Below are 288,358 nucleotides of genomic sequence, written 5' to 3' on the forward strand. Positions count from 1 at the left end.
AACAAATCAGCGAATAAATGTTTTACAATGTGTTCATATTACTCGAAGTAAAGAACCACATCGAATTATTTGATGCTTCGGAAAGATGACTTAATTGAACATTATTTTTTAATCATTTGTATGCAAATTTTTCCTGAGGTTGGATAAATTTATTAATTGTGAAACATGAGCTAGTTAGCTAGAAAACAGGAACAAATCAATTCCTTATTCATTGAGTTATAATTAAGGAATTAAGCTGAATTAATTTCAACAATATTCAGACAGTTTTTTTAACGGTACCTGTCTTCCCGAATTTTTATAGTTATCATAAGAAATAAAATTTTTCTCAGTGTCAAAATATACAAAAAAAGTGTATAGTAAACGAAACGAAAATATAGAATTTTCACAATTCTAGGACTGTGCTTGCCACATTGTTATTCAATCTTACGATTCTGTACTTTGGCCTTCCATACTTTGATCCTTCTACATTTCCGCAAATTCCATAAAACAGATCTTCACATCTTTGAAGTTTCGATGCTTCGACCCTCCTGTCGTAATCAAAATCCTCCTACATTTTCACCCCTAATTGTCTTTCGTCTCAACTCACCCGTTTGGAGCACCGCCGTAAGCTGTAGCAATGGAACTAGCAACGCCGCTTTTCCCGGTTGAGTAGCTGTTGGCGATAGCAGTGACGACGCCAGGAAGCGAACCCGAGGATCCAGCGCGCCTGGATATTCCAGGGAAGCTGAACATCATGGGGAAGAAGTTGTTCAGGTTGGGAACGTAGCCGCCCTGTCGTCGGTTTCCGGTGACCGGCCAGGATGGCGCGACGGATTCGTCGTCCTCGAAGTCGTCCTCGTCATCCTCGTCAGCTTCCGGAACGATCGGTCGCTTTTTCCCCTTCTTTACCGACGGACGCTGCGCCAACACCGTCGGACCCTCGGGAGCTGGTGGCTGACCCGCTTCTTCCGGTGCTGCAGAATCCTCCGGAGCTTCGACGCCCGCTTCTCCTTCCTCCACGTCGTTTGGCAGAGGCTCTGGATTCGCAATTGGCGTCTCGGGCTGGTCCTGGAAGGAGAATTTTGTGGCTCAATTTTGACGGTAACAATTGAATTTGGGTAAAACTTTTCCGGTATTTACTTTTTTGCACGGATTAATGAGTTGTGTTCAAAATTTGGAAAACCGTTGTATCGGCAAACTGCGTTAAAATCTGAAAAACCGCACGTTTCTACGTTAGACGTTGATCGTATTTCCAATTACCGCAATAGTCGCAAGGAAACTTAAAGACATAATTGCGCATGCGCCAAGTTTTTCATCTGCTTAGACAAGCTGGTCACCTCTGTCCGGTTCGGCCAACTTGGCGCGAAATTTTAACTAGCGCAAGCATTTCGAGGTTATGTTGAATTGAAGCTGATCCGTCGGTTTTAACTATTTCAAATTCTCGATGCAACGTAACCTGAAGATGTCAAATTGTGTCGAAGATTTTCGAACAAGTCGTGATATCATTCCGTCTGACACTCCAGTGGTATAAAAAAGAAAAAGTAGAAAAGGAGAAGGAGAAACAATTTTTTTTTTTTTTTCCAAAACTCATCATTCCCCCAAGAACGTACAACTATTTTTATGGTTTCTTTTGTGTTTTTAATTTTCATGGCAAGGAGATTTCTGCTTTACCTTGCAACTAGTACTGAAAGTAGTAGTTCCGAGGTGACCGCCAGACGCCGCATCATTCTCGCCAGTGAATACTGACGGTTTCTATAAAACAGTTAATCAATCAGTTTGCCGTGGTGATGGAGTGATTTTTTTAAACGATCGTTGTGTGTACGCCATTTGGTGAAAACAGAAAGCCCACTTCTATGCTTTTGCATCAAGAGCCATTATCGACGTTAAAATAATAATTGCATACTTTGGGTGCGTACCGAAATTAATTGCCAGCGCTGTAAGCCATCTTTTATCTCTATTGCACTGCCGATCTTGCGAACAGCTCGGCCACTATCCTAGGGAATTTTTATCGCTGGCAGAGTTAGTTTCCGAACGTACCCAACGAACCATATCTAATCATCCTTTGACCAGCTTTGTGTAGAATATTTAATTCACCCACCAGTTATCCTTGGCCGTGAATGACAGGGATATAAAATCTCGCTTACGAATAGCAAAACATCGTTAAAATCTCTCCGAGAATCCCGTTAACGTTCTGTTTTTGTTTTTATTCTTCATTTGCATGAAAACGATAAAAATTCATATTCCAAATAAGACTACAAGAAAGAAGCCGCATTTAATAAAATCGATACGATTTATGAGTCTCCCGGAGTTTCAATAAACTGTTTTTCTCTTTTTCACAATAACCTTCGATCGGGAATTTACAAAACGATAGAAATTTAGCCAGTCTTCGGCAAAAATGTAACAAAAATAGCCACGCGTACCTGGGGAGAAAATCCGGCATCGGGTTGTTCCTGAACTTGTTGATCATCGTCAGGGAATCCAAGATTCGGATTTCCAGCTTCCGGTGCGGCTTCAGCCTGGGCGCTGGATAACTCGGGTTCGTCGATCGGTTCCGGTCCGTTTTTCAAGCCAGTCGGTGGAATTCCGCCGAGATAAGCTCCTCCACTGACTGAATTCCCTTGGGCAAATACCCCCGTGGCTTGATCGCCGTCTTCGGATCTTCTCGCCGGTCTGTAATATCCTGTGAACATCATGGCACGTTGCGGAACCACGGGTCTTAACGGGGCCCGTTTTTCCCTCAGGAACAGAACCGGGTTTCCGTAGGCGTCGAGCATCACGGACACTGAAAAGCGTATCGTTTCAATGGCGGTTTAAATATCGCTGGAATTACAATAAAACGTAGTTCTCGATAAAACTTTTCCTAGGTATTGGAGCATTTTTTCACTCATATAATACCCTGACATCAATTTATTGCAACAGTTGAAGAAAAATATAGTAAGAGTGATCGTAATCAAAAAGAATAGCAACTTACACTGGATTTTTTGACTAGTAATAATTTTTTGGTAGAGTGAAAAAAATTTTAAAACTGTATTGTAACAATAATTAGAAATTTCTATCGGTGTTAATATTGCTGAATCTAGGCTTTCACGGGGAGGGGGGAGTGAAAATCGGTATTGCGGTGTAGCGACTAATTTAGACAGAGACGGTGAAAAGAGGAGGACTAAAACTGCGAATGGCTATTCACTCGGCCAGTTTGAGAACGTTGAACCCGAGGCCGTTAAGTAATAGTTACATTTGATCAATGAAGTGATCACGCTGAATATTCAACCTTTACAATTTCACGGTCAATACCGATACTTTATTTTACTATATAGTCTTATAATTATCTGCCTTTCTACTGTACTAAAATATTACTAAACGAGCTGCCGTTGAGAGGAAATAATTTATTGAAAGTAGACCAGAAAATGACGGAAGACGAATTTGCCGATCTCTGTTCACGTAGGATGGAGGATAATTAGATCTGATTTCTGAAACCAACGATGCGTGTCGATCATTAAGCTGAAACCCGTAATAAACCTCATAGTCAAACAAATATCGTACAGAATACCTGATTTTTTTAAATTCTTTTCACTGAATAATTTATCCAATTAAATATCCTACAGGTCAACAGCATTCGTTTGCTATAGATTTAATTTTTGAAAATGGGTGGTAACATAACATTACGATTATACTGGAAAATATCAGCAAATCGATTAATATTATCGGCGCGATGAATTTATTTGGGAATATCAAAAAAACAGCGGATAAGGAAGAAAACTGGCGATACGTAATCAGTGAGAAAATGATTTCGGAAATTGACAAGTAAATAGGTGCAAAATCAGAAAAAAAATATCTAAGCAATAAAAAAAAAAAAAAAAAAAAAACCCATAACCATCCGGCGAACGACAATTGCAAATAAACTCGTGAAAAATCTGTAAGAAAAAAACACCGAGGAACAAATTAGCGCAAAACGGTATATAAAAACTGTTTAAAAAAACTCCAAAAAAATAATTCTATTCCAGCCTGTCGGACAGTTATGTACGGTGGATTCTATACTCACGAGGTTCTGCCGGAATGACTCGAGCTGTGGATATCGTTGCGGAAATCGCAACCGCAGCTAGTGCCAGTGTCAAGTACGAAGTCATGGCTAAAGATCCTGTTGAGACTGCGATCGAATGCGACGTATCCGGTATTAAATTTTCTTGTCAAAAATCGATTGTTTTGAAACACCGTGGATGATCGTCGTGGGTTCGATACCCGAATTAACGAAACGTTTGTCCGTAATCTGTTTGAAAATTCTTCAGACTCGATGTACAAGGTACACTACTCGAGGTATACTTGCGTGGCTGGTGCAAATGGTTTGTCGTTCGTGTCTTCGTCTCTCTGCAATTCCTTTTATACCATGGCTGTACAGTATTTGCGGGATGTTCAACCCCCTCCAAAGAACATCTCGGTTCTGTCACACCGCGTTGCGTTACTCTGGCACGCATGGACACGCGTCCCTACGTGATCATCATCGCAAGTCTCTCGCAGGAGTTGAATCTAATGAATTAATTGTGGATTCATCAAAATTTAGGCCTCCTCCCTCTCCTCGGATTCCTCGATACCGCGATCCTCGATTCTAACATCGATGCGGGGATTTCACCCCCTCATTTTCAATTTCGGAAGACGCGACGCGGCGCTTCTTATTCGCGAAGCAAAAAAGCCACCCCTTGGTTCTCCGCTTGCTCGATTCCCAGTCAGGTTACGTCCGTTCCATTTGCCGGGAATACCAAAACGCACTTCGCTCCTCTCTTTCCTTTCCTCCGTCCTTTTTTCGCCGGGCGCAAAAATTACCTCCGGAATGAATTTGCTAACGGCGATGAAAGATAGTTATGCAGAATAACCCCGTGTGCCGTGCACCTATCCATCTTCTTATTTTCTTTACCTACCCGCGGCATGAGTCACATATATTACACCGAACGCACGATGAATCGCGTAATGCCATCGACCGCTGTTGAATTCGTTTACCCGTCTCGACTGAAACGATTTTACTCTAAAAGTCGGCTCTGTCATCCCAATATTAATCCTCAAAATTATCGCCTCAAAGTTTAAGCGATGCGAAACCATCGCAACGAGGAAATGGAAAGCAACGTGAGCATTTTCATCAAACTTCATTCCGTCATCCCGGCGGTTCGTTCATTCATCGTTCTGACTGTCAGACTCTGAATCTGTCAGTCGATCGAGGATGGATCATGAGTGATCCAAGGTACAGAGGCACACGGGGCGAAGGCGGATCTTCGACGTAAGTCTGTCGACTTAAAATTCCTGACATGATGTTACCGGCCACCGCCACTGGACTCCTTCTGACTTTTGATTATGGGACTTGAGGATCACACAAAGTTGTCACTGTGTGTTGCAGTCGCTCAGGAGAAACCGATCCAGACACACGATCGCATCGATCATTACAGCTCGCGAAGACGGCACGGGATGTATTATATGGGGTACACGGTGTATAACGTAATAGATCGCTACGGACGATTCTTCTCAAATCTCGAGGTTCCCGATTTGACAATTTTTACTTTGGGCCTTACACCGTTATGGGACTTGCACCAAAAATCCACATCGATGCGCGTCCCGCGTTATTTTTTCAAATTTTCATAATCGCTCCACGTTTTCCTGCCGCACTTCCACATGCAGAAGGAAAAATGTTTCTTGAATTTACCAAATGTGGCCAAAGAAATGTTTTGTTTATACAAATGAACGTGGTTTTACTTGATAACATAAATTGTTTTTATCGTCGGGTTTTTTTTTTTTTTCGAATCAAATGATATTTATTTTTATCGAAAAAACATTTCCCTTGCAATATTTTATCGCCATACTTGAAATTATTTTTTTTTTTACATTCTTTACGAATAAAAGATTGAAAGAATGTAGATTGAAAATTTATGAAATTTTGAAAGATTCGCTATTTTTCAGTAAAAATATCAACGGTTTGTTCAACGTTCCAACGGGTGCCGATAAATCTAGGATATCATATATCCAAAGAATTTGTTTTTTACGTTTATTGAAACATTCGTACACACATTCGAAAAATTATTGTTTCCTGATCAGATTTTGTAATAAAATGTGCAAAAAATTTCAACGTATTACGAATCAACCGTAACTCGAAGCCATTAAAGATATTTGAAGCATAATTATGCAGCCAGTAACTGCATTGATAGTGTAAATAATCGTAAATATGATGTTTTCTACGTAAAACAAAAAAAAAAAAAAAAAATTAGGATTAATACACTAAAACTTAGCAATATTTGCTAACCATAAATCTGGACTAATTAGAATTTTCTCTGATGATGATCAAATGACCGTTTCCAGATGACTTTGATAACGTTTAACCGGTCAGACGGGTCAGTTTAAAAATCTGCAAGAACAACGGAAAGTAGACAAAATTTGATGTATATTCGTATATTGTTGAGTTGAAAGGAAGTCGTTGGGAATGAAACTGAAATGGTTGCGAAGTTTGAAAAGGATCGCCCGTACACAGCATGAAAACTTAGTTTCTTATAGGCCGGAAGTTGTGGCGTCACTCAATAAACGAATGTCAATGAATACGAGGATCGCATCCTTTGATCATCGTTATACGGGCGTATGACGATATGTGATAATCGATTATGCATTCCGAACAATGTGCAATATTGTTATTTTTTTTTATTTGTTTCTTTTTGTCCCTGGAAGCCTTAAATTTGATGCCAACGTCCTGCCTGGTGCACGCAGAGTTTAAACGAATTGAAAGCGTTGCATAAGATACGCTGCAAAGTTTTTTTTCTTTATATTTTCTAGAAAATAAAAATTTGAAACAAGAAAAAAAATGTGTTACAAGTAACTATTTAGTATGATTATAGTTTATTGTCAATACTACGTTTTTTTACCATTGCTTCATCATTGAATTATCGCAACAATTGCAAGGTGAAGAAAAATTCAGTAAAACAGGTATTGTTAAAAAAAACTGTTCGAATGACGTTGGAATTACGAAAAACGAGGTACGCGTAACAATTTCGCGCTATCGTCGATCCTTTTTTGCTCATTGCAAAGCAAAATCAGTTTGTGAGGTTTACTCTACTTTTTTAGTCAAATAAGCTCCACTAATTGTAAATTGTGAATTCGACTACATCTTAGTCCACTTACTTATAAAAAAAGGTAAATAACACTCAAAGCCATTCTTTTTTCAATTAATCAAAATGTTCTTACTAACCAATAATATATAATAGCCCTAAGAGTATTACATCTACAATATTTAATGTCTGATTACTTCTAGTATTATTATTTATAAAAAATTTTTTTGGTGTTCTTGACAGTTAAATAAATAATTCGTTCTGAGGAGGGCCCATATCTGGGTCGAAACGTTAACTAAAAATACGTTTATTTAATTGACCGATCACCAAGATTCTATAATAGATTAGTCAAATAAGGCTTTAACGTCAATTTATTCTTGCACAAGCATTAAATTTTCGCAACAGTTGCAAGAAAATATAGCAACAGTGATCGTAATGAGAAAGAACAGTAACGGATACTAGAAAACTAATTTTCATTTTCTACCTAGAACTATATTTTTCGATTGTGGTTAAAAATGAAAATAGTCAAGAACTGAGCGTTAACCGGAAATAAAAATTTCTCTCAGTGTACTGAAAACGCGGCGTCTCACGGTTATCGAAATAAATGACAATAGTCAAGGGCCTTTGCGTAGTATTGACGACTATCAGAAATATCTCTCGGTCTACGTGAATCATGAAAGATAGAAACATTACCAAAATATATCGCATGATTCATAGAATTTGCATTTCACCCCATTATCGGCAATTTGTATTTCGTACTGCCGCGCCATTTTGTCTGAGGATGAGATAAGACTAGAATTACATTATGTAGCAAGTTGCCAATCTACACGCGAACTCTTTGTTTCAGCTAGCCCATCTTATTATATCATAGCTCCGTCTAGCTTCTTTGGCCTCGATATTTCGCTCCCACCAATTTAGTATTCGAGATCTAACTCTCGCCCAGGCTGATTGCGGGCTCGCAAAAAAGTTTTCTTGCCTCTCTCATACATTTGTCTACGTGATGCACCGAAACGTGCCGCCAAAATATAACGGGTGATTATTTTTGCCTACTGAATTTCAACGGGGGAAAAAATCTGTGCTGTAAGAATAAATTAATGTAAGATTTATTCTTGGTTTTTTTTTTTTAATTTTTTATCTGCTTCCCATGTTTCTACTGGAAAATATGATAGTTTGTGCATTAAGAATGACCAAAACTAATCGATTTTTGTTCGTTCAATCCAATAATTGAGTATCAGTTATTTATATCATTTTCTTACTTATTAAGTAACTATTCGATGTAATAAGGGAAAGATACATGAATATTTTCACCTGAAATTGAAAAATAATTTGAATGAAACTGAAAATTATCAAAAAACTTTTCCGTTGTCAAGACTACGTAGTGAAATTTACGAAATTTTGGTTTCAAATTTCACCGTTTCAAAAAAAAAAAAAAAATACGAAATAATCTACCGATCGATTGATTTTTACCGATTCAATCGCGTCGTGTTCGATTATTTTTTAGGACTCATTGAATCGATGCATCGATTATTTTTTTTTTAGCTTAGTGAGCATCACTAACGTGCGCGTTAACTTTTCGTCGTTTTCCATTCTTTCCGTACAATAAAAACCGCCGTGAGATTTTCCATTATTCTTGTAAAACCATTGTCTCCGAATCGCCGTAACACGTTTTGCATATGACGTATAAGGAATTCCATGTGACGTTGAAAAAAACCTCGAACAACTTCCTTCGCGGCAAAAGCGTGCGATGAATTCTCAGCCTAAGGTAACGAAAAAAACAACACGAATAAGAAACGGCAGAGGAAATGATCGCAAAGAAAATTCTCAACCGAAACGTTGAAGGATTATTATCTCACAGTAATGCGCAACATGCGTCAAAAGAAAATTGCCAACTACGTCAATAAAACTCTTGGTGCGGGATTGAAACTAATCGCGCAGTTTACAAAGAATAAATTTAAACGTAGAGGAGAGGAGAGAACAAAAAACAGAACGGGATTCGCAATAATCGCTGTACGACGAACGAATCTATAATTTCTACGAGTGGTGAGATAAAATCAAAAATTGGCATCTCGATCGCCGATTTAATAGCCTCCGGGTTTCCCGCCCCCGGAAGTGTTGATTCTCTCTCTCTCTCTCTCTCTCTCACTCGCTCCTTCTCTCGCCATATCGCACGATGATATTAAAGTCGAAAAACGATGCCCCTGCAATGATACGTAGTATAACGAATGGCCCGGTCAGAGAAGAATACCAATGGACCCAAAGCGTCGGGGAAGAGGCAAAGAAAAAAAAAAAAAGAGTGCGATTCAAATTCAGCGCGGTTTTTGCAACCACGTGCGATGGGGCACGGCAGCTAGCGCAGGGTCAGCCGATGGCATGGAACATAAATTGAATAGCAATTCGAATTTATATACTCAACTCCGCAGCGATTTCTTTGTGTGAGTATGTAATACTGCAGCGTCTTATTTATCCCAACATTAATACGCCCGTCCAATTATACCTCTTTGGCTCATGCGAATTGACGATAATTCACAAATGAAATGTTTTTTTAACGTTGAATTTTTTCGCCCTCGCCTTTACGGTGGTAAACTGTTGATGAAAGATTAGATTCATTCAAATTGTCCATTAATCATCTATCCGATTGAAACGATTCGTTGCAAGACCTACGATTAATCAATTGAACTGTTGTACAGTGAAATAAAAAATTCTAGTTTGCGATCACTGAACAGTCTTGAACTGTTACTAATTGTATCACATGTTTTTTTCTAATTGGAAGAATACTTACGTTAATTTTGCGATTATTAAAAACAGACCGAAGTCTTTTTTATTGCATGAAAAACGATCGATGAGTAGATTGAATCAAAAAGGTGATCGGTCTTAGTCGAATAAATTGCTTCAAAATGTTAGATTTATTCGATTTCACTCTACGATGGTTCATTTTATTGAAAAGATAATTTTCTATAAATTCATTTAAACAGTTTTGCTCACCATCGTCTGATATTTAATTTTACAAAATGCACCGGTATTGATTATCATCAACACAAAATGGAAACGTTGAATTGACAGCTGAAAGAACATCGATCTCAATGAATTTGTAGAAAATAATGATCTTTAAAAACGATTTGAATCGATGCATCGATATTATACATAATCTAAGCTTTTGTTTATAATTCGAGCATTTTCTACCTTTTTATTTTTAAAGAGATCTTGAATATCAGATAGTTTGCGAATGTGATAATCTGACAAACACTCAATCTACGTCCATTTCGTAATAAAATTAGTAAAAATTATCGATTTTTTGCAAACCATTCTTCCATATCACTTGATCAAAAAATCGTATCAAACGCTTAATCTGTAAATAATGACTTCAACTAATGGTTCGCTAAAAACTACTTGACCCCATTACCTAATGGCGAAGCGAACAGCAAGTATAGAAACTTAATAGCCATTAACTCGAGCACGTAAACGAGGTTAACTAAGGCCATTATCGAACTTCTTCATGATCGGTGGTAATCCTTATTAGTCACAACTTGCCAGAATTAATCTACGCACTTTGCACTTCGCGGTCTTACACTGTTCGATTTTTCGTCATCATTTCTTCATTCGTAATTCACAGGAATGAAATCGGCGCGAGTCAAATCTACTTTTCAAATTCAAATTAAAACTGCGATCAAGTCACCGATTTTTTTTCACCGTACAAGGTCCAAAATCTTTCAGAATTTTCTCAAAATATAATACAAGGTTATGGGGTTTGAAGCTTTGAACAAAAAAATTTTTAAAACAGATTAAGAATACAAAATTTAAAAAACAACACTTATTTTACTTTAAATCATATTGCCATCATCATCGATACGCAATCGGATCTTCGAATAAGTTTTCCGTAGGTATTATATCATGAATCAACTCGCAGAATTTCGTCAACCGTTTAAATTATTTCTTTTTGGCTTCTGAATGGTGGAGTTTTTTTTTCTTTTATTTTACATCTTTATTTTCAAAATATTCATGGCTCTGCGATACAACGCAGCAGTCTGAATGCAGCTTTGTGGATGCAGAAACCGTAGCCAGATACACAATCGTTTATGTCCGAGACGATCACCTGTCTTATTTTATGTCTTTTCTGGAAAAAGTGGCACTAAATCTCTCTCGAATCTACAGTGACTACTGATCGATCGGTAGTCAGTGGTTTTAACGTAGAATATACGTGGTAGGGAAAATTGAGCTTTCGAGAGATTGAGAAAAGATTGTTCAGGGTGGTCACACACCTGAAAAACCTGGAAGACCTGGAAGTGTCAGAGTATTTTTAATTTAGTCGTACAAAAAATCGTGAATGTCAGTTTTCTATCTTGGAAACTAGAAATCATTTTTTGAGGTAACGATTTTACTTTTCTTTCACTGAGAAAACAAATGAGCATAAGCTGACTTTTTTGTACATTGTATTTATCTTCAATTCGAATTGAATTTGAACCGAATATAGAGTTAATAAGCTGACCGATTTAGGTTTCAGTAACTTACTTGAACTGATAAAATTTCAGGGAAAACTAGGTTCTGGAAAGCCTAAAAATTGTATGGAAATATGTTCCAAAAAATTTTTGGCCACCCGTTTCTCGGTGTAGAAGTCTTAGAAGCGTAGAAGACAATCTTTAATTCTGGCCAATTTAAAGGCCATAAACTTTGATCGAAATTCTCATAGCTGATTACTTCCGCATCGATACAAAATTTATCACTCTCGATTATTTTATTTTCAAACCAAAAATCAAACATCATAGGTGCATACATAATTGCTCGTATATATGCGAGATTGCGTATCGCGCAATCTAATCACGAATCCGCCATTAAATGTATGGCTCTAGGCAAAAGCGTCGCGCTACGAATACGAATAACTGATATATTTCCGATGTATATATACATATTGCATACCCTTTGGTGCACGTGGATTTATTCTGTGAAATATACACTCGCCAATCATTTAATTTTAAACGGTTTTTCTATATTCGTCCGGAAATTTCCTCGTGCTACGAAATTTTGCAAATTTATTGTATGCAATTACTGCGAGACTATGAGGTTAAAATCAACCGAAAGGACGAAACGGTCTGAGCTTTTTATGAATCGTAATATTTGTAGATACTCTCAGAGAAATTTCAGAGAGTTTCGGAAAATTTTTCACTGCGGTAGAAAAATATCTAATTCTCTTCAAATCATGACTAGTTTTATTGTAAGGTTTCGAAAAAAATTCGTAACGTCTTTAGGGTTTTTATGGAAATTAAACAGTTACAGATATATCATTGGAAAAAATAATCAGGACGGTGGCAAATAATTTTCGGAATTGCTTGAATTCGCTAATTCTTGATTATGTTCTGCAGAAATATTTTTAATTACATTGTCCAAGACAATTGTTCGAGAGAGTTGTCCGAAATCAGGTGCAATTTCAAAATACCGAGGAGTTTCATCTAATACCGAAACGAAGCATATAATGCGAAACGATAACCACAATAAGCGTAATTAAATAATTAAAATAGAAATATTTGCGTAAGGTTTGTTGCCTTTACAATAAAGATGAAAAATGAAAAAAAATTTCATTTGCCAATCTCGAACAAATATCTAAAACGTAGATAACACTTGTCGACAGTGGTTTTGTTGCTCTTGATATTTGAGTGGTCTTGGTAAGATTTAATGTCAACGACCCAAGGAGTAAGCGTAGTTTTTCGAAATTGGCTCCAGTTATTTATTTTATCGAAATGTTTATACCTGACTCAAAAAAGTAATATTGAGATGAAAACTTCGGTTTTTTTTTTTTTTTTTTTTTAATATCTAAAGTTTATTAGAAACCATCCCCCTCCTTACAATACTCCAATACTACTATAACATAAATAGTAGATCCAATCTAACACTGAGAGAAATTTTTAGTTGCGGTTACCGCTCAGTCCTTAAATATTTTCATTTTTTACCACAATCGAAAAATATAGTTATAGGTAGAAAATGAAAATTAGTTTTCTAGCCGTTACCGGAAAGTCTGGTATCCGTTACTGTTCTTTCTCATTACGATCGCTGTTGCTATATTTTCTTGCAACTGTTGCGAAAATTTAATGCTCGTGCAAGAATAAATTGACGTTAAACCCTTGTTTAACTAAAAAAGTAGATTAAACCTAGAGTAAAAAAAATTCCAACAATATTCAAACAGTTTTTTTTAACGATACCTGTTTTACCGAGTCTTTATAATTACTATAACAAATGAAATTTTTCTCAATGAATATAGTAATGATTTTATTCTATTCCATGTTCTCAAACACTAAAATTCACGGAAAAAATCAAGGCAACTAAAAAAAAAATGCTCTTTTTTCTTTTTGTCGAGCCATGCATAATGCATGAAAGAAAATTATAATACCCGCTGCAGTTGCGGCGTGCAAGTCATCGGTTTATACTTTTTTTCAACAGGGGGTGAATGATCGAGGGAATCGCGATTGGCTGTTTTTAGAACAGCTTCGTGCTGTACTGTTATTCCCGCATGCGATTATTCACACGCAGGTCTATAATTCCAGCAACGAACGCAATCCGCGATAGCATCTTTTTCCAAAAATCCCGAAACGTAGGCAGCAGCTCATCGCCCGCCCTTTTTGCACGTGATTCAAACTTCGGTCACGTGCGCTTTCGAGGATGCATCGCGTCACGGGCCTTTTTAATGCGGCAACCTTTTGAATCGCCCTGCCATATTTCACTCACCTACTGCAGGCTGCTGAACTTTTTTTTTTACCGAATATCACTTACTCATGCTGTCTGCGACAAATAACAGCAACGTTGAATCTCTCTGCAAAGATCTGACGTTATAAAATATCTCGGAATTGTTGCGAATTTTTCTGGGCGAAGTGAGATAGGAAATTAATTAGAGAATTTTGTTTCCTTTTCTTCGTTTTGCAAGATACTTTGACAAAATTCATGTTTTTTATGGTTATTTTTGTTCCATACTTTTCTGTAGAACATACTTGGTTTAAATATTGGTTAATATAGTTAAAAAATATATCAAATTGTAATGAAAATTTCACACGAAAGGACGAAAAATTCTAAGCTACGATGAATTCAGCGTATGTTTGGGAATATTGACGAACTCTAAAATGCTTGAAGAAACTGTCAGCAGATAAGTATACATATACAAATATTTATCAATGATTTTAAAAGTCGGAGATTTTCAGAAAAACCATATTGTATAGAAATTATGCGTTACGTGGTTAGATTTTCCAGAAAAATTGAAAGTTTCGCTTGCAACGAATCTTTATAAGTACTTTGCATTTTTACTGTCAAATAAATTGTCAGTATTACTCGTAATCCAAAGCAGAAAATTTTTCTAACTCTATTTTCTATAACTATCTCTACTCTTCGGACACACTTGCAATTACAAACTACTTATCTATGTGTCCAGCCCTACGTCGTTAACTAGTTGAACTAAATAGTTTCTCGATGAATAAACTAAATGAATCTATTTCCCTTTGTCGTCTCAAGTTGTAGGCGAAATAAAGCGAACACGACTAATCGTACAATCAGGGAACTTTGACGCGGTTAAAAATTCTTAATGTACTTATACGGATATAAAAATTGAGACACGTAAAAGTCAGGGGCCAGTCGCTCTTGTGAATGATTCATGGGTTACGGTGAAATACCGCGCGTACGAGTTACTACAGGAGGTACGTTTTAATTGTGCGTCACAGACGTATACGATGCTAAAATACAAATTAAATCGGATCTGGTTACAGTGGACGCATCCTGGTTACGCAACTGACTGATTTTTGCAATCCAATTTTCGTGACATTGTTGAAAACCACACGCACGTAATATTAAACGCATCATTTAGAATGGAATAATTTTGCGAGCGGCATAATTTGCAATTACTAGCACTGATTGTACTTAATTTGGCGATAGCTAAAATTACAGAGTATTCGAAAAGGAAACTAATTCAATTTTACCGTGATTAAGATTGATAAACAAGGGAAAAAAAGTAGCGTTTAGTACCTACTGAATTTTCACATCGAATTCGAAAACTTTTTTAAAACTAAAGAAATTTTGGCAAAATCGAATTGAACCTAGCGACTGGGTGAGGTGGAGTTTCTTTCATAACAATTTTATAGGACTCTATGGATATGAGAATACAACACAAGACAATGGTGACAAGTTTATGGCGCAGATGAATTTATTTCAATTTCGTATTGGTATTTTTTTTTTTTTTTTTTTGCATGGTGTTCCAATTTTTTCATGTACATGATTTTCCAGGAGTTCCGAATATTTTGATAACAAATGAGTTGGATGAGAATCGTGCGGTTGTCTATTTCTAAATTTGGATTTTTTCGTTTACTTTGATTCTATTTTCTTCTTTCCCTCGTCATTTCGAAGAGTGCAGCAGGTATTCCGCTGCGCCCAAGTTGAGCCTGAAAATAAAAACGTTTAAAGAGATCAACGATGTTCCATACGATAAAGAAATTGTCATAAACTTTATAAAATATTTTTTTTAACAATTTTCCAATATCTAAAATATGCAACACGTCGTAAAAGACCTTTGTGATATTTCTTAGATTCGTAAATCCGATGAGAAATTCGCAAACGGTTTCACGTGAGAAAAAGTCTTGTCACAATAGTTAATTTTTTAAATCTAATTCTTGCTGCAATTTTTCTCAAACACGATACTAGATGTTTTCGTTAGCGAGGAACAATCGATAATTTTCTTATTTCATCAAATTCAAGTCCTTTGATTCTCCTTGTCAATTTTTCGAAATTATTTGATGCACATGCAAACACCATTGCCAATATCGAAGAGTGATATTTTCAATAGATTTGAAGAAACGGAAAACAGATAAGCATCGCAATGGCAATGAGATTATCAAATAACTATCGAGTCGAAAATAAATTGATAGCAAAATTTCATATTCAATTTTATCTACATCAAAATATTTTTTGCAAACAATTTTTTCAAACTCTTCGTCAACCTTCAATCTTCAAACTATTGAAGATCATACAAGAGAGTGACAAAGAGATTGCGGCTCTGAAAAATTTACCTGTTTTTGGTAAAATCGCTACGGCGATTTCTTTTTTGGAGCTCAACGCGGCTTCCGTCGTTCGAAATGAGCCGAGAAACAGTTGGACTTCCGGTCTTTCCTACGGTAGCCAGTGGAATATTGGTCAAAAGTTGTTTGCCCTGACGATTTTCCTTCGATTTTCGGCGGACATTCAAATCCGAGGAAACTATGACCTCCTCGAAGGTCTGGCCTTCGTTTTCTGCAACGTCAGAAAGAACGAATAAATTTCTGCGTTTAAATAACGTCAAGAAAAAAACGGAAAATCGGTATTTTCTTTTTATTCGAACGGCAAATTGAAATGAGGTTTTGAGTTTTCACAAGCAATAAAATGATGTTCTTAAGTGTCGAGTGCAAAAGTAATTGTAAAACTACCAATCCTCAAAAATATAACCATTCAACTGAGAGTGGGCCTCTCTTAAAATGACAAAGTACAGAAATAAGATTTCCATTTTTTGCTATTAGAAACTGTTTCAAATTGTAAATTATATTTTGGGAAAATTTAATATCATTCAAGTATCGATTTATTAGTTATAATTTGGAAGCTGTTAATTCAATTATACGACTACCGAAAATCGGTTCCTTGTCCGTTTTGTTAACATCGAAACGAGTAGCGCCATACACGAATGCTACTAAAGTTGCCGTCAATCAGGCGCGCAGTCAAAGTAGAAATAGCCATCGGTGGTCTGGCCGTGCTCGAAGGAATAATGACATCCAAATAAAAATAGCGAGCAATCGACTGCGTCGGGGTGAATGAATTATTTTACAGTTGTCTCGGATTTATACGGCTGAGACAATTAGAAGTAGAGCCAAGTGCAGTTTCGTTCGATTTTATTCGAAACGAATAGAGGAAAATAAAAAATACCTGTATCTAAGTCAACCTACGTTTTTGGCCGAAGGTCGAGTCTTGGGCGTTGACGAAAACGCAGGCACAGATTACGATCAGGAGAAAGAGGGTAAGATTTGCCATTGCTGGTTGAAACGTTTGTAAATACAGTTGATTCCAAATGTTGCCGAAATATTTGATTCTGTAATTAAAAAAAAAAAAAAAAAAAAAAAAAATAATAAACAAATCATACAGCTGAAATAATTAAATCTTTGTTACGAGTTAAATTCAATTATTATTCTTTACAATGTATACCAAGTTGGAAAAGCTTTACCACATTTGATTAGACTAAATTTGAACGTAAATACATCCTAAATATTTCTTGAAGATTTTAAATTTGTTGGCAAAAGTCGTTAAACATCTGATGTTATTATTATTTTTCCTCGTGTAATTAGGATCTTCTACGTCACACGAATGCATACAAAGGAAATATGCACTTCCATATTCATTGTACGTTGAATTTGGATGACGTCAACAACTTTGACAAAGACTATGCGTATAAAAAGCTGGTAAATAAGATGCCGACGAATCGGATAATTCTTAGTAATTTTCGGCCGGTTCGCTTGACGAGAATACTTGATTCGCGTTGAAGAATCACACGAGTAAAAAAAAAATAAAAACATAAATCCCTTTCTTCTCCATGAGTAGAAAGTTTTCAAATGCAACGACAAAGAAAATTAACGAGCGTTTTAAATTTACTCTAAGAAAAAAAAATGAAAAGATATAAAAAATAAAACGTGATTTTTCACTATTTGCACGAAAACTCGAACTGGGTTTGCAGACACAAGGACCCATGATGGGTGTAAACAAAGTTTAAAATCTGTCTATTTACTCACGTCGATAATCCAGATGGAGCGAAGGAACTTTCCGAGTCGACAACCGCACGAGAAATGTGGCTGAAGACCAAGGAACGGCCTCGGTACCTACCTGCAGACCTCTTGGCTAGTGCAGCATATGCGGTTTGTGTATATCGGACAGATATATACCTGCGTACAAGAAATGAGAAACACGCACACGCGAGAATCGGTTTATACGTGAAGACAGACTCGCATACGGACGTAAAACATGATAAATGTGTGGGACAAGTCGCACCGGACAAACCACTTTCTATTTCATTTTTTACGCGACTGGTTTTGCCAACTGATACCAGTGCCGTATAGCAGCGGAATTTTACCCTGATGCAAAAATTAGATTCAACCAGTTCTACAAAATTATCTGTACTTCGTACGTTGACTTTATCAAGGAATATTTCATTGGAATTTTAATTTTAGAATACATATTTTGAATATAACAAGCTTGATTAGAAAATCGACTGTTGTCGTGTGAATATTCATTCCTCAACTCAGAATCAGTCTTGTAATTAAACGAAAGCTTAGACTTTTCTAAAGCTCATTTGATTTCGTTCGTCAAATTACTATGCATGTAACTTTGCAGAAAAATGACTCGGTTTTATCGTTGAGAATAAAACTTACTTTCTAATCTGAAGAATAATTTGTCTGATTTCATTTGTTCGCGTTTTCTTTTATTACACACAAATGAAGCTTTTATCGCAGGAATAGAGGAAATTTCGATCGACAGAATTAGATATATATATATATATATATACGTACGAAAAACCGATCTTAAGTTCAAACTTTAAACGAAATCTTTTGTCGTCTAATATTATATATTTATTAATACTTCACGGTCTTTGCCTTTTTTCATTGGTTCCGACGAACCCGAGCTTTTTCTGAAGTAATTACAAGGTGATCTAGTCTCTACTCTTGTCCTTTTTTTTTTGAGATCGACTCATGTACGAGAGAAAAACACTTTTGTTATAAACAATTGTACAGAGTGAAAACATTTTTGAAAAATGATAAAACGACACTTTCAACCGTCAAAACAGAGTCTGCTTCGCCGTATAAGGGAACCACACCGAATTTTATACGTCACTGCGATGGGAATAGATTTTGGCTTGAGATAACCGGGTCGTTGTGCTCGGAACTTTCGGATCGAGATGCACGTATATGGAGTCGAGGAGATTTGTTTAAAGGGGTTCTTTGTGTTGTTTTGATTTAACCTTATTTTATTTTTCCCCTTTCGTTCCTCCCACCGCCTCGTTATTCCTGCTCCTCTTTTGTGCTGCTATTCGTTCGAAGGAAGTGAATAAAAAAAAAAAAAAAAAATGAAAGTATAATGCACTAGGGAAAAAGTACGGTGTAAGGAGTGCGAGCAGAAACTGCCGCAGACTCCAGCATCTGGCAAATGCAGAGGGAATTAACCTTTAGGGGTATATTTAAAACCCATGCCGCAGCTGTAAGAGGATTTAAAAATCTCAAAATTCGGGTATTTAATTAGATTATTTAACGAATTTTATTACAGATTCATTATAATAGATCATGAACAATGTGATGATGTAATATTTATATTAAATAATCAAAATAATGAAAAATTACGAGAAACTTGATGACTGTGATCAGTGCGTAGATGTTCGATGGATGATCAGTCTAGGCATTCAGTAATCGAATCTGAAACAAAGCAAAGAGATAAAAAACAATATCACACGGAGTAACATGCATTGATATTTATTATATCGTAAACTGCGTATTCATTATTTCTATAATCTAGAAGTTTAAAAACTATTTTCGTATTTGTAGTCTGATTTAGAAAAATTTACCTCGTCCCGAATCAAGTTCACACAGATTCGCGTACATCAGTGATCTAGAGTTTAAATACTCGGCTTGTAAATCTCTGACTGTGAGCGGTGAGGATTCATAATAAATCGAAACATGTAATCCTAATAATGCGGGCATAAAATGTATGCTTGAATCGATTAAATTCATATCTTTGGGAAAAAGTCAAGATCAGACTAGTGACTTTTTTTTTTTTTTGTAATCTTACCTTGCGGTAAATCGTGAATTTAAAGTGTCAAGCAATTGCTCAAAAAAATCCGCTTACGAATTTTTCAATACCAAATCAAATCATAATAACACTTAAATTCACTCGATAGACAGAAATTTGTATGAATCAGATCGCATAATTACGCAGTTTTCTTATAGACTGTCGAAATTTGTATGAAACAAGTATTTAGGAAATTCGTTAGAGCTGTTACAACAGATGCGGTATTCAACGTTTCTCTTGCGATGAAAAAAATTTCATTCGATACAGTGTATAAAATATTTAAGTAAATTTCTAAAAGGGGTAGAATCGGTGTGATGAAAAAACGTCAAATATATATATATGTATATGTACATCATATCCTTCGACGAGACGTGAATTTAGAATTTTAACCACCACGCAAAGGCCTCGGAAAGCAGGAGAAGCGACTGCAGCTGCAGTGCAGCGAGTGCAGGTCTGCTTCTCGTGGGAAGTACAATAAATACGGGTTACGAAGGTGAAGACGCACACACCGATACGTCGAAGGATAAACCAGACGGTAGGTGAGCTTGCATTATGTTCGCCTGATTTTAAAACGAGTTTGCAGCCCGGCATCGTCGGGATCACCGTCTGGTCTGCTGCACCGGCGATTAAGTAGACATGCTCACACGTTCTTAGAGCTTCAGACAGGGTCTTGTACCTGTGTAGCCAGACTAGACGCTGTGAGAACTACAAACTGCAGCGCTGACCGCGCGACGTGCAGATAGAAAGATAGAAAGAGAGAAAGGAGAGCTGGAAACTGAAAGGGCGAAGCTCCGTCCAGCTTTGTACGATTTCATTTCTTTTTTTTTTTTTTTTATTTTTTGTTTTCTTCTTGCTATGCTTTTTCTTATTTCTCTTCGAGACCATTCATCTCGCCAACTCGCATTAAACTCCGGACATTGCACCGATAACAAAGAAACTCGCACCACCTGCCGGGTGTGGCTCCAAACTTCGAATGATCCAAATCGAGATCAATCATATAAGATTATGAGATCGACTTTTACGTGAATCCCATCGATTCGATTGATCCGAACTCCGAAAGGTTCTGATTCGAGAATGGCCAAACTTTGGAAGGGCAAACTGTCGAATCTACGAACTATAATATTCTACCGAGAAAGAATTCGGTGGACTTTACCAGACCTCGAGATCAAACATAGTCATAGAAGTGTTTCGTTAATCCAAAGGAATTTCATTTGACTCGACAGAAAAGCTGTAAATGGTGCCACATTCATACGTGAGTTAACAGAACATTTTTTTCGGCTTACTTGGGGAATTCAATACATTTTTTTGTTTTGTGTATAATTAGCGTACTTGATAACGCCTTATGAGGATTGGCCCCAGGGTCCTTCGAACATCAGAACCATTTGCAGATTTTGATCTTCGATATTTCGACTTTTCGAACTCGTGAGATTCTCTGTAAAGACTAATCGGAACTTCGATCATTCGCCACTTTTATCTAAGTACTCAAAAAAAATGTTTCGATGGCGAAAGAAATGTTTTGTTTATTCAAATAAATGTAGTTTCGCTCGATAACTTAGGTTGTTGTTCTGACAACTTTCATTTTACAGTCGGATATGACATTTCTTTGAATTATAAGAAGATTTTTTTCTACCGTCTTTGGAAGGTTGCAATTTTGGTAAAGTCGAGAAACGCTTTCTTTGTACGAACCCGTTCGTATCAACCTTTGGCAAATCTCTTCTTCCATTTTTTCACCTTGTTCTTACGAAGTCAAGTAGCAAAAAAGTGGTGAAAAATCTAGTGATAATTACCCTCCGTAACCACCGTAATTTCCATAGTCTCCGTAACCCTGGTTGCCGTATTTTCTGCCGGAAGAAGCGGTGGCGTAACTCAAACTGATGGGACCGAAATTGATGGCGGCGGCCTCGGCGTTGCTGTGAGTGTTGCTTCCGCCATTTGATGATCCCGCAAAAGCCCCGGCGAATGTCGAACCCCCAGAATTTGGCTTGTTGTAGGACCTAAGCATCAATTATATTTTTTCATTTCAGAAGAAGGATAACTCTTTGAACTCGTCGCAAAAATGATGAAGGGCGAGAGTGAACGTTCCGAGAATCCACTGACCCTGATTATTCTAATTGGTCAGTCCAAATATTCAAAAGACGCCATTTGGAGGTGAGAGATATGACTCTCATCAAACCGTGGGTCATATTAAATTATTGACGTCAAGTTCTGTCATATGTTTTACTCTTTGGGTATTGAATCGGCGTGACAGAGTAACTATCTTAACTCTTATGGCTTACACAATGCTCGCCGTATCTTGATATAGCGTATAATTTGCCGAAAGCGATCAGCTGTTCGCCGAGATCGACGCCATATTGTCCTGATCGCTCGCACACTTCGAATCTCAATTGCAATAAATGAAAAAATGTGAAGTTTTAAGCGAAATCCTAAGCTCTTGGTTACTTCGATTTGAATAATTGTCTCAGTTTTCACATCTTTCAAAAAAGCACCTGTCTCATAAACCATTTTTGGCCAGATTATTTTGTTGAATTTTCGTGGAGCAAAAAATCGAGCTTTTGGGATAACTTTATGAAAACGTGAGTGTACTTTTCGAGGTTGACGTAACGAACTCTTACCCGCAACCGTGACTCCTGCAGCCACCTTGTTGATGTCCACCTTGTATAACGATTGGAGTATACGTCGGCTTGGGCTTATGCTTGTGCTTCAAATGACGCGGGCGTATGTCCGAATAATCATTGTAATCGTTGTTGAAGAATCCAAACTGCGGAGAGCGCGCTTCTCTCACGAGGGAAGCTGGGGATTGAAAAAACACCTGTTGATGCAATCATTACCGTTGCGTTCGAAAAATGCGATTCGTCAACCTTGTGCTCGGTTTGATATTCAGTAAAAGGGAATTGAAAGAAATTTATTTGCATTGTTGAACTCGAACGTTGAGAATTCCAGTGCTGATTAGTGATTTGAAAACACAAAAAGTCTGATAGGTTTTTCACAGTAAAAAAATCAAAGTCACAAATGATTTCGAGAAAAGAATTATGACCAAGGTTGATGTTGTTTCAAATATGAAATTGGCGTCTTGTAAAAGCTGCGCGAATTAGACACGCGACAAAAGCAAACGCAAAAAACCTGTTGATCAACTTTCACTTTTATCCGTCGAATTCATCCATCACTTCGAGTTATTCCGTTTGCTCCAACCATATGTTACTAATTATATTCAATACGCTCTTGAAATCGTGGCATGTTTGAGAACAAAAAAAAAATAAATAAATCACTGTCACTAACGCGTTGCATAACGTAATAAGTACCATTTTCGTCGGAGGGTTCGGAAATCGCGACTGTTTCCAGGGGCTTGGCAAATCCCTCAAGAGCTAGACCACAGAGAACGATAATGAGGATCGAGGGCGTCAAATGTCTGGCCATCGTGGCGGTTATAACGTTAATAATTTGGGGGTACTGAATTTTCACGTTATTCCAATGATCACTGATCTTCTGATCGTTTCCGAATAACCGAATTACATTTTCGCATGGCTTTATACTCCGAGTGCTCCCTTCTCCGTTGTTTATTACATACTCGAGAGGAATTTTTGAAACGTATTATCGACTCCCAGATGACAAGGACACCGTCGGATATTCCGCAGGACATTTGCTCGGTGGCCTTCCGGTCCAGGGACAACCGGAATTCGCAAATAACTAATATTTGCCTGTCCGGCTATTAACCAGTAACAGATGTTCTGTCCGATTTTACGATAACACTGTTCATTTTTCGGAGAAATTTTACTATTGCGAGAATTTATTAATTAAAAAAAAAAGATTGGCCAATGTCGAATTACTGTTTCGGTTACCTCCGACGTTAGAGACTGCACGAGATTACTTTCTCACATCCTCTTATGATTCTTCCTTTTCACTACGATGACCACTCGACCATGTCTGATATAATTATTGTTTTGCGTGGGCAACAGGGAAGCGATTTAGTTTCCAGTCTCAGACAAGGATAACTTCTTCGAATTTGTAGTACTGAATTATGGAGCTTCCTTCATCGGACAGTTGCAGATTAGTATTCATACCGCAAATACTCTCTCTTTTTAAATACCATCGTTCGGTTGAATGAGTGTAATTTGAATAACATAAAAATTGCAAAACATTTCTTGACCACTGCAAATTGTACAGAACATTATTCCTGTAGAAATGATTCATGCAGAATTATTTCTAATGTGAATCTCGAACTCATTTCTGTGGGAAAATATTTCTGTGGATACAATTAGTCTGTAGATAATATTGCCCTGTAGACCTGATTTTTGTACAATCGATCCTCCTCCTTTTCAATAGTTATTACTTTCTATGTTGCTGCATAGTTGTAAGGTTATTCAATATCGTGCTGTGATGTACACTGAGAAACATTTCATTTGTTATAGTAACTAGAAGAATTCAGTCAAACAAGTATCGTTGAAAAAACGCAACCATTTTGCGCTATCGTCGATCCTTTTTTGGTAATTGCAACGCAGAATCAATTTGTTCGGTTTACTCTACTTTTTTAGTTAAACAAGGCTTTAACGTCAATTTATTGTTGCGCAAGCATTAAATTTTCGCAACAGTTACAAAAAAATATAGCAACAGTGATCGTAATGAGAAAGAATAGTAACGGATACTAGACTTTCCGGTAACAGCTACAAAACTAATTTTCATCTCGTACCTAGAACTATATTTTTCGCCTTTGTTAAAAACTGAATATAGTTAAGTACTGAGCGGTAATCGGAACTAAAACATTCTCTCAGTGTCGTTTGTTATAGCAGAATTCGTACGTAGGTACAGGAAAAACTTGGAAGTTCGAAGAAACTCCAAGAATTTCTTAGAATTTTGAGTGAGGAAGAAAGGAAATTCGTTCTTACACAAAGTACTGTCGATCATGGGAGAAAAGAAGGTTGCTGTTTTCGTACGTAACTATTATAATTACGAGTCAATTATGTCGTACAAGGATTGAACGCAATGTGCAACGGGCTGTTACGAAAGATAGATCGCAAAGATGCTCGTGCGACTCAAGTACTTCCATTCAAAGCTCGAAGTTGCCTCGATTGATATGTCGGAACAATAAACCTACATTAATAGGTACATACATTGTCGAAATGTGGTAAACGCGCGAAAAATTTGTCTCGCTTGCAGAGGCCGCCACCGGAAATCGAAGCGATCGAACTGAAAATCGGAGCGCTCAGCGCGAAAGATCATTCCGCAATTATCACTCGGCGCGACAAGTCGCTGCGCGGTACTCGGAGCAGATACACCCATGTTAAAAATTGTACTCAAAATTTTATTTCGTTGCATCACTTTATATATTCCACGTATATTGCTTGATACCGAACTTTCTTTGTTTTTTTTTTTTTTTTTTTTTTTTTTTAATTTTACAGTATAACGCGAAACAAAATAGTTTTTTTCGTACGGTAACAGAATTGAAAAAAAAGAAAATGTAGCTTTGTACTTCATTCATGTGTTCCACCAGAAAGCTCGTCACAGAAAATTCATTAATCAGGATATGAATATCTTTATTCTTTAATCACACAGACGATTATTATACAAACAGTCTTGATACTCTCCATTGTAAAACTGAATTTCTTAAAAGTATCTAACGCAGCAATATTAGTTTTGATTTTGATTCGCAGTCCGTCAGATTTCACCAATGTAAATTTTCCTTACATCTTTGACGATGTATAAAAAGAAGAACAACGAAACATCATAAGGATATGTAACAAGAGATAAGAAGTTATAAAACGAAATTGAATATCGTTATCAATCCATTGGGATCGAAAGTATCACGGAAGGTCATCTGACGACAGGAAATGTAAACTTCGAGCGGATCGTATTTAATAAAAGTGAATTCGGTTGCCTAAGACGATCAGCTGATAACGCGGTGCGACGCCATGTTGCCCAGGTAGCCGTACCGATACTCGGGATTTCTACCGATTTTTCCCAATTAGCCAGAGAATAATTGGAACGGATTGCTCCGAACTCCATTGGAAGTTCCAAACACGGGGATTCCTACGGCCGTAAACGGAGCTGCAGCAGCACTTGCAAGTGTAGCCGCAGCGCCAGCAGCCGCAATTGGAACCGCAGCAGCAGCCGCAAATGGAGCCGCAGCAGCAGCCGCAAGTGGAGCTGCAGCAGCAGCACCAATTGAAAGTGGAACCGAAGCAGCAGCCGTGAATGAATTACCGACACCTCCGACGCCTGTGTTTTGTACGACCGACGTCTGTTCGTTTATCGATGTGGCTGAAGCAGAGATGCCAGGATTGCCGATCGATGTTCCACTGCTAAGGGGAAAAAAATTGGATTATTTTTTAATATTTCAGGGTGATCGCGTATCCAATTATAATCGCGATTACTGGTTATTGTCGATTAATCACTGACCTAATAGTAAACCAGTTATTCGGGTGGAATGAATAAATAACTGATCAAGGTTCGTCTTATCGAAAATTTCGCCAACGACATTACGCGAATGAATTTTAAAGTATCTGACGGATTTGGAATTGGGTGGTGATTTGATTTTGACCGGTTTTATGTAGCAGCTGTACTGCGGAAACGGATTCATGTTCTATCTCTTTTTACCATTACGAAGATTTCGCATTTAGTTTGGATTTTGCTAGATGCGGCCCGGTTACTGACTCGTTAAATCTATATTACCGCAGCCTTTATTCCTCAAGGTTTCGACTTGATTATTGAAATTTTTTAATTTCAGACTGTACAAATTACAGTGGCATGAAAACTAATGAATATAAAATTACGGTTTTTACAGATTCACCTCAGATAATTCAAATAGTATACAATGAAAAACGATAATCCAATGGGACAACGAATTTATAATCCAAAGGCAGTGAAGTAAAAGGTGTGGAATTTTTTTTAATTTGAAAATTCGCTGTCATAGTAACAAATTAACAAATGCCAATAACTGAACAACGCATCCAATGAAACCAGCTCGTTTTATTCGCAAATGAATTCTCTGCGAGTCCTCCGAAATCGGTATTAGATAACTTATAAACATTTGAACTATTAGGTATTTTTCCTGATTGAAGCGGAAAAAGTTATACAGAAAAAAATCTTGCTCATTGGATAAGTATAAGAGAATTCATTATTATAAATAAAATGAACTGTAACTATCAAATTTAAATTGAATAAATTTCAACAGGCATTTGGTTATTAACAATCTTACAATAACGCGATCTCTCTTCAAAGTTGCTATCGATTGAACATTTGTAGATGAGATTCACGATTCTCCAATTCAACGCGCTCGGCTTCCTTTTGAAACAGCGATCGAAGTTTTTTATCGTTAGTAGCTGCACGTTTTTGAAAAGATCCCACACACCAAATAGATTCCCGACATTTCTTCCGATTAATCTGTTTTTTACCTGTGAGTTTCAGTGATGGTAGAGTGAGATGAAGTCCCAGTCCCCACACCTGGTTATAAAACACAGAATTTTTTGTTCAATGAAACTGTCATTTCTCACGACAATGGATTTAAGTCCAATTTTCAGACGGTCCCAAAATCGGTCCCGTGATTTAATATTCTATCCAATCGATACACAAGGTATATACTTATTTAACAAATTTTTTCAAAATTACCAAAGTTTTTTTTTTTTTTTTTTTTTGCAGATTTTTCAATTTATATCAATCTATTTACCCAGTTGTGGAGCTGCAGTTGCAGTCGCGGCGAAAAAGATGAATAAAAATTTGGCTGCGTTCATCTTGACGAAATTCAACAGTCAAACTGCATGTGTACTCGCGGGCAACTCCAAAATATAAAGAAATCTCGCCAGAAGAGTGGGAGCTCTGAATTTTCATCGATAATTGATTTACAAAAACGCATTTCATATCGCCTCGAGTGAATTGAAATCGAATCTATCTGTAACGCAAATGCATTCGAGGGACTTTGTATGGGGCGTTCTCCGTCAGTTCAGCTGCCCTTTTTCGGACCTTCTCAGATACCGCTGAAAATCGGTCATCATATGGTACAAATTGAAAGAAGTCTACGTGATTTATTTTTTAAATTTTTAATCACTCCTGTTAGGGGATAATTATCATTATTGTTTTTATTTTTTTTTTTTTTTTCATCATTTACACAACTTGGATCGTTGAAGCGTGCAAAATATATGTTAACATGGCAAAGAATTGCAGTTTAATGAATTTTGTAATGCAATAAGTCTTGTATTTTAATTCTTGCCGCAAATGTCGTTTTGTTCTACGGAGGAAAATTGAACTGTATACTTTCCGCTCAATCGGACATCTTTTATACCAGTCTTACTTTCAAGTAATCTACAAACTGTGCAAAAAATGAACCTACAGAAAAATTCGCACAGCAAAGTTAAAAAAATGTCGTAAGACCAGATTTTTTTTGAATCAACGAATATTTCGCCAGACTTGGCCGATCCGAGTTACATGACATGCACAAAAATTCGTCTCCTCGAAGGATTGGTTTGAAAACTTGAAAAAAAATTGACCGAGACTACTTTAAAGTAGTGCTAAAATATGATATCTGAGAATTTCCGCATGTAAGTGAACAAACAAATGGAATACACCCTATATACCATTCCCGAGAAAAAATTTCGAGACTTAATTTGTTTCTGATAATATTTTCATCTTAATCCGCCTGAATTTTATGAGCTAATCAGAGCGAGCTTCGGGCGCTCTGGCCGAAGGCACTTTTGCCTAATCTTACGAACGAACGATGAACTCGTGTTCTTGTTTTTCTCGATTCTGACCTTCGATGGCTCTCTCAAGAAGTTGGATGCACAAAGAGCGTGATGCTAAATTGCGACGCAAACAATTTAGTTTTTTCTCGAATTATTCCAAGCCGTTTCCCTCAGGTGATTCCCGTTTGTCATTTCGGGAGTTTTTGGTGAAACTCGCCGTTCAACGCCTGCAGATAGGCAATGAAAGCTGCATTTTATATAGGGATCTTCACTGGGATCATGACGTATTTCAGGGCAACACTGTTGCTGGTTCCACGTAGGCGGGAAAATTTAATTCTTAAATTTATGTTATTGAATTATTTATCAAATTATAAATTTCTCGTCTTAATAGACGATTTACTCATGGCTAAATTGCGTAAAACGTAAATATGTTTTTATTGTTGCACAAATATTGACTTGGATATATTTACAATCGATACGTAAAGCCATAAACCATACGTAAAGCCGACCTACATAACCTCACTTTTTTCGCAACCTGTCAAAGGCCTTCCTCCGTGCATGTATCGAATGAATATTATTTGAAACAATTTTTCCAATTCTTATTCTGATCGACAAACCGTTCAACTGCTGTATTTACTGTCGCGAAAATCATTTGACATTTTTGGCACAAACAGATAATTTGATTTTACGCTCGCAAAAGATCTTACACTGAGAAAAATTTCATTTGTTATAGTAACTAGAAAAATTCAGTAAAACAGGTATCGTTAAAAAAACTTTTCGAATATTGTTGGAATTACTAAAAACGAGGTACGCGTAACCATTTTGCGCTATTGTCGATCCTGTTTTTGTAATTTCAACGCAAAATCAGTTTGTTCGATTTACTCAACTTTTTTCAGTTAAATAAGGCTTTAACGTCAATTTATCGTTGCACAAGCATTAAATTTTCGCAACAGTTACAAGAAAATCTAGTAACAGCGATCATAATGAGAAATAATAGTAACTTATACTAGACATTCCGGTAACAACTACGAAACTAATTTTCATTTTCTATCTATAACTATATTTTTCGATTTTGGTAAAAAATGATAATATTTAAGGACTGAGCGGTAACCGGAACTAAAAATTTCTCTGATTGTAGAACATTGGGGCCATTTACGCCGAGTTTTACGTGTATGGACCGTCATTCCTACGTATGTAAAATGTATCCTCGGTTGCCTATCTGCCGGCGTTTAACGGGCAGTTTCACAAAAAACTCCGAATACGTTTATACAGCAAGACAGAAACGATGCGATCTAGCGATCGTGGAGAAAAATGCTGCGTCGGGAGAATAATACGATTCATCGATGCGTCGACGCTTGCAGCCAGTCGCATTCAAATGCCGTATAATCTAGTGACTAAATTCTAATATCTAACGTGGATTGTTGTTGAGCCTTGAGAAGACGCAAGTCAAAGACCGTCGTATGCTTTCACTTGGAAATCCCAGACTAAGTTGACCATGTGAATAGTTGCCCGTGCCCACATCTGGCATTGAATCCGTTAATTTCTGTATAATATGCTCGCATGCTGTGTTCAATTCATGCAGTTCCAAAGTTCAGATTACAGCCTGGCCCCGGAGCCAAATAAAGCCTGACGCGTCAGTCCATAAAAGAATACGTTGCGAACGAACGATAAGATTTGTCGGTTCGTTCGTTAGCTTCGTTTACAAAAGCTGAACTGGATCAATGTAAGCTCGTGAGCTTAGTTATAAAAGTAATCGATTTGGTTTTAAAAGATCCAATGTAGAGAATCGACAAAAGAAACAAAAATAATTTTTGCTTCTAATCTTCCGTGATGTTTATACGGGCATGATTTGGTATTCAGAGCGAAAAAATGGACAAAAATTAAATCATTCCGAACGCTTTGAACGCGGTGAGGACCTGGATGAGGAATTAACATTTCTGAGGAAGTGATTTGCTTTTGTATGACGGTGAAATTCGAATATGAAGGATGGTGCAAAGTGATGAAACAAGCTAATAGCCAAGGACGATGTATCTTCCCGGTTTCTTGAATTATTTATTACCCTTCGTTAACAGCGCGATCCTTTTTTGCTTGTTTATTTATAATTATGACTAGCATTCCAGTTTTAAATATTCATACGTACAGGCATATTCTGCAGCCGCGGGGAATAAAAATTAACAACAAAATAACAACAGGTCGTGTAGACGCAATTAATATCGCAACGTTTCAACCAAAGATATGACATTCAGGCATTGTTATGATAATGCAAAACGTCGGTAGTAATTCAACAACAATCGGTGAGAAATTGTATAAATCTAATGATCATATAGATAGGCGATGAGATATACCTGACCTTGCAAAGATGATTTAATACCGCGTATTAATTACGACCATCCCGCGGCTGTAAATGAAGATCGTTAATTTAAATTTTCAGCAATTATAAAACAGAATCATCATTTCTAAATAAATCATGTAGACAATTAGCGAACAGGCCAAGAAAACCGTTAATAAAAAGGTACATCAGGTTTTAATTTAAATGGACTATAAGTAAATCCCTAATTAATATCCTGTGAACGTAAACAAAAAACAACGTCACGCATATACTTAACGATCTCACATATTATATATTACGTCGTGTTATGCAATAATTTCGCCATCCGTGTCTGTGTCTAAGTCGAAACGACCGCAGGAATATTCTTTTATACAGCGAGAAAAATAACAACGGATACATACCGCGATAATAATCTCTATGATTAGTTTTATAATGAGCCGTGAATTAGAAAAATTACTCGACGATCGATTCGCGTCTAGCGAGTATTCATCTTGGTAATACGCGTGTACATAACGCGAACAATCTGAAAGTCAACACACGGCATCATCCGAATACTCGTACAGCTATATTTTCAATTTATATTCAATTTACTCATCTTTATTCGCGACAAATGTTTGCCGGCTTATTAGCAACGGAATTTTAAGGTTGTTAGGGGGAAAACCAATGATGCCTATGAAAACGATTGAATAGCCCGTCATCTTCCATTTGCTGTTATTCAGCCTCCTCGTTCTAACATTAGAGAGTTTTATTAGACAGAGTTTCTTTTAAACTTATGGTAATAGCTATCTTGGCATTGAATTTAAATTTCAATTTTTCTCTATTTATTAGCGCACAAATTTTTATTAACGTATAGACTTGCAATCTTTCGATCTTTCAGTCAAGTTATCTTTTCAGTTCAATCGATTCTGAATGATCTTTTATAAACCCTGATACAAGCAGCGTGCAAAAATGATCTTATCGCTTATATACGTATTCCGTAATTTTCATATTTATTTATTCACTTGGAATTGTTTAATAACTTGAATCAGCTGAGTCGGGATGCGCGAAGAAAAAAATGTCACGAACCAGTATAATAATGAAAAGTAATAGCTTGTATAAAAACGTGTCACTAGTTCGTTAACAAAAATATTTTCAATTCAATAAGAAAAAATGGATCAATGAAATGCATTTTTATTTTTTATATAAATTAAAAAATAGAATGGCAATCATAGAGCGTCGAATAAATAAGCAGTCGGTCATGCAGCGTAAATTAGCAAATACGTGGCCGAGAACTGGTTGTATGCAATCGGTTACTTATTACACTATCGATAATAGCACGTAATAAGCTTCAGGTTTGATGAATCGTTTCATTCACTGTTTTTTCACGCTCTCAATAGCGCAATATTTCATGAAATCGGGCAACACGAATTCCGGGTCACATTTTGCAAATCGACGCAATTTTTTATAGCCTTGTACAATTTCTGTACCCGTGTAAAGTTGTTGATATCCACGTCGGCAATACAAGCAACGATTAGGGAACCGGCTAATTAGCTGGCTTATAATCAATTACACACGATTCAACCACATAACAAATATATCACATATAATTAGTCGCTGAAAATGAGCATGTCGCGGGTATTGGCCGAGGCTGAGGCCAAAGCTGAGCTTTTCGACTCGATTCCCGGAGCCCCGCTGGAAGCTTGAGCATCGGCACTGGCCTTGGCGCTCGCTCCAGCTCCACCTGTCGATGCGTTTGCCGAAGCTGTTGCCGACGCCGTGGCGCTGGCGTTTCCGCCGAAGACATCTGACTGCGAGGACGCCTTGCTTGAACTGGAGGCCTGCGACGTGGAGCCAAACACCGATGAAATAGCGTTCGAAATCGCTTCGGAACTCCCCGAAGACCCGGCTCCACCGTTTACCAAAGATGACGCCTTGCTTGAACTCGTAGCCGAAGCGCTGGAGCCGGACGAGGATGACTTCGCCTCTGAAATTGCGTTCGCAGTACCTCCACCGTTCGCCGAAGACACTGCTGAAGAGGTTGCTGACGATCCAGATCCCCCGGTTCCGAAGCCACCGGAACTGCTGGCTGCATTTGCGTTCGCCTCTGCGTTCGCTAACGAATTGGCTTGACCACCACTCACACTGCTGCCCCCGTGGTTTCCTCCGATTTGTTGACCATGGGATTCCTCGGATCCTCCAAGGACCGTGGAGCCAATGCCAGGAATTTGTTGAGCACCTCCACCAACTGCGCCACCGTAACTTCCGCCACTCTGTTGTTCGAAAGATCCTCCTGATCCTCCAAGGACTGTGGAACCAATGCCAGGAACTTGATGAGCACCTCCACCAACAGCACCACCGTAACTTCCGCCACTCTGTTGTTCGTAAGATCCTCCGGATCCTCCAAGAACTGTGGAGCCAATGCCAGAGACTTGATGAGCACCACCACCAACTGCACCACCGTAACTTCCGCCACTCTGTTGTTCGTAAGATCCTCCGGAACCTCCAAGGACTGTGGAAGATATTCCAGGAACTTGTTGAGCTTCGGCGTGAGCATCAGCATTGGCATTGGCATTGGCATTCGCAGTTGAGGTACCCTGGTTAAAGAAGGGGTTTCCACTTCCAGCGGAGCCTTGAGCTGGTCCATGTCCTTGTCCTTGGCTTTGATCGTAGTTTACTCCTGGTTGCAAGAAGGGTTTCGGACCTCCAGTAGAGCCTCCGTTGTAACCGCCACCATTCGATGGTCCCAGGAATGGGTTCCCACTTCCTTCAATATTCCCAGCCTGATGCACGTTCGCTTCGCTACTAGCGGACGATCCTCCACCGGGTAAGAAGTTTTGGCTGGGTTGTTGTGGCACAGCGATATTGCCGTGACCTTCGACAGAACCTTGGCCTGTCTTATCGCCGAATGAACCTCCGTTAAATACTTGCTGACCTTGTACTCCTGCGTTCAAGTTCGCGTTCGCGTTCGCGTTCGCGTTTGCAATGGCTGCGGCAGCGCCGTTCAAAAATGGATTAACCTTGTACTGGTCACCTCTTTGTCCCTGGGACTCGAAACCTGCTTCATTATTGTATGAACCACCATGAACGCCACCTGAAAGAATGGAAATATGTATTGATACGCCATTTGGGTCGACCTATTCTTTCATATCTTAATGCCGAAGTGGTACAGACAGTACAGTGACCAAAAAGTCTAGGATTGGTTTCGGGTGCACGAGTCACGAAGTTTTTTCGGCATAAATATTCAAAATAATCGACTCACCGTGCGGTTGGCTCGGGCCGACTTCTTGGACGATAATAACGTCGGGGTTCGGATGTTTGCCGTGATAATGAGGGTGAGGATGGGGGTGAGGGTGAGGATGCTTGCTTTGAACCAGAACAACTGGGACCACTACCACTTGGGCTTTTCCACCCTGGCCATGACTGTGACCCTGACCGTATTGACTTTGTTCGTAGGTTCCCTGGCCCTGACCATACGACACTTGATCCTGACCATGACCATGGCCATGACCGTGACCTTGATCAAATTGACTTTGTCCGTAGGTTCCCTGACCCTGACCATGACCATGAGCTTGATCGAATTGACTTTGTTCGTAGGTTCCCTGGCCCTGACCATACGACACTTGACCCTGATCATAAAGGCCGCCTACGACTGGTCCCGTACCTGGAGCGAGCGGATGCTGAACCCCTCCGTTCGCTGATCCAAAAGCGTTAGCGCCTGCGTTCGAATTCGAATTTCCACCGTATCCTGCGGGCTGTTGAGGCTGGTAGTTGCCACCGTTCGCCAAGCCTTGACCATTGCCGTACGCGCCACTTCCGGCATTCGCGTTCGCCTCCGCCTTGGCGTTCGCATTTGCCTGGGAGTTTCCATAGCCACCAATTGGCTGTTGCGGTTGTTGCGACTGCTGTTGCGGAGGATAATCGTAGTTTCCGTATCCACCGAATTGCTGGTTGCCACCGAAGTGACCACCATTTGCTTCTGCGTTTGCATTAGCGTTTGCATTAGCGTTTGCATTAGCGTCTGCATTCGCGTTTGCGTTGCTGTCGGAGCCGCCATATCCATTTCCTGATCCGTACCCCGACGAGGAAGCCTGTGACTTGGCGTTAGCACTGGCGCTAGCAGATCCTGTAATCCAAACGAGAAGATGACTAGTAGTTAGAGTTGGGATGACGGACTGTTTCCGAGGAAGTAATCACTGACAATAAGACCTAGTGGGTGTACACTTGAGTTCAGGACTTGTAGACTTCAAAAGCCTAAGTAACTCCAAGTGAGTCTATGATTTCAAGTGACTTCGAGTAACTTTACGTGACCTCAAATAATTGCAAGTGAATTCACAGGACTTTTTTGTTGGCAATGTAACTCCTGACTCCAGACGCGATTACTTCCTCGACTGTCTTTGATCAAATGAACGAAAATTATATCCCAGATCGTAAAACCGGTTATACTGACAAGCCCAGAATTAATTGCACACAGTGTAATTACGATGATTGAAAACTTGTTCGTCATACCCTCCGCAAGGTTCATCGACTGACAATTACCGGACTTTTAAGAAATCGCTAAAATATTTCGGTACTAAACTAGCTGACATGTTATTGGCACACCTCATATCGATGCAAGGACCTGACCGTCATCAGCATCGTCGACACGCATGGTTCTGATCATTACGTGCGTCATACCGTGTATTATTTATTTCTCAGAGACACGCCGATCTGGCGATAATTTTGTTTTTACACCGTCGACATCGAGTCGCAATAACAATTTACGAATAATCCGCGCAAAGATGTTCCTAGATTTTTGTATACAATGGCAAGTTTCTTTCTTCGATTCCTTTTTTTATCTCCTCTTGCCCAATACGGCCACGATGACGAACTGTAGTCGATGAGAAAATGATGAAGACAACAAGTTTAACGTGTTGCACCTCATGTCATCTCGGCACGATTTCTTACGTCAGGTGATTTCTGTTACTACGTGAGTTAAATATCTAGCTACCACTTGACACGAACGATCAGTCCTCACCGCTATTTCTCAGATACGTGGATTTAACAGCTTTAATTTTCTGTTTGTTTGTTTTTTTGTTTTTCTTTTATTGTTTTTTTTCATTCGACATACCTTCGCCTCCGACTCCGGCATTCGCGGATGCTGACGCTTTAGCGTTCGCATTTGCTCCGCCGTATCCTCCGAAACTGTTTGCTTTTGCTTCCGCGTTCGCAGACGCGGATCCCGCGCCGCCGTTGGAACTCGCAGAGGCTTCAGCGTGCGATAGACTCGTCGAAAACCCGATGGGTCCAAGGTTGAAATTTGTGTTCAGGGCATCGCTGCGGGAATTCGCACTGTTCCCTTCTTCTGGCTTATGGAACAGACCCAGAGGATTCAAAAGACGCCCCGTGTTGATACCAGTCAAGTCACCGAGAAGACCTGCCAATTTTTAGGTCTGAATATCAGTTTCATCAAGAAAGCCAACCGGAATGGAGTAATGATTTCAGGGAATAGATGTCGATCTACTGGTTATGGTGAGGGAGAAAAAAAAAGAATTTACACTTCGTCACGGTGCAATCAGTCAACTGATTTGACAATTTTTTACAACAACGTATGTATTGATTCCATTGAATCGAAATCCTTTGGCGGAAAACTCGATTTTTTATACATCTATGAATCGAATCAATCGGACGAGTCAGACTTGGGACACTATGCAATTGATTTTATAAGTCGAAACGAAACCGAGTATGCAGTTCACTGAAAAATTGCCAAAATTGTTTTCATTCTTACGCTAAGTAGACTGATTTCTTCCTCTTAAAAATAATCGCTACGTTACTAAACGAGGCTCTGTGTTTACCGTTAATCACAGTCAACTGTGAATCGCAAAAGATATAATAATTGGAATTCGACAGTTTTCGACGAGCGAAGATAGTATGCTTTCTGTGACTCTCCCACAGTAATAGTTGAATATCAATCGTGAATCGTATTGGGGAAAATAATACTCAAAGAGTCCAATGACTAATTTGTGTCTAAATTTCAAGTTGATAATATGCAAAACATCAGAAACATTCGTTTTTCCTAAGATATTAAATATTGGACATGACTGAGCCATCCCAATTCCACTATTCACTTTCTGCTAACTTTTCCAAACCACGTGATAAGAAAATTTCCTGATGTTCCGAGTCGACCCAGGATTCGGGCTTTTTAACTTCTCGCTCCAACTGTCGCAATTGGAGAATAGAAATGCAAAATCGGGACATACCTGGTCTGGCGAAGACGTCACTCGTCAAAAGTAGGAGGAGAATTGTCACAGAGCACTTGGGCAGTTCCATGATTGTCGGTTATCCGTTATCTCCTGATCCTACTTTTTACATTTACCATTCACTGTGCAATTTCACCGCAGATTATCTCATACGCGCACCTCGTTTCGAGTCGAAAGATGAACTGAGTCTCTCGGATAAGAAGCAACATCTTTTATACGCGCGGACAAACTCGGATACCCCAAGGGCGGTGAAATAACTGTCCGAAGAACCGCAAACGCTTCGGCGCTTTTCGAAAAGAGATCCGGGATCTACCGATTCACCCACTCGGTTGTCGAAATCGCGGCACGACCGTCGAACTGGAAGTCAAACCGACCCTCTAGACCCCCGAGGGTTTCGAAACCCTTTTAATAGCCTCACACGAACGCGTTGTTGGGCAATTAATCACCGTCAAACGTGACGCCAACTTGCCCCACGGTCACGGCCTCCGCAAACTTCGAAGAAACACTTTTCATCCGATTGTCAAAGCGAGCCCTGACATTTATTACCGATTTTTAGAACTCTCATTCACTTTTCGCCATTTTATATATCCCAGGTGAATGGCGACATGTTCTGGACGAGCCTGCAAGGATGGCACAAATTATCATCTGCTATTCGCCGATTCATTAATCGTATAACCATGTTTTATCTACACTGAGAGAAATTTCATTTGTTACAGTAACTAGAAAAATTCAGTAAAACAGGTATCGTTAAAAAAAACTGTTTGAATATTGTTGGAATTACAAAAACCAGGTACGCGTAACCATTTTACGCTATTGTCGATCTTTTTTTGTTAATTCGTTTTCGTAAATTTTTGTAAAGTCTTTAACGTCAATTTATTCTTGCACAAGCATTAAATTTTCGCAACGGTTACAAGAAAATATAGTAACAGCGATCGTAATGAGAAAGAATAGTAACTGATACTAGACCTTCTGATAACAGCTCGAAGACTAATTTTCATTTTCTACCTAAAACTATATTTTTCGATTGTGGTAAAAAATGAAAACAGTTTAGGACTGAACGGTAACCGGAACTGAAAACTTATCTCAGTGTATTCCTAATCGGAACAGAAATCGGGGCGACGTTGCGAAGTTTTGAACGTAACCTAGATTATTAGATGTTTTAATTTATGTGTATCCTGTTGGCAATATTTAGTTTCTTATTCCGAGATGTCGACCTTCGCTTTTATTATTTATCATCACGTTATACGGTTAATATATACTATAAACACACGCATGCAGTTACCGTGTAAATTATTAAATATCGTTTCCTCGTGAACAATGATCATAATAATAATAATAATTATTATTATTATGGAGGTTCAGATCCTATTGTGTTCGTGGCTTGAGATCATCGAGATAAATTCGAATCACGCCCAGGTATCGTTTGCAAAAGGTATTCAGTAATGAGAGTCGGTACAGACTTTACGGGAAAAACCTATGATCACACTATTACAAATGTGTCGTTGTTTCGTTAGAAACAATTAAAACTTTTCAACCGAATTACGGCTTGATCGATAATTTCATATTCTCGATACGATTGCTATCCACTTTATTCTTGTCGCTATCATTCGCGATCAATTAAATATGCCTGGTGTGTAAAAAAATACAATGATGAAATTTCTCTCTTGAAATTTATTTCAGGAATTTGCTAATCGAGATCGTAACAAATTTCCATATTATATAGATACTGTTTGCGAAGAACTGATTTGTACTCCGTTTCGCACGTTGTTTATACCGCATTTTTCGTTGTGAAAGTTTCATCGAAATTCGGCGAACCTCTTAATGACTACAAATGTTTTCCTCTCTCCTTATAATCCATATATGCCGATAAAGCAAAGTAAAAAAACTTCTGTTTATTTAAATTTTTAATCGGATCTAAGATTTTTTACCGTGACGGAATTGACAGATGCGTTTATACACCGCGTCAGAAAAATGTAATTCGCCAAAGAATACGAGTTTTTTTTAAAAACTTTGAACAGTCTGTAAAAAATGTGAACGAAAAATATTACTCGGAAAAATCTGTGCGAAAATTCATCACCAGTTGTCCTCAAATTCAAGAAGCAAAAATTAAGGTACTTTCGATTTTGCCGGTCGTTAACCTTGAGCGATCGTTAGCGGTATAGCGAAGATGTCAACACACCTCTAAATACGGCATGTAATATACGAGCTAACCAAATGCTAAATCCGTACAAAAATCCTGGAAGAAGACAACCGCAAACCGCATGTAAGAAGCGAACTTGAAGTCGTTTGGTTTCCCCAGAAACCTTCAAAAATCGTTACGAAATTTTATGACGATTCGTACATCGTGAACAATAATTGAGCGATTCTGAAAATACATTTTGTTTGTCGCATACCCTCGCAAAGATCCGAGTCTCCGTGATACGAACATTTGTTTTTGCGATTTTTATCGACGGAAACGTTCGTCGCGTTTACAAGACTGCAGGCGATATTCGCAATTCGTGTCAAGTCCATCAAGGCGTTGCCTGTTCGACAATCTGACGCCACGCAGGTCTGTACGTTTAATCCGCGTATTTGCCCAGATGAATATACGAGGAGCGTGACTCACCTCTTTGACTTAAAGTGTAAACTACACCTTAGCAATTGTCGGACCCCGAAGATCCCCGCTCAAATCACAGCTTCCGGCATTCACCGTGCATTTGCAAAAGCATCCTGACACGCTTCGGGAGTTCGATGCTGGGAAATTTTCATTGATGCTGGATTCCGGGGCTTCCCGCCGGCTGATTATGAAGTTAGGAAACGAAAACAGAAACGTCCAATCGCACTGTTATTTGCACCGTGATGGTGAACGCGAATGAAACAACATCGGAAATTCAAGGACACGGTTGAGATGTCGAAACGTCGTGAACAATTCGAAAGGGGGTTTTATACATTAATTAAACGTCTGAAATTACGGGACATTGGTGTTTTTGAAACGATTATAATGTTTTAGGCTCGTTTTGGTGAAAATAGAGATCTCCAGAACCGACTGAGAAGAATTTTACCAACACTTATTCGTCAGAGTGAATGAAAATAGATTTGTTAAGTACGATACAACGGATGTTTCGTGTTTGTCAACATTTACGTTTTCGCGTTATAACTACACTGTGATGTAAGTCGTTTTAAATGTTTTCAAACGGTTACGATCAACTATCAAACTTAGCCCAAAAACATTACAATAAAAATTCATTGGAACGTTCCAACCATGAGACTTTTCTTAAATTGTTGCTATTTTAGCTTCCGTTGTTCGAATTTGCTAAGTAATTTCTATTGGATAAAAGGGATCTTGTTTGATTCGTCTTGACTACCGTGAGCGCAAATAACATTGCCGGTAATTTTTTAAACATCTCTTAACATTTGTTTCAAGTCGTACTTACGGAAATCAGTTGGTCAAAAATCAATACATCCCATTAACTTGATTACGAAATACTCGTACATTGAGTGTTTGTCAAATTATCGATTATTTTTAGCCTAATATTTTTAAACTCTTTAATTCGTAATCGTACTTCCAGTTTGGAAATTGCCTCGCGAAGTTCTGAGAAATTTTGGAAAGTTATTAAAACATACAATCATCGTCACAACGCGATTGTTTCTCGTGCGAAAAGCATTTTTTAACATTAATAATGACACAGCTCCTCCTCAAATCTCTCTTCCATCTTAGCACATCGAACATTCAAAGTCCAGCTAATCAATCTATTTCACAATTCGTCTATTAGAGGTCGAGAAAAAGAAGATGACGCGACTTTGCTAGTATCGCAATGATTCTGTGTGTCTATTTCAACGCGTTAATTATTTGTGTACATGCGTATAATATTTGCTCGACAAAATTGCCTCACTACGCTTCTGCGTGTCGATGATAAACCGGTTGAAGGAAAATAGCGAATGTCAATTACACGCCTGATTAGCCAACCTGTTTCCTTAAATGCTGACATTGACAGTTGGTCGAAGAGGATCTTCATGGATTCGTTTTACACTATTCGTCTATTTCGCTCGACCGTTGAACTCGGTTTCGAATGAATTTTTCTCCTCATCGTCGATCAATTATTATTTCAATTTTACAAAAGAAACGATTATACGCTAGCCTGTATCGGATAAAGAAAAAAAGTTTTCTCTTTCTTTCGGAACAAGATCCAATCGTTAGTTTTTGCGAACCAAAAATCCTTCCGGATTGTTAAAACATTTCTAACTCGAGTCTATCAAGTACTCAAAATTCTTTTCTGGTCATCCTGTACAACTGCCCATATTAGATTTTTTTTTTTTTGTATTCTGTGAATCTCGTTTGAAAATTTGACGTTTATATTATAGTAGGGAGAAGCGTTCTAAGTGCGTGTGTAAACAACAAGATAACCGCGAGAATTGATTTAAACGTGCCTCTTCTCTTTTATTATACGTATAAGGGGAATACCAATTTTACACAGCAACGAACCGTCAACATTATTCCATTTTTTCGGAACTTCAGTTTATGACAGTACTTTCAAATAGAACCAGCCGAGTTATTTTTCTTTTTTTTTTTTTATATCGAGGTTTGATTACTGGAGGAAGTATAGAAAAAAATGGTTTTCATAGACCGAGGTTAAATTTTGCCTAGGCTAAAGATTTTGAGATTTTTGTTGTAAATTATGCCGTATTCATATAATTACACGCATGTCTGCTGGACATTATTGTGCACAATATAATAGGCAACGTTTCGAATACTTAAAGTAAAGATAAATATAGTTGTTCGCATGATGTTGTGTAATTAAGAATACGAGTGTAATAAACATTCGAGGGGAAATAAAAACTGGTAGGTGTATGAAAATTGAATACAAGAAATGTTACGTTCGAATAACTACAAAAGAATAAACGATATTCCGCAATTTCGAACGCAACTCAACGAATTGTGCAAAACCGACGAACAGACCGCAAACAAAAATATCAAACATATTTGTTAAGAATGTAAAAAATTGACTGTATTATACAGTGTCAGCTTAAAAAGTTCAAGGCTTCATCTGGTTTAATTGACTAACAATAATAATAGTAAAGTGAAGTTGGAAAAAAAAAAAACGCCAATGGGAATGAAAACGGATAACCAAAGTCCGAAAAATTTTCTATCCACTCAATGACGCATCTCTGGTTAATAATTAGTGCGTAATTTTTCTCGATAGGTGTGAAATACCGTAACTAGAAAATTCTCGGTGAATGCATTTGCCGGAAGGTGGGGAAAAACCATATACATGGAAACGTCATCGATTGTGTTTCACTCGCAGCGTCTCCGCGAGTGCCAAGGTGGAAATGACTGATAATTTTTCTCTGTAGAATTATGACAATGATTGAAACAATGATAATACGGACAAACGCGATACGGCGATAATCAACGTCGTCAAAACAGTCTCATCCTTGCACTTTTTGCATACGGTGCATCATGCACGCAAGTGTAAATACATGTTGGTATTGAAAGGAACGCCGAGTAAATCCGGTTGTACCAAGGACAAGTTATAAGACTCGACGTTTCATTGATTCTTGTGAGAAAACGCCGACTTTATAAGTTGAGTAAAGAAATTTTTTTTTCATCGAAAATTCCATTAATGTGCATTATATTCCGTAAATTGCACGAACGTGTTCACTTCAAGTAAAAAATTTACTTATTGTAAGAAGATGTTTTCTCCAAATCCCTTGATTCGTTCAATATGAAAGCAATATGTGTAGTTGAAGTAATCAGATTTTTGTTTGATTTCAAAAAAATGCCAAAGTAAAATTTTGCTTGGTTTAAAGAAATTTAGGTGATTAAAAAAATATTTTTCAGGTCGAACCAGGTTGATTTTACCTCTGAAAATTGTATAGGAATTTGTTCAACTGTATAGCATTGCGAAAAATTGGTAAATTTTAGAATGCATCGATATTAATTTTAATCAGTGAGACAAATCTACAGTGAGACTGATCTTAATCAGTGAGACAATGATGTCAATATTTGAACACAGAATTCTGAACATTATTCTGGAATCAAAAGCAAAAATCGTAGACAAGGGAAAAAAAATTTTGGAATTTCAAGCAAATTCCTTTTAAAATTTTTGTGATTTTCATAGAATTTTCGGGGATTGACAGTTTATTCGTTTGTTTATTTCCAATCTATCTCTTGTTTAATAAAGCCTGCAAGACGTTGCGTGATTTATAGTATATTTCTGCCGGTTTGTACGTCGCGGAGAGTATATAATTACAAATTTTCAGCATAAATTACAGCATTAAAAACCGCTTGAGACTTGTAACAATTAATATCGAATTAACGAAGCTCATTTTAAATTCCATAAATTACTGTTTTATTGAATATAGGAACAAAAATACATCGTACTTAATATTATGAATACTAATTGATCAAGCACTGGCATATTTATCTCTAATTAAGGAGACTTAAAACCTACGGTGTGCCTACCTTTACATAATATATGTATAATACAATTCGAAGTAAACTTGATCGGTCAGGGAAAAAATCCGTAAACCTGTAATCTAAATTAATTATTGATGAAAATATATTTTCCACCGTTTCAGTTATTATTTTATTGGACTAATAACTCTTTAAACCATATTATTATTGTACAGGCTTTAATACTGACACTCAACTAATTCTCGCCGCTCAATAATCACGGTAAATCGAAATTATGCCAATATTTTACTTTCACCGATTTTCTTTCCACTTTCACTGTTAACGCCTGTATGTGAAGCAATGTGTATCAATTAATAAAATCGAACAGGCGTTTGTACAATTATCATGGTAAATTATTGTCAGTCGTAGAAAAGCTCGTTGCGATTTAAAGAAATACTATAATGTTGCAGCAAAGAATTACACGCGATATTGGAGCTGTCTAGACATTAAGTGAGATATTAAAATCCTTTCAAAGTTAATAATACGTTGCAGATTCTTCTTGCCAAGCGTTAATTATTGTTAATCCTGTAAAAAAAAAAAAAAAAAAATCGACGTTCGGTAATTTTTTATTATTCGAATGAATAATATTTATTAATAGTAAGAAGATGAAATAAAAAACGAAAAAATCCGAGTGTTTAGTTTTCATAACGCATGAAATTTTTCTGAAATAATAATTTTTTGATACAACATTTTACCTCATATTATCAGAAAAATTTAGGCCTTTTTGCGCTTTTCGATTGAAAGAAGTAAAATTTGAAAACCGTACGAAATTTCTTTCACCTTTCAATTTACAACTGAACACCTGTTGCACCTTTGCAAATAAGTAAGAGAAAAACACGATTCAATAATACGAAAAACTATGAATTCCTTATTAGATGTATAGAGATTATACATGTTACGTAATTAATATATGCAATAACGTCAATATTATTGTCTTTTTAACATTAAACGTGCGTTTGGAGATAATTATCAAGTTCGACATCAAACTTTCGTATCCAAAACTGTAGATTGTAGATATTACACGTTCTTATACAGCCGTGATTATTTTTTCTATAAATAAATTTTCATTCACTGAAAAGACCGGGGCAAAGCTTAATAGCTGGATATCGTCCGAAGAGATTCACTATTGATCGTAAATTTGTGACCTTCGTTACCAGTGATAAATATTCTATTGCATTATAACAGAATTCATGCCGGAATCGGAACGACAGTTGCTAATTATCGAGACACGATGATAAAGTTGCAGATTCCGAACTGTGCATGATTCGAAAAAAAAAAATAACAAAACAAACCTTCTTCCGGTCTTCTCCATCCACTGAATTCACCAACAACATAGTACAAAAAAGGTGGCTGGCTTATGAGTTTATGGTAAACGTGTGTAATTTATTGTTTTGACCCCGGAATTTCCAGCTCCTAATATTATAATTTTCTTATGAAGTTGAAATTTTTTATATTCTCCTATTAGGCTTACAATTTGTTCCTATAATATAGTCATTCAATTCGTTATTTATTTTGCTAATATATTATACTGTATAATTAATTCATTGCTGCGTTAGCTTTCTTCTTCTTTTTTTTTTTTTTTTCTTTTCGTTTCCCTTTACTCTTCGAGATCTTCACATATTATACGTATGTGTATAATATATTTACACATCATATTTAGAATATAATATGGGAGTCATGATTTTATACGCTACGACTAATGTTTCTATTTAACAATATACGTGTAGATGTAAAGTTTAATGTTTTATCACCCACAGGCATTGAAAGGCTGTTGAATTACAAGGAGCGCATTTCAAGGAATTGACCGTATAAGTTTTCACGTCACAACTATAACAATATACGAGTATTCTTGAACTCATAATTATTGTACCTGAAGGCAGAAATATTGTGTACAATTAACATTGCTACGGCAATATAACATTTATCGTAATTATACAGAAAAAGACAAAAATCCAAAATTATTTTTACGTAAAAGAAATTTTTTTTTCACTTCCAGTCTATTATGTATTATACCTATATCTGAAGTTTTTCCTCGTAATCAATTCATTGTTTAAGATACACATCAACATTACTTCAAACATACGTTGTCAATATAATTATAATCCCGTCGCATTCATTCAGTGACGAATTCTCGCATCTTATACAATTTTCAGTAATCGCACATATTTCGTCAATTTTACTTTGAAAATTGTTGAAATATGTGCAAATTTAATTTGTTTTCTTTTTTCAAACTCTCGACCGAATAATTCTAAGGATTGCAAACATCTTCAAACACATCGCGCGGAAACTTTTTCTCGTTCTTCAAATTAAAATCTTTTGGAACAAGTAGAAAAATTTCGGTGTGTTTCGGAAGTATTTGAATCAGGAAAACGAATCATTCGGCTAGGAGCCACAACTTTCTTTGATCGCAAATTTTGCCAAAAATTGATTACAAAAAACTATCTAACGATAATCTTCCATCAGTTACCGTTTCCTTTGTCTTTTTTTTTTTTTTATTCATATTTTCATGCCGTATTCTCACAATTGTTATCTAAGCTTCATTCTCTTTATATTCGCTGAAAGCCGAAGACAAAAATATTTTTGCGGCATGATTAAAGAATAAATTAAGAATCACAGTTTTTTCGCATGTACACTGCATTGATACGTATAAATTTTTAAATATAATAGGTACGATGTTGCTGCCTACGTTTATATCACACCTGATTCACATTAAACGAAACGAGTACACTGAAAAAAAATTCTATTGACGTAATTAACGGTTATGTCATTCGTTACAAAATCATATATTTTTTTTTTTTCCTCTTCTATTTTGGATACAGTCTTGACAAAATATTCCAACGATCATTTTTTCAAGATATCAGTTCGATCAGCTGAGCATTATCCAAAGTTATTCTTTTACTTAAAAAAGTTGCGTCAGGACTGTGCAATCAGAATAATACATTCAATAATGTCGATAAAAATTTTTCGCCGGCGGATAAATGTTGAATATATTTAATCTAATTTCCTAAAACTACATTCACGGCAATGGACTTGTATCCGGTTCCTTCGTGGAAGTCGCGTCGCTTTCCGTGTCACTCGAAGCTCCTGTCGCATCGTTCGGCGTGTCTTTCATATGCGCTGCCGCGTAGTTTCTAAGATATTCGACTACCTGCTGATGGCCAAACGTCTGTGCCTCGTTTATAGGCAAATTTCCCCATCTGAAAGGAATGTTCGATCAGAAGGAGAATAAAAAGGAGAACAAGAAATTACACCATTTGTACAGATTTTACAAGATGAGATTGTTTAGTTTTTTTTTTTTACGGTTTTTAGAGAAATTGCAAGTAAGCAATTATAAAAGAATAGGAAATTATAACTTCTGTTAAACGAAACGGCAAATGTGCAATGAAAAAATATGGTTTGAGATTATATCGCCTGGTAATTTTTTTAATATTGTTTCATATCTTTGGAATATTTTTTGTAACTGAATTTCTCCAATAATTTTCCTACGTATACACACAAAAATGAACACCCGCGTCGTGCTAACCAATAAGAGAATCTTACGAGTCCCAAAAAATTCACATTGTCAAAGAAATGCTTTTCAAAAGCTTCCTAAGGTCAAAAACTTCGTATAATACCAAAAACTCAGCGACTACGGTATCTAATATTTAATTTTCCCATGGATTTATGGAACGATCATTGTAATTGTTGCAGACTTGCCTGTCTTTGGGATCATGAGGAACGCCGCATTGTTCGATGAGAAATTCTACGCAGTCCAAATGCCCTTCGCTGGCTGCTAGATGCAAAGCAGTCCGGCCATCGTAATCCGACAGTGTCATATCCATGCCGCTCAAACGATGCCTGAGAACAGGAGAAAAGCAACGGGTTTCGAAAAAAATTACATTCTAAACTAGTCAGGACATCAGGTAAGGTATTATTTATCTTATTTTATGGATATGAGCCGATATATTTCGAAAATCATTGGGATCGAAAGTACTCGAAGACGCCATCTTGCAGAGGCAGAAAATATGACGGTCTAACTGCGTCGTATTTAATTTTAAAACTAGTTTTTCCCCACATATTTTACTTTATATTTACTCGTGACAACAGAACGAAAGCTTGAAAGCTTGCACGGAATTTTCTGTGCCTTGGTATTCGCACAATTCATGCCAAACGATCAGCTGATCGGCCAGTTGGCCGCCATATTGCACAAGTCAAGCGGGTCCCAATTACAGAAACAAAAGACTATTTGAGACGGTGTTTGTTCGACTTGCTTCTCTTTTCCAACCACTATTTTTGTGTATTCAATATTTTATTTATTTATCACCTTCGCATAGCCGTTACGTCGCCGCTGGCAGCGCTGAATAGTAAATTGACGATGGACAATCCCTTCGTCTCGTACTTGTGTCTTCTCGGGTCCTTTTTGTTCGTTGCATGTTTTAGATTGTCGTACCTATGATCATAGTAGGTGCTACAGGTGCTAATCGGGTTTCGGTTGGGAGGATATTTTTATACACATATGTTACGCACGCGCGTATAATCATTTGTGTAAAGTATTTCACAATGTCCGAGCGATGAATGGATAAATAATATGTGAGTAATTGCGTGTACGTGTTGAAATTTGCCAGTTCACAAATAGTGATTGTCATGCACGTGGGGTGAAGTTGTGATTTTTTTTTGTTCAAACCGGCGTTATTTTTCGCATGCGGTTATTATTCAAAGTTTCAATTATGTGTGTCATTGTAATCATCAAGCATCAGGGACGGAGTTTTAGCATTTGTTCGTGTATTTTTCAACCGATTGTAAATTGATAATAACCGTTAGTATAGGAGCGGGTAAAATTATTTGACAAGACAGAAGAAGAGAGTTAAAAAAATAAAAATAAAGAGGAAGTAATAAGAGTTCGATTAGAAAGTGAAATGTAAACTCCAACCAACTTATACGTGTAACAATATTGTAATTATCAATCTGATCACGAGATTTAAATTACAAATTCACCCCGGCTAAAAAACGCAGCTTTCCTTTTTCTACTCAGCAGTTATATTTTACAGTGCTTGCGAAATTATGGCAGCTATTCGACAAAAATTCTGATGCCGTTACATTTTTCTCAATACAGCGTATAGCAAGTTTTCATTCGTGATGCAAACTCGAAAATTTTTGGTCTACAGCTAAAATAGAAGCTTAGCTTTCTCAATAATTTTCCTCACGTGATTATGGCCTCGAATCTTCAGGTTTTTATTTTGAAAGTGAAGAAAAAAAAAACGTTTTGGAATAATTTGAAATTTACAGTTCAAATGTAAACAATAAAATGTACCAAAAACAGATCAAAAAACGTTTTTCATAGATTTGTAACAAACATTTTTTCTCCTAGCAAAAGTTCTTCAAACTGAAAATTTTCAATTCTCTCTAATACAGTGTTCAGATTTAAAATCAGGCCAATTTACAATAAAATCTAGCAAATATGTTGACTCGATTTTAAAATTCTTTAATCTTCTAGCCGAGTTTGTAAATCCTCCGAGTTTAAGACAAAAAGAATTTTCTACTGTAACCTGTAGCAATTGTTTACAGTGTGATCTTGGGTCTATATAAATGATCAAAACAACTCGTTTTGCACTCAGTGTTGGAATAATCATCGATAATAATACAAATCTCGGTGTAATTATACAATAAGAATATTTTTTTTTAAATTAGGAAAAATCTATAAACAAAGAACGAACCTGTGGAAATTGAACTCGGTAACAAGTTCCTCACAGAACTGAACACCTCGGCAAGAATTTCCCAAAGGATCCAAAGGTGGGGACCACGTGCAGATACCCATCACGTTTGGTATGACAACCAGAAGACTTCCAGAGACTCCGGATTTCGCCGGTATTCCAACCTGCAAATAATTGCAATAAGTAAGTGAAAACGGCTGAATAAGTGGGTGGATTTTGTAAATTTACATATATCGACAACCAATTAGTCAAATTGACTGGAGTTTGTTTCTATCGAAACTCTGGAGATCGAGCTTCGTTCGCATATTGTATTTTATTACAATCAATGAATCGAAAGCATTTTTACCGATAATAATGTCGACCGTTTCATTAAGAGACATGTTTTACAGTGCTCGCGATATCTCAGAAACGGCTGTACCGAATTACTTGAAATTTGGAAGCAGTATTCTTAAACAGTAATTATGTTAAATTTTCAGAAGTTTTATACTGAAAATCGAAGTCAACTCCAAACGGTCGCTATTTTCCTGACAAATAATAATAGCAATGGGAAAAACGTTTGAACAAAGTTCGATCTACACGCTTTAAAACAAATCAAATCCCAATCTAATTAAATAATTATTTATCGAGATATGAATTCTTAAAATTCACCCACTTTTTCAGTCTGTTATATCAGCTATTACCTAAAAGCTCTGTTACTTCTTTTCACGCAAATTTGCATTTTGCAATGCATTTATGATAAGGATCCCGTTTGCGAGTTTAATCTCATAATTCTCGAAGAAAGCGTATAGAAAAAGCTCACCTTGAAGGCAAACTGTCCGCTGTAATCGTACATCCCGCAACTATGCATCAGGCTGAGGACGTCCCGGACACTGTCGGGCTTCAAAACCTTCTCCTCGGTGATCGGACAGATGCCACCGTTTGCAAGAGTCGCCGCCATAACCGACATGGACTCGCAGTTCGCCTCCATAGCGCAGCACTGTGTTGCAAATAATTTTAAATTCATGATGCAAATTTTCAACCAGATTCTCGGGCAGCAAAATCCAAGAATCGGACCGTTTGAAGTCAGAGTTTTGGCCAAAGCCAAGTTCCTTGGCCTTCAAAGGACTAGAAATGATCTTGATAATTGTTTTCTCGTACGTGAAATTTTTATTTCACAGATTGGATTCCCGTGACAATTATCAACAGACGATTTCGATCAATCGAAAAGTTTTCTTTCTATCATTCAAAATATTATCATATACATTGTTTCGGACTTTGACGAACAACGACTGCTTGAAAAATACTTTTTAATGTTGAAGTTTACTTTTTTAATGTTGAAGATAAACTTCGAACTCATCGAACGTCTTGAGACTAATTTCTTTTTTTTTTTACATCACAACTTTACGTCATTCTATTTTTCCCCTTGTTATCCTCACCTGGAAATAGAAGTCCATGATTTCACGTAGATTCGTTTTGTCCGGGTAGCATTTATGCTCTCTCATGTAAAATCCGAGGGCGTAATTTCTGTCCGCGGCTTCGCGTTCCGACAAAAATACAGCATTGTTAAAACTCAGGCTCTCACCACCGGCTAATCTCTTGAAATAATTCATCGTGAAGTCAAATTTCTCCGCCAGTGTCATTTCCGGTTTGATCAACGTCTTCAGCAGCGAACAAACAAGAATCGCCCCCGCGTTTATCATTGGATTGTGCGGTTTTTCTGAAATTTAAAGACAGTTTTCTTTACCTTCGTCTGTGCAATTTTATTTTTCTCTCAATACACTTTGATAAAATTTTCAGACAAAATGTGCAAAGTTCTTCTCGCAAATACCTGTACATTTTTTTTTATTTTCCTTCTTCTGAGTCTCTACCGAAATTTAGCAATCTTTCCAGTTTTACAATCTCTCCATTTTTTTGAACTAACAAATATTCCAAACTTCATGAAAAACTCGCTTTATGAAATTGTTTGGTTGTGCAAAGTTTTACGTGCAATTATTCTTTGTACAATCTCATTCAGAGCATCCTACAATCAATATTGGACATCACCTGATTACATTTGTGTTTTTTGATTGAAAAAAAAAACACTCCAAATTACATATATATTTAGTAATCGTAAGAAACTGAACGAAAAACAACATTTCTATTTTGTGATGAGAAGAAAAGTGAATTATAAAGGATATTTGTATTTTACAATTAAAACGACATAAAATACAAATCATATTCGTAATTTGTAATTAGGAAAAAAAGAATTGTAAATCATATTTGTATTCATATAGTACATAGATTCGTAATCTATATGTATACACACAGATGTGATTTGTATTTTATTTCCTTCTAATTGCCAAAGTCAAACACAATTTATGTTTAGAATTTTTCGATCGCGGTAATAAATGAAAATAGTTAAGAACTAAAAATATCGCTCAGCGCAAGGACGCAACGAACTCACTGTTGTAATCAAGAACCAGTTCGTTGAAGTTCCTTCCCGAGGGTTCCTGGCCCACATATTGATGGACGGTTTCTTGTCCGAGTCTTTCGAGAGCGATCGCGTAGGTCAGAGGTTTGCTGCAACTTTGCAGGGTGAAAGGAAGGGAGGTGTCACCGATGCTGAATCGCTGTCCATCTATCGTGCAGACCGAGACGCCCCAATACTCGGGATTCATCCTCGCCAGCTGAGGGATGTACGAAGCCACTTTGCCCTCGGTGTTGGTTTTGCATTTCCAGTAAAAGTCCTCGATGTGCTTCGTGAAGCCGGACCAATCCGGTATTATGAACTGATGCCGGAAAGCACGCGATATCAGGACGATATTCGGATTTATTATCCTGCAAGGAGTATCAAATTTTTATTTTTTTTTATTTTTTTATGCCATCTTATTTTAAAAAGCAGTAAAATGGACTTGGAACATAATTTCGGCACACCCACCTTCTAAATTGTTCTCTGTCGAGTTTCTGAGTTTCGTGAGAAAGTCCTTCGTGTCCTCCAGACTTGAGCTGTTCCTTTCTGAGATTATCTGAGAGTTCCTGAAGTCTCGGATCATTTTTTCTCAATCCCGTGCTTCTGAGTGCCTGAATCAAAGACAAGGGTAAAAATAAATTCAACTCTGCCTGATTGCAAAAGATCTTCAAAGAAGCTCTATTTCGTGTGAAATTATCGCGGGTCAATAATTCGGATTCAAGACATGAAACAAAGTGAGATTAAATTGAGTACCTATTGACTGAAAATTTTACGAACAAGTGGTTGAAACTACATTTAAAAGAGAAAGATCTTAAAATTCGTCGGAATCGCATCTCCGTTACAGTGAACGCGTAATGTTTCTTAAGTTTACAACTTAGTGTTAATGGGTGCTTAGTTGGTGCATTATTTTTTTTTTTTTCATCATCTTTCAGACTGTTTTAGAAACATTAGAAAGTGTTTTTTCCAGACAGAAAGTTAATTTTGAATAGCTAATAAAATTAGAAATCAGAACGAAAATTGCACGCATCTTTTTTCGACTACTTTAACTGCAATTTTTCGACCAAGAAACATATGTACTTAAATGAAAGGAGAGGCTTCGATATAGATTTTATTTTCAGATACGTATTGGAAGTGTTGACATAACTCAACCCTTAAAAAAAATCTAACGAGTGAAACTTTTTTTTATAAATTTTTTAAATCCATGTCAAGTGGAACGGATGTGACGATCCATCCAGATCAAACTGTGTTAATAAATAACACTAAACTACCCACCGCGAAACCAGCGCCACAATAGCCGATGTAATACCGCTGAAACACTTTCTTCAAACTCGTGTTAATCAGTCATAAATGTCTCCGTGCGAAAACTAGTTTAAAAAAAAAAAATTGTGAACAATGGATCTGAGAAATGTGTATATTTTTCAATTTTTTCTCCGTAACTTTGAGCAAAATGCACAGAAAAGAGTGAAATCTGAAATCGGGTGAGAATTGGTGCGAAAGATAAAGCGAATCTAGCGGTCTGTAACGATGTTTCCTATTCAAAACAAATAGTGAGAGAACAAGGTCTCAGCGGATCAGTGAAGCAGTAGACCCACAACATTTGAAGGAGACGGTCTGATTTAAATCTGTGCGAGACTAGAAATTCGGAAAGTGTAACAACAACAATTTAAATATCACGTAACAATGTTAATTATCGATCTCCCTTCTGTAACACGACGTCATTAAAACGCTTTACTCTCTAATATGTATTGTAAATGTCGTTGTTTTATTTTTTATATCATTCTCTGTTCACAATATTTTTCGGACTTTAATTCTTTTTATTTTTACACTCTGCGCAGCCTGTTTATATCTGATATTTAGAAGTATGAAGCCAAGTTTGTAATTTATGGCGATTTACGTTATATGACAAACTTTATAGCATGACTCGTTAGAAACCACCTAAATAAATGAACAATTTAATCTGTTTTTCCTGACACGATCTTAATCTATCTTGTGCATTTTTCTTATTGGTCTCTTTTGTTTAATTTTCGATCGCTGATAAAACGTTATCAGTTTAGTCGATCGATTCTCCTCTAGGTAGTGCGATCGTTCATTGGGTTTCTCGCTAGTGTTAAACAGACGTTTGATCCATTCATTACATCGCTGACCATCGAATCCGATAAGCACCCACAGCTTTCTCCAGACGTTGTGTATTACAATACATGACGTATCCTGGAGAACGCTGTGAGTGTTTATGCTTCGAGATCAAACGTTATTTATATTTACATTTACATTTACATTTACATTTATATTAATATTTTCATTTATACATATACGTATACTCACAGCCAGGAATTTTCCAACCGGTAAAAGCCCCGTCTCTTCATTTTTGAACATGTCGAACAAAACGTCCTCGGCATTTCGAACTTGGTCCTGATCTCGGGCGCTGAAAGTTTATAATTCAAATTCATTTCAACCATCGTTCAAGTAGAGATTTTTATGATAATTACACTTAACCGCAACGAGTGGAAGGTACAAGGATAACTTCCAAGATTCAGATTTTGAAACTTTGCACGCTGATTGGAAAATTCAACCTGTTTTTAATTGGTGAACTAAGTTTCGTTGGATGTAAATTGAACATTTTTGAGAAGTATTGTATAAACGATAATTTAGCATAGACTTTGGATTGAAATTTTTAGGATTATCTACGTTCGTCACCATCCAAAAAGTGTAAGCCATAAAAACGAGGATTTGATTGTGAATTTTCACGGTGAACGACAAATTTTTACGAAAAATTTAACTGTTCGAACAAATTTCAATTTACTTTATCCTGCAATTATTTCGTTCGATAACTGTAAAAATTTTAGCTGGTTAAAAAAGATTCTCCAATAGTTACTATGCTGAACCTGTTTTTTTTAACTAATCAAGAATCCTGATAATTTTTGCGTAATATGATAGAAGTTCTGTTTGAATTGAAGAAAAATCGACAGAGTTACTGATCCCCTTTTTGTTGTTTCTTCCTCACAAGCAGCAATGTTTCGATAAACATCTACTAAAGAATTGGGCGGGTTGCCGAAAATTTATAATAAATATTAACAGGAAGTGAAATAAACATACACTTGCGGGAAAGATAAACCAAAATTCTCTATAAGGAAATAAGCTACTATATAACGAGATACATTGGAAAAAAAGGATTTGTTTCTAGACTGAAAAAAATTTCATTTGTTACAGTAACTAGAAAAATTCAGTAAAACAGGTATCGTTAAAAAAAAGTCAAGAAAATATAGTAACAGTGATCGTAATGAGAAAGAATAATAACGGATACTAGAAAACTAATTTTCATTTTCTACCTAGAACTATATTTTTCGATTTTGGTAAAAAATGAGAATAGTTAAAGACTGAGCGGTAACCGGAACTAAAAATTTCTCACCGTGTGGGAAAATGAATTTTTCTTATTACGAACAGAGAATTGTTTGGTAAAAATCGGAAAAAAGTATATTTCAATGAAGTCATTTCATATGACTTGAAACTTGTTACGTTATTAACATCTATTTTACTTATCTCGAAAAAATTTTACTTTCAACACTCGGATGAATTGTTGCTGCAGTGTGTGGAGTGCAAAATCAAGACAAAGTAGTGAGAAAGATTGAATTATCGTCCGTGCAGATAGTGAATATGTTTTTTCGCTGCTCTGAGGTTCCGTGACAGTGAAAACAACTAAATCACTATCACGCTTGACAACACCGGTGAAATTTATCTGAACGTAACATCGCAAAATATATTTGCACAAGCAGGTGTAACAATATGTGATTAGAGATCCCCCGCGAAGAGACACTGCAGAGATATTAAAAAAAAAAATGTCATCTCTCAAAATTTACCGAATTTCATTGAAGAATTATTAACTTTTCTGAAAAAGAAACACGCGGCTTTCCTTCCGTGATCTTCAACGGCATTTTGGTTTTTTTCACATCTTTCCGTACAATTTTAAAATTTGTCATAAAACGTGTAGGTCGAGTTTTTTAATAAAGAAAACAATTTCGAAAAAGAATAGCAAAATTTCGACGAAAGATCGCGACATCGCGCAATATTTGATTCGAAGGATTTTAGAGAAGATAAAAAAAAATTAAAACACGCAGATAATCGTTGAACAAATTTTCGTAAAAGTAATTTACAATAAACCAATGCCAAAATTTAATCGTAAACAACTCTGCTTTTCTAAAATTATAAGAAAACGCAAAGTTCATGCGCGAATATATGTGTGAAACTTTCAAGTAAACATAACGATGAATTAAAAATAATCGATAACTTGTAACGATTCACAGATGCCTGATAACTATAGTACAGTTACTGCGAATAACGAAGAACAGTGATTTGGTCGGAAAGAAAACAGTCATAAGAAACGATAAACCAACTACTAATTATTTACCGTGTAGCTTAAAACATAAATTGCTGATATACAGAAGTAAGGTAACAAAAAGTAAAAAAAAAAAAACAAAAATGCGACAATTAAACATTTTCTCAACCAATTGCTGCAAGCACATTGATACTCCATGCAATATGAATTTGGCACGGAGAATAGTACTCACTACATGTAATGGCTGTCATGAATAAAGCTGTACTCGCTGTAAAAAAAGTGAAAAACAAACACACAATTAGTTACATTAATACTGGGATAGAATTTTTATTTACCTAAGAAACCTCGCCAGAAGCTTCACGAATCTGTCCGATCGAGCACCGTTAGAAACTTTCACGTCTTTCATACCGTCGGACATTTATCAATCTAAAATACTATTGAATAACAACCCCCTCAATATTTTAAAATAATTAAATGCTTAGTTTTTTTCAACACTGTTGTAATTGCGTATTACTGAAAGTATTATTTCACTTTAATCTAGCGAAATCTAACTTCCGTACGAAAATCTCGAGCTGCACGTTCAACGCGCGACGATACAATTCACTGTGCACTCATTTTTCTAACGACGATATAAAATTGCCCGAAGAGTGAAATGAACGTTTTCGCATCATCTTCCGCGTCTTATATAACTTATCCAAGAGCCCCCCTTCGTCGTTCATAAATTGGCTCGAATCACTTGAGTATATACACTAGCAATTGCAAATCACGACTAAAACCACCTGACGGTACCGACTCGCGGTGGCCAAAAATTAGCGTGTCGTTGTTTGTGATTTACCGCCAGTGACGACGGAGAAAATAAACAGGAGCTAAAAGTAGGTTTCAATTTTTTGTTCTTTTCTTTTTCATGAAAATATTTTCAAAAAGTAAACCGTACGTATGGATCGGAACATTATTAATTTCACCAAATTTGTATATAAATTTGCCCTGTTTTTCTAACGTAAAATATTCTTACCCATTTAGGCGATTGGAAGTTGTCGAAATGTCTTCCACGAAGTAATGATACACCTCAAAATCGTCCATACCAATAAAAACTGTTTAATTACAATGCGGTGCGCGTTGTGTGATTAAAATCGAAAGAAATAAGAACAAATTTTTAACCCTTTATTTTTTCTTATTATTATTTCATTTGTTTTCATTACTTTCTTTGGATAAGTCGGAGAAAATTTTCGTCTGCAGCGAGACTCGAATAATAAGCAGCGACTGCTACCGGCTAACTACATCGTCTAACTATATTTTACGTAACGCGTAATATATATATATATATATAAGTCCTTAGGAATCGTAATACGTCAAATAGTTGTATCAATTGTTCAACATATCGATTTTAAATCACGTGCAATAAACGTGCCGTCCTATTCCATTCGTACAAACAATCAGAGATTTATTGGTTTGTTAAATTGATCGTTATGTATCCTTACAGTTTCTTCCACTTTATATATGCAGGAGGCAATGCAGCAGCATATTTAAACGAATGGAAATCCACAACGAAATCGAAGGATAAATAAGTTTCGATGCGACTTTACATACATAATACTTCGTAATTCTGTAGCGTCATCATTATTTGTAACGTGTTTCGTATTGTAATATATTTTCTGCTCCGAGAAATTAAATACTTCAATTTGCATTTCGATTTATCTGCTAGATTGAAAACTTGAGAAAATTGGTATTTTCGAATTGTTCGCTTAAACTTATACAATATCGACTATTTTTATTTTTTTATTATACTTGACAATGTTTCGCGATAACAATATAGGAAATATCTGTAATAACATCGTCGCTGTGAGAAAATTAAATCTGTTCCGTAATTCAATTTTTGCTTGGCGGAAGTTCAGATTAAAATTCAAACCAAGGTAAAGCTAATGTGAAGAATTTAATTCAAGACATAGAAATTTTCTTCTCTCGTGTTATAAAAGCGTCGATAAATGGCTAGAATAATTAGGATAATTATTTTATAATAATTAGGGATTTTGGAAAGGCGAAATTTTTCGCTTTTTTTTTATAGAATGCATTGTTATACTTTGAAAAATTGAACAAACATTTTCAGCGATCAGTTCAATAGGTGAAAAAATCTAAAAATAACGCACAATTTAATGCGTCTTTCATGAGCGTGCACTGTATATTTTATAATAAGCTGTGAGTTTACGTGTTGCGAAACACTCTGTACAATTTTGCCATATTGGTTAGCGTTTCAAGCTAACAACAGCTGGTACGGATGATCGACGTGTTAATCATTTTACTATTCACAGGATAGAAGTGTCTGTAAGGATTGGCTGTACAGTACATTACATACATTATACAGTGATTTTCACCAATATAATCTATCGTGAATACACAAAAGATTTCACAAAGTTAAAAATCCCCAACTATAAGCACATGATTGATTAATTATACGATAAGATAAAACGTAACACGCTAACAGAAAAGTAAATTTCGGTATCAATTAATTAATAATTTTTATACTCTGATACGGCGATGTGCAAATGAAAAACCGCCAAAGTTGCACCTACTTTATTACCATTACGTTCGCGACGATCAACGATAAGAAAATTATGGTTCAGAGTGACAACGCCGAACGTGTTAATTATTCTTTAAACTATCAAACGCTGCCAAGCATGGCTCCAAAAATTATTTTATCCTAACTGAAGCATCTCTATTTTCCACTTTGGTTAGATAACTCATACGTGAATAGCGAGACCAACGTTAGTATTCGGCACAGCAACATTTACTGCACAAAAATCGGCTGAGTATATATTATAATTTTACATAATGTTTTTGCGAATGTAAAGAAATGGATTCAAAAGTATAAGCAAAAAATTTCACAACATTGTTCAATGTTTTCTCTTCAAACAACAAATTTTGGTAGTTTCTACAATTTTGAGCAAAAAAAAAAAAAAAGAAAAAACGAAAAACAAACAAGAAACAAATTATAATATACTGTTACCAAAAATGCGATAACCAAAGTATTCTGTCGTCGGATATTTTTCCAAACAAATTGAACCAGTCTTTAAAACTATTTATAACCATGTTAATTAATAGTGTGTGCTCAAGTTCTTCGGATATATTTTCCACGAAACTTTGTACAAATTAGGACTGCCGTGTATCACGGATCCCTAGTTTAACAATTTGTTTGAAACGTAGGTCTGAAAAAATTATTATACCGTATATTTGACCGCTGCATATCGCTGGTACTTCCAAAAGCTGCGTCTATGTAACTTGTCTTTCTCATTTTCATTTTGCTTCCCGCTACCGCAGCCAGATGCTGAAAAAGTAGACAAAAATTAACGAGAAATTTTCAGCTCTTGAGTTATTTTCACGCGTTGAAGACATAAGAAAATCGATTAATCGGTAATTGTATAAATAATATGATAAATTCAAAGAAGCTGACTGTTTGATCGACCGACGAAAAAACAAATATGCAAATATTGAAGCACAGCTTTAAGCTTGCAATGCCTGCCAAAATTATTAATTCACTTTCATTCAATGTAGAATCAATGAATACTTGGTTCAATGATTATTTATAATAAATCTTGATGTATAATCGCTAACAAAACATTGCGCTTCGTACTTTGAACAGCCGGTACGTTAAAACTCGAAGGGTTTCAGAGGTTCCTTGGCTATAAAGTCGCCGGTAGTATTGATCGGCGAAATAACGCCTAACGTAAGCTCTTCGCTTTAGAAGATGAATTTCGCCCATTGCAAAGCTATATGACAAGCCGATTAAGCTTTCGATGTGAATTCCAGTGAGAATGGTACGAGAACTTGGTGATAAATCGATTTAGCATTGGAAGAAACATTTCTCTACGTCGAAAGTCCTGAATAAATTGAAAACCATGTTCCGAATGTCAGAAAAGTTTTGACATCGTTATTTTTGCGAATTTTCTAAAATTATTGCAACGAAGCTTAATTCCAGTTTAACAAATGAAAATTTGCAACAAGATTCAACAAAATTTTCTCTACTCGCTTCGATCTGAAACATTGACTTTTAATCCACTATAAATTCTAATTTAATTGAACGAATAATTTTTTTCTTTCCGATATTCGGGAAAACGAATAGAAATCGCAAATATTATGCCGATACACGTATACAGCATAAAATACACTCGCACCAGTTCCGATAAACAGAATGGATCCTAACTCATCGCGTACTCTGCGTCAGGTCTTCACTGTCAAAGATAAAGATCTTGTCATCCGCAAATATCTGTGACACCTAATTGTAACGACGCCCTGCAATCTCTAGACAGATAAATCGCGTAACTAAGCAGCCAAAGGCGTAAAGTTTGTTGATAAAATTATATTTGACGTTGCAAAAATCGTATCAATCTAGTTTTCCTTTTTGGTGCCAGAGAAATATTGGAATATAGAAAACTGTTCTAACGAGATGGAAATGGAAATTTGAAATCTGTCGATCAGAGGAAACTTGCCGATTCGTGTCATAATTTTTTTTTAACGCGTGCAGAAATATAAGGAAGTAAGGAATTTGCGAAAGGTGAACGATTCGAAAGGTGATTCTGAGACCTTGGTGAATCATCGCGACACAGGCAGCGAGTCGCAGCTTTAGACGCGGCTGATCGTTAGTGGAACAACTAGAGATTATTTTAGTAACTAAAATTCGGTCATTGCCATTGCCCACGTGCTCCTCGGCAAGCCTCACTAAACAGGCATAAGCACCCTGACAGTCGAACGAGTGACAGGAGCCTCGGCGATTTTAATAATACACATTGTAAGCCAACCGGCTGTTACTCAAGAGGAGAAAATTATTACGTAAATTGGAACGGCGAGCTTTTGCGATGATCGGAATCTGTCGGTCCATGCGATTCGCGGTTGGTTCGAAAAATTCTCATTTTCTAAGTGAAGGAAGCAGACGATTTTCCGCGCAAATTTAAACCGCGTTTCGATGATCACAGCTGCTCCGAAAAATACGAAACTAAATTGAATTGAATGATTTAAGCGTGTTAAAAAAAAGAAAAGGAAAACGAAAATGATGAGGCAGTCGTTTCGTGCAACGCTAGAGATTGGATATCAAATATGAAAATTGCATACTGTTTAGAAAAAACTAACAGAATGGATTATAAAATATTATAGAGAATGATGTGAGTTATTTAGACAAAATTCTTTCAATCGGTTGAAATGACATGTTTTTTGTTTTTACTTTTCAAAGCATAACAGATTAAACAATTTTACATTGGTTTAATTTCTTTTATTTAAGCAAATTTTACTAGTAAGCCAGTTTTTCAAGTCCACTCATGTATACGGGGGCCTTTTATGGTCTCGTATTCATCTATACATATAGTACGTAGTACATAAAAAAACTAATTTATTACTAAAGTTTACCTAACTAAAAAAACTTAATTACCTAATTCACAGTAAAATTATTTATCTCGGTGGTACGCAGTAAATATATTCTGTAACCTCTACAAGCAAAGAAAATAAAGATAAGGAACTAAAATATGAGACCGTGAGAAAATAATTAAACGACGTATATTGTTAATAAGAAAATAATGGTCACCTTATGCGTGTGCAAATTTCTCGAGGAAATATTTTCGGTCAACTTGACCGTAACCCGATAAACTTTCACCATATCCCTGTACATTTTTCTGTTTTTTTTTTTTTTTTCTTTCTTTACACACGTGTAATGAGCCTATATTAAAATATTTCCTTTTATGAATTAGATCGATACGGATATGCGTTCGGTGGAAATTAACATTCACGCACACCGCGGTTGTTACAGACGTATCCAGCAAACGACGCTCGGCGTCCCGACGACTAAAACATTACATAGGAGCGCCGGGACGACGACACCGGCTAAAACTGAGCATGACTACCGAAAAACTAGGCATGCGCGATTCGGATTCCGATACATACATTCGATTACATATTGGGGTAGTGCTTTTATGCATTATGACATTGTTACAGTCATCGCGATTCGTTTAGGTATTATAATTGCTCCGGAAATGTTTTCAATTTTGTAAGGGTTTGTAATTATAGTTTATTCGAGCGTTTCGAGTTACGTTATTACTTGGAATATTGATTGACACAACAACATTTTTCTCATTACAGAAGTAACACCGCTCAATTGTAATTCCATACCGAGGTTTGAACAAAGTTAACGTCTTTTTCTTTTGACTATTTACTGTAACAAACGGAATTGTAAATTACACGCACAAAATAATATACGATACGATGTACGTCGCTTCAGAACGAGTTTCGAGAAAAATATAGTGAAAAATACTATGAGATCAACAGAGGATAATTTGGATTTTCTGAAAAATCAACTACTTACTTCACTCATCGATTCATCATATTTAGGCGCATCGGAGCTCGAACTTTAACTGAAATTAACGCGTCAAAATAAAAAATATCGTCATTTTTCTGATTGTTCAGAATAGTCAAATCTGGGAGAGTTTGAATTATTTTATATCTAACAAGCTGTCAATAGATCGCGTAAGTTAAAGTTGCGAGGTGGACGTCGGATCGAACAATTGCCCCAATGGCGGCACCTCGATTAGTAGTTTGCTGAGAATAGTGTTCAAAAGCCAGTCTTATACTTAGTGCGATCTGTAATACTCCGTTTATCGGTAATGGATAGTATTTACGCAAGTAGAACTAATAACACCAATAACGTGTAATAAAAGATCGATCGTGAAAGGTATACCGATGGAATAAAGCAACAATTAAACGCATTGATACATCATTGCTGGTGCATTTGGATTTTTTTATTTGCTTTAAATATTTTCGACTGTCACAGGGTTGTCATTATTATGTGTATATATTTATACATAATTTCAACGCTTAGTCTTGTAAAATTGCTAATTATTGCTCGTTCACAAATTTCATCATACATTGTATACTTATCACTCAACAGTTTATACATACACGAAATACAGTATGTATATGTGTTTAAAATAATAATACTCGTTAATCTGTGACCCACGAATCAGATGCAGAATTATAATGCAGTCTAATAATATTTACGTTAAATCATAAATATACAAAGTGGAGAAAATTTGAGAAATTTTAATCCTAACTTGTACATGTATACTAAGAGGCTTAATCATATATAGCTTGCCGTTATTTATTTATAATACTTTGGTTTGCATTTTACCCATCTCTGCAGTGATCCTGGTTACTCATATACCTATACAATTTTAATACGACATGAATATTTTCTTGCTACAGTTACTTTTCCGCATTAAATTTAATATAATGTAAAAGTGTATAAAAAGGTTATCGACACATCGGTGTTTCGTTTTTTTTTAATATTTTTAAAATCAAGATTATTACTATCGTTTTAGATTTATTGCACGCAAAATAGACGTGTCTGTATAAAATTTTATTGGAAAAAAGTGTATCTCAAAAATTGGAAGACGGCGTAAATTTTGTTTATTCAAGCGTTAATTATCTTATATGTATGTATATTCATTATAAATTGTTTATATTGCGATTATAATTAATGTACAATAAATAGCAAATTTTTTTTACTCTAAAAATTTTTTCTTCTTTTTTCTTTCGTACTCTATTTTAATTTTTCAATTGCAAATATAGTGTATATTTATAATAATATCACGATGAAAACTTGTATAAAAACATATAAACCTATATGCCAGTTTCATCCTTCGTTTCGTCTAATTGTAGTTACATTTAAAAACGTCGCTACTACTATCATATCGAACGAGTTTCCTTATTTTTGATTTGAGATTCATTGCATTTAATTCAATATGAATGATCATTGTTACAATAATAATGATTATTAACGATAATTATGGACGTACGACAGTAAATCGGAAAAAAAGTGTGATGATCACGTGAAATATGTGTAATTCATTGTAAAAGGTGCGTGTTGTGAACTTATAATAATATCAACGTGCGACGTGCATGTAAAAGTGGTAATTCAAATTTCATTAAATTTGGTTGGACAATTATAATATCAAAAGTATATCGCTATAATTAGTAAGAAAAATATATGAACTTCATATGTCTTATTCGAGATTTACTCGATACTTATTGTTCAGGTAGAATGGTGAAAAGATGATGAAAATGATTTGAATGTCGGATAAATAATTGTCTAAATTTAATAGGAAGATCGGTACAGCAGTTACGATACCAATAGATGCTGAATCATTTGAGCAAGTGATACAATGTCAACAAAAAGGAAAAAATTATTGGACAAATTTCTTCAAGTCTTATATTTCTCTTGTCTCGGTGAGAATAATTTTTATTTCAAAAGTTATGCATTAAAAGTTGCCAAATAATAAGTCTCAGAAAATTCTCAAATCGGAAAGTTTCAACAGTTATGAGAGGAGAATAAAACTCGAAAAGGGCCGTGCATCCGTAAAAATCTCTAGTTCCTTCGAATTTGTTTAATTAACGTTCTCTCTAAAATGCTCCAAATCATTCTACATTTTTCTAAAATCCTTAATCGACTCGTAACAATTTCTTTCTTCTATCAGGTTCTGGATTTCGCTGGAATTAATTTTCCTGTAACTACTTTTTGCTGAAAAAGTGTAATTTTTTGCGAATTCTAGAAAATGTTGTTGCAATTTGCTAATGTTAATCCATTTTTTTTTGCAGAATATCCGAATGTCTAATATTTCTTTGCGTAATTCATACTTCGTATAAATTTTTTCCAACGATCATAAAACATTGCGTTTATCTGAACTTTTGGATTTGTAATAGACCGAACGGAACGATAATTTTTGTTGCAAACAACAGCTGGTGGGTCACGCTCTTCGAATAACTTACACACAAATTCCCCGACTTTTCCTGACCGAATTATAATTTTTCCCTCACTAAAATCCGAATTAATAATGGCAATTCGACATCTAACAAATTATAAAGTTTCCAGTCAATCGGTACTAAAAAATACGTTTATGATCTGTTTAATAGTCATGGAACCAAGCACACGGACAAAAACTGTTATTTGATTTTTCGTTTTTGGTGAGGACAGCTTTATCTTTTTTTATTGATACCGCCACAAGATTCCCTGACTTTTCCCTGACTTGCCTGACCATTTTTCGAATTCCCAGTGAGCGCGATGAATTAAAAATCTACAAAACAATACAGAAAAAGAATTTCACAATCATTTTAAGCAAAAGCTGAATGACATGAAGAAACACAGAGAAATGACAAAGTTAAAAAATACGGAGCTAACAAGAGAAATTTTCTTTGCAAAGTCCCAATGTATAAGGCGTTTCTATCAAGATATTTTCCATAGTTGGGCAGAGAAATTCGTAAAAAAAAACATTCCACTAAAAGTGAATTCTATATCATTCGGAACCCACGCTTCCATGTCTCAAATTTTTCAAAATCAGTCGTTTGTGCAGCTGGCTAAACGTACCGCTCTAATTTCTCCCATCAATGAAGCGAAGAAGAATCCATATTGAGGCACGGTGCAATTGTCGGGACACAAAACTAAAACAGCGCAACACTATTTCGTTAAATCTCAAATGACGGTATCCTGATAAGCAGGCGGACCGCTGAGAACAAACTGACGTTGGCTTTGCCTGACAATGTCGGTTCGACTGGGAACTTGAGGCGTAGCTCTGACCCCGTGATAATTGCTGTAGCTAGACCTGGCACTGGCGGGCCTGTTGCTGTAAACATCGTCCAAATCCTCCCCGTTCAAACTCTGCGTACTCGTTTGTTGAAAAGTTGGATTACTCTGGCCCTGCCACTGCATGCTGGCCTCGGTCGAACGCCAATTGTCAGTCAGGTTCCTCGTCGAAGTTGCATTAACGTCCCAATTCTGGTTGGCGGTTTCATTGGTCGGATTAGCATTCGAACAGTTTGAGTCCTGGTTCCATAAAGTGGGCACCGATATGGCCATGTTGACAGCCTCTGGTTGCCATTTTGGATTCCTGGTCCTGTCCCTGTCCCAAGTATTGGAGATCCTGTCATAGTTCAGTGTTTCGTGAGACAGTGAGTTCACGTTTTGGTTTGTCAAATTACTCGGCTGCGTATTGGCGTAGAGATTTTCTTGCTGATCTATTATTCTGTTGACCGGATTCTTGCGCCGCGATTGACGCACAGAACTCCTTCGACTCGACCTCCGCGTTCCGTCCCTCGATATCACAGAGCGACGTTTTACTCTCCTGGGTGTCATCGGCTTTGGAGATATGTTCTCGTCGTTTGTCGATGGCTCCGGTTGAGAATACTCGATGCTGTACAACGGCCTTGGCTGCTTTTTCTTTTTACTCTTCTTATCTTTAGTTTGTACTGCTGCAATGGAAATAAAAATTATACCACACATCTCAAAGGATTTTCAACGTCCATAGAATACTCTCTGACGTTTCCAACATTCAGGTTCATCACATTTTATGCAATAAAAAATGTGACGGGAATTGTTTTTTCACATATTGATGACAATTAGGTTTTTTAAAGGTTGCTAAGAATTCTTATTCTTCTCAATAGAGGAATTATTTGGGAATTTTTGTTACAGCAAAAATTAAAGAGGTATGTTGTGTTTCTATTACAAATGGCCATTGAATTCAATTTCTGCGGTTTGACATTGATAATTTCATCAAATGAAATTACTTCATTAAGTATTTTATTTGAAATAAAACATTTGTTTTAGAAGCCCTGGAACTCTAGAACTTTTTCAACACAAAAATCTATACTCCGAGCAAAATGTTACATTATTTCAACACTGAGATGATAAAATTAATTAAAAGCTAATAATAGTTGAAAATTTATACCAATCCCCATTCTTGAACTAGAAGTAAAAATATTCGGTTTAACAGTTATGTCAGTTTTTTTAACAGTGCATTTATTCCAAGTTTATGAACTCCCTTATGGTCAAGTTGCCGAACACATTTCTTCACAGAGAATTAAAAACGGTGAGCGTATGAGAAGAAAATATTAAACAAATAGAGGATAAAAATAAAATAAAACGCAGAAAGAGACAGAGGAATGTGTTTTAAATATGTGTCCACCAAAAAACCGAAGCAGAAAAACCGTGTTAGATAGGGAGTGGGGGTAATATCCAGTATAATATACGTAATGAGGGAACGAGTTAATAAATAAAAAAGCAAGCGGTATAGTATGTTGTTTGCATAGCACATTTATTCTTGTCATTATTTTTCAAAATAATTACTCTACTATAATAAAATATACATACACACATATGTATATATGCGCGTGTGCGTATATGTGTATAGTACACAGGACGATGTTTATTACTGTTACATCGATATATAAAAATTTCAAACATACTATTAAAAACACATGCCTACTGCATGCCTTATAAATTACACCCAGCCAAACTAATTTTTAATTACCATTAAAGAAGAAAAAAAATTGAACCAAGTAATACTAGGATGAAAACTAATTTAGGTATGAATTACATGTGTCTAAGTGTGAATATGATGATTGGCGATAATGATAAAATAAAAAGACATAACTTAAGGAAACGTTCAGCTCAAATATTAAATAATCAGCTAAAAACTCGGGACGACTGCACTTTACGTTTGAAATGTCAACGTACTTCGGTGATATTTGTGAATGAATGGAAAGTTTGTACCGATTCATCAATCTCAGGTTTCTTTTTTCAACTATTTATTTATTTATTTATTTATTCGTCTTTACGTTTATTTTTAAGCGCAAATTGACTAGCCACGTTGTGTGAATTGTGTATTATATTGCAAAAACGTTAACGCACGGTGTATGTATAGGTTTTAAAAATGGAAGGTAAAATTCCCAACAGTTAAAGCTTTCACGGTGAGAAAAAAGGTACAGTGAAATAGAATGGAATAAAAATTATACGTTGTGATCGAAATAAATCTATAACAAAGAAAATAATTATTATTAACGTCAATTATGTCTTACTATTTATATCACATATATTTGCTACGTGAAGTTGCAACTACATACTGTTTAAAATCTGTTCTCACAGTATTGGAATGTTAAAGCTAAAAGTGATCAAGTAAAAATTTATTTTTAATAAATATATCATAATCTCCGTATATGTATGTTACATACCTACGCGTATAGATACTTCGTTCGAGTCTTTGAAACTATCCTCTATTTCATACTTCTTTCCAAAGTCTTTTAATGTAGCACGATATCTATCTTATTTCCCACATTAACTCCCAATGAATTATACAACAAAATTTCTGAATGCGATTTTTTTTACACTACAATAAAACAAAGAATGAAACAAATCACTTTAATGCCGAGTTAAATAAAGTGCGCAATGCATCAGTGCTGCCTATGAATAATTTAATAAACAAAGTTATATAAGCTCCAAACAAAAGTCATGCAATACGGTTTAAAAAATTGTCGTTGAAATAAATTAAAAACAGTACCTATACGCACCATAAGCTTTCAGACTGTCAATAATACATATTACAACTGAAAACGGAAGTAGAAACTGCGACGGCTAAGAAAAATAGGAAAAAACAATGCTCTAATGAAAATCTACGACCGAATGAAGTAGGGAAATTAATTTCATTTCCAATTAAGGAAATGAAGAAATTCTCTACAACTGTAGGAATCAAAATGAATTTAAGAACTTATAGTTGAGTTCAAATCCTCAACATTGTTAATACTATGCTCCGTCATATGCAAATATTTATACTTGTTTATGCATGTGAAATAAAAAATATCAAGAAATCCAATCGCATTTATTTCAAATTATCAGCGATACTGATGCGACAAACCAAGTAGAAGGAACTAAAAATCTAGCTAAATTAACGTTCTGCTTATCTGAATTATTTGGCAAGTATAGGAATTGAACAATTGTGCCTGCGTCCGAAACGCGATTGTTGAAAGAGAGAAGAGAAAGAAAAGAAAACAAAAGTCAGTGTAGCTCATTTCTAATTATTCTTTGTTAAAAACATACCGTTGAAAAGCATTTGGTGCTACTTTGTTCGATGCGTAAACTAGGAATTGACTGATTCAATAATCTGTGAACTAGTTGAACTAAAAATTATTCCCATACAACGATAACGGTCTACTCTCTCTCTTGGAACCCTTTGCTCTGTTCTGAGTGTCAGTCATGTCGTTTACGTTAACGGCTAGCCTAGGGTCAGAATAAAACGATCTTAGAGGCTGCTCGCGAACGTGGTCGGTAAAAATCCGAGGCTTGTAAGAATTTCTGTGCTGTTTATTAGCTGCGGTGCGAGCAGGCCTGATTTTAGCTGATACGACTGGGCTGTATTTTGACGAATGCGGATAATAGTGTTTGCTTTTTTGATATCTACCCTTGGCAGCGCCGTCTAAAGAATCATACTCGTCACAGGGTGAAACAGACCTCTGCAAATAATCTAGGGGATTTGAATAATCGATGGGATACTCTACGTTATGTCTGGCTGAGTTATCTCTGTCGACAACGTTTCTTACGACTGATAAATTACTCTTGTTACTTCTGGCAGTGTTATTTCTAGATGATGCGTTTCTACTTCGCGCAGTCGACGTGTTAAACACCATCATATCGCTGTTCTTAGCGTGACGATGATTGTCTGAGCGGTTTAAAGATCGCTGCGAACTTCCCGCGGTACCTGACCAGCCACTTTTATTAGTGTTCAAACTTTTCGTGTTAGAATTATTATAGGGTGGCGGCGGAAGAGCCGAATAGCTGACGTACATGGGATGTAACGGCGTGTGGCCAGCCAACCCAAAGTCACCGCCTCCGACAAAGTCAACTGAAATTTTACCCATACCACGTACGATTAGATATTATTTATGTAAACATATATCATTTCATTTCGTCAATTTGACGATCTTTTCAGCTCCGTAAATTCTACACGCGCGTAACAGAAAATACAATTATATACATATAATACACTTTTCTTTTTGTTGGATATAAATTACCAAAGAGCACTGGTACAGCTCATCAGTGATTATTACTTCGAATACTCAAACATTTTCAAGTCACAAGCAAGCTGCACGATCTCAAATGACTTATGATTAATTAATTTCACCCGCGGGAATTTATTATCGTCAAAAGCTTGTTTCAAGCAATTGACTAACAGTATTAAATTTGATGACAGTTCGTTTTTTTTTTTTTATTGAAAACGTCTTGATCATTGCGACGTTTTCTATCAACGGTTTATCTGATTTTTATTGTTGAACTTAATATTTTAGCAAACATAGATCTAAACTGTTTTAATCGAACAAATAGATGTAAAACTTTGCAAAAATGTTTCAAATCCAATTTTGTACTGCAATAAGAGCTATTGAAATAGTAAATTTGATTGCTCTGTGAAATGTAGGAAATTAAATTTCTGAGGTGCCCAAATAATCAGAATATCGCTGAATTTCTAACTTCAATATGTCAATTGTTCGAGTTGTGTCAGTACTCTTCAATAATGCAGAAGTAAAGGGATGTAAATTCGTCGATATTTGTTGCTGAAAGCACATATAAGAAAAAGAAAAAGAAAAAAAAGCGATTCAAAATTTCGAAAGTAACGAAAATATATGTATTTTAATACCGTCAATCGCAATAGGAAATATATTTCAGAATTCTAAATACTGATACATGGTATATACCGCTAATTACAAATTACTAAACGTAGGTATGTACTTTTGCATGCTAATGTAACAACAAATAACAACTAATATCGTGCAAATGATGTCCGATTAATTGGATAGGATGCACTTACCAAAGTGGTGGGTCAAATCCACCAATGAAATCAACTGTAACCGATAACCCTTTCAGTTGCAATCACAGATTAAAGCACAACAGTGATTATACCCTAAAATACGCTACGGGTATTTATATTTTTTAACTATATTTCGTATATTCTCCAGCTATTTGTTCAAATTCAAATATCTCGATTTTGGCTGCGTTGAAGAAAAATAATAGATGTATAAAAATGTTGATTGCGATTATAGATTCATTTATCAATTATTTTGAATTGACAAATGATTTGCAGCAGAAAAATGAGAACAAAAATGCAGAATAAATTAATCAAATAAAACGATAAAAACTTCACCTAAGATCGAGATATTTTTTTCTTAGCTCCTTATTTAGAGATCTTGTATTTCTTATTGAATTGTTAGTATATCAGGAAATGATATGACGGCTGTGATTACGCAGAAAGTTATAGTTTTAGTGGTCAAGAAAAAGAAAATCCAACACCAAACCACATCCTACGAGATAAAATTTGATTCATATTACTGAGGCAATAAATCTCAGGCCTTCTCCTTTGAAACATTGCAATTTATGATGATCGATACTAAATTCTAGAAATGTGCTCATCGCGCACTAATAATTTTATTTATGAAAAGAACAGTAAAACGTATCGTCGGTTTTTCTTGTTAAATAATTTGTTTTGTATCTAATCTGTTTGTTGATTTTAATAATACAGAAGAATAAAACGAGTTATAAATAATTGTAATTTCACATTACGTATTAAAACAAAGTAGGGAAATATTTTTACTGTTAAATACTCACAGCTATCATCTTCCTCAAGAAAAACCCGACTCAAGCAAATTCCACCGACTATCGCCATCAGCTGCAAAGTATAAAATTCATTTTGAAAATAGAAAAATGATGCATAAGATGGATACTGTTTTTCTTTCACAATGTTCTTTGTCAACTACACAATGTCAGATAATTACCGCCAAAAGACATTGCGTTCCAGCATGAAAAACTTCTATTACTTGATAATCCAAGATACAGTCAGTAACATTGGCGGGTTTTGGTGGTCTGGATGATTCTTCTTGTTCCGTTACATTGTATGTAGCCTTGCATCCCGGTCCATTAGCTTGCCACCAGGAAAAGCTACCAGTGCCCAAATTCAGGACATCGCTGTCCTAAAAAAGTGAAAACTTATTATCATGAGCATTATTCGAATCAATATAAATGACTTCTTTATACCGGATATTCATTTTCTTGTAAGAAAAGAATGTGAACCAAAAATATTCTGAAAAAATGGAAGAAAATTCGACGAATTTCAATATAAAAGTACTTTAATATATCAAAGAATTATCGAACATACAATCAAACTTCTTTGAACAATTAATTTCAATAAGTCGTATCATTTCTTTTAATAAACTTGATGAGAAATCAGCAATTATATTAAATTACGCTGACTGGTTGTTCAGTTGCTCTAAATATGGTCAATTCATTTACCACTTTCTAGTAATGACAAACTTGTCTATCTACTTACCTTGTCCAAAATTCCAACACTGAGATAAAAACATATCAAAAATATGTTCCACCCAAGCCAGAGTACGTTCCATACACAATACTGGAAGTAAAAAGAAAGATAATGAGATTAATGTAAATATGAAAGATGAGTATATTGGAATAACGGATTGGGCTAAAAAACTAGAATTTCCAATTGATGAAACGACCAGAATATCGAATTTTCATAAACGCGAAAATCTTCTTCATAGAATTGAAAATGTGAAAAGTTCAATTACTGAAAACTGAAAATATAGAAAGTCTCAGAAATCAGTAAACGATTCTATATTATCGAGAGGAATTCTGACGATTCTACAGTTTGCCATTCTATGGTCTGACTTTTCTAAACTCTTACTTCTCCATACTTTAACTTTCAACATTTTTAAATTCTATAAATTAAATTTTTGCTTCGTTAATAATTCGATATTGTGGCTCTTCAATTTTGTGATTTTTCTATATTTTTACCCCCACCTGGAATAACACTAGAGAATGGAAAAGATTTTTATTCCCAACATAATTCGATCACATTTAAGCCGCTCTTTCATCACAAAAAAAAATGAAATACACTCATCTTTATCAGGGTTATCATATAGTAATGTGTGTTACACATAATGATGTAATGCATAGAAGTGTGTCCACATAAAGTCAGAAAAGACCGAGTATCGATTATAAAAAATATAAAAGTTGGATTGTTGAATAGCTGCTTTGATGGAAATTTGGATTTGAAAATTGCAGTAAAATAATCAACATTTTTGGAGAAAAGAAATTTCACAATTTTTGAAATTTTTATATATTACACTGTACACAAATGAAATTTTAATCATTTGCAGGATCTTTTACAAGGTGTAAATTCAAGTTTAAAAGGTAAAAACAAAGATTTATAGAAAGTGAATAATGAGAAAAAAGGATCATGCTGACTTTGCAAAAATTTTGAAAACTACAATCACAGTGTTACAATATTCAATGATTATTGTTCATCTATTACATGCATATAAGGCATCCACGCTATTAAGCTGAGATAAATAAACAGGAAAGAAGTGAGGTATAGAAGAAATGAGCCGAGTGCGTTTTTTTCGTTTCTCTATTTCATCACCCAGTCATTAATACCGTAAATCATGTGAATACTCACCACTATAATGTATTTAGGCCGATACTGAAACGCTCCAAAAAATCCGAGAATAACGAATATAATGTTGAAGAAATTGACCAGTATCGGCGCCCACATGAAACCAAGGGAGTCGAACACCTGACGCTCTATTGTTGTGATCTGTTGATGCGAGTGAAAAAGAAAAAAAAATAAACAAAATAAATAAATGAATAGAAAAAAAAAAAAAATAATGTATCTGCAACATTCATGGGGTAAAAAGTAGGAGTACTAATTTGACAATTCTGTAAGATCAGACACACATTATACATCGCTGCCCAAAATTGGTTGTTTGGTGCTCGTTTATTTTATTCTTCAACTTATTACATGTTGTACTCATGAGTAAGACGGCAATGTGATGTCATAGCTGAGAGAACAGACGAAAAGCTTTAAATAAACGGCGCTCTATCAATCTCCATATATATGTATACAAGTCCCTTGATTTGTATTTAATTTTTTTGTGGCTCAATTTCAGTCAGAACTAATTGGTCGGTGCTCTGAATACTTGTGCAGCTGGATTAATGCTATCGTGACAGTTTAAATAAGTTATTTACACAGCTATGCAACATAAATACATACGGCTATGAATGCGCGCAAAATTATCTTTTATTATACATATATTTTCAATTATAGCATAAGGAAGGGTTGGATCTATTCTACGATAATGAAGATAAAAAAATTTTTTTTTTAAAATACCCCGATTCTCCCTATCGTTTCAGCCGCGTTTGTCAAGCAATGCAAAATCAGTTCGCGGCATTTTATATACGGCGTGCAACAATGAAAAAGCCTATTTTTTTTTAAAAGATAAGTGCGAGCGGAACAGATATGATCCGGAAAAATAGAAAAATAAAAAAAAAACGTGCGATTGCATCTGGTGCGATCTGATAAAGCGAATCGAAACTATGTGAATTTAACACACGTTGAAGTTTGCGATTTATCTACATGATGAATGAAATACTTATAGATTGTTTGCCGATAATAGCTGGAGCTAGTTTAGTTTTGATTTTTCAGTTGTTACCCTTCTTTGTTTCTCAAGACCGTGGCGTTTGTCTTCGGAAACAAAAAAGAATGAACAGTATTGAGTATATTTTTACCGGATTTTGAAAAGAAAACTGTGACGAGTTTCTATTAGATCATACCCATGACTCAATGCCGTTTCAGGGAATTGAATTTACTTAGATAAACTAGCTGCCGATATGTTAATTAAGTTCGCGACAAATGCAGTTTATAGGAAGTTATTATACTCACAAGCTGAAGGATGCATATTGTCAGTAGAAAGTGCCTTCTGCTACAAATTCCCATGTCATTGGGACCAATTAATTTTAATCAATCAGACCGGATCGCGCTCTAAAAATACTGTGATATTATTACTTTTGTCACAAAATCATCACTACGGATGGTTCCTGATGATGCTACGGCGCTGCCATTTTTCAACCAACACTTGTTGTTCTGACATCACAAGTGACATCTGTTCACTTTCTATTGTACCGAGTCAACCACCTGCTGCCACCTGCGCATTGAAGCCGTGCAACTGAGGAAGCTCTAATCCACGGTCTTACATACAGGTCCAGAAACTCCGGTGGTGGGGGTATAATAAGATGAGTAAATATTTTTGCCCCATACTGAAAAACATTTTGGATGAAACTATAAATTATGAAAAAACATTTCCACTATTCAGCTAAATACCGAAATTTACAAAATTTTTATTTTAAATGCAGCGTTCCAAAATAATACGATATAATCAACTAATCGATTAATTTTTACCGATTCAATCGAAATTAACTAATCACGTGGCTCACTGTGTATGCCATCGTGTTAAAGTGACAGAACTTACAGCACGTATACACAGAAATGGGGTTTTGTTGTTTTTGTAAGAAAATAGAGAAAATACATTCGTCGGTGCATTTCTTCAAGTAGGTATACAATGAAAAAGAGAAAAAAATGGTTCATGCACCCATTTTCCAGCGCTTCGTTTAAACTAGCACAACTTGATGAAAATTGTTTTCTTTTAATCTATTTATGGGCAACAAAAGTTAAAAACAAGAAAGAAACTTGGCGCTGATAGGTACAATAGTCAAAGTAAAACTGTAAAATAAATGAAAACAATCTAAAAATAGAAAAAGTTCAAAATTAAATACAGAGAAAGAATAACAATATATCGTCAAAGAGTCATTCATTTTTTGGCTGACCATGAGCGTGATATGACAGTTATTTCTATGTTCGTCCGCAGGTTTCCTAAGCAAAATTACAAGGAATGGGTGAAAAATATGGGTCGGGAAGATTGGGTACCAAAGAAGTATGATACCTTGTGCTCGGATCACTTTACCATCGATTGTTTTGATTATGGAGAATATCGGGTTCGATTAAGAAAAGGAGTTGTACCAACAATATTTGGACACATTGATAATGGAAAAAGTACTTACATTTACAAAAAGTTTTTATCATTATGGACAGCTGAGAAGTATCTGCAGCTAAAAAATTCCCTTATTCATAGCTCGTCGACTGCATCTATTTGCTGGTTAATGCAGTTTCCTTCACTAAAAATGATTTTAGACCATCATAAGGAAGCAGTTATTTTCCCCCAAGAAATAACCAACTGCAGAAACGAAAACTTGGATTTAAAATCTGACACCAGGAAATTGATGCCAATGATATGTTCCGAGACATCACAGACTCCTTCGTCCACATTCCCTGGTTCTCATGATTGTGAGCAACGCAATGGTAGGATATATAAACAAGAAACGATGTGTTGAATCCTAGAGTAGAATTGAGAAGCTACGCAGTATTTTGATTTTTATTGTGGAAATTTTAGCGTAGTAGAATGTACTATGTTCCAGAACCAGTAAAAGTTATCCATGTAACGTTATAATCTGTATATATTTTAAATAGGTACTGGAATACTTTTTATAGATGTGAATAATACAGAAGATTCGCATGGTGAGGATAAAATACTGCCATCTTCGTCGATTGAAGTGGTAACACCGCGTGCTACATCTGCGATACAGGTTACACCAACGACTCGAGAACGTGGGAGACGGTTGGTTCAGCATGATCATCATTACGTTGACACGCCTGAGACATTGAAGAAAAAACTAAATGCTGCTCGTTTACAAATATCGAAGTTCCAGTCTGAAAGAAAGTGTTTGGCACAGCAGGTGAAAAGGTCAAAAGTAGTCATCAAATCAATGAAGTCTGTGATTTTAGCGTTGCAGGAAAAGAAAATGGTCTCCGAAACAGGTTTGTACAGTCTGCAAGGCAGGGAATCGAAACCAGCTCAATTGTTCATTCATATGATTGAGAATAAACAAAAACGACATCATGTCAAGAAAAGTACCCACTTGAGCTCCAGAACTTCACTTTAACTGTCCATCTTTAATCCCCAAAAACGTATAATTATATAATATAATAACATCTGTACTGCAATTCCGGTACGGTAGTGTCAATGCAGAACCTGGCTTTTCGGTGGAGTGATTTAAACCTCTAGAACCAAAAAAACAGGCGGGCAAATCAAAATATAATCGTTTGATTTGAGCATTGATGTACGATGAAATGGGAATTAGAAGGACTGCCAAAGAACTTGTCAAAAAATAGGCTGAGAGATAAGAAGAATACTCCAGTTGTTAAATCTTTACGTAAAACCCGGTTTGTAGGGTTCTGCTCTGCAGTTGTAGCAATCATTCTACTATATGAGAAGTATGTTAAACGTGAAGCTGCTCCATTACATTATGTACTTATGTACAAAGTAAACTACGATCATGCTGAGCTTTTTTTTTTTTGTGTCATGAGGAATAGGGACGGATAGTTTTAAATGGTATATTCTATGTCATCTTTACGATTTTACACAACACTACGACACTTTCTTAAAATAATTGACTCAAAAGACATTTGTATAATCTGTATTAGTCTACTGGCATGCTGACAGCTGATCAAAAGGAAGCGCATTTAAGCAAGTCATTTCACGAAACAGTCTCAGTAGAAATGTATTTATATTTTATTGAGTTCTTTACAATATTATTATTATGTATTCTGTATAATATTCCCTTTACAATATTTGCTTTCTGATATTTCGTTCTATTATAATACTGTTCGTGCAATATGTATTTTTTAGTCTTCGTATTCTGATTTCTCACACCATGTTTCACTAAAAATATCAAGTTGATTTATTTTATTTGGTTTGCTACTAAACAATATTTTAATTAATTCGTTTTCTTTTTATGGAATGTACATCATCATACTATTTTAATGTATCATTTATAATATTCTCTTAATAATGATTCCTATATAAATATTTTTCTTGTAATATTTCGGTAATTCCTTTTTAATACCGTTTGTGAAATATATATTTTTCGTTCTTGATATCCTTGTTTACAACCCCCATTTGTCATCCCAAATACCAAGGTAATTTCTTTTATCATGGTTTCTTATTAAGCAAAATATTTATTGTTTCGTTTTATTTTCTAAATACTTTCTGCAGTGGATACTTGTTGGTATTGATTTCTCCAATAACATTATCGCTCAAGAGTGCAATATTGTATTTTCTAAATTGCTGGTAAAGACGCATCTTCAATGTTAAACCTATAGAGTAAAGTTCGAAGGCGGAAATTTCGGATGTCTGAATGTCCAGAAATTGAGCTTTGACGTCGACGAAATTTTTTTTCTCTAGTGACGTTATCGATAACCGGCGGCGATGAAAATCAGTTAGTCGAATTCCTCAGTCCGAATATAAACGCCCAGTAGAGCGGACGTACGAAAATCGCGCTCCGTAGATTTCAAGCACCAGATCCTCTACCTCTTGGATCCTGCGCTCTGGGTCCTCTACCTGGTGAATCTCGACTTCCAGGACTCGCGATCTGTAGTTCCGGGCCTTCGGGTCTTATATCTAGTTACTTTTAAAAATGTCAATGATATGAATAATGTCGTCTAAATTTTGTTTGCGAAATTCACAGAGGTGTTATCAATCTGCAAATATTATTAATATTGACTATTCAATTAATTTAATTACAAATACAGATCATGTGTGTACATACAATTACAGTTTATTTACAATTATAATCAAATTTACTGTAAGATTTATTACATGCACGGATACAAAAACAAATCCTATTTTTTAAATTCTTGCTACTGAACGGGCATCTGTTCTTTTTGTAATTTCATTGATTCCCCTTCCTTTCAATCCGATGGTAACGGAATTTTGCATCCCTATTGTTTGTTAATTAATAATGTGTGAAGCGCACAGACAATTGCAGTATAGTGGTTTGATTGATAAAATGATTGCGTCGAATTCTTTTTAGAAAACAGACACAGCATTTCAGATGTCGCCGAAGATTGGTTAGCAATATTTTGTAAATATTTATAAAATGAGCATAAGCAACGGCGTAAGCGTCCCATGAACGGATTTGAATTGGTTCTCTAAAGGACAGAAGATAATAATTCTCCCGTCTTCTCTGTCGCTCTAACCATGGAGTGGGGATCACGAGCGGTGAAGAGCGACAGAGAGGGCGGGAGAATTATTATCTCCCGTCCTTCAGAGAACCGATTTAAATATCTTCTGAGCGCCGTGCGGCGTCACTTGTTTCCGAGCAATCAGAGCGAAATCACGCGACTTCAGTATTAGTTCAACATTCAAACCGCGTTGTTCAGGTTGTGTGTCACGTTGTTCGATCAGTGAATTTTCCACCATATTCATCTGTAAATAACACACGACGATCAGCGTGTAGCCTAATGAAAAACCGAGTTACTGAAACAAAAACATCCCGCGATCGTTGAAGGTGAATTTCGTGTCCCGAGTCTTCATTGTCTTGTATACCCTCCAATTTCAGTGATGTGTATTTTAGTCTGTGCGTCGAGTGTCAACTTTATTATTTTCTTTAGGTGACTTTCGGCAAATGCGTAGTTGAATTGTTAGCAAGTTTATTCAGTCGGTTCAGACAGCTACACAAAAAGTGAGTGTAGAATCGAGTGTCATTGCGGTGTGGATGTTTGGATTATAAGAGATTAGTGAAGTTCTGAATTATGTACAAAGTGCGTCGCTTCACCAATTAACCTGAGATGCTACAAGAACTACTACATGTGAAAGTGTGGAGCAGCCCAGAGTCGAGGTAAGAAAACTTATTTTAATTATTCATTGATAATTCAAGGTGGTAAAATTAAGAGCGAACTTTTGTTCTTGCATAACATGCAATGCATAAATATAAAACTAGACAACGGTAGTAATTCAATTAAGAATCGCAAATCCAATCTGCTAAATTAATTCAAATCTTTTGTTTTGTTTTTCACAGATTTAAGCAGAGACTTCCGAGTAACTTTTCTATTTCTCGGCAACGTTGGTGAGTTTGCATGTGTTAGGTTATGGGTATTTCCCTGGTATTCCTCTGTCACGTGGCGTGGCGGTAACAATTGTTACACAAATCTTCGATTTCTTAGCTGCATGGATAGGCTCATCCACGATCACAACGTGCTTGACTCTCGGTCGAATAATTTTTTTTCGCTACCCAATTTACCGTAGCTTACTTGAAGTTAGAAATTTTGCACGTTGCTAAGCGTGGAATGAGCATCGCGACAGGTAACCATCGCTTACTCAGCATTCGCGAGATAGAATTGTGTTTTATAAATGATGTAATAATCTGCGTTTGAATTTACCGATGATGTCGTTTAAGTGATGGGTTCACCTGAGGTTTAAACGTATTCAATTATTCACATTATTGTTAAATCGATAAAATTCCAAAGTTTGGCATAACGTAACGTAATAAAATTGCATCTTATATTATCTATCATTTTGAGTCATTTGACAGCCAACAAGTATTGATTAACTGCAGGCTTAGCTCGCTTTGAAAAATGCTAATTAGCATACAGGATGTTTTTAATCAATTTTACAAAAGGTTAATGTACCGATAGTCTGCCAATATTTACTAAAATAATACATACAATATCAGGGTTGGCGAGATACAACCGCGATACTGTGTTCTGAGTAGGCAGACTACGATACAAAAACATTTTGCTCCCAACAGGTAACCAACGAAAATGTAAGTCAGTGACCACGGCGCAAATGATGAAGAATGATGTGTGTTGGAAAAAATGGAGAATCGTTTAGATCGAATATAGGTAACCGGGTAGGTAGGTGGACGTTTTGGGATCCGTCGCGGGGTTTATGCATGTGTGTGTGAGTCTCTCATTTCCGTTGGGTGGTTCCGTGTGGGAAACAGGCGAGGTTAGGAAGGTCGCGAAATGCCGTGATGTTACTAACTTTTGTAATTCACAGCGTCAAACGATCACAGAAATTTATTTCCCAAACGATTCCGTATTCAGCCTCTCGACCATTTGTAAGCATTTGAGTATCAAAGAGATTGAATTTCCCGTTTCTTGTCACTCTGCAACCATTTTTCAATCGTTATTCAATTTAATTATTCAGTCATTAGCCATCATTATTCCATTGAATTGATCTCTGTGATCGTCTGAATGGGCAAAACGCATCTCTGGACCATCTATCGCGTTCCGTGGTACGCTAGATGGGGAGAGATGCTGAGCTCGAAGACTTCGCGTCGAAGAGGACCGCCGACCGTCACGCCACACAATAATGCATGCTCTCCAACCTCCCTCCTCATTTCAATTCGATTTGCAATCTGAGAAGAACAATCCGCATAGCAATGTATCTAATTCAGAAAGATGCAGATGTGGATTGGGTTTCTACAGAATTTTTGGGACAAGTCCCAGATAAACAAACTTTTTGACAGTTTAATCTGTCGCGCCTTTTTGCGCGTAGATTAATCACGAGAATTGGACTCAGCTTTGAGCGCGTAAATTAATAACGGGAATCAGACACGTTTTTTTGTGCGTCGATTCTGCAAAAAATATACAAAAGAGTTACGCACTCTCGATGTGCTGATTTTTCAGCTCTTCGTTCAATTTTTTGACGAATATTAAAGTTTTCACGTTCAATGGAGCCTTTTGCGCGTGGACTTGATACCCTTCAGCTATAAGAGAAAACACGGCATTTGGAAACCGCCAATTTTTCAACAAATGCACCGAGAACTACAGAATCTTTGGTCAAAAATGATATTCACTTTAATAACTCAAAGCAGAAATAGATGTAGATTCAAAAAATTTAGAATGTTTTTTATTATAAATACAATTAATAATCGAAGCAAGCATTAAAATGAATAACATGTTGGACTCGACCCATTTTCTGACAATGTGTGCACTTACGTGATTATGCTAACTACACCTTTGTCTGTTTCTGTTAATAAAACCTCTGTCTGTATCAGCTAACCAAACTTTTTGTGTGTTCCAGCTAATCAAACCTTTTGTCTGTTTCAGCTGGTCAACCTTTCTGTCTCTTTCAGTTAATCAAACCTTTTGTCTGTTTCAGCTAATCTAACCTCTTGCCTGTTTCAGCTAATCAAATCTGCAGTCTGTTTCAACTAATTAAATTGTATATTTTATCGTTAATTATATTTTTTACTTATCTAAGCTAAGTATAATTTTGACCATATCGACATATGTTAGTAATTATATTTGGATCTGTTCCAGGTAACTGAGTTTTAACATTTCACTTTTTAGGCTTACGTCTGGCTTAGGTCTGGTTCAGAGTCAGTCATCTTGGTTTCACCGATACATAGATTTTCAACGATGTAGTTCAGAATCATAATGATCACAAGGTATAGTAAAATTTATTCAGCCGTATTATATTTGATGGTTTTACAGTCTTTTATTGCGATCATTTTAGTGAGAGTTTTTTTTCTCAACTCGCTTATAGGTCATGTTCGGTTTGTATTTCACTGTAGAGTTATACAGCTCTAGTATTTTGGTTGTTGTGCTACTATTCTCCGTGGAGTAGGCCTACTGAGGATACTACGTAAAAAAAATGCTCCGGGTGCTTTACCGCTTGCGGTGGTGAGGAAACGAGCATAAGTGAACTTATTTTCATAGGTCAAATACTAATAAATTGTAGCTTTTCAAATGACAATTTTATTCTAGCGTAAATTTAACTCATTGTCAATAAAACTCATGCTTCGATAGTGTGTAACTCATGTGGAATCGTAATACTTCAGGATTTCTCTAGTTTAGTCAGAGTGAATTCCATGTGAATACATTTTTCTTTTTGATGAATTTAATTTCTTAATACAAGTCAACAAGGTGCACATACCTTTGACAATTAAGAGTTTGGAAATTTCAACATCTTTCTCCCTTGCTTGACCTTTCGCAGTCGACACTACGGAAAAGTGTCGAAATTCCGGATGAAATAGTATCGACTTTTTCGGAAATAAATATCCTCAAACTCGAAATTCCTAATAATCAACACGGGCACTGCCATAAATGTATAATAAAGTGGACAGATATGCGTAATTATAATCTGGGCTACTTGATAATAAATTTCTGAACAATCTTGAGTTTGTGGGTCAGCGGACGGAATGACAATCCAACCAGCTAATATGAGTAGAAGTTGAAGAAAGGAACCTTGATCATCTTTATATATTTTTTTTTAATACTTTTATGATAATGATTTTCTGACTTTCATCGGGGTTGTTAAAGCATGGACTCATACATTAGTAACAATCCAGTCTTACTTAAATTCTGAAAAATATTTTCAAGTAGTACTTTTGCATAGAAAATTTCCGCTGCAAATAAACTGTATTTTTTACAAACCACGAAATGTAACGTCAGTTAAGGAATTATTTTTACATGTCAGCTGCATCATTCTTTCGGAATGAAGATATGAGCGTTGACTGAAGATAGATATTATTATCCTCAGTTAACGCTACAAGTCTAGTATTAAACATATGTACACAAATTACATAAGGTAGATGTAGGAACAACTGTATATCTTGATCCGTTTATTCACTTCTTCGGGTCTTCGACTATGTCTCCCATCTTTTGCATCAAGAAAAGGTTTCTAACTCTGTTAACAGTAAACCGGGTGCATGTTTATTGTGCGTCTATTTAGATAACATTATTTTTATCGATCCGATGGAGTTAGATTGACATTGCTGAATTTGGCCCAAATGAATTTGCGTAGTTGAAAAGTATACGACGTCCATATGAGGTTTTATGAAAATTACAGGCTGTTCCCGTTCGTCGTTTCAAAGGCATAATAATATTCGACTCTGCATTATCTGGGCACACGCGGTGCACGATGGTAACATCAGTTCCTGTCGTCCTTATGTACCGACCGCTTGCCGGATTGAGTTGCGATTCCAAGGTAGAACTTGTATATCTTCAATCACGTTTCATTGTTCATGGCGTGAAAAGATTGCCAATATTGTAATTGGCCAATATGGCGTAGACGGACTGTTAGACGGAATTCAATAGCACCATAAATTGCTAAATAGCATATTAAAAAATCGCGTTACATTATATTTGCATTAAGATCACTTTGCAGACAAAATTACCGAATCCAATGGGAATATTTATTCTTACTCATTAACGTACAAAATCATATTTATTCTAGGATTCAAAAATCATGCACCCAACTATTACAAGTTTTTGACGTATCTGAGACTCAGCGAATTGTACATAAACGAAACATAATCAAACATATGTAGGATACACCCGCATATATTACATTTTATTATCGTCGCCAATTTTCGCATTCAATCAGCAAATCATCGCGTCCCATAATCTTGTCAATTCGCAAATACAATGGACCCACGCTTACACAGAAGACAAGAGTCTGAAAAAAAGGGCTCGAGCGACTTGGTCAGTGACATAACCTAAATTTTGACACGATACAAGTAAACAAACAAAAAAAAAGAACCTAGAAAAGAACACAAATATTTTAGTACTTCGAAGTATTATCACTCGCTTATTTATCAGTTTCACTAATAATGCATTTAGTTACTTACATCTGATTCTTCCATTACCTCTAAACGCGACGCTACTCTTGCAACGCGTTTCGAGGTAATCGCGGAATCAGATATAAATACCGAGCGCAGCTTAAATAGTCTATACATGAATGATTCTAAAATTTATTCAAAAGGTTCCTGTAATGACTATACGAAAAAAGCATGTAAAAGAAAGTCGAAAAAAAAAAATGGAATACATGTACTAATTTGTAATTACTACAATCTTGCAGGTCGTAGAATGGCTTAATGATGCTTCTATGAGCACAAGCGAATCCGTAAAATTAACCAATTTGGCCAAAGTTAATGAGTTTTTGATACACAAGGAACCAAAGTTGCTGGATCTATACTTGGACGAAACGTTGCAATTCTCTTTAGATAGGAGTAGCGAAGTTAGAAAACTTATCGCAGGATTTTTGGAAGAAGCTGGGTATTTGCAACTCACCTTTTATTATCATTCATAAGTCAGGATTTTAGTCTATTCGAGTTTTTAAACTCTATTGGAATACTCAGTGATTGTCTCAATGAAAAGAATGAGTACTAATACCAGACTTTATAATAGATTGTTCATTACAATTATCCTTTGCTTATTAATTATGCATTGATTGTTATCTTTACATGAGGAAGCCTAGAATTTACAATTAAAGCTTCAATTTCTGCTGCTGTTACCTTAAACTGGCTGAAACATATAAGAATTAAATTTACAAAAATATTTTTTAACCGTGCTTTGACCATCGTAGGTGTAAACAACCTGACCTGATTCCTCGATTAGTCCAAACACTTGCAAGATTAGTTGGAGATGATGCATCAGCTGTGATCAAACGGGCGCTTAGAGCAGCGGGAAGAATTCTTAGGGCAACATTGAAATGGATATCAAGTGTTGCGATTATTACAACAGACATGGAACTCGCTTGGACACAGCTGAGCAATCTGAAGGTTGCGATAATAAATATGATCGACAGTGACAATGATGGGTAAACAGAAACAAAAATTTTTCTTATTTTATTTTCCATATCTTATGTTCATTAGATGCTGCCAAAGAATATATGCTGATAAAAATTGTAAAACATGAGGCTGCACATATATTTTAGGTATTCTGTTTTTTCTTTCATCATTTTATCCTGACTATTTTGGTTACAGAATCAGGACGCAGGCAGTAAAGTTCCTGGAAGGAGTCGTTTTGCTGCAAACATATCCAGATCCTGACGCTCCAAAAAAGCCGGATGACTTCTCCTTAGAAGATATTCCATTAACACTAAAAATAGCTCGGAGAAGAAAACTTGAGGAGGAGGCAAACCATGTTATGGATTTGTTGATTAAATTTCACGGTTCTCCACACGTTAGTAGCGTCAATTTGATGACTTGTATGGGGTCCTTGGCATTGATTGCTAAAACTAGGCCTCAGTTTATGCGTCAAGTAATTCAGGGTAGGTATTTTTTCATTATGTAGTTTCCTGCTCTCAGTTTGGCTGCAGTATTATAGTGATAGCAGAGCTTGAAAATTCGAGAATTATTAGCAAAGTTATTCACACCTTAAGCATTTCTATATTGAAACTTTGAAACAACTCTGATGCTCAAAAATGGTTAAGAACAATACTTAATAGATGAATAATTTTTGGTACCCAGCCTTACAACTCCTACAACATGATCTACCACCAACGCTGTCCGATTCACAAGTAACGAGTGTCCAAAAGCAACTTAAGCTCACGCTATTGGGATTGCTAAAACACCCTGCAAGCATAGAGTTCGCAGGAACGATGGCAAGACAATTGAACCAGCTCGGGGCAAGAGAGCAAGAAATCATGAAGGCCTATCCAAAAGTTGAGGATATTCGTAAGATGAAAAAACGGCAACAGGTAATTGCAATTGGAACTGAGCCTCATCTTGCTTAAAAATATTCTGTTTACAAGGAATCAAATGATATTTTTCAAACCTGCAGGAAACAGCGGCAGCATCTGCAGCCAAACGTGCGAAATTGGAGGCTGCAATTGCAGTTGAAGAGCCTGAACAGCAACCGATGGAAATTGAATCCGTGAAGCCTCCTGAATTGATTGAGCTTTCTGAAAATTTTATCAGTGACCGTCTAAGTGTGGAAATTGCCACAGAACTAGTTATGGATAGTATGGTATGTTGGAATAAGTTAAATAAATTTCGTGCGGTCTAAAGATGAAATTACAAATGAAAATTATTTTAAAGAAATTTCGATAGGATTCATTGTATGAACTCGTACAACTAATCTATTTTATGCAAAAAAATAATTGTATGCAATTTGCAGGCTTGGGTGCCAGATGTAATGACGTCAGTGTTCCAACGAGAATATCAGCCGACGTCCACAACTGATATAAACGTGCAACGTCAAACTATCGCCAGGCTACTAGCCGTACAGATAAAGCAAGCTAAGGCCAAAAGGGTTAAGAGAGAAACGAAAGAGGAAGATGCGGTAATGGAAGACCTAATAAAGAATCCAACAATCACTGTAGCCGAGGCAAAACGTGAAAGAAAACGAGAAAAGGACAGAGAGAAAGAGAAAGAAGCTAAGGCTTCATTGGAGGCGCACGAAAAGTCGCTTAAAATGGCGAAAAATCGTTTGAAAACGCTGAAGCTATCCGAAATTACAAAACCTCTACAAAGAGAGACTAAAGAGAAAATGCTCCTTATGGCTGTAGGCAGAATTCTCGGAGCTGAGAGGATCGCTGTACTCGGCGGAGTGGCACCAGTCAGGTGAGTAATGAATTATAAGAAATTATAGTCGGTTTTTGGGAAAAGTGTTTGAAAATGCATATTGAAAAAATTAGCAAACCAACTAAAGTTATTGTTCATGTATTTTCGCGTGTTAGGTCCAAGATATTGACGACCCTAGCTGCTACGTTCAACCCATACATAAGAGAAGCTGTGCTCCGCTATATAACCGAAGACATGAGGTGTCGGCTTGATTTGGCACTTGGGTGGCTTTATGAGGAGTACGCTTTGCTTCAGGGATTCCAAAGGCGTACAACTCTGACGAGTAAACCGCAGGAAGCTCCTCATCAAGCCTACAACTTTTTACTCTGCACTTTAGTTTCTGCAATCGACTTGGTACCAGGGAAAGATCGAGATGTGTTGTTGTCGCGGTAATTAATGCAGAACAATGCAATTAACTTTTTTCATTGAGTATTATGACCAATGTTCTTCATTGTATTTACCTTAGGTTGTATCTGGAAGCTCCTCTAATCACAGAAGACGCCGTGGAAGCTTTAAAACTGGTCTCGGCCGATGAAACGAGAGGACTCGCACCTTTGGAATTACTCAAGGAAATGGTTATTCGGAGACCGACAAAGCAGCTAGTATTTTTGAATGTATTACTGTGTCATACAGGACATGAAAATAATACTGTGAGTCAATTATTTCTTAGCAATTTGTGAAGGAAGAATTGATCAAAATAATGTTGATGCAATAATTAACAACAGGCTTGTTTGGAACATCTCCATTACCTGGTACCATGATATTTCCAGATTCGTGAAGCAGCGATAGAGTTTGTCGTTCAATTATATAGCCGGCCAGAGCTGGCCAAGTTGATAGAAGAATATGCAGTGCTGTATTTAGGTTTTCTACGATTACCAAACCCACCTGAAATTGTATTCGGACAGGATAGAGGAAGGCCGCAGATCGACGATCAGTGGAGTGAATCAACAACCCGAGCTTGTCTAGGATTGTACCTAGCATTACTGTCGGAACACCAAGATCTTATTTACGAGTACGTATTACGTGTCTTCATCACTTGGATCTCGATAAAAATGTCCTTCTTGCCTAAACTAAGTATTCTCTAACTTTTACCCAAAGACTCGCCAGGGTTTATACCTCAATGGGAGCTGATGTCAAACGTATCATCTTACGCTTGGTTGAAGGACCGGTGAGACTCTTGGGAATGAGTAGTCCACAGCTATTGTCCCTTGTCGAAAACTGTCCAAAAGGGGCGGAAACCCTGGTTACGCGAGTTATTCATATCCTTACGGAAAAATGTGAGTACTGCTGCTCCAGAGATATACAGCTTATTTATTCATTTATCTACGTCATTACAGCCGCGCCTAGTGCAGAACTGGTGGCCAAAGTACGTGAACTTTATCAAACAAGAGTGTCTGATGTTAGATTTTTGATACCTGTTCTTAACGGCTTGACTAAAAAAGAAGTTATCGCCGCTCTTCCCAAACTTATCAAGTTGAACCCGATCGTCGTGAAAGAGGTGAATAATTTTAGGGATAATTATTTTGAAGAAAATTATTTTTATGATCCAGTATTTTAGTCACTTGTAAATATTGGTCGTGTAAATTTGAGGTATCTTTATCAGCTGTTATTAAACCGAATAAATACCATTGCAGGTATTCAATAGACTCCTTGGAACCCATAATAATGACAGTGGTATACCACACATGTCGCCAATAACGCCAGCAGAACTTCTCATCGCTTTACATACTATAGATACGAGCAAAGCAGAATTAAAAACAGTCATAAAGGGTATGAATTCATTGATTTCGATATTCGAAACAACAAATGCGTGAATCCCATTTCCAAACTTCGAATTGAGATGTGTCGAGACTATTTATTCCATCCATTAGAGTGGTTTTTATTTTGGATTTTTTCGCATTTTGACCTGGCCATCCCCCAGATTGGTTCCAAATAAATAAATAGAAATGTCATTCTATGCACTAAAATCTACTTCAATCCTAAACTCACATTCAGAAGGATGTGAAATTTGACATTTAAAATACCATGTTTTTACAACAGTTTCGTCGCAGGATCAATTGTTTGCAAAAAAATTGTAATGTGAGAAATCATTGAGCCTTGATTTTAATATTCAATAAAAACGTTCAGTATCGTCTCTGAAGCATTGTATGTCAGCTAAACTTAATTAGAATTTGATTTTTTTGTCAATTGGTCAATTGGTCAATTGATATACAATGCTGCTGATTGATTAATGATGCTGATATTTTTATCAAGTAGTTGCATCAATGCTAATTGATATCTATTTTACACCCATAGATTTTTTACAAATAGTTGGTCGCACAGTCAATTTTATGTATAGTGAACGTTGAGTAAAAACGCGTGTATCTTAGATGGCAAACTTCACAGAGATTGCGAGGGGGTTTAGGGTTGAGATGTACCTGTACTTTTCGATAGATTTCTATTTATTTAGAACTAATTTGGGGGGTTGTTAATAAATTGTTACTTCTTGTGACAAAGTAAAATGTGCGCATGAAATTCGGATATTACAGCAACTTCTTTATGCTTTGCTGAGAAACAAGTCTATACACAAGAAACGGTGGCAGTAGTGATGCAGCATCTTATGGAAATGACGCCCCTGCCGACGCTTCTGATGCGAACAGTTATTCAAAGTCTAGCTTTGTACCCTAGACTGAGCGGATTTGTAATGAACATTTTACAACGATTAATTCTGAAACAGGTACAATGGAACTTCGACAATTAGTTTGTTTATTCAATCTCTCTTAAAATTAAAATCTCGCTCATATTTCATCCTTTTTCTTTTTTTTTAATCTCACTTGACGTCAAATAGGTCTGGAAACAGCACAAAGTTTGGGAAGGATTTGTGAAATGCTGCGAGCGAACTCAGCCCCAGAGTTTTTCAGTTATCTTACAATTACCGCCTGCCCAATTGGCAGAGGCATTGAAAATGTCTCCGGGATTGAAGGCACCTCTACTTGCACATGTTGAATCGTTTGCCGAGAATCAGGTAAAATTTTTTTCTTCTATTTTTTCTCTTCTTTCGAGTGAAATGAGTACTTATGTTTTTTCTTCTTTTTCGCACTTCTAGAAAGCTCACATTCCACAGTCTGTAATGGATGTGATCCAGGGAAAAATGTTGCCTGTTGTTGCGGATGAATTTGACATTGTAAGTATGAATAAATATTATAACTCATTGTCTGCTAAATAATATTTTTGAAAATTTAATACAAACTTTTCTCTATACCTGGAAGCTCATATTTCGGATACTAAGGAATAATGAAAATAAGAAACTTACTTTTTTCCTCTAAGTAAATTTCTTTGATAATATGTTTTTGTCAAATTTATGAGTTTTGCACAGTTGGGAGGTGTAAATCAACCTTGTGATATGTAATTCGAACACACAATTATGTTTTTCATTTTTATTAGGCCCCTCCTGGTGAGTACCCCTTAGAACTCAAATCAGAGCCCATGGACACTGACCCTTCGGAACCAGCGCCACCTGGACTTGACTAGTAAAATTTTCCAACGGTACGTTTTGACTGAAATTCAGTATGAAAAAAAAAACTAAAACAATCGACAATTTTAATAATTTCCGACTGCGGGAGGAAAAATACTCTACATAGGTAGATAGGTATGATCAATGAATTGTTTAAAATTAAACTAAAATATCAGTTACTAAACGATTCGTTATAAGATTGATTTCCTTACTCGAAACCGGATTCACCGTAGGAATATATCTTATCAGTATCTACATTCTGAATCAGAACAGTTTTTGAAATATCAGTTTACATTTCATCAACTATGAGACTACAAAGTGAATATAGGTAAGCCTGAAATTCAAGTTACAGTGGCAATCATTCAAGAAATTCAAACATGGCTGTTTATTCTGGATTGTTTATTATTCGAGGCAAGTACTAGATTATTAGTACTATTATCACTTAGTAAGATGATGATAAATCTATAAAAGCACAAAAAAAAATAGATATTTTCCACGTATGAAAATAATGTTTATAATTAAGAGTTGGCGAAGTCACTGGAAACTGTGTATATATATTGGAGATATTGGAATTATTCGCAAGTCAAGTTTAAAGAGTATAGTTTATATTTACGCACTTTTAGTGTTCTGAATAGTAAACATTCCAAATTACAGACGGAAAGAACATAAACTAATAGACACAAAAACAAGATCCGGAAAAATTCGTTGCCCGAATTTTTACCTGGTTAACATTTTTCCTCTCTGCTTTGTTAATAAATCTGCATATGAATTCTTTACTTCATAAATAATTTTGATTTGCGTATTTATATCCAAAGTTTGCAGTTTCTTACAGTATACTGGATATGGCTTGTCAGTCTTTTAGTAGACTAAAACCTAATTACGCTGAATTATGTACAATATAGTAAATGTATAAATACAAATCATAATGTGGTCTGTATAGTCCTATAGCTATTTAGAACGGGGCTTAATTAGACATGGATTAAAATTGAAGCGGGGATCTAACAAACAATCGCAATATTGTTGATATTTACAAAATTATTCAAGCCCCATTTGCGTATAAAAATGAAACTATTTCACAGATACGTATGTATGTAATATAAATTTTTTTTTTTTTTTCAACAAATCGAATATTATTCAATCATGCAAAATCAACACCAGTGTCCAATAGATCTCTCAGCATGAACGATGCCTTCTTCGGAAGTATTCTATACATAAATATTGAAAAAGAATCGTTATCAAGTTTTTAATCGTCTAATAATAGACAATGTATATCTGTACTTAATAAAGTAGGCAGCCTACTCCGAAAAGTAGGAAATAAGAACTCAACAACATAGAGCTCTTATAGAATTTACCGTACCTGAGAATGTGACCAAGGTAGAGAAGATACCCCGGTACGCTGAACTCTGCATAATTTCGTCGAACTCCATCCAATATCTGTTTGGCAGCTTCCGCGGCTGGCATCGTTCCAAAATAACTCGGAATTCTAACGTTTTAATAATAAAATCTCATTTCCAGTTAAAACCACAATAGGAAAGTAAAAAAAACGTCACTTACATCTGATTTTTGAACATTATTGCGATCTCAGTTTCGTACCTGAATCGAATATCCTTAGCAACTTCGGCACCGACGATAAACGGATATACGTGAATTAGCGTGACCATTATATTACTATTCGAATGCCTAAGCTCGGTGTGTAGGGACTCTGCTAAACCTTGAACAGCAAATTGGGCCGTGGAAAGTGGCACTCTACCACCTCGACTCGCGCCACCAGACAGGCCCGCTACTGAAGATAAAACCACAACGTGGCCACGGCCCATACGTTGCATGCAGGGCAGCACTGAATCTAGAAGCTGAAAAAAATATTTGTCATTTAAGCAAAAACTTTAAATTAGTATAATGGAATTTGAAAGAGCTGCAATTTTAACTCAGCATTTAAATTATATTTGAATCTTGCAAAAATTGAAGCTGTTTTTTTTTTTTAATGAGAAGCATTGATTGAAAGTTGAAAGATTATTTTTCCTGTACAGTAATTTATTGGTTCTCATAATCCTATAATAAAAGTAAGGCTTTTTGTCAACTCTTATTTCAAATAATAAAATCTTACCCAGAAATGACTGAGTACCGAGACATCCATGGTTTCGCGAATTTCTGGAGGATCATGAATCAAAGCACGTGGACTGGGAACGCCACAGCAATGTAGAAGCATCGTAACTTCACCTAGTTCGGATCTAACTTTTTCAACAATATGATCTACCTGAAATGATGGTGAAAAAATTTGATCTTTTTGAAATTTATTTGAACTTCTGGAATTGATGACATTCAGAGTTCGTACGCACAGGGAAAACCTGGAAAACTGGCAAAACTCTGGGAGTTTCGTACAGCAGGGAAAAGTCGAGGAATTTCGAAAATAAGACTCGAATTTTAAGTTTCTTGAAGAAATAAACTCGTTCTTATACGTACATTACTTGATATCAAACCTCCTTTTGTTTTTTTCTTACTGAAAATCGCTGGCTGTTGTTTGTAAATCAGTATTTGGACAGTAAATTAATTACTAGGTAATATTGAAGGTATTAGTATTAATATGCAAAAAAATTGTCATTAATCAGCGGCTATTTCTTGGAAGGTTAATGAAAAAAATCCTATTTTGAGGCTGGAACACCTGGAAAAGCCAGAGAATTTCGGGTTCCAAAAAGCGTACGAACCCTGTATTATTATGTTTTCAGTATTACACACTTGTTCCCTGTCAGTCACATCGCATACGTAAGAACTTGCTATACCCGTTTGACAAGCGCGTTTTGTAGTTGCCTCACAAGTCTCCATATTTATATCGATGCAAGCCACTGTTACTCCAAGCTGACAAAGTTGAAGAGCTATCTCTCTTCCAACCCCGCGGCCAGCACCTATTACCTGAATAAAAGTGAAATTGATGAAGTTTGAGTTTGTATAAATTTTATGTGACTGGTGAAAATGTTGAAGGTGCAGTAGAGGAAAATTACGCGGAGCAATTAATAATCTGGTAACTATTTAAAAATCACGAAATAATGAATAACAAAGACAATTCTCTTTGTCTGATTAAAAATAACAAAATAGAATAAATCTTTGAAATTATCAAACAAATGTCTAATGATCAAAGTTGATCATTAGGAAACAAATCCCAAAATGAATACGTGATTGCGAATGCGATGGTTAATAAATAGTTGTTATCTAGTTGTTTATTTTTGATTTTTTCCTTTTTTCGTTTTTGCAAATAGTTTCTTACCATAGCAACTTCTCCTTGTAGACTTTTCAAGGGAGGAGGCCTGAGTGTTCTGAACAGGGCGACAATCACTGCAAACCATATTCCGATGCAGAGAGAGCAAAGGTCCAGGGCCAATACGCCCAGAGAATAAATGCGTAGCAACATCGTGGGTCGCTTTCTGTACTTCGATTTTGCCTGTGAGGTACAAACGAGGAATTTACCAGTATTCCTTAAAGTTTTTTATATATTAAAAAATTCAGGCAAACAATGTGAACAAAAGTTGTGAAAAAGCAGACAACCTCGTAAAACTTGCAACAATGTATGTGTAACTGGTAAATGGATAGACTGTTTTTGCGTGATAAAGGAACAATTTTTATTTGAGTGTTAGCAATACTTATGCTGATGTGACATTTTTTATTTACCATTTTGGGCAAAAGTAGATACGTAAAAGAAGAAAACAAGGATATAAAAAAATACCGTAATGATAAAATGAGATTTTGTTTACGTTTAAAAATCTCGCACCACCATGTAACGATTGGCAGTGAGTTAATCTTAGTGGCGACCGGAGTTTTAATGATAAAATTATGCCTTTATCTTTTAATTCAAGCCGCCGTGAACTTCGATTGATAAGGAGAACGATGCATAGTGATTAGTGGTGTAAAATTACACTACACCACTTCCATTCCAACCGCTTATGCCGTTGACCGAATTTTCTGACAACGCGCATGCCTATTGTGCAAAAAACATTGCAAATATGGGAGCGTATAGAAGGAGGGATCTAATGGCGCCGCGTTCAAAATGTGGTCAAAGTTGATGTAAATAAGGGTACCATAAAATAATCGACGCAGCGCTGATTGATACTAAGTGTTGAGTGATGAAATTGAATGTATAGTTACAGTCACACTTATTGTATCTTAAATTATAGTCAGTTGGGGCAACTTACGTTTAACAGCGCTACCATTATTTACAACCAAAATCGGCTCACTTATAACCCTAAAGATATCCCTCCTTCTATACACTCCATAATTGCAAAAGTGAACCATGAATAAATCAATCTATGGAGGGTTGCCTTAAGGAAAACCATCTCTGTCTAAAGATAGTGTCCGGTAAAGTAGAGTACATACACACATATGAGATGGCGATGCTGTAGCAAAGGGACACATTAAAAGAAAGCGTCAAGTGCAGGGTAGTCGAATTTCCCCCAGATTTGGTAAACAATTACGAAAAACGTTGACGAAAGCATTAGAAAGTTTCAAAATCGCGATAAATATGGTAACTTCCGGCAGACCTGTAACTTTTGCATGTGCGGACCAATGACCACCGTCCAATGACCCTTGCTTAACCGTTGATCGAAGATATGACGTAGAGAGTGTTGACTGAGTTTAGTGAAAAGAGCAGCTGTACAGTCACCTTGTAGATTTTGAAGCTGTGTTTGGAAAGTGTTTTGTTGTTGACGTTATTGATCAGACGATTCAAACGGAACCCTAGCGCGATGGCGGAATCAGTGCAAGATAATGTGGAACGTGGAGATGGTGACAATGTGAAAACGGAAAATTTTTTCACCCTCAAAAAGTGGAATGCAGTCGCTATGTGGAGCTGGGACGTCGAGTGTGACACTTGCGCTATATGCCGGGTCCAAGTGATGGGTGAGTGACATAACCTAACATAACCTAACTAACCTTTCCTTAAGAGTTTAGCATCTAGTTCTCCTTCGGCGGAGTGAATTTTATTCGGTTCACACACGCGCTCTGATCATTCAGCGTCCCAGTATTCGATTATCTATTAATTATAAGCCACCAAACGTTTTGTAACGTCAGAACCTTCAATCTCGATCTTTTGGCACGTAAACGTGAGAAACTTGATGAGTAGCGTATACTGAATTTTTACAATTTTCGGAAGAGAAAGCATGCGGCAGTACGTTGTCGAAATTGTCTACTTGCTATTCAAAGTTGTTATCTACATAAAATGTTTCTAATCAGTACAGTTTGTCGAATAAGTCACGGGGACACGGTGCTTGTCAAAAACGCCTGTACGTATGCTACATAACGTACACGGGTGTTGCAGGTAGTATGAATAGTCTGATTTCAAGCGTATAAAATTACCTGACCACCAATAATACTTATCGCGATTTTTTGAAAACGTGTACGAGAAAGATAGGAGCAATATCTTCTCTTCCTATTTTCGTATCTACTGGAAAATATTCACTGAGTACGAGTTCAAATACCGAAAGGCTGAACGTTTGAATTTAAGAATGAGCAAATCTGCCAAGTCTGCATTCTATAGTTTTTTTCGATGGTTTAAGCTGTTGAGTTATTTGCGAGTGCCTTGAAATTCTCGCCGTATGGAATGAACGAAAATAGTACGTATGCGGTACATATTTGAAGAATCCAAAAAATAGAATCACTGTCTGATACGAAATGAACTTTTGGTTTATGAAAATCGCCCAAGAAATTGAAAATTACAGTTAATACTGATATCAAAAGTTCCAACGGTTACAAGTATATCAAAGTTATCAAGTTTCATGTGTCTTATTGACTGCCGTTTGTAAATTTGATACATCAAAAGGATTCAGTTAAAAGTAAGAATGCGTAACGGATAAAATAGTTCACCCCCCCAAATTTTATTCTTTCAACTCTACAACTTATTCACACGCCTAAATCTTGTTGCAGCGGATAAAGCATAAATAAAATAAGAGTCTTCTTTATTGGAAAAAAGATGAAGATATCTCAATCACTGTAATATTATTAACGTTGTGGTTCACAAATATCATTCATATAAAGATGAGGTCGGTATATAACTGAATTTGGAAACTATAATTATAATTTAATAAAAAATAAGGTTAGATCGGTTGAATATGTTACATTCTTTTCTTTTTTGTTCTCGTTGTATTTTATTGTATATAAAATATTATTCCTTAATATCTACATAAATATGTTTGTTGTTTAACATTATATTATGATTTGCGAGTAGATCGTGATTATTAAAAATATAAAAACTTGTATAAATACATGATGTACTTATTTATATATCCGCGCGTAGTTTGCCCGCCATTCTTTGTATACTTCGGCTTTTCACATACATCCATCGGAAAACCTTTGACACTTCTACTTCGTATTTATACATCTATTTCAGATTAAATTAGTGATTGAATTATCTGGGTATCTATTCATGATAAACACAAATGAAGTAAAGTAACGAGTACAATAATATTACAGGAATGAAATATCAGTAATAACAATAGCGTAGGTATAGTAATAATACTAATTCGACATTCGATTCAGTATAATGGATATAATAACATACTAAAATATAGATGTATTATATATATGACATGAATATGGCCAAATACAAAACACGTAAAGCATTTGAGTTTTCTTTTTTAAAAATTATTTATTCGTGAACGAATGGGCAAAAATGTTGTCTATAAATTTGTTTTGAGTAGGTACATAAATATATACACAATAACGTTTGTTAGTTTGGTTTCTTTTTCTTGATTTTTTTCTCAGCTCGTCGAAAATGAATATAATATATTTCTTTTTACTATGAGTGTGTTTTTTTGTCACATACATGATCGTCGAGAATAATCTTACGCGTAGGCATAATTTGCGGTAGCAGAGTCCTAACAAAATTGAGCTGACTAAGTCGTGCGACATTTTTTCGTTCAATATTCAACCAAAGTCCATTTATTATTTTCTAAACTGTATGATTTTCATTTTCACTTTTATTTAAAAAAAAAAATTGAAAAACATGCTTTTATTCATCTAACATATCCTCCTACCCGCTATTGATATGGTACGCCATATCTCGTCATATGTCAATAAAATATAGATAATTAGCGCGTGTGCATGTATAATAATACATACATACATTTGATATTATAAATTATAATATTAACCTACAGGTAACATACAATATTCGTCACTTTTCTATACTGAAGAAAATTTCATCGTATATTGTTTATATTGTTTAGATAAACATTGAGAACGATAATATGGACAAAAAAATGTCTTATTTTCCTTTTTCCATAATATTATATACAAAATCTAAACATAATAATTCTCCTTTTAATCAATTCTTCGCTTTGAAATTTTCCCTTGCATCTTATCGAAGTTTACTAAATAATAGCAATAATAATAATAGATTGAATTTTGAAAACACAAAGTCAATTAAAAAATATTATCTACAGAAGAATACATTACATTATAGAAATATAAATTTCTGCTTTTATAAATTAAACACGAATATCTTATTTCTGGACCTATAATATATACAATATATTTTATATATATATATATATATATATATATATATATATATGTATATATTTATTTATCTTTACAACTAACTACGTATCATTAGGATTTAGGCACCGTTACGTCGTATTTCCATGGAATATTGTTATTTTGTTTTTATCATTATTATCATCATCATCATCATAATCGACGATTATTTACATACATATTTATATACATATATAGCTTTTTTTTAATCCTTTGCATTCTGAGGTAGAGACTGTGCAAGTATATAGGAATGTAGTATATAGGAATGTCTGTTTTTTTTTTTTTTTTAGAAATTTTTTTGAGATCATCATAAAACGACGACGATAATTATCCATGAGAAAAATTATGAATCTAGTCAACACCGACGCTATATACCTATATTCACGAATACACGTTACATATTGAATATAAGTGTGTGTACATACGCATAACGCGTTATATTTCGTTTAAAATATTGCTGTAAAATGATTCTGTGTCAAGTTTCCTTTTCTTTTTTTTTTTTTTTTTATTTTTTGTTTTTCCTAACTTCATTACTTTACTTTTCTCATGTCCCGGTCTTTTCCCTTTCTTTTATGTCCTGCGAACGTGTGTCGCATATACATACACATACATACGCATTTTTATCGGCGTTTGTACTTTCATTAGTTCTTTATATCTTTATAACACCGTGATATTGATTCGAAGATGAAAATAATTTCAACCAAAAGAAATACGTTGTAATTTTTTCACAACATTCTTTGTGCACTTTCCGTTATTTCCATTTTGTTTCTTCTTCTATTCTTTACGATCAATATGAATTTATATCAGTAACATCGAGCGTATAATATAGAACGAAATAAGAAAAAAAAAAAAAGTACACGCACAAAGTATATTCACACTGTTGCAACTATTGTACATATATACATATAGTATATTTGTACACTAATTCTTATACGCACATAACTACAATGTACGTACACATGCACACTATATTATTATTATTATTATTATTATTATTATTATTATATACCTATACAATATACCGCGTATAAACTAAATATTATACACGGGTAAAAATATTATACATAGCACGCTTCGTAAATTTGAGGAACCATTTGTTTTGTTTTTTCTTTCGTTAATTCTTGTCTTTTCGTTTACCTCGGAAAAAGGCATCGCAAAATAACGCGTCTCTCCCTTTATCTATGTCGGCGTTTGATCTTTCATCTTCGTTTTCTTCCATTCTTCGCGTATAAATGATATTGCGTAATTAACGGGTATCTATAACGTCCGTGCAACGATGTTTAAATGAATAAATTGAAGTGCCGTTGTATGGAATAATAAACTATGTAAATTCTTTGGACTTATTAAAATATATGTTGTCGAATATATCCGTGCATTGATGAGAAAATGAATTTGTATAAAAGATAAAATGTATTTGAAGTAAAATGGGTTGCGGGTTAAATCAGCCGATCGCGAATGAATTTCGTTAGCAAGCGGTCGGCAACGGTTTTATGTTCGCAACCGCGCTCATTCTTCTCACCGGTCCGGTAAGCCTCATTTCAATTTCCTCCAACGATCTTCCACGCGTTTCCGGAACGAATACGAATACGAATATCAGACCCATAAGCGTTATCAATCCGAATAACCAGAAGGTGCCGTACGCACCGATCAGGGCTATTATGTCGTTGAACGTTTTCGTCACTATAAATGTGCAGGTCCAGTTGAACGCCGTAACGACACTTGCGGCCGATCCGCGAATTTTTGCCGGCAATATTTCACCCATCATTAGCCACGGGATCGGACCGAATCCGAGGGAGAATCCGATCACGTATATCACGAAACTCGTCAACGGTAGCCAGCCGACAGCCGTCACGTCGATTTTCAGGTGTTTAACGTAGAAGAACACCCCGAGGGTGAACAGAGTCACTATCATCGATATGCTGCTTATGTACAGCAAGATTTTTCTACCCAGTCGGTCGATAAGCACGGTAGCCATGAACGTTGACAGGAAATTCACAACTCCTACGATTATCGTGCAAACGTTCTCGTCGATCGTACTTCCGGCATCCTGAAAAATTATGTTATACAAGATTTTATTTGACACTGTATTATCTGGTTGCGGTTATTTATAAAATTTATAGGATACTTTGGAAAATGGTAATTCTTGGTATTGGTATTTTTTTGATTGTACGTATAATGTACTGCCTCTTTGTAAGATGAAATTTTGACAATTTTTTTACCGTATACATCGTATGCGAGAAAATTTCTGAGAAGAGATTGTACAGTTTTATGTATTATACTACTTTGTGAAGTTTGAACAAATTTTTGGATGACTAGTTCGATTGCGTGGGTCTACGGGTAACTAGGAAATTAGGGAAAATTAACGAATTTTTCAATTATTCAGCGTTAAAAGTAATTTCTACGGTGAAAATCTGAATGTTGAGACTGGTCAAAGTCCTGCAATGAAAGCTTTGAATCATCCTCAGCGGAATCGTAGTAGTGCTGGTTATAAGTTTTTGGAAATCCGTGACTCGATTGAAATCTTGACAAACCTTTAGACATGATCAAAATCGGTAATCTTCGGTCGAAATTCTTCATATCCTCAGATAAAAATATCCGCGTACGTATTTCATCAGAACAAACAATCTCTCGCAATGTTACAACGTTCCAATACTGCAGTAAAATTCACGACACCGAATGGCAAAATATCAATGAAACTCTTGCGTTTAATTGATAATTCGATATGGTCACTTTTAGGAAGCACTGAGGATCAATCAGTCAATCCTCTGGGGGAGAATTTGATCAGAGTTTTCGAAATAACAAGGACGAACTTAAATCAGTCGATCGACGATTAGGATCGCTCACCTTGAATATCGTTACGGTGTAGAAAATGACGGCATTGATACCGGACAACTGTTGGAAGGCCATAAGTCCGAGGGAAATGAGCAGTGGCTTGGTGTAGGACTTCTTGAACAACTCTCTGAATGCACCCCTCGAGGCGTTCCTCTCACTCTCGGCGTGGGCCTTCTCAATGGCGCTCAACTCCTCGGAAACATCCGTCTTTTTTCCTCTAAGCCATTGCAGCGACTTACGTGCGTTTTCCTTGTTTCCCCTAGCGATGTGCCAACGTGGTGTTTCCGGTATGACGAACATCAGAACGATGAACGGAACCGGAAGTAGCGCGCCCAGTATCGCCAGGTCCGACCAGTCTAAATACATACCGCTGACGTAGCACAACAGGATTCCTGCGGAAGAAGAGTCGAATCAGTATTGGGTCAAAGTTGGATCAGAGTTGGGTCAGGGTTGGGACAGAGTTGGGTCGGAGTTGGGTCAGAATTGGTTTAGAGTTGGATCAGACTTGGGCGCAAACTAAACGCGTTCAGACGGAAATCAACACTTACCGATATTTCCCAAAGCCGTCGGCATCAGTCCAAGGCTACCTCGTACTTCCGGTTGGATTGTTTCACCGAGATAAACGGGAAGCGCGAGCGAAGCTATACCAACGCAAAATCCTCCCAAAACACGACCGCAGAGTATCATCTCAACGTTTATCGCAAGGGCGATCAGCAGATAAGCTGTTTGGGGGAAAAAATGTTAATTGTGTAAATATTACGTCGGGCTTTGATCAATTTTTGGGTATGAAATAAATGTTTATTTTTAATATTCTCTTACATCCGATAAACGGCAATCCGGTTGTAAGAATCGTGTTTCTTCTGCCCAAGTATTCGATCATCGGTCCGCCCGCCATTCCACCGAAAAGCGCACTCAGAGGCATAACACTACCGATCCAGGAACCCTGAAATGACAAACGAGATGTTTTGGTTTGGCGAAAAAATTGAACGAAAAAATTGGATACGCCGATTTCGTTTACATTATGTGGAAGTATTTAGCGTGAAAGATTTTACTTCGCATGTCATACGTATTTGCGGTTCAAGAATAGATCTTTTTCGAGGCCTGAGATTCTCGGTGCCGTCATATTGATAGGTATTCCGGCACGTGTAAATCTATGTAGAAAACTCGGCCGCGGTGAAACCTCAAGAATGTATCCAAACGAATCAATTTCTTCTTTCGTTATAATTGTCGCACAAACTACGCAAGCAACTCGAGGCGTCTATAACCGTATGGCGACTGATCGAGCGACAAGATTTTTCCCAACGATAAAAATTCCTCCCCCGCAATCTATTTCGATTTAATGACCGACCAGTAATGTTATATACTTATACGTACATGTACAAGTTCATCTCCGTTCCGAGGGTATAAACGAAAGAAATTTTTTTAATCACTCAAGGTCAAGTCGATTTCTCACAAGTTAAAATTATAAGAAATGAAAATCAATTTAAAAATTTTCAACCTTACATCAGAACCCTAAAACCGATTACCAAAAGTTATTTCCACAAAAATCTACCACGTGTCAGAAATTTACGAGCAGATATCTATGTGATTAATATGTGTATATGTGTATATCATATTATGACGAAGAATTCACGCTGATCGTTCGTTTATACCACAGTATCAATTGTCGAGTAATTATATTATTGGCCAATGAAACGGCGCGCCAAGTAAGTTACGTAGATACGTGACAAATCGAGCCCCTTTGACACGCGCCGATGACGTACAAGAATCAGGGTTAAATTTTTAACAATCGATCGTGTTTCTCTTATTATTCTTTAATTTAAGACTTCCGACGAGCCCCGCCGTTTCAATATCATCTAATCAATTCAATGTTGGTAGGTATGTACAATATCTCACGATGATACGTTGCGATTATATATATATATATATATATATATATATATATATATATATATATATATATATATATAGGTCATATAATATCAATAATAATTCATTATTACAACAAGAGGCAATATGAAATATATATCACGCGTTCTTCGCACATGGTATTGCTGACATGGTTGCAGTAAAGTTACGTGTGTAAAATTGACCGTGAAATTTCATCCCTCATTTTCGACACTTTTTCTTATCTTTGAGGAATTATAAACAGAAATATATGTCTCGATTCGACACAATCACCACGGTCCAAATCAAACGATCACGGATTATTTCAATTTATTAGACGATCGAAAAAAATTATTCAAGGATGGAATATTTTTATTTTTGATCACGCGTCGCTTGCGGTATATTTGCGTGTGAGAAATGAATTTGGGTACGCGGGATTTTCTTTTTCCTTTTCGATCTTGTTAAGAATAATTAAGATTATTACCACTCCCTCTGTCACTCCTAGCGTAGTGTCGTTCTTCATTGATTCCAAAGCCGGTGATGTGTACGAACTTGAGAAACCGACGACCATCGAACCGAGGGATACCGAAAGAGCTGCGATGACCTGAAAATTTGCGATAAAGGCAAAACATGAGTACAAATCGATAAGTCGGTAAATTGTTGCGAATGAAAGTAAGATATCGATCGGGAAAAAATTAAAAAAATAAAATAAATAAAATAAAAAACACCACCTCGTTCTATATCTCGTCACTGTTTTTCTTTTCACATTGTTTTAGTTTAATCGTTAAATTGTTAAATTGTTCGATTCGTGTTACGATTTTACCTGTGATATTGTCCATATTGCCTTGGGTGCGTTTCCTGGAACTTCAATGTTAATGTGAGTATCCGCTCGTATTAGAAGCTTCATAGTGAAAATCGAAGATCGTTTATCGCCGCGTGTACGTTTTTATTTAAACCGTTCGCAGGAAAGGAATTTATTTTCCGAAGGGTAGTTGAAAGAAACTGAATATCCGTAATGAAAGGAGTATCAACCGATGGTTAAATAATTTGAAAATATCGCAGTAACGGAGTCGGAAAATATATCGAAAGTAAATTGAAAATTTTCAACCGTCATTAAGGACGTCCACCACCGAATTCGAAAGGAAAAAACAAAAATCAAAACTGGTTCGTATAATTATCGGCGCACTTCTATTTCGTCTCCTTCATCTACCGTGCGGACGAAAAATACCGACAAATATATTCACGTGCAGAAAAAAGGACTTCGGCCCCGTTGAATGATAAAAAACACATTGACACGGTGTCGAGCCGGTCTCGGTACTCTTATATAGGATTCTCGATGGGGGCCGCAAGTGTTCCCCCCCACCCCTTGGCCACCCTTTACCTACACAACGTTGCATACCCATTGAATATTCCTTTGCATGTGTGTGTTTGGCGAAAAGCGCCTGCGCTTGAGCTCTCAGTTATATATTATAATAATACGAAACGAGTGTGCAAAACGGTATATAATTAGTAAATAGGTATACTTTCGTGTAAGTTTTACCTATGTGTTTATGAATATGCATCTATGTACGCAGATACGCAATGGATTTTACGTATAGAGTGACGAGGCTGAAGCTAGAGTAACGTTGACGTAACGATACGTCGGGTGAAAAAAAAAATTAAATCATTATTGGACAATTATAAGATTACCTTCAAGGAGTTGCCTTTTCAAAGTCAGTGTATATTTCGTTTACAATGGTTTGATAAGTTTTGGAAAGTTGAAGAGGTGCGAGGTGGGGATTTTTTGGTAAAAAAAAAAAAAATTCACCTTTGGTCTAACAAAGAAATCGTATAGCTTGCAGGATTCGGCACAGAGAGTGAATTAATTTTTTTTTTCTTTCTCCATTTTTCGGTAAGACTAAATTTCTGTAGAGTCGAATTCAAAAGAGGGATGACCATTAAATAAATTCAACTAATTTTTCTTTTCATTCATTTTTTTCCGCTCTGGAACTTTTACTCAGCCGATTAAACGTGAAAAATTATCCCTGGCGATGGAAAAGTTTCTTATAGGGTACAAATTTTATGAATTTACAAAATTCAAAAGAAAAAACAACGGTACATAGATATTTTTACTACTGGATAATCCCTAAAAAAAAAGAATACACGCGAAAAATCGAAATAATCTGTCAATACTATTTATTTCTTTTTAAAGGGAAAAAGAAAATTTTCTTGTATTCTTTTCTTTCATTGACGAGCGGAAATTCTTTAAGGGTGAAAACTTCCCCGAAGAAAAATTCGATATATTGTTTTGGTAAAGTTGTACTTGAATTTTTTATTCACGTTAAACGATCCAATTGTTGAATTCTTTTCCCTGTAAGTCGCATATCTGGTTCGAAAAAATAATTAAACAAAGTTTAAATTACCACTATGCGTTATCTAGAAAATGGTTTTCTCTCTCTCTCTCTTTTTTTTTCTGATTATCGATAAAGTTGCAGATCGTAGAAATCGTCGCCTGTAGTTCGTATCGTAGTATAATACTTGAGTTTAGAATCATGCGATTCAAATATTTTCCATCGAACTGCTGAATGAGAATTGTTGGAACAGGCCATGTAAAATACGTAGATCACATAACTGCCATAAGTTGATGATATTATTCGTCGTTTTAAAAACTTTTTTCTGTGTTTTCTCTCTTCTTTTTTTTTTTGTTATTTTATTTATTTTTCTTCCATTTGCGACAATTAGCAGATGCGCGTCTCGCTGCTCGCTCCATTCAAACACCAGCACATTTTTATTCACGCTTACTGCAGACCTTATTCAAGTGTATTTCACACACTCGCTTATGCATATGCAGGCGTATCTTTTATGCATGCGTTCACTGCCATTTGCAGACAAAATCGTACACACGCAAACGTATATTCACGCATGTCTATAAATTTACAATAGGCTAATTTGAGGATATATTAATTGACCCACCTGCGAAATGTGTACACAATAAGCAGGTCTCGTCACAGGGAGAGACTACATGTGTGCGCAAATGGGGGGCTCGTTTTATCAAGTTTTCTTTTTCTTTTTTTTTTTTTTTCTCAACACTTCTTCCTTTGCTTCTGTATTACAGTCGTAACCGGTTTTTGGATAGTAATAAGATGCGTTCGTTGAAAGAAAATGAGAAAGAAAGAGAGAGAGAAAATAGTGAATTATCATACCAATGGTGATAATTAAACGAAGTATATAATGGGGTAATAAAGAAAGTCAAATAAACGTGACGAAAAACCTACATGATTAGGGCCATTTTTTTTTTATTTTTCCCATTTATCCTCATATACTTAATATATTTTCTTCTATCCTTTATTATCGCCTAGTCATGTGATGCGTGTAATTTAGTACACCTATATAACGTGCGTGATTAGGAATTGTCGTTGAAGGAAGAAGGGAAAAAAAATAAAAATAAAAATAAGAATATGACGAAGAATAAAAAAACAAAAGCATTAATGAAAACGGAAATTTCATTTCACAAGAACAATCGCGATTCAAGGTAAACTGCCAGCTGTTTATACGTATGTGTGTATATCTGTATAATGTACATGTTAAATGTACGTGCAACATATTATGCAACCGTATCACGATCTTGGGGATGAAATATGTAATTTTCTAAATTTTTTTTTCCTATTTCTTTCCAAGTAACGGCCAATATTTTCTTCAAAGTGACCGCGATCCAGAAAAAATTTTACATACGTATGTGTGTACTTTGAGGTGTACCGAAGTTTGAGAATTAATTTAAAGATCGTTTTCTGCCTCGTTACCGTGTGCAAAAAATGTCGAGGTTCGCATGTGATTCTGAAAATATTGCGATATGTTTGCCAATGGGCATTTTAAATGGTAATAATATATGTTAATAAAATAAATTTCAAGAACGTGTTCCTTTCTTTTCTTGAGACATTGCGATTGGGACGCCATCTGCACTTTTAACTTCGGTGAAAAATATTACACGCTGTTTACGGTACGATAAATTTTCAAAAATGTAACTATTTATTTTGAATAGCAAAAAAATAAATAAATATAAAATTCATAAATAACAGCAGTGTCATTGCCGTTGATTGGTACAATTTTTTGAATCGTCTTGCGATCCATTTATCACACTAATTACGGAAAAAATTTGACGCGATTTGACAATTTCCCGAACCCCAGCTGTTGTCGTGATTGTTTCTACAGTTATTTCCATTCCAAGTAATTATTATAACAAATAATTGACACCGTTACACCAGCCTTGTACTAATATTTTAAATTCGTCGAACTCGTATTTAATGTAAATTCAAACACCGAACGTATAGGTGAAAGTACGTAAGACGTAAGAACTGCACTTGAAAATACAAAACTCGATGTCTTGTCAATCGGCAATAATATTATCAGTTATTCTGGCAAAATTTTCATTGAACTTATATGATATAAATTCTATATATTTTATTCACGTCTTATTGTTATTATTATGCACAAACTTGAGAAGAAAAACACGTATAATCCACGCATATTGCAATATACATACACACGTATACACGTATATGGGAAAAAACATTGGATTTTAACGAAAAACAAAATCAAAAACACAGTTTTTTCCAATACAATTACACCCGTATTTTTTTTTTTTCAATTTACACGATAAAAAATTCGATGCATGTTACATGATATCGTATACGAGTATATTTAAAATGATATGAAATTATTGTATGATATATATTTTTTTCACCGTTATAACTTTTCCCTGCGTACAATACTTTGGATTTATTATCAACACTGCAATTCTTCTCACGATAAAACGTCATGATGGAATATTCGATTTTTGTTGTGTGTTTTTTTTTTGCAAATTTGTAATTTTCTCAAAATGTTATTATTTATTATTCATGAGAACAAAGACATTGTTTTATATAATTATTATATCGCAAATTGTCAAGTCCTGCAGTTGAAGTCACTCTATAAATTCGATAAATCAAAAGTTCGATAACTCGAACCAATAAGCTCGACCAACTAGTGAAACAACGCTGTCGTCTTTCGTATATATCTATCGGCCATCGATTAAAACAAAAAACAAGAGAGGTAATAATAAAAAAAAAAAAAAAGTACTCGAAGCAGCTCAGGTATACCTATAAGAAATCGGGAGGGGCGAAATATCGCTTCCTTTCGCGCGGGTGGGGAAGAAACGTAGAAAAAACCCGCGGGACCGAAAAAAAAATAAAAAAAAAAAAACTAGGAACCAATCGCGGACAATAATTTGCATATGTACATGCACCTTATAACAGTGCTTCGGGCATAATTGATTATTTTTTTTTTTTTTTATCAGTATCGCTTATGATGCAAAACTGTTATACATATTATATATATATATATATATATATATATATATATATATATATATATATATATATATATACATGTCGATATATGGAGAAAAAAAAATCCGCGTGCCCTTAAAACCGGTGAAAATAACGAGAAATATGAATATAGAGTAAAAATGAATACAAAAAAAAAAACAACGAGAAATGTTTTTCAAAAAATATGGTGAAAATTTGAGAATCCCCATCGTCGGTTTGTAGTTGAAAATTTTTTTTTTTTTTTTTGGTATTCTGCAAATCGTTGCGTTCGTTTTTTGTTGTACTGATTATAAAATTTTTTCGGTTTTATTTTATTTACCGTGTATGGTAAAACGAGTGTTTAGCCAATCGAGCAATAAATCAAATGAAATGAATTATCGTATTTACTTTACTTTTCTAATATTACTTTTTACGTTTTACTCATGAGGTACTCGACACGTATGGTTAATATTGCAAATAAAGTCACGTACGAAACTGAGAGGCGACGTTATTACGTATACGGTTTGAATATTTTGCAAAAAATAAAACTGTGGTTTTTTTTTTTTAAATCTTTCACATACATTTTGAACGGTGAGCAAAAACGGGTTGTTTGTTCTGTTTTTGCACGGTGTAAGTGCAAGGTTTACAAGGTAGTGTTTATCTCATTTTTCGTTTCTTTGGTGAAGTAAAAAAAATGTTTTTTTCCCTCGCCTCTCCGCTTCTAAGCTAATAGCTGCAGGCTTCTATTTCCAGCGCTCTGACCGCCTCGGGCCGTATTAAAATTGACAACTACTCAAAAAGTTGGATTACACCTTTCGGCATTGGTTCGCTTTGCCTTGCAGGCTTTTTTTCCCGTACGTGTTGCATGCGTGAGTCGTATGAGCAAGCAATCATTCGGCGACTGGCACCGTTTAGTTCAAGTAATACGTGGCCCCCAAAAACGTGCGGGTCGAGCCTCTCACGCATTACAATCATACACACGTTCCTATGTATTTACTTACAAATATTTCCATCGTTCGTATTAAGAGTGGCGAAAAATAATGGACTTTTGATTAAATCGATTATTTTTCCTCACAATCGGTTTTTGCTTTTTTACTCCCATGAACGACCCGATAAAATATCAATTTAAGCGATCAAAGTATGAATTATTGTCGTTTTATTACTTACCAAGTAATTATTTGATTTAACAAGAGAAAGACAAATCAATATTTTTACCTCAAATTGAAAAATATTTTCAACGAAACTATAAATTATCAAAAAAGTTTTTCGCTATTAAGACTACATGCCGAAATTTACAAAATTTTGGTTTCAAGTTCACTGTTTCAAAAAGATAAGAAATAATCGATTAATCGATTAACTTTCGCCAATTCAATCGATTCGTGTTCGATTATTTTTATGGACTCGATTAATCGGTGAATCGATTACTCTTAGTTTATTTATTACATTCGCTTTACGAGTACAATAAATTTATCTATAGATAATACAGTGAATTGGAATTACTTGTTTGTGTTTTTCTTATAAATTTAAGGCAAATCCATCATAATTTACGTCGCTACACCGAATACGTAAATTTGCAACCTGATTTCGTCGGTTGACAATTCTTTTACACAGTAAATGCGTAGTAAATTGACAATAATTTTTAACAGCGAACACGTTCCGGTATGTTTACTTACAAATATTCCATCGTTCGTATGACGTACGTGACACGTGAGCTGCTGCTTCGCTCTCTTACATTTACAGGCGCACATAGAAATCTACGATGACGCGGATAGAGAATCAATATAGCTTATACGATCAATTCATGCAGATGCTGTTCACGACTGAACAAACAAACTTCGTCCGAGATTCGCGACTTGCCAAATTATGCGATATGTACAATTCGGAGGCGCCGTCTCTGTTTCGCGATTTCATTTTCTATTGTAATGTTTATTTGTGATTGTAACTGTACAAGTCAGTGAAAATTTTTCTCAGTGACCGGCAATTCGCTAACTCTGGATCATTTTTCCCCATTTTCATTCACCGAATTTTTAATCTTCCTTTTATTTCTTCTAAACAATTACCAAAGATTTAATTATATTGATACGATTTTACACCGTTCGAGGAATATTTTCACGCAATGCGTTATGCAGCAATCGAATTGCATAATTATTCGTTTATGGGAATTACGGAAATGTACAAGTTTTTGCACTCTCAGATGTTCGCTTGAAAATTTCTCCATCCGAAATTGGTAAGTGCAAGTTTTTCTTTTATGATTCAACGACTTGGTCTGTCCTAAGTCTTCTCTCAACGTCGATTCCGGCGTAAAAATTTTATCAGGCCAAAGTTTGTAACGTTATTGCAACGATGCATGTTTAAAAAAAATTATTAATTTTCATCTTTGGAGGATTACCTGAAATTTACGAAACTGTTGATAAAGTACAAACAAATTGACAAACATTTTGTCAATTCAACTTCTTGAGTTCTATTCTAAAGGTGCAAAATAGTAATTTTTTTTTTTTTTTTTTTTTAACGTTTCGATGTTCGCTAACGTTACCAACTTCAGCCTCGTATTATTTTGCTGCTTTTCAGCCTGGATCCTCGTACTTTTGCCTCCGTTAATCTCGGCATCTCGTTCCTCATCGTTATGCCGATTATCGCGTAATGCCAAATATCTCGCTGACCTTACGGGAAGTAAGGTGAGCCCCCTTCTAACTTAAGCTGTTAGTCAATGGCTGCCCTAAATTCGCGATGAGTCAGTTTCACAATGCAACAGGTCAAGTTTGGCTTTAGCCATGGCGAGTTTCACGAAGTCCTTGATCGTGCACGAGCCTTATTCAAGCATGCATCGAGGCCGATTTTAGATGGCACGAGTTCCATGTCCTCCGGGTCTTCAATTATTCGTGCCAGAATATTTACACCATTTTTAATCTGGTTTTTTTTTTAAACCTTTAAACCCTCTGAAAGCTCCATTTTTTTTTTTTTGTTCTTCATTGTATCGTGCAACTGCTTTTGAGTTATTTATACATATATATTTTTGTTTAATAGTTTTTAAAACTCTTCAAACGATTGACCCAGATTTCAGTGAGTACAAAGTTTTCTCCAAGTGATGAGAGGAGAAACTAAAAAAAAACGATCCCAAAATGATTGTAACAAAAAGTAAGGATAAAAAAAAAAAATTAAAAAATTACATAAAGGTGGATATAAAAATGTTTGAATATTAATAACTCAAAAAAAGTTGCGTGAGTTCAATATAAAATAGAATAACTGTCGGTTTATTGATTTTTTTTTTATATTACGTGGAAAAGTTTCAACAAAATAAAAAATTGTCACGTCAAAACCTGGCGGTGTCGGCATAGAACGTATGAACGAATTAAAAATGCATTTTAATCAACTTTTTCTCTCTCTACTGCATCTTAATTTTTCGTTAAATCTTATGCTTATTCGTATACGTATGATAAATAATTATATTAGACCGTTGCTTGCCCGAAATTTATTCAAACTTTCGAATGGAACTGAAATAAACGAAATGGTTTTTCGTACCCTTTTTTTTTTTTTCCTTTTTACTGAGAAAGATTTAACTGGCGTATCGTTTGACTCGCGTCTGATCATACCGGCCCGCTACTACTTGCCAACTGTAAATTATGAACGGTTAATCGGTCTGTCCGTCATTTTTACCACTGCAATAGCCGTGCAAAAGCTATTGAATTATAAATTAAAGCTCTTCGGATGTTAAATTTTTTTCTCAATTCTCGATTCCAACGGTAATAACAAATTAATTGAACAAATTGTATGACATCAATTATCGTTGAATTCCAGTCTTTGGTGTAGACAAATATTGTTTACGTATAAAATTAACAAATTTTTGATAAATAAATGATAATAGATCCAGGGGGCTGACTGTATTTTTTTTCTTTGTTTTTCTTTTGTCTTCTAATTATGTATTAATAATCAATATTTACTCAGTCCTGCACCGATAATTTTTTTTATTTCTTTTTTTTTTCCGCTCTAGTTTTTCTGGATATTATTTATTCTCGTTAGATACGATTCCGTCCTTCGTCTTTGTTTTCACAGTTTTAAACAACAATGAAACCTCCCGGTTTCAAAGCCTGTACACGCAATGTGGTTAGAAGAACGATATCGCAGGCAATAATAATTATGCATAGGCTTGCGTGAGGCGTGCAGCAGGCTTGAAAGAGGTAAAATGCGAAGAGAGAGAGAGAGAGAGAGAGAGAGCAAAAACAAAGGGAACGAGAGAGACATGGACGTATTGTTCTTTCAATTAGACAAGACCCCGTTCACCGATTATTATTTTCTTCTCTGCGCACACGATATGTTACGTATTTATTACTCTCACGCATATATTTACTGTATCTCATACATGATACATGAATAAAAAATTCATTTTTTACATTTAAAATACTTACTGGAAATATATATATATATATATATATATATATATATATATATATGAGGATGAAGTTATTAATGTTATTTTACAATCGTTACCGATGCATGTTGAGGAAAAATTGCTAGTTCGCATCTTGATGATTTTTCGAAATTTTGCAAATTAGTACAAAAAAAAAAAAAGAAACAAACACGTTTTCCTGACTTTTTGAGTCATGCGTGTGTGAAGATCTAAAGAATAAATTGTTTTTATTTTTCGTTTCACAGACAAAACATTTTCAAGTATATCCGCAAATTTTCAGTACGTATGGAAGAATGAAAAAGGGATGATAATTAAATTTGTGTGTAATTCCTCCAAAAATCTTGATTTGTTGAAATATTTTTGAAAAGAAAAAATGGTGTTATAAATTCTTCAGTCTAATGGAAATTTTTACTTCAAAAAAAGCTGACCCGTGGTTACGAGTACGGTATAAATATATAATGTATGTTTAAAAATAATTTGAGAGGGAAGAGACGAAAGATGTAGAAAACGAACATCTCACGACCTCGAATGACGATTTGCCTACCTATGATATAATGGGTTGTACAGCCTCGCTTGCGTTCGAATTGCGTTAAAAAAAAAAAGAAGGGGAAAAAAAAACAACGAACAACATTTTTTACAACATACAGAAAAAAAATTACTCACCGCGTTTGTAATAACGGTCTTTTCAAAATAATTTCCTCGCCCATGACGACGCGGCGTACTAAAAATGCTAATTGCCAAGCCCCTGAATTATTGACTGACTCGTGACGACGCGTCTCAATTTTTCTATTCTTTTTTTTTTTTTTTTTCTTTTCCCTATCTTGCCGTTTTTTTCTACTCTTGTTCCTACAATATTATTGTAGCTGAAACTTTCTTCTATTTCTCTCTTTCTCTCTTTCTCTTTATTTCTTTGGGCAACTAAATCGTTGCCGATCAATAATACTGTGTGATTTTAGTGATATTAAAGAGCCGCTAAACAGGTAACAAATTTAAACGTTTGAATTATACAAATCTTTACACGCGCAAAAAGACAAATATAAAGATGGAATCATCATTATTTTCATTATAATCTATCGGCAGAATAATTTGCATTTACAATATGCGTGTATTTGTTATATGTGAGATGGAAAAAAAGAACTGAGTCGAGTTTTTTTTTTTTTTTTTTACTTTCTTTGGTACTCGTTTGAACGGTCTTTAGTTCATCGTCGCCGTCCGATAAAATTAGGTTTTCCTTTTGTCCGTATTTCACCTTTCATTATTTACGTAGTGATGCTAATGTTATATTTCAATTACTGGTTAGATCAGAATTAGTGCAACACTTTGTGTTCTTTATAAACTAATACAGTGACTCTAAAACTTATAATTATAGTATATGTATGTCTATTCGACAAGAATTTCGATTCAAAATAGTTTTTGGGTCAGAAAAGACGTGTTCTAACTGCATGATGATAATCAAATTTAATTCTGAAAATTTCATACTTATTATAGAAAATGATTATCACTATAATTCAGCGACTTGTTTTTCGTAACGATCGAATACGGCGAAAAAATTTTTTTATCAATTCAAAGAAGTGTTATTTAATCTAACAAAGAATTGGTCCGAACGATAATTCCTGTTTTCAAGTGAAACGAAGTTTATTTGATTAAACAAAAAATTTCTTTCGCCGTATTTGATCTTCGTACTTGATAAAATCAACAATTTAAGCCAAAATTCCGATTTTTTTTGTGGCGAAACTTAAAGTAAGGAAATCAAACTTCGACGAAACATCGAAATTCCGAATGATCGAAGATTATCAGTTCTTGTGAATTTTTGGTTTAGTGAAATTTCACCACTTTGATTATTCTTTGTTTTGGATTTTCAATATTTTTATGTTCGGAATCCTGGTCATTCTGATATTTTATACATTTCAATTTTCGGAACTTTGAGCCGTCGGGTTTTCAATCATTCGAAACTTTGTCGTTTCTTCAGTCAGATTTCTTTACTTCAAGTTTCACCGCCAAATAATTCGAAACGTTTCAAATTCGGACTTCAACCTCGTCCCAACAATTCTTTCTTTCTTCCCGTAGATATTCCGTTCACAGTTTCAAAACTTATTTTCATTTTCCGTCCAAAACTATATTTTACCGATTATAGAAACGAATACCGTAAATAAAAAAAAAAAAAAAAATAAAAGAAAACATGCCTACGAGTATATGATTTTCCTATCGATTCGCGTAGCGTTAAATCTTTCGATCCGGACTGGTTGAAACACGAATAATAACAAATGACGACAGTGTGAAAATCGATCTTTTCACCGTATGGAAACGCACCCTGGACATTATTTTTCACCCTCTTTTCACAAATATCTCCGCGTTCCGCGGTCTTAAAAATGTCCTAAAAAAATCCTATCGTAATAAACGAATTTGAACTCACCTGGGCAAGGTATCGCGTCCTGTGTCCTTTGGCTGGAACCTCAGCCTGGAAGTAGGTCTTGAAGGGAGGACCGGCGGTCATTTTGACCTGAAACTCCTGGGAGTGAAACATCTTTTCGGTGTCGCTTTGTATCTGGTGTTGATGGTACTGCAGCAGCGGATCGAGCTGAAGCTTGTACTCGCCCTCTTCGTCCTTGCCGCAGCCCTTCGTCGGAAGATCGTATGTCTCGGACTTTTTCAATCCGTTATGATTGCTGAGCAAATTATCGGCGTAGTAATTACCAACCCCCGGCTTTTTCCCCTTCTTGTCGACCGACAATGTTAGCTGACTGTTGAACGGACTCGCGTTCGTTGCGAGGGTTGAATTCGAGGCGCAGTCGTAAACGATGTTGGAATCGTTTGTCGCCGATCTGGCGATCGTCGGTACCTTCGTGTACTGCTTCGGCAAGATACTTCGGTCCTGCAACGATATATCAGAACGAACACGATTAAGTCTCCGAAATATGCAGTTCGATGTATTTACATGTATATATATATATATATATATATATATAATATCTTCTTTTTTTTTTTTATCACCAAATTGTGCAAAAATTTTATACGACCGGGTGACCACACACCTGAAAAACCAGGAATTGTCAGGGGATTGTTAATTTGGTCATGGAAGAAACTGAAAATATCACTTTTCTATCGTGGGAATTATTATTTTTTTTTTTTTTGTTTTGTCAAGAAAACGAATTGACTTAAATTAACTTTTTTGCACGTTATATTTTTCTTCAATTCGAATTCAATTTGAACCGAGTATACAGTTGATACGCCGTACGATTGAAGTTTCAGTAACTTGCTGGAACTGGGAAATTGTCGGGGAAAACTATGTTTCGGGTTACGGAAAATCTGGACAAGTCTTGAAATTTTTCTTCGCAACAATTTGTGACCACCCTGTACAAACACAAACGCACACGCGCGCACGCACAAACACACCTTATTTTCCTCCCTTTAGTAATATATTACAATTTTATTACACCTTCGATTTGCAGTTCGGAGACAGTATCGTACAAGGTATTACAAACCAAGGCACGGAAGCGATTCGTTAATGGAAATGAATGAGAGTACGCGATTCTTGTATTTATATTAACACCCTCGGTTTTATCGTGAAATTGTGGGTCGAGTTTATTGGATAAAACTTGTGAAAATTAACCAATCGGAATCGAATTGTCTCCCGTCACGAGGACGATGAGCGCTCACTGTCCGCGATCTGTGGCTTGGGAACGATTTTACTTTTAATGATTTCTTTAACTCTATATACGTCTTTGCGCTACTCCCTGAAGATAACCCTTTGCTCTTAAGTGACGAACTTTGAGATCTTACGCGTTTTCTTCACAATAATGCTAATGATGATAAGTTGAGATGCCGCTCCGTGTTTCTATGTCTCTGCGTGTCTGTGCGTCTTCGGACATTTGTGCACGTTATAAATCTTCGGATTCTTTTACAAAGCGTTCTTCGAATCGTCTCGCGTAAACAACTCACACATCACCGTGAAAATCCACGTGTGTGTCTGTGTGCGTGTGTACAAATAAATTGTTAATTCTATGTAACGGACAAAACGGGGAAAAAATATCGTTCTCAATTCGAATTTGGTTCATCGTTGCCTTCGGATTCTTTATCTACGACATTGATTGTGTACCAAATTTATACGCCACCGCAGAATTCATCTACGTATACATATGTGTGTGTTTAAAATACTTATTCGACGGATGAATTTTTACTGTCCCAATTTTCTTCTCTTGGGAACAAAAATAAATAAATAAATAAGTAAAAATAAAAATAAAAATAATAATATTTGTAAAGCTAAAAAAAAAGTCGGCAGCAATGATTTTTCATTTGGACGGTTAATATGTATCAATTTTTTTATTTATATAATTCATTAGTAGGTATTGTTTGAGAAACGATGTACGATAAAAGAGGACCGTCCAGACATCGCGGCTCGGCGCTTCTACGTTCGATGTTGTTTACAAATTACGTCATCATATGTTTAACGCTCAGTTAAATATTATTCGCGTGTACTCTTATACGAATAAGGGTGGAATGAGAGAATATTTTGTCGACAATTATTATAAGGTGGACGGAAAAGAAGAAAAAGAAATAAAAATTAGGCATTCAATTCGTTTTTCGATCACTCATATTCACGCGTGTAGATTTTTCTCACAGTAATAATTAATCGAGAAGAGATCGACTAATCGGCTAAAATAAGACATGCCAAATTTAATCCCCTAATCGCCTTTTCCCGCCACGAATTCCTGCCGCATCGGTTGCGGTACTTCAGGCGTTTGCGTACTGTCGCGGAATACGCGTTTTCACGCGACACTCGCACATTTTACATAGAAATAAAATCACAAGTTTTTCAAATTTTTACCAAGTCTATCGAGCAAACGATTCTTACTTTCGTTTTAGTAATTTTCTTTCGTTTTCATTCTCTATTCAAAATTTCGTCATCTTAACGGCATGTAACTTCAGTTTTCAGTTACTTTGTAATTAACTAAGCAAATGATAATAACTAGATAATGACAACGACACGTGTTTCTTGTTTTTTCCAAATTTTTCAAACAGGAAATTTTTAAGCGCATAAGGTCAAATGTTTTTTTTTTTTTTTCAACTTCTTTGCTATCGAAAATAATTCTTGCGTATATTAAATCAAATAGAAGGAAAAGAATCTTTTGACCTATATATCTATATGATACATATATAGTGATAAACAACATTCCTCAAGTCTGATTCCGCTTATAAATGCAAATTGTAATGAGAAACCGTCTATTTCGGGTACTTCCGTTATGCATTTTATCTTTTTACTATTCGATTCATTATTCCTTATCGCACAATAATTTATTGTATTTAAGTATGGCGCATAATTTGACCAATTATATAAATTAACAATAACTGATTTTATTGTAGATATTAGATTATTATAAGCGTATAATGTTTGTTCACAATATATCAACATTGTCAAGAATAGTTGCTTCTCGCGCCCGATCATTATTCTTATCATCACCATTCTCATTATTCTACAGTTGTTCCATATACATATATGCATTTAAGTTTGACGTTTCAAATGCATTGTCATTCTGTATAACTTTACGGTGAATGATGTATATATATAATTCGGTCATGCGTTTATAATTTCAACTCTGTGAAAGTTGAACTTGAAAAGAGAGAGAGAGCGAGAGACGGAGAGAAAAAGTTTACAAGTTCATTCATTCGTTTGAAATAGAATTGAGAATATAGTTATTGTTGAAGAATTTTACGAGATCAATTTAAATTTCATAAGATTCTAGATACGTCCCTGGATGCGTGTTCAATTTCTACGCGATTTTCAGCGTGACAGTCTTGTGATCTCGATGCCGACCTTGCCCTCGAAATCAAGGTCGACTATACATATATGCGAAAAATGGCGAAAAATCTAGAAGAGTCGGAGAATAGGAAAGAGAGAGAGAGAGAGAGAAAGAGAGAAAAGGATTTATGTAGATAACTAAAAGAATTGCACTTTATTATAATATTCTTCTAATATACATAATTTTTATCACCACCCGTGTCTCTCTTGCACGATATTATAATTCAATACTTTTTCAGATGATCGCGAAACGTGAACTTTGTCCGGTACTTTGCATTGAAACCGATATTATTCGCACAACGATCCGTATGTTCCGTACAATATTATTCTGACATACTTTATTTTTATTTATTCAATCTCAAAAGTTTTCACAAGTTTGTATCATTAATACTAGTAAAATCTACCGAGGTAAACGTAGTTTACCTGTTCGTAGGATTGAAATGTAAAAAAAGAAATTAAAAGAGGATATATGGAAAAAAAAAAAAATAAAAAATAACATACGTACTACTATAAAAAATATATGAATATTTCGGTTCAAGTTCCTATAATTAGTTACGTTATAATGCTTTATTTTATCGATTTTCATCGCTTCGCGCCACTTTTATTCTTTTTTTTTTTTTTCTTCGAACGATCGGTATTATTTATCCATTCGGCACGAAAACAACAATCTTTGTAATTCGCATATATATATATATATATATTATTTACACATTCGTAGTTACTTTATTTTAATATCGTATTACAGAAGGTGCATCGAAAGCGTCGATAATCGATTAATTTCGTCAATCCGCAATGTCAGGTGACTGTGCGTAACGCAATAAAATAGAGGTAAAAGAAAATATGTAGATCGGGATTAAATTAAGCAATTTTTATATCAGCCTATGCTCAATTTGAAATATTTAAGAATGTGTTCTGTCATTTTTCACTTTTTTTTTTTTTTTTTTTTCCGACGAAGCAAAATTATTGTATGATATCGTATCGTATTATTAGATTTCAGATATTTCGAAATGGAAGTATGTCAAAAATACTTCTTTATATATATTAAGAATTTATCGATCGTTCGTAAATTATGGATCATATCTACAAGTTCCGGAAAAAAAAATTAAAAAAAAAAATTGTAACCGTTGATAAATATGCACCTCAGCTAACGATTAATGAACCGTGTGAAACAACTGATTGCAAAAACAAATAGCTACAAGCTAATCGTAGGTGTTAACATCGGGTTAAACTGCTGTGCGCACATCGTCTTTCCAAATTGACTTAACAAGCATAATTTTGTTGTATCATCGAAACCGTTCACAGATTTAAATTTTAAAGTAAATCAATTTGACTGTGAATTTGAATGATCTAAGAAAGGTTCTTTGAATTGAAATCGATACCGATCAAAAATAAGTATCAACAAGCACCTACAATCTTACGGAATTAGAATAGCCTTAGAGAAGGCAGGTGGAAGTGCAGGAAACCTAAAAATTTTCGTCGCGATCGTAAAATATTGTATTTATACATTATTGTTTATTATATAAACACGTGACAGTTGTACGAGTAAAAATGAGCAGAAATTCTCGCGAGTAGGCTGAGAATTTGACTTGGAGTTAAAATAGAACCGCACGAGATGTTTCAACGCCGGTAAGACTACAGAGGACGTCAGACGAGAACCGTTCGAGAGCTTTTTTCTTCCAATAAAGCTTCAGCCAGAATGACTAAATTGTTTCAGGCGGAGAGAAAAGTTGGTCGGAAAAACGACGAGAGAAAACTTTTATTGAATTAATTAAATGTGCAGTTACGAGCGGCGAAATGAATATTTATCCGCGCCAATTCAACGTCTGTTGGCTTGGCCCGATCAATCAAGATTTTGACTACATCTTTAATTAAACAAATATTTTCTCAGACCGACAGATCTTGAATCGACACAAATAAATGTTTGTCGAAAGAATCGACTGTCGACGGGTCATGGATTTAGAATGTTGTGTTTAAAAAATATCGGGACAAGAATACGTAGACACTGTACTGGTGAAATTTCATTTTTTATAGACGGATAATCGTAGTAAAACTGGTATCGCTGTAGCAGCGGTTTAAATATTGTTGAAATTACAAGAAAATATGGTGCAAGTAACTATCTCGTCTATTTATAGTCATCGGTTCTACGTTTCCTGGTTGTTGTAACGACAAATCTGTTTGTCGAGCGATCGTATTAGAAAAAAAAAGTAAAAAAAAAAGAAAGAAGTAATCGATAAAACTTAATAAATACACAATCTGCTTGCACGTGCAAAACTGATTTTTATTTTCCACTCAATATCTATTATAGTTTTCGCTTGCGTTAAAAAATAACAATAATACTCCAAGGCTGGACAGTAATCACATCTTGAAGTTCATCTCGTTGTGAATATCGCTTAAATTATTTATTTCTTATAAAATAATTTGAACATCTCTCTCTCTCTCTCTCTTGCCTAATCACGATTGTACGGAGAATTTTTCCATCGTTTCAAAGACATTTGGCCGATACGTAGGTGTAACATGTTCACACATCGATTTTCTACGGAGATTTTCAACTTATTCTAACATATTTTTTGTAAATTGATGCAATTATGAATAACTTGACAAAAGAAAAAAATTCATTATACTTGACCGAAAATCAGCAATTCAGTGACAAATTTCGTCAACCGATGATCCTACATTGACTTTGCTTTATTATAAATTATCAGAATTATTTTAATTCCCGTTTTACCGTTCGAGTCTCGAATTGGCTGCACTGCTTTTCCGATTCTGCTAGTTTACCGAATATGTAATGCGGTTTTCAAACAATTTCTCGGTACCCGTTTTATCATCCCAGGTATAACTAATTCTCTACGGTGCTAAAAATACGCACATGACATGCGTAAAACGATCAAGATCGATCACCTTTTACGTTGTACGTATAGTCTTGTTTGTTTCGATCGTTGGTTCATTATTTTCTTTATCTCTCTCTCTCTCTTTCTCTCTCTCTCTCTCTTTCTCTCTCTCTCTCTCTTTCTCTCTCTCTCTCTCTCTCTCTCTCGCTCGCTCTTCCGTTACACGTGACCGAGTAATTTTCCGATAACAACTTTGCGGGAATCGTACCGGTGCACCGTAAATCTTATCACCGTAATTATGATTTTTATCATTATATAAAAGTGTAAATATATATTCACGTTGCTCAACGCTATCGAGTTGTTCGTTACGACATAAAACGTTACTGCAATTCCGAATTATCACGTATCGCATTAACGGTGCAACAGCGACATCGAAGATCGGTTCTTGCTTTGAGAAAAATTTCATTTCTTATCTTTGGTATAAAATTTTCAACAAAATATACCCACGATACTTATTTTAATTTTCTACTCGTGTAAACTGTACATGTGTATTCCCTTCGGTTACGGTAAGAGAACGCATATAGTCGAGAAAAGATGAGAGGATTGAGGAAATGACAGAAAAATAAAAATATAAGAAACTATGGACCGTGCCTAACGCGATTTCCATGAAGGATATCCTCTCAATACGGCTCACATTTAACCTGCAGCAACGGAGAGAAGGTTTATTGGTTTATTGTTATCCCCCCCCCCCCTCACCACCCCTATACGGGGTCAGCCTAACAACCGGCGATATTGCGACGACCTTGAAACAACCCCTGGAATCCATGGAATACCTACGATATGGGATCATGGTTTTATCGACAAATTGCGACGCAATGCTGCTGCTGCACTTGAGCGTAACGATTACTTTATATATACATATATGTATGTATCCTCGTCCCCGAGACGTCGAGATCACCTGTAGAATCGAAGTTGCAATATCTGCTGTCTCTGACAGAGAGACCGACGCCTTCGCGCATGGCGGATAGCAGCGATCCATAACCTGCCTTAAACCCAGACGAACATATCGTGTATATATACTTGCATATGTATGTGGGATATTTCAACTGCGTAGGCCGACCAGGCAAATTACTACGATTCAAGTAAGAGATTTAGTTTTTATTTGCCGAGTTCCGTCACCATCCAAAACCCGATGATCGATGATTGTTTACGATAATGTACTTACGTGAATTCAAAACAAAAATATGACACAATGAACAAATATTTAGGATAACGGAGTCTGACGATTTGTTGCAGGTCTGTCCAAAAGAACAGAGAGTGAGAGAGAGAGAGAGAGAGAGAGAAAAAAAGGAATAAATTAAAATTGAAAATAAAAAACTAGACAAAAATCTTTGTTGTTTAGTTGGACAATTTAAATAGCATACTCATATTTATGTTCTTCGGTAAAAGTACAGTCGATAAAATTTTATCGCGTCTTTTCTCTCTTCTTCAATCCTCCGGAAATTAGCATATTTTGTTTATCATACGGCGAATTCCGCTACAAAGATTTTTTGCTCCTTCTCTTTTTTTACGTCCCGTTTCATTGCGCGTCCTTGCCAGGATCTCGCGTGATGTCAACGGAAATCAATATGCGAACCCGAGTTTATTTGTAATAACATATTATACGTAAAACAGTGTATGCGCACATAAATATATGTGTATGTGTGTGTATATATATATATATATATATATGTATGTAGCGGGAGATAAGGTTGACAGGCAAGTTTTTATGCACGCATCGAATCGTTAGAAAGGTGTTTGCGTATATATATATGTATGTGTGTACGTGTATATATTTACTGCGTGTGTGGGTTTGCATCGCTGATGGACTTTGGCGATATATGCCGACGCCGGTGGAGAAAAGTTGCGAGTCTCGAGTAATAGAGAAAATTACAGTCTCCTCAGAGTTACAGGAGATGCTGTGTGTAGGTATACATCTACCTATGCACGCAATCCGATACGGTTAAGGACGTATCCTCAGACGTACAGTCCGATAGGAAATTTCTGCTTAGAATTAAACAAGAGAATTGTCTGTAACGAACAAATCGACGCGAATGTAGTCGAAACTGCGAAACCCGGTTGATGATCCAGAATTAACGAAGAAGGTTGGAATATGTCGTGTAAGGGTTTTGTCGGATATTTAGTAATTGGGAAATCGTTGCTACAACTCGGTTCAACCTTTTTATAATTAAAATTTTGACTTTCGTACTAGTCCTTTTTGTTTTGGTCGAATTCAGTTCAAGCAATTTCCGGCAGTCGCATCCCTGGACCGCTGTTTCGTCATTATACTGAGAAAAATTTCATTTGTTACAGTAACTAGAAAAGTTGAGGTAAAACAGGTATCGTTAAAAAAACTGTTTGAATATTGTTCGAATTACAAAAACCCTCTCTCATTGTCAGTGTACGTTTGCCATTAGTCGAAGCGTTTTAAGAATACCGAGACGCGTGTACAGTCTGTTTCAAAACAACGTTGCCGAGCAACGAATTTAAGTCTGGCTTGAATTCTGTCGATTACATTTCTCAGAAGTAAGAGTGAAACTTGAAACGGTGGGACCGAAAACACTCGATACATTTACGTTTAGCCGGATAAATGACGTGTCCGATCCTAGATATTGAATAACTCCAGAGAGACGAAAAACAAAAAGTACGCACGAACACCGCCAGGAGAAAAAGAAGGAATCGGAATTAACGTATGCTTTCATAATTCCATCATAACGTCATAATTCCCGCCATTTTTTTTATCACGCTGGTTTATAAGGTTAGGTTAGGTTAGGTTACGTCGTCACATCGAGAACAAAGTTATTAATTATTCTTTGGAGTGACAGTAGGGTCTGGAACACGAAACGAGTCAGAGATTCGATTTTTATTTTTATTTTCACCAGTTGATTAATCGCCAAGTGTGTTACAGAAACACGATTTTCGGATGTTTCAATCGCTGCGCCATTCGAGCTTTCGGATGCTGTCGTCATGCTTTTGTTTCCAGTTGGAAAAGTCGAACGAAAAGAGAAGGATTTCATCGCGTGATCGAAGAAATTGACGACGGATGTAATAAAAAAAAATCTCGGAAATGGATCGATCGAAGATCGTTCAACCGGTAAAAAATTTATCATCGGGGTGACTTTTGGCGTATAATTTCGCGTCTGCTGCATCCGTACTTGTGCTTGGACCTCGTCGTTACAGCCGTTGGTTTGCCGGAGACGGTTGCCAGTGGAACTTTCCAGTCAACGGAACGCGACCGCTCGTTTCGCTCACGTTGCAATCCAACATTAAAGTAGCACCGCGATATGAAATTCTGCGCGCCGGAGAACGTTTCAGGGTTTGAAATTTCGCGAATTTCGACGCGTTTTACCCAATTACGCAACCTCAACGACGATGATGATTCATCAGGATCGATCCGTCGCTCTGTCTTTTTTTTTTTCTTTTTTTTTCAAACCGAATATAGAACACCTATATTCTCGGTCTTTCGCATCTTCTTTTTTTTATCGCTTGATTGAACGCAACTCTGCCTCTGAGGTAAAACCGTTGAGCTAGTTTTTCAAGCCCTTACGTTATAACGATCCTACGACTTAAGTGTAAAATAGGAGCTGTAACGTACCTTCGAGTTTGAGAACATCAGGCAGACCGGCCATGGTTGTAGCATCTGTCTCCTTTGGGAGGACGACATCTTTTCCACCCTTGTCGAAACCGCTTTAGTCGATTAGAATCTGCTCCACCAGCTTTCAGGTGACACTTTTCTTCTCAACGATTGGTTCGCTGTTAGTTGGAGACGTTTTCCTTTCGGCGTTCAGGCTTCTTGAACGGGTTTGAAAAACACGTGGTTTATGTTGTGACAGTTGAAACGAAGTGCGCGTGGATGATTGTTGATTTTTTCTATTCACGTATATCCTTGTTTGTTGTTGTAAAACGTGTAACGAATTGAAAGAAGAAAAAAAAAAAACGAAACTATCGCCAGGACGCGGCGCGTTTGTAGAAAAGATGAAATTCCCGCACTTCAAGCGATATATTACGTATCGTTTTTTACTCTTTTCTCTCTCTTCTATCGACGATCGGTGAATCACTTTTTTTAAAACTATTTATATCTTCGTTTTCTTCAATCAAACAAGTCGCCGACTCCTCTTTCTCTCTCTCTCTCTCTTTCTCTCTCTCTGTCTATCTTCCCCCCTTTCGACGATGGTCGAATTGACGGGGTTCAAAGGTTGACGTATCGGCGATTATTAACAATCAATAACAAACTCGGAACCGATCGATCGTGTGCACGTATACATTTAAATCTTGTACCGATCGACGATCCTTGTACAAATACACGGTGTTTTCGCGAACGTTTTGTCAGTTGGTTAAACTGTAATTACAGGATATTTTCACCCGGTTCCTTTCAAACGTGGAACAGAAAAATTGTATGCTTTGTGTTTGGTAGTTTGCTAATCAGATCGCGGGCATGTCTTTTATATACACGTCGGCTGCCGCTCGCGGATAAAGCGCCGCCCCCTTTCTCCGGTGGTGGGGACGGTTCGACGACGTGCGCCGTGCAAATTTCTCACCGATTCGAAACACGCCGGGGAGTTCTGGGTACACGCCGACGTGCACTTCGAACCTCTCGATTTTCAAACGGCGCGTAGACGAAATCCATCACTGAGAATAATTTCATTTGTTACATTAGCTAGAAAAATTCAGTAAAACGGGTATCGTTAAAAAAAAAAAACTGAATATCGTTGGAATTACGAAAAACGAGGTACGCCTAACCATTTTGCGCTGTTTTCGATATTTTTTTGGTTATTCCAACGCAAAATCAGTTTGTGAGGTTTACTCTACTTTTTTAGTTAAACGAGGTTTTAGCGTCAATTTATTGTTGCACGAGCATTGAATTTTCCCAACAGCTGCAAGAAAATATAGAAACAGTGATCGCAATGAGAAAGAATAGAATTATTGTCCTTCTAAAGATTTCATGAATCGGTCTTCAGCCTCTTTGGAAATTCGAAGTTGTGACCCGACTTCTGTCGCATGGTCATTCCAATTATTGATCCGCGCTCAAGACAAACGAATGAATTTTTCTTCCGTTTCTTAGTACAATTGTAAAAAACGCGGCGTAGCTTTGTCAGAAGAAAAAAGAATTGAAACATTAGATTTAAAAAAAAAAGATAACATAAACCTCGAATATTGAGTTTCCCCAAAAACGTAAAAACCCACAAAATGACGACATAACGATATGCGTTTTGATTGCAATTTTAGCCCGAAATTCAATCTCACGTTTAAAACAGCCAATCTGCAGGGTCATTTTGATGTCTGTCAAATTACCTAAGAGGTCAGCGATGTAGGTCATTACGTCAGAAGAAAAGGACAGCGATCATCGACTCCCTTTAGTCGAATGAAAAAAGGTACATAATCGATTTAAACCTAAGACAGTAACAAAGTTTCGTTAGTTACGGTGCAATTTTGGTTTTCGCGTAACCTTGACGAGGATCGAAGGGCATTTTTGCTACCTTGCGACGCGACGCGACTAGTCGAGACGATGAGAAGCAACGGCTCGTTTATCCTCAAGTCCCATTATACAGTTAGTTATATGTCACGCAATACGATACTTCGCATGAATTCGCGCGAGTTTTCGCGTACGCAAACACACGCCTGTACTCGAGCACATCCGTGATGCGCGTGCAATTAATCCTCGACGTAGAGAGTGGAAAGATTTTACGTTATTCTGCACCGCGGTCAGAAGGATATCCTGCTGTACGTATGAAATTTGTAACGCGGATGTCTGTTGTTAGACTATTTTCGAAATCTGATATATCCTCCGACTCTGAGCACATTATAATTATACACACCTATAGGTTGGACGGTCTGAACTTTTTGTCACGACCTACGCGTTCTCGAGAAAGAAACAAGTCTTAGTTTCTACCATTATTAAGGATCAATCGGGATTTGCAGTAAAGGTTCCCAGTGGCTGACTATTTTTTTGAAATCAATACTGGAACGTGTTTCTTTTCCAATCAAATTTTATGTGCCAATCACTGAAACAATCGATACATTGATCGCAGACGCATAAAGTGTCCGTATAAAGAAAACTCGATTCAGTTTTCATTTAAAAAAAAAATAAATAAAAAATAGCAAGCCCCTGGCAACCCATTAATGAACTTTACTGCACTTCGGACTACGACGCAGTTTTAAATCCGACCGACGTATCCGTTTTTTTTTTTTTTTGACGGAGTAGCTGAGTAAATTTTGCAAATTTAAACACGAAGTAGACATTAATTATTAATTTTTTTTCGTTGAAAAATATTGAGAAATGTGAAATATTCATTAACTGCTCCTGATTATATATTTTTTTCGAGCCTTGTACTGGCGATTAGAGATTCTTTGCTTCGTTTCTTTTTTTTTTCAATTACTTTTACGCGTCTTTACACATGCCGGATGTTTCATTTACGAAATTATAATTGTGCTCGTTGTCATTTGCCTCGAGTCCATGCATTAACATATCAGCCTAGAATACGCGGGAATTTAGATTTTCTTCAATATGCCAAATTTGAATATTCGAATCGTCGAAAATGTGACGAATTCTTGAATTATTATTATTGTTGCTGTTGTTGTTGTTATCATCTTACCAACAAAAAGAAAACTTGAAAAAAAAAAAGAAACTACAAAAATTATTCTACGCAGATTTTGATATTACATTTGAAAAATTCGCCCTAACAAAAAAATAAACACACTGATCGAGGTTGGTTGTACTTGCTAGCTGCATAATGGTAATTTGTTGAACAATCGGATCTTCGAATCGCGTGATCTGTCGTGAATAGAATTTTGGAAATATTATTACAGTATGTAATATACGTATAAAGAGCTAGTTGTAAATTCAGCCGAGCGTTAACCGTCGTTTGAACAAGTTTCGCACATACGCAGACTTGTTGCGTGAGTTTGAAGAGTTTCTAGCCTAATATCAACCGAAATTTTGTATTGGCCCAGACGTTTGGGCACACATAGCATAGTAATTTATTCAACCGTCATAATTCGTGATCTAACATTGAACTGATCAATTTATGCCCTCAATTACGGACAATACACGTGTGTGTCTTATACGTATATACCGTACAGACTATGTCTGCTCGTCAAGCAGAAAATAGTAAATTATATTTAACACTTTGTATGTACACATTTACGTGCCTTGACACTAAAATTATGTAAATCTAGTACCTGCAATGTATCTGTGACACGTAAGTTATTGTACTAATAGAAAACGGTCATTACGCACAAATTGCGACAAACTTGTTTTGCCGACAGATAACAATTAACTGTAACCTTTCTAAGTTAAATTAAATATTTTTTATGCATCTAATTTTCGTCTGGTTGATTTTTTTTTCAATTCCGTCTCATTTCGTATTACAGAATCAACTAACTTAGGTACGTTTATAATAGTTGCAGAAAACAAATTCACGAAAATTCTCGACAAATTTAACCACTAATTGAATATCACCGACAATTATCAATCACAGTCGTTCGAATACAAGTTGAGAAAATGTGACGAATGTCCGGCATGCGTCATTCTGTGCCATCCCGGATAACGCAATTCTCGTACAGTTTCGGCGATACCGAATCATTACTTTGGTACAGCATGTGACCAATCTGTGTTACATACGACAATGTGTAACACATATCCATCCGACAATCTGTCATCGATCTCTCTTTACGCCGGATATTTAATTGACGAAACAACAACTCGTGTCGTTTCTTCTCGATAGATGTTACTCAACGTGCGTTCTTTTCTACATCCTCTTCCTTACCTCCCCTTCACTTGCAATCGAAGAATCGTCCTGTGGAGGTGGAGAAACAAATTTTAACCCTTTTTTTTGTCATTCAAAAATTTAAATCAATTCAAATCACCGATTCGTTTAAAAACTCGGGAATTGATAAGGACACGTATAAAAAAAAACAAAAAAATACAACGAAAGCATTGGTATGTAGAATCGGGTTTTTGAGCCCTTTTTTTTCATTTCAGATAAGTGGACTTTGATATTTGAAGATATATGTATTAGACAACAACGTCGAATTCTAACTGCGACTGTTGTCAATAAAATCAGTAAAGTCAGTGTTTTATTCATTGTATTAAACAGACTCTATCCTCGGCATGCGATGAAATTGTGAATTTTCATTCGGCTCGTAATCTGTTGTGATTGATGTAAATATTGTTCCCAAATTGGAGCAAGAATAAACACTTCACGTGCGTGAATTATCCTTTATTATCCTTAATCAACGCGCGAAGGCGATAAAATATATCCGTGTACATTATCAACATTCTGTATTCATAGTTTCACGATGTAAATCGTAACAGGTTCATAACGTACACAAAGACACAGCGATGTGTAAAATAATTACGGGCGAAACAATCCCGTGCTAAGCGCATGATCGCTTTATCGTTGCTATCGTAAATTTAAGCTCTTTATTAGTTCACATGTATGTACAAAAAGTCTAATGCGATACACCTCAAGAGTATTTCACAAATCCAACGCGCACGCGCCATTGCGTAACATCGTCGAACTACTTTGAAACAGGTATAATAATTTAAAAGAGAAATGTATAATCAGGTGTGTCAGCGTTCAGCGAAAACCGAGGCGTCGTTATACATGTTACATTATATAAAAGATTGAACTAAAATTGAACAAAAATTTTGGCATCATTATCTCGAAGCAAATGTGTTATTGGAAGTATACACGTTAGATGGCCGCGATGACCGATGACGTTTAGTCAATGTTTCGAGGGTGTCGTAAAGATGGTTTATCTGTAGTGTGTACGATGGAATCTTCGCGTTTCATCGTCGCCGATTCGTAAGCCCTGGCTAACGTTAGGAATATCTCGAGGATTTTCATACGCGGATCGCAACAATCGCGTCATCTTCTCCGTAGATTCTCAAGAACTCATCGCGGTAGCTCGCATTTTGTTGACGAGATAAGCGTGCCGAAAAATACGGATTATTGGACCCTTTATCACGCGGGTGATGCTTGTTTTTCTCGTGTACAAGTGCAATCTTGTTTTACACACGGTTTGATGTCATTCCGCCGTTACGTGGTTCAAACTAATTAAAACACGGAGATACACCGAGCAATGAAACTCTACGTCATGTTACAGGTTACGGTTCGTCCACTGTAAGTTTGATCACCTTTCAAGTAATTTCAAATCAAACGAACAGTCGGTGAGACTTCCTGAAAGCAAATTGGACACGAGACTGAGGCCAGCAGCCAAACGTTTTTAACGCTGTTTCGAATAAGGTAGCGAAGTGTGAAAATCAACTTCCAATGCTTTACGAAAATGAAGTTAGCAACGTTACTGTAACGATGCACGTTCAGGAGAAATCCTTAACTCGCATCTTTAGGATCGTCTGATATTTTGTTTTACTTACGTTTCGTTACGTTAACTTTACTAACTTCAGCCCCCAAATGCTTTTATGGAATTATTAGGATGAAACTCAACTGGATTTTTCTGTTTCTAAAAAGTTTAACACGTTTGGCTGGCAACTCTGGCTGTTAGCTTGAGCTTCATAAATCTGACTTCCATTTGTGGCGATATAACCGGTCAAATTCTGCCTTGGTCTGTACACTTGAAAATCTACGACGTGGTTCGGTGCTCGTGTTTCTTTTTTATCTGTTCGATGGCAATGAGCCGCTAATTCTATGAAAGTACCTCTTCACTTTGTACGCATCACTCGTCACAGCTGGATTCGTATGATCGAACGATTCGGAACTCTGGCGATTAGCGGCTGAAGGTACTGTTCATCGGAGTGATTTAGCAACGTTATTGAGACTCCATCGATTCGTAGTTTTACGCTTATGCGATTATTCTCGGTGAAATGACGAATCGGCAGTCGGGATTTGGATGTAGAAAATTTTGCAGGGTGAGGAAGAGTAATCGTAGTGTTATTGACCGCATAATACTATTGCCAATATCTCAATGCCATCGTAAGATAAGAGGTTCAAAAATAAATTACTGACGAATCGAATTATCTGACGAAAATAATTGATGGCCCAAATCATTCCCGCATTTTTCAATTACAGATTACCTTCAATGCCAAGGCAACGATTCGGTCATCACGACTGGTTCGGTTTTTTTTTTCAAAGAGGCTAAGGGGCCTTGAAACATGGTCTAAAACAGTCGGTCAAAGGTTTGACTGTCTTTTGATCCAACGGTTTGAAATTTTATTGCACAATGTGAAATCTCTCTGAATCATCCGAAATCTCTCTAACTCTATAACCAAAGGCGTTAAGCACCTTCGTTCGGTAAAAGCTGACGACACCAAGCAATCGCATGTCTTCAGACCATGCAGCTGTGGATTTGAGTGTATTGTTTCCTGACTCTGTACGATCAGTTATCGAGACCGTATATCGCTGATCAAGTATATTTCCTCCCAACATGTGTGTGATGTTCGAAAATAGAGCGATTAAGCCTGCAGCGCAGATTGCAGACGACTGCGGATCATCGATCTACGTTAAAACATCTCTGACATATTTTTCTTCCATGTGTCAAAGCCTTCGTCCAACATCCTCCAAGAATTTAATCAAGCTCGAGTCTGGGTCAGCATTATTTATGTATGTATATATATATATATATATATATATATATATATATATATATATATATATATATATATATAAATTCTGAAACCCCGTTGGACGTATCAATCTGACGAAATTCCTGACATCTTTGTGACATTTTGGATAAGACTGGTCGTTTGTTTCAGTTTTTGAACAGGCGTAAACTGCAACTTTATAAACTTGTGTACTTATAATTATTTGACTCAACCTCTCCAGTCACTTGATTCGTCACTAAAATCCGACTTTGAACAAATTTTCGACGGAAATGTTTTCCATACTTGGTACAATTTGGTTTTCACATGGATCAAAGAAACTCTGTACCATTTCTCGCCACAACTGGACCAAGCAATGGTCACCATGACTGGTTCAAAAATGATCAATCGCAACTAAGTCTATTTCAATGACGTCATACGAGGAACGAACGAGATAAACCAAAACAGCATCGCATAGATTCTTCTCTCGGTATTCTCTTTTTCAAATCCCATTTTAGGGGGATTGTTTTTTACCCTTTTTTTTGCATGATAATCATTCTTGCAAGACAGATGCAAGTTTCGACCTTGAATTCGAGACTGCAACAGGCAGTCGGATCGAGGAAACCGAAACGCTTCGCGAATGCGTTTCGCCATAACCGACGATGGGTTTGTTCTTCTCCCCGTCTGGAGATGCCATTTTTTTTTTTTTTTTCCATTTCTTTTGCCACCCACGCTTCAACTATTTTCACACGATTAGGTATCTGCGTTATATGACGATTCCCGTTTCTACGGCACGGTATAAAATACTGCTAGAACATGTGCTGTCGAGTATTGATTAGTTATTCGACGTTGTTATTATCGTTTCTCTGTACAATTACATGCCTCTACACTTTTACTTATCTGTATCATTTATTTATGTTTTACTCTGACGTGAAATGTTACAAGCAGACAGCGTTGTTGACATTTTTTTTTTTCCTACTTCTTCTGTCGTAATTATACATATATACGTATATAATTTATTCAGACGGTGGATCTGGGCTATTCCATAGATTCAATGTTCGCGATAGATTTACGTTGAGAATTTATGATTTTTTTTTTCCGAGAAGAAAGAAATCAAAATGGTGCTGATTATAAATTTTTCTCCCTTCTCATTGTTTGCCTCTCCTTCGTTTCTCAAACGATATTGAACATCTCGTTACACTCGGTGCTTGTTTTTTTTTTTTTTTCTACAAATAAGTGAATCTTTTGAGTCTGGAGAGGAAAATGAAATCTTCGATAAAATAATAATGGCTGTATGATATAAAACTGTCGTATTTAGACGAAAAGAAAACGATTATCACGGAAATTGAGAAATTCGAGATTACTCGTTTGTTTTCGGCTTCTTACTTTCATTCAGCTATAGTTTCGTACCCGTATGTATAATCGATTAACCACCGGTGTTACTTTTGTACAATATGCACCTACTGATGTACCCATTCCGTATCACGCGGCTAACTAAAACTCTTAATAAACATAAGATTAATTAACACGTGGTTATCAGTGCGATTTCACGATCATCATCCATCCATCCTCGACGAAGGTCAATAATAAACGGATAACCGACTCCGAATGTTCAAATGTTTAGATTATGTATACACCACACCATGTGTACATTGTTGTACATATACTTGTGAAATGATATGACGTGGTGATAAAAACGCGATGTTTATTGTTGTGAAGGCGACGAGAAAACTTGATGATGATTTTTTTCTCGACGATTCATTTCTTTTTTTTTAAGAATTTTCATCCTTTGTTGAATTATTTCTTTTTTTAACAATAAAAGTTTTTCACGCATAACTTCGTGTTATTCTTTAATCGGTATTTAGGTTTCGAAATTCAACACTGTTTATAATAATTAAAAACTCGAATAAGAAACGTTAGAATTTAAGTGAAAGTTTATTGTGTCATCGAAGAAAATTTCACCGATAAAGCTGTTGACAGTCTGTCGATTTCATTCAAGACAAAGTGTATCTCTAGCGAACATTAGCGTCCGCAAATTCGCGTCTCGCGAGGTTGACATCTGTTTTTTTTTTTTTTTTTTTTTTTTTTTATTTTTGTTTTATAAGAACTCCCCGCATGCTGGATGAATAATCAACTTTGCGATCAAGCGGCAGCGCCTTTCCTGATCACACTCCACGCGACGACAAGGCCGCGTCTCCTGCATCCGCATTTTCGACGGCCGAAAATCTTGCGGTAAAAACCTGTTACAGGATGACGGAAAACGTTCGCCGGAAAACGATATCCGTTGACACGCCGTCGAATCGTGAGCAATTACGGTACGGATGAAAGATCGATCGTTTTGAGGGTCGATCAAGGCCGGTCGATAATTTCGGGAATCTTATTACCGGCCGATACCGATGCGTCGGTAAAACAGGGCGATCGTTTCGATCGATTTGGGGAATCGGTCGACGTTCGGAACTTCGGAACGAACGCCGTGAGATATCTACATCGTCGTATTTCGATCACCGGCATCACACTTTCGATAATTAATATTGTGCAAGAGAGAAGCGCGTGATGCAGGCGTACCGAAAAAAAAAAGACATTCGTTTGCCGTCGTTGCGAATTCTTGTGACCGTGCCTTCACGCAAAACCACTCACTCTCTCTTTCTCTCTCTTTTTCCGTTTCTCTCTCTCTCTCTCTCTCTTTTTTTTCCTCTTACCCAACGGGAAAGGTGATTGAACGTGGTTGCAGTCACGTTTCCTTCGCGAAATACGACGCCGCGTGAATCCCGTGCATGCCGTCACGACTGCAACCTAATAATCCGTGTCGGCCTTCCTTTCGCAACTTTCAAGGGTCTTAAGAACCGGCACGCGGAAGCTACTCAAGTCTCGATCGCTCATGCTTTCATCTCTCTGTACTGCGGTTTATTCACTTCCCGACGTTTTACTCATTTTTTCCTCATCTGTGAGGCAAGAGGTTAATTACGATTGTGACGATCGAAGTGATGATTGTTGCATGATAAAAATTGTTCTCTGTGTCTGTGGAAGTATACTCTTCCTTTCACTACTTCCGTGGTTCAATGCGCGATATCAATTTTGGATGTATCCTCAAATTTGCAAATCACCGACGAGACTCCAGGTGTCTTGTTTATTCGTCAGGTTCAGCGACGCCCAGGGAAAACCTGGAAAACTGGGAAAACTCAAGGAAGTTCTTACAACAACTTTGTTGTTTGGTAAAAGTTTGATTTCTTTACATCAAGTTTCGCCGCCAAATAATTCGGAAATAGGCGCTTTCGGAACATGTCAGATTCGCAACTTCAAACGCCGCCTCTATTTCCATGGAAAAAAAAATCGAAGCCTGATTTGATACTGATGCAAAAATTAAGTTAGTTGTAGTTTGAAAAATTTGTTGCTTCTTCTCTTCTTCACCATATCATCAAACTTATTACAAATTATCGTCTCGATCATTTACTTATCGTACAATTACGCTCACACGCGATTGCGCCGCGCGGTTCCTCAATAATAACCCAATAAAATGCATTCGCAATGTCTTACACGTATCATCGTTGTGTGATTCGCGTGGAGGAGAAGCTCTAGACGCGCAGTTTCAACAAAAAAAAAAAAAAAAAGAAAACTTCAGAAAAACAACCTACGACGTAAAGATGCGGAATTTAAAATTGAAAAACGACGAGTCGAAGCGTCAAACGTGTTGCATGCGCTTCGGCGAGAGAGAGAGAGAGAGAGAGAGAGAGAGAGAAATGGAACTAAAAAAAAAAAAAAAAAAACAACAACAAGCAACATGAATAACGACGAAAATAATATAACGCACGAATATATGGCGTCCTCGTCAATGAACGGAAAATTTTTCACGGCGTATTACGTGGTATTTAGGAGTTGCATGTGGTCGAGGATAAAAGTAAATTTGCCAGCGTACACTTTATGCGCATATAATAAATTTAACCGGAACGAGGCTGACGCATGTCTCGAATTTCGATGCACCCTTGTCATTATATAGTTATGCATTTTGTCTTGAGTTTTGTAACTCATACTTACATGCGCTGTTCGACTAAAGCGTCGCTGATGAGAAATATAATTATTGGAAAACAAAATCACGGGGACAAAGTTCGCGAGTTTTTTTTTTTCATTTTTTTGGTTCCCCCCTCTTTTGCAAGGAAAAGCGAACTTGTGAATTACAGATTTGAAACAGGTCATTGACTCATGGATTTTTCAAACTCTGGCTCAACTTTCTTGACGTTACGATGCAGTCTTGCAGAAGTTGAAGAACTCGTGCGAATGACAAATTTTTATCCTTACGGGTTTTTTTTTTTTTTCTCTACCGTTTTGCTTACGGAATTATTGTACGTATTGACTGAATCAACTCGTGCGCGATACGATAAATTAAATCTAATTGTAAACGATTTCGAATCCACTTACCTATGAAAGTCCAGACTTGCTGAAGCTACAGTAAAATATTCGTTTATTGCCATGAACAATAAACGGGTAATGAAGTTTTCTTTATTACGGATTAATTAACGCAATTTATCGTTTTATCGCCACTGCGTGATAAATCTTTTATTTCATATTCTTCAGGGTAACATAAATCGTTATTGTTATAGATCAGTGCTCTCTTGTCAGTTCTGCATTATGACCGTTAAATTAATCTGTACAACAATCTTTTCGCGTTACGATTATCATTGCACATGATATTATATCTCTTATGTAGAACGAGACTTGGATCTGAAAGTCTTCTCAATTTTAAAACATCGAATATTTAGTCAACTTTTCGAGCCTGGATGTTAATCATCCTCAGGACACTTGTTTATTGCAACTATTACAAAAAATTTTTTGGGGTTAGCATAAAGGTACTGACTTAGTACAATTTTCCAATGAAAAATAGAAATCGGCAAAGACTTTAAGAATTACAGCTTCACATCATACAGTATTAAATTTACATTTAGAATACGACGTTACAATTTTTACGAATACTAGAGAGGAAATTTTCATTTCCCATTTAATTAACATGCGAAAATAGTTTGACTTTGATTCTGAATTTTGTTTTTCAGTAACGAGGCAATGTAAACAAATGTTAGACGCATATTTTTGTAGGGATTTTCAACGTTCTACAAAAATGGTCTTTTTATAATTTTTTGATAACTCAACTCTTTCAAAAGTTATTCAAGTTGGAAGTTGAAATCACGTAAAAAAACAATTTTTTCGAGATTAATAGCGAAAATACAAGACTTGAGACTTATCACAAAATACTCTGGGTTTCTTTTGTAAAGCATTTCAACCACTATAAAATCATGTCATTCAAATAATTTTCAACCTTGGCAAATTTATTTTGCAATTGTTACAAGTTATAATATGTAATATATGTAATTCCAATTTAAAAGCAGCGTTTTTTAGCAAAAAATAAATCTCAAGCTGAGAATTAATAGAATGACATGATTTTATAAAGTGGTTATACGTACGTTTTACGTTTATTGCAGCAGAATGAAAAAGCAAGAGATATTAATTTAACCTCTCGACTGTTGCACTGGTCCATTTTCTGCTCGCTTTCTCTCGTTTCCAGGCGTTTCTTCCCTCATATTTCAACGCCTCTTTCGAGATTAAATTCGAGTCAATGACGAAGCTGAGCGATAGATCGCCCCTCAAAGTCTCCGGCATGCAGTCGGATCTCGTCGTATCAGCTCGCCCCTCGGAAGATACTAAACCACGTGTATTTACGTAGATATTATTTACGTACATACGTATTTCACAGACACGCAGAGTTCACGTGTCGATACGCTATCTAACGCTCATTTCTTATTTCTCATTCGTTTCTCTTACGTTGAGAAAGAGAGGATAGAGGCTGATAAAAATAGACGCGGGCTCTTGTGATGTGTGATCGACACGTGAAACGCGAGTGCATCTTGTTGACAGAAAATGCAGAAAATTTATAAATCAAAGGGTAGAATAATCGACGCCAAATCCTTCGTTTTCTCTTTTACTTTGTACTTTTACTTGTACTTTTCACACCCCAAACTGTCCGATGAATTCTTATCACGATGAATTTTATACTGCGGCGTTTTTTCTTTCCATTTCTTCGTTTTTCTTTTTTAGACCACCGCAGGTCGTTGATAACGCGATCAACTACACGCTGATGATGACCCGTGGAAGAAATTAAGCCATCTTATATGTAAATAAACATATGTGACATAACGGAAATGATTAAATTTGGGCGTGCTCTCCGATCCGAATCTTATTGCATTTCCTACTTTTGTTTATTAGCTTATCATTCTTTTTTTTTATTTATTTTTTTTTTTTTTTGGTCGTGATTATAACTTGTTTCTTTTCTATCGTATAACAATTTCCGCAGCCTTATTTCAAACTTCTCTCTTGACTGGAATTTTGAATTAGTAATAGTAACATCAATAGAAATGTTCTCTGGTGTCCGACTGATATGTTATCAAAAGGTGAAATGATTTTAAAGTGCGTGAAATTATTATTATTATTATTATTATTATTATTATTATTATTATTATTATTATTATTTTAATCGCTCATCTCTTGACGGTTGAACAATTTTTTCTTTACGTAAGTAAAATTTTGCTTTATGTTTCTTCCATTCTGGAAAGAAAAACATTCAGTAATGTATAATATACTAATCGTGAAATGTAAAACAACAATTGAATATAAAAGAATAATCGGATCGATTTGTTTTATCGTTGGTGATACTTTCGATGGTCAGAGATTATTATTTAATCTCCAATAATACAGAGCATTTCAAAATTAATGACTGTTTTTTTAACTAATTTTATTGTCGCTTTTGGAAGTTAAATTTGAACGAATACACTAATATTGAAATTAGAATCGACTGTTTTGAGTGGAAAATATTGATATACATTATTTAAAAAATCAAATGAATTGGTTACAAATCTTTGTCAAAGTTACTAAAGTTGAAACATCATAAAAATGAATACACATTTATTCTTTACGACATATTTTCTGTATTAGAAATACGATTTATTATAGAATATATCCGTTGGGATGGCAAATTTCAATCTTGCCTTGATTGAATTAACACAATGATATATTATTTTGAATCGTTAATCTCGAGTGCTTACCAGGTGAGAATTATAATCAATCATTGAAGAATACCTACTTCATAAACGTGTCGTGATCAATAAAATGAATTGGTTTGTTGTTGAAACTATTTGCCGAAGCAGAGACATTAATAATAAAAAAATAACCGGAGAACAAATAATGAGATACAAATAGAATCAACTGAGTTAACATCTCGTTTTTTTTTTTTTCCACATAAATGCGGTAAAAAATCATAATTCTTACGACAGAAGGGGTCGCCTGACCCTCGCCTAATGACCGTGGTAGAAGTTTCATATATAAGAAGTATGAATTACGTCGATTCTTAGTTTTTTCGACAATGATGCTTGACCTCGAATTATGTAGAAAAGGCGCGAAATTTGGTGGTCCGCGATTATTATTCGGGTGTTAAATAAGCAATTAAAGATTAACAACGCAGACTTGTCAACGTCGTTGACGATGGGTGATAAAGAAAAAAAAAAAAAAAATTGGCGAATTAAGACGTTATCGCGGATCAAAAGTCGGTTACTGATCTGCCTCACTGTTTTTAACACAACTCTAAACATACTGCTCTCGATGTATGTATACACTGTTTTACATACATTACGCATGTGTCTTGTCTATGCAGAGATAAGAATTTCGGTCGTGCGATTTACGTCTAACGATTAATTCGCTTGCCATCATTATAAGTAACATCATAGAATCTTTAACATCGATTTAATTAGCACCTCTAATAATTCAAGTAGATAAGCAATTATCGACATATCACGTACCGATGCCCTGGAAAATGTGGCGTATTTTTTTTTTTACAGATTATGTGCACCGAATTACCGATTTCCGGTGATTGGTGAGCAAGTAAAAATCGTTGTAATCGCAACTCGTGAATTCGTGTAATTAATTATTCATAGAATTTATGTGAGTCTGCTTAAACTCACGGTATGAATATACTTTTGAGATTTCGGTTAATCGTAGAATAAATATGAGTATTCGGTTAACGAGAATCTTACTGTACATATTTGCGGTGAGATTTTACAAGCTGAAAGAAATTGTTGATAAGTATGAAAGAAAGATTGCAAAGGTCTTTTACATTACACGTGAGCAGGCAATTTTTCTCAGTGCTTTCTTGGTTAAACAATTGTTTTTGGCCCCGGTGAATTCGCTCAAATAAGACATACCTAATTAATATCGAAATTATTTCTGGACTCGTGAAGAGAATCGAAAAAAACGCCATTTTCGTATTTTTTAATTACCATCGTCTCTATATCCCATTTCATACATTTTTCTCTTTACTTTTCAACACCTTTGGTGATATAAGAAAAAAACAAAAAAAGATTGGTTTAATTCGGTCGAAGATCACTTTTTCGAATTTCAACGAATCTTTACGTTTTTGAGCCTGTAGAATAGGAAAACTTGTTTTTACAAAATGTCTGTTGGTCTGCCCGAGAAATTCCCGCGATGATCTTGAGAACAGCCGAGTGAAAAATTTGAAACTGATAGAACTTGGCAGCCACTCTTTCCTTTTCGTGGTGATGAAAAGTATCGCGAAATAATTGTTATACCGGTTTTTTTTTTTTTTTTCATGCTAATTATCGGTTGTAGAATAAGAACTGAAAAACGCAATTTACGGTATCGAACTTTTATATTATTAAATTGAAAAATGGAATCGAAAATTAAAAGTATCGACTTCAGAGTTCTTGAATATTGAAAACAAAAAAGTATCATAAACATTCTACCTAGTTGTTTTTATGATAAACTGAAAGTTTTAGGTTTCAGTTACAGATAAGGGCCTAACGAGGTTAAATTATTTTAACGGTATAAGCATAACGCAACTGCGCAAGAACGTAAAATCTTTTACTGTTAGGTATACCTATTCAACAACAATTTTTTTCCGTACATCGGCACGTAGCAAAACGACAAAAATTATCGAGGTCGTGCAGCACATCGCCAAAAAATGGTTTCCCTGCAGTAAATTTCATTGTGTGAGTAGGCGCTAGATTTCTCTCTGACTTTACGCTTCGCCACTGCAGTAATCGATGGTTATGCGTCATTGAATAATTATTATTTCATATATGTAAACGCACAAATGAAACCTGGAATTTCGAATTTTCCAGAGTTTGTTTATCGTGAGTACCTTGCATAGATTTTTCTTTATCGAATCATATTCGAATTTCCCTAGATGGTGATAGGTATAATAGTTTGTTTAATTTATAACGTATCTTGACTCTGTACCTTTGGATTGTATCCTAATTACACAAAATTAGTCTCAGAACTTGAACTGTGAATTTCGGAAACTACATGAATAACATTCAACGGACTTTCGAATTATCGGACAAGTCAGGATGTTCGGTTAAGGAAGTCGTTAAATTTATATAATCGCAAGCTGCAATGATTTTCCGATAACTTAAAGTCAAACAAATACTCAAATTGTGAAAGAAAACTTGAATATGTTGATTTTTCATTCGAAATCATTTGAAAATAGTTGAAAATCTTTTAGATAATTCATTTGACTTCACTCCACGATGGCTTATTTTGTCGGAAAATTATTTCTCACAAGTGCACTGAAACAGTTATTTTCCCGGTAAGTAACGAATGTAATATTGCTATTTTTTTAAATCAATATCAGTGCAATATTGAAAAACTTAATATCTACCGGTACTAATGTGATAAAAAAAAAATGGTCGCGCTTGGATCGCATAGAATCGTCCTCTCGACAAAATAAACCGCAGTGGAATGAAATCGACCGAATCTATGAGATTTTTAACCAATTTCAAGCGATTTAAAATAAAGAGTCGATATTTAGGCTCCGGTTTATAACAATATCAGTGCTTTGTTTCATTTTTCTGCATTGTTGGGAAAATTTTTGTAGCTTGCGAGTATACCCTGTATTTTATTAATCCACAATGTGCTATTTTTTCGTAATGAAATAAGCACAGAAGTGTTGATTGTTGATTATTGAATTTTGATTGAGCAAATTAATTCTTCTGCTAAAATCGCTGAATTTATAATCAATGAATTTTCATATTTTCTTTCAAGTTGGCATTTCATTCCAACAATTTGGACATTTTTTTTTTTCACCACTTTCTTATTTTCCCCGATGAAATGACCAGTGAAAAGCGCTTTTACATAGATAAATAGATAAATAGATAGATCTGCGTACAGATACGACAAGTGTGATTTAGATGTAAGTACCCACTCGATATAGGAATATTACCCCGTTGAAATATCGCGCGTGCGATTAAACCCACGCTAGGATTTATTGTACACGCGGAGCGACAATTATATGGGCGCTTAATTTGCGGCGATCGTTTTAATTGATACCATGCGAAGAAGCGGACCGACCGGCGCGGTTCGAAAAGTGACTTCAGGATTGACCCCCGTCCATTGGGGAAGCTGCGGCCCCCTGGGACGGGTCAGGCTGTCGAGGTCGGCGTCGTCGACGTCGCGGTTGTTAAATAAATTGGAAAAAATTGCGTACGAGAGAGGAGAGACAGAGAGAGAGAGACAGTGGGGGAAAACCCATGGAACCAGCTCTTCTACGTCTGACAATCAGCCGATACAGTGGAAGTTTTATCAATCATAAACGCAAATGAATTTATACTCCCACTTGGCACGCGCTAACTCGGATCGTCAGCCGAGCTCGATCGACGGTTAAATTATTGTCGGGATAAGGGAGAAGAAGAAACGCGTCTTGGAATTCTCGACTGGAACTTTCCGGCGCAGTCCAGCGAGGCAATTTGCATCGGGTAAGATCAACGCGTTGTCACCTCACGATCCCTCTTAATTATTATTTGAACCGTACGATTAGATCTCGCATCTTCATCGAACACTTCGAAATTTCTTACACGCATATATTGGTTCCCTGCGAAAGAGACTCGCGAAATAGTAGATTATGCAACTAGTTGGCAAAATACGGAATAAAATAAAATACATATTATTTGTCCCAACTGAGTGCGCAAAATAGTACATTGTATATTATATAGTTCCGCCCTAGTGCGGGGATGAGGTATTTTGCGCACTCATTTGGGTACGGAAAATCGAATTTTCCGCACTCGGTTAGGAAAAATAATTGGCCGGATACTCAACGAATGTGAAAAGAGTCTGTGATAGTTTTTAATGTAAGAAAATTAGCTCGTCAAATCTCAGTAGCGGTTTTTTTTTTTTTTGTAATCGTATTTTGTGATGGCACGCTGTGGTTATATGCCATTAGCAGCCATTGCGCGAAAGACTTTGTGATACCGTTTTCTTCAATGCAAGTGTCTCGTTTGTTAATCGGATTTTACTCTCGATTTGTTTCAGATGCTTGTCTGCGATGCCAGGCTGAGAGCAAGAAAGATTTTTATGGAAAACAGGACTGCGTCGTCGTCTGGGGGGAGTGCAATCACTCTTTTCATTACTGCTGCATGTCACTCTGGGTCAAGCAGAATAACCGTTGTCCCCTGTGTCAACAGGAGTGGTCAATTCAGCGTATGGGAAAATAGCCGAACCAACAAGTGTCGTTTATTTGCCTAAACAATTATGCGCGCGCAATAACGTCAAGCTTCTTTCTTCCGTGTATTCGTTTCGTTTTTATTTTTCGTACAACCATTTTCGTTGTATTTTTGTCCTTCTTTTTTACATTCCTAATTAGTTTCTTTTTTTTTTTTTTTCATTTTGCGTCAACTTCCTCGACTCGAACTCTGGGATGGCTCTATGACGGATGTATAAATTACCAAGTTTATGTTATAATGCGTTGAGATAATTTCTTGATTGTTATACGAGATGATTTTCATCTAGGACGGAGGTATATATGGGAATAAAAATCGTTTTAATTCGTAGCAAATCATTGATTATAATAAAATGAGTTATACAGCCTACGAATAAGAGATTTTATTCCCGACTCAACCGGAATGTTCACTTGTTTTACTTTTATTTTTTTATTCCCCGTAGCTGCGGGAAAAAAGCAGCACTTTGCTCCCAGATTTGTTAACCTCATACTTTCCGCAAATTTGAATCGCTGACTTTATTTCCTTGTTACACAATGTACTATTATGGTAAATACACTACATGGGAAAAATGTAATGTAGATTTTACATTTATTCTTCTGAATATATATCGACAACACTTTTTTGGAGTCAAATCTACCTCAATTATGGTAGATCTACTTAAGAATATTGTAACTCTTACTATTGGTTTTGTAACTCTTATTATCGGAATTATAAATCTCGCCACAATTGCTGTAGATTGACTTCCAAAAGAGTGCAAAAAATCTACAATATTTTTTTTTCCATTTAGGATTATCATTATCTATAGGTTCTCTTTCTCTGTTCGTTATCATTCATTTTAAATCTTCCGTATCTGTTTTTCAGAAAAAAATCTCCTTCGTTAAACGGTTGTACAAATAAGAATACTGTAATTGCAAGTGTGAACCCTCGATGTTGACAAAACTTACAATTAGTTAGATGTACAGTTTTTTAATTATGTTCAACGTTTTTTTCAATAATTATCATTTCTACCTGAAGTTAACGCTTATACGTGATAAATTTAAAGAGAAAAAAGCGTGGAATCAATTTCTAAAGAATGAAATATCCCATTAGTCATTTTACTTCATTTCCAACGTATTTTGATCTAGGTTATTCCAAACGGTAAAATACTTGATATATTTCCTAATATCGCTGGAAGTAATTCAAACTGTTATAACCCAATCAGAAACAAAGAATAATGTTCAATTTACTGTTGCATGAAAATTGCAAATATAACCCAAGAACAGCGCATGTCACAAAATGTGCTAATATGTTCAATATTTTTTTTCTTTTTTTTTAATTTAGGGTTCAAACATTTCGACGGCACTTCTTGTTTTCGTTTATATCGATGAATTAAATTTGCAGACTGAAAAAACCTCCACTTTTTTCTATGTGTGCAACATATCATTTGTTCTTATCGTATATTCAAGCATAATATTAAATCTTCACATTGCCAGACTCATTAGCAACCGTAACTATTGTGAAGAACTTTTCATGGAGTAAATCAAACTATTCTCGTACGACGTCTGCTGTTTTATTCGATTTAGTTTGTTACTTAATAACTCTGAAAATTACCATAAATACTTGATTACGGTATCGATGTACCCAAAAAAAGGTTCTCCGTTGAATGAACTGAAAAACAGATAGTTATCGCATAAATATTCACAAAGAGGAAAACTCTTCCTAAAGGCAGCACTTATACACTACGTAATTAAATATTATACAGAAAAGAATTAATATAATTGTATAATTTTCAAACGTATTCCACACTATCTCATGGTGCAAAACCATAAAGAATCGCTGCAAACGTATGAACCTGTAATGCCTGATCAATTCTTTAAGATATTTCGAAGTTGAATCGTACGTGAATAATTGTCGGATGTACCGAAGGCGTAATTATTTGCGATAACTGCGTAGGTACAGAAGACGATTGCAGTGTCGCGAACTCATCAGTCAAAATATGACGATCATCGCGTTACATCCTTGGCAATTTATCTGCATCAACAATATTCTGACGTAGAAAATAACGACGCGACATCCGTGAAGTGATATACCTATCGAATGAAAAATGCAACACGTGTGTACGCGTGTTTATACGCTCTTTTTATTCTCATATAAAGGTTAATCGGCCCCAATTGCGGCCGATGAGTCGAGCCTGATGTAACATCGAATCCCGGCGTCGTGACAGACTCGTCGAGGCGTTGCGACGCCTCCTGCAACGCAGCTGCGTTACGTTACGTTGCGTTGCGTTTCGTTGCGCCAACATTCGCGTTGTCAAAGTACAACACACGCAAACCCGCTTCCTCGGCATTCTAGGTAACGGGCTACATGATTGCAGTCACGAAGGTTATACTTAAACGTGGTCATGGTGGGGAGTCTCGCGTCACGGAGGCTCGTCCGAAGCGGACCAATCAGACGTTAGAAAGGCGACCGCTCCCCCGGACAGCTGTGCCGTCTGGAATTAACCTCGGGATGGTTATTCTCGTGCCTTCCTTTTTCTTGCTTATTTATTTTTCCCTCCTTTTTTCCCTCCTTTTCTTCTTTTTTTTTTGGCTCGTTTTCTTCGCGTCATTGTCGCCGTTCCCGCATGGCGGTATTTCTGTCTGACTACGGTTACTCGGAATTCGAGGCACCAGCGAATCGAACGGGTGTTTTCCTCGAGAACTTACTACGCTCCAACTTCGGCGTGACTTCGTGATTGCGATGATAATCGCCTGTCCGATTGCTCATGAAGTTACACCTGAACTTAGCAACATCGTTCGCATTTGATCACTTTTTTTTTCATCGCGACGAGACGATGCATTCCGGAATAACCGGACACCGGGTATGTATCTAAATATAAAATTGTATCTCGGGAGTGAACCTGCAGACGTGCTGCACTTCTTGCTGACGCGCCATGCGGCGAGATAACTTTTCGAGCTATATTCACAGTTATCTGGCTCCTCTCGATGTCGGAATTGCTACTCGACTATTCTTGCCGTCGTTTTGTTTCGGGTAAAATAGCGACCGGTCAATTCTGGGCACTGTAAATCATCCCAGAGCCGAAAGCAAATCACAAGCGTGTCAATGGCGGCCATCTTGATATTTAACTAGCATTTTCATTGGCACGTGCAAAGTTTTTTCACCAACAGAATTATATCTGTGCCGCAGATTCAACCGAATACATACCTTTCCCTTCCGAGTAATTTCAGATACGCCAGCGAAACGTACTTTCATTTTACTTGGGTAAAAATCTTGTGGTACCTAAAACAAAATTGCGCGCAGTAGCAATTCACCGGTGAGGCATCGCTCTCACTAGCCTCTTTTTGCCGCTTTACCGACAGTGAAGAGCCTGCAACGAATGGAATATTTTATGGTACACGATATGTACATTCATGCACATACATATGCATATCCAAGGCGTCGCGATTTCGGTCGGGTGATTTTCCAAGACCCGCTGCGAGTGAGTACCGAAACATTCCCTATACGAACATTAGAATCTTCATTAGTTACTCGTTTATTTATTACAGGAAAAAGTGTGACGCTGCATTTTTGTGGTTTTGAAGAAATCTGGCACCATAAGAGATATAAAATTGTGTCTCTGAAAAAGAGTCTTGGACTGATTACCAAATATTTGTCCAGACAGTCGTATGTAAAATGGTTTCTTTTTTTGTAATTCGAAAGAACTTAGACATCTTTCTATACGGACATACAATGCGATACACCCATCGGCAAATATCAGCAATCGCTTTGTCATTTCCATTCGTTTATCTTCGCGCAAAGAATATACACAGCGAACCTTCCAGAAGCTTTCATCCTTCTCGCACGTTCCACTTTTCAAGCGCTCGCGCTCACTATAGTCTTTAACTGTTTACCGTGTCCAGCTGGAGAATCTCTGGAACGTTCTATCGTCTTGTTAATCCGACAGCAGTCTAACCCCGTTTCGCATTGATACTCTCTCCCTAGGTAATACAATTCTGCCGTCAATTACAAGGCGAAGAAACAGACGGTTGTAATCACTAAACAATACGAGGGCAACCAGAGAGCATTTCTATATTGTCAATAATCACCATAATATATGCACCGCCCATATACAGTGCAGGGTGTAATAATCGTCGCTCAGAAGATTCTAGAGCTTCTCTTTTACCGGGGCAATGAGCCGCGGTTCGTTTAATCAGCTATCTGAACGGATGAAACTTGACTCTTCATGCTTCTGCGTACGATCAAGCGAAATCCTACCCGTTGCTCATGACATACCCTTGCCGGAGTGCAGGTACGATGTGCTTGGTGCATTTTCGAATGCAACTTGTTCTTGAAGCTCGTTCTGGAAAAACCAGGAGAAACTGAGCAATAGACTAAATTAAACCGATCGATTCCAAACTTCCTGCAAGACTTCATTCGCATACGCATATTTGGAGCATACGGTACGCGGTTTCAAATGATTTCATATACTTTTTAAATACTGTCTACTGATTTTGTACAATTGAAAATTTTCTCAGTGCGATTCTCGTTTTTTCCTCATACTGATTTCAAGAACAAAGAAATGGTTGCAAATTGATTACAATATTATGAAATGTTCCAGCATATTTTAGCTTTATTTTGACGTGAAATCAATATGATTCCGTGAAGTTATTGCGCAAAAGATATTCGATGCCGTGAAATCGGAATAGGCGGTCGTTTGCACCGGGTGGAGGAATCGATTCACTGTAAAACGAATCGATCATTTCTTTTTGTCGGGTCTTGTGATCTAACATTGCTCGAAGCGAATTCCAATCACCCTGGCCAATACGCCGTACGTAGGCATTGCATATTTATATACAACACAGGTTACAATGAAGTATCGTGCAAGTCATTCTTGGAGGCTCGACCTCGGAATCAACGAATCAGGAAAGGCCATTCGACGTTGCGTAAACCACCTGCGGTTAGATAAGTTTCTAATAACGTATAATTTAAGTGGAAAAGCCTGACTTCCAGATAAGCCAACCCAGTTGTGGGCCTTTTATCGCTGTTACATACGTGTTTTATGTATACATACACATGACATACTTACAGCGTACATCGATGCCTGTACGTCGAATACATTTACTTGCGTACGTGAGCTGAGAGAGTTTCTTTTTGGCACGTGGAGTCGAGGATGAAAAGAAAAAACCCCATTTATATCCGGCCACCAAGTTCACCACACAGCCTACGTACCATTGGCGTAGAATTTACCACGACTTGAGCTCTTATACGGATATTTTAGCGTATTTTATTTTGTTAAGAGCCGAACATAATCGTATGATCGTAATAACCACGTTATACGAGTGAATTGCTGACTACAGATAAATTCGCCAGAATGAGAATAGCGTGTTTTTCGCATCCTGCGCAAATGCAGTGGTGCACAAAATGTAATTTGCTACATGCCAATTCATTAGCCCGCCCTGGAGCTGAAATAAGTCTTGACCCGTGCAGCTACCGCAGCCATAAAAACGCATGTCTCTGAATTAGGGTTTAAGTAGCTAACTTAAACGTTGATGCAACGTCAATATGGCCGCCGTTAATACACTTGCGATTTTATTCTAGCTCTAAGATCATTTCCAGTGCTTACCAGCTGCCGAGCGCTATTTCACGCCCAACACAACAACGGCAAGAATAATTTACAGCTGTGAGTTCATCTTCGAAAGGACTTCGGGAGCTGAGAACTCGACTCGAGAAATTCATTTGTATCCCTGACTCTCAACCTATGATATATTTCGTCTTCGAGGTGAAAAGAAATTCTCATAAGGTAAGTGAACCAGTTATTGACACGTTTATTATTAACCCTTTTATTTTCCAAACTTATAAATTGACAGCACAAATTGTGAATTTCACAATGACATTTTGCCCAACCGTTTTTATCCTCACTGCTATAGTCGAGAGAATTTTAGATGATATCGGTTAAAACTGGTGAAATAACCCTGATTAAGAAATGATATTAATAAACACTGAGTATGGGAAAAAAGATGAAACAAGAAGAAGAATGAACCGTGCAATGCGCATTACGGAAACATATAATGAAAAATTATACGTGAGTTGTAAGTTAGATAACGGGACGTGCATGTGAACACTTTAACTTCTTTGTATTCCCGCAGCGTTTATTTGTACACATAATATTTGTACCTACAAGTAAAATAACAAACCATTATGTGTTCAAATTCAATTGAATCGTATGTTTAAATAATCCTTGACCAATATTAAACTTGGCGTATATATATATGAGTCAGAATAATTAGACGAATTTTATGATTTCCAATGAAGTTCCAGGTAGTAAAAAAAAAACCATTACGAGATGTTATAATCGTAATGATCTTCCAACTTCTGAAACTTGGAAAGAAATGTAAATTACTTAATGAACGATAAAAAAACGATTTTTATCAAAGTTTGAGAGAATTTTTCAGCAAAATTTCCATAACTGACACCAAATTTTTTCAATATATCCTTAAACCTAATATGAGCCAAAAGTCTCTAATAAATACAGAGTCAGAGCAACTTTGGATCTGGGTTATATTATTCTCGAATTTCTGCACCGATTGAAATTACCTTCGTTGCAGTTTTTCTGATTTTTGATAAACTGAGGTACAAGATTAATTTTTCTCCTCGCACCAATTCATTTACAACAAACAGAATTATGTATCGTGCAGCTTCGTTAGGTTTGATTACCGTGATCTTTGGAAATAAGCGTGATACTCTGCTGCTAGCTAGTACCCGCACTTTAGGACTGAAAAAAATGAAATGGCTTACATAATATGGTCAAATTGAGCGCTATATTCTTGAGTTGACCAAATATTCCACAGTTACGTAATTCTCTTCTTATGAACGATACCATGTAAGGACAATCAAGTTTATCTCTATGTTTACGAGAACTACCCGTAAAATTATACTCTCGACCAGTTTCAGAGTATTCACAAGATTCGATCCCATATTTTCCGAAACATTGATTGGATTTGAAAACGTTCGTGTTAGAATCGTTCAGATATTTGGAGATGCTTTCCGGTCACCTATGTAACCGATAAATTATCGTATGTATTAATAATGGCAAGATCTGCAAAACATAACCTCAAACATCTCGTCTCGCAGTTAAGTAAATAAATTAAAAGTCAGTACGATATTTATCCAGCCGCATATGACCAGAGTGCATCTTCCGGCATTGGCAAGATCATTTTCAAAAAAATTTGAAGGTCTTGAGACAAATAGTTAGACCTAACCTCTCATAATTACTGTCAAATTGATCACATGACCCAGTGCTTAACCTCTTCCCGGTCATCGTTCCATATTTGGAAGAGGTTAGAACATCTCAAAACCAATCAACGACAGGATTTCGAATCATCTTCAGCGAAGGTACACATCCCTCGACTAAAAGGGACTCCATCGACTTCGAGGAGTCGAAACGCGGTTTTTGGAAAGATCGGCGAGTGGATCCGGATCCCTGAGCGGCGTGGAAGGTTTCGGTCTTCGACTAGATCCTGAAGCGTGTTTCGTCTCCCAAGCATTTGCGTGATGCCGGTTGCTCGCAATCAGAGGCGAGAATAAAAGGCGGGAGAACGCCTTGAGGGCGGCCGGCTGGCCGCGAAGCGATGCTGAATGCTGCAAAAAACGAGCGCTGCGCCGCACGGTGGCGCCTTCGAAGATCGAAGAGTTGGAATGCCAAGGTCATTCCGGTCACCGGAGGCTCGCCGCTTCGGTGGCCAATGGCTGAGCCGAACGGCGAGCGCACACCTTTGGAGCAACCACCTCGCCTAGTAACAGCCGGTAAACCCGGCCTGATTGACGGGGGATAAGAATTTCTTCGCAAGCGTTTTTTTCTTCCCTCCTCCGCCGCCGCTTCCCGCAACTTTCAGTTATTCGTATGATGAAATACCGCCTCGGCAAACTTCCCGTATTCTTACAACGTGACGTGCTACGTATGTGTTTGCTAATATGTATATATGTATATATATATATATATATAGGCGTGACGCGGCGCCGAGTCGATGGCGCAAATTTGACAAATTATTGCGAAACTTGCGCGCGCGCCTCCGTCGTTTTAGCTTATTGCGCGTTGCCCCCGGTGTCGAACGATTTAAAAGTCCTTTCGTTCCGAACGATTTTATGCTGTGTAAATTTTATACATGTATGTATATATGTATATATATGTATTGTATATATAAACGTATACAGGGTGCACACTTTTGCGTGCGGAGGCGTATGTGTATGAATTATATACGCTTAATCAGTGACGTGACCGTCTATATTCGACTTACTCTTGACGAATTGGAAAAATACAGATTATACCTGATTTTTGGGTATTTAAATTGTTCTTTTTTTTTTATCAACGTTACCAATTAGTTCCAAATGTCCGAAGTGACGAATTTGGTTGATTTCAATACTTGGCAAGCTTTCAAGCTTTCGTTGTTCCGAAAAACAAACATTTTCACACCTACCGCTCGATACGAGTTTATTTTTTTTTATGATACTTCAACTTTAGACGAAGAACTTCTGAATGTCGATCGTAATCACGGGTCTTGGAATAATCATCTGAAAAAAATCTCTTTTTTAATTTATTCTCTGCGACCGTGATATTTAATTCCTATTGGACCAATCGGATTAGGTCGATTTGAATCTGTCGGCAGCTGTGTAATTTTTTTGACAAATACAAGCATGTTTTTAGTTTGGAATATAATTATCGCTGACGATGAATAAACTAAAACGGTTTAAGGAAAGAATGAACTTTCGATAGAGTCCCATTTTGAAGGTTGAATTTCAGTTATCTTTGGCCAATACTTGAAACTTTCCATCTTATTGTTTATCAACGTGCAAATTTCTTGCATGAAAATATTTGTTACCACTAATCACACCAGAAGAATAAGATATCACAGGTACATACAAAATGAAATGGCAAATGAACATTTCTAAAGAATTCTCTGTAAATATTAAACGAAATAATCGAACGTTGTTTATGTCAGCTTCTTATGAAATTTAAAACTTCGTTATTTATAAGTCTTTAGTGTTTCGATCGTAAATGAGTAAGAATGAATAAATACTTTCGGAAATAAGATCGAAAAAAAAAACGATGAACAATTGATAAATAAACAAGCAGCGTATGCCGGCGTCTTCAAACATAAATTTTTTCTCACTGAATTTACGTAAGACTCAAACAAGAAGTGACGTGCTATATACACGCATCGCAGAACCTGATTAAGATTGATTTATTCCTATAACGTTTATCGCGTGATGAATGATTGCGTAATACTTATCTAACGAACAAGGAAGTAGAACCGAAATAGCAAAAACCAAAAGAATAAATCGATGGATAAAAAGGCGAGGGACGTACGTCAAAATAAACAACGCTTATATCTCTTCACTTGAGAAATGAATAAACAATTTGATTCGGCGTCAATGGGATGAAAAAAAAAGAAGAAATTAAACTAATGAAAATATGAACGGCCAAAGAAAATAAATCCAACTAAATACCAAAGAAAGTAGAAAAACGTTATTCTGCTGGTGTGAAAAACGAAAATTGTATATATTTCGCGCACATATATATGTGTAGTAATAAAAAGTGATTATAAGTTAGTCCTTGAACAATCGACGGTCTTGCGTTCTACGTGTGTATTATGTACAAAGCACGTGTACATTGCCAATAAAAACTGATTGGCACAGCGATATTGAAGCGGGCAATTTTATTCGCTGACAGATTCAGACGTCAAAGGCCATTATTCTACGAGTTGTATATTGCGGAGGCTCGCCAGGCACCGTTTTAACGCTGTCCAATCCCGGCGACCTATCAATTGTCTCTGCCTCAATTCGGTTATTACTGCAACAAATACCGAATTAAACTTGCCAGCCAATATCGTTGAAATCTCTGTACGCGCGAGGGAAATCTATGGGCAGCATGCGTATGTCCGTCATTTTTTACTTTAGTTTTTTCACTTTACCGCGTCTATGAATTATCGTTATATTACAATCACGGGACGTAACGCAAATCAATTGCTGCATCTCTCGCAAGTGCAAACATTACACACTATAAAGTTTCCCAAATCACGTGATGACCTTATTGATATCTTGATAAGAGTCTTCCGAGCGATTTTAATTGAGGAATTTATGCGGAAACATGTTTCTTAGGATGTAAAATTTTTTTATTCAAAGAATCACGTTGTTCGTCCGTAAATAATTCCATCGAATTGAGAAAAGCTTTGTTCAATTTATAAAATCATATCTGAAGCCCATTTTTTGGCACTCATATTATGTAGACGTAAATAATATTAAGCAAACAGTCTCAATATGAAAAAATTGTTTCTGCATGACGAAAAATTTCTTCAAGTTAAGTAAAGTTTGTTGAAGGCAAACAAATCAGACGATTCGTTTCATTGAACCACGGATTCCAGGTCTGGAAAATATTTTTCTTGGTTCAGAATTTCGCGAATCATCGGCTTGTACGTTTCTTTATAACTAAACAATCAGCGCACTGCCATGATGTGTCTTCGTAATAATGACGTGGTGTGTTATACGAAACGTCGCTGCTAAATCAACAGTAATTATCTAAGCGGTTATAGAGATTTAAGAATACGATTGCAAGGAATATCACGGCACTTCGTGTCACGAGCCACGTACACCGCACATTGCATAAAAGGAACGCGTAGAGTATATTCGCTGATTCAATGATGTCTGACTACTTTAATCAATACTCGTTTTTTTTTTTTTTTTGCGTGTGAATTTCAGGTTTTATTTTATAAATCTGCACTCAAATTGTTTAAAAATTAGTTTCTTCCTCCTAAACACGTCACCGAAAGTTGCCTAAAGTCGTGAGAAAGAAAACCAGGAAATGAAATGCAAATATATGACTTCAGAGCGCGATTAAATTTGTTTCTATTTATATATTTTTATACACGGACGATCGTCCGTTATTTTTATACCCTTTGTGAACAGGTTTCTACATTAATTCAGAAAACTTGAAATTTTATTTGTGAACGATTGTCTGTCGACAAAAATTTTAGCACTACATCAGTATCGATTAATTATTGAATTTCTCGAGTCTTCAACTGGTCTTGGCTAAATTTAGAAATAAATTTCGATTTCATTTATAATTACCGTTAAGCTGCTTAGATAGCCGTATTTTTTTCTCCTGTCGTTATTATTAAACTTGTTTTCATTCAATTTTACTTTTCATCACTTTGGCCTGAAAGTATAGATCGTAAAATAGATAGCATTGATTTTGGACAAAAAAGAAAAAAATACTATTGCTGATTTTGACGTACATGTATCTCTATGTTTCATGGCTTCTAGAAACTGCAGTAAAACATTTTTCACGAGAGGGACTTAATTACCTCCGAAAAGCTAACGGTTGAGATTCAAAATTTTTAAGGTACCTGCACTCGGATTATACCAAAAAATGGGCATGTCCTATTTTTGGCCTGATCTAACTGCCTGTTACACCAGCAGTGAGTCATTTCAGCTTTAACCAAAAACCGAGACAAATCTAAAATTGAATGGCAGTTCACTATAAAGTGAATATTTCTAATCTCCGTCTTAAGTTGTTTTAACGATAATTGAGTAATATTGTTGAATTTGCAATTATTACCTATTCGATTACATATCATCAATTTCTCAATCATTATTTTTAGAAACGACTTATCCCGTATAATGAATGTTTCATCCTGCACTTGCGTAAAACTTAGATATGCTTTGTAACCCTGATCATGCTAAATCGTCATTAATAAAATTGCATATTAAACCTTATTTTACATTTTATTTTCATTTTATGGTAAACGATTTACGGCAACAAGTTATCAAATGTCCCGGGCAATCGTGTTATCACACCGAAAATCTCTTTCACAATCAATTGATTGGCGAATCGACCGCAGCTATTAAACTAGTTTCCTGCATTTTAATCTAGAAACAAAAAACCGGTTCGAAGAATTCAAACGAGCTTCTTACGCTTGTTTAACTATTTTTCATATTTTATATAGTCCTGGTTATATATGTTTGCCAAGGACATTCGAGGCGAGACAAATTTGGTATTTAATATGTATAATACATATATGAAGAATATTAATGTCATCGTTTTTTTTCCGATGTGGGTATCTCAACGAAATGATATATACCTATAGTTAGATTCTAAAGTTCGTACGTCACGAACAAGAGAGTTTTTTTCAATATTTAGTGGTTCCGTTGGTAATCTTGTGAAAATTAATAATCTAAATAAGGGTAAAGTTTTATATGAAACTCGCTGTTCAACGCCAGCAAATAGGCAACCGAAGTTACAAAAATATTTTGAGCGGCAAGTTTCACAAAAAATTTTACCCTGATTTATTCCCTCTTTTGTCATGTTAATCTTTAGAGAGATTTACTAATAATTGTCATTACAACGGAAAAAAAATTCTTTCTCTTATATTTATCACTGATGACTGATGGTTGGTATACATTTTAAAAGGATAACGTAATTCAAAATAGAATATCGCAGTCGAAACATTCACGCAACTTTTGAATATTCAAAGTTGGAACATGAACAGTTTGCTTTTTCGTCGATGTGTATATGTATTTATTTTATCTATCTGATATTTCAGCGAAATTTATACCTCGGTCAAACATGTGCCTGCATACGTTGCCTGCCAAGGTTATGGAACAGCAAACGTTATAAGGCAGCGCGAATGTCCAAGGGTAAATCTGTATAATCCGTCAAAAGATTAACCGGCACGAGGTAAAGATCTGCATTGGCTTGGTGGTTGATTATAATAACCCGAGTCAAAGTCCTTCCCTCGATTTGATCTACGGGCGCGCATTGCGCAGCCTACGTTAGATTCGACGAGAAACGAACACCTTCTAATCGTAAGACTTCCTTGTCGCCGTGTCGAACACAATGCACGCTTCCTACTAACCTTCAAAAACCTACATACCTCCCGGCGATGCGTTTCTGTGTGCGTATTGAATTATTACTCTCCGCGAACGCTTTCAGGACATTATAGCATGTGGCTTTCACAGCCTTGGCGCCATTTCACGTATATATCCGTGACGTGATACTTTTCTATTTTTCGATTCGTGTCTTTACTTTATTTTGAATGTTTGGGACTTTTCTGTACTTGTGGTTGTTGCCAGAACTTTAAACAAAATGAAATAAAATCTTGACCTTCGTGACGTGAGTGGATAGAAAAAATTTCGTCGAAGCTCTAAGTTTTGCGATCTGAAAGTGGAGAATATTCAACTATCAGTAGTAAGTATCCGTCATTGGTCGGCCGTTGGCCAAACGCCTTACGTGCTGCAACTTAACATACGCGGTGCACGCATCCAAGTTCTATGCAAACAGATGTTGATTTTTTTAATTTGTGTACGCGAATTTCCCTTTACTTTTCAAACGATATGCATTTAATTTTTTAACAGTGAAATTTCATTTTTTTACACATCACGAACCATATCGTCGATACTTTGGATCGACACTTATTGAGAAAGTTTTAGAGTGAAAAGCACTAACACAGTTTCGTTGGGATTTTTGTATCGCTTAAATTAGAAAGCCTCCGATATCCCGCGAACCACGTGAAATTTGAATGGAGTTTCTTTTTTTCTCTTTCTGTAAAATTCTGAATAAAGTGTAATTTTTTATAACTTAAATTAGAAATATTTTCAACAATATTTGGTTATTGGTTATGACGATGATTAATTGTCTATTATCGATGAGCTAAAATGACTTTTAGAATGTTTGAACCACAAATTGCGAAAAATAGATTCTTTTCCTGTCAGAGCAGTTGGCGAAAAATCGGCAAAGCAATCAACCAAACTGAGAAGTTTCGTAGATTGTGTTCATTTCTTATTTCAGTAATTTGGAAAAGAATATTTTGATCAATTTTTTTCTATTCTAACTAAGACGAAGTTAAAGTATATTCAACAGGTCGAGAAAAATTACGTTGTGACTTTTATTACATAAATTTCCCACGCAGTGGGCAGCAGGTGTCAAAATACATCCATCTCCTTTTTCACATAGAATATAAAAAAAAGGAAACCAGTGAAATTTGATTGCATATAACTTTTGTAATCATCCTTCGTCACGGAAGAGAAAAAATACGATCTGATTATTTTAAGATGCTCCATTTTTTTCAAACGTGTGAAGCAAGAATTTTTACACACGAAAGTTTACCTTAGTTGGGAAAAAATCGAAACTGTGAATAATCCACGAAATTAAGTTTCTTATTCCCCATTTATGAATTGTTTACTGGATTTAAAGAAGCCCTGCTCGCACGCCTCCTTATTTACTTTTACTTAATTCTTGTTTACCGAGTGCGTCATTTCCGTAGCTGCAGTAATTCTTCTGTAAATTACGTTTTATCCATGCAGAATGTAAATAAGTATACAATGGCATTGGGGTGGAGGAGAAAGGCTGCTACGATATTTATCTTTACTGTACAAACAATAAATGATTCATGACTAAAGGAAACCTTTCGGCATGTGTGAACATGCGTCTATTGTAAATATTGTGAATATGACTTGAAGTGGATTGTTTTGTCCATATTTGTTTCCATTAGGAGTATCGAGTGTGTGTGTTGGTATCACTGTGAATTGAATCAGAATTTGATTGGGTCAATTTTTAAATTCATCAGAAAAATAACTTAGATTTTCATTTTGTATTTCAACCTCTTCTGCATCGTTGAAACTATTTACCTTAAGATCTTATTTTCATGAAAGTACCAAGAAAAAAAAAAACAGCATAGATAAAATGCGCAAGAACAAAAATGGTTGAGGAATCAAAAAATTACCGAAGAAAATTATCTTCAAAAACAGAATGAAACATAAATTTATTAAAAAAAAAAAAAGAATGAAAAAGCAAACGAAAATTGTGTCGTGTTACGATCTTAACCCTGTACCGTGATTCATAATTAACGTATATTAAGACAATAAAGATATACGTATTTCTTGAAAAAGAGTTTTAATCGTTTTAATAATTACAAAACATGATAGCCGTAACAATTGTTATTATTATAACGAAAGCCAATGTCTAATGTACATATATACCTATTATTATAGCTACCGTAGCTTATCAAAGTGGAGCGAACTTTGCTCCTGACTACGTAGTCCGCATGTTTAAACGTTCATCGTACTTGAGTACTAATTACAATTGTACATAATCGGCATCTTTAATACTGTTTCAATCCGTGATTTGGCACATAAGAAACTAGTACTCGCTTCGTTTACATTCATTTAATTCGCTCTGTAATAATAACTAATTTCGGGAAGTGTGTCCTCGTGTAATCAGGAGTAAAATTAACCAATCGATGATAATTATAGTTTAATTAAGCAGCTATGCATATAGTAACCGTTTCCACTTATGATGTAAGAAGTGCTTTATCCTCACCTAAAGTTTTACGTTGGATAGTTAGTAGAATAATGTGAATGCTAAGATTATAATTTCGTTAAACTTCAATGTCTACGAAATTTTTTTTTACAAAATATTATTGTAACGGTTTCTCCACTAACATTATTACGTTATTAATTTCGGCTTGATGTCGATGATAACCATTTAATATTTTTTTTTAATATGGTTTTTTCTCACGTTTATTCGTCTAACTATGAAAATCGATTACTCCCTACTCGTTACGCGCATCTTCGTTCAAACACCGATAATAATTAATCTATTGGAGGGACTGGAACTGATTAATATAAAACGAATCGAACGCATTTATAGGAAGCAGAAAAAACTGTAGAAAAAAAAGAATATAAACATTATAATCAAAAATGAACAAATAAATAAATAAATAGTCATTCATACGTCTACCTATACTTAGGTAATATATTTATTTTCATCTAATAATTATCCAGGGATGTGATTATGCATTATAATTTTAGCTGATGTCTAGATGTCTAGCAAAAAGAAATATGTGGAACAAAAGTATACTATCCGTGAAAATTACATCATCGTTAATACTGTAAATTTTTATGTAGATGGAATTTGCTAATCCAGTTATAGCAATTTTTATTATGCTTTTAGTTTCGCTTATTGGGAGATCACTTGGATGATCTACATTTTCTGTTGGCGTGATAAAAACAGATTGTGATATTTCCCTAGATGCATTTTTGGAAAGCGATGCCTGCTGTAGAAAGTATCTTTGAAAATTCTGTGGATCTGAATTGAAATTTAAAATCTTCAATTTAAAAAATGCTAGCTGCACGCCACACGTGTTATTAATTATACATTTACTATCTATTTATCTATCTATCTGTCTATCTACCTATAAATTACCGCCAGTTATTTTTTCCTAATTTTCAACATCTCTTGTGGTTATCATTCTCTTGTCAAAACAATTATTCACCCTCCATGTTTATATGAATTTCTATTTATATAACATACAATAATGCTCCAAATTGTAACTCGTAATTAAAATGTGATGCAATGACAATGTTACATACGGGATATTTTTGTGCACAAGGTGACTATAATGATGATTCACAAGTTTAGAAAGGGACAGAGAAAGTGATAGAGATAGTCTAAATCGTAACGAACGATAGTGTGAAGTATTTAGCTATATAAATATGATAATTGTCGATTGTGATTGATACGCAGTTTTATTTTCAATTTTATTATTTATTTCCTTGTCCAAATACTAGGTAGTCTACCTATGTCGTTTTTTTTTTTTTGTCTGACGAGTCTCAAACAAATTAGTATATAATGTATTTATCACGTTGTGAGCTAGAGTCATATGAACTGGCTTGTTCTCGACTGTGTTTTTTTCCACCACCACCACCCCTGTCTTCTGCTCCACTTTCTCTTCTCACTCGTGTTCAATATTAGTGAAGCTTTACTCTCATATATCTTTCAAGTCTTCGGGCATATCATTTTTCGGATGCTTGTTCTCAAAGTGTTGCTTGTACGTTTTTGGATCCGGCATTTGTGCCTGAAACAGTATCCAACAAAAAAGGGCAATAAGGAAAATCGTTATTAAATCAAGTTCAGTCGTTGGTGATTTTTTTTTATTGGGATCTCTGGCAGAGGCGTGACTTGAGAAATTGCACCTAGCAGTGAAAATATGTACTAAAGTGAGTAGGTCACGCTGTACATAAACAAATGTAGAAAAGTGTATTTTTATAAAAATACATTTTGTTTTTGTAATTTTAAAATATAATATGAAACTTTCATTACAACAAATTTGTAAATTTGCACATTAACAAGTACATAGTCCAAGTGAGCTGATGCGATTTGACCTACTCGCTCAGATGTTGAATATCGCCACCACATAGTGTATCCGAGTGCTAGAGTTTCCAATATAAATACTTTGAATTTGTCGAGTAAATTGCCTCATGCAACATAATATCTGAGCTATGTAACTTGCTAAACGGAATACAGAGCAATTGTTTCCATTTATCGAGATTTCAGTTCTCCATCCTTTATGACTTTGATCATTGATGAGACATTTTTACAATTCTATACTAATTTTTAATGATGTTTTTGCCATTACAGGTTGATTTATTAATATACCTGACAATTCACAAAGTGATTGGTAATTAACTGCTTATTTTCATAAGTTATTTTATTTGTGACCATATCTGTTCTCTAAATTTACGAGATTGAAGTAGGTATCGTTAACTTGACGAAGCATTAACAAAAAATTATTACTTTGCACCTTTAATATAACTTTGAAAGTGAATTAAGTTGTTAAAATTAAAGCATATTTGGCTCAATACGCCTGACTGAATCCAGGACAGTACCAAAATTGTAAAATAACAATTTTTTCTAGAATCACATTCTTGCATTAATGTCATGGACCTCAATAGTATCCATATTTTTAAATTGCAAGTCTTTCAGGATTGGAGAATACTATGTTGCAGTAGAAGAATCAATGCTTATAATGGGATGAATGATTGAAACAAAATACATTTTACCATCAGCAAAGAGGGAGCAAATTTATCTTCGCTTGATATCTCACCTTGCACACGGCACAAACATGAACAAGAGCCTTCTGTGCAGCCTTTTTTTGATCGTTGGCGCTGTGACCCTGCTGTTTCTTTGCTTTAGCCGCCTTGTCGGCAGCCTTGGCTTGAGATTGTAATTTCTGCTGTCCACGAGCCATTCTGCAACGTAATAAAGAAAAATAAGTCAATCGACAAAACATATTGAGCGAAGACGAAGAATCGGATGTGGTAAAGCTAGCGTCATCTGTAATACAGACTGAATGCGTACAAGGAACGAGCACAGTTCTAACATCTGGCGTACCCTAAGTATCAGGTATCATTACCAATGTGCATCAATGAGAAATTGTATTACCCACGGTCCGAAAACTGAGGTATGTAGGTATACAGGAAGACTAGCGAAGGGTGTCCTTCGTCTCCCCGACGACCGTCTAGATAAGAAGGTTAGAGTCACGTTCCAGGAACATCTCTAAACGAGCCTCTGTCTTTGCACACGTTGTCTGTCTTAGGTTACATATGTAGGCGGATAGCCTCTTTCCCCCGGATAATAACGATTTCGAAGAGATGTGTGTAGATTCTTGTTGGCTTACCTGAAGAGTGCGCAGTAGAGGGGAGGGGGGAAAATATATGTATTTGTTTATTAGACAGACTTTTGACGTGAGTTGATATGTGTTCTTATTTTATTCAGCTGATATCGCGTTTTTTTAAACTCTTTTCTTTTCTCCTCGCGACGGCAGGGAAACGATCTCTCCTTCGACCCCGTGCTGGCGTGTTATTGTTTTACCGAGTTAACGTTATTTTACTATTCTTATTGGTTTACACGGACTTTTCCTGTTTTTTTAAATTATTTTTTCATTAAATTATATCCAGCCTATCTGATCACCCCCGACGGTCAACGCCGTGTTATTAATACTTCTGCTCAAAGAACCAACGAACAGATTTCAATGTGGCAAAGTGAACAGAGAAACAGTTAACTAGAACGTGTTCACGTTAATGGTTCACTGTACTAGTTGGCAGGCTGCCGGGAGTGGCCAGTGACGCTTTCACAAGATCCATACGATCTATACAAATCCCTACAGATTTCCTAGAAGTTCCTAAAAATTCCCTAGAAATATCAAATCCACTTTTCATCACTGCGACGTTGTTCCGTTTTTCACTGCTGGTAGTGAAAGTCGTTGTTTTTGTTTCCTGTTGCTGAAAAGGGTTTCGTATTAACTCCTTTTATCTCCAAATGTTGATCTAAATTCGATTTTCAGAACGAAAACTGAAAATGCTGGCTAACAAGCGTTCAGGTATGTACTGGGCTGAGTTCAGAAACCTTACTCGAGTGACTCGAGTGTCGTTGTGTCTTTGTTTAATCTCATGTGTTAGACAGAGACAGTATGATATCCGTGTTCACTCGGGTAAGGTTTCTGAGCTCAGCCCTGGGCGCTGAGATCTCCACTTGGGGTGCGTTCCGATATTAGCTCCACTGTTGTCAACGATCTTTTATCTCTTTTGCATTACCGAGTTCACGGGTACCTCTGCCTCTGTCCTAGGGAGTTTCGAGCGCTGCCAGCTAATTTCGGAACGCACCCGTGGTTGGTTTTCGCCCTCGGACTTACGGACGGAGCGCAGAGTGGTCTTGTAGGCACGTGGGCTATCCCGTTGATTGATGAATATAAAGACAGTTGCCCCAATGGCTTTGGTGTTACAACCGAAAATCGTCGTGCGCTTGCGCCCCCTGAGGTGTTCCTACAGTAGAGTTCAGAACTTATTGCAGAACACCAGAGTGTTACCGATTTGGACATGATGCTGGCTGCATTCACCTTTCGAGTAGCACAGTCTTTAGACAACTCCTTCTCGTCAGACAACTACTAGCGCCACTAGTGGTGGAGATTGGCGGCAGAATCGAGGGACATTATGCGAACCACTTTTAGCAGCTCGTGTCAGGGGGCTGCCCAAGCCAGTACTTACGACTAGCCTGTGTGTACTTACCATAGACTTATAAAAGATAGACTGAGTGCTCTTATGAGCCGCTTGAAGCAATACGTTTAAAGGACAGAAATATGCCGGGAGTACTCCTTTCTCTCTCTGACGATATTTGTGGCTGCGATCGAGGCGGCAGAGGAGAATGAGTAGAAATTATGGACCTATATCTATTTCTATAAACTATTCGACGCGCGCTCGATGTATTCTGTAACATTAGTATTCATAATTATTCCAACAACTTTTCATTTGCTCTCTCGATCTTGAATTTTCATAGGCATAGAATCGAAACGCTGTTTTAGCTGGTCGCAAGTGAAGCATCTGCGTTGGGTGGAGTAGCAGAATTGTTTTTCGAAAAGTATTCGGATGGAAAAAAATTCAGAGTAACTGTAATACATCACGGATGCGTTAATTTTGAACGAGATGAAACGGATGCTTCGTATATGAGACAGTATTTAACGCTGCGTAGTGGTTTAAAGACCTAGAGAGGTGATAGGGAGAGAAAGAACGACGCTTCTTAACACTTCGAGTGTATTTTAACACACATTTGAAGGATACGGGCGAAATTTTTCATCATCCAACTGTCGCAGAACGGCAGCGTTATTAACCGACCCGTTCACTGAAGAATATATCTGCAGTCAACGGCTGACCATCGAAGGGACTGGTCGCTTGAGTCTGGAATCGGCAGGAGAGATAAAGTGTGTATTTCTTGTATGAAACGTGAAATCTAAAATCATTATGCATCATATCATATCATCATACGTCATCATACATCATACATCATACATAGTATCGAAGTTCGGAACCAAAGTTTCGATGTTCGGATATTCAGAGAGTGACGTCACCCAAATTTTTTTTTCTCTTGACGTCATCCAACCATTTAGACGAAAATCAGCTAGCCGAATTCTTCAGTCAGGAAACAACCGCGCAGTAGAGAGGATGTATAGAAATCGCGCTCCGCAGATTTCGAGTACCGGGTTCTCAACCTCCCGGATCCCGCGCTTCGGGTCCGCTACGCGGTAAAGCTCGACTTCCAGGACAAGCGCTCCGTGGTTCCTGCGCTCCAGGTCGACCAGCCGGCAAAACTCGACTTCAAGGAGAGGACATGGACAAGGAGGACAAGGAGGAGGAAAACAAGGAACACAAGGCATACGTGGAGGAATAGGATTTCTGCACAGTGAGTATAATATTTTTGTAATATTTAATGGCGATTGTGATTCTATTTCATCTGTAAGTGTTTGAACTGGTCATGTTTACAATAAATTATTTCAATTCATTTTTTGCGCAAGCACAAATTCAGTAGCTATAATTGCGCTAATAAAATTTATTTTATTATCAATTAATTAATGATTCATATTGATCCTTACACGATATTTTTGATGTGTTCTTATACTGATGATATTTATAACTATTCCAGGTATAACCCGAGGTGTTTAGCGGTGGTCACCGGAGGTGGTTGGCAGTGGCTGGAGGTGGTCGTTCGTGGACGAGGAGGACGAGGATTTGTGCTCGGTGAGTTTAAAATTCTTACAATATTTGATGGCAATTGCAATTATGTTGTATCTGAAATTTTTCAAACTTATCATGCTTACATTAAATTATTTCAATTCATTTCTCGCGCAAGCACATGTTCAGTAGCTTCAAATGCGCTAATAAAATTGATCATATTATTAATTAATTAATTAATTATATTAATCCTTGAACAGTGTTTTTGATGTGTTCTTATACTAAAAATATTCATTACTATTCAAGGTATAACCCGAGGTAGTTCGCGGTGGTTGCGGGTGATCGAGGTAGGCGAGGAGGAGGACGAGGATGACGAGGACTTGTACACTGTGAGTATAACATTTTTATTATATTCATTAGAGTAGGAGTAGGATCAGGAGTAGGAGTAGTGGGAGTTGAAGTAGAAGTGGTAGAAGTCGGAGTAGGAATAGGAGTAGTCGTAGCAGTAGGAGTTGGAGTAGAGTAGGAGTAGAAGTACATGTATGCGGGGAGGGGCGGGGAGGGGATATTATCATATCAAGTTATCAGTAATAAGCAATTGCGGGTAAAATATTAGCTTACTTTTGTAAGTATTTATGAATATAGCCTCTACGAATATTCATTGTTGGTATATAAGGTCTGGCAACGTACCTACTTTCTGTAAGAGATGTTGAAGATTTTCAACACAATTATGTTTCAGTTCTGTGCCCCACCTAGTGATCCACTAGTACATATCCTCCGACGTGACATCGCTCCGCTACGTACGAAGAAGAAAAGATTTATTAAGATGCAAATTGCTCCTCTCTTCTTGCCATTGTGCTTTCAGCCATTGTTGTGCTGTGTGTTTAAAATTTAGGACAGTATGTAATATAGAATAACAGGTACAGCTACGAATACAGCACTACAATAAATCTTATAGAAATGAGCTCTCATTGAGATTTATCTGTATTTATAACTCGACGCGAGAAGGCAAAAATCAATGTAATGCCATCTGTAAGGTAATTGGACTCGTATTTGCACTACGAGAACTCGTTGGGCATTTTGCGGTGAAATTTGAAAAATTGTTGTACAAGAAATTGAATAACTATAAAAATGGATAAAAAATATTATCTCTAATAGTGAATGTAGCTAATACAGCTTTAACCGTATATTGATTATGTTAATGATCTATTGTGACAAGATCGGAATTAGATAAGCTCTCTAAATACTCTTTTCTAGTCTATTAATTTATATCATGTATATGTAAATGTATATTTCTTCAGTTTGTACAATCACTGCACTAGGATTACCCTTGCCATGTTTTATGGTGCGCTTGTGTAATTTGTATATTATTAACCTTACGTTTTACACCATTTGCGACAAGTTGTGAGTGTTTATAATTTCTTGGCAATTATTTATGTACATGTATGTGTATATATGTATACGTATACTTATGCATGTGTATATAAATATATACACATATTTAAAACTAGACTTTTACAATAAACACAGAGGTCTTAGTATATTCACATACGGATTTCTGTGTATAGGTATACTTGAACTAAAATTTCCTTATCTCTAATACGGAGTTCTTCGTAATTCGCATTTGTTCTTGTAACCCAATGTCCTACATACAATGGCAAAAATCGAGATCCAACTTAACCGAGTCTCAAAGCCCAGTTGACATAAAAGCAGCTATTTGATAGAAATTATATTTTATAGTTTATACAGCCCATTGCATGATATTTCATTATAAATACATATGTTTCAATATATTTAGGAATAATTTGTCAAATATACAGAGGTCATGTGCAAATAATAAATGAATTCGACCGCAGTTTGATGTATTCATTGGAGCTTTAACAATAAATTTAAGCTTTGTTACTTCTTTTATTTTATTATGGATAATCAAAAACATTTCCGACTATTCGTGCTGTGGAAGCATGGGGATTAAACCAAATGTAGCAAAAGATTAGAAACAGTGTATGTACAGTACGGGTATTTTTCTAATAATGCAAACACATGCCGCTAGCTTAGTTTTGACATATCTAGAATACCACGCCTTGCGAATTAGCTTTCCAGACAGAGATGAATGATGAATTTTAAGGACTGCATTATCGTTGTTGAATACTCTATGCTTCATGGGAAAAGAAAATCTGTAACGATAAAATTGATGCACCGGATCGTCGTCGACTTTAACTTTTGAAATGTCCTACCATTTCCGAACAGCTCCAACCATCCTATCTACCTATATTACTAGATTAGCTATGATATGAAAAGAGAAGTATTTTTCATTTCGAAATGGGATTTTATTCGACGCGCGCTCGATGTATTCCATAACATTAGTATTCATAATTATTCCAACAACTTTTCATTTGCTCTCTCGATCTTGAATTTTCATAGGCATAGAATCGAAACGCTGTTTTAGCTGGTCGCAAGTGAAGCATCTGCGTTGGGTGGAGGAGCAGAATTGTTTTTCGAAAAGTATTCGGATGGAAAAAAATTCAGAGTAACTGTAATACATCACGGATGCGTTAATTTTGAACGAGATGAAACGGATGCTTCGTATATGAGACAGTATTTAACGCTGCGTAGTGGTTTAAAGACCTAGAAAGGTGATAGGGAGAGAAAGAACGACGCTTCTTAACACTTCGAGTGTATTTTAGCACACATTTGAAAGATACGAGCGAAATTTTTCATCATCCAACTGTCGCAGAACGGCAGCGTTATTAGCCGACCCGTTCGCTGAACAATATATCTGCAGTCAACGGCTGACCATCGAAGGGATTGCTCGCTTGAGTCTGGAATCGGCAGGAGAGATAAAGTGTGTATTTCTTGTATGAAACGTGAAAACTAAAATCATTATACATCATATCATATCATCATACATCATACATCATACATCATACATCGTACATCGTACATCATACATCATACATCATCATACGTAGTATTACAGTTCGAAACCAAAGTTTGAATTTTCGGATGTTCGGAAAGTGACGTCACCAATCTAAAATCGGCTAGCCGAGTTCCTCAGTCGGGTATCAACCGCGCAGTAGAGCGGACGGTTGAGAGTCGCGCTCCGCAAATTTCGAGTACCGGGTTCTCAACCTCACGGATCCCGCGCTTCGGGCCGCTACGTATTTCGAGTACCGGGTTCTCAACCTCCCGGATCCCACGCTTCGGGTCCGCTACGCGGTGAAGCTCGACTTCGAGGATGAGCGCTCCGTGGTTCCTGGTTCATGTTTACAATAAATTATTTCAATTCGTTTTTCGCGCAAGCCGAAATTCAGTAGCTGTCAGTCCGCTAATAAAATTTCTCGACTTCCAGGATAAGCGCTCCGTGGTTCCTCGTTCATGTTTACAATAAATTATTTCAATTCGTTTTTCGCGCAAGCCGAAATTCAGTAGCTGTCAGTCCGCTAACAGAATTTCTCGACTTCCAGGATAAGCGCTCCGTGGTTCCTGGTTCATGTTTGCAATAAATTATTTCAATTCGTTTTTCGCGCAAGCCGAAATTCAGTAGCTGTCAGTCCGCTAATAAAATTTCTCGACTTCCAGGATAAACGCTCCGTGGTTCCTGGTTCATGTTTGCAATAAATTATTTCAATTCGTTTTTCGCGCAAGCCGAAATTCAGTAGCTGTCAGTCCGCTAATAAAATTTCTCGACTTCCAGGATAAACGCTCCGTGGTTCCTGGTTCATGTTTGCAATAAATTATTTCAATTCGTTTTTCGCGCAAGCCGAAATTCAGTAGCTGTCAGTCCGCTAATAAAATTTCTCGACTTCCAGGATAAACGCTCCGTGGTTCCTGGTTCATGTTTGCAATAAATTATTTCAATTCGTTTTTCGCGCAAGCCGAAATTCAGTAGCTGTCAGTCCGCTAATAAAATTTCTCGACTTCCAGGATAAACGCTCCGTGGTTCCTGGTTCATGTTTGCAATAAATTATTTCAATTCGTTTTTCGCGCAAGCCGAAATTCAGTAGCCGTCAGTCCGCTAATAAAATTTATCGACTTCCAGGATAAACGCTCCGTGGTTCCTGGTTCATGTTTGCAATAAATTATTTCAATTCGTTTTTCGCGCAAGCCGAAATTCAGTAGCCGTCAGTCCGCTAATAAAATTTCTATAACTTTATAATTTTCTCATAATCTTTTTGGTAGAATATGTCGACAAAAAAATTGTATTAAACCTTACACATTATTTTTGATTTGTTCTCATGCTGAAAATATTTATTAGTATTCGAGGTATAACTCGAGGTGGTTGGCGGTGGTTGCGGGTAATCTCGGTGATTCAGGAGGAGGAGGACGAGGATTTGTGCTGGGTGAGTAAAACACTTTTATAACATTTGATGGCAATTTTAATTATATTTCATCTGAAATATTACAAACTTGTCGCGTTTACAATAAATTATTTCAATTCATTTTTCGTGCAAGCACATATTAAGTAGCTATGAATAATCTTGTACAATTCATTATATTATTCATTAATCAATTAGTATTCTTATGATATTTAATGGCAATTGTAATTATATTTCATCTGAAATATTACAAACTTGTCACGTTTACAATAAATTATTTCAATTCATTTTTCGTGCAAGCACATATTAAGTAGCTATGAATAATCTTGTACAATTCATTATATTATTATTCAATTGATTAATCACAACAATCCTTACACAATATTTTTGATGTGTTCCTATACTAAAAATATTTATTACTATTCCAGGTATTACCCGAGGTGGTCGGAGGTGGACGAGGAGGAGGACGAGCTGGACAAGGAGGAGGACCAGGTGGACGAGGAGGAGGACGAGGTGGCCGAGGAGGAGGCGGGGTGGGTCGTGGGAGAGGACCTCTCCTCTCCTCAGAGGAGGGGTGGGGGTGGGGCGGGCGGGGAGGGGGAAGGGACGGGACGGGAAGGGAAGGGAAGGGAAGGGAAGGGAAGGGAAGGGAAGGGAAGGGAAGGGAAGGGAAGGGAAGGGACGGGGAAGGGAGGGTGGCGGGGAGGGGCCGGGAGGGGGAGAGAGGGAGGGAGGGTGGGTGGGCGGGAGGGAGGGAGAGAGAGAGAGTGGAGGACGGATATTGATGCGAGCCCGTTAGAGTTGACGAGCAGTACACCCCCCCCTCCCCACGCCCCCGTCCCGCCCGCCCTCCCTCCCTCCCTCCCGCCCTCCCTCTCTCCCCCTCCCGGCCCCTCCCCGCCACCCTCCCTTCCCCGTCCCTTCCCTTCCCTTCCCTTCCCTTCCCTTCCCTTCCCTTCCCTTCCCTTCCCTTCCCTTCCCTTCCCTTCCCGTCCCGTCCCTTCCCCCTCCCCGCCCGCCCCACCCCCACCCCTCCTCTGAGGAGAGGAGAGGTCCTCTCCCACGACCCACCCCGCCTCCTCCTCGGCCACCTCGTCCTCCTCCTCGTCCACCTGGTCCTCCTCCTTGTCCAGCTCGTCCTCCTCCTCGTCCACCTCCGACCACCTCGGGTAATACCTGGAATAGTAATAAATATTTTTAGTATAGGAACACATCAAAAATATTGTGTAAGGATTGTTGTGATTAATCAATTGAATAATAATATAATGAATTGTACAAGATTATTCATAGCTACTTAATATGTGCTTGCACGAAAAATGAATTGAAATAATTTATTGTAAACGTGACAAGTTTGTAATATTTCAGATGAAATATAATTACAATTGCCATTAAATATCATAAGAATACTAATTGATTAATGAATAATATAATGAATTGTACAAGATTATTCATAGCTACTTAATATGTGCTTGCACGAAAAATGAATTGAAATAATTTATTGTAAACGCGACAAGTTTGTAATATTTCAGATGAAATATAATTACAATTGCCATTAAATATCATAAGAATACTAATTAATTAATGAATAATATAATAAATTGTACAAGATTATTCATAGTTACTGAATATGTGCTTGCACGAAAGATGAATTGAAATAATTTATTGTAAACGCGACAAGTTTGTAATATTTCAGATGAAATATAATTAAAATTGCCATCAAATGTTATAAAAGTGTTTTACTCACCCAGCACAAATCCTCGTCCTCCTCCTCCTGAATCACCGAGATTACCCGCAACCACCGCCAACCACCTCGAGTTATACCTCGAATACTAATAAATATTTTCAGCATGAGAACAAATCAAAAATAATGTGTAAGGTTTAATACAATTTTTTTGTCGACATATTCTACCAAAAAGATTATGAGAAAATTATAAAGTTATAGAAATTTTATTAGCGGACTGACGGCTACTGAATTTCGGCTTGCGCGAAAAACGAATTGAAATAATTTATTGCAAACATGAACCAGGAACCACGGAGCGTTTATCCTGGAAGTCGATAAATTTTATTAGCGGACTGACGGCTACTGAATTTCGGCTTGCGCGAAAAACGAATTGAAATAATTTATTGCAAACATGAACCAGGAACCACGGAGCGTTTATCCTGGAAGTCGAGAAATTTTATTAGCGGACTGACAGCTACTGAATTTCGGCTTGCGCGAAAAACGAATTGAAATAATTTATTGCAAACATGAACCAGGAACCACGGAGCGTTTATCCTGGAAGTCGAGAAATTTTATTAGCGGACTGACAGCTACTGAATTTCGGCTTGCGCGAAAAACGAATTGAAATAATTTATTGCAAACATGAACCAGGAACCACGGAGCGTTTATCCTGGAAGTCGAGAAATTTTATTAGCGGACTGACAGCTACTGAATTTCGGCTTGCGCGAAAAACGAATTGAAATAATTTATTGCAAACATGAACCAGGAACCACGGAGCGTTTATCCTGGAAGTCGAGAAATTTTATTAGCGGACTGACAGCTACTGAATTTCGGCTTGCGCGAAAAACGAATTGAAATAATTTATTGCAAACATGAACCAGGAACCACGGAGCGCTTATCCTGGAAGTCGAGAAATTCTGTTAGCGGACTGACAGCTACTGAATTTCGGCTTGCGCGAAAAACGAATTGAAATAATTTATTGTAAACATGAACCAGGAACGACGGAGCGCTCATCCTCGAAGTCGAGCTTCACCGCGTAGCGGACCCGAAGCGTGGGATCCGGGAGGTTGAGAACCCGGTACTCGAAATACGTAGCGGCCCGAAGCGCGGGATCCGTGAGGTTGAGAACCCGGTACTCGAAATTTGCGGAGCGCGACTCTCAACCGTCCGCTCTACTGCGCGGTTGATACCCGACTGAGGAACTCGGCTAGCCGATTTTAGATTGGTGACGTCACTTTCCGAACATCCGAAAATTCAAACTTTGGTTTCGAACTGTAATACTACGTATGATGATGTATGATGTATGATGTACGATGTACGATGTATGATGTATGATGTATGATGTATGATGATATGATATGATGTATAATGATTTTAGTTTTCACGTTTCATACAAGAAATACACACTTTATCTCTCCTGCCGATTCCAGACTCAAGCGAGCAATCCCTTCGATGGTCAGCCGTTGACTGCAGATATATTGTTCAGCGAACGGGTCGGCTAATAACGCTGCCGTTCTGCGACAGTTGGATGATGAAAAATTTCGCTCGTATCTTTCAAATGTGTGCTAAAATACACTCGAAGTGTTAAGAAGCGTCGTTCTTTCTCTCCCTATCACCTTTCTAGGTCTTTAAACCACTACGCAGCGTTAAATACTGTCTCATATACGAAGCATCCGTTTCATCTCGTTCAAAATTAACGCATCCGTGATGTATTACAGTTACTCTGAATTTTTTTCCATCCGAATACTTTTCGAAAAACAATTCTGCTCCTCCACCCAACGCAGATGCTTCACTTGCGACCAGCTAAAACAGCGTTTCGATTCTATGCCTATGAAAATTCAAGATCGAGAGAGCAAATGAAAAGTTGTTGGAATAATTATGAATACTAATGTTATGGAATACATCGAGCGCGCGTCGAATAAAATCCCATTTCGAAATGAAAAATACTTCTCTTTTCATATCATAGCTAATCTAGTAATATAGGTAGATAGGATGGTTGGAGCTGTTCGGAAATGGTAGGACATTTCAAAAGTTAAAGTCGACGACGATCCGGTGCATCAATTTTATCGTTACAGATTTTCTTTTCCCATGAAGCATAGAGTATTCAACAACGATAATGCAGTCCTTAAAATTCATCATTCATCTCTGTCTGGAAAGCTAATTCGCAAGGCGTGGTATTCTAGATATGTCAAAACTAAGCTAGCGGCATGTGTTTGCATTATTAGAAAAATACCCGTACTGTACATACACTGTTTCTAATCTTTTGCTACATTTGGTTTAATCCCCATGCTTCCACAGCACGAATAGTCGGAAATGTTTTTGATTATCCATAATAAAATAAAAGAAGTAACAAAGCTTAAATTTATTGTTAAAGCTCCAATGAATACATCAAACTGCGGTCGAATTCATTTATTATTTGCACATGACCTCTGTATATTTGACAAATTATTCCTAAATATATTGAAACATATGTATTTATAATGAAATATCATGCAATGGGCTGTATAAACTATAAAATATAATTTCTATCAAATAGCTGCTTTTATGTCAACTGGGCTTTGAGACTCGGTTAAGTTGGATCTCGATTTTTGCCATTGTATGTAGGACATTGGGTTACAAGAACAAATGCGAATTACGAAGAACTCCGTATTAGAGATAAGGAAATTTTAGTTCAAGTATACCTATACACAGAAATCCGTATGTGAATATACTAAGACCTCTGTGTTTATTGTAAAAGTCTAGTTTTAAATATGTGTATATATTTATATACACATGCATAAGTATACGTATACATATATACACATACATGTACATAAATAATTGCCAAGAAATTATAAACACTCACAACTTGTCGCAAATGGTGTAAAACGTAAGGTTAATAATATACAAATTACACAAGCGCACCATAAAACATGGCAAGGGTAATCCTAGTGCAGTGATTGTACAAACTGAAGAAATATACATTTACATATACATGATATAAATTAATAGACTAGAAAAGAGTATTTAGAGAGCTTATCTAATTCCGATCTTGTCACAATAGATCATTAACATAATCAATATACGGTTAAAGCTGTATTAGCTACATTCACTATTAGAGATAATATTTTTTATCCATTTTTATAGTTATTCAATTTCTTGTACAACAATTTTTCAAATTTCACCGCAAAATGCCCAACGAGTTCTCGTAGTGCAAATACGAGTCCAATTACCTTACAGATGGCATTACATTGATTTTTGCCTTCTCGCGTCGAGTTATAAATACAGATAAATCTCAATGAGAGCTCATTTCTATAAGATTTATTGTAGTGCTGTATTCGTAGCTGTACCTGTTATTCTATATTACATACTGTCCTAAATTTTAAACACACAGCACAACAATGGCTGAAAGCACAATGGCAAGAAGAGAGGAGCAATTTGCATCTTAATAAATCTTTTCTTCTTCGTACGTAGCGGAGCGATGTCACGTCGGAGGATATGTACTAGTGGATCACTAGGTGGGGCACAGAACTGAAACATAATTGTGTTGAAAATCTTCAACATCTCTTACAGAAAGTAGGTACGTTGCCAGACCTTATATACCAACAATGAATATTCGTAGAGGCTATATTCATAAATACTTACAAAAGTAAGCTAATATTTTACCCGCAATTGCTTATTACTGATAACTTGATATGATAATATCCCCTCCCCGCCCCTCCCCGCATACATGTACTTCTACTCCTACTCTACTCCAACTCCTACTGCTACGACTACTCCTATTCCTACTCCGACTTCTACCACTTCTACTTCAACTCCCACTACTCCTACTCCTGATCCTACTCCTACTCTAATGAATATAATAAAAATGTTATACTCACAGTGTACAAGTCCTCGTCATCCTCGTCCTCCTCCTCGCCTACCTCGATCACCCGCAACCACCGCGAACTACCTCGGGTTATACCTTGAATAGTAATGAATATTTTTAGTATAAGAACACATCAAAAACACTGTTCAAGGATTAATATAATTAATTAATTAATTAATAATATGATCAATTTTATTAGCGCATTTGAAGCTACTGAACATGTGCTTGCGCGAGAAACGAATTGAAATAATTTGTTGTAAACGTGACAAGTTTGAAAAATTTAAAATAAAATATAATGACAATTGTCATTAAATATTATAAGAATATTAATTAATTAATTAATAATATAATAAATTATATGAGCTTATTCATAGCTACTGAATATGTGCTTGCGCGAAAAATGAATTGAAATAATTCAATGTAAGCATGATAAGTTTGAAAAATTTCAGATACAACATAATTACAATTGCCATCAAATATTATAAGAATATTAATTAAGTAATTAATAATATATTAAATTATATGAGCTTATTCATAGCTACTGAATATGTGCTTGCGCGAAAAATGAATTGAAATAATTTAATGTAAACATGACTAGTTTGAAATATTTTTGATAAAATATAATTACAATTGCCATCAAATATTATAAAAATGTTTTACTCACCGAGCACAAATCCTCGTCTTTCTCGTCCTCCTCCTCGTCCACCTCCGATCACCTCCAACCGCTGCCAACCACCTCTAACGACCACGGCTAACCACCTCGGGTTATACCTCGATCACTGATAAATGTTTTCAGTATTAGAACACATTAAAAATATTGTGTAAGCATTAATGTAATTTTTGCATAGACACATTGTACGAAAATTATGGAAAAATTATAAAACATTGTAGAAATTTTATTAGCGCATTGATAGATACAGAATTTGGACTTGCGCGGGAGATGAGTTTAAATAATTCATTGTAAACATGACAAGTGTAAAAAATTTCAGATGAAATATAATTACAATAACCATGAAATATTATAAAAATGTTATACTCACAGTGCAGAAATCCTCGTTATCCTCGTCCTCCTCGTCCACTTTTTTCTCCTCATCTATCTACTCCTCCTCCTTTCCGTCCTTCTCCTCATCCACCTCGATCCCCCGCAACCTCCCTTAAACACTTCCGACCACCTCCAACCACCTCGGGTCATACCTCGAATACTAATAAATAATTTCAGTATTACAACACGTGGAAAATATTGTCTGAGGATCAATATATTTTTTTCATACACAGGTTTGACTAAGAAGATTATGAGAAAATTATAAGAAATTATAGAAATTTCTCTAGCGCATTGATAGCTACGAAATGTGGGCTTCCGCGAAAAATGGATTGAAATAATTTACTGTAAACATGACAAGTTTGAAAAATTTCAAGATGAAATATAATTACAATTGCCATTAAATATCGTAAAAATGTTATGCTCACCGTGCACAAATAGTAACATAGCTTTTTCTTATTGGTTGACACGAAAATAGTTGATTATAATTATTAATTTTGTACTATTATAGCATACAAATGGTTGAAAGCTGAAAGCAATCAATAATTATATAGCTAAATTTCAAGTAACACCGAAAAAAGGTCAATAATGAAATCAGATAATGGAGAAAAACTATCTTTCATGTCCGTTCAAAGAGGAAACCGGATTCTTCAAATGCTGCCATATGAAAAATCGGTAAAAGTACATATATTTTTTTTTTTAATCAATCAAATACGATAAGTTCCAAGCGAAACGTTGATTGTCGGCTATTTTTTTTATAGGGAGATAACTAACGAAGCTTTTTAAAATTTCGAGTGTAGTTCAACTCACATTTGGACAGTGCAAGAAAAATTTATTTACCATCAATTGTCGCAAAATGGCGAAATCATTAGTTGGTCATTGAAGCACCTCGTCGCTGGAATCTCGAATTGGCCGGAAAGATGGAGTGCGTAATTTTTGTCTGAAACGTAAAAACTAAAATTACTTCGAATTGACATATATTTTCATCATCGATGAACTAAGAAACTCATAAAATACGTTAAATCACATTCATATTCGTTCAGAAGAAAAAAATCGTGAGGTTTCACCTTTGAGCTCGAGAATTAACACTAGATCACTGCCTTTTGGGTTATTTTGGTACATCGATAATAGAATGGTGCGCGAATTAAAAATAACAAGTTTTAAAACACTCGCTCGTTAAGGTCGGATGCCTAGTGTAACTGATTTTTCTGCTCGTGCGCTCGCTTACTCGTTGTCAGTGTTTTAACACATAACACATAACACAGTTGTAGGGGAGACTGGGATACGATGACTCCCCAAAAAATTCTGGTATTGGCTTCACAGTATACAGAATGAACACCGTCTTTGTGCATGTGACGTAAACCGAATCTGCTCGTAAGATTTTTTCTATATAATACTACAAATCACGTTTACAGATGCATGTGAGTATAACGTATTGTGATTTTATGATAATAAATTTCCACAAAAAATACCACAGAACAACCAGCTAAGTGCTAACAGATCTGATACACTAACCACAGCAATTTTAGCTCTAATTGAACGACGTTATTGTCATCTATTCCTATGTACCTATATAATGCCAAACACTCACCAATTGCAATTTGTTGGTCCTGGTCGCTCGGTTTTTTCCGATTCAAAGTGTTATCTGAAACATGCATTTTGGTTTGATGGTACAAAACATGACGTTTTCAATAATCAAACTTGTAAACTTGAAAATTAGTCCGGAAGGTCAAAAATCACCAGGTCAAGAACCTGGACAGCCAGAATTACGTAGCGCTTCTCCTGGAACTCGAGTAGCACCACGAAACGGACCCGGAGCGCAGAATCCAGGAGGTAGAGAACCCGGTACTCGAAATCTGCGGAGCGCGGTTCTCACACGTCCGCTCTACCGCGCGGTTGTTTCCAGACTGAGGAATTTGGCTAGCTGATCACTATAGATTGAAGACGTCAAGAGAAAAAAAATTTTGTCTTTCTGAACATCCGAACATCCAAACTTTGTTTTCGAACTTCAATACTATGTATGATGTATGATGTATGACGTATGATGATAAGATATGATGTATAATGATTTTAGTTCTTACATTTCAGACAAGAAATACGCACTTTACCTTCCTCGCCGATTCCAGACTCAAGTGGCTAGGACCTTTGATGGTCAGCCGTTGTCTAAAGATATATTCTCCAGTTAACGCGTCAGCTCCTAACGCTGCCGTTCTGCGACAGTTGGATGATAAAATTTTTTGCTCGTATCTCCCAGATGTGTATTAAAATCCACTCGAAGTATGAAGAAGTTTCGTTCTTTCTTTTCCTATCAAAAAAAAAAAAAAATTGCCGACAGTCACTTTTTCAGGTCTTTATATCAGGACACTGCGTTGAATACTGTCTCATACACAGAGCATCCATTTCATTTCGATCAAAATTAGCGGATCCGTGATGTATTACAGTTACTGTGCATTTTCTTCCATACGAACAGTTTTCGAAAAGCAATTCCGCTGCTGTACCCAACGTCGATACTTCACTTGCGACTAGCTAAAACAACGTTTCGATTCTATGCCTACGAAAAAACAAGATCGAGAGAGCAAATGAAACTTGTTGCAATCATTATGAATATTAATGTTATGGAATTCGTCGAGCGCGTGTCGAATAGAAACCCATCTCAAAATGAATAATTCTTAAATTTCTATATTATAGCCGTCTCATTGTAGATAATCTAGTTTTCTTTTGGAAAATTATAAAATTTATAGTATGCATCACGTATTAATCGTAAATGGATTATATATATTCATATCGTACATGGACCGCATAGGTATACATATATATACTTTTTGGTCTCTGTATCGTTATTACATCTGATCTATTATTATTTATGATCTATGCATACATTCTTTTCTCGGGTACCTACACTTCAATTAAATCACTGTATTGCTACGAATTTTGGAAGAATTTCATTCTCATTATTAATTTCTTGGATCGCCTACAAGTCGGTAAGTACACACAGGCTAAGTACTGGCTTGGGCTTATCATTGCGAAGACTGAGTTACTCGGAACGTGAGTGCAGCCAGCATCATGTCGAAATCGGTAACTCTCCGATGCTCTGCAATAAGTTCTCAACTCTACCATTGGAACATCTGAGGGAGCGCAAGCGCACGACAATTTTCGGCTTTGCCAATAATATTCGTTCGTTGTGGAACAACATTTTTTTTTAACTCCGATACTAGCGGAAATAATACACTATTTATGCAATTTGATACATTATTATCATAATTATTGATACATTATGTCATTAGTAGTATAATGTATGTGTATGAGTAGAAGTAATACACTAACACACGAACACTTGTATTAGAAATAAGGCATATTGAATAAACTGAAACTCAAACCTTGCAGCTATGAGTTTGTTATTTTATTCATCCACCTCTTTGACACCCCGGTGAAAATTTAATATTTTTCAAGCCGTGGATTTTGGTTCGTTGCTCGGAGAATGGCTGTGCGAAATAAAGTCCGCCCGCAAAATTACGTCGAGATACAGAATGGATCGATCGATTACAACATTTTCAAAGATCCGTGAGAAATGGAGTTGAAATATTCAAAGTGCATTTGAAGATAAAATGGGTAAATAAAAAAGGAACGCGGAACAAAAAATGGCTAATTCAAAAATCACACTGGAAGATTATGTATTTGGTCCTCTAAACATGTATCATACAGACAACATACAATATTTTTCTAAATCACTAAACATTTGTATATCACATTAAAGGATAATTTTATCTCTATTACGTGGCTTACATGTGCTGCGTACGTCTGCGTCAATAGTTAGAGCATTAGTGTTTATTATTAATTCAAATTTGTGCAGAATCGCGTAAATATTATCGGAAGTGGCTTAATTTCTTCTGAACTGCTCGCGGCTGCAAATATGCAATCGCACGTATTTACTTTCGTTAATTTTAACATGGAACACTTCTATATATGCACGTATAATTTGACATCATGTCGTAAAAAGTGCCAGGATGGAAAAAAAATTTTAAAAAAATTATGAGGAATATATACTCGTTACGGAACTAACATGGAAGGTATACCAGGTCGATCTCTCAGATTTGATTTCTTTTGTAATATTTCATAATAGACTGAAAACTAATCGACACTGATTTTTTTTTTTTTTTTTTTTATCCGGCATTAAACGCTTCAAGAGGGTGGTTTCATCCCCCTAAAGTGTTTAGTGGCGGATGAAAAAAAAAATAAGTGTCTCAATTTTATGTCTACTATAACATATTACAAAAGAATTAAAATCGGAAAGATCGATCTCGGATGCCTTCCTTGTAAGATTTTTTTTCTAACCTTGTTTCAAATTATCGTACGTGAGATAATTTTTTTTCTCTTTAAAATCGCGGATTCCCTACTTTTGCACGCCGCAAAGACGATGCAGGCGAAAATGAAAAGAAGATGCCATACCGTCGCGAATGCTTTATATATCCGTATATTTACTTTCGCGATTACATATATCTTATATTCGTATTTGTATAGCATAAGTCTATCTGATCATGGTCCGCATTAGAATCTTTACACAACATATAATAAATTTTCTCACTATTTAGTAATAGTAATAATAACATATCGTCAGATATTCCATTGAAATGTTCAACATGTATATTAAGAATAATAATTCACGACATTTATCTCTTCATATGTTTATATAATTATATATTATACGTGTGTAATATAATACTTATACATTTACTGTTTAATTATGTTTCTTGCTCGCATTTGTTTGCAGGTACTTAACTATATATTTAGGAAAAATCTGTAATTAATACTGACGGTTTTCATGTAACAAATTTGAATAAACAGAACTGAAAATAATCAGCAATTTTACTGCAGCAATTAAAGAAAGCCTTGACATTTTTATCCGCGTCATAGTTTACAAATTTGAAATTATCAGAGATTATAAAGGACTGATAACGTATTTTTGTACGTCAAGATTTTTTCAAGAACGTACAAATACGTAAACGTAAATTCGTAGGTATAACGTGTAGCTATAACGACGCAGTGCTAATTGTGTCGGTATTTTGCTTCGTAGTTTATGAAGTACAATAAGTTCACGATAATATTTATGCAGTATATCCTTAAATTTAGTAATTTGTATAATTATACGATATTCTAAAACGCGCCGCTATTCTCTGTATACATTACATAACTTCGTTACATGTTAGTGCCAAGAAATCAACTTTCGAAGATATACCAACTCTCACCGCTCGGTTGTATACCTCAATCTTTTTCATGTCGAAAAATATCGTACTTATACATTGAGATACTTGTCTCACTTGTAAATTTCCAACTTTGCATCAAACGACAGTAGACGCAATTACGTAACTAAGAGTAATTTTTTTTTTCTTTTTTTTTTTATCTGAGGCATTCTTCAAATTTGAATATTTCTTTTAAAATTGAAACCGTTTCTCATATCCGACGATTGACTTTTATATTAAAGTCCGAAGTAATAGATAAAAAGGCTTTTTGACTCGTAATTCTTTTATTTGTCGAACTTTATCTGGTTGAAAAAAATTATTCACGTAAAGGAGGCCTTTGTACTTATTGAAGCCTAATTGACTAACTTCAGTCGCATGTTTGAAACATTTGTTTCAATAAAGTTCCGTTGATTACATAATATTTTATTTTTCAAGCCTCAGAATATCGGAGGAGTATAATATAATCATGGCGTTGAACTTTTGCTTGAAATGAACCTCTGTCAATTGGCACGGTTGAATATTTACAAAGTACGGTATAAATAATTTGATGAACGCTTATACCAAATATGGCGGAGGAAATATTTTTTTGATTCGAAGAAATGCTGTTTGATCCAACAAAAAAAAAAAAAAATGGTCAGAACAATGACTCGTGTTTATCAAGTGAAACTAAGTATATTTTATTTAAAAACACATTTCTTTCGTCGTATCTGGCAAATTCAACAAATCCGTTCTCAGTGTATACTTAAATATATACAACTTTTATTATACCCGAGAAAGAACGTTTTTCTTCACGTTCTAAAACGGGTTAAGTAAACATTTTGCCACCGCGTATCATAATCCGCGCTCTTATATCTTTATACAACTTAATTCTTATATACGCTGCGTATATTCAACTTACTATGTATGTTTCTCTTATTGCTTTTCGATGTCATCATTCTTTGACGGTCTTTAATTGAATTTTTCATTTCATTCCAAAGAAAGTTCTACGCTTTAGAATGTCGCTTACAGAAATACATACGTATCCATTCTCGTCATTTAATTATTTATGTTAAATTTTGTCAAGCTTGCTTGGTAAGTTTTCAATGCACCTTATGCAAACGAATAATATGCATTTATTCACGTAACAGATAAAACAAGAAAAAGCAGCTATACGTATCTCATCGTCAGTATTTCAGTATGTATCTCTATCAGCGACACTCGTCACAATACTGCTTAAATTCTATTTACATTCTAATATGGTATAGTATATTTTATTTGTATTACAGTTCACAATAAATAGGCTTGAACTGAAACATGTATGGATATTTACTTTCCTTTATCTCCGTGTGCACAAATTTCAGTAATTTCTTTTCCACTCTTCTTCGCTTAACGATTTTGATTTTCAATTAACCGAAGCGAAATTGGTGGGTCAAATAACAAGTGATATTTCTAATCGTGAATGGATGAATCTGCGTTCGTAATTATACAAATACTGTGTGTATTACTCGATCTAATATTTTTGTCTGTTTTTCTTTTTTCATTTAATTAATTTTTTATATCTTCAATATTTTTGTCAACATCAAATTTACACGCTACTGTATGTTTTGTATGTCGTTAGGACAGTCTATGTTGCACGTCTAAAACGTTTATGTAAATTTCTATATCAAATATAATTATATAATTATAATATGCTTACGCGATTAACATTTATATTATATAATTTTATAGGTATCATAACGTAGGTGTAATTGTGTTATACATCATGGATTATCGGATATAATTGTTTCGGTATAATCGTTATTTCCATCCATGAATCTTGGAGGCAGAAGGGGCGTATGTTGTAAAAAATTATTAACAAATCTCAACGTTTAAAAGGAACACTTGTAGGAGATAAAAAACGACTCTACGATTATCGTGAGTAAAAACAGGGAAAAAAATCATGGCACGATATTCCGAAAGTACCATTGTGTGTTGTAAATCTAATCGGACAATTATTAAAGACGTCGAGAATCAAATTCGGGGGGAAAAAGTCATACAAGTTGTATAAAATATATAGCAAAAGTATCGGATTTGTGAGATTTTTTTTTTACGCTGTTACACTTTCCAGGTGAGGTGTAAGAAACAGAAAGGAAGATTAACGAATTTTCGAAAGGAAGCAACTCACCCCCCCCCCAAATCGATTTATCGATCAGATTAGCCCGTTTTTTATATTACGCATATTGTGTATAATATATACTGTATACAGCGATTTCGTCGTACAATGTAAAACAAAAAAAAAAGTTGCGCATTGTATAATAATTGTAGAATTGCACGGAGAGCTTTTAGGCTTGCATCCGCCACCGGTGTGGATTAATTTACATTAAGCTGCAAAATGCGACGCCGTGTTCGAAAGCCGATTGGATCGCCGTTGTTTCCATACAAAATGCAGCATCCGCGTACATTGTTGTGACACGTTGTTGTCGCGCACGACTCTCACTCTGAGATCTGAAATTAATATCGACCGATCGATTATCGAAATTATGGCGTACCTACGTACAACGTAAAAGGTAAAACATGAAAGATGCTGCAGTTTCATTTTCGCAGCAACGATTGCACAATTTTGAAAATGTTGAGTCGTTGTTGAACTGGATTTATTTTATTGGAAACGATAACGTTTTTCAACAATTTTTATTTTATTCTGATACTTAGACTTCCATATTAACGTGCGGTCGAAATCAGATCAAAATTTGGTCTTTGCAAATAAATTTCAGGGTGAATATACATGCGAACAATCATCGTTTTCACGTAATCAAAAAGTTTGCTTGATCTTATAGCGCGCAGAAAATAATATGTTTTAGCAATGCGCAAGGTAAGGTTTGGCAGCATTCTGTTGCGATTGCGAAATCGGATCCATTTTTAAGTGAAAAAATGATCGTTTGATTGCGATTTATGCTATACGAATTAAGTGCCAAATCAAATAACGAAAAAGAAATATGCTGTTGTGAATTGGTGGACTGATTCAGTGGTATTAGACCACGAATTATTTAGATTAACAGACAAATTTCTGGAGTCCTTATTAATAACTGTTCATCTTACTTTCCGTGCGAGAAAGGATTTTTAACGCGTTAAAAAGAATATTTTCTCACCTGAGCACAAATTTTTACAGATTGACGATGCAAAATATTATTTGATAGCGGTAATCAATTAGTAGCTCTCATGATTTGACAAATTTTACTAATCTTTATCCACCGAATAGATTTAGCGAACTGTATGGAGAGATTTGGTTGAACTTCCCAGATCACATTCAATATTTTGACAATACCACGAAATAAGTATTATTTGATCAATTATTTCATTAATTTTGGTACTTACAAAAATGTGAATTGTGTTTCCATATTCTACAAATTGCCTCTAGAAATTAATTTTCTTCAAAAAAGCGAAAAGTTTTCTCTGAGTGTGCCATAAACTTGAACAATTGAAGCCCATTTTTTAAATTTCAAAGCTTGAAATTGCGACGAGACTGTCATATTTAGTCCGTGCAATCATTGGTTATTTTCGAACCCTTTCGTACAAATGAATCAGCTATTTAAAGACAGCTTAACAATAAAGTGTGACATCGAAATTAAAACGACGCGATGAACTCATTTTTCTCATATCCGGAGGTTGAAGATTTAGAAAAACAAAAATAGAAAAAGAACAACAAAATTATAAAAGAAAGACAGAAACCAAAACTATTTACAACGGACATGGTTCGGAGCGAGTTTAACACATAATACCTAAATGTGATCAGTTATCTTACATAAACTCTGCAACAATTTTGAATAAATTTCAATACCACTCGTGCTAATTGCTTTCGAATTATTCCAACCGATATCTGTCTAATTATCTCAGTTAGACTACTCTCTTAAATTTTTAACGAGCCGAATTATCTTTTCGCCAATCCTGCCGAAAAACTTATGTTATATTTTAACAAGTTGTGAAGTACAAAAAAAAAACAAAAAACACGGTCGCAGCTCTCGCTTAACGAGGCTCTGTGGACTTTGTTAATTAAGTGGAATAATGAGCTCACCTAGAAACCCTGGTTCGAGCTCGGTTGGAGACAACCGCCTGATCCCGCGATACTTGGAGGTTTGAGGCCGAGGTTGTCGACTCGCGTTGAACCCTTTGCTGATGGAGCCGTCCGGATGTATGATTATTATTTTGCGCCTGTGCTTGCAGAGCTTGAGCTTTTACTTGGGCGTGAGCCTTGGCGAGCTGGTTCAAGTACTCTCGAAGATCCGGCTGGCTCGCTAAAATATTTCGACGAGATTGCTGATGACCGTTTCCCGAGTCTGACCACGGCGGTGGCGGCGTGTGGGAACGCGAATTTATAGGGTAATTGTGGCTGAGGTACTCCTCGTAGGATGGCGGGAGTCCCGACTGGTGGGAAAAAAAGCTCGTTATTACGGTGTCCAAGCTCACTTTGGGGAGACGATTGTCGAATCAATGACGGCGGATAATGACAAAATCCCGAACGACCAGAAAGTCGACTGATCTGAAACCCCAAATTTTTGCGAGGCAAATTTTGAAGCAACTAATTAACAGTGGACCGAATGAACAAAGCGCAGACTGTTAAGATATGGAAAAATCTAAGTTCCGGTATTCTCTTAACTCCATATTTTGTCCTTCGTAATCTTGTCCATTCGCAAAAAAAAATTTTTTGTAGATATTTATTTATACGTTGTTAGGTTCTCAATTTTTATTTTTACTTGCAAACACGTTACGTGTTTATGATATTTCTACGTTTTTAACTGTTGGTAATTTGACTGTCAGGATTTCGGCCCGTCGAATGTTTTGGTTTTTCACATTTTTGTACCCCACCCAATCTAGCAAAACTTTTTATGAAAATTAATATCTACGTGGAGATTTTTTAATCGTCTCAAAGGCAGTTAACTTTCTATTAAAATTTAGGTTATACACGTTTTTCAATTTTAGCCTCTGCGAAATACCTTTCAGGTATTGCTGGATGCTTATTTCTGTGGAATTTAACGTTTCGTTACGGTAAATTTATGAACTTGAACATTATGATCGTTATCGTAAGTACAAATTCGTAAATTACACGCAATATTTTCACTTTCAATAGTCTTACATGCAATTCTACAATATCGCCTCAGAGTCCGATGAAAGGTTCATCAGAACGTTTCTTACTAGGGCGATATTCTTCTTTCTTTTGCTAAAACAAGTTCTAAGGGAGGATAAGTACGATTTTTTTTTCACATATCATTTGAACAAGAAAAAAACCAAATTCCTTGAGGCTCCTCTTAGACTTGAATTGAAAATCTGATACTTCGGCAGGACTTTTAATTAGGCAAAACTAACTTGGATCTTGTTTGAGACAAAAAAAAAAAAAAAACATTGCCCTGAACTGGAACAGTCTAATCATCGCGCTTTTCTTTTTCTTCTCAAGTCCTTGGAAATTCATTTATACAAAACCCCACAAAACCGTCGGCATTAACAAACTAATTGGCATACAACTTGTTCAAATTCAAAAGGACATTTATAAACTTAACTTTGCCTCACCAAAGTACTTCAACGGGCGCTAAAACTCTGAACAATTCCTACCCTCCTCAAAGTGAGTGTAACACGCGACTTGTTGTTAGAAGAAGTGAAGTTTTGCTTACTCGAATCGATTGGAAAGTACGCAATTCAGAATATAATCGGTACGATCAATTCTCGAACTCGTGTTTAGGGTGTCGATTGATGAAAAAAAAAAAAAAAACTTCTAGCTCTCCGGTCAATCTTAGGCGTACGGATGATTTCATTTCTACGATAAAATTCTCGACTGTTTGATCCGATCGACGGACTATAAGGTTAAAACAGAACGACATATTCGGTAACGAGATGAAGGTCAAGACGAGCAAGAACGCGATAGGACAAAAAAAAAAATAAAAAAAGAATCGAATACACCTAGTTATACGATTTTCATTTCTTTGAAAAATCGAAAATTCTATTATTTATAAGATGTAGCTTATATATTACATCGCGTGTACGCCGTGTAGAAGTATAAGCGTAGCCTGAAGGCAAACCGCGAATGAAATACATATATGTATGTGGAGCACTGAGCATATAGATTCATACACATATAGGTTTGTGTATATATATATATATATATATGTATATACACCAAGCCAGAATCTTCCCCGTTCAGTGAAATGAAATTTTCTCTCTCAACCCCGGCGATGTAATGTAACCGAATTGAATCTGACCGCCCATTTTTGTCCTCGTCCTGTACACAAGATCCGGGGACAGCAATAAGGGAGCCCAGCCGTCGCTGCGTGGCAAAAAAAAAAAAAAATAAAAAAAAAAAAATAAATATATATATATATAAAAGAGTAAGAGAAAAGAAGAAAAAAAGGTGGAGCGATAAAAGAAAAAGAGAGGCGAGTGGGTGGGTGAGAAAGATAAAAATAAAAAAAAGAAAATGTTGAAAAGAAAACGGAGAAGAGATATTTCCTTTTTAGTCTGACATATCCTCAGGGCATTTCTGCCCTTCGTAAGTGTCCCTACGCGTTATAATATTCCAACAGATATATTCCCGTATAGCCATTAAGTGACGCTGTTCTTATACGAGCTTCGTGTATAATTTGATATATACGTGTACATATGTATATATATATGTATACACATGCATACGTATATGTATTATATGTATATTTATTTTATATTCGGAACAGGTATATATGTATAGGTATGTATTTTACAGAGGGTGAAAACGATTCGAGAGGCATTTTACGCGCCTATCGGGCATTCCCTACAGAGTCAGTCGATGTGTTTAACCCTTCAAATCATCTTCCATTTCATTCTCGTTTCTTTTTCTTTCTTTTTTTTATATTTTTCATACCATTCATTTTTCCAATTCCAAGGTCAGAAACAAAGTTGTTTCGTTCGTGGATTTCGGATTCATTTTCAGATCGGTTCTTTGTGTAGGACTTTTTAGACTTGAGGAAGATATGAATAAAGTAACTGTTTGAAACGTTTTGCGGGAGGGATTATAAAATTTTTCGTTAAATAACAATAGTTTTGTGCTGTTATCAAATTGAAAAAGAAATTACATTTTGTCTTGTTTAATTTAATATCGGTTTCGAGAAATATGATTCAGTTTGGTGGTACATTTTAGAATTGGTTATACCGATGTAGATGATTATACGGTTTTTCGATTCGGTAATGATTTATGATAAGCAGTGTTTGGGAAAAGCATTGATTATAAAAATTGAATTGTTCCCGAATATACTTTTGAATGAAACATAATATATTAAAGGTTAAGAATTTTCATTGTCGTTTTACCACCGGATAATGTTCTTTATACGATTCATTAAAAGTTTCTTGCAATCAGTTTTGAAAAAAAAAAAGTAATTCAATTCCACTATTGAGAATAGTTACTGATAACCTTGAAAAACGAATGTTTATTCGAAGCACTGAAAAAAGTTGCGAACAATCGACAGTTGGTGAAAAAAAATGCGAGTGTGTTTGACAGGTTTGAAAAACAGACGTGGAGAGAATGGAGATTGGCGAAGAATACGCTATGTACACAATTATACGCACTTTTACGTTTGCTTTTCGTGTCTGCATGTCATGTGTTTTCGTTTTACCCTATTCGCTCATTTTTCGCTGGTATTTCTTTTTTTCCGAGGATCAAGTATACGTTGTAAGAGTTGAATAAATCGCGTTATGGTTTTTTTTTCTCCTTCAGACGATTTCGGAATTCAAACTGACTTTGTATACTTTCTTTTACACCCTTGGTACGAAAATGTAAAGAAATCCAGAAAGAAAAAATGCCCAACTTTTAGAATTATAAGTTACAATTTCTGTCGCCACGATCGAAATAAAGTGAGCAAAATGTATTACAAGCTATTTCAATTGGCTGATGGTTCAAATTTTAAAGAAAAGCTTTGAAATTTTAGTCATTTTAATTTACCGTTGACATAGAAAATTGCGTTAGTCGAAATTTTTTCGTTAGAATAATAGAAATTCAGTGTATGATGATTGACGACAAGAAAGAAAGAAAAATTTATTATACCGTTGGTTGTAAATTGAACAAAATATGTCATCTACATTTGTGTTGAATATTCAGTTTGATTTCTCAACAAAAATATTTCTCCAGACCTGTACAAACACCGCGTTAATGACGAAATAACATAAAATAAATTAGCTTTCAGTAGCGAGGTTGCGAGATCAGAAATACCGTGATTCAAGATTGGGTGTGAATTCTAATGAGGGAAAAACTCCAGGGTGAAGCACTATGAAATAACTGTAGAACTCGAGAAAAACTTCGGATACGTGTGTTGAGGAAGTTGGTTGGACGAAAATCGATACTTTTTATTAATTTTATCACTACATAGTCATAACGTCGTATAAATATCGAATAATTATAATCGTGATCCAAAAAGATCTGTTCAAAAATACTGTCATTGTAAGCGAAAAATTTCCTTGAGATATCGATGCTTCATTTCAAACAGCATCAAAACGGTTAATAATGTAGTGAACTTTTTCGTTTTCACTCTACGATTTGTCATTTTAATCGCAAGACTATTTGCCACATATTGACTGGAATACTTTTTTTTTACTTATTATTATGAATAATAAATAACAGAATAGAATTGAGTGCTGAAAAAAAAGAAATTGTGTTCCAGTGACTTTGGAGATATTAGTCGTTTGATTAAAATTAACCATCGCAAAGGGATGTCGATCAAATCTATTAGATTTTCAAACAATTCGAAACGATTCGAAATAAAGCATCGGTATCAAATCCTGCAGTTGTTTTCCAATTCCGGTATATTCTATTTTTGGATTTTAAGGATCTTCGTATCTTACGATTACAATAATCTGAAGAATATTCGATGTTGTATCATCTTGTAATAAAATTGATAAAAATTGAAGTGTCTATCAATTTTTGGCCAGTCAAACTTCATAAGGAGGTGCTTTGATCGATTTCGACGTTCATGCATATATTCTAAATATCGCAGTTCACGTATCTCAAACGCGAAAAAAAAACTCAACAGCTCCATTCTATACGCAATTCTGACCAAAAACACTCAAATACATTTTCATTTGACGTAGAAAAAAAAGCTGGCATGTAATCTACGAAATCGTAATAGTAAATTCGTTGCATTCATGCGATTTTTTTAATGCTGCGTTAAGTGAAAATATATTTGAATGTTTTTGTTCAGGGTTGTTAAGTTCTTTTTTGCGTTCGAGATACGTGAACTTCGATAATTGAAGATATATACGAGACCGCCGAAATCGACAAGGGCACCTCCTTAAGGCCGAATAGGATGGGTATAGTTTTTATTTTACAGACCCGCAGAATTCGCCGATTTTCGTGAAGATAAACGCAGGATGGGTTCAGCTTATCTCTTAATCCCGGAGTGAACCGAGTGGAATAAAATATAAATTTCTTTGGCAACGTGGTTTATTATCGAGCTAATGAATCAAGTTCAAGCGCGGAATTAACTTTCCCCGTTTTTGGTTCCTGTCTCGTTTGATCATTTGTAGAATAAAAATCTGCACCATCGAAATACTTGACAGCATTTTTCGATAGTTTTCAACTTTTCATGTATAACCTGACATCGTAGTTCAGTCTTCGTTGGATAGTTATCCTGTTTTGTCAATTGACACGGTGCAGATGATTTGACAAAATTATTAAAATTAAAGACAAATTTATAATTGGGTTCTACAAAATTTTGAAAAATGCGGATTCGAATCAATTTTGAGAAATCCTCAATCCGACCAAATCAAAGCAATGAATTATTTTGAATATAATGAGTTCTTGCTATGATTTCATAGGTATATTTAATTTGCATAAAAATTTCACGTATAAGTCGCGTTAAAGGATGAAACATTACATTTTTTTTTAAACATTATACGTACAAATTCAAAAACTGGCAAAAAAAAAAAAAAAAAGATAAATAAAAAAAAATACAACAGAGGTATAATTTATTAGCGAATCAGTCACATTTACTCAGCAACGTTTTTTTCCTCCAACTACGGAACTTTGTAATAATGAAAAAAACAATTAATACACACAGTGGGAAGAAAATTCGTTAACGAAATATGATTTCGTTGGAAGTAAAAAATGTTGGGCATCTTTTCGTAATCATTTATGTGTTTAATATAATTTCTGAAATCAAATTGTACGATAATGTATATTTAAGTTACGTGTCTAATAGAACAATTAATAATCATCGCATAATGAGACAAAACTTCCCATGCGTATAAAAGCTGTACACTCGGAAAAGAGTTTATTTACTGTTAACAAACATATATTTGGACATGTCGACAATCAATGTTTTGTTATTGTTTAAAAATTTCAGTTGAATCAAGCAATGATCGATAGAAATTTGTTAACAGTTAACAAGTCGTATTCGGCGTAACTAAAATCTGATAATAATAACGAAACATTTATTTCGCCACAGTCAAATACACACTAGCGCTCAAAAGTATCTCAACAATATGAAATTCGTTATTATTTCGATCCATAATTCTTCTCGTTTTTCTTTGTTTCAACGTTATTTTTCAACTAACGAGAGTTAAATTTCTGCAATTGTGTAGAACATCGAGTGTCTTTCAATAAAAAATATCATTGATTCTTGTATTTTATATTGTTGTATCCAATCAACCCAGTTACTATCTTTGTAAAAATACTTCCGAGCGCAACCGTACGTTTGTCAAAAGTAAGTAAACTCTTTTCTCGGATGCAGGGCTGGATTTCTACCTTCTTCCTTCTCTCCCCTCTCTTGATTAACGAATCGATTAAATTTCAAAACCACACTGACCTGCCACATTGCGACGTCGTAAGTAGGCGGCGGTGACGTCATCGAGGGAATTGCGTAAACTGGCTGTGAGTGATTATTCTGTCCGTTGGTTTGATTATTGGCCGACAATGAGCTGAGATTGGCAGTTCTGTTTGGGGATCCATTGATGCTGGCGTACAAAGCCTCGGGAATAACATCCTCGCGGATTCCAGCGCCGACGATGCTTGAACCTGAGTCTGAAAACGTTTCGTTCCGACCTGAGATAAACCGACGAATCCACCCTCCGTAGAACCTCAGCGTTCTTTATTTTCCCTCCGTTCGGAGGAAAGAGATCGACGCTGCCCGATTCTTTCAGCGACAATTTATCACGCATTGTTGCAGACGACAACTCTCACGCAACATTCGATCGAATCTAATTCCGAAATCGACGTAGAAAGAAACCTGTCGTAACTACACGGGGGAAAATGAGGGAAGGAAAATTTACCAGAACAAAAGTTGGATTACGATGAAAATAGAGAAGATTTGGAAAGACGGATAAAAAATCAATCACTCCTGAGGATGAGAACAATTTTTAAATTTGAAACAATACCCTGAATTTTTTCAGATTTTTCATTCAACCGGTCAATTATTTATAAATATTTAAAGTGATTTTAAAAATGATCATTTTTAAAATTGTCAAGAACTGTATTTTCTATTCCAAACATTTCAACCATGATGGGCCGGTTTTTGTTCTAATTTTTATTTTTTTTTCACTACTTTCACTTTTTTTGATCAATTAAACATTGCCTAAATTGTCTAAATATTTTTGGAAAATTTTCAAACTCTCATCTTTCAAATCGCTTTATGATGAAATCGGTCTAGAAATGTTACTAAAAATTTGAGAAATTTTTGTAAATTTCCAGACCGTTTAAACAATTTTTAGATAGTCAAAACATTAAAATAGTAAAAAAAAAAAAACAGAAAAAAAATGGTCCCAGTATTGAAATGTTCAGGATAGAAAGTACAGTTTTTGAGAATCTTTTGAGAATTTACAAATGGTCGTTTCAATATTTCAATTCACTTTCAATATTTATTAATAATTGACTGGTTGAATGAAAAGTTTGAAAAAATTCAGGGTACTGCTGCAGAGTTGGGACAATTGCATGACAATGTTTGAACAAAATCGAAAATGGTGAGGGTTAGACGTTGTTCGGATTCGTATGGAATTCCTCGTATCTAGTTACATATGTCTTTGCGGTCCTGAACCGTGATTAATATGTCAGAAAACACGTTCAGTATGCAGAGAGCACGTAACTACGTGTCCCAAAGCGAGAGGATAGTAATTAATTACTTTCCGACACGTGTAGAAAAGAGATGAAAAAAAAAACAAAGGTGAAAAATAAAATTGAAACGTGCGCTGGAAGTTTGAAAATTATATGACGCCTGGTTTTTAGAATATTTTAACTTCTGTTTCGACTATGAACTGAAAGTTTTTCATTTTTACCATCGCGTTATACTGATTAAATTAATGGTCATAAAAAAATGATCAATATGAATAGTACATGCAACGTGATGTGTTTAAAGAGTCAGCTTCATCCGAATGGAAAAATCTAAAATTGTTAGAAATAATTTTTTTTACTGCAATTGAAGGATCACCTAGAAGACAAAAAGAAAGGTTTCAAAAAATCCTCAGCAATGTGATGTGGGCCAATGATGCACGGAATAACATCCTTGTTATGTGATAAACATGATTTTGAGCAAATTCAAACATCATGAGTTATGTGATATAAAATAATGTAATTTTAAGAAAGGTTTTATAATTTAAACATTCAAAATGATTAGACTCTGGCGTCTCAATCCGATGCTAACGTATATGGGATTATTTTACTCGCTAACCAGATCCCCACAAATTGTCTTGAAAGTTATTCAAGAAATTCTAAATTATACTATAATTATAACCTGCGAATGTAATTGTTAACGAACTTTTGTTACACCATACAAAGACGAATTCATGTTTATTGACTACGAAGGTAACCATCTGTAAGAAACAAATTTCAGTTGATCTCCGGAAATCTTTTTCGCGAAGAAAGTAGGTTGGAAAACCCTCAGAATTGATAAAAAAAAAAAAAAAACATGTCCCAGAGTTCAATAATTCTGATCGTCTTAATTTTAAAACTGTTTCCCGACGCGTTGATGTCACAGCTTGTGTTATTCGAATATATTGAGATTCGTCAATATTAACCCCAGAACGGTAACGTGGGGTTAAAAAACATCCAAATCTCATTTAAATTCTCTGCCGAAGAGAACAGCTTTCGTTTTTGTAACCCTTTCTAACTGACGTTTAACTAATTTTTTGGAACTCGTGCAAAAAGTTTTTTCGTCCACGTGATTCTTCATTAAAAAACGAAGAAAATGAGATCCTATAGGACCCTTAACTATACGATGTACCCGAGAGATGGAACTCACGAAATTGGGATGTTTTTTACCCACAGTTATCGGAATAAACAAAAAAAAAAGAAAAAAGAAAATAACGCTACAGTTCTACGGTTAAACAGACGAAAAGTTATTTAATTTGTGTTCGCAGTTGCTGGCGCAAATAACACCGCTGAAGATTTATCAAGCGGTTTCTTCTCTCCTCCTAACTTGTATTTAAGACGATACCACGGCCCATTCATCCCTAAACCGTTCTCCACGGTGAAACTTGTACAAGAATAGATATACATGTTAAATCCCTGAGGTTTAAGCGCAACAGCTCAGCCACTCGGCCCTAATTGCAATGGCGGCTAATCGAGCCAGGGTTGAATTACCTATGTAAGTATAGTGGGAGTCCGGTCTCTCAGCGCTTCGAGTTCTCCTCGACGAGTTCAGCCGTTTTCCCTGTTTCGCGTTGTGCTTTTTCGTCCTCCATTGCTGATCGCCGACCGAACTCGTCCCTCCGCTCTCACTTCCGGGCCCCGATGCTGGGCCCTGTTGTCCCTCTTCGCCCCGATTCTTCCACTTCGGGACGCTCGTCGATGTCTTCGGAGCCTGCAGACTCGTCCCGCACGATTTATTTGGGATCATGTTCCCGTTTCGACCTTTTGGCAGCTCCTGCAACGCCACTCCGCATCCGCAGATTGGAACACTTTCATTCGGCATTATTGAAGCGGTGAAAATCTGAAACGTGAAAAAGGGATTTTCATTTTTCCTCGACAAATTACACGCTGGTTAAAAATCGTGATGAGAAACCAGCAAGTTAGCACTTGCAGAAAAATAAAACTATCTCCTCGTTTTTTTTTTTTTTTTTTTTTGCATCGCGATTGCTTAGCAACAAATTTGCCGTATTAAGAATTGACCGTGAAATTTTTCGTGAGAGATCATTCTAAGGGGTTTTGGGCAGAGTTATTTTGTATAAGAAGAAAAAATGTTCTTTACAAACTTGGCGGATCAATAAAACTGGAACATACTTATAGATTCTTTGATCATTCGAAGTTGTTTTACAATTTTCGTTGAAATCAAGTTAGATTTGTGATATCGATTTTTTTACGCACTGTACGACGATCCTTCGTAATAATATTGGATCCACTATTCCGAGTTTCGTAATTTTGCCGTCAGATTAGCGATTAACAGAAATTTTCGGCTTTTGAAGTGGCTGATATTTACGGGTTTCAACTCAACATTCGAGAGTTGAAAACGAACGCCACTTATGTATCTGCGCTCGAGATTAACAAATGGTAATTAACCGATCCAACGAGTCGATTCCATCAGAATACAACAATTTCTCGCATTTGCGTAAAAATTGCTTCCGGAATTTGAAATATCAAAATTCTGAATTCAGATTCAGAAATAATAATCCCGAAGTCCCCGGTTTTTCAAATTTCTCATCAATGTGAGGTGAGGGATAATTTATTTTCCAAATAAGTGAATAACCATCTTTAGGGTGCTTCGTCAGTAAGCTAGACACACAAATTTCAGTGATACTCATTTCTATGATCTTCATTCCGAATGCTCTACTTTCCGTGAATACTTCGATTCTTGTGGAATGAAAGAAAAGCGTAAAGAGGGAGAAAGAGGGGAGAAAGAGAGAGAGAGAGAGAAAGAAAAAGGATAATATAATAGTAAACGGTGCGAGCGAAGCCATGACCAGTGTTTTTCATCTGCGTGGCAGATACCTGAAAGACACCCTCGACATCGGATGAAAGTTTGACGTGTCGGTGGTGGAAACTTTATCCCTTGAGGGTAAAGAAGAGGCGAGGGATAAGATTTTTCCTACGGTTTTTTTTTTTTTTTTTTGAAAAGAAAAAAAAAAAAAATACTTCGAAGTCTCTGACAACGACAATCAGGAACTGGGAGCGACGGAATCCATTAATCGAGTTCTCACCCTTCCTCACCCAGATAACTCCCTCAGGTCCAACCCTCGCTGCTTGCCAACCGTCTACGCGACTTTTGGCATAGATTATGCCGGCGATCTTCTCCGCCAGACAAATCGGCTTTACCGGATCTCCAGATTTTCGCGAATACGAATATTCGTCTCTTTCTCTAAGTCCTTTCTCATTTTTCTTTCTTACAACATCTCATCCTCCGTGAGCCGGCATAAATCTGTATTGTTTATACTGGCCCCTGGGAAAAGGATTTATTCTCTAATACGTGAAACTATTCGAATTTTAAAAAAAAAAAATTAACTAATCCATTCAATTCGGTGCATTAATTCACTCGATCGACGAAGAATCCATAAATATCTATGAGTTTGGAATGGACGAATGAAATTGTTTCGGTCTTACGTTAATTGAAAAATGAGGCTTCGTTTCGTTATCTTCCGAATAACGCCAGGAAATACAAGATTTAAGGTAGCCGAATATCGCTCTCTGGATACACGTCAGGCTTTTGGCACCTGTCGAGTTATCTACTCATCATATACGTATGACGTGCTGGTAATTTTATGCAATCTATAGGCAAAAGGACAGGGGTTACCCAGTCGTACGGTTTAATTTAAATTACAGGTATTAACGCAGCCGCGAGGCGTTGGGAAAACCGGTGAGATGTTAATTTGGCTGCACGTACACACGCCTTATTTGTATAGGTGTGTATATATATTATACCGAGGGGATGACTGTGTTCGAATTACCCTCATTGCTGTTCTGCCGTGATTTCGGTGCCACTTTGAGGGTAACATCTGCACCTCTCTCTCTCTCTGGTTTTCATTTAGATAGAATTACTATCTAGATTGTAAGCATGGATTCAAGCCAGTCGGAAAATTCTAACTGCACCCGCATTCAGACAATTGTTTGTGAACATTTACGGTATTGTTAAAATTTGTTGGTATGTAGAATGTGATAACAATCTGAACGTGCTAATTACTATTAATTGCAGCTCCACTCTATCTTTCGGTTTCAACTTCACGAACAGTGTATGTGCTTATTTTTAATTTAATTTTTGATGTATGATACTTGTATGTTTTTGTATCGTACGACTTGTTACAAGTCAAGGTAAATAAATCGAAAAACTCACTCTCTCTCTCTCTCTTTTACTTTCCGTTCTCTGTGAAACTCACTGTAAACTTCCGCTACGATTTATCGTGAGGATAATTTTTCTGATTTCAGGGGATGCGGAATAAATCCAACAGTGACACCAGGTGCGGAAAATAAGGATAAATATTGAAGAGACGAATGGCAAAAGACGGTTTTATATATCAAATAAAAATACTTTCGACGCTTATTGAGTTCTGCCCTTGCTCCTGAGAAAAAACAAGTTTTCCCGATTCTCTTGGGGGTAGATATTGACTTGACTTAACTTCGGGCGCGTCAAGTCTGTTTGAGTCAGAAATGAATTGAACAAATACAGAAGAACCCTATCGCGTTAACAGGTTCGGAAAATTTAATCACATATCGCGAGAAAAACGCAACTAGGGAACCGTTCTATATTTTATTTTATCGAACTCGCGAGATTGAATGTGATAATTATATTATTCTCATTTGTTATTTTCGTATAAATCCTGCTATTGACAAGTAATGATCAGCAATATTTGTCACATAAACGAATTAAACAAGTAGACGAAGATATGTATAAATTCGACCTTATGACCGCTGATGTGAGAACGAACGGACCAAGTTTCTTGACAAAGAAAGCGAAATACAGTGATTAATAAAAAAACTGAAACTTTCTCTGACATTTCAGCTTCAAGTTCGAACATTTAGACGTATTCAAATACGAACAACAAAATTATGACAACCTTGTGAGAATTCGGAAAATGATCAATAATAGACTTCGATTAATCTACTCAAATCTAATTAAATCTGACGGATTTCAAACAGTTTAAATATATTTCTATTCTTTCCTGCTGCGATTTGTTTAAAAAATCGATAAACACGTGGGAAAGAAAGAAAAGAATCAAAGAAAGAACTGAAATAATGTCTTATGCAACGTGATACATATCGATCCTTTAAATCTTTTCGTCTTACCGTGTCAAATTATATGAAACGAATAGCTTGGCCGCCGGTATATCTGCAAGGTTGCAGAAACTAATAACGTCGTTGGTATAGGAAAATACCCGGAGTAGGTATATTTTACCCTAAAAGCGAATCGGGGACAGAGTTTACTTAGCGGTATACCTATCGGAGATTTGGCACATATAGGTAGTTCGGTAACCGGGCGTGGATCTATTGAGGTCATGCTGGTCCAGTGACGCTAGGGCATCCACCCGATGGCAGATCTGGGTCAAACTCCGTAGCACCCTCCCTTCTACCTTTTCCTCCCGGCCCCGGGTCGCGGTCCATGTCGACAGATACTTCACCCAGGGTAGCGGAATTCTCTTACCTCCGTTGCCTGGGTACGGAGGTTGCAACGCAGTCGCGGTGAAGCAGAGCGAAAGGAAAATGGGTGGAAAATCTAATCGAAGAAACTTTCGGAATTTGGATAAGAAAAAGAAAAAAAAAAAAACGAAAGAAAGAAATTGGAATGAAAGGAACTGTAAAAAATAAAAGTGGGGAAAACAATTTTTGTTTTTTTTTATACGTTTGTCGGACATTGTTTTTGGTTGACGATACTTTGTGATAACTCTTTTTATAGGTATAATTTCGGTACGGAGAAACTTTTATCGTGAAAACATAACGTTTGTCAAAAGTCAATCGTCGCACATCCATGGGAAGCCTGTGCATCACTGAAACAAACTTGAATTTCTAACCATTCGGGGTTGATTCTCGAGAATAGAAAAGATATTTCTCATCGCGAGATTCCAATTGTTAGCTGGAGAATGCTTCTTTTTTTTTTTCACACCGTCGATGCTTTTCAGTGGAGAGTTTGAATTTTAGATTTTGAGAAAAATTCAGATTTTTATTAGGAAAATTTTTTTATTTTTACCTGAATTTTTAATCGAAACTTGGCCGTGCACGAATTTCGATTCATTTGAGGAGTTTGAATACAAGAACTTTATTTTCGAACGATTTTTAGAGCAGATTTTGAAACCGTCTCGTTATGTATATGAGACTGTTTCAAATTAGGGTAACATTTTTTCTATTTGTCTTTGTGGAATAAAGTCTAAACATTAGTTTTTGCCTGTAATACTGCCTCCACTTCGGGAGGATTTTTAGTTTTGCAAAAACTAACGTTTATACCCCGGACGGGGTAACGGAAAAAAAAAAAAAAAATATACATTGCCCTAATCTCAAACAGTCTAGCACACATAGTTATATTATAAGTCGTATATTCTCTTTCAGTTTTTCTTTGGGGCGTCGAGAGTTGGAAGGGTTGAAGTGTACTCCCAACATCCCCTCCGTCTATCCGTGGAGGAGTTGAGATCGATAATAGTGGAATTTACTGCACGTAGCGTCGCCAGGTGTACAACAAAGAGTCACGACCCGTGTAACATGCACCATGCATAGTACCTGTGGGATACCGACGGAGTTTTAAGCCTTTGCGGGCTAATTCCAAGGAGGGGGGAAAAAAGGGTAAGGATAAGGGTGGGATGGAATGAGGGAAAATTGCTCGAGAAAAGAGGTGCAGAAAGTAAGAGGCAGGGGGTGAGAGAAAGAGGGATGGCGGGAAGAGGGTTCCATGTTTTTAGACGGCGTTATTGTTCCCACGAACGACAAGCCTTGTATATCAAACCCTCGGGCGAGTTTGCAGTTTTTGTAATACATAGATACTTGAAGTAAAAATCTACCTGCCGCAACCTTCCTACGCGCGTATTTATATATATATATACAAGTAGTCATAGATGCAGATTTCTTATAATATACATACGAATTATACCTAGAATTATTTCGTGGAACTGCTACATCGGGAATTTGACTCGTAAAGGTAAATTCTCGCCTGCATTTATGCAATTTAAGATACACGTGATCGAAATACGCCTGCATTTATGCAATTCAGGGTACACATAAACGCAATACGCCTGCAGCTATGCAATTCATGATATACGTGACTGAAATTCGCCTGCATTTATGCAATTCAAGATACACATGACCGAAATCCAACGGCATTTCGAGAATCGAAAGTATGTCTTAAGATGTATTATTAATCGTCATTTATCTCGTTCGCGATGGTCGCACTCCTAAATACCTGCAATCTTGAACTAGGAGACAAATATCGGTCGATAAAACGTATTCTGAATTGCACAAATTCAAACAGATTTATTTCCGTGGGTTTACGCTTTTCCGCCCACATTTTTAAAAATCCTTTACTATCATATGGAAAATTTTGCACGAATTATTGCGTATTCGGCTGCTGATTGGCTGAATGCCTGTTTTTTACTCACAATCAGAGAACGTATCAATTTGAAAACTGATAATGTGACAGGTCGTTATTAATATCTGACTGAGAAAGCTAATTCTCAACTGATGCACTGATATACATATAACTGGCTGGTTGATAGAAGCATACCGATAGCTTCAGTTGCGGGCAACTTCATTTTGTGAAAACGCATCAAATTGAAATAGTGATCCGAGACGACAGCGCGGGCAGTTTGATTGAGTTTGCTCATTGTAAACGTGTTTATTTCAATTTATCTTATTTAATAGCTGACTGACTCGAGATAATATCCTAAAATTAATTAGCTAGGGAATAAATGTTGTCACTCACGTAGTTATTCTGCAAGCTCATTGCGAGTGAAAAGCTCGCATAATTGTGATTTGTGACTTGGATGTGACAGTTCGTCTTCGGTAGCTGACATTTAAAACGTCTGAATCATATTTAATGCGATTTTAAACGATGCTGGTGCTACTGAAGTCTGTCAAAGCGGTCTGAATTTGAATGATGCTGAATGGTATTTAGAATTATCTGATGGCTGTAATTCCACCTTTAATTCCAACATATTCGTTACTTATATTCAGGAAGTCACTATAATAGATGAAGATAAAGATTTGGATCCATCTAATCGGAGAAGAGACATAGACTTGCGCTAATTTCGTAATTTTGAATGCAACAAGTCGCAAATCATTCTGTTCCAATATGATTCGTAATCACATAAATTAAAATATATTTCGTGCAGTCATTAAGAAAGATTCTCACGTATTTATGCTATTGATAAGGATAGTGAAAAATAACATGTAAAGAATCAAATGAATGTGTGCATTATTTGAGTAACTTTGTTAATTTTTTACCTAACTTTATAAAATTTTATAAAATTGATCTTATTAAAATCATACGTGCCTGTCGTCGTACAGTTTTGTGCCATTGTTGAGTTCCATATAGCTGTACGTAACTTTTTACCGCTTCTATTATTCTAGGGTACCAAATCGCCTGCAACACACTTTTCTACGCACTAACCCGTCATATAATATACCTACGAAAAATTCACCATAATTCAGACAGGCACTTTATAATATACATATAATACGATTTTGCGAATGATTTCAATATTTCTCTCACCACAACAGTTGATTTTTATCGTACATAGTTGACGTTGTAAAATATGAAAGTAAATATTGTCTTTCTTGTCGCATTATTTATTATATACACGGAACAGAATCGAAGATCGTGAGAATCGTCGTAATTAAATTTCGACGAAATTTTGAGGCCTTTCATCAACGTCTTTACAACGTTCAAGACTCGGCAACATTTGATTGAAATGAAATATACAGGCATCAACCATCTCGGCAATCTAAACTTGTATATAAAAAGTTTGATGGTCTTTCGAATACTTTTACCGCAATTAAAAGTTAAAGAAAAAGTAATTAAAAACGGAAGCCATGGGTATGAACGAATACCCAGCTATATAATACCAAATATTCAATCCAGATCGTCAAAACGTTACCAAACTGCCGTTTTCTATGCGCTGTTTCTCTCATTACTCAGGTTGAAAAATTCAACAAATTTTACCATTCTATACCACGAAAGGATCAGATATGAAAGAAACTTAACAAGATAAAACTAATAAAACAAAGTTATATGGCTCAACGGTAGGTTTGTAAGTACATATACGGGTTTCCCGTTTTTTTTTTTTTACGTCTCTTTTTCTTTTTTTTTATCGACGACAAGATATCACGTACCGGTAAATTTGATTAGCATAGAACCCGCGCTGATTCAGCGGAACTTGGCATATATATCTGGATAACAAGCTATCAACGTGGGGCATCTGTATAGCCTATCTATAGGGTATATTTTGATTACGGAATATTACAGTGGCTTATAACATTAGGCCTCTCCACCCCCACCGTCGCTTTCAGGGAATCAGCTCCCCGCGCGTAATGCGAAAGTAAACTTGGCGTAAGCTCTGTTTTCAAAACAATTTCCGATTTTAGTGCTTACGCACATATATATATAAAATTTACATCTATATATAATTTTATATATATATATATATGCACAGCGTGGAACCGGAGGTTGTACCCTTCCTATCTACGTACATACACTACCGGTTGGAAATATTGAGCGCAAGCGCGCTCGCATTTTACCTTTGCGTGTGTAAACACGGTAGAAAATCCGTAACGAACGGAACTTGATAATTGATGAACGGTTGCACGGGTGCAATAACACCTTTAAAAAAACTTTCAAAAGCAGCCCTCGCTGGTTTAACGATAAAAAAAACAATATACGATTGAAGAGTATAAAATTTGATCAATTTCAACACTGATTTTTCAACGTTTTATGTAACAAACACAGTATATTAATACTGGACGATTTGTAGCGAATGAGATTTGCGATGAATGAAATTTGTGCGGAAAATTAGATCTTTCTAATACGTGTAAAGAAAAACCGGTAATATGTCACGAAAGCGTGCGCGATTATTACATCAACCTCATTCGTTGAATGACAAGAAAGTTATACAAAATTCTCCCTTTTTTTTTTTTCTTTTAATGTACCATTCGTTATTCACAAAACATGTGAAAAGTTAAAAACGTCAAGAAAACAATGGGGATGGGCATGAAGAATTTGTTTTTAACACACGAGAAAGAAATAAAATTTCCTACTTCTTCAAACATGATTTTCTAAACTTCTTCAACTTTTCACATATCGTCGAATCAAAAACGATGAAATACATAAAATTGCGGGCATTTCCCAGGGTGAAAAAATGTAACCTTTAGTTTCATTGAATTAACACTTGTTTGGTGAATAATTTTCAGAGAATTAGTTGTCCGAATAAGAGATACAAGGATATCAGGCGTCAATTTTTTTTTTTTTTTTTTCTACGAAACGAGTTTATAATTTGAACAGAAATGTTTTAACCGATATAAAATTGGTTTGCTTGAAAAATTCTGTTTTTGATGTATACCTTAATTATCTTATTTATTTTGCATTTTCACCGCCGAGCCGTTACACTGTCATTATGTTTCATATTGCTATTGTCATTTTGATATTAGTTTGGAGCTACGGTTTAAGGAAAAATGGTAAATCGAGAGTCGCGAATTAATGTATTGCGAAGATTTTCATTTTCCACATCAGTGCCGAAGGTTAGCAAGGTTTTACATTGTGGTTCTGGATTATGCAACGGCCATTGCCGTGGAGTGAAACATATATACGTCTGTATTAAGTATGCATTATACAAAAGGTATTTTCTTACGGCCGTACGTCAAATAATTGCTTGCCGTTACCGGCTTTAACAAAAGACCTGCCTTATACAACGGGTTGGTTTTACTCCCCCGCTCTAAGTATGTATGTACGTGATGCATTATATACGTATGTATACATATAATATGTACAGTATATTGAATCGTCTACCCCAAACCACGATGAGATGAAATTTATTCTCCGGGCTATTTAAACCCCCGGTGCACTTGAAAATTCACGAGTATTCGTTGTGCTTCGACAACCCTTTAAGCGACGCGCGGTGATAATTGTTATTTTAAATGCTTGAAAAGTAAAATACCGTTTTTACGATTCAGAATTTTTCTCATTCGTGTGAAAAAATATTCAAATTCTCAACGGTTTGACGTTTTTTTCTTGTTATAATAATTGAACTATTTGCGGTGTAGAAGATACAGCGGCATTAAAATAAGTGTTATACAGAAAAATCTGATATGGAAAATATGGATTTTCAGTCACTGGAATTAGTTGTAGGCTATTGTTTGACAGGTTTGAAAATTCGGAACGAAAATTACGGTCAAAGGTACGATTTCGCGGATGTTTAATAATGCGAGACGAAAAAAAAGAGACATTTTGTGCAATGAAGTTCCAACGACAATTTAATATTAATTATCTTAATAAGAGTTGAAAATTTAATAAATCGTATACCATTATATGGTAATAATTACTCCGCTCAATGCTTGTTCAGTTATTAAATACGCAATTCGTTACTTGACTTCAGGCAGAATCGCGTGGGAATTGTTGTTGCGTAAAATTCGTCGTTCATAATTCCCGTTACGACCATTTTCACCAGATTTCAATCAAGCAATTCCACGGTCTTTTCTTATTTGGTAATTGTTGGCTGTTGTGAGTCTTGAAAGCTTTTGTCGACTTCAAATCCCAACTTTTGGATATTTAAATATTTTTACCAAATTCAATCTGCCGAACATTTCGATATTGCAGTCTACGAATATCGCGATGAATTTCTGAGCCGTTAAAGTCGCGTGGATTGATTGTCATTTTTCGCTGGATGATTCGGAAACATTTAGACATTATTTTGGAATCTTTACCATAATTAATTCAACCCTTTGAGTCACAGATCATTGTGTTGAGTCAACTTTTATAACAAGATGGTACTCTACGATTTTTGGGTCGCTGATTACGAATCTGAAATCAGATTTATAAAATTCAAGGTAGCAGATCCAATATGGTGGACAAAAATTTCATATTTGACTGAATCCGGTCAAAGAAAACTCTATTCAGGGGTTTTCGGGGTCGCCGATTGGATTCGCCATACTGAATTTTCAAAATCTTATTTCAGATTCATAATCAGCGACCCCAAAAATTTATGATTCATGCAAAACATGTGTACGTGTAGAAGGGTAACCATCACAGAAACGAATTATTCCTTCAATTTTCACGATTTTTATGTAACAATAATATTTTACATTATATCGGAATAAATACTCTCGAGCAATCAAAGCCTATTGGTGTACTATGAGAAATAGCAAAAAACCGCAAAGAAATATGGTGAAAGGTTCTCTAAATATACAAAAAATGGATATAAAATAAGTGGTGAGAATACTTATCACTAAGATTCAAAAGGTTGATTCAAAAAATAATCTCACCAGTTGCCATTTATTCTCTAATGGGTATATTATTAGGCAAATTTTTTTCTTCGAGAGAAAAATGTATATTTTCAGAGTGAGATAGGCTGCTGTAACGGAACTGAGCTACAACCATATTATATTACAACACACCAGCCCCTACAATCACGTTTTTATAAGGTTTTTCTAACCCCTTTACAATTTACATATATATTGCCACTCTGTCATCGCGATTGGTCAAAAACAAGTGTCGACACAAAAAATGCCGAATCAAAAACTCAAACAAGCTATTGAATTTCGTCGAGGGAAATTTTATCCAAACAATAACTGTCATTTTTTGACTTGGATAAAAAAAAAAAAAAAAACATGTTTTCATCGCAAGTTTCAACCAACGTACCGATCAATTATTATTAACAATTTTGGATAAACCGTAATATTTTATCGCCGTTTGATCGGAATATTTTCGAATCGGAGCTGAGGATGGAGCATCAAAGGAGAAGATGAAGTTTGACGCTGTTCGGTTAGTTGAAAAAATTATTCCACCAGTCGAGCCCGGCTGATAACAAAGAAGTAAACAATTTTCGAAACCTGAATTATATGCGTTACATTTTCCAGCTCCAATTCATTTCGGACTTGTAACTTACGCTGCAAGTTCGCTCGGCTTCTTGAAGTATATCGTATAATAAAATATATGAGAAAAATAGACGTAATAACAACAATAATAATATGGAGAAACGTAACGACTGCACGGAGTGGCGGAGGAAATAACAAGTGGATAAACAAGGAGAAGAATAAGGAGAATAAGAAATGTTATTTTTACTTTCGTCGAGTTGAGAATTCTTCGAGCGAGAAGGGACCGCGTGAGGGATGAAAAAAAAAAGGAAGAAAAAGGGAGTAGCAACTTGACGGCACAATGCGCTTTAAATAATTGGTATATATACAATATGGAGCAATTGAAACCAGTCGGGACGCGAAAGCTCTGGAATTTTTTACTGGAAAAGAAATAAAGAGAAAAAACATTAGAAGAAGGAGAAGCGGAGCAAGAAATCGATACCGCATAACTTGTTTGGTCGAAAATCTGCTCCAGAAGATTATCTTTATCATTTTTACGACGGTTACTCACTCGACTTAAATTTTATTAATCGTAGTCAGTTTTTACGAGACCGACAAACGCGCATATTTCCGCACAGAAATGTAGATAGAATGAAAAATTTTCGCTGAAACTTAAAACAGCGAACTTTCTCACGAAATGTTAAACTTCAGATAAGGGTTGGAGGACTTTGAAAAAAGTTGTTTCTTATGAAACACTGTGTTTTTTACGATTACTGTGAATTTTTGTTGAAACGGCTTCCATAGTCAAAAAGATTAGATTTCTCTGCGTTGAAAATACCTTGGATTATATTTATTTTTTTCCAATAATGTTACGGTGAAAATTCGATAGTGAGAATCAATTTGTTTAAAGGCGAAAAGTTGATCGATCTTTTTTTCCTAAATCGTGATAGCTAGATATCAAAAGCTTGCAGGATTTCAGAATCTTACGTACGTTGCAAAAAATATCGAAAAATCGAAACTTTGTCCCTTAATTAATTGGTGAACCTGTCAATATATATATATATATCAGTTCGAAAGAAAAAAAAAAACGAATAGATGTTTGGGATTCTGCGTGATAAATACGATGTGATAAAAAATGACAATCTTTCATACGACGCGATGAAAAATAGCGAGAGTTTTGATTAGTTTTTCGCAAAGAGGCTGGAAAGTCGAACGAATAGTGGATGAGAGGAAAGCGGTGAAAATACAAACGAATAAATGAAAGAACGAACGACTCAATGAACGAATGAAATATGTAAGGGAGGTAGAAAAATAAAAAAAATTCCCCTGATATAATTAGATTGGCTGTAATAAACAGTAGAATCAGGTTACACAGCGAAAGTGTATAAAACATAGTCACTACCACGCAAGAATATAAACTAATACTGCGGGAAGACGAATAGTCGTCGAAGATAAGAAAAGTAGGAAATATCTCGCTCTCGGAATCCTCGGATGGGAAAAACTACTTACTTACACAGACGAAACTTTTTCACCCAGTTACGCAACACCTTCATAGCGTATATAATATATATGTATAGATGTTTATCTGTCCGTCTGTATAATATAACTGAATTGGAACGAAATGTTCGAACGAGAATTTACGATAACTGTATATGGATGTAGGTATGTACAATTGTACACACATGCGTACATAGATAGTGAATACATAGACGTCGGTGGTGAGTATTCTGAATAAAATAACACTTGATTTTCGACGATTTATTTTATTATTCACTGAAAATCTACTTCTTTTATACATATATATATATATATATACATATACATATACGACTCCACCCTTTCTACTCATGATGAAACGTCAAAGAAAAAAAAAAAAAGGAAAAGAAAAACCAGAGAGAAAGAACGAAGAAACAAAATTTACGCTGCGAAATGTACAATTTTTGCGTACGGATTCATGCAGAGTGTGCGGTTTTGTTCTTACGCTTCTCAGGTCTCGTAAAATTTTCAACCCTCCCTGCATACATGCGCTTGGATATTTTTCACCCCCGCTGGTGCGATACGCCCTCCAACACTTACGCTGCTTATATGATCCGCGGATATTTTATTATTCACAGTTTTAGAGGAAAAAAACCGAGGAGACCGTATCAACCACGTTTATACCTCGCATAGATGTGGATATTTACGTGACTGGCGTGTTTACCGCGGGGATAAAAATCAGAAGACGGAGAAGATGCAGCGGTAACGTGGGAGGAAAGTTTCCTAGGGAATTCAAACCTCGCAAGGTTGTTCTTTAAACTTTTTATTAAACGGTAGCATTGATATTGATTATGCGATCGATGAAAGAAAAAGTAATCGCTGGAATACGAATTGAAATGTAAATAAATAAATAAAATGGCGGACCACACTGAGAGAAACTTTTAGTTCTTAACTATTTCCATTTTTTACCACAATCGAAAAATACAGTTCTAGGTAGAAAATGAAAATTAGTTTTCTAGCCGTTACCGGAAAGTCTAGTATCCGTTACTATTCTTTCTCGTTACGATCGCTGTTGCTAGATTTTTTTGCAACTGTTGCGAAAATTTAATGCTTGTGCAACAATAAATTGACGTTAAAGCCTTGTTTGACTAAAAAAGTAGAGTAAACCGAATAAACTGATTTTGCGTTGCAATTACCAAAAAAAGGATCGACGATAGCGCAAAATGGTTAGGCGTACCTCGTTTTTCGTAATTTCAACAATATTCAAACAATTTTTTTAACGATACCTGTTTTACTAAATTTTTCTAACTATAGTACCAAATGAAATTTTTCTCATTGTCAGTGCAGGAAATGTGACGGGCGGTTTGCGGGATTCGGAAAATCGCGAATTTAGGTTGCGTTGTTGAGGCGAAGACCTCAAACTAGGTCAACGGATCGTTCGCTTGTACCAACTAATAATCAACTGTATTCTCATCAGTTGTATTGTTCCGCTACGGTGGCCACTTGGACCACCATTTTTCACTTCGAGAGTTGAAATACGAGTATAATTTCTAAGCAATTGGTAATCAAAAAAGTTGCACACAATCATTTCGGTTCGAATCATTCGTGGTTCGAATTACGTGCAAAATTAGTAAGAAGTTTCGTAGGTGAAATATCGATAATTTTCATTCAATTCATTGGGAGTTGATCGTAGACTGAGTATTTGCCCGATTACTATATTGTTAAGCTGCAAAGATTTATTTTAAAATACAAAAGTAGAAAATACAGAAATTATTAACAAAAGCTCAGATATTGACGCTCAAAATTGTTAAAAATATAGTATAGACGACATTTAACTTCACTCTACGATAGTATATTTTATTCAGAAGACTATTTTCTACAAATTTATTTATTGTGAAATTAATTTTCTTTTTTTTTTACCATTTAGGTTTTTAGTTGTACAACCTTGCGCCAATATTGATTATGCACAAGAATTGAAAATACTCTGACGGATAAAATATGCCATCGTACAGTAAAATCTAACGAATATATTAGATTTTGAATCATTTTTGTTTCTAATACCAGTATTCTCTATTTCTGTATTTTTTAACGACACAAAAATTTAATAAATAATCAATGCACAGCAATCACGCACTGAGAAAAGTAACCGAAACTACAAATTTCTCTTGGTGCGTAACAAAATTAATAACAAGGATGAATTTTTGGTCAACCAACTTTCGTATCATTGATCAAACCCCATACGCGACACTCACTTTCTTCTCATTCTCGCTTTTTATCATCGTTGCAACATATTTTAAATTATATAATTCGAGATAAATTTCCAAACGCGGCTGGATTCTTAAAACATTCATCGTACAGATTGTACCTATCTAAAAACCATAACGACAACTTCATTTTCAATGTTAAACCCTCTTCGAGCTACTGAAGAGTTTTAAAAAAGCCAACATTCGATTTCTTTAAATCGATTTCAATTTAGACTATACTGTACGCTGCTATCGCCGTCTAACCGAAAACTTACGGATTTGTTTGTTTTGCGAACTGTTATTCGTCAGAGCTTTTTCTCCCACTTGTTTTGGTCGTTTCCACCAATACTATTTGTGCCAAAATATCACGAGTCCAAAAAAGAAACCATTGTAGCCAAATCTTCGTTGTTTCTTGAATCTAGGTCAATCAGATTGGAAATTACGTTTTAAATTGTTTAAAGTTCACTGCGTCGACCTCGGATTGAAAGGCGAGGACACGTACGAAAAAAATTCTCAACCTGGGGGTGAATTCGAACCCCCAACTCGTGTATAAGCCTAAATTCCCATAAGAAAAAATTTTAGGGTACGAATTCACCCCCAAATTCTCGGTTTTGAGTTTTTTCCGTAAGGGGGGCGGTTTCGCATAATAAAATGTATCAAGAAACTGTAAACCAAGATTGAATGAAATCGTGCGATGGAAAAAGATTCGCGGTTGGAAGAGTCGAATCGTAGCCGAGCGAACTTGTTTCGAAATTTCTTAAAATATTCGTAGGCACTCTACCTTCTAAATTCGATTCAGCTGCCCATTCTGCACAGCCACAGCGGTCAACTTTGACTTGGCGGTAAAAAACCGTTGAAGTTGTACGTTCTGATGAAAGCTCGCTTGATTTTAGATGCCACCAGATGCGATAGAATATAGCAAAAATCTTTCTGTCGGACGGGTCGTAGTTGATGAAGAGAAAATAAAGTGAAAAAGGAAAGAAGAGAGTGAGGAAAAAACGTGTCTAAACCAATACTCGAGTACCTACGTGATGGAAACGTTATTTCTGTATCAAGTAAACCAGTGACGCGATTTAAAACGTTTCGCAACATTTGCAGGAATTCGAAAGAAAGGATGAAAATAACCGGAAATTTTTCTCTAATTGTAAATATTATACTGCAAGATTATATAAAACTTGAGGAGAATTTCAGGGACTCAAAATGATTTCACTGGATTAGTGAAAATTTTTACATAATTTAACATCAAACCAAAATATTTCATATAAGTTTTTAAATATTCTTACAACATTGGCGGACATTTTGGGTACTTGGTTTCATTGATTTCCCAAATATTCGAAAGATTTCTCAAACTTTCGGGCGTTTCTTTTACACCAGATTGCAAGTCTGGTCGGTTTCTCGATTTCATCAATTTCGGATTCGATTTGTTTACTTATTTTTGTTTATATATCATTTACATTATTTCGTAAGATAATTGTATATTTTTTTTTTTTCACAGTTATTCGCTGACTGATTCTACATCCAATATTTCACCTAAATTAAATTCGGAACTAAAGAAGGAAGAAGAAAATATAAAGTTTTCTTGACTTGGGATTCGATCTTTCGACTGTTCAACCGACTTCGCGGATAAGTCGAAGAGATTGGGTTTAGATGGTTGGATGCAGACCTTTGCGCAACCCGAATGAACAATTGAATGATAACTCTGCATGACTGGACAAGTTTGGCGAGGAGTTAAACCAGAGCTTAACGTCTGGGGCACAAATCGAAAGCTCCTCACGTACCCGTCGCATAAATCGTGTAGTCTGGGTCACACATACATTTTACTTAGAAAAAAATGTTGCACCGTTGTTTTTCAACGGAACTGTATGATGGACTTTTCTACTCGAGGAATATTAAATTCGATTCGAAGCTTTTTCCTCCAATTCGACAGTTTTCTGCGGCAAAATTTTTTGCAAGCTCGATTGTAGTAGACTACGTTTTTTCATTTTAACGTAATAATTTCATACATCGATCGTTGATTTTCCGAAACTGTTTCGTGATTCTGTTTGTGAAACAAAATAGACACATTATTTGCTGTGAAATTTTTATCGTTTGTCTTTGTTACAACGAAATTTTTTAACGAGTTCCGATAAATTTTCATCCATATTGCCATTAAGGCATCGATTAAACACTTTAATTTTTCATTACCTAAAAGTGAAATCTTTATACTTCGAATATAAGTCAACGATTTGAGAAAATGATTCTGAAACCTAGTTGTTCTGTTTTCACTTGAATTAGTTATACCCACATCACGCTTCATTCAAATTGGGTTTGGTCCTATCTAATCAATTCATTCCCCAAGCCATGAATTCACAATGAAGTCCGTTAAGCATTCTCTTCCACGGCAATAAAAACAAGCTACGCAGGTCAGCAGCGCATAAACGAAATTCATAGCTAGGTAGAAATATGTTGAAAATACGAAAAATATTGCGGATAAACAGTTGAAAATGGTGAAAAAACGGCATTTCCAAAGGAAAATGGAGAATAAAATAGCGAAGAAAGAATTCGTAAAATTGTCAAGCATATGTATGAGTTTAGTTTGCAAAATCATTTTGCGACTTGTGTATAAAATTTCAATATTACGCAATTTATTCCGTACACAATGTCACGCAATACACGAATCGTAACCGATATTTTGAACTTTCATAAAGCAGAAATGTTTTTTCTTTCATCAGTCGGCGAGGGAAAGGTGAGGAACGAGAATTTCAATAAACCAAAGGAGAGAGGTAGAGAAGTTCGTTAAAGTCAGGAAGTGGAAGCTCAATTCCGAATTCTCTAACCGCCTCTTTACCAACTGCGAGAGCTTTTATACCGCAGTATCGCCAACTTAACGCGTAGTATGCAGTATTTTGTACGGCTGTATAAAAGGAATGATAAATTAAGAGAATCTCGAGATGTGCGCATGAAAATAAACGAGCTAGATTATATAACGGTTGTGAAAATTCTAGTGCCCGCCCATCTACACGTGTAGAATAAAGCTCGAATTACGCGAGCCATGTAAATGCAGAAATTTATGATTGCCGGACGAGTCGTATAACAAACGAGTTTGAATCAGCGAAATACCGAAAGGCAACGGTTGGCAACAAGGAGGCAACAAGGAGGCTGGGAACTTTAACCGTGGTAATGATAATTCGGGTATTTCGAACCACCGATTCACGCGTGATAAATTCAGACATGCGTTGCACGTGGAATAATGAAATGCAAAGCCGCAGAAATAACGCGGAGAAAATACTGGAAAGTCGAAAATCGTGAAAGGTGTGGGATAAAAAGAAAAAAAAGAAAAAAAAAAAAAAAAAATGGACAGCTTCGTGATGCACTAGGTTTCACAATTAAAAAACAACTGGAATCTGGGTCACCCGGGGACGTTGCGAGGTGTCTTTTTTTTTTTCTTTTTATTATTCTTTTCATTTTTCTGTTTTGTTGCCTGCTTGTTTGTTTGTTTGTTTGTTCGTTTTTGCCTCGGTGTTGTATACGTATCTGTTTGAGCTGCGGAAATAACTTTGCACACATGCATTGACAAGTTACACGTGTAAAATGTCAAGGCGCCTCTCTCATAAACAAGACGCGGAAACTTAATTGCAATTATAATTATACCGCGACACCCGAAGATCTCGCAATCAGTGAGAGCACTTTAATTGCTAATCAATCACTTGTTTCGTTTTTGCTTTGCGCGGTATGAGATGAAGGGAAAAAAAAAAAAAAACAAAAAAAAAACGCGAAAAAAAATGTCTTCTCGCTTTTTCCCCTCGCCTCGTGTTTTTTTTTTTTTTTTTCTTCACTCTTTTTAATCTTCCCTTGACATCGTCATCATTATCATTATAAACGTCATTATTATTATCATCATCATCGTTATAACACGTTCTGTCCTGCTCTCCCCACTAGACAGCGAGCTTTTTTCACCGCAGCTTTACAAACGTGTATTATAATTATAACGGCTTTTTTACCGCAAGATTGATAATCACAACAGCAATGAAAATAATAATAATATTATAATTAATATTATTAAGACGTTATGATAATCATTATGGAGTGATTTAAAAATGTACCTGAATCTATTATATCTATATCGTAGTATGTAAATGTGGTAATACACAAAGTGTTACTTTTTCATGCATAAAAAAAAGTTTTTGTCGTAATGAATAAAATTAATTCAAAATATATAAAAGCATAAGTATATAAGGAGTGAGTTGTGAGTAGATTGTAATAATAAAAACGTGTGAGTGGAAATGACTGAATATATTTTCTAAAATTTATCCCTTTTGTCGCAGCTTCGATCATTTTCTTAACGTCGTAAACGTATTTACAGGTTGTACCGAGACGAATTTTTTTGTTCCCTCTGTTTTTTCTTTCTTCCTTTATTTCTCTATTTCTATCTCGAGCGAAAGCTTGTGACCTCGATGAATTTTAATTAAGGATGTATTCATCGGTAGATTATAGTCGGAACATCGTGTCAAAGCGAGAGGGGAAAAGAAGACGTTGCGAATTCATACGGTGTTAAATAAAACTGCGTGTATGTGTGCAGTAATTGTATTGAAATTATTCTACCTTACGGTTTGTTTTAACGGGAGAAAAAGCTTTGGTGACAGTTGTAAAATAAGTAAATCAGTAACTCGAATTTGAACTGTAAAGGTTCACGTATACATATAATCAGGGAACTTAAAAAGATGCCGCGGTGGTGAAAAATTCTCTGCGTATCGTCCGACTGCACGAATTAGGTACTTTTTTTCCTTCAACCCCTTTCGAACGAAACGATGACGAAAAAACAAAGAAAGCGAAAAAAGTTTAACCGCGTCGCATAAGATAGTTAAAGTCCTGATTGTGATTAACAACAAACTTTCGAGTCTTCAACGATTATAAAATACGTGATTTGTGCAGCGAATTACTTGTGTTTTTTAGCTTTTTGTTTTATTGTATTTGCTTGGTTTGCATCTGGCGTGAAAAAGTGAAGGCGTTTTTATCATTTCGATTGATTTCTGTAAAGTAGTTTAGTTACAAGTGAAAGGTAACTTTTGTTTCGAATTCAAATTTATTGTCTCTTCTTGTTTTTCTCGTACAACTTAATTATCATCCTCATCAAGATAAAATTCGATTCACTTTAATGCCTAGACGTTCGATCTACGTATTATGTTTTTTACGTAAGTGGTGAAAATTACAATCAAACGTTGCAGGTTGAGTAAATCCCCCGCGGCTGCAATGATGGGGTAATAAAATTCCCGGTTCGTGCGAGTCAATCGAAAAACGACCCTTCTACAAATCGTTACATCGTTCATCAAATCAACGTGTAACTGCGTTACCTTGTCACTGTGAAGAACAAAAAAAAATTAGAAAAAAAAAAAGAAACCAGTGCACATTTTATTTCCAATTCGATCGGTACGCTGATTTCTGACTACCCGGAACGAAACGATATTCGCGTCCAAACACTTCGTGCGAGAATGAGAGAAAAAAGAGAAGAAAAAAAAAAAAATGAAAAAAAATAAAGAAAAAACCGACACGGGAAATCAGAAAAATTGCGGGATGAAATAACGACTACAAGTGTAAAATTTGATTGATTTTACCTGTGTGGGAGATTATTCAAGTACGTCGAGGTGCATCGGCATCAACGTGGCAATTTTTACCGCTTTTCAAAGCTTGCTATTTTGAATTTCGGGGGCGTGAGGAGCACGTGATTTGTTCGGGCGCGAACTGAGCGTGTATCGGTCGGGGCGAAAGCACGTTAAGGGTGAAAATAACCCGAACCCGACCGAACCGAACGGTGGAATGACGGCTCTGACTCCAGTGGAGAAAACCGAGGTGAGAGAACTGCGCGCCCGCCGTTTCACATCGATTTTACCAACGTTAGCGCTCCGCTCGGTGGCTACCGGTTCTCACCCTCTCTCACCCCCTCGCCGCCCTTCGAGGAGGGCGAAACATCCCCGCAAATAGAGAAAATCCAAGACTCGTGTGTCCTCAGGTACATTTGGAGACGTACGCGTGTACGTAGGAGCGGTACATGCGTGCCTGTATTACAACAACAACAACAACAACAACAACAGCAGCAGCAACAACAACAGCTAAATCGCGACAGTGATAATATTTTATGTTCATCGTTTTCCGTGGGATCCGTTTTCACGACAGGCGATGATTTTATTTTCCAGTCTTTCCACATTTTCCCTCTTCTTACCCTTTTTTCCGACGTTCCGCTGGGTTCGCTTCAACACCCTTCAGCTCTTGGATCTCTTTCAAGACTTTTTACACGCGAGTTTTTCTTCACTTTGCAGTGGAAATTGAGAAATGAGATGCTCAAATCACTCGAAAAATCCGGAATAGACGGTATCGGAGACCTGAAAGATGATACGGTTAGACTGCTTTGAATTAGGAAGGTGTTTCTTCTTCTTTGGTGGAAGAATGTCTATTTTCATTAATATGAAAGCGTCTATTTTCAAAATATTCTTATCGGGTATAGGATTTTTTACTCAAGTATTAAGAGGCGGTTCACAGCATACGATTTTTGTAAGTTCAAATTAGATGTAAGGAAATATACGTATTACCGTTTTGTCACGGAACTTTCAAAAATATCTTATTAAGTTCGGTCTTGAATCAATACTGTAATTTTATTCAATTAATAATATACTTTAATTAATAATATAATCAAATTATCTTCGAAAGTAATCACAGCTTTCTTTACGTTGGAGCAAGAATATAGATATTTGCAAAATCAGAAATTCTTGTACCATTTGTTCAAAATGACGGACAGAAGCCGACTTTCCAGGATTTTCCAAAATAGATATGTTATCACTCTCGGTCACTCGAAACTTGACGTTATGCTTTCTTCGGTTGTATATAGTATACGTTTAACGTTACCCGTAGCTGATTTTCTCAACCTGTTTCAAAGCACGCCGTGCGGTGTTTCTTTTACCTTGTTAACAAATAAGTGTAACCGATTCAACCAGTTACGCGAAACCAGCTTCGGTTAGATCAACAAAGTATGGAATTCGACCGATGTGAATTCATTGCTGGCTGGATTCATGTACTTATTATATTTGAAGTAACCAACTGCTTCTGTCAACGAACGTGCGACTTCGAGGGACAATGCACGAACTTCAAATGAAATGATATTCGGTCGACTCAATGTCGGAAACACGTGAAAAGGTTCGCTCGAAGCGATACTTCACTCGATCGTGACACGAAGAGCTTTTCTTGAATCAAGGAATTCGCTTGACTAAATCATTTTGACAAACTAACTAAATCGAAATTGTTGAATTGAAGTGATCGTATTTGGAACAAATCAGGGATACTAGATTCAAGTGTATAGACTCCGACAAAATCAATTTTATGTTGGTTCAAGAACTCCTTTCCCTCCGTGTAGTTTTCGTAGCAAACAAGAAAATTGCAAAAAAAAATTTCTGTTTCCGGAATACAGAACGAAATTCCCGAACCCGTAAAAATCTCTGCATGCAACATGTTTCGGGTAAATTGACTCGTCCGGTTTAAACCATTCGAATAAAAAATGGAAGTGAACAACTCGCTGATTTTTCCATCTCACGTAGTCTCGGGCGATAAATCTGAATCACCGTTTGCAGTGAAACGTCTGTACAGGTTACTTGAAAGCTTCGATGCGTTGCTTCTTCCAAATGTATTTTATTGCTGGTAAATATTTCACTTCTAACTGACAAGTAAACAAAGTTGAGCTGCCAAAAATATCATTTTTTTTTTTTTCTACAAAACTTTGCCCTACTTTTCGATTCTTTGTGAAGAATTTACGCAATGTCGATTATTATTATTATTATTATTATTTTCGGTCATTTTATTTTTTAGAGCCCTCACGAAATAAATGATAAAATTTTCACTAAGGACGTTTCAAAGAGGATATCTTTAAGCCGTCTGACATATTTTCTTTTCAAACTCTTCGCGCACGATTTCCTCTGATCGTTCTCGCAAAGTTTAAATTTTCAACGTATTTACAGGGCTGAAAAGAAAAGCAACGCATCGTTTGACGTGTCGTATTTCGATAGTGGAACGATAAGTCGATTAAGCCTGCTTCGAAAATTTTCATTACAGACATGGAAAAAGATATAACAAATTTGAGAGAAATGAAAGTGGATCAAGATGATAGAATGAAAAAAAAAATAAATAAATATATAAAAATCGATTCGACAATTAGAAACCGAACTTTCGCAAAAATTTTAGTTCTATTTTATTATTTCATCTTCACCTTTTCGTTTTGTCATAGAGTGAAATCTCTCAAATAGCAATCAAGATTCTAATTATTTTCTAATTAAATACATAACAAGTGGGTACACGAATACTTCTGATTTTTGCCTTGATATTCCCACAACAGTGTTTCGCTGATTTAAAGAAGTTGTGCAATAATTGCAATCGCATGTTATGTATATTATGAAAATAAGCGTGTTATCTCCAGTCGACCATTACGTGTCTCCAGATACACGATGAGGTATTCAAGAGTCGTGATTGTATCCCCTAATTTGCGCATTACATTGAGCGAAATAAATGCCTGAAATGAGATAGACTGTATCACAAATTGTTTACCCAAACCGCAACTATCCTCAAAATTTTCCTTGATTAATTCAATCAATTATCCAATTACGAAAACATTTTTTTCTTCTCCTTATAATATCTGTCGCAACTTCGTCATCTTTCAGTCTTTGATAAAATTAATTAAGACCCAAAGAAGTGTTTCATCAGACCAATTACGGTGAAAAAGATCGGGGAAATTTCTTTTCACTGTCTTGAGTCAATAATATCATTAAATCGTTGATAATAGACAGAAAATATATAATCCGATTGACCGCAATGAACAAAAACATCGACACGTGTTTTCTGTATCTTCCGTATCAACCCCACAAAATTGATTTCCAAATTTTTATCCCGAAATATATTTTTCCGTTATGGGAAAAAGTTGATTTGGTTGTCTGGATTGTGCAGTAACAAGAACCGAAAATTTCTCCCGGTCTACGTAATTGAGATTATCCCGCACTTAACGTTAAATGAATTATTGCATAATCGGTACCCTGTAGGGGGGAGAGGATTATAATGTTATATTATATTGGCCGCAAAGCTCCCGGCTAATTATTGTCATATCTGAACAGCTTGCAGCGAAACAAGGTGGCTCGGCGTTTAAATGGACTTTTCAAACTCATGAATCGGTAAGACAAAGACCCGGGCTCACCGAAGCTTGAATAATGAGCACCCGCACTATACAGGCGCAACAGCGCTCCTCTTTTTCATTTTTTGCCATTTTTTCTTCTACCCCCCTCTGTCTTCTTTTACCTCGATTTTTGCCTCGGACATTAGTCTGGAAGGGTTTGGGGCCTCGTACAGAAATCGATGCTGCAGCGTTTCAGTTACGGTTTCTTTACCACGGCGGAAATTTCCGTGCCTCAAATTTCACCTGCGAGTCATTCGAAACGGTTTTTCATAAACATCGTTCAGAAGTCAGCTGTATTCCAATCGTGAGTGACTATCTTTGGTTTTTTACACTTTATCATCCCCATGTAGAAATATTTACCTTCTACTTTATTACTGAGAATATAAATTGCAAGGTAAAGTAGAAGAAGGGTTAGGTTTAAAAATACGACGAACAATTCTAAAAATTTGGAAAACTTTTTGTAAAAGTGAGAAAATATGTTTATACTTGCATTTTGATTAGTTCAGCTTTGAGCTTTCATCAAATTTTCCCAAATACCAGTATGCGGCTATAATTTGGATCTATATAGTGTATAAAAAATCTTTTATTCACCACGATGCGACAAATGTTTTTCATCGCGATCGATTCACTCGATCAGTATTCTGCAACCGCATACAAAATTTATACAAAGCTGCGTGCTGAGCCCTCGGTGAACAATATTTACAATTATTTTCTGTTCTCTTATTGTCCGTGCGGATTTTGTCTCTGTAGAATGTTTTTGCGGTGTGGGAGATTAGAGCTTAAATCATTTGTCAATGAATCCTGTGCTCGCTAATAATCAGCTTGATTCCCAGCCATCTCGTTTCAGCACACCTCGTAACGCTGATCAGTGCCGCAATCGAACCTCTTATACGTGTGCAAACGGGAAAAAACTAACAAAGTGCTAGGTACTGCAAAATAATCCATTTCTGCGATTATATCAGTGACAAAAATTTAACAGAATAATCTCATTTTTTACCTCAAATATTACCGGTTTTTTTATTTATTTATTTATTTTTGTGAAAGATTTACTTCCCTCTTTCATATTTCATGTACGTATAAAAATTGAGCTTCAGCTAACAAGTGAATTTATTATTCAATTTCTTCTAAACTTTTTTATGTGTTTCCGGTATTAGACGCAAGATACCAACAGCCTTTTTGAGGGATTCGAAAAAATGTAGTTGATTTAAAAATTTTCATAATATCTGTAGATATGTAAGTATTCCGCTCACGGAATTCCCTGACTAAAATCATTATTTTTCCCTAACATTTCGATGCACAATTTGTGCAGAAATCACTGAAAACTATAGTAACCTAGGTACAGTACGGCCAAATATATTAAAGTTATAAAAGTTTTTAAAAGTTGTTCATTCCGTTAATTATGATTTCTGAAAGTTGACAAAAAATGAAAATTTCCATTTGCTTGGTCTTGTTAAGTATATATTTAAGAAGGGGCTCCAAGAAGTGAAATATTTTTAGAGCTCTTATTTGAACATTAATGCTGTTTGCAACGAAAATCGAGGTTCGAAGAATTATGACTAATTAACGAATGTGTAACTTTTTGAAAAATAAGCTTAAAAATTTTTTTCCAACGGGACATTCTTCTTTTAAGCGTTAAGAATACACCACAATTCATCCAAATTTTTAAATTGATATTTCACACAGCAAAACAATCATTTTATGCGGTGTACCGTCAGGACGCGGCGCGTCTATGCCGTAACAGTTGCTTAGAGCCCTGTGTTCAGCGTTAAATTAAAATTACTAATACGGAAGATAGAATTCCTGGTGCTTCTACTTTTTTATTGCAAATTTCCTCCTCTTTAAGAATCTTTCTAAAATTTTCGCTAGCGCATTTACTTTTTGAGTTATTGCCAAAAATCTGAGGCTTCGTTTTTTCTAGACCATTAGGCGTCGGTGAACTTGCGTCTCCGCACGCAGTGACGGCCATAGATAAATCAAACCGATGTCTGCTCGTACTACGGAATTCATGTGACAATCAGCAACTAAGCTTATAATCGCCAATAAGAAGAGAAGAAAAATTGTGACGATGCGGTGATAGCATCTCAATTTTATGGACAAAGCTTTTGAAATCCGTGAGTTCTGTAAAAAGTCCCTGACCAACCTAAAAATTCCCTGACATTTCTCTGACTTTTCCCTGACATACAAAATTCCCTGACATTTCCCGGTTTTCCCGGTTTTCCAGACGGATAGCCACCCTGGAGTTATACAGGGATAATTGAAATGAAAAATCGCCAACGATCTGGTCTGGTAATTATAATCTAAGCTTTATAATTTCTCAGGTTTTCTTAGAGGCTTTCCGTAATATGTATATATAACATATTTTTCTCCTGTTTGAGGCGATTTGTTGGGTAAAAATCCATATTAATAAAATCAGCCATTCTAGAATAAAATCAATCGAATCTGCTAGATTTTCAAAAATTTTGACGGGATTTGAAATGAAGCATCGATACCTCAACTTTTGTTTTATAAATACAGTTACGGTCCGGAACTTTCAACAGACCCAAAACTTTCCCGAAACGTATGTCTCTATCTTGACGATTGAGTATCATTGATTTGGTGCTATTGTCGAAAAAAATTGACTACATGTAAACAAGCATTGTTGTAAATTTCACAAAATTATATCGAATCATGTGTGAAGTTTATTTCATCTAAACGAAAACGCGTCCAGCCTCGGGATGATTGATGATCCGTGAAGAAAAAAAATTTGTTTCTTTAAAATCGGCGCGATGGAATAAACATTTTCATATCCGATTGCAAACGAGCGTCTTACTTTTATCACTCTCGGATAGCCGTAACGATCGGTGCCAGCGGTGGGATGAGATTAATCCAGACTTCGTCGTTCATTATAAACTCGGTGCGTGATCGGCTCGGAATAGCCGGTGAATAATTGCCACTGGTATCTGAGGTTTCCTGAATTTGATTGTTTCTTTTGTTACGATCGTTCCAAAAAGCGTCGAGGGGATTTCAGAAGGAATTTTGAGATATTAAATAACATCAGTTCACAAGACTCACTGAGTCTAGAACAGCACTCGAGATGACGGAGCTGCCGAAGATTGATGAAACTGCATTAATTAGACGAAAATTTCGTGCTCGTAACTCGATCCATCCGTTTCACAATTTCAAGTACGGTAATCAAGAATCTTTGGCAAGTAAACCTGGAAGTAATTTCACAACCGCGTGTTTCGAAAATAGAAAAAAAAAAAAAAAAAAACGAGACGACGAAACAAAAAGTAATTTAATTTTTGAGATATTAATCCCAACGAGGCAAGTTTTTGAATTGAATAAAAACGTTCTTTCGATTGTTACTTAGAATTCATCATCGCGAACAGAAAGAAAAGTCCCCAAGAAATTATAATGTTGCATAAATATAGTGATTTATTTGTTGAATGCAGGGAAATTTTACTTTTGTTTTTTTTTTTGTGAAAAACAAAATCCGCGAGGTTGTTTCGTGTAGAAAAAAAAAAAAAAGGATGGCAACGAAAAAAATATGAGAAAAATGCAAGAGAAATATGTGGACGAAAGAGGAATATAGTTCACGTCCCGATTTCATATCAAGCGTATGAGATCCTGCCTGCCGAACTGATACTTATCATAAGCAATATTTTGCGAACGACGGGTAATAAATTATTTTTATTGATCACGTTGGATTTATCTTGGTCTAAGTTTATGGTATGAAAAATGTATTTTAAGTACGCCAATCCGTTTACATAAATTGCCGCCATTCGAGTCTCTTGCAAATAGCTTTGCATATTGTGATATCAACGAAGTATCTCGTTAAAAATCATTAAGCTTCTGTTTTTTCATCAACAACTTTATAATGTATTACTCTTCGAAATAATTTTTCATTTTGTTTTTACTTCTCTGTTGCTAGGTTTTCCAATAGGTATAAGAATGTCGGAAAAAAAAATTTTAAACGGAGGTATAATTATAGAAAAATTATCTCAACTTCTATTTCTATAACACGATCCTGACATTCAAGCACGATCGGAAATTTTACGGCGAAAAAACGATAGTGATCAAAAAAGTTGGTTGACAAAAATTCCCATTTTTATGTTTCGCAGTCGACACGATTCAATCAGAATAATCTTACCTTCGATAACGATGAAACATGTAAATTGTAGGCATATGCAATTTTACATTACGCAAATAAAACGAATCACGTGACAGTATTGAATTTTCTTCAAATTGATTCTACATATCATCACTCCAGTTGGAAAAAAAGAGCCAGTTTCAAAAAATAGATAAAAAAAAAAAAGAATAAAAATGCATATCCCAGAATATTCCAGAATAATTTTGAATTTTCTGACAATTAGCATACATTCTAGGTATATTCTTGAAACATTTATACTGATTCAATTATATTTCAGGAGTCATACTAATTTTTACACAAAAAAAAACCCTTGCATGCATACAGTCCTGCAAATGAAAAACAAAGTGTTTTCGGCAGTACCTGCGGTATATGTTACGTACATTTAAAAATGGATTCAATATTCGGAAAGATGAGATATTTTTTTTTTTTCACAAGACGAATAAAACACGTAGATCCATCCGAATACAATGAAGTCGCGTAAATTTTTGCCACGAAGATGCCGCCTACTCGTGGAATCGGAAACGTTCCTTAATCCGGGAACCGGGAAACGAAGTAAGGGAGTTGAATTCGGGGGTTGGGCACCCTTCCGCGGTTGTGAAAAAGCTCCGCGACGAGCGCTGGTGTAGTTTTAATATGGCAGCCGCCCTGCAGAGTTGGTAGAGCCGCGCAGCAACGCTCCTCAGGATCGTCATCGAACCAAAGCACCGAAGAAAAAAGCCGGCCGAGGAACCTAGTCGACCGATATCGTAAGTAGCTGATTTAAATCAAGTCCCTCCGCAAGCTCGGGTGAAAATGTTTACACCCCACGTTTTCGTTATTCACCCTATTTAGCCGAAACCCCTTAGGAAAAATTTCAGCCTAGTGCGTGCTGGGCTGTGAAACATGTGTTACACCTCGCGATCAATAAGGTAATCGCCTCGTCTGTTTTGATGCTGCCCCAGCTTCGTCTTTGCGTCGCGTCCCGATTCCGCTTCAACTTCATCCGATATCCAAAGATTATAAACAGTAAAAAATCCGGCTCGTCGTTCGGTTGAAAATATTTTTCATTTTTTTTTTTTTATTTCATCTACTCGATACTCGAATGTTTGGATAATGTTTTCGACCGCTCGTCACGTCCTCTGTGTCTGATCTATATATACATATATACACCGCTCCCACACCCTTCTGATAATTTTCATTCACTTTTTTCACCACTTATAACGAGGGAGGGTGAATCGAAAACGGTGAGAATCGGAATGGCAGTAAATTCGAATCGTAATCAGATTTATTCGTTCGTTGCAGGAGAATGTTTTACGCTCAGATTTACCTACCGGAAGTCGTTGTTTATTATTGAAATATCGACGTAGAAGCTTCCGGTCTATACGACAAAACCGAGTTCCGGGACAGGATATTGACTACTCGATACCGCGTTTATTTCATGCTATTTAACAAATTTATAGCGTTACTGGGTCCACTTACGTACAGATCTAAAGTAGGCGTTGCAAATGTCGTTTCAACCATTTTTAACCCTATTTTAAGAACAATTTATTCCTCACCGTTCAAATTAAATGACTCGAAATTGTTTTATGCGAAATTTTTTTCTTATCCGAATTGATTTCATCGGGTGAAACGTGCAGTGATTGGAAAAAAATTAATTTACCCCATTTAACGACGTCAAAATCCGTATGGTGTAATAAATTTCACGTGATCTCGTTATTTGTTTCAGATTCTACGGTTTCTTTACACGCATATATGGTATATACATATTATATGTATATATATACATGTAGGAAAAGGCAAAGCAGAAACCACACTTGATCCTAAGTCGGTAGTAAGCTCAAATAGGACTCGTCGCTTTTACCACCTTCGTCAATTTATTACCGTCTCATTTATACATACCTACATACATATACACATATATATATATACATTATACACAATACGAAAATCCACCTTTATTCGATCAATATTATCTCAATAGCGTTACGTATATATGTAACGATATATACATATATACATATATATATATATGTATACATATATACAACATCCAAATATTTGCCCAGACTAATGTCTCGAACAGCGAACGTTGGAGGTATTTGCTCGTGTTGAAAATCGGGGGAGACGAGTGGAAGATAAAGGGAAAAACCTCTTGGACGCAGGAATTAGACGTGTAATTGTTCTCCCCTGGCCGAGACCGGAAATCATCAAAACTGGCGCCCTTCAAGCTAAGATTTTCAAAGATGTCGAAGTCGTCGAGCGGGGGAAACGACGGAAGTCGGAGCAGCAGCGTCGAGTGCGATGACGCGAATAATCAGCAGCCAATCAACATTCAGGCGCTGGTAAACTCCAATGGGAGAATAGACGAGACGCCCGGCTCCGCCGATGAAAACGCTCTCTGCTCCAGGAACGAACCTCTTGTGCCAAACTCGCCGCCTCCGTCTTACGAGCACGTTCTCGAAGAAGTAATTATATTCACACATATTATACCGTGCATGTATCGCGCGTGTAAGATGTTAACACGTCTTAACGTGGCACGAATAACGAAGCGTTGAGTCCAAGACCCACCGGTGAAAAAAAATAATTCTTTATTATCTGCGGAGTCCGCGGCATTTGACGTGATTTCGAAAAAAAATGAAATTAAAAGGGAATGAAAAAGGTACAAAAATTGTTTCTAACATTTCAGACGAGAATGGCCGTTGGACAGCCGGCAAATAATGCTGAAGATGAAATTCGCCCTGCAGCAAATAACAGGGAGAGAGAGGAAATACCGGATGGCGGTACAGGTACGGTTTGAAATTTGATAATATAATCGAAAATCAGACAGCTGATTTCTGACATATGTCATCGTTTCAAGTGGATGCTTAATTTTGATTAGCGTCAAAGTTATTTTCATCGTAACAGTTGAGGAATGTTTTTTTTTTTTTTTTTTGTATCGATAATTAATTACCTGCCGATGAATGTATCGATATAACTTGTTTGAAGTTTACTCAAGCTCTTCTCGTTATAATCAAGTACGGAAAATTGTTTGGTGAAATTCTTACCGTCCGTCTGTTTTCAATTATTATAACCACCGAAAATTTTTATCTCTCGAGATTTTTTGAAGAACTTTAAGATGATGAACTAATCAGGGAAAGTCTTTGTTGTTTCGGAGATAATCAGTATTTTTATAAATTTAATCGCCCGAATTGAATACTACCGGAATTTAACGTCTCTGAATGAAAAGTTTGAAAGTTTATTGATTTTTTTTTTAATTTTTTTTTACCATCAAACCATAAAGTTCTAGAAATGTTTTCACCGCGCACGTTGTTTCATTTGTTTGTTTTTTTTTTTTTTTTTAATCGAAAAACTTTCTAACGGGTTTCTTGAAATCGTCAAGTACTATTATTATTATTGTTATTATTATTAATATTTTAACCAGCCAATCGTAAATTTACGCGAATGCGTTTTTATTCCAAACTCGGAATCATTTAGAAAAACGGTGAAAAGAGAGTATGAATTTTTATTATACAGATCGGGGTGGAAGAACACCGATAAAGGGTCCAGAAATATTGCACAAGTCGAGTAAAGAGTTGTACAGAGCTGTGGCCAAGCAATGGGGTATTACGTGCAAGATGAGCGATCAGTGCCGGTGTTTTGATTGTCAGGTAAGCTGTAGAACGCTGCAATAAGTGTTCGAGTGAAAGAAAAAAAAAAAAAAAAAACGAAATGACGAGAAAAAGAAAAAATTGATACTAAAAATAATTAGTTAAAATATTAAAAACAGGCTAAAATTATAATCCACGAAATAAAAGTTGACGGATATTTTTCGCTGTCGGCGATCTTTCGAATGAAAAATTTCTTCGAATAATTGTATTTCTTTGCAAATTAATACACACTGAGAGAAATTTTTAGTTCCGGTCATCGCTCAGTTCTTAACTATTTTCATTTTTTACCACAATCGAAAAATATAGTTCTAGGTAGAAAATGAAAATTAGTTTTCTAGTATCCGTTACTATTCTTTCTCATCACGATCACTGTTGCTAGATTTTCTTGCAACTGTTGCGAAGATTTAATGCTCGTGCAACGATAAATTGACGTTGAAGCCTTATTCAAATAAAAAAGGAGAGTAAACCTCACAAACTGATTTTGCGTTGCAATTACCAAAGAAAAGATCGACGATAGCGCAAAATGGTTAGGCGTACCTCGTTTTCCGTAATTCCAACACTATTCGAACAGTTTTTTTAACGATACCTGTTTTACTAAATTTTTCTAGCTACTGTAACAAATGAAATTTTTCTCAGCTTATGTACGTACAACACGGTACCTGTAAAACGTTCTTCATTTCGAGAACGCAAAATTTTGAAATTGTAAATTTATTTTTCCTTCTCAACCCATTTTATCGTCAGCCCGAGAACGCACGCCTGAATTTTAAGTAAACTTTTTTTCTCTTCCAGAGCCATTACTTCGATTGTGAATACGAGAGAGACGAGCAGGAGAAAACGGACGGAGGTTTAGGCGCCGGGACGCCGATGTTCCTTTCGGAAGTGATGCATGGTACAGCCTGTACGATTATATAAATGGGATATTCATACCGCGATATCGACAGCTTATTAATCGATCGATACGGCGTAGATTGAATCCTCGAGATCTCTGTAATTCGGATCGCGAATGAAATAGAAACGCCCGAGGAGTGAGATGGATATTTTTGGTATGAGGCTGCAGTACGAATAAGAGTAATAATAATGATAATATTAATTAATTAGTAATATTAACAACAACTACAATGACGATGATTATATAGTAACTAGCCAATTATTATTATTACTATTATTTTCATCTTTTTAAACAACGTAGTATGATTGTAAACTAAAAATAGCCAAATGAAATGAAATCGTTCTGAAATCCTTGATTAGGTTGCGATTTCTAATCGTGTCGTCATTCATTCCCGAATTTATTGATCTGATCTTGCAATTCGCACCTGAATGACTGAATGAAAGGATTACTCCTCTATCGGATACTAACTTGTCAATTTGTTATTTTCTTTTCTCTATACTTTTTGTTGTCCAATAATTTTTTCAGTTACATGCAATATTTGAACACTGCGGTTGGATGGATTGGATTTGTTTTTAAAACAATCGTTCAATATGTTCGCGGTTAAAAGACGGTAGGAGTTTAAAGTAAAAGAAACATCGGGATTTAAAAAAAATTTTCACGATCTTGGGTAATTAACAAAGAATGTTTTTAGATGTGTAATTTTCGAAAGATTGATTCATTTTGCCATTCATTAGAATTATACTTACGTGTGCGATAAGAAATAGAAACATACACGTATTAACAATCGCAAAGACACGAACCAAATTAAAGAAAAGAAACAAAAAGATTAATATCGAGAAAAATTATAAACGACGAATATAAGTATGTAATAAATTTTGCGTACGTACGAAGAAAAAAAAAAAAAAACGAACGAGTCAACAATTATATTGAAAATATTTGTCAATTTTTCGACTGTGGAATAATATTCATCATATTTTAATTCAACCATAGGCCTACATATTGAAACATATAATATATATATATGTATACATATACATATTTATATATGTATATATATATATATTGTGTAACGTAATAAAAATATCTATGTACGCGTGCATGGAAATCGTATGTGCAGGTAAAGATTGTAAAATATCTCCGTCGGTATAAATTTATAAACATAAGCATTACCTAATACCTAATGAAAATGATGAATTTCTGAAAATGGGATCACGCGCATCACTGCAGGTAACAGTAATAGCGTTGTTAATTATAAATCTGAAATTATTGTCAAGCTTTAAATTCTACACGTACATCGTATTGATAATTTATCTACACACCTTTGCGACAGGCTGCCACGAAACTCTTCGACAGATGTATGTTTGAAAGTAACTCGAATGAAATTGAATTGATTACAGTGGAAATGGGATTAAGATCGACAATATTGTACACGAACTCTTGGATTTTGAAAATTTTTTACGCGTGAAAATAGGCTGCGATTCGAAAGTTTTTAAATGAGATGATGAAATAAGGAGAACCATTTAATGTTTATACTTATCTCAAATTCATCTGTTCAGAGGTTCGCAAATATAAGTTTGTAAAAGTGTGCATGTATTATACGTATAATATTATACCACATGGTTATTTTTTTTTTTAAATTCTCTTATCAAATGTGTGGTTTTGTTTAATTTTTTACGCGTGCAGCAGCGACTTTTTGAATAATTTCGCTATAGGTGTATAAAACCGTTCGGCTAAACGTTGGATTAAAAATTAAAAAAAAAAAAATAAGGATACGGTAAATTATTATTTTTTTTTTTTTTGATTAGCAATTATACCGGCATCCTCGTCGCATCGTTGTTCCACTTTCTGGATCAGCTATTATTACGGCCTAAATTTTTCCATTCGATTATCAGGCTACACGAAGAGGAAGGTCAAAAATTGACAGAGTTGAGAAGAAAAAAAAAAGAAAAAAAAAGAGAAATGAAACTGCGGGGGAAAAAAGAAACAAAGGGAAAAATTTTTGAATGGCTTTCATCGAACTTTCTTAATTTTTTATTTTTTATTTATTCATGCCTAAACATAGATGCAAAATTATAACGCCTGACGACGTTTTCGAGAAGTCCAGCTGTTCTGCGTTTTTAGGAAAATAATTTTTTTTGAAACATTAACGTGTTGTTTTTTTCAAACTTGTTGCTTATTATTACGTGTATGGATATACACATATAACGGGTATTACTATTCTATAATAAAATACAAAGTGTTTAATAAATGCCCTATAACATACGTATACGTACTATACGTATAAAACAGTCGGTATTTATAAAGTCAGATTTTCCAAGAATATAAATTGTTATTGGGGAAATCAAACTCGAAACAAATGAAAGTATCTCCATCTGAGCTGCCTGAACTTGTACATACATATGTATATGCAGAATATTATATGTAATAATGCGTATATCGGTTCATCAAGCAAACGGGAAATATAAAAACAAAACTAGAACAAACGAGAAAGAGAGAAGAAACGTGGGGGGGGGGGGGGAGGGGGGGATTATTAGAAACCTAATTTAAACTACTCGAATAGGAAGTCTCCAAATTACTGTTAAGTCACGCACACACGGTATATAATAATGTATTTCTATACACTGAACCAGCATGTTCATGGAAAAGAAAAAAAAGTACGAAGATGTCAAGTCCTTTACCATATTCCGAAAACCAATTCAAATGACGTACGTTTTTTCTTGATTTTTCGGATCGTTTGTCATTTGTTCACCGAAACCGATTAAAAACGAAACGATCAAGTACGTCTCAAGGTTTACTTGGTTTAATTACGCTACTTACTTTTTGCTAATTAAAAATCATTCGTATCGGACATTTCATCTAAAACTGCGAATCCGACACATCGACATCTTCAGAGAATAAAAATTTTAGTATCGTAAGAGATTTCGCGGTATGAATTTTATGCCGCCTAATTATAATAGACTGATTAATAATTGTACGAAGGATTGAGAGAAAGCAGAATAAACAAAAAAAAAAAAAAAAAAAAAATAAGAAAAAGACAAAAATAGAGATATCGAGATAGGCGAGAGTCGCTCGTTTTACGTCATCACTTCGGGATATACATGTTATATATAATTGTACCTACTTCGATGGAAGAGAAAAAAAAAAAACTAACTAAATAGGCGAATAAACAAATGAAACAAAATAAACAAGGGGGAATAAAATAACAAAGAAACGATTTAAGACAAAGAGAAAAAAAAAAAAATCAATATAATACTAAAAATGAGAATAAAAATAATCTTGATGTGCGCGCGGTTAGTTTTATATACTAACGACTTAAGACTTAAGATATATACGTATATATATATACACATATGCGAGTTAACATTCGTGTGTATATATATTATATATCAACTATGTATTCTTTAGAGTTATGAAAACTATTACGATAACGTATAAATATGTATGTAATATATAAAATAGAACGATATGAAAGAATTTGAATATTGTGTATAATAATAACAATAAATTTGTAGACGTTAAATCTGTGTCGTATCAATTTTTATTCAGATGGAAAAGTGCAATGTTTGCAAGTCAGTTTATTAGTTTTCTTCGTTTTCTGTTATATACATACATACATATATACAATATTCAACGTAAATGATTAAATTTACTCACCCACGTGCCGTGCTTGCGACGATCGGTGGGCTCCTCGAGCGTTATTCTTGTATTTTTATCACGACACGTTTGACATGAATTTGTGGCAAAGTAACGAAATTATTGCGAGTATGAACTATTTGCAGTAATAAGTATTATTATTATCATTATTGTCGTCGTTATTGCATTATGTATTTATATGATATATGTGTGCGCGTAAGATATAAATCAGCCCGATGTGTCAGTTACACGAAATATCCGAATTACAATTGACAAAGAAATTGATTGTTTGAAAATATAGTTTATTTATGTGATTTTCTATTCAAACCTAACACGGTTCAGCCAAATTTCTATCGAAAAGTTGTTCTTCTGTGTTTGCCTTTGCGATGACATCACTAATGGCGATTTTTTTTTAAAAATCAAACGAACATTACTATATTCTATTTTTCGAACATTGGAAGAAAAAAAAAAAAAAAAAAAAAAAAAAACAACTACACGCGTTGAAATGTTAAATGTGTTCGTACGCTGATGTGTATGTGTGTGTGTGTTTTTGCTGTATTGGTAGAAGTTTGATCTAAAAAATTGTTTGGCAACCGGTCTGTTATTGTAGAAAATAAGTATTATTATTCAAAAAATCGATGTAAACCCTAAAGAACAGCACCAATAAACATGGCCTAAATGTATATGCGTTGTCTGTGAAACACTTTTTCTCGGACGAAATACTTGCGACAACTTAATATAGAATTGAATCAAAGCCTTTGAATGATCATGCTGACTGTAAATTTATTCAAGATAACACAACGCGAATTCCTTGAAACAATGCGAATCTTGTGTAAAAAACAATGTGTTACCGAGATGACTAATCCGTAATCGTTTTCTTTCAACGATATTAAATTTTTGTACTAAAACAAATTCAGCTTGTTTTATTACACGTTTAGTTAACACGAAAGTTTAATGGTTGAAACAGGCAATGAAATTTGACGTTAAAATAATTTTTTGCATTAACTGAACATTAGGGTTATTTAACCGCACGTATTGAACGAACTGTGTCACTTGCAATTCTGTTAATTTTAAATTTCGCGAGAGTCACCCGATATTAATTGGGTTAAAACCGGCAACAGTTTTGTTTATTCGTAGTCAATATCACTCTCGGTCACTCGAAACTTGACGTTACGCTTTCTTCGGTCGTACCAAGTCTGATTGATGGTATACGTTCAACGTTATCCGTGACTGATTTTGCCGGGTGACAGCCCGGCTTTATATGTATCTCCGAACCAACTTCCGTAGCGAGAACGTTCGCCGCCTAGTGGCCGTTTTCAGTACCAGCATACCGATGTTCACGATGAATATGTTCTCAACCCGTTTCAAAGCACGCCGTGCGGTGTTTCTTTTACCTTGTTAACAAATAAGTGTAACCGATTCAACCAGTTACGCGAAACCAGCTTCGGTTAGATCAACAAAGTATGGAATTCGACCGATGTGAATTCATTGCTGGCTGGATTCATGTACTTATTATATTTGAAGTAACCAACTGCTTCTGTCAACGAACGTGCGACTTCGAGGGACAATGCATGAACTTCAAATGAAATGATATTCGGTCGACTCAATGTCGGAAACACGCGAAAAGGTTCGCTCGAAGCGATACTTCACTCGATCGTGACACGAAGAGCTTTTCTTGAATCAAGGAATTCGCTTGACTAAATCATTTTGACAAACTAACTAAATCGAAATCGTTGAATTGAAATCATCGTATTTGGAACGAATAAGGGATACTAGACTGAAGCGAATGGGCTCCGACAAAATCTGTTTTGTTGTATCAAGAATTCCTTTCCCTCTGTGTACTATCGTATTTATTGTACCGTTGTATTTCTATGTATTGCGATTTCGAACTACTTTGCACCATTTGTAGTGAAATTGTGTCGTCCCTCACATTACATCTAATCACGAAAGTTCGAAGACAAACAACCATTAAAAGAAAATAAACGTAACAGCCAAGAAGTTTATTTTCAAGAAATTGGGATTTATTTATTTATTTTCCGATAAAACTGTTTTTACTACGGTTACACTCGCGGGACAAAAACAAACACGCATAAATTATTCAATTTTCGAAACAAATCAAGTTTATTTGTCGTTATAATCGATAGTAATATTAATAATAATAATTACATTCAGAGTTATCATATAACAATTGTGATTAATATTTCACTATCTTTATTATTATCTTCTCGCTTTGGATCGCCTTTTTTCCTTGATTTTCTGTTTCTTTGTGTCATATTTTATATTCAACATTCAGGGTGGCGGAAGGCAGAGTTCTTATTTCAAATCATTCCATTTTCTTTGCGTTTCTTCAAAGACCATTCTTGTTTTTTTTTTCGACGCATCATTTGTCCATGGTATCCGATGAAGTTAATTTTAACTAACCGTCGAGGTGATACAATGTTCCACTTATGTAGATACGTAGTATACAATTTGTTTAATTATTCTTTTAAAATTCTTATTTTTCTGAATAATTTTTCGCCTATTATTCTTGCTCCCTTTACTTGATCAATTTCTCAATTCGACTGTGTGTTCAATTAGTCTCATTTCACGGAATCGCGAGATCTGCATAATCATTAAGATATAAGAATATAAGATCGTACCAAGTATTATTACTTCTTTGCAAATTGAAATATTGAATCTACATTCAACGCGTTCAACGTTGAGAAGAGAAATCTGGAAGGCAAAAGGGAGAGAGAGAAATGTTGGAAATTTCAAGTACCGATTAATATTGAGTTTGTTTTGGCAGTGGTAATTAATTGTCACCTAATATTGGAATATTTATTAACGGACCTTGCAATTTTCGTGTGCAAAGTCATCTCCAAGTTTACGGAAAACACTTTGATGTATTGTACACATAAAAACGAGGCCTGAGAAATACTTATGAATTTCTTTTTTTCAATTTTTAACAAAACGAAAAATGTATTTTATACATTGCATAATAACACCGTGCGAATATTGCCGTTCACGAGTTGTTATTTCTTTTTCAATATTCTCTGCTCAATTATAACATTATTTTTATATTACTCGTCTATTCGCATGCTGATTTTTAAGTCCTTATCGATTTTCAAAGAATCGCTGCTGACTTTACAGACCTGATCAAGAAGCGAAAATGAATTTCTTAAACATCTCAAGAATTTTCAGTAACTTTGTAAAGTGCGTTGGAAAAATCGTCGAGTTTTATAATTTTATGAAATATTCAATTCTCCTTATTCGAAATTATTATCATATTTTTAAACGCATCAAGTTTTGGTAAATAACCGAACATTTTTAATCGCATGTTTATCGAAAGAACAGAATTTTTTTCACACACAAGTATTTGCAATTATCCAGGCTTATGTGGATAAAATAATTTCTATTATTGTTATCATTATCATCGTCGTTATTATTATTAATATTATTATTATTATTATTATTGTTATAGTAAAACATACATTCAATATCATGTATATCATTACGTTATATTCACTTGCAAATTCATATATGTATAACATACATACATATGTATATATATATTATATTATATACGGCATCGTTTTTCTCTTCCTTATTCCACTTCTGCTTATCAACATTAGAACTATTATACACAAGTATACAGTACATTGTAAGTATGTCTATAATATCGTAGGTATGTACGTATATATATGTGTATATTATATAATACTATTTTATTGTATGTAATATTAGTGAAATGAAAATAAAAGAAAGAATTTTGGCGTAATTTGGCATATCTGTGATTGGGGTAAATTCGTCCGATTTGAGCCAAGCGTTTTTCACGTTACGTTTATCGTTAACATTATCGTTATAATTCTTTAATCTCTAACATAATAATACGAAACAGACCTCGGCTGTTTTTCTTCCCTTCTTTTTTTCTCTTGCTTTCTCATTATTACTAATATTATTATTCTTTTCGAAATGTAAAACGTACTTTTTTTTTTTTTCTTTTGTTTCCTCTTTTTACCGTACAAGTTTAATCTATCTAGTACACAATAACGCAGGTTTCGTTTACCTACAGTTTATGCGCACGTTTGTTTTACCCTAGTCATACACCTCCGGCAATTTTTCTCGTAATATCAACATTAACATTGACTGGAAATACGTAACGTAGTTATAATTTGATTAATTAATTATTCATTCGCCTCAAGTCTGTTGCGGTTATAGATTAATACGTACGTGTATGTATAAGTAGGTATATAAACTGTGAAAGATTCCATTCGATCAGGTTCACCGTAAAAGCTGAGTATTTCATTTCTCCTTTTCACTCGTAATCGTAAACAATTTACGTCGTTGAAACCAGTAAGGATTAGATATCTAGTCTAACGAATTGCCGAATAAAAGTAAGAGGAATTACTGATAAAAAACGTGTCCTATGGAAGATGGTGAATTTTTTTGTTGGTTTTAATTTCGAAAACAAAAAGAAAGAAAGAAAATCGGTAACTAATCGCACAAATTTCCGTGAATAATCTCCTTAGGCCAATGGAATGTTAATTTATTTTTTTCCCATTTCACAAACGGCTCGATTCAGTTTCTCGTTAATACTTCTGTAAAGCTGCAGCTTTCGCCGTGAAGATAATCGGGATAAACGGTACATCGTAATGTGGGTAAATTGCAATAATAAATTTACTACGTAATGTAATATAAATATGTACATATAGAGGCTACTGAATGGTACAAGTAAGCGGATGCGAAAGAGCGTGAAGAATCGGCGTGCCTGCGGCGACTTCCGTTCTCGTGTCGCCGTAATCCTCCTCGCAGTCAAAGTAGTTGCTCTGCGAATGAAAGACGATGAGAAACGGAGAAATGAGGAAGATAACAGGTGGGGGGGAAAGTATAGAAATATCAAAAAGTCAGTAGGCTGTGAATGTAGAATTTTTAAAGAAGCGAAAGTCCGATTTGCTGAGTCCAAAAATGTAGAAGGTCGAAGTGTAAAGAACCAAAATTATAGAAAGGTTGGAATATGGAACGCTAAAATGTAGAATCGTTAGAATTCGTCTCGATAATAGCAGATTATAGAATTTGCTGCTTTATGTTTTTTGACCTTTCTATATTTTGTGTTTTTCTATTTCAATTTCTCTATTTTCAATTTTCTATATTTGGAATTTCTACATTCCGATCACTCGACGAATCAAATTTTTGCCTCTCTGAAAATTTGATACTTTGGTTCTTCTGTCAATCGGCTATTCTTGTTTTTCACAACCACCTGATGCATACAAGCATAAGACAGTAGAAGTGCCGAATATCGAATTTTCAACGTCGCGAAAATCTGTTTCATAAGATTTCGAGATGTAGAAAGTCGAGAGACGGGAAAATCAAAACCGGGAATGTAAAGTATAGAAAATCAAACACTTATTCATTTTGACGATTTAATATAAATTAGCTTTCCATCATTTGACTGCTCTATATTTTAACTTTCTAAATTTTTAAAAATTGTATCAAAGAGATTTTCAAGTCTTTAAACATTCGATATTGTAACTTTATTATCTTCTGATCTTACTATATTCTTACCTCCACCCCATTAAAATTACTCAATACGTTGATTTTCTATTTTGCTTTCGTATATTTCGACAACTGTTCAAAATTTAATTAAATCTTCTTCATTTCTACACCCTGCATCCAAAAATTGTCGTTTAAAGTTTTCAACACGTTTTGTCCCGTCATTTTTACCTGGCGGACTTTCAAAATTTAAAAAATTCTCTGATCCAGATAATCAAGTTTTCAAACCGTCGATATTGCAACTCTGCTATTTTCCGATCACTCCACTTTTTTATATCCACCCCACCAAAATTATTCGATACGTTGATTTTCTATTTCGGTTGTCTATCCTTCGTCTTTCCAAAACTCAAAATACCGTGAAATCTGGACCAACTGTTAAACATTTGGAAATCCGCAATTACAATGACCTTCTGAAACCTGATTATTCTATCCAAATTTCTTCACCCTACACCCAAAAATTGTCGCTTTTTCCAAGCGTTTCCCAAAATCTCCATCCCCTCATTTTCACCTGGCAGTCGATGCATCGACAGCTGTCAGTCATCGAGCACGTGAGTCCGAGTATCTCCGCCGCTTCCTTGTAAAGTTCGGCGCTGGACTTCCGGTGTCGAGGAGGCGATGCCGGGGCACTCGCGGTTCCCGTTCCCGAAGCTCGTCTGCAGCTGTTCTTCGACCTCGACGACGATTCTCGCGACAGGCAGGAAGTCAGCATCGAACCTTTCGGCTGGCTTTCGTTCACCACCAACGCTCTTCCCGCCGGCGAGGCGAATAGCTGCAGCATGTCCATGTCCTGCGATCGGTAATTAACGATGTTCATTATTTTTCCCATCCAATTTACAGTCAACTCAAGCTTAACCGCTAATTTCCATCATTTCTTCCATTTTTCACGTCTACGACTTTCTTCCGAGAAACAACTTTTCATTAATTTCGCGACGATGACAACGAAAAAGAAACTCGTTGTTTCATTGTGCTTGTATCTATATTTTTTCGTACTTTTTGCTTCGATTTACGAATGTCCGTTTCAACGAAACTACGAGTTAAAAAATTTGTGATTTAATGGTAATAATTTATGAATTTCCGTTTCAATTAACGCCCCGAACTTTAGTCACATTTCTTCTGTGGCGTTATGACAATTTAGTTTTCTTCGGAAATTTCACTGATCTATTCGTTTATCAAATATTCTAAAAAAAAAAATTTCCTCCCAAGTTAACACAGAATCAGGTGATGCATGATACATGAATTAAAATGAAATTATTCGGATCGTTACTTTTAAGGATGCAGTGTGAAAACCATTTAACAAAAAAATTCCCCATTCACTGTAATACCTATTCTTTCGAATTAGCAAATCATTGTGTAAATTGGAATGTTGTGACGGATCATAAAAAAATTCTTTCCACATTGATCATCCATTAACATCTTTTTCGACTGTCAAATTCCAAGAATAATCTTCACTTCTATTCTCTTTATACTAAATCAAAAGTGTTCCAATATCCCGACAATTTTTTCCGCAACGTCTAAAACTAAATTTAATAATTTAATGAATTGTCCAGCAGTCGTGGAGAAATTAAGGAGTTTCGAAAAAAATTCCGACACGACGCAGGACTTCGAATCAAAATGATCAAAGGTTGAAAATTTTTTTCTGACAAATTCGTACTCGCTTTTGGAAACAGTTTTTTTTAATTTCGAAGTGAAAATAGACCGTGATGGGTTTTAATAATGATGGAAAAAATGTTTGCCGAAGAACAGAGAGAAAGAGAGAGAGAGAGAGAGAGAGAGAGAGAGATAGACAGAGTGGTTTTTTTCTGATGTGAAAACTATAACGGAGCTACGAGTAAAAGCGTGCAAGGATTGGTGCAGGGAAAAGAATAGAAAAAAAAAAAAAAAGCACCGCACGTGTGAAAGGAAAAACGCGAAAAGAGTTTGTACTAACTCTCTGCTGTGTCCGTCAAACTGTATACCTATCCCTGCCTTTCTGTCCTAGAAGTAATTTTCCAGAGAGGTTTTCATTCTTTCACAACTTCTCTTTATATCCACTTTGTTCGGTTCCCGGAAGCCCAGACGCTACGCGACGAGAAAAATTACTCCTTGAAGACAAATATTATGAAGAGAAATTCTGTGACGGGATAGTTTTGAAATATTTACAAAGAAAAAAAAATAAATAAATAAATAAATAAATAAACAGTTTTTGTGCAATAAGATGTGCAAACTTTTCGTTCATTGATGAAGGAATATAGAAATGAATTTCATCGATGCATATCGTTTCAAATCGGTAATAATAATTGGGATTGATTGTTCATCAAAAGTTTTGAGAAAAATGATGAAATGATCTAGAACTAATAATGTAATTGTTATTTATGAGTATTTTTGTGACAAGTAAAATCATTTTTTGACAGTTTTCTATAATGAATGTAAATTTCATTAATTTATCGTATCGTAATTTTTGTAAAACACGTAGAAAAAAGTTACCTCAAAATTTGTGAAATTTTTTTGTGCTAAAGCAATTTTTCCCGCATCGACGGAAATTTTTAATTCCGGTAACCGCTCAGTCCTTAAATATTTTCATTTTTTACTACAATCGAAAAATATAGTTCTAGATAGAAAATGAAAATTAGTTTTCTAGCTGTTACCGGAAAGTCTCTTATCCTTTACTATTCTTTCTCATTACGATCACTGTTGCTATATTTTTTTGCAACTGTTGCGAAAATTTAATGCTTGTGCAAGGATAAATTGACGTTAAAGCCTTGCTTAACTAAAAAAGTAGAGTAAACCTCACAAACTGATTTTGCGTTGCGATTACCAAAAAAGGATCGTCGATAGCGCAAAATGGTTAGGCGTGCCTCGTTTTTCGCAATTCCAACAATATTCAAACAGTGTTTTTTAACGATACCTGTTTTACTGAATTTTTCCAGTTACTACAAATGAAATTTTTCACAGTGTGCGTTTGTAGGAAGTAGTTGGATTATTAATCGCGGCCGTTAGTTTGGGCAACGAAATTCGGCGATTCCCTCACAGTTTAAAATAACGAGAAGCGGTTAGCTGTTTAATTGGTAATTAAAGCGATTGCTAGCTCGATGAACACTTGTATTTCTTGCGCTAATGTCAGGCTATTTGCATAATAACGGATGCGCGAATCCCAACCGGCAAGTGATCGCTGCGACCCCGGACGTTGATTCAAGATAAACGAATGATCCTGGGATTCCAGGACTAATTGTTACGGCCAACTAATCGACGCTTCCCGCAAAAAGCAGGCCATGCAGTTTCGCGATGACGCAGCCTCTGCGTTACCTTGTTGTTTGAAAAGGCGGGCTTTAGTCGAAGAAAATCGATTTTCGAGCGGGGTTGAAATTGCGAATTTCAATAGTTCCGAAAGCACCAAACTCTGAATTTTTTGGTGGCGAAACTTGAAGTACAGAAATCGAACTTGGACGAAACAGCAGAGTTTCGAACGGTACGAAAACCGACGCTCAAGTTCCGAAACTGCGAAAATGAGAAAATTTTATAATCTTGAACATCGTAATTTCGACTAACCGAATATTTTCAGTTCTGTGAATTTATGACTTGGTAAAATTTCACAAATTTGATCTTTTTTTGTATTGGATTTTCGATATTCTTACGTTCGGAATTCTGGTCATTCTGATTTTTAGTTTTTCTGATTTTTTACACCAACTCGTTAAGTAAACGACGTTGCGTGAGTATATTGACTTTCTGAATTTTACTTTATCGGAACTTGAATTTTCGGCATCTTGCATTTCGAACTTTGAGCCATCGGCTTTCCAACCATTCGAAACTTTGTTGTTTCGTAAATGCTTTATTTTTTCACTTCTTTCGTCACCGAATAATTCGGAATTAAGCTCCTTCGGAACTTCAACCCCGCCCCTGGATTTTGATGAAAATTAGATTCCCGAACGACGATCGGAGATATTGTGAGAATATTGAAGTCGTTCGAGAAAGATTTGAACATACATTAAGTTCGGAAAATACGTGAAAATATAAATTTGAATTTAATATGCCTAACGGCAAACTTGTGAAGTACCGATTGTTGCAAGTTTAAGCTGATGTAAATTATAAGTATTACCGTTTTGTCGCGTTTTATTCATATTTGATAGACGTTGCTGATTTGAATTATTAAAAAGTTAATTAATTGCTGCTTCCTAACGCGAGGTAGAAAATGAATGAGTATAAACGATTTTGATTCGCAAGTACAAATTTTCTTCTCAACTGCCACCATTCAGGCGTTAATTGGTACATCAGATTTCTGAAATTCAAATGTCTACTTTTCTATAACTTTTTTACGACATCATTAAAATTTAACAGTCTAAATCGGGTATAAGTTTTGCTAGAGAATTAATCATTAAATACACAGTTGGCACATTTTTCGCGAGTTAAATTTTTCCGAAATTCATTGTGCAGCTGTTTCAATTTTTCAAAAATTTCACACCACGTGTGTAATTGGCAATTTTATAAAAAATTACGTCCGCCAAGAGCCGGTTTAATAAAAGCGTGTATTAATTATCGTTGGCGTAAACTCGAGGCTGGTTATTACGTACAACTGCATTATATCGTCAAGCCGCGCATTGTGTTTCGGTGAAATTGATACAATCCTGCATTTGCCATCGTGTTGTTATATTCCCATCCTAATATTCTGCGTTACACACACAGATTTTACGAGTTTCAATTAAATTTATAATTGAATTTCATTCAATTAAAACCCAGCGCACGGCTAATAGCGATACAAATATGTCTGTATACACTCGCACGCACACAGTTATGTAATGTAGTATGCATACGCAAATTGATTTCCAATTTGCACTGGTATATATTTCGCGTATAAACGCATATCTACAGTTTTAACTGAGAATCCGTGATATCCGCGTCGGAATAATTAATTTCAATTGTAATTATTACCAATTTGATAGCAATTACCGAGATATGATCGTACTACCTATATACATAAACAGACGTACATCCCTAGCTTGGTGTTCTTATTTTAACCGTCAAAGCGTGAAAGCAAATGCCTGACGTGGAGAAAATTTGTAATAAAAAAATAACCGATCCCGACGGTTTGATATAATTTAGAAATCATATTTCAACACAGTTTATTGTTACAGAATATGTACATTGTTTAAGAAATTCTGATCACCTACCGGCAACGATTCCTGCGCATGGTCCAGCACGTAAATACTGTTTGTGTAGCCGTACAACATAGCGTCGAGATCTGAAATCAGAATGAATTTCTTCGCTTTTATATAATCTTTATTTTCTTATTTATTTCTTTATTTTTTTTTTACGCAGAGCTTATTCCTGCCAATACGGGAAGGATTTGGACCCGATTCATAATTCAATAATTATCCATCACAAGATTCAGCTGAATTTTGTATAACGAGAAAAAAAAAAAAAATTTGTGGACGGGATGAATTTTTATTATCAAATTGACCGATTGGTTTTTCTTCTAGTGTTTTGAAATATGACATTTGTCCGGTTGTAACGTTTAAGCGATCGATCCGTCGGTTTTGTTCTCAAAGACTAATATCCATTTGTAAAAATGGTACCGATTTTTCCGTTTTTTTTTTCCTTGGGTTGTTCAATGAATTTTGAAAAGCTCCAAGATAACAGCTTCAACCTGACCGAACCCGGAGTTCCTTTTCGACCGTTTTTGTAATATCGCGCTGTCAAGAAAGAGAGAAAAATCGCGATTATACCGTACCGTGAGTGAAAGAGACCGGTCCGAGGGACAATTTGATAGGTTTCGGTTGATCGCAGCTGGCGTAGCTGAGCTCAGCGCGAGTTTCAGGTCGATAGGGGTGAAATCGAGTGAGACGGTCGCAGAGTTCGGCTCGGTTTGGAAGCAAATACACCGAGAGGTACTTAACTGTCGTTAAATAATTCATGAAACGACGACAAACTGTATGTATATCGTTCCTGGGTCAATGACCATCGAACGAAGAACGGTCCAAGAGTTATTGTCGCCATCTTCCCCCCCTCCCGTCTGCCCTCGTTCTCATCTCCTCAGGCCATTAGATTCGAGGCTATTGCCCATTTTCGACCTGCAGAAATTATCGCTCTTCGACATCGCGCTGTTGTGCGCAATTTGAATAAGATCGTCGATTTTCTTCCCATTTTCGTATCCTCTGCAGATTCGCAAGACTAACTTTTGATATTTTAATCGCGAATCGTGACGTTGTAACAAGATATAGAAAATACTTTGATGACTATTTTTTTATTCGTGGAGGCAATACTCAATTTTCACGTTCTTAGGTCGATAAGTTTTTTTTTTTTCCTTTTTTTGTTCAAATAATAAAGAAAAATATTTCAAAAATTTACTTTACACCGGAATCAGCCTCATATACGCGAGATTTTCGAAATTTGATTGATTATGAATTATAGCGAAATTGAACAGTGAATTTTGTCGTTCGCCTTCTCTCTCTTTTTCTCTTTCCGACCCAGCAGTGAACTCAAGAAGCGGTTTCCTAGAGCCAATAAAAACTTTTCCCTTCCATCTCAGGGCAGGCATATACATATTTGTATACTTGTGTATATATATACAAGACAAGTTAGACGGAACTTGGGTAGTTCCGAAGAATTAAATAGTTTGAAATTTATAAGCCTAATGACGAAGGGAACCGGAAAGGGCGAATTTCCTCGTTGAAATAAACCGCTGCGGTAGGCTATGTGCCTACGAATATATATAGGTGTATTCGTGTGCTAATTATTACGACGCGCATTGGGATGGAAATAGAGATAGCGAGTGACGGAGATGGCGAGAGAGAGAGAGAGAGAGAAAGAGAGTCGCACGGATGATTTGCTGATTAAAACGAACGATCCGGTGAACAGAAGTGAAACTTTTGAAATCTGGACGCAAGTTTCGCGGTGTTTAAAAGAAGTGAAAAATAGAATAAGAGAATCTTTTCCTCTGGACTTGCACCTTGTATCGTCGTCACGGAAACTCCGCTCAGGGCGTTTTAATGACCAAACTTTCTTCCCCCTTTTCGTATGATAAGAATAGTAATATAATGAAAAGAAAGAAGAAGAACGAGTAGAATGGAGAGAGAAGAAGAAGAAGAAAAAAAGGCGGCTGAAAAATACACGAAGATTTTTTATTATTTCTCTCGATCTTTTTTTTTTTTACACAACATCGACTTTGAGCTTCGGGGTAAGGCGACATGATTTCCATCCCTGCGCCTCACCGTCCGTCCGATAAATCCTCTCGCTGGCGAAGGAAAAGTTTTTACTTTAGCGAGACACTCCCCCCCCCTCACCTCCCTCACCTCCCACCCCCTCCAACGTATAAAGTAGAAGGCGGTACACGGGTAACCACCTACGCAAATGCATATGCATACGATATTATATGTACATACGTGTATACGTTATAATATACTACATTATGGTTGCATCGCGACTAGAACGGAGCTCTGCATTTTTCAAACTACGTCCGCGTAAAGTGATTCTGCACCAGAGGCGGGGAGAATGAATTTTTTCTTTTTACCTTCCGGTTCTGCCAAAGAGAGAGAAGAGAAAAAATAAATAATAAAAAGAAAAAAAAAAAAAAAAAAAAAAAAGAAGAAGAAGGAAAAATTTTTACCCGTTCTTTTTTCTCTCTCGTTACGTCAAACCTCGCGCACTCTTCCTTCGACCCTGTTTCTCCACTCTCGACACATTTTCAACCCCCTCCTCGAACGGTTCATGCGATATGAATATTCATCGCCACGCGCTCATCGTGAAGGCGAGCTGCAGGTTAATTTCTACGGTAATTTAAGGCCTAACGATCCCCGAATCCTTCCATACAGTCTCAAGTGACGTTTCAATTAGAATCGAAGGCTACTCCTACCCCCCCCCCCCTCCCCCCCCGTTATGTCATTCATTTATTTTGCTTTTCATTTTTTTGCCATCTTTTTTTTTTCTCTCCGCTACTTACAATACACACCCTTGTGATTATTATTATTGCACTGTCCTCCTCTTCTCTTTCTTGTTCTGTTTTATTTTTGTTCGTTTTCATTCCTTTTTCATTGCCCGAAATTATACGAACCTCGAAATATGTGATTAAATATCGTAAATCTTCAACGGTCAGGATAAAAAAACGATGAAAATACAGGATATTATTTTTTTGGTTTTTTTTTGCGTACAAGCTCAACAGATATGAAAGAATTTTACCCCTGATTTATGTAATTGATTTGAATTTGATAAAATAAATTATTGAAAACAGACGTTGATTGCATACCGAGGAAATATGTGTATTTTAATTATTCGGACAATAAATCTGGGTATCGAATGAAAGAGAGGAAGAAATGAAAATTGGTACCTTTCCTGGAGCAAGCTTATAAATTGTTTAAAAATCAATAGGGCCGGTGTTCTCCACATATATGTATACCTGTACAATGGGCATGTACTGTATAGGTGTGTATTCGTAGATACGTATGTGGTGTACACACGTCGTTGGTGAATTACGACTGCGAGGCGTTGGCTGGTTGCCATTTCTTTCTAACCCAAAGCATCGGGACAAATGGTGGGAATAAATTCGAAGTTTTAATATCAGAGTGGAGGTGAGATTATTGGATAATTTTTTACACAATCGGAGATCGGCATTCTGAACGCACAGTTCGAAAATCGCTTTCTTAGAATTTTCTACCGTTTGACGATGTTCTTTCACGTATGAAAAACGAATTTGTAGGTTACTCTTTCAATTGTGACCTGTTTGTTTGAAAAAGTAACTGTAATACTTGAGGAAGAGAAGAACCAAGACTCGAGCTGCGGGACTTGTCTCTCCGGAAGAGGAATGAAATTCAGAACTGTTTCGACTTATTTCATTAACTTGGTTGTAATCAGACTGAAACTGATTTAAATTAAGAGTTGAACTCAGGATCCATAATTTGTTAATTGAACCTTGCGGGAATGTCAAGTCGGAGCGAATTTATGACTGATTAGATAATGGTACAGGCTTGATTATTTGAAACACGTAAGTAAGTTTACAGTCCGAAACGTTGACGGATGTAATAGAATTGAAATAAATACGGAATTCGAATATTTTGATTGACAGTTTTTTCGAAGGATAACAGGAGGCGAGTTATTCGCGCGATGAATTAGCGTTGATAGTAAAGTTTATAGGCGTTTTGGCTAATCTCGCATTTAAACACACAGCTAACAAAGCCTCGCTTCGTTGCTCCAGCTAGCCTCGCCTGAGCAGATATACCGCTTCTGGATTCGCAGTGCTTGCGGCGTAATCCGCGAGTAGATTTTCGCGTCGTTTGTGCCGTGTGTATGCACTCTATATACGCGAGAACACGGACGTATAGGTGGATGCTGAAGTCTTTCCAAAGCCGCAAATTGTGTACCGGATTTAACTACACGGCGTTGCAGGTACGCGACTCGAACTTCACTGTCAAAAGCTCGAAAGTTCATTTTATAAGCTGATCCGTTTAAAAACGGCTGCGACACGAGTAGACGGACGCTTGTTTATCCGGATTAAAGGCCGTCCCGGGTCAAGTTCCGCCCGGTTTTCATTGTTTCGCTTTTTATCGCTGCCATGTTCGAATCGGTTTTTTACTAGAAAAATAATCCAAATTGATGTACTCACCCGATTGCTGTGTGCACGGTATCCTAGCAGCCTCGACCAGGTCCTCGTGGCTGCCCGGTGGGGCCTCCAGCATCGCGGTGCTGCCCGACGACGACCTCACGCAGAGCAGGCTCAACGCTGAAACATGACATTTTTCACTAAAATATGTTACTCGGCTTTTCTCAGACGTTTCCAGTCGCGTATCAGTGTCAAACATCTTCCAAGGTTTCGACTTCTTCGTCAGAAACTGATCGGATATATTTCCGGATTCACGGTGAGCGTTGTTCCACCTCGCGATTTTGAAACCGCATAAATTTTAACTCCGTTGACAAAAAATTCTGAAAAAATTCACGCATACGTGATACAACGGCAAAAAATCAGTCCGTAAATTTTTTCCCAAGATTTCGGTCGCGGTACAAAGTAATCGCCTTGAAAGACTTTGGTTTGTCGCCATTTTGGAATACCGACCGCAGCGAAAGGCAATTCTGATAAATTCACGATACTCGGTTGAAATTTTGTTCGAATGAGGCTGAAAATTTTTTTAAATATTGATTAGACAAAACCAAGTTCCTCCGGACAGTGAATTTTGCGATAAGCTTCGAGGGTGCGAATCACCCGTGTGATTCTAATTTCCGAAATTCTTCTCTGATCAATTATTCGTAGCGGGGAATTGAGGGATGCATTATTGAAATAGGATCTCGCAAATCCGTACTTACATGGAAAGGGTTTTGGGCGGGGCGAAGTGCTGGAGGATAAATCCCTTTATAGAGTCTACGGCAGCACATGAGGCTGCAGGAAAGCGGCGAAAGCCATAGATTTTAGCAGGATGCCTGACTAACGATAAGGATTCAACTTTCGGTCTGCTCTCCAGGATCCGCTTCGGGGTTAATCGATCGAGACGATCCCTAACGGGAGCCATCGTAGCATCTCACACCAGTGAGGAAATTAACGAATTTCTCGAATATTCACCCCTCGGATTTACGTACCTTGTACACCCGAGATTACCGCACAGTATGTGGCTCTCGTGTATGCCCGGCTGATTCCGTACCCAAATCAACCAATTATTCTCCGGAGGGAAACAATCGTTGGTGCCTATTATTGTTACCGCAGTTTCGTCGTGAGTCAGCGAGCGATCGATGCGGATATAATTGGGAAAAAATTGCCGATGAATTCAGATCGAGGAAATGACGCTGACCGACTTTTTCTACTTATTGTTCGACAGAGAGTAATTTTCGATGCTGAATTTGTATTTTTTCGACGAGCCTTTCTCACGATTCGAGAAATTATTCTACATGTGAAAACACGACTCTCGGATTAAACACGTTGAACGAGCGTCATTTTCGAGATGAATTATGCGACGTCTCTTCCGTCCGTTCCGCAAGCTTACGGGGACGCAGAAATTAATGACGATGAGAAGTGAATCGGGATTAAAGGCCGCGAGTCCGAGATGCTCGCGACGGAATTGCCGCGCGAGTCACGAGGAATTCTTGGTAAATCTAATAAAAATAACAACAATAACCGGCAACAATACGTTTTTTTCTTCCAACGATTTATGCTCGTCTTGTGGCAAGACTGTGGATGTAATACCGCCGGCTTACCCGCCGGTGTGCTTTTGTACGACTATAAATATTTCACGCAGCAGGCAGGATGCGCGTACACTCAGACTGCTGTAATTATCCTTTGACGACAGCGTACAGTGCGGAACTCGAGGAATTTTGATTACGCTATGCCGTAAGTATACGGTTAGATGGTCCACGCTTTATACGGTACACGGCGAGCAAACACGTTTTCACCGTAATTAATTACCCCAAGTTACGTCATTGCATTGTACGTAGATGATCAGGGTGTCCAGTCCTCCTTCGCAATAATCCTACGGAGTCCTGGAAGTGACCCTCAAATTTATCGTTACTTCGACACTAGTCCTTGATACTTATATCATTTCTATCCATGATTTTCAAACTTTATTAAGGACGAATTAAAATACCAGAAATCTTGTAAGAAATTTCCAGTAGGGGTGGGCGAATCATTCGAAACGACGAATAATTTGAGTCTTCGAATAACTCGACTTGGCTGAATAAATCAAACTTTTTGCATAATTCGAGTCTTCGAACGATCCGAATTCTTCAGGTAATTCAAATTTTTCGAATAACTTGGCTCACAGTTCAACTGTTTACCGATTTCATTGTCTAGTTACGAAATCGTTATTAAATTACCTGTGCTATTTTCGTGTTCAGTGTAAAATAACGTTCAGTGATTTTTGAGGTCCGTAAATCGTCGAATAACCAAACAATTCGAATCATTCTCGCTATTATGATTAGTCGAATCATTTGAGCTATTCGAATTATTCGGGCTATTCGAATTATTCGAGCTATTCCGAATGTTCGATTCTAATTTTGAATAGAATTTGACTATCCGATTCGTAATAACCGCTTTTTCACAACTTTTGAATGCACGCGTCTTGACAAATTGCATATTTCCGTTTGATTCTTCTTTAACTACTCAATTGTTGAGAAAAATTTCATCGCAAACATCAGACTATTTTACATGCAGTCGTAAGAAAGTTACGAGTAGAATACGTTGGTGTAAAAATTTAAACCGCAGCCACGATCGACTGAATCGTGAAAAGACCGTTAATGCTAATTATTATGGGTCGCATTTTGCAGAATGTATTACTAGCGAGAAAATATGAAAGGAACGAGAAAATTTCACCATTGAAAGAAAATCCTTGATATGGTTACACGTGTTGATAAGATTTCCGAAAATAAAACAAAAAAACCTCGAAAAGGCATATTTCAGGGCGATTTTTCCGAAAAACCAGTCGAAATAAAATTCTAATTCACAGTTTAAGATAATAACAGATGAAAAATCGAATATCCGTACTGATTGTGTCAAAAAATTGTTATTGCACACTTTCAACGATTACAATCACTATCCGCTCGTCGAAACTTCTCTAATATTTTTATTCCATTTCATTGCTCATTCCGAAGGAAAGTGTCGCGAATAATCGAGCTTTGAATATTGAAAAAGTGGCAAAATATTGCACCTCGATTCTACGCTCTTTCGTTCGTTGTTCGTTTCGGTTCTTTTTTGATGTATGAAAAAATTGTCAACCATGAAAAAAAAAAAAAAACACGAGATCCCTCTGTTGTGTCCAATTTTAAATAATCACGCGGAGCGAATAAAGGACGCAGGGGAGGCCAGACACATATCTCTGTAATCGAAGCGACAGTTGAGCGCAGGTGACTTTCACGGGGAATTGGATAACCGGAAGCTTTTATCTCTGACTGACGGGGAGGGGGGGGAACGGTAATCCGTCATTTTTCGATCCGATCGTTTGGGTTTTATTTCACCCTCCTCCATTCGTTCCTTCTCTTCGTTTTCGCTCTTTGACGAGAAGAGAGAAGAAAAAGTAAAGAAGAAAAAAAATCAGACAAGCGTAGAAGAGCGGCTGGGTAATGCGGTGTGTCTGATTTTCTATGTAGGGGTTGAAGTTATCCACGATTCCAACGACTTTGTATCATCAGGGCAGATCGCGTCACTCTCTACCGCCCTTGATTGTCTCCGCTCGGGCGAAAGATCTTCAAATCTTCTCCGATATATACATGCCTGTCTACCGGAATGGCTTTCAAAATCCACAAATCGATTACTGCTTAAGGGACTGACTTACTCACCCCGCATCTTTCAAACCGAACCAAAAGGCACTCGAGAAGTCCTCGAATCAACTTCAATAATATGACCTACGAGATTTCAACTCCAGGTGAGCGAGAATTTTTATCGCAAGATATGTTTGAAAACTTTGAGGGGTTCAAGTCGCTTCGTGATTTCATATTTTTCGAATCATTCGCCGTTTTTTTTTTTTACCCAAAAGGTAACCGGTTACGGGGTGAGGGTAGAAATGTAGATAAATCGCAAAATAGAAGCTCTTCAAGTGAAGAGATTAGGACGATGTTACAACGGTCTGTAAAATTATCAACTGTGTGACAATCGTTTATTATCTTTTTTAAAGGAGTGATAAAAATCGTAATTCGCTCACGATTGGGAAAACCAAAGTATGCATTGATGATAATTTCAAGTTCAATCACGATTTCACAATTTTCACACATTTTGACCATTCTTTACATATTCTGACTTTGTACACTTTGAACTTTTCTGCATTATCGACATTTACGTTCTGATTGCTGTACATTTCGAACGTCTGTATTTTAGCCCCTCTCTTCTGTCGAAAAATCTTCGTTACGCTCATTTTAAATTCTGATTCAAAAGTTCTGATTTCGATTGACTGCAACAATTTACGAAGAAATATAAATTTTCTACTTATATATTTACCGCGCACGACGTTCCGCCAAATCCATTTACGGAGAATAAAAATCTTTGAGAATACAAAAATTGGTAAAACATTGATTTCCGCGTCATTATGATACGTAAATATTGTGCCCGTTATTTATACTAATTGAGAATCCTATGTTTCGATCTTCGTAACTCTGATCTTTTCCTTTCGAACATTTTCACTCGCACATTTTTCCACTCAATATTTTGGCCTGAGTTTTGTTACTCGAGGGTTTTTGCGATCGCAGATCACGAATGTGAAGTCAGAATTTAATTATCACTAAATCCAAGATGCCAGATCCAACATGGCGGACGTAAAATCGTAAAAGCTAGAAAAATTTGATGATTCTGGCCGAAACTTGTTACACGAGGGTTTTTGGAGCCGCTGATCGCAAATCTGAAGGCAGAATTAACAATAAACGGTGACAATAATACGTAAATTTTTGAGGTAGGACACTGAGCATCCCTCTGTGACTGAAAGAGTTGATAAAAAGTCTTTCCAACCAAGGTGAAATTAATCAGATTTACTTTATTTCCCCCGAGGCGAGAATTTGCCGCTGCGAAAAGTTTCATTCCGAGGATTTCGGATCAGGATTGACCCGGCGGAGGTTCGCTTATCTATCTCGGCCGTTCGGGCACGTGCATGTAGCAGACCGTTTCGGATTTTAACAAAGTGCCCGGTATAAATGAGTAACTTAATTTGAATGGGCGGGAGGGTCGCTGCCGGAACTCGCGTCCATTCTCATCCGAATACTGCAGGACCAAAACTCGCTCCTGAAGCTCGGAGAGAGAAGGGTTGGTACTTTAATCACCCCCTCCAATTTAAATGCGATCTATGGGGGGCGTAATTTTCTTTACATCTACCGACCAGCGTTAGCTTGCATTTCCTTACGTTAATCCGGGCAGATGATAACGCATCTGCAGGTTTTACCCGCGATAATCGTAGGACGTGCAATGGATCGGATGAATGTTTGACGATTTTATTAAGAGATACTGTCGTTTCCGGGAAATATGAGAAACTCTTTCGAAATATGAAAATAAAAGATACTGGAATTATAAACAAAAGCTTGAATATCTATACTCCATTCCAAATTGCTGGAAAATCATTGAAAAACTTGTAAATCTAATCGGTTTTACTCTTCGTTTGCTCGTGTCATTCAAAGTACTATTGTTTAAAGGTCGCATTCAGCAGTCAATTCGATATTGTCATCTGATGATCACAATCGATATCAGTGGAATTTTGTAAAATCGAGTACTAAGTGATAAAAAAAAAGGTGTTTCAATAATTTTCCAAATAAAATAAGCCATCGTGAAAGGAAATCAATCTTATATACCAAATTTCCCGTCATTTTAAAGCGATTAAAAATGAATTAACATCGATGTGTATAAAATTTTTAAACAGTGCATGAAACGTCTAGTACATTGAACAGTTAAATTTTTCCGAACGGTTTGAAATTTCATGAGATCATTTATGCTTGTTAAATTAATCTGAAATCCGTTGAAATAATTCGAAATCAAAGTATAATCTATTAAATTATTCACTTTGTTCGAATCTTTTGAAATTCTTCGATAATCATTAAAATCTTGTCCAAGTTCTTAGAAATTTGATAAAAAAAAATTTGCTTTTTAAGACATCGTAGAAAGCGATGATAAAAAATCTTTAAAAATATTTTTCTGCGAATCTCACGGCACGTTTTCGAATATCAAAAAAAAAAAAAATTCAAAATCCTTTACGTTAGCTCCAGTAATTGCTGGATAAAATGTTTCAACACCCGTATTGAAGTCTCGTATAAATTGTGATAAAAAAAGAGAAGGAGAAAAAAAAATATATCCACAAGTTGGCACCTTTTCAATTGGGTCGAAGATCAACTGTTTTGCGTTAGTGGGAAAAAGCGGTTATCAAACTCACCCCGCTTCAGTTCCCGCCACGTGATCGTGATTTCGTTGCCACCCCTCGAACGGCGTTGGATCTTCGGCGTGAGTGACCTGGCTTGAGAATAACGCCGGCTATTTGGAAAGCCTGAAACGTAAAATGAGATGTGAATTCGTTAATTTTAACGGTGCGCAATAATGCTGCGTATAATACCTGAAAAGGAAATTCGACGATATTCGCATCTCGTTAAATATTAAAAATACACCCCCCTCACCCCGCGGCTCTTTCGGTATCACTCGCCGAAAAAAAAATACGCGGACTCCAGCCGATCCCATTATACCCATCCTGACGCCTGACCAGCCTGCGTAAGCGATCAGGCGGAGGCATTTTTGTACGCAGGGTGTATAAAAATTGCACGATTCAAGTAGGGATGGCCGGGGGTGCCATAACCCTGGAAATATAGAACTATACGGTGTAGCCGTAGCGTGCTTATTCTTCCCTTTTCTCTTCGTTCATTTTCCTTTTCTTTATCTTTTTTTTTTCTCCTTTTTTTTTCATTTCCTCAGATTGTACTTTCTCACATAAAACAGAATTTCATCCCCCTAAACAACTCTGTACAAAGTTATTGCCGTATAGATAGCCGTGCGTCGTAATTTGCAGCAAATTGGAGACAGTTTGAGTATAAAAGTGTGACGATCTTCGATTTAAGGAGGTTCGTATCTCTGAAAATCGATACTTTTTTTATATTATTACCGGATGGACTCGCTTTGAGTCTACGTCAAATTGTTATATTCGTGATGTGTGAAGTGCTATTTAAAAAAGTAAAAATCCGAAATACCGGAAGGCTTAGATATCGATGATTTGAAAAATTGCTAATAACCTAGTTAATTTCTTCGAAGTCATTCTAACACGGATTATATTATTCAGTTGATTAATTTTTACGAATCTGAAGTAAGGATTTTTTTATTTTTATTATTCTGGCATTGTTGAATATTAAATGGAAATGTTAAACAGACTGGCGAAAGAAAAGAAAATCTATTTCAGTAACGTTGTAGACGATAGTTGTTAGTTTTGTAAAAAAATGAGCAATCGTGGATTGAAATCTAACGAATCCATCAGATTTACAACACTTTTCATGTGATTTAACATCAAGCATCGATATCTCTGAGCTCTTTCCCATAATTCCAGTATTCCTTAAACTTTGTATTCATTACGAGTTCTTCCCAATAGAATGATTCAAATCTGTGTAATGAGCGAAATCTCCGAGCACGTGTACAATTTCCGTACCTACATCAAAGACTCCCGAGTAAATAACAAATACACGTACAACATACTTCGTAGGGTAAATATATGCGGAATAAAATGAAATAGAAATCAGGGTGGCTCGGCAGGTTTCTTCGTTACTTTGTCCGCGTGTTTGAGCTCTGCGGAATAAGCTGTAAATTAACTCCGGGATATCTCGAAGTGTGAGTAACGTCGCCGGGCGAAGAAATATTATGCGTAGGTATTCTCAGGCTTACGGCGAGAGCAAAGGGACGTTACGGGGGGTGGGAAACGGCGTGAGAAACAGGAAATCAATATTCATATCGGTCCCGGTGCCCGTTATCACGCGAAACCCGGGAGTGTCTCTCCTTCTATGTACGCAATATCGCGGAAGGTTGTTTTTGACGCATTGTTAAAACAGCCCGCACACACACAAATATATATACATATATATATATATATATATATATATATGTATATATACATAAAAATAAATAACCGTCCGCCTTCGGCGTCGGGGATGACAAATCTAGTGGAATGAATAAACCAGAGGGGGTGATGGTGGTAAACCTCTGCCTGCATCCTCCGCGTTCGGGAAAAATCACTTGAAACACATCCGCTGATAGACGGTGGATTTTGTTGCCACTCAAAATCCTCCCCTCGTGCCTAACTATCACTCATCTAGAGCCGTGCATTATTTACACATGTATTAAAGATCAAAAAAAAAAAAAAAAAAGAAGAGGAGAAAGGGGACAGCTTACACGTTCGCCATACTCTCGCTGCTAACCCGTAAACACCCATGGATTAGGTACGTGGCTTATGGAATTTCAAATTGAAACATCGGCAAGCTCTGGGAAACAGCTGATGAAAACAATTTTCATTCGATTGTTTGTACGTAAATTGTTTGAACGTTTCCAGCCGGTGGGGTGACGGTGGAATTACTCGAGAATTGAAATTTCCAACGAATTGTAAAATCGTTTGTTTTGCAGGAATTCGTGACTTGAGATACGTTAGAGAATAGAGATGCGATGGTAACGAAAAAAGACCTCCTTCAAATGTGAAAATACCCAATCGGTTGACTGGAATTTTTCAATCAACTCTATTGTTTGTTGTTCTCGTATTTTTACTCGTCGTCTGGTTAGAAAAGCCTTGAAACGAAAAAACGATAATAACCGAATAAAAGTTTTCCAACTTCGGCTTGTATCTGTAGGCCGTATTTGATTAAAACAGTCATTTCACGTGACTGAAAACGGATTCAATAAAAAATAAAAAATGAAAGAACAGCGCAATTTTCAACCAACAGAGCGCAATCATAATAACGTCATTACGCCAAAAGCATGTTATTCATCCAATCCCCATGAATTCGCAACTCATTATATGGGTACATAAATTCCGTACAAATCGCCTGAGGCAGATATTTTCATGGAACTCGTTAGTGAATCACAAAAATACGGTACGCAGGTACATGAAATTGTTATCAGTTTAAAATTTCGACAAACCGACGATTTATTAAAAAAAAAATGTAGAAGAATTAATAAAAATTCATCGTCGCTAAGCATAATCAAATCTAAGCGATATGTAGAGAATTTATTTAGCTATTTTTTTCTACTTCCTTTGTGCCAATTCAACAATTTTAAAATTGTTTAAATTCAACTCGATTCGATTAACTAATATCGTATTATATTTCCACAATTATTTGTTTGAAATTTACTGTTATCATTATACACACCAACGATGCATCCTTAATCACTGAATATAATAATTTTTAACATGCCAATAAGTATAGATGTTACAAAAGCTGTGTCGGGATTATTTTATTCTGTTATACCATTATTGAAAAAGCTTCGTTTCAATACCGATTATCACTAAGAAGTTCAAATTCGAGACTCTGGTGAACGGTGAAACATCAAAAAAAAAGATCAATTAATTTTTGGTCCTGGATTTTTAACGCGACGTAATTTTTGCACGAAATCCGGTCAACCGGGAAAAAGGATGAAAATAAAAATTGAGGAATCGATTATTTTCGTGATCATCACTGATATGGCCAAAGATAATTTTCCGTTTTAATTCGGTACACTTTTTGCTTACAGTGAGAAATACCGGTCTATCCATCCAACTGTCTAAACTTTACGAAGCACCTCGACCACACTCGTGCAGTGCACTGTATCTGCGCACATGTGTGTATTGAGATGTATACAAGTTACGTTTATATACCTATACAGGTGAAACGGATACGTTATATACGGCCGACTGGGACTCGGTGCCAATATCCGTTGGAATTAAAATGGATGGAATGTTCGTATTCCGTGAGGAATAAAACGTCCTACGTGGATACAGTCACGGATGAATATACGTATATACACGTATGTACGTTACAGATAAATTTACGCGCGCAATTGCGTAGTTCGGTGTAGAGAATTAAAGACAAGACAGGTAGAAATTTTTCTTTTTCTCTCCACCGACTCTTCGACGCCCTTTAATTTAGCATCTCTCTCTCTCTCTCTCTCTCTTCTCCCATCCCACACTACAATTTTCTTTAATAAATTAAACTCTTCGTCCCTACTCGCTCGATCTGCAGGAAAAGCGGGACATGTGATATTTCACCAAGCTTCATTCGGGATGATAAATCGCGAATACTAATCCCGCTCTCTTCGCACACGTACGCGAAGCGAAACAAGAGGATACGGAAATAGGAAACGGGGACAGGAAACTCATAATATTTCACACAGATCTGCATGGTGGAAAAGTTGAATCGAAATTCTCAAATTTGAAACGAAAAATCGAACATGCAACGAAACAAGACATGTTTTTTTTTTTTTTTCGTTTTTTCATCTCGCGTTGGTGGATTTTTTTGGAATTTTACCTATCACATAGCCGACGACGCGGCTATGCGAGAATACCGATTCTCACCCTGCACGGACAACGATTCCGAGTTATTTATGATTGAACGCAAATTCGCGTGGTTATATCGTGCGGTCGTGCCGGGGATATTGCAGTGAAAATCTATATTGCATACACACATACAGATGTATATATATATATGGTATACATATATACAGCGTACACAAGTCGTACGGAAATGAGGTGATATACAGAAGTGCGAGAACGGGTTTGACTGGCCTTCCGCTGCAGGAGAGATCTGCAGCCCACTTTAATACCCCATCGGAGATAGATGACATGCACGCCGCGCTTGTCGTGGGAAAAAAAATTTCTTCCGTCGCGCTGTGGAAAATTGAAAAATTTTACTAATATATGGCGGAAAAGCGCGGAGAGGAGCGTGGGTGAGCCGATACAGCGTTTGTGTGATAGTTTTAAAGGGGGTGGGGGGTGTGAACAGAGGGATGCATGCCAACGTGCAGCGACGACGACACGGACGGCTATGGCCGTGAACTATGCCCAGGCTTTGCCGACCCGATACGATCGTCATTCTCAAAGCGAAACGCACGAGGGTGTGAATTTTTTTTTAATCAAACTACACATCGATAAGCGCGTCACGTACGTACACTGAGGGACTAAAGTATTCGTACGGTGGATAAATTTGAATAAAATAAGGTATAAGTGTTTTGAATGAAAATTGTTTACCCAAAGGTGTACTGTTTTTTTTTTTTTTTTTTTATTTTATTTTATTTATCTTTTTTCCACGACTGGACAATAACGTGAACAAACATACAGATTCGATCCTGTGGCGATATTTTCGTCCCTCACCTCCTGGGTGGTTCAGAAAACAGAAAAAAAAAATTCTATTCGTCGAAAGAGGATCAAAAGTTTTTTTTATTTAAGTATAAAAATACGTCTGTTAAAATTTGAACTCTTCATATTAACATTTAAAGGTTGCTCATCGGACTTTTCTATTTTCCGTTAGAATAATACGTGGGAAAAATGGTTTTTGATCCTTCTGATTTTTATAACTGACTAACGATGCGTCGTGCAGGAAATTCGCAGATATATTCTTGCGGGGATTTGAACGCTCTATAAAAAAGGTCCGTTGTCATTTTGTGATAAATCTACTATTTCGAAAGTTATTTAAGGTCTTTTATTGACCTTTGACCTCAAATAACTTGAAAAATAGAGCGTATCGGGTGTTGCTGATGTTGCCGCATGCCTCACACAAGGATATAAAAACACCTCACGCCTCTGTACGGATAGGTATGGAAATTTCATCGCATTTCATCAATTGCAAAGAAGAATGGAAAAAATGAAATAAAATAATAATGATAAAATGAGAGTGAAAGAGAAAAGAATTAACACTTTCACACCCCGCTGCAGCGTATACATCCAATTCACACGCGATATTTATCCGCTGTGATGAAATTCGAGTTTGAAATGAAATATTTTTACTTTCAATAATTTATTTCTGTACAGAAACAACGAAAATACTGCATACAAACATGTTTCAGTTCAACAATTGTGTCAATATTTGTTCCAACTAATTGTCTAAGTAGTGTTATTGTTTTTTTTCCGCGTAAAATTGGAAAACGCGTGTTTTTCAAAAATCTATTAAACCTTCCAACTGCTTTGGCTGGTAAAAAAAGAGACAACGAAATTGACTCGCAATCAATTCATCAAGCAAGCGATTTTCACCCCGTCCAAATAAAGAGGAAGACTCATTTTCAACCAAGAAAAATAGAAAGCTATAATCCCGTCTCCCTTCCCTGCCGTTCTCTACATCTCTGTTAAAATATTCACGTGAAAAATAGGAAGACTGCACACCGTTGACGCGTTGTACTAACATTAACTACGGGGGAGAAATTTGGACAGGTAATCACGATGTACGTTCAGAAACCGGGCAACGTATATTTCAACCTTTTAAATTCGCTACAGCACGAGACTGTAAAAGTCTCTCATTCTGTCTAACAACACGGCGAGGGTGCTAGATTTATTTAGTGTTGACAAAGTGGAACGGGAGCACCGGTAAGTTGCTGGATAATGGAGACTCGGCTCACTCACGTACGTAAATAGGCGATTCTTGTCAAATACGTAGAATTTTACGCGGTATAATCAACTTCTTTGCCCACCCAACGCACCGATGGACTGAATTATCGATGAATATAGTTTCGGACGAAATAAGGTTTTGAAAATGTGTCGAACCTCGATTAATCGCGACAATTTTTAACACTCGTCGCATTGTTCACTCGGTTGGAATTCCCATTATCACTGACTTCGTTTGCACATTTTGTTGACCTCTCGATTATACCGCGAAACCGAAAAAACCCAAGGTATTGCAAGATTTGGTAAGAGAATTTATCGTCGAGGTGAGTTATCTCGTTTTCATACAATATTTTATGGGTTTCCGTGACGTCTATGAAAATATTCCCAACCCCCGCCAGTCATCGTTCCCCATGGGGTCTGAATATCAATAACAGGTGAAATTATCAAGCCCCCATGGAATTCCCCATTAGATTTCTTGAAACCCGATAAAAAATCTCAGAACCCCATGGAATTCCCCATAAAATTTTTTGAAAACCCATAAAAAATCCAAAACCCCTGCAGTGATCCGATAGAAATGCTGGTTAACGATTCCAAAAATCCTAAACGATAACCCAAAACCCTGTGGAATTCTGATCTCTCCAAAAATTCCCATCTACCGTGGCTATGAAACGAGGAAACGTCCCTCTAACGTTATTATAATTTTGTCTTGCAATCTTAAAGCAAGGCTCGATCAAAAGTGTGAGAGGATCGATCCCGGGAATCATTACGAGCAATCATTATCCTGAAATTGCTTTTCCATCCTGCAAGTGCGACGAGTTTTAAAAGTACGTATTATCTACAGAGCAGTTTCCCGTCTCGCAAGGGGTTGCGAGTCTCGTTCCATCCTTGTTGGCTACACGAGCTGACAACAAAAGAGCACGAGGTGGCGATGCTCCGGTAAAATGATATTGGAAAATTTTTCATGTTTTTCCTTTATCTCAAAAACACGTTTCTCGGCTCAGACTTTTCCGGCCTAAGACGCGAAGCATGAATAAAGAAGGACGCAATAACGCAGCCTGAAAATGAACGGAAAAGTACGTACGAAGAAATAGGAAAAAAATTTTACGCAATAAAAGGGCGCGCGATAAACCGCGCTAACAAAGTTGCCAATTCAGGCTCCGCTCACTTATTCCCCTCGTTCCCTCGCAATATATACATACATGTATATTGTATATGTATATAAATAAGTATGTACCGACTGGCTAGCAAAGGTCAGGCACAAGCTGAAAGGTAGGTGCGTCTCTTAGTACGAGTACACTTGGGGTCAATGAATCTGAGACGATTCATTTTTCACACTAGACGGTTACGTTGGCAACACCGAGAAACCTACAGCGCCACAGTCGGCCGAGCGCGAAACAAACTCAATCTCAATAAACGTAACGTAACCCGTGACCGTCGAATCTAACCTTAAAATTGACGTGTCAATCTGAAAAGTCATTATCCCCGCTGTGTTATAAGCTGTGTCCGTGTTGCCAACGTAACCGTTTAGTGTAAAAAATGAGCCGTCTCAGATTCATTGACCCCAAGTGTACGTACATCCGAGAGTCAAGTCTCTCCGGCCAACTTGATTTGTAGATGTCGCGTAGCGCGCGGTAGCCGCACGTGCTGCAGAATTGACGAAGCCAATTTGTCTCCGGCACCTGTTAAGGTACGTACCTGTTATATCTCGGAGGCTTGGAGGCTAACTGATAGTCACGGGGAAAGCCGAGGAGTAGCGAGTCTCGAGTTGCGAGTTTCTAGTTGCGAGAGTGTTGCGAGTAGGCCGCACTCGGAGCAAGATGAGAATGATTAATGAGACCGGAAGGTGATACAGGAGGCCGCCAAATTCGCAGGTTAAACCGTATATAACGCCGTAAATAACTACATTCACGCACGTGTGAGCCGCGCGACGCTGACAACGCTCTCTATACGTATACCTACGGATCCTGGATTTTGTTCCCTCGGTCAATTTAACCGACAATATACCCGCCTGCAGGGGCGTCACCCCGCCGTGTTTGAAACGCGTCAAAAACAGCTCATCCCCGACGCCTCGTTTCGGCGTACAACGATTACTGTTTTGGCGCGGGGTGAGGGGGAGGAGGGGGTGGGGGAAGGGAGGCTGTTACGCCACCCGAAATCCATAAAGTGAATCCGCCCATCCGGCCAAATTCCATAAAAGTAGCTTACGTCCTATGGCTATAAAGTAAAACCGTGCTAGGATCAAGTTGTTTCGCTTGATGGGACCATATTTTGGAGGGCGCGGTTTTGCCGGAATTTCAGAATCGTCAGTGTCCGACCTTTCGGGTATATCTCAATTCTCGTTCGAGGTGAGAGTATTTTCCCTCTCTTTCTCTCTCTCTCTCTCTCTCTCTCTCCACACGCACTCGTAACTCCGGGCTGTTTTTCCGTTGAGAATTTCTTCCAAACTTAGAACACTCCAAGTGGTATGAATGTATTTTAATTTGAATATATACAGAAAAGGCGTGCAATAATAATCAGAAATCTGATACCCTAATTTCGTACAATATATCAAATATATGTCAGGTCGAACCAAGAAATTACAGATATTACTGGCCTCGACACCGAAATCTATAAATTATCAATATCTACAGAATCAATTAAATGTTCTCGAAGCTGATAAATTTTTCATCGCTGGGAGAAAAGCATTGGTCGAATAGTAAAAAACAAGTTGCCCACGGTAAAAATGAGATCGTGAAATAATTGCAGCGTGTAATTTTAGAAATTGAATTGAAAAAGTGATCATTTAATAATTTGGTTTCGATGTTAAATGCTGAGAAAAAATCCTCGCCTCTCTCTCTCTCTCTCTCTCTCTCTCTCTCTCTCTCTCTGGTACTTGACTTTTCATGTTCAAAGCTCGAGTATGATTTTTTTTCCGTCCGCTGGCCCCCGAACATCTCGACACTTTGAACGTGGAAAATTAGCCGGGAGTCTGCTGCTTTTTTTGAGCAAAAACTCGACATGACGAACGTGTGGGGGCAAGAGGCGAAGGCGCGGGGGAAATTAGCGCCGGACGAGCGCAGAGGCGGGATCGGATCAAAGGAATGATTGTTATTAACGGTCCAGCAGCGCCAAGGGAGGATCTAATTCGAGGCAGCCATCTCCGTCTTTCGACGCCTCGCTTCCTCGCCCCCGACGACTGCTTATCATTAGCATCTACACTCGCGCCTGACGAGCCATCATCATATCCGACCAGCCATGGGGCGATCTTTGCACTGGAGATAAGCTTTCCTCCTGAAACTCACCGGCCCCCTTTCGCCAGTCTGCCTCCGAGATCAAGACAGACTCTCCGCGATGCAGATGAAACCGTTTGGACGCTGATTTTCTATTGTGAACGCCTCGTTGTTAACAACGTCTGTAAAATAACGTTGTTCCACTATTTTTTCAAACGATAAATACTTAGATTTTAAACGATTTTACTGAAACATAGCTCATTTTGTTCCATAACGAATTCCGTACAAATTTGTACGACAAACAATTGGCGAAGCGTTCGGATTCATGCAATCGTAATTATTTCCAGAGTTTAAACTTGCGATTCAACGGGAAATACTTTAGTTACTGTTAATCACAATTTAACTTAGACGGTATATGGATAATTCATTCACGGATAAAATCAATTATTCTTCGTTAAAAGCAGACGAACGATACGAATTGTTTTGGTGAAAAATCATGTAATAATGAGATTAAGTGTTCATAGTTTAACTTCAGTGTTTTCACATTTTCTCCTCCGAACTCTTACAGTTGAATTTAACCAGATCAGCTTCAATGACACTGTTCAAAGCTCTGTTTCATCACGTTTTTGTTTCAAAACTGTACATCCTTAAGGGTCAATGAGAACCACAATCTGAATCAAAAGTCAGGCGAAGAAGCAAAAAAATAGTTCGAAAGATTAAGAGCTATGTTATCAGGGTCGATATTTTATTTAGATTATAAATTATACGGTGATTACGAATGGCACGATATCTCTGAAACATGACTGACAATTAAATGCAGAATCTGCAGAGAAAATTCAACCAACATAAGCTAACAATAAGACATCAACAATTCAAGAGAAAGTATTCCAATTATATACGTTTGAAGTAATTAAGTTTCAGTGTTTTTTTATCCAATGGTAATGTTTTTGAGCTCAGTTTGCTCCATGAACAAATCCCCGCAATTTGTTTATAAAACATTCAGCAAATCTTACATTACAGCCTAGTTATAACGCGCAAATTCAGTTGTTGACCAACATTTGTTGCACCGCATTAACAGAAACCCACTTTTATCCGCTCTGGAAAAAACTGTTTATAAAATTCTTTGCAGGCGAGAATAAATTGAAAAAAAAACATGAAAAACGGATCAAAACGACCAGAGTTGAAGCATTTTTAACGCAATAATTATAAGCCCTCTTTTTAAATTCATTTCCATCACATAGCAGGGATAATGTTTCATTCGTGTTTATCATCACCGGCGCAAATAACATTTCTAAAAAATATTCAACCACATATCTCTCATTTCCTAACTTTCTTATCGGACCAATTCAACTTTCATAGTTCTGTCCGTACTTGTGCGACGCGATGGATCGAAACGAGAAGCCGGAATTCCCGGTTTTAAGAACGAGGAAAAACCAACGAACTCGGAAATGATCGTGAGCAGGTGAAAAAGGGAGAATGTAAAATTTATGAGAGGGATCAACTTGACGCACTCCGCGTTCTCGTATCTTCAATCTCTCGATAAGATCTGGCGCGGTTGCCCGCCCCCAACTTGTACGTCTAAGGGGTAAAGTTACCATTGTTTTTCCGAACCGTACACCCTTCGCACTGAATGTAATTCTATCTCTTTGAAAAGTTATCGAATCGGGGAAGCTGATATCGTGTAATAAACGAGCGTGAATGATATCGATCTGCGAGGGATCCTTGATATATTGAATAATTAATTTTACACCCCGACGAAGAAGATTTCTTGCGGTGTTTTTTTTTTTCTTTCTTTTGTTTTTTTTTTTTTTTTCTTCTTGTCTCTCTCATTTTCTTCTCTTTTTTGATCTCAGATTGGAACCTCGTTGAACCTGATAAATTCGTAACTTCATAACTTTGACGTAACTTTCTAATTGATGAGCTCTTCATTTTTATTTTATTCCCATCTCCTTGCGAATTACTGGAAAGTAATTAAGACGGCAACGGGAGACTTTAAATTTTTGAATCAGAGTATACCAGGACTACTGGACCAAACCGACCTATTTACGACTCTCACCATCGACTATTCATTTTATTTTTAATTATGGTGTAGAGTGTACAAAAAAAAACATCTTTCACCGGGTTTGACTTTTACTGCAAGCCTGTGTTGCCAAAAAATTTTTAACTCGGCGAATGATGATTTTTTTCTACACTCCACGCCATACGTAAAAATAAATAAAATTTTTGAAAACTGTTTAGAATCGAACGTGCAACCGATCCTTTAAAATATCCATCCAATTTCTGAAACGTAAAACTGCTACTATAATTCCTCGGAATAAGGGTTTACTGTCGGGTGGATATAAGAATGCGCAAATAACTATACGACCACCGTGGATTGACATAGTACAGGGTTTATGAGAGGAAATGAAAACGGATGCAATACAGATTCCAGACTCGTTGTTTACGGTGGAAAAGGAAGGATGTTCAGATTACGAGCTCCGCCGTTGGCCCGTTGACCCGAAGCCCCAGATAAGGAAGACGTAAATATCATGATTACCTATTTTCCCACAACCCGAGTCCCCGAGTCATTGTCAGATGAGAAATCGTTCGATCGGCGCGATACCGCCGCATTTTTCAGGGCGGTATACGAAAATGCGACAGAGGAAAAAGTTGACGGGACGAAATCCCCGAGAGTCAAATTAGCGACAGTTAAAAACGTAGAAAGACCATGGATACGAAAAGTCGTCTCGTAGAAAAATAAAAATTAAGAACGCTAAAATGTATAAACAAATTTATATAGAAATGTATAATATTTTTAAGAATCGGCAAGATTACGAAGGGCAAAATATTGAGTTGCGAGGATACCGGAGAGTCAAAAGTTGACTTTTTGATGTCGGACTCGTGCCTTTTTCGATGATTTACCAATCCGGAATTATCAATAACGACTGACCAAATAATACAAGGTTGAAATCCCGAAACCCAATGAGACAGAATCGACAAAATACCGAAAGGTTGCCAGACGTGAGATTCTTTTCAGCATCACCATTTGCAGTTTATAGGCGGCGTTACGCTTAACGTTCCTTTGCCTTCTTTTTTTCTTTGATGACATAGACGACTGTCTAACACAATGACATAATTTTTATAAAACTAGCGTCGAGTTGACAAGTTTTACAAATTCCAAATTCTCAGGATATTCGGCATTTCGTCCTTTTGGGATTCTGGTCCTTCTGCGTTCTGCGGATTGAGATTTGGCACCTTCTGATCTTCGATTTCGGACAAATAATTTTTTTCGTTTCTTGGCTGTTCGAAGTATCAGTCTTTCTCAATTTTGATTCTTCGGAACTTTCATTTTCCCATATCTTCACATTCTGTGCTTCATTCATGCGGAATTTCTACTTTTCGGCAAAAATAATCTTACGGACGAAAGATTGTTCGGTCAAACGAACTTTCAAACAAACAGTTATTCTACGTGGTGACTTATCGAAAAACACAATTTCGGTACACTGATAATTACTTATTTTTGCACCCTTCGATCCATACGCACAAATTTCCGTACGAGTCGAAGCGATCGGTTTCTTAAGTTTCAAAAAGTTGTCACGATATATTCCACAGCAAATCTTACACTTGCTTGACGTGAAAATTGTATTCCTAGTCGATTCCTTATTTTCCACACCACGAACAAGTGAAAGAAAAAAATGACCAGCACCCGTTACGCAATGTCGTTAAACAGAAATGTATCACAAAATTAACAATTACCCGCACGTTGCTCCGGCTCTTCTTTCCAAACTCATCAATATCACCAAGCGATCAAATCCACAGCGCACCCCGTTCGATTCTTCGATTATCAATCAATGCCGGACGAATAGCCAAGGGGCGGGAGGGGGGGGGAAAAAAATTGCAGGAAATATTTCGCCAGTGGGTTGCGGAAGTATATCGACAGATAGGAAATGTTGGCGAACCCGTCGCTACGGGGTTTCCACCCCTCCTCAACGTTGAACGCGTACGGAATAATTCGAGGCCACAAACTAGCCGGGTCGCCTCGTTCAAGATGGGTAGAGACGGAGCAACACGGCGAAACGGGGATGCCTGTTACAGGCCACGGAGGCCCAGTTATATTATCTGGATCGTAATTATTTCTGTTGTCTTCTCCCGTTTCCTCGCTGCTGCGGGGCAGCTGTAAATCGGACGATCTATAATCCCGAGACACCCATATAACCCCATACAGGCGGCGTATAAAACCGGAGCAATGGCGGTTGTGGCCTGCAGTGATTTATACCCTCCATCACGCGGGGGTCACTCAAAAACTGCTTCGACCGATCCTTGCCATTCGCACCGCGTGGCTATCCTCGTTTATTTCAACTTCTCGCGCACGAAAGTCGTTCCGAAATGAGGTGGGTCGCTTTTTATTTTCATTCTCTATAATTTTTCAACTTCGATTCCGACTCTTCTTTCTACCTTATTCGCGGAGAGAAATTTTTAGTTCCGGTTACCGCTCAGTTATTGACTATTTTCATTTTTTACAACAATCGAAAAATATAGTTCTAGGTAGAAAGTGAAAATTAGTTCTCTAGTATCCGTTACTGTTCTTTCTCATTACGATCACTGTTGCTAGATTTTCTTGCAGCTGCTGCGAAAATTTAACGCTCGTGCAACGATAAATTGACGCTAAAACCTCATTTAACTAAAAAAGTAGAGTAAACCTCGGAAACTGATTTTGCGTTGCAGTTACCAAAAAAGGATCGACGATAGCGCAAAATGGTTACGCGTACCTCGTTTTTCCTAATTCCAAGAATATTCAAATAGTTTTTTTAACGATACCGGTTTTAGTGAATTTTTCTCATTGTTCCCATGTCAGCATCCAGTTTTTGGATTTCTTTGGTAATTTAGTTCACTCTTGCAAATTATCGCCGTTTTGTAACACAACATTTTTTTTTCCTATTTATTCTTCGCATTTTCGTTCGACTTTGATTCTTCTTACTCTTTAAATATGATCGCATATCTTTTATCTTTTCGACTTTCGTTTTATCTCAAGTGTACAACAATTGGGATTGGGATACTTTTATATGAAGAGAAGAAATCTTCTGAATATCTGTTTTTTTTTTTTCTTCTTTAGACCGGTACATCCATGTAACAGTAATTAATTGCCAATTAGCAGACTTCAATCTTCTCATACTTTATAGGTATTTTTACTAATTGAGAGAATTTACGAGTTCCGAGAAAACAAACAGTGACAGACTCATTTAAACAAAAGAATTGGGTGTTTTTTTACGGGTTCGAGACATTTATACTTATCCTCGGAATTAAAAACTCATAATATCGTCCGATTACTTTCTTTTTCAAGTACGTTTTTCGTAGTTTCATCGAATCTCAGCACGTTCTTAATTTACAATCGAGGTAGTCTAGTTCGGACATTCCAGCATTTTAGTTATGTACTGAAAAACCACGTAGCAAAATAAAATATTCACCCAGTTTCTTCAAAAACGTACAAACAGTTTCGAAGTTATCGTGTGAAAAATGTTGAATACAATTCCAGATCACTGTTTGAGTTTGAAAGTTAAGCCTTAAAAAAGCTATGCCTCCCGTATTTCAGTCGTAGAATCATTGGTTGTTTGCGAACGTTCGGAAATCATTTAAAACATCGTCAACGCGATTTTCGTAAAACATCTTAGTAATTTTTCAAAAAAAAAAAAAAAAACAAATTCAACAATGGTTTTCCGATCGAATAGATCGATCGAGAATAACGTCTTTCATTACAACATGTAAAACGCGCGAGGCTGCAGCGATATTCTCGGACAATGGACACGGAGGGATGAAAACGAGAGTGGAAAAAGAAGCCTTCGGGGACACGCGAAGGAGAAGAATACGTCGTCTCAGCAGGTTCGCAGGATTTGCGAGAGCCAGTTTATCGGTGAACTAGAGAGCCTGGTTAAAAGCGCTTTCGGATAAAGCCCTTTGAAGCACCGAGTAGGTAAAATGCTTTCGGATGAGAGAAAGTTTTCGCATCGGCGACGCCCCTCGGCCTTCTTCCTGGCCTTCGGTATGCCTCCAGAAGTGGAGAAGATCCAAAATTCACCAGACACAGCTGCAAGCCTACACCTCGACTTTCTATAACTATATACATTTCTATACACCGGCGTCTATCCCCGAACTCTTCCACGAGTTGAGCTTTTAATTACTCATGCCTGTCAGCCGTTGCGCCTCCAGCCCCAAATTATCCTGCGAGAATTTTCTTCGCGGATAAAAATTATTCACCCGGTTTCTTGCTTTTTGCTTTTCCCTTTTCTTACTTCTTTATACTTCATTATTCTCCTTCCAGATGGCTATACCAACTCGATGTTGCTTACTTTGCTTATTAAATCCGATTCATCAACTGAGCCTGGTTCGGACTGTTCAAATATTACGTCACGCTCTCTGGGGGCTAGTGTTGGGGGGGGGGGGGAATACCCTCGTAGTGTCACGTCACGTTTTTTTCACATGCATTTATTTGTTTTTTGAACGGACAGTTAACGTTAGTCGTCGTATTGTTAACAAATTTTGAATTGTACGAAGGAGAGGAGGAAGAGCGAGAACAAAGTAGATCACATCGTGTTGAGAGGGGGGTAAAAAATTCCGTGACGATGGGGAGGGGGTCTAAGATGACGGAAAATAGGGTGACATGATATTTGAATGGCCCCCTTCACGATTTTCTTTGTTACTAAATCCAACTTTTTTCAACCCTCTCTCACAAGATTCTTTAAAACTGCGCAATTCAATACAGTGGGTGAAATAGTGAAATTCGAAGCAGCGATGGGATTTTGAGAAGAATCGCTAGGGAGAGAGGGTGAAATTGATCTTCTGAAGCTTCACGCCGCGTGATCGCAATCAACGAGAAAACGCGTTGAATGCCTCCGGGCTGCACGGAAATCCACAAAAAGAAGCCTTTCCAGGGACAGAGAGAGAGAGAGAGAGGGAGGGAGAGAGAGAGAGAGAGAGAGAGAGAGAGAGAGATAGAGAAAAGGGGGAACACCCACACACACGTGTTCTCTCAGCCCTGACGGTACGAACAAACGAAAAGCAGCCTGAGCTTTCTCGCCGGATGTTTTGCCCGCGTAGGTATACGTATACATATAGCTGACGGCACTTTCGTTAATCCTGAAAATTGGCACAGCATGGCGCGGAGAAAGGGAATGGGAAAGGAGATGAACGAGTGTTGCAACACTGTGTTCTATACTCGGAGACACAACGAGGTATCGAGCTGACACAAAACGTGTCCGAAACCAATCGCGTTTGGTATACCTAACGTCAGCTTGAAAAGGATGATGTTTAAAATTGTCGAAAGTTGTAGCTGGATAGCTAATTTCTCTCCAATGACTGTTATACCGGGCAGCGAATCAATTCCAAAAGCAATTCCGTGTAGGAATGGTTACTTCAAAGGTGTGTGTAGAAACATTAATCCCTGTTGCATACACACTGAGAAAAATTTCATTTGTTACAGTAACTAGATAAATTCAGTAAAACAGGTATCGTTAAAAAAACTGTTCGAATATTGTTGGAATTACGAAAAACGATGTCTAAACTGAAAATTTCTCTCAGCTCAAGGACGATACATGGAACCTGGACTGTTTATGTTTGTACAACGCTCTTACGCGTACGCGTACGAATGTATAACCGATTCTTGTTCAGTGCCTCAGTTCGTCAGTCTTGTCGAATACTTCGTAGAGTAGGACCTTAGCAATAATCTCGAATCAATAACCCATTCCGTATAATTTCCCGTCAACGATCATTTTTCAATGTCCGTTCGCTCGATGTACACTTTTCGAAAATCGTTCTTCCTCGCTGGATAAGTAACGGGTGAAAAGGGGAAGAAAACAAGCCAAGACCGCTTGATCAAGCGAGGAGGACACTCGTCTCAGCAAAATAAGGAGAAGAACGGAAAGGAGCCCGCGACTCGGCCCCAAGTAAAAAGCGACGAGGACAACGTCGCGCGTCGTTGTCGATAACGGATGTTGACGGAGCTTACAAACCCAATGACACTTGACAACACCTTTCGGTTCGCTCCAGAGTCTAGAGTCTCAAGTGCCCGAGTATCGGGTCTAGACTCCAGACCGTTGAGTGGGCCATTCCACACCGTGGCTACAAAGGCGTCAATACCATTTCCGGTTCCTGCTTGGGCCTTGTGTCGGTGTGCGAGGCTGTGCAACGTCTCAACGTCTTAACAACACTCGGCTGATGCGAAACATCGCTTGTACAACGAGTGGAAACAATTAGTACCTACGCGGCTGCTCTGTGAAGTCTGATGATACGATACGCGATGACAAGTGTGACGTCGTCGTTGACTCGGGCTTGACTGTCCGATGGTTTCGGTTACACGGCATCGATGATGAGCTTTGGTGAGTTTTTCACGTCGTTGAATTGAATTTTACGTTAGTTGTTTACTGCGATTATTCCATCCGCGATATTGTTGTGCTCTTGTGCTTTGTCCGATTCGCGTTTGGACTGGATTTGACTTTTTTATTCTTCGTTTTGCGAAAGTTTTAGGGATTGTACAAACTTGGCAATTTTATTAAGAGATTCGTAAAATTGGAATCGGAATGTGATCAATACTCAATGACCAATGTGCGAATATATTTTCGTGAAATTAATGAAAAAGTTGGTATTGATTGTTGATTTAGCAACCATCTGTGTAAAAATCATCTTGACGATTGCTTCTGAGATCTTCTGAGGTACGTACATTGAATTCAATTGAACTGTTATCGAAGTTTTTAGCGAATGAAGTCAGTAAATTTCATAGAAGTGGACCCAGATATATGTAGTTACAATTTTTACACGGTTTTAAGGATTCTTCGCCTCGATATTTGAGGTTCAATATAAACGAATAGTGTGAGGTTAAGCTGATGAAACAAATTATCGCGGAAAACCATCGTCCGAGCTTCTAACCTTTTAACAACCGATTTACTTACGATTAGAATTAACAACTGACAGGCAAACATCCAAACCGTATTTCTCTCGTGGCAATGAGTGTAAATAATATACAGTAGATATTAATTTCAAATATCTCAGCTTCTAATAAAGTTAAGGAGTTTTTTTTTTTTTTTTGACGTTAAAGTTTAAACAATTCTGCATATAATGGTTTTGTTGTGATATTAATTAAGTCGAACTAAACAAATAAAAATTCACGTGAAAGGGGTTCAATCTTTACAGTCTGTTTTAATAGTACAAGATATTTTGAGGGGAAATTTTACCTTGATTGCCTGTCAGGAGTTAAACAATTTAAAACTGGCCATCTGTGTATTTTCAGATAACAATTTATAGCATGAATCGCTGATACTTGTAAACTGAAATAAATCCATCGCGGAGAATAATGAACTATTCAAACGGTCAGCGGGCCAGATTTGGATGAAAAAAAGAAATACTTCAAGATAAAAACGGCCCCGAAGAACACAACAAAGCGAAATAATTACCCTGAAAAGTCTATTGCGAAGGGCTCCACTCGCTTGAAAAATAACTCAAGTACAGAACGGCTCGGGCTTCTGAACTGAATTTAAAAATGCGCCGCATCTTGACGGGCGGAAAGCCAAAAACCTCAGGTTCTCGTCTCGTCAAGCACTCAGGCAATCGAGCCTCCCAGATTTCTTCTAGTAAATTCAGCCCGGTCAGTTTGTTGCGAAAAGTAAACGTAGAAGAATTTCATTCGTTAAGGTAACCAGAAAATTAAAAAAAAAAAGATGGTTATCTTTACAACATACACGTTTAAATATTATTGAAATCACGATGCATAATATTCAGGCATAAGCTTGTCATGTCTCAGCAATACCTTTTATAGGGTAGAAAAATACATTCTTTGGTTACGATGCGGAATGAAAAATTGAACAAATAAAAACAAACATTAATCTCGGTGCGGAAAGCGCGATCCGTACGTTGGAAGGAAAAGCAATGAGCGGTACGAATCCTGGAGGACATTAACGGGCCGGGGAATGACAGGAGCTTGACCCGCGTCAAATCCACCCCCGCTTTCCGTTAAACGATTATCATAATAATAGGAGCTGATAGGTTCCTTCTGGTCTCGAGTCGGGCGTATAAGGATACTGTCTGAGAACCCGTAACGGATCGCAAAGATTATCACCGGGGATAAGGACGGCGATGCCGATGAATGCGCGGGGAAGAAACATCGGCGGACCCGCTCACGGAGATTGCAGATTATTCTTATTTTACGATGTTGATGGATTTACTCGAGCTTTGGACGAATGAAATAGCCGCCGGAGGTAAGAGTGTGGAAAGATTGGGAAATGGAAGAGTCGCGATGTTGGATTTTTATAAAAGAAGAGAAAAAAAAAAACAGCCTTAGTGTGCACGATCGGAAAGTAAAAAAGTCGTACAAAATTCAAAACCTCTATAATCGTCAGAATGAAGAAAATATCTGAAACACTGAGTCGAAAGAATTTTTACAATTTCATATTCGTTCGTTTTCTACACTCGGGCTTTTTTACGTATGGAAATTCTATGAAATGGCTCATCGCGTTTTTTAAAATTCTGTATCGTAACATTTCTACCATCTGATTTTTCTACCTTACCCTCCTATTCGACCTTGTGTATTCTTTTCAAGGATCACTAAAGTTGATAACGCGAACGAGGAGAGTGACTTTTTATCCGATTTATTTATCGAAATCGTAAGAATAGTGGAAAGAATCTATACACAAAGGCAACCCAAAGTTTTCCCATCCGAAGATGTTGAATTTTGCTCTTTTTTTTCTTTTTTGTTGTTGATTTTCTTAAAATATATTGAGCTGTATTTTTATCTAGTGATTCTGAGTAAAGAGATTGATGCAGTAAATACATCGAAACGGGACGAAAAACGCGTATACGTAGCAGAAGCGGTAAATAAAATCCGTGTGGGTGATTTTTCAGAGTCCCGTTCATTCCAGAATTCTTCCACGTAGGGATACTGAAAATTTTCACGAACCGTATCCACTCTGAATTTCCTTACGATTAACATTCGCAATAATTTCCCCCTTCTCATTTTCAATTTAATTATACCTATTTCTTCAACAAATTCACCGTCAAGGACAAATAATAATTTTTTTCATCGAAAGAGAGAAAAAGAGCGATCCTTTATCTATCTACACATGGAAAAAAAAACCGATATTTTTTGCCTCCAAAATTCTAGAACAAAATTTCGCGCGGCACTTTATTGTTTTTACACCCTTTATAAACCCTCGGGACGTTGAATTCAACTTCTAGTTCACGGCGCGATATAATTCGGTGTAATTTAATTTAGTGAGTCTAACTTTCGAGGTCTTTCTTCTTGTATAATCGCGTTATTATAAGTAACAAGAAACAAACATAAAAAAAAAAAAAAAAAAAAAAAAAAAACCCACAAACACACACGCACAAAACAGAAACAAACCAACAAAAATTTGACGAGCACTTGTTACGGTCTAGACTGCGCGTTGACAGCGATCGTTTTTCCCTTCTCACACCTCGTTGCTCAAGACGATGCGATGTTATCAAACCGTTATACGCGAACTAGAAATTCGCCGTAACCGTTGGGTGTTTCAATTTCGCAAAATTGCGCCGATTTACTCGACAGTTTTTACCCCTTATTTCTTTCCTAGTATTATATGAAACGGTTATTTTCGGCGGTGATAATGGCTAGACACCCGCTTAACGATCGGTGATCATCGCCACGTTTCACGGTCCCGGTGATTTCATCGGTCAACCCCTAATTCTCGAAGCTCTATTCTACTTCAACCCCCACTCCCCCGGCTGTATAAATCTGTCGCTTACAATTAGTAGAACTGCAGGTATAGGCGCGGGGAGAGAGTCGAGCCTAATGAGGTGATTCATTCACGCCTTCGCCCCTTCGGAATCCCGATATATCAAGGGGCATTTCGGACCTAGGTGTTTATCTTTTTGCCAAAGCTCACTTACTCTTTACTCGGCTTGTCCATTTCAGCTCTACCGTTTCATCGCTTCCTCGGTATATCTGAAAATTAACCAATTAAACATCGTTATTGCCTAACGCTAGTTGATTAATTAATAAAAGACAGGGTTTTCAAGCTTGGTTTACACTAATTCCGACGAAACGTACGAGACGAATTATTTTTGGAAATGCTACAGCCGTAATCGTCGTGGAAAATATTACGATCGGGATCCAAAACATTGTGGAAGAAAGTGATTGAATGTTTTTATACTAGGTGAGAAAAATGTTCAGAACAATGTCTGAGCACGAATTTGTTCAGCCAATGAATAAAATTAGACTTGTTTGTACCGAAATTCTAAATCACCGCCGGTTTTTTAAACACAAGACCGAGTGCAGTACGGAATATAAATTTAGATCGCGGTTACTTTGCTAGAATTTTTCATATACCTTGGGAGAGACTTCGTTTCTTATTTTTTATGCTCTACGCAACTGTCGGCATTTTGAGAAATAAAGAATGATATACGAAGGATGAAAAAATTGAACGCGATCAACACTTGAGTGAGTAGTTTTAAAGAAATTCTTACTCACGTAAAGCGTGTTATATACAGGATGGGACAAAAGAAACGGGACCGATTTGAAACGTCAATAAAATCTAAACGCGTTTTTTTTTCTCGGCAATAGAAGAACAAATCTTTCATTTCACGTTTGAAAATCTGGAAATTCTTTATTCGTTGCTGAGACACACGAGCTTTGAAAAAGTCGCTGGGAGACTGAAAAAAACGAATATTAAAGAATATTGAACTCGATTTCCATCTGAAATAGTGATTCGAATATTAATTCTTGCATATTACAAATTCTCCCAAATTTTATTCACGTGACACGAAACGTTTCTCATAAGATTAGAATTAAAACGCGCGATTCGAACTGAAAATTCCGTTTTCGGGACATTGTCAAGAGAGTCCACTATCGATAGAGTCAGTCGTGTAAATGATGTCGAGAACCAAAATTGATTCAACCAACCAACCTTTTAGATTTTTCGACCCGGCGTTGCGGCTGACTTTTTCAATATTGGCGAATAACACAGAGTATCTGTATTTTCAGTCGTGGGAGAGAATTTTCCACTGATCCGTGGAAGTTCAAGTTACGTGGCCTGTTCTTTTACTCTTCAGTGGACAAGATATTGCATCCTTGCGTAGGAGAGTTCTGGAAATCGTACCGGAGTTAGTAAGGTTATAGCAACGATTCATGCTGAGGATAAACCGTTATTTAACCATTTCCGAATTAATAATACAAGACATACTCGTATTTCGAAATCTTAGTTCCTTAAAAATCATTGTAAAATTAAGAATGTTTCGTTGCGATAACGTTACTAACTTGAACCTCGTTTCTGGCAGTAATAACCGTAAATGATGGACACGTTGAACCTTAGAACTGAATCCGACTCACCCTTTGTTTTTTCGCGTTGATGACATGGATTATTAGAAAACTTTGAAATATTAAAAATCAACGAAATAAACGAAAGGCACAGTCTTGTACGTTGTTTTTTTTTTTTTTGTTTTTTCTTTTAATCAATCGAACGAAAATAAATTATTCCTCGAATCATAATTTAAGATCGAAATTAAGTTGAACATTCTTTGAAATAAATTTTTTTCAGTCTCCCAGCGACTTTTTCAAAACTCGTGTATCTCAGGAACGATTAAATATTTTTCAGATTTTCAAACGCGACATGAAAGATTCATTCTTCTAGTCTTAAGCAAAATAACGTTTCTCGAAATCCGTCAACGACTTCGGTTTTAACTCACGTTTCAAATCAGTCCCGTTGTATTTTTTTTTTTTTTTTTCTTCCGCCCACCCTCTATGTAAATGTTTTGTACAAGGTTCCGCCAAATTTACCACTAAGAGCGAAGGCGCAATTATTATCGAGACGTTTTGCAATTAAGATTCGAGATTAAAATTGCAGCACCGGTCTCCCTGCCTCTGCTTTGATGATAATAATAACAACAATATACAAGTCTCTGAATGTAAATACATACATTATACGTATACATACATAGATATGTATATATATGTATACATATATATTTATTATATATACGGGTAAATTAACCAGCTGCACTCAGGCGGGTAGCAACAAACACTTGAAACAAATGTACATACATATCCACCCTGCATCCACCCGTCGTACATACTCTCTCCGTATTTGAACAAACTTTGAGTCGGGGATAATTATTTATTTTCGGTTCACCCCCACGGGCAGGCCAGTGCAAATATGTACACAGAGGCGTGTGTAACACCCGTACATTTAATATCTCATCCGGCTCGCTCAGCCGGGAGAACAGATTGAATAAAATTATTATAGTACCAACATTGGAAATTGATAAGGAGATTTTTTCCTATAATCCGGTGATGATTGAATATTTTCACGCTGGGAAATAGAGCGGATGAAAACGGATAAGGAAAAGTAATCCCGATGAAAGCGTTTTTGCTTTTACCTTGTTTTTGAGGCGCGTTTTTCTCACTTTTCTTATCGTGCCATTAAAATTCATCTTCATTACGCCCACGCGTAACTTCGAGTATAATTTGTTTGTTCATAAGATGGATGAAATTGAGAGAAAACATCTTCACTCTATGGTACGTTGAAACGGAAATTATTAAATTATTATCTTACGCTAAAGCACGGAGTAAAATTTTATCGCAATATTAGCAATAAACGAAAATTTATCCCAATTACCGAGATTAAAAAAATACCGCTGAATTTTATCTACGAGGTGCTGTTCACTCGCGGATCAAGTGACGAAATGTTTCGTTACATTGAAAATGGTTTTCAAACTGTTTCAGGTGATTTTTAAATGATTCGAAGGTGTTTCAAACCGGTTTTAAGGAGTTTTAAACGATTTCAAAGTAGTTTCAAGCAGCTTTGAACCAGTTCACAGAGGCTTAAACGATTTCTAAACGTTTCTTCTGATTCGAAGCTCATTCAAACTGATTTCAAACTAATTCAAAGGAGATTCAAACGGTTTCGAGGTGTGTTTTCAATCAATACCAACCAGTTTAAAAATGATTTTAAACAAATTCATGAGATTCCATGCGATTTCTGAGCGATTGTGATTAAAAGTAGTTGGAACTTTCACCGAGTTGATAGCCTACATTAAATTACGGAATTAATAATTACTTCAAACACTGATGAAAGTTTATTTACGACAATATGAAGAAACAGAAATACAATCAGAGCTGGCTTGATAACGACAATTGGCAATCATTGGGTTTTTTTGGCCTTCGTGGACCGGGTTTCCATTTTTTCGAGGTTCGGGAGTTCGACAAAGGGTTCCGGATCGGGTTTTTTCTTTGTTTCAGGAAAGCCTAAAATAATGTATAAACATTTCTTACCCAACATTCGTATCAATTTTCTCGAACTTTGCAAGCATACATTTCTCAAGAAAACAATTTTCGATGTATCGCTGAATCGGCAAGACGAACATTATATACTTTACTCCTTGCGATAATAATTGCGAACCTGACGACAGGGTTTCGGGAAGTTTGACGAACATTATTCTCCTTACACAAGAAAGGAAGAGAACTCGGAAAGAGAAGGCTTTAATCAGTTCACAACTTCCCTTCGTATCAAAAATGAAAAATGTAACCAACGTAAAAAAAAACTTTTCCAATTTACCTCCTTCCGAAGGTGTTATGCTACTCAAATCGCGAACGGCTTTAATTTTTAACAACCGAAAGCTAACGAAACTCCGCGTTCATCCCGTCGAATATTTGATCAATAAATGAATTTTCTTCAACTTATGGCGTATATTTAATCAATTTTTTTTTCATCCATTACTTTTTCTTTCATTTTCGATTGTTCCGTCAATGTGTTTTTAATTCTTTATTTTTTCTTCTTTCTTTCTTTCGCACACTTTTGCGGCGCATAAATCGATTCGGCTAATGGATCGCGAATTCTCTCTGATCCCAATGCGGCGGCAAGTTTTGCCCGGCTGCGTGGAATAACGTACATAATTTACACCCACGCACGCTTAAATTCAACCCGTGTGTCGTCCGCATATATATATACACCGTGTCTGTGTGTACAACTTCTGTGCAATTTACGCAACGTTAGGCAGATAGAGAATTTCGGTTCCCCATTTGATTATGAATAGGTAGCTAAATTTCCATCGATTTCCAAGTTGTCGAGCAGTTCGCGTTTTTATTTATACCTACGTAAAAAAAATTTTCCTTATTTCTTCATACTTTCGTGTTTTTTACTCCACCAAATCATGAATCGAAATTTTTTCACGTACTCCAGATGAAAACTTGTTTCGCAAATTGCAATTCGTATAACATATGACAGTCGAATGATGCGAAAATGTAGTAAAAACATCACCGTTATGACAATATATGTGTGAACGGAGAAATTGGAATTGAAAATATTTTGTTTCTACGCGTGAGATTTTTTCAAAATTGTTATCTGACGCCTGATTTTTAAATTACTTCTACAAATTTATTCGGAAAAAATGTGGCAAAAAGGATTCATGTGCTTTTTAGACTTGGGACAACTATGCAAAAAATCGCGGACCAAGTCCAACATGTCAATAGTGAAACCTTGGTCGATTTGGCGCGGAATTACCCATATATACGTTAGCAGTTGGGTACCTTTCGCGAGAATTTTCAGTTTCCTGTCGACGTCCTCGTATTCGCGTGTGTACACAGCCTCGGGCGTCTTGCTGTAAACCGAGGAGCTGAACGGGGTGGAACGATCAGGAATAGATGCTGTAGACACGAGGCACTAATGAGGACGAATATTGACGCTATTATGGGTATGCATGTATGCACTGGGAAAACGGCGTCAACTAACGATAATTGCGAGTAAGGCTGCGCGACGTAATTCCCATAGAAACTGCAAACTACGTTCCTGTACCTCTACAAGCACAAAGCTTCTTCGTTTAATTCCATAAGGGTTTGATCGATTTTTTATGCAAGCTGGTACGAGACGACAAGGTTCAAAGTATCGCAGACGAAAGTTGATGCTTGGTGAGAAGCACGATTAGCAATTATTTGTAATCTGATTCATGATTTGGGACGATATTGCCAATTTTCGTGTATCGTAAACAAATAATGGTTTGAAACTGTCGAAACTAAGAATTTTAGCCGTTTTCTTTTGAGTCTCAGATTTTCCAATTGCTTGGAAGTTAAGAAATATCTACACCTGAATTTTTTTTTTTTTTTTTTTTTTTTTTGCGAACGTACGGAATGGGGTGGCAAAAAAAAATTTGAATTCAATCAAAAATAATAATCCGAAAGAAGAGTTTTTTCACGGTACTTTTCATCGCCGTGAAAAGTGAAAAGTCCGTCGGTCTGTCCGACAAACTTTCGCGATGATCTCGGAAAAGGCTGGATGAAAATATTTGAAACTGATAGGATTTTACAATCAAGTGATGGGCGTGAAAAATTATCATGCCCCGTTCAATTTGAGTTTCCGGTTCTGCCGGAAATAAATCCATTTTCAATGTTTTACCGACAAACATATACTTTTTCGTCATTATTACTTTTTTTTAAATAAGCAATTCTGATTTTCCTAGTTTATGTATGTATTTTTTTTAAATTTGCTATTTTTTCTTTTTCAATTATTTCACTCGGCTGTCAAGTCGTGTCAGTTTCGAATATTTCACTCCGACAAATTGACAGACTCTTTCCTTTTCATGGCGATAAATAGTATCGCGAAAAAAGTTTTCTTCCGGCTTGTTTTTTTTTTTTCAGACCTATTTTATGTGTTTTGATACATTGGGAGAGATGACTTGAAGAAAAAATGAAGAAACCAAATCTTACGCTGCGTTTAACCGTGAAAATTTGTCACAGCGTCGAATTTCAAAGACTTGAATTCAATGCAGTGCAAAACAGTAACTTTTCTGTTACGAGTGAATATGTTAGGTACATAATAATGTATACCCGAAGAATATCGAGGTCGGACAAAATCAGGGGTTCTGTCGAATAACGACTTTCGGTTGATGGCGGTTCGTCGATTACTAAATCCGAGGGAACACTGCTGTCCTGGTTATCCGAGGGGTTGTTTTCCTCCGAATCGCTGATCGTTATTGCTTCGAGAATTTTCTCAACTGTTATCAAACTCGGCTCGTCTGCTACCACGTATATCCTACAGATAAATAGCTTGTAAGATATCGTCGACTGCCGTCGCAAGAGAATACACAAAAATAATTCGCATAATGGATTTAAAATTTTTTCTAACTGTGATGTAGATTTTAGAGGGTGAAAAAAAATTGTCTTTCACTGAGTTTAAAAATTTTTGGACCATGGGTTCGATTTTTGCTACTCTCAAAAAACACGAAAACCCAATTTTTCGAATGAACAGCCCCGATCGATTGGTTTTAAATTTTTTCATGAATTCTTTGTTGAAAAACGACGACTTTGAGACCAAGATGAAAATGGACAAGTTTGTGGTTTAGAAGCTACTGGCGAAACAAGCAATTGAAAAGTACAATGAGAGAAATTTTTAGTTTCGGTTACATACCGCTCAGTCCTTAACTATTTTCATTTTTTTTCACAATCGAAAAATATAGTTCTAGGTAGAAAACGAAAATTAGTTTTCTAGCTGTTACCGGAAAGTCTGGTATCCGTTACTATTCTTTCTCATTACGATCGCTGTTGCTATATTTTCTTGTAACTGTTGCGAAAATTTAAAGCTTGTGCAACAATAAATTGACGTTGAAGCCTTATTTAACTATAAAAGTAGAGTAAACCTCACAAACTGATTTTGCGTTGCAATTACGAAAAAAGGATCGACGATAGCTCAAAACGGTTAGGCGTACCTCGTTTTTCGTAATCCCAAAAATATTCAAACAGTTTTTTTAACGATACCTGTTTTACTGAATTTTTCTAGTTACTGTAAGAAAAATCGAATTGAATATGAATTTGAAAAATACGTATCAGGGTGTTTTTTTCACCCTCTACTCCATACTTAAAAATAAATAAAATCACCGATGTTGAGGGTCACACATAAGGACTATGGTTTTTCTTTTTTTTTTTTTTGACAAAACAAGTTTTGCACCGCCTCGTTTGCTGAATTAAAAATCCTCGCGAAGTATCGAGTCTAACAGATGCGTGATTGCCATAAAAAAACCATCAAAAAAATTATTTATCAATGCTATCGAAATTGTGCAAAAACCTCCTCCCCCACATCTGAGTCTTGAGCTAAGAACCCATTACTTGGAGGGAATTGTTTTTTTTTACGGTGAAAAACTACCGCTTAAGTCTCGTTCCAAGTACAAGAAAATTATTCACCTACATACGGATAGATTGCCTTAATTTCAAACGATCTAATATATATATATACCTATTTGTGTGTGTGTGTGTGTGGATAAATTTGCTGCCTTATACGTAACTAGGTAATAAAACTCGGGATTATCCCTAACAAGATTATCTTCGGGGGATAAGTAAACGCCCTTTTTATTACCCAGCTCAGGAAGTAATCACCCGGTGAAGTAACCCGCCTATCTGCCTATCTGCCCACCCACTAACGCTGATTAGTTTTCGCTGGTCGTCACTGAGCCGATCGCGTAATATCGAAGAACCGAAGGGATTAGCTAGGAAAGGGAAGGGAAGGAAAGGGAAATAGGCTGTGGAATCCAGTTTACCTCGGGACGAGCATCGAGTTGAGGGCACTCTTCAGCCGAAGATAATCTTTCACGATTAGAAACCCCGTCCGAGTTACTCGCCAGTAAATTCTGTGGGGTAGATCGTTGCAGATATTTTTAACCTGAGAACACGATATTCGTTATACCGGTAATCGAATTTTCCGTTACATCGACGAGCGAAAAGGTAAACTTTTTACAACTCACGTTGGCGAAAAACTCCCCGGAATCTGGTTGCCATTTATTACCGATTCGTAGGACCGTTTCATCCGTTTTAAAGCTAGGATTTCCGACGATCGTAACGCCGATTTCCAGCACCGGATGTCGCAGCATCTTCAGCAGCGTTCCGAGTTCTTGCAGCGATGAAGAGATCCGATATAAGATGCGAATATTTGACAGATTGACGCTCGAGTCGGTTAAATTTATCGACGGAATTCGCAGTTTTTGATGATAAAAAAGAAAAAAGAAACAAGAAAACTACGCGTGACGAGAGAAGATAGACGATGAAAAAGAAGGGAAGAGAGTGACCGAAGATTATGAGCGCAATAAACAACCGACTTCAGACGCTCCGCCACGCATGAATATATGTATGTATGTATGATAATGCCAGGCTCAAAGTATGTTAAATTTATGCCTATGGTATTCGAGGATCCGTATAATAATGTCCGAAAAGAGGGAATAAGAAGGAACTATCAGCGTGAAGAAAAAAAAAACAGCGAATATAATACCTATACAGGGATAATATTGATTTCGAAACACGTTGGTCGGGCGTTTTACAAAACTAAATCTCAGTAAACCTCGAAATTTCGTGGAAAAGTTTTTTGCAATTCCATCAAAAAAAAAAAAAACATGAAAAACATAAAAATAAACAAACAAAGGGAAAAAACGTAAGAATTGTTGTTCGCTGGATGCATTAAACGGTTTATATTTACCGGGGCTTATTTATTTCCCCATCAATTGTGGCTGTTAGTCCTGAGAGAGGGAGGGAGAGAAACGCGCGGCTCTCTTATTTCATCATTAATTCCAATCCGTATTTAATTATCCGAAATCCCCGTCACAAGTTGACGCGCCCTCTATTTGCACAGTGGCCAGTAGCTCGTGTGATTCTGTTGACCGTTGTCCATTTTCCACGCGTCACTGACGTGCGAAGTATAAACGGATGTCGATCAGGTGATTACGGAAATTACCGAATCGAGGAAACATCGCGGGACTTGACAATGCGGCGAAAAAACCCGCGAAGATGAGAGAATTTGGTATTTAATGAGATTTAGGGGACAACTTGGAGAAAAAAGCGAAACACGAATTTCATCCGATTTCGTTTTTTTTTTTCCTTTTTCTTTTTTTTTTTTTTCAACCATAATCGAAGCTGGATTTTATTCTTAATCTTGAATAAGAAACGAATGTCTGAGGCATCGTAGTTTTCTTCTCTCCATTTTTCATCCCTCTTTCGTTTCTGCGGATAAAATTTTATTTTCACGGTTCTCTTTCGAGTAAAAAAGGGCCAGAAATAACGACAGAAAGACCTTGTTTCGAATTCGAGGTTTAGACATTCGTGGCGGTGAGAGACCGACTTTTTCTTCGATTCCGTCGCGTGTCGTGGGAAAATTGTGCGGGGCAGGCAGCCGGATAAGGGATGAGCCAAAAACCCTTTGAGTCGCCTTGAGCTCAACCCAACCGAGGTTATTATGCATCGCGAGCTTTTTCGACCCCGAATAATCCCCTCCAAGTTTTGAAAGTCGAGCCGAGACGGCAGCCGGATACTAAACCCTGTGTCTTCGGTTTCATATTACAAAAAACGTGCGGAAAGTGGGGACGGAAATTCGCCCCTATCGAAATTAGATATCGACCTCGATTTCTTCGAGTTTCGTGAATGGACTTCCCAAGTTTTTCATTCGAGCGGTGAGAAAAGTATCCAAATCGTTCTCTCTTCCTGTAGTCAGACAAATTTCATTCGTTATAGTCACTAGAAAATTCTAGTCGAATTGATGAAGTTATAACAACGGTTTGAATGTTGTTTGAATTACAAGAGAATCTGGTATAAGTTACTGTTTAGTGGAGTTATCGTAATTTCCAATGTGTACTACATTTTCTGCATGGTTAAAGCTACGAAACTCGTTTTCATATGCCACGCAGATTTTTTTTTTCATTCTTTCTCTGTTGCGATAAAAGTAAAAACAGTCGAGAATTGTATGGTAACCGTAAATGGAAACTTCGTTTCGGTATTGCTACAACTTTGCACAACGAGTGGATTAGCTGGAACATAATAAAATACTCCAAAATGAAGCCACATGTCATTTCCAATGCACCGAATAAAGAAATTTCACCTTTATTGACGTGTTTCAGTTAAAATAATGATTCGTATAAACAACGATTATTTGTCCATTAAAAAAAATATATATATATAATAAAATGACACTAATTATAAAAACTGATAAGGCTTATGAATTTATTAAATTCGGAATCACGATGAATTCAATTCAAACGGAAAATTCTTGTAATTATTGTAAGTTATGACAAATTCAATTTGAAATTCTATTTGTCTTTTTATTTTTCTTTCTTCTTTCGCGTTTGACAGTTCGATTTTTTTCCTTTTATTCTTGTTTTCATTTTTATTCTTATGGGAATTTTAATTCGGTTATTTCTAACATGTGCTAAGTATTGATTGAACGATTTGTATTTGCAAGATTAAAATCGAATTATTTCTTTCGTGCATTTATTATCATAACCTTTCGTCACAAAAATTATTTTCCGTCTGAATAAGATGATCTGACGCTTTTAGAACTCTATCTCCGGTCACCATTACCACATTCCTTATTATTATACACAACTCGATCGGTTTTTTGAAAAAAAGATAATAGAACAAAAAGAAACAAAGATTGAAAATAAAAACGGTGATTCGAATTTGACAGAAGAAAAATGTACTTGTTAAGTTAATCGAAGAACATCATTGAGCGTTTGAATTTAGTATTCCATACTCATTTGAATGGGACATACTTTTCATTTACTTTTCGGCAAACACTTTTCACATCTCTCTAAAAAAATCGTAGCGGAATCACGAGACTTTATACTTCCACAGCACAGGACCGAGACCTTATCGTACGATCCTCGGCTCCTTTCGCGCTCTCTTTCCCAATCACAAATTCGATATAACAAGAAGGAAGGGCAGGAAAATAGTTGGAGATCGGGGAAGGCGATTAGACATATACGCAAGGTACAGCAGCAGAAAGCTAGACCTCGTTAAATTATGCCTGGTCTGCCGCTTCCGGCGGCTAAATCATTCGGGTCGATTATCTTGACAGCTGGCTCCGGATCCTCTTGTATACGTCTGGCAAGTGGAGATGAGACGAGATGAGATGAGATGAGATGTGATGAGATGAGACGAGACTGGCGCTTGTTCTTCTCGGAGTCTCAGACAACGCGCGGTGGGATTTCAGTTTTGGTTCGCTAGTTGCAATTACGCTATTTGCTCCGCTCCATGTACCTACTCGCGAAAGTTTCTCCGCCACTGGAATGATAGTCGAGCCAAGTGAATTTCGCACAAATTTTACTACGCCATCTATCGTTCTCTCGAAGAGAACCGCGGCGCACAAGCATCGGTTATACTGGCTAAAATCACTTCCGTTATTTGTTCCCGAGTGCCGGAACTTGCTGATTTACTGACTGACTGACTGACTCGACAAAAACTTTGAAACGGAGTTTCAAGATGCTGGAAGATAATTTAAATTTCGATAGCGGTTTTACATCGTCGGGCTTTCCATGCCAACTCGATAAACATCCGAACCTCGCTCTTTTCGATTTATTTGCTAGTTTTTTTTTCTCTTTTGATTTTTCTTTATGCTCAAAAAATAAAAGATAACCATCATCTCTTTAAATTTTACGGAGGGAAAAGACTCTTTTGGAGTGAAAACCGAGGTACAGGAGTGATCTTTTTATGATGCTCGTTAAAAAAATAAAAATGTCGGAAATGTCTTACTTTCTAAATGTTTTTTCGAAATTTTCTATAACAAGTCTCACTTTCGTCAAACCGATCATATTTCCGCTTCATAAAATTTAGAGAGAATGGACAAAGTCTAAATGGTTCGTTTTTATGCTGCGACATGCATCTTAAAGATGATTTCGCACTTCTCAAGATGTATATTTTTTGTGTATTCATTTTCGAAATGTGCATTTCAATACGAAATATTTCAGTTTTTACCTTGAAGATCCGGTTTTGCGTTCAGTACTTACAGCCAATTGCAAATATTAATCGGAGTGGAAATTGGTAGAAATAAAAGAAAAAAAAAATCGTTCCTACTTCAATTGCTCACTCTATAAATTGAATTGGAGTAAGGGCATCGAAGATGAGGCAAGGTGATTTTCTTTCACACCGGTCCACTGTTACGTACGTCTAATACCTATCCGTATTGTACATTCGTCCGAAATTAATGCCAGTTTAGAAAGGGGCAACTTCGCGGAAAATCCCTCGACTATAAGGCAGCCGGTACGTCGTGGAGATCCAGGTTAAAGTGTGCTTAAAATTTCAACTTCAGATGTCTACTCGCGCAAGGCTGCGTCGGGGTTAACCGATTGGAAAATACCCTCTTGATACGTCGACTGTATACACGTAGAATGTATACTGGTCCGGTGTAATACGTATACACTTGTAGACAAAGAGTCGTCGAAAGGTAGAGGATTTTTATAATACATTTCGTCCAATTCAGGCGAGTAATCGAAAGATTCTTGCTCGAAAACAGAGGATAAATTTTCCCCGGTATTTCAGTAAATATATGTGGTACGGTGCGGATTGTGGATACACATTTCATTACCGACACTTTACACGAACATTCTAGAAATGGGTTTGTGTCTTGGCTAAATGTCGGTAAATGAATCTGTATCCAGAACCGGCATTTTATATCTAATTATATTCTTCGTTTTTATCGCCTTTTGATTGTGTAAAAACTGAACTGAATCCTCGTCTTCTCTTCATTCTAAGATTGTTTATCAGATTTACGACGAAAAATTGGGATATAATAAAAATTAAGGGTTGTGAAAAATGGTACTGAAAAATATAAAAATGCATGCTTTAAATGATCATACGCACGTATTTATTGCTGGCTATACGTTGATTATTTTTATTGTCAGGGAGCTCGGGAGAGTTTCGCGCAAATTGCGATTCCGGTATTCGAAACTCGGCATATAATTTTTCCAAAAGCGTTGTCCGTACGTACAAAACCGGATCAACTCACCCCACGGTGATAATGCTAGCCGGAAAAACAAAGGGGCGGATTTTATTTGAGGCTGGGTGAATGTCATGCAGTTGGTGAGCTTACACCAATCTTTTCATCCGTACGCGACGCGGACTTGTGTTGTGATAAAAGCTCGGACATGTACCTGCTGCATAATACAGAAGCGATGTAAAGCACGTACCTAACCTATTCCTGGGGCTGTTGCCATCAAGGTTTCATCCCTCAAGGACCACGTCTGCGCTTCATATTTGTATAATGGAAATGTTTGACCCTCTGAAATCTCCCTCGAACTCGCAACCAATCTGTGTCTCTATGTCTCTATATTCTCGAGTACCGTGGAAACAGAGATACACCGAGACACGGCAAAGGCACGATGGAGAGCTCAACTATGTCAGTCGAGCATTCGGCCCAACTAGCTCTGAATAGCACTGCTGATTGTCCTTTGAAATGCAGATATGCATTATGCACGTTTCGCCTGAATTCCACCTGACTCGAGGAGATCTAAACTTGAGATTGACGAAAATGGCCAACCCTGCAGTTCCAGCAAAAACCTTTTTTCGAAAGAGAGAGAGAGAGAGAGCGAGAGAGAAACAAACAAATAAGTAATAGAAACTAAGGGGAAATTTTTTATTACAACGATGGTGCAAGCATTCTGCAGACAGAGTAAAAAAGACAGCTTAGAAAACTTGGCGAGTCAAGAGTCGATACTTTTTTCCTTGTTTTTTTCACTAGTCACCCGTTGAGAATTTATCAAATTGTCATGTCCAAAGGATAGGTGAATTTTTATAGAAACGGCGAGTAAAGAAAATATGCAAATTATAAACGGTCGCCTACGTATCTCGATATTTTATGTCGGATCACTTTGAGATGGTTTAAAATCTGATGGATTTGTTAGATTTTATTTGACGATGACTTATTGCGTTCAGAATACGAATTTCTACAATTTCACTACAACAGTTTTTATGCCGCTGATGTCAGCATTTAATAAATTGTTTAAAGCACCTCTGTTAAATCCACCCACTGATGAAAAAACAGCTGTTACAGTGAAGATGTGAAATACAGATGACGAAACGAAATAATTACGCCATTGTAGAGTGAAATCGATCAAATATACTTCATTTTTAAGAATTTTAAAGTGATTTTCAATTATCGGAAATCGATAACTATTCTTTTGTTTACAGTTGTAGAATTCTTTTTTTCTTGAATTTTTTGGGCAATCAAAGTAGCTTTCGAATATAAAAATTTGATAAAGTCTAAATATTAAACTATACCGTATAAACAAATGAAATAAGAAGGTATCAAATATCAACTCATTAATCTCCATAACAGCGAGGTCTTTGAAATATTTGAATACAAGTGATTATCTGAAACTCGTTTGGCTTGCAATTATATGATGATCAAAGAAACTATTCCTTAAATTTATTATTCAAAATATTGAAAACTCCATACACTGTCAAAATTTTATTTGTTACAGTAACTAGAAAAATTCAGTAAAACAGGTATCGTTAAAAAAACTGTTTTAATATTATTGGAATTACGAAAAACGAGGTACTCGTAACCATTTTGCGCTGTCGTCGATCCTTTTTTGGTAATTGCGACGCAAAATCAGTTTGTTCGGTTTACTCTACTTTTTTCGCTAAACAAGGTTTTAACGTCAATTTATCGTTGCACAAGCATTAAATTTTCGCAACAGTTGCAAGAAAATCTAGTAACAGTGATCGTAATGAGAAAGAATAGTATCATGAGTTTAATCTATATAAAAAAATTCGAAACGGCGAGTAATGAATTCGGATGTGTAGCAAGGGGAAAAAATTGTATCGGTTCGAAGCGTAGACGATTAATCGGGATGCGTCGTAAAAGAAAAAATCGATGAAATCAAATTTGAAAAATATGAAAACAGGATTTCCAGACAGCTGTGCTTTACGGCGGTTATTTAACTTTGACGGTTCGCTCCGAAGGCAGCCCCCACGGTTTACACGTACAAAAAACATAATAAAGAAAAACCTATTCGCGGAGGGTTGCCGGAGTCGGTGTGAATTTCCCGGTACCCGCGAAGAGTGTAACAAGGAGAGGCTCGGATCTTCGATTTAGTAATAAATTGAACAAAAGTTACGACTCGAGGCTGCGGCGTGAATGTGCGTGTAAATATGAACGCTATGTACTTCGACGGGCCCTTTGGTATTCACTATAAAATTTCGAGCATAACTCCAATTATTAACTTTTTCCAATCCTGTCACCCTCGGGCGAATCTCAACTGAGTAAATACCTATCCGCGTGTACATATGTACGTTGTACGTACGTACATAGGTATATAGACAGAATGTACAATAACCTCGCCCCCAATGACGATCGTGAATTGAATTGCCATTGTGAATATTCATCCCTCGAAATTACATCTCCCTTTTATCCCGCAA

General features: G+C 36.4%; 16 protein-coding genes and 3 long non-coding RNA genes across 46 annotated transcripts in view; 6 read left to right on the plus strand and 13 right to left on the minus strand.

The window, feature by feature from the left end:
• The window catches only part of LOC124176024, a 4,879-nt gene extending 538 nt beyond the window's left edge, over positions 1-4,341 (minus strand). The window contains exons 1-4 of one of the 2 annotated variants that reach the window (XM_046556801.1): positions 4,019-4,341; positions 2,400-2,761; positions 1,651-1,731; positions 587-1,047 (exon numbers count right to left, since the gene is read on the minus strand). In XM_046556801.1, the coding sequence (XP_046412757.1) occupies positions 587-1,047; positions 1,651-1,731; positions 2,400-2,761; positions 4,019-4,103 (989 nt within the window). In that variant the 5' untranslated portion in view covers positions 4,104-4,341. The remainder of the gene's footprint in view (positions 1-586; positions 1,048-1,650; positions 1,732-2,399; positions 2,762-4,018) is intronic. The other variant, XM_046556802.1, reaches the window with a different exon arrangement.
• A 10,860-nt stretch (positions 4,342-15,201) lies between these two features.
• LOC124176033 lies at positions 15,202-17,975 on the minus strand. The gene is made up of 4 exons (XM_046556811.1): positions 17,819-17,975; positions 16,982-17,124; positions 16,079-16,298; positions 15,202-15,454 (listed from the first exon to the last, which is right to left on the minus strand). The coding sequence occupies exons 2-4, from the start codon at positions 17,064-17,066 to the stop codon at positions 15,409-15,411; spliced, it is 351 nt and encodes a 116-aa protein (XP_046412767.1). The 5' UTR covers positions 17,067-17,124; positions 17,819-17,975; the 3' UTR covers positions 15,202-15,408.
• Positions 17,976-19,310: 1,335 nt separating this feature from the next.
• On the minus strand, positions 19,311-23,367 carry LOC124175866 (5'-3' exoribonuclease 2-like). Its single transcript, XM_046556459.1, has 4 exons — positions 23,162-23,367; positions 22,475-22,652; positions 21,650-21,856; positions 19,311-19,489 (listed from the first exon to the last, which is right to left on the minus strand). The coding sequence occupies exons 1-4, from the start codon at positions 23,274-23,276 to the stop codon at positions 19,477-19,479; spliced, it is 513 nt and encodes a 170-aa protein (XP_046412415.1). The 5' UTR covers positions 23,277-23,367; the 3' UTR covers positions 19,311-19,476.
• A 2,006-nt stretch (positions 23,368-25,373) lies between these two features.
• Positions 25,374-27,893, minus strand: LOC124174719 (antifreeze protein Maxi-like). Of its 2 annotated transcripts, none has more exons than XM_046554130.1 (3): positions 27,520-27,893; positions 27,248-27,296; positions 25,374-26,152 (listed from the first exon to the last, which is right to left on the minus strand). In XM_046554130.1, exons 1-3 carry the CDS (start codon positions 27,581-27,583, stop codon positions 25,819-25,821), a joined length of 447 nt encoding a protein of 148 aa, XP_046410086.1. In that variant the 5' UTR covers positions 27,584-27,893; the 3' UTR covers positions 25,374-25,818. The 2 variants fall into 2 exon arrangements, with proteins under 2 accessions (XP_046410086.1, XP_046410085.1); XM_046554129.1 differs by having other exon boundaries at positions 25,374-26,155; positions 27,520-27,889.
• Positions 27,894-32,011: 4,118 nt separating this feature from the next.
• LOC124174737 (fibroin heavy chain-like) lies at positions 32,012-37,271 on the minus strand. The gene is made up of 4 exons (XM_046554161.1): positions 37,073-37,271; positions 35,944-36,249; positions 34,096-34,959; positions 32,012-33,927 (listed from the first exon to the last, which is right to left on the minus strand). Exons 1-4 carry the CDS (start codon positions 37,140-37,142, stop codon positions 32,444-32,446), a joined length of 2,724 nt encoding a protein of 907 aa, XP_046410117.1. The 5' UTR covers positions 37,143-37,271; the 3' UTR covers positions 32,012-32,443.
• A 7,801-nt stretch (positions 37,272-45,072) lies between these two features.
• LOC124177026 (glutaminase kidney isoform, mitochondrial) lies at positions 45,073-61,756 on the minus strand. Of its 8 annotated transcripts, none has more exons than XM_046559053.1 (12): positions 61,520-61,756; positions 59,172-59,272; positions 56,186-56,221; positions 53,946-54,045; positions 52,092-52,234; positions 51,618-51,991; positions 50,611-50,891; positions 49,995-50,171; positions 49,199-49,359; positions 47,809-47,934; positions 47,202-47,342; positions 45,073-46,702 (listed from the first exon to the last, which is right to left on the minus strand). In XM_046559053.1, the coding sequence occupies exons 1-12, from the start codon at positions 61,601-61,603 to the stop codon at positions 46,522-46,524; spliced, it is 1,905 nt and encodes a 634-aa protein (XP_046415009.1). In that variant the 5' UTR covers positions 61,604-61,756; the 3' UTR covers positions 45,073-46,521. The 8 variants fall into 8 exon arrangements, with proteins under 8 accessions (XP_046415009.1, XP_046415008.1, XP_046415010.1 ...); XM_046559052.1 differs by having other exon boundaries at positions 47,809-47,952; XM_046559054.1 differs by lacking the exon at positions 56,186-56,221 and having other exon boundaries at positions 47,809-47,952.
• On the plus strand, positions 47,330-62,903 carry LOC124177030. The gene is made up of 3 exons (XR_006869501.1): positions 47,330-47,394; positions 61,742-61,893; positions 61,945-62,903. It is a non-coding gene; the product is annotated as an uncharacterized LOC124177030 (long non-coding RNA).
• A 369-nt stretch (positions 62,904-63,272) lies between these two features.
• LOC124177028 (sodium/potassium-transporting ATPase subunit beta-1-interacting protein) lies at positions 63,273-74,735 on the minus strand. 5 transcript variants are annotated; one of them, XM_046559063.1, is made up of 7 exons: positions 74,532-74,729; positions 73,269-73,406; positions 72,123-72,203; positions 71,572-71,766; positions 71,405-71,465; positions 69,593-69,650; positions 66,082-66,228 (listed from the first exon to the last, which is right to left on the minus strand). In XM_046559063.1, exons 1-7 carry the CDS (start codon positions 74,583-74,585, stop codon positions 66,216-66,218), a joined length of 600 nt encoding a protein of 199 aa, XP_046415019.1. In that variant the 5' UTR covers positions 74,586-74,729; the 3' UTR covers positions 66,082-66,215. The 5 variants fall into 5 exon arrangements, with proteins under 5 accessions (XP_046415017.1, XP_046415019.1, XP_046415020.1 ...); XM_046559064.1 differs by lacking the exon at positions 69,593-69,650 and adding an exon at positions 70,611-70,644; XM_046559065.1 differs by lacking the exon at positions 66,082-66,228 and adding an exon at positions 70,611-70,644 and having other exon boundaries at positions 69,518-69,650.
• Positions 74,736-74,864: 129 nt separating this feature from the next.
• On the plus strand, positions 74,865-78,265 carry LOC124177029 (THAP domain-containing protein 3-like). 4 transcript variants are annotated; one of them, XR_006869500.1, is made up of 4 exons: positions 74,865-75,196; positions 75,514-75,698; positions 75,778-76,004; positions 76,173-76,588. XR_006869500.1 is itself a non-coding variant. In XM_046559067.1 (4 exons), exons 1-4 carry the CDS (start codon positions 75,135-75,137, stop codon positions 76,643-76,645), a joined length of 867 nt encoding a protein of 288 aa, XP_046415023.1. In that variant the 5' UTR covers positions 74,865-75,134; the 3' UTR covers positions 76,646-78,265. The 4 variants fall into 4 exon arrangements, 3 of the variants coding, with proteins under 3 accessions (XP_046415023.1, XP_046415022.1, XP_046415025.1); XM_046559067.1 differs by having other exon boundaries at positions 75,837-76,004; positions 76,194-78,265; XM_046559066.1 differs by having other exon boundaries at positions 75,837-76,004; positions 76,173-78,249.
• A 5,278-nt stretch (positions 78,266-83,543) lies between these two features.
• Positions 83,544-93,748, plus strand: LOC124176778 (symplekin). 3 transcript variants are annotated; one of them, XM_046558454.1, is made up of 18 exons: positions 83,544-83,975; positions 84,352-84,548; positions 84,859-85,092; positions 85,259-85,545; positions 85,745-85,974; positions 86,058-86,243; positions 86,394-86,839; positions 86,956-87,228; positions 87,306-87,489; positions 87,610-87,851; positions 87,938-88,116; positions 88,177-88,337; positions 88,474-88,609; positions 89,368-89,555; positions 89,667-89,843; positions 89,925-90,002; positions 90,263-90,364; positions 93,613-93,748. In XM_046558454.1, the coding sequence occupies exons 1-17, from the start codon at positions 83,919-83,921 to the stop codon at positions 90,347-90,349; spliced, it is 3,342 nt and encodes a 1,113-aa protein (XP_046414410.1). In that variant the 5' UTR covers positions 83,544-83,918; the 3' UTR covers positions 90,350-90,364; positions 93,613-93,748. The 3 variants fall into 3 exon arrangements, with proteins under 3 accessions (XP_046414410.1, XP_046414411.1, XP_046414409.1); XM_046558455.1 differs by lacking the exon at positions 93,613-93,748 and adding an exon at positions 92,441-92,560; XM_046558453.1 differs by lacking the exon at positions 93,613-93,748 and having other exon boundaries at positions 90,263-90,389.
• LOC124176781 (17-beta-hydroxysteroid dehydrogenase 13-like) lies at positions 90,620-94,605 on the minus strand. 2 transcript variants are annotated; one of them, XM_046558459.1, is made up of 7 exons: positions 94,514-94,605; positions 93,592-93,765; positions 93,066-93,239; positions 92,437-92,586; positions 91,926-92,182; positions 91,690-91,815; positions 90,620-91,537 (listed from the first exon to the last, which is right to left on the minus strand). In XM_046558459.1, the coding sequence occupies exons 1-7, from the start codon at positions 94,529-94,531 to the stop codon at positions 91,471-91,473; spliced, it is 966 nt and encodes a 321-aa protein (XP_046414415.1). In that variant the 5' UTR covers positions 94,532-94,605; the 3' UTR covers positions 90,620-91,470. The 2 variants fall into 2 exon arrangements, with proteins under 2 accessions (XP_046414415.1, XP_046414416.1); XM_046558460.1 differs by lacking the exon at positions 94,514-94,605 and adding an exon at positions 93,993-94,292.
• A 17-nt stretch (positions 94,606-94,622) lies between these two features.
• Positions 94,623-144,793, plus strand: LOC124176782 (RING-box protein 2). Its single transcript, XM_046558461.1, has 2 exons — positions 94,623-95,216; positions 142,858-144,793. Exons 1-2 carry the CDS (start codon positions 95,063-95,065, stop codon positions 143,037-143,039), a joined length of 336 nt encoding a protein of 111 aa, XP_046414417.1. The 5' UTR covers positions 94,623-95,062; the 3' UTR covers positions 143,040-144,793.
• LOC124176779 (facilitated trehalose transporter Tret1-like) lies at positions 97,985-125,374 on the minus strand. Of its 3 annotated transcripts, none has more exons than XM_046558456.1 (7): positions 124,555-125,374; positions 114,709-115,167; positions 103,054-103,173; positions 101,502-101,625; positions 101,231-101,404; positions 100,695-101,074; positions 97,985-99,897 (listed from the first exon to the last, which is right to left on the minus strand). In XM_046558456.1, exons 1-7 carry the CDS (start codon positions 124,621-124,623, stop codon positions 99,316-99,318), a joined length of 1,908 nt encoding a protein of 635 aa, XP_046414412.1. In that variant the 5' UTR covers positions 124,624-125,374; the 3' UTR covers positions 97,985-99,315. The 3 variants fall into 3 exon arrangements, with proteins under 3 accessions (XP_046414412.1, XP_046414413.1, XP_046414414.1); XM_046558457.1 differs by lacking the exons at positions 114,709-115,167; positions 124,555-125,374 and adding exons at positions 103,393-103,433; positions 107,290-107,567; XM_046558458.1 differs by lacking the exons at positions 114,709-115,167; positions 124,555-125,374 and adding an exon at positions 103,393-104,314.
• On the plus strand, positions 121,804-122,259 carry LOC124176783. The gene is made up of 2 exons (XR_006869462.1): positions 121,804-122,062; positions 122,217-122,259. It is a non-coding gene; the product is annotated as an uncharacterized LOC124176783 (long non-coding RNA).
• Positions 144,794-159,801: 15,008 nt separating the features above from the next.
• LOC124175397 (zinc finger protein 706-like) lies at positions 159,802-161,937 on the minus strand. Of its 3 annotated transcripts, none has more exons than XM_046555612.1 (3): positions 161,282-161,937; positions 160,940-161,084; positions 159,802-159,910 (listed from the first exon to the last, which is right to left on the minus strand). In XM_046555612.1, the coding sequence occupies exons 2-3, from the start codon at positions 161,081-161,083 to the stop codon at positions 159,821-159,823; spliced, it is 234 nt and encodes a 77-aa protein (XP_046411568.1). In that variant the 5' UTR covers position 161,084; positions 161,282-161,937; the 3' UTR covers positions 159,802-159,820. The 3 variants fall into 3 exon arrangements, with proteins under 3 accessions (XP_046411568.1, XP_046411567.1, XP_046411566.1); XM_046555611.1 differs by having other exon boundaries at positions 161,278-161,937; XM_046555610.1 differs by having other exon boundaries at positions 161,513-161,936.
• A 12,295-nt stretch (positions 161,938-174,232) lies between these two features.
• LOC124174722 lies at positions 174,233-177,294 on the minus strand. Of its 2 annotated transcripts, none has more exons than XR_006868995.1 (5): positions 176,850-177,294; positions 176,099-176,198; positions 175,260-175,421; positions 174,884-174,998; positions 174,233-174,315 (listed from the first exon to the last, which is right to left on the minus strand). It is a non-coding gene; the product is annotated as an uncharacterized LOC124174722 (long non-coding RNA). The 2 variants fall into 2 exon arrangements; XR_006868996.1 differs by lacking the exon at positions 176,850-177,294 and adding an exon at positions 176,326-176,438.
• Positions 177,295-178,912: 1,618 nt separating this feature from the next.
• LOC124175681 lies at positions 178,913-214,891 on the minus strand. 2 transcript variants are annotated; one of them, XM_046556081.1, is made up of 5 exons: positions 214,668-214,891; positions 194,030-194,378; positions 191,265-191,479; positions 184,523-184,872; positions 178,913-182,958 (listed from the first exon to the last, which is right to left on the minus strand). In XM_046556081.1, exons 2-5 carry the CDS (start codon positions 194,358-194,360, stop codon positions 182,829-182,831), a joined length of 1,026 nt encoding a protein of 341 aa, XP_046412037.1. In that variant the 5' UTR covers positions 194,361-194,378; positions 214,668-214,891; the 3' UTR covers positions 178,913-182,828. The 2 variants fall into 2 exon arrangements, with proteins under 2 accessions (XP_046412037.1, XP_046412039.1); XM_046556083.1 differs by lacking the exon at positions 214,668-214,891 and adding an exon at positions 197,810-197,916.
• Positions 214,892-222,954: 8,063 nt separating this feature from the next.
• On the plus strand, positions 222,955-230,072 carry LOC124175330. 2 transcript variants are annotated; one of them, XM_046555446.1, is made up of 6 exons: positions 222,955-223,132; positions 224,092-224,120; positions 224,432-224,830; positions 225,052-225,151; positions 225,879-226,012; positions 226,802-230,072. In XM_046555446.1, exons 3-6 carry the CDS (start codon positions 224,609-224,611, stop codon positions 226,922-226,924), a joined length of 579 nt encoding a protein of 192 aa, XP_046411402.1. In that variant the 5' UTR covers positions 222,955-223,132; positions 224,092-224,120; positions 224,432-224,608; the 3' UTR covers positions 226,925-230,072. The 2 variants fall into 2 exon arrangements, with proteins under 2 accessions (XP_046411402.1, XP_046411401.1); XM_046555445.1 differs by having other exon boundaries at positions 224,092-224,830.
• Positions 230,073-232,865: 2,793 nt separating this feature from the next.
• LOC124175331 overlaps positions 232,866-288,358 on the minus strand; it is a 101,801-nt gene continuing 46,308 nt past the window's right edge. The window contains exons 2-7 of one of the 2 annotated variants that reach the window (XM_046555448.1): positions 273,094-273,148; positions 251,843-251,953; positions 245,629-245,745; positions 241,205-241,275; positions 236,572-236,850; positions 232,866-235,339 (exon numbers count right to left, since the gene is read on the minus strand). In XM_046555448.1, the coding sequence (XP_046411404.1) occupies positions 235,229-235,339; positions 236,572-236,850; positions 241,205-241,275; positions 245,629-245,701 (534 nt within the window). In that variant the 5' untranslated portion in view covers positions 245,702-245,745; positions 251,843-251,953; positions 273,094-273,148 and the 3' untranslated portion in view covers positions 232,866-235,228. The remainder of the gene's footprint in view (positions 235,340-236,571; positions 236,851-241,204; positions 241,276-245,628; positions 245,746-251,842; positions 251,954-273,093; positions 273,149-288,358) is intronic. The other variant, XM_046555449.1, reaches the window with a different exon arrangement.

Source organism: Neodiprion fabricii, chromosome 2, assembly GCF_021155785.1.
Source record: "Neodiprion fabricii isolate iyNeoFabr1 chromosome 2, iyNeoFabr1.1, whole genome shotgun sequence".
Classification (NCBI taxonomy): Eukaryota; Metazoa; Arthropoda; class Insecta; order Hymenoptera; family Diprionidae; genus Neodiprion; species Neodiprion fabricii.

Coding starts and splice junctions, on each gene's coding strand:
- LOC124176033 (XM_046556811.1), bottom strand. CDS start 17,066: ATGGCAAATCTTACCCTCTTTCTCCTGATCGTAATCTGTGCCTGCGTT. Junction 16,299..16,981: donor CTCGACCTTCGGCCAAAAAC/GTAGGTTGACTT, acceptor CTGACGTTGCAG/AAAACGAAGGCCAGACCTTC. Junction 15,455..16,078: donor AGCGATTTTACCAAAAACAG/GTAAATTTTTCA, acceptor TTTTATTTTCAG/GCTCAACTTGGGCGCAGCGG.
- LOC124175866 (XM_046556459.1), bottom strand. CDS start 23,276: ATGGCCAGACATTTGACGCCCTCGATCCTCATTATCGTTCTCTGTGGT. Junction 22,653..23,161: donor CGAACCCTCCGACGAAAATG/GTACTTATTACG, acceptor TTCAATCCCCAG/CTTCCCTCGTGAGAGAAGCG. Junction 21,857..22,474: donor TGCAGGAGTCACGGTTGCGG/GTAAGAGTTCGT, acceptor ATTGATGCTTAG/GTCCTACAACAAGCCAAATT.
- LOC124174719 (XM_046554129.1), bottom strand. CDS start 27,583: ATGAACGCAGCCAAATTTTTATTCATCTTTTTCGCCGCGACTGCAACT. Junction 27,297..27,519: donor AACTGCAGCTCCACAACTGG/GTAAATAGATTG, acceptor TTTTATAACCAG/GTGTGGGGACTGGGACTTCA. Junction 26,156..27,247: donor ACCATCACTGAAACTCACAG/GTAAAAAACAGA, acceptor TTTTCCCCTTAG/CAGTGGAACATCGATCGGCA.
- LOC124174737 (XM_046554161.1), bottom strand. CDS start 37,142: ATGGAACTGCCCAAGTGCTCTGTGACAATTCTCCTCCTACTTTTGACG. Junction 36,250..37,072: donor TGACGTCTTCGCCAGACCAG/GTATGTCCCGAT, acceptor AAAAATTGGCAG/GTCTTCTCGGTGACTTGACT. Junction 34,960..35,943: donor TGCCGGAGTCGGAGGCGAAG/GTATGTCGAATG, acceptor TTTGGATTACAG/GATCTGCTAGCGCCAGTGCT.
- LOC124177026 (XM_046559052.1), bottom strand. CDS start 61,603: ATGTACAGGGATATGGTGAAAGTTTATCGGGTTACGGTCAAGTTGACC. Junction 59,273..61,519: donor GAAATTTGCACACGCATAAG/GTGACCATTATT, acceptor CTACTTTTTCAG/CATCTGGCTGCGGTAGCGGG. Junction 56,222..59,171: donor ATGCAGCGGTCAAATATACG/GTATAATAATTT, acceptor CTTTTTTTACAG/CGAGTACAGCTTTATTCATG.
- LOC124177028 (XM_046559061.1), bottom strand. CDS start 74,585: ATGGGAATTTGTAGCAGAAGGCACTTTCTACTGACAATATGCATCCTT. Junction 73,407..74,531: donor CAATATGCATCCTTCAGCTT/GTGAGTATAATA, acceptor TCGCATCAACAG/ATCACAACAATAGAGCGTCA. Junction 72,204..73,268: donor GGCCTAAATACATTATAGTG/GTGAGTATTCAC, acceptor TTTTACTTCCAG/TATTGTGTATGGAACGTACT.
- LOC124177029 (XM_046559066.1), top strand. CDS start 75,135: ATGGGGTTTTGTTGTTTTTGTAAGAAAATAGAGAAAATACATTCGTCG. Junction 75,699..75,836: donor ACACATTGATAATGGAAAAA/GTACTTACATTT, acceptor AAATGATTTTAG/ACCATCATAAGGAAGCAGTT. Junction 76,005..76,172: donor TGATTGTGAGCAACGCAATG/GTAGGATATATA, acceptor TATTTTAAATAG/GTACTGGAATACTTTTTATA.
- LOC124176778 (XM_046558454.1), top strand. CDS start 83,919: ATGGACCCACGCTTACACAGAAGACAAGAGTCTGAAAAAAAGGGCTCG. Junction 86,244..86,393: donor AACTAGTTATGGATAGTATG/GTATGTTGGAAT, acceptor TGCAATTTGCAG/GCTTGGGTGCCAGATGTAAT. Junction 87,490..87,609: donor CAGGACATGAAAATAATACT/GTGAGTCAATTA, acceptor TGATATTTCCAG/ATTCGTGAAGCAGCGATAGA.
- LOC124176781 (XM_046558459.1), bottom strand. Junction 93,240..93,591: donor TACAAGGAGAAGTTGCTATG/GTAAGAAACTAT, acceptor ACTTTTATTCAG/GTAATAGGTGCTGGCCGCGG. Junction 91,816..91,925: donor GCTAAGGATATTCGATTCAG/GTACGAAACTGA, acceptor TTAAAACGTTAG/AATTCCGAGTTATTTTGGAA.
- LOC124176782 (XM_046558461.1), top strand. CDS start 95,063: ATGGCGGAATCAGTGCAAGATAATGTGGAACGTGGAGATGGTGACAAT. Junction 95,217..142,857: donor ATGCCGGGTCCAAGTGATGG/GTGAGTGACATA, acceptor GATTTGTTTCAG/ATGCTTGTCTGCGATGCCAG.
- LOC124176779 (XM_046558456.1), bottom strand. CDS start 124,623: ATGTCGTCCTCCCAAAGGAGACAGATGCTACAACCATGGCCGGTCTGC. Junction 103,174..114,708: donor GGACGCGATACCTTGCCCAG/GTGAGTTCAAAT, acceptor GCAAATTTTCAG/GTCATCGCAGCTCTTTCGGT. Junction 99,898..100,694: donor ACACCGTAACGATATTCAAG/GTGAGCGATCCT, acceptor ATAATTTTTCAG/GATGCCGGAAGTACGATCGA.
- LOC124175397 (XM_046555612.1), bottom strand. CDS start 161,083: ATGGCTCGTGGACAGCAGAAATTACAATCTCAAGCCAAGGCTGCCGAC. Junction 159,911..160,939: donor ATGTTTGTGCCGTGTGCAAG/GTGAGATATCAA, acceptor ATACTGTTTCAG/GCACAAATGCCGGATCCAAA.
- LOC124175681 (XM_046556081.1), bottom strand. CDS start 194,360: ATGCCGAATGAAAGTGTTCCAATCTGCGGATGCGGAGTGGCGTTGCAG. Junction 191,480..194,029: donor CTCCCACTATACTTACATAG/GTAATTCAACCC, acceptor AAACGTTTTCAG/ACTCAGGTTCAAGCATCGTC. Junction 184,873..191,264: donor ACGACGTCGCAATGTGGCAG/GTCAGTGTGGTT, acceptor TTTTCCCACCAG/TCGGGACTCCCGCCATCCTA.
- LOC124175330 (XM_046555445.1), top strand. CDS start 224,609: ATGTCGAAGTCGTCGAGCGGGGGAAACGACGGAAGTCGGAGCAGCAGC. Junction 224,831..225,051: donor ACGAGCACGTTCTCGAAGAA/GTAATTATATTC, acceptor CTAACATTTCAG/ACGAGAATGGCCGTTGGACA. Junction 226,013..226,801: donor GCCGGTGTTTTGATTGTCAG/GTAAGCTGTAGA, acceptor TTTCTCTTCCAG/AGCCATTACTTCGATTGTGA.